Source organism: Myotis yumanensis, unplaced genomic scaffold, assembly GCF_028538775.1.
Source record: "Myotis yumanensis isolate MYYU_CA2020_CCGP unplaced genomic scaffold, mMyoYum1.0.hap1 SCAF_1, whole genome shotgun sequence".
Lineage (NCBI taxonomy): Eukaryota > Metazoa > Chordata > Mammalia > Chiroptera > Vespertilionidae > Myotis > Myotis yumanensis.
In genome coordinates, this window is record NW_027223752.1 from 28,034,977 (window position 1) to 28,301,013 (window position 266,037).

Consider the following 266,037-nt stretch of genomic DNA (forward strand, 5'->3'; position numbering starts at 1 on the left):
CCATGTGCTCAGCAAGGAGCTTCTTCCCGGAAGCCCAAGCCTCTGCTAGCCACACCTAGGATTTCTTTAAACTAACCAATGATAATCAAGGGAAGTGTGCACCATAGATACGACCACATCCTGTGTAACAAGACACCGACTTGCGCCTGGCCAATTGGCAGGGCCCACAGTCCTCTCTCCTCCCCCTATAAAACCCCTCTCCCCACAAAGCTCTCTCTCTCTCTCTGCCCCAGCCGCTGCATTGGCGAGTGTGGGGGGAGCTCAAGCTAGCTTGAATAAAGACTCTCTGCTTTTGCATCGGACACGGCTGGCTCCCTGGTGGTCTTTTGGGGATCCTGAAATCTGGGCATAACAGGGCCAACCCAGCTCCTTCTTGGTGGCCATTTTCTTAAGGGGAGGAAGAAGCTCGCATCTAAAATCTCCACCTCTACTGCAGGCTGGCTGTTTTCTCTTCTTCCCCAGGAAGTTGAACAATCAACTTCAATTCCACCGACTGGGCTGGGAGGCATCGCCGTTTACTGCTGAGAGTGGGTCTACTCCACATGCATGGAGTAGACTGATGCTCTAAAACATGGATTGTGTGAACCAGCGTGAAAGGAAAAGCCTTCTGAGATTAGTTCAATGGCAGAGTGATACGTAACAATAATAACAAGAACACGAGCAGCTAACACCTACTGAGTGTCCACATATGCCAGGCACCGTGATAAGCACTTTGTGTTAGTCTCCTTTAATCTCCACAAACCCCCAGGAAGTCTGTATTACAGAGGCTCAGAGACATCAACTGTGAGGAGCCGAAATAGGATTTGACCCTGAAACTGACTCTAGACCACATGCTCTTAACTGACCCACTGCAAAGCATCTTCCAGACTGGCCTCTCCACCTTCTTATTTCTTCATGAGAAAAGCCAAGGCCCAGAGTGGGAGCCCATTGCTGAGAATTCGTGGCAGAGCTGGAACTGGATTCTAAGTGTCCTAAGTCCAGACTCAAAGCTTTACTCTACTGAACCACACTGTCCACTAGGAACAGGGCTCTCCCATCCTCTCCCGGGCCCCCCAAGGCTGAGGGAGATCATAAAGGCAGAGAGGGAGTCAGAGTCAGGAGAGCTAGGGGTTGGCCAGACATTGCCAAACTAACCAACAGGCTTAGGCCTGCATCCCGGCGAGCTCTATGAAGCTAGTTTTAAAAGTGGAAGACGGAGTCAGAAGCCAAAGGAGCAGCTGGAGGTACGGAGTATTGCCAGGGTCCAGCTCCAGCAGTCCAGGGGTTCCCAAAGGTGTGGACGGAGTCGGTGAAGAAGGAATCACAGAGACAGCGTTCAGTTGATCAGCAGCCTAGCCAGGTTCTCTCGCCAGGTTCTCCAGCCAGGTTCTGTCTTTATTGTCCTGTTACATCTGTATTTATACCAGTTGATTTTAATCCTATCCATTCTATTCCAAAGGTTAGGGCGTTTGTTAATCTAGTTCTATTGAGTTTAATCCTGTCTAGGTTAATCTCTGTGTTCGTTATAAGGGCTATTCCAAGGTCACTGCTCTACTGATAAGCTACAAGGAAGTGACTGAAGGAGATTATCCTATCCAGTAAAGGTTATATTCTCCCAGCCTCGCTGCTTGCCTTCCCTGGGACTGCCCTGTGTCAGTGGGTCTCCAGGGGTATAGGCTTTGGTGCTTTCCCTGGTGGGCAGACCCCTGGGGGTGTGGGCCCAAATTTATTGCCAACAGTCTTAGTCCAAGTTCTTCATAAGTAGTACATGGTATTTCTGTAACACTAGGGGGTTTTACTGATTTATTCTCTTCCTTAGTCCTGTTAATCCCTAACTCCAGGGAAAAAATTCTCACCTGGGGAAACAGTCTTTCTCGGAGAGGTGACCTTGGTTAAAACACATAGCGCTAAGAAGGGGAGCAAACATATTAAGAACAGTATGCCATATACGCCAGGTCCCTTGAAACATATGCTGTGCAGATGTTTCTTCCCTGCAGCGACTGTGTCAAGCAGCAAGGATGGACGGGCTTCCAGCAGAGTATGCAGCTACCTGCGTCGGGGTTCAAGAAATCAGTGAAGACGTCGGCCCTGGATCCCCGATGTTGAGGACACTTTGAGACAGGAGCCGGCAGAACCAGGGATCTGCTGAGGCAGGGGGAGTCCCAATAGCCTTGAGACAGAGCCACCAAAGGGATGTGAGAAAGTGCCAGAGACAGGCAAAGGCAGAGAGACCTCGTGGGGAGAAGGTGAGTGTTCTGATTACCAACAGGAGATAAAGCAGCAGCCAAGTGCAAGGGGTGGCAGGCAGCGACAAGAAGTGAAGAGCCCAGGCACTGTGTTGCATGACCGGCTGGGGTGTCTATAGCAACCTGACCCTGACCGAGAGCCCCGCGGCTGGGGCCTGGAGGGCTTCTTGGTTTGGGGTTGATACTCGGGGAAAGAAAATGATGCCAAGAGCATCTTAGAAGGTTTTCTCTGAGCATCAGATAATTGTTTTCTCTTTGTTATTTTTACAAGTACCTGCTATAAACACTTAACTTGTTTTCGTCTTTTTTTTTTTAAGATTGTATTTTGGGAATGGAAATTTATGATGAGACTAGACCACATGGGAACTTGACTTTTTGTGGGATGTATTTCTAGTCAAGAAACATTTTGTGAAAAATAATAAAAGGACGTAATTCTTGTATACCTACCTACACCTGTGCCTAGACCAGGCGTGGGCAAACTACGGCCCGCGGGCCGGATCCGGCCCGTTTGAAATGAATAAAACTAAAAAAAAAAAAGACCATACCCTTTTATGTAATGATGTTTACTTTGAATTTATATTAGTTCACACAAACACTCCATCCATGCTTTTGTTCCGGCCCTCCGGTCCAGTTTAAGAACCCATTGTGGCCCTCAAGTCAAAAAGTTTGCCCACCCCTGGCCTAGACCATCTCCCCTTTCTGCACAATATAATTTTAAAATTTATTTTTTAAATGTTGGTAGAGGGGTACACAGTACCAGGCATTGATTATCTTGAATTTGCCTCTCCTTAGGGCTTGCTAGGGTCCCCAAAGGCTTTTCCATCTCCCAAGGGAGTGCTGCAGGCAGGCAGAAAAGGTGCTCTCTACCTCACACCTTTAAGGATGCATAGACCGGTCTGCAGAGAGACTTCCCACATCAGATCCCAGGAATTGCAATCATTCAGGATGCATAAGCAGGCCGGTCTTGCATCTAAAGTCTAAGCTAATTCCGCACATTCCTAATCTTTGCAATATTTCAAGCTGCCGCACATTAGACGGGGCCATTTACAGTGAATGTGGCTGGGGGTAGGAGGGGAGAGAGGTAAAGAGGAGGGGTGATGAGTTCTTACAGACCCAGTGCCTCTGCACCCAGAACCTGGTAAGGGGCAGTGGTCAGAGGGAAACAGAGGGAGAGAAAGATATCAAGTGTAGTAATCAGAATGAAAAATGGAGCCGCAGTTACTTTAAACAAGAGCTAATTCATCACAAGAACGCGTGGATAAGTAGCTGAGTTTCAGGCGTTCAGTAAGTTCCCCGTTCTGCTCCAAAAATTATTCCACCCCTGTCTGCACGCTCCCATAAATCATCCCTTCTTCACATCAGCTCCGATTACCAATTACTCCTGCCTGTAACACGCTTTCCTTGCCCAACACCATCTGATGGGGCCCTGCCTTTTAATTTTACAAATGCCTTTTTTCTCCACGTTTGCTTCTTTCTCCTCCAGTCTCTCCCCTCCCCCAGCCTTTCATTCTCTCCCTCTTTTATTTGCATAAAGCCCCTCTGACTCCCCTAGACCTCTACCAACCTGGTCCCTGGGGAAGGGGAGGGAAAAGCCACCTGGGGTAGTGACCGCACCTGGAAGGCTCTCGAACCTGCCCCAACAGGCATCCATCCCCAGCCTGCTTTTTGGTCTGCAGACCTCGATGGAGTTTGAGTCTAGAGTTCTGACAACCTGTTGGAAAGGGCTATTGGTGGTTCTTTAGAGGAGAGCTTTGAGTTCCCCCCGCCTCCCCGCCCCCCACCCCTTGCATGATGACAAGTCATTGCAAATACAGTCACGCGTGGCTTAACAGTGTTCTGGTCAACAATGCACCTCATAGACCAGTGGTTGGCAAACCACGGCTCTCGAGCCACATGCTGCTCTTTGGCCCCTTGAGTGTGGCTCTTCCACAAAATACCACGTGCGGACGCACGTACAATGCGATTGAAACTTCGTGGCCCATGCGCAGAAGTCGGTTTTCAGAAAGGAGATAGACGAAACAAGTATACAAGACGAGTGTGGATGGGAGAGTTGGAAGGGGTCGACCTCAGCGAACGTACCTCAATCAGATTGAGGACGTTTTTAGCAAAGGCCAGCTTAGGAGTACCCTAATTAAGTTAATAACAATGTACCTACCTATATAGTTTAAGTTTAAAATATTTGGCTCCCAAAAGAAATTTCAGTCGTTGTACTGTTGATATTTGGCTCTGTTGACTAATGAGTTTGCCGACCACTGTCGTAGACGATGTTGCTATATCACCTAGCCTAGGTGTGTAGTAGCTGTATGATGCTCGCTCAACAGCCAGATTGCCTAACGACACATATCCCAGTCGTTAGGCAGCAATGACTGTGTTTAGCACAATATTTATTGGCTGCTGGCTGTGTTCGCTGCACAGAGGTGGGGGTCTCTGCAGGGTCTAAGAAGCCCTTTGGAAGAAGCCCCGCCTTCCAGCCCAGCTTCTGCTCTTGACAGAATCACCCAAAGCTGTGTGCCCCGAACTTCACTCATTACTGTATCACTTGCACAATGTTTGCCACATGTGAGTGCTTATGGGTACTATCTTTTCCTTAAGTCAACTTCAAATTGGTTTACCTTTCAGAGCTTAACTTTGTCCTAAGCAAAACTTCAGGAACTCATGCGTTTGAAGTGATCGTTATATGCTTCCCAATGCCTGTGAGAATAAGGGCTGAGCTACTCTGCCAGCGGACTTCATCGTATACCGAGCAGCACCGAGGCACGCCTACCACACTTGGGCTAAAGCATCCTCTCTCCTGTACATTCAGAGATGTGGTGTGAGGCTGACATGGGACCATGGCACAGAAGTCAGAGAATATGGGTCTCCGAGGACTTCACTGCCCATGCCAGCCCCACCTCCTGAGACTGATTCCGGAGGTCTGGGACACAGCCCAGAAGTCAGGAGCTGGACTCTTGACCCTGCTTTGAGAATGCCTGGTTTAGCCTGTGCATCAAACCTAAGTTGCTTTATGACCTTAGGAAAATCACTTATTTCTCTGTCTCTGAATTGTTTAAATGTTGCTACTTCATGGAGGTCAGAGAAAGTTGAAACTTGATGAGCTAATTATGGGATGGATTTAAAAGCCCTGTTCAAGTGGGTCTGGGAGGCATGGCTTGCTTCCTTTACCCTCTTTTTTTATTTTATTTTTAAAAAAATATTTTTATTGATTTTTTACAGAGAGGAAAGGAGAAGGATAGAGAGTTAGAAACATCAATGAGAGTGAAACATCGATCAGCTGCCTCCTGCACACTCCCTACTGTGGATGTGCCCACAACCAAGGTACATGTCCTTGACCTTGGAATCGAACCTTGGACCCTTGAGTCCGAAGGCCAACTCTCTATCCACTGGCCAAACCGGTTAGGGCCTCTTTTTTTTTTTATTTTATAAATATATTTTTATTGATTTCAGAGAGGAAGGGAGAGGGAGAGAGAGATAGAAACATCAATGATGAGAATCATTGATCGGCTGACTCCTACACGCCCCTTACTGGGGATCGAGCCCACAACCCAGGCATGTGCTCTTGACTAGAATCTAACCTGGGACCCTTCAGTCCACAGGCCAACTCTCTATCCACTGAGCCACACCGGCAGGAACTTTTTCCCACCTGCCAGTTGGCTTTTGCTTGCTGGCCTTGAATCACCACAAGCCATCTGTTGTGATCGGATTTGAAACTACAGATTCCTATAGGTTTGAAAACCCCCAAAGTGGGTGTCCAGCCAGTTTCATGATGGTCATTTAAATACAATTGTGTATGGGGTGTGGCTATATCAAAAGTCACCCAGAAGCCCAGGGTGGGGCAAGGGTGCTGCAAGCAGAGTATTTACAGAGCAACATTTACGCAAGTCCTTCCTGTCAGGCCCAGACCTGCACTTGCACAATCCTGAGAGTGAGGGCCTCCTTAAATGCTGCCCCCTGCCCATTTTTGTTTGCCTCCCTCCAGGCCTGGCTCTGTAGAAGCCAGTGTCATGTCTAAATCCTTGCAAGGCAGGGTGAAGTCAAGAGAAAGAACCAAAAGTTAACCGAACATCCAAGGGGAAAGGTCCTATACCAGGTGTGTCCACACACGTCAGATCCTCTAGTTTCACAGACGCCACAGTGGAGACATCATTAATTTCATTTTACACCCGAGGACGGCCAGGCCTAGCGAGGTTAGGGAACCTTCCCAATGAAAAAAGGGAAGGAAGGAACTGGCCGATCTGGAATCTGAGCTCAGGACCACCTATGTTCTTTCTATTGAAGTGACTTTCTCTTTCTCAACGAGTGTTAGTTAAAATGGAATTGACTCCACCTCACAGATGAGGCCAGCAAGACCCAGAGCCCTCATGTTTTCTATGCATTTACTAGTAGAAATCATGCATTGCCCAAAGGACTTCAGATCACTCGTATTCATGTAGAGCCCTCACTTCCATCCCCCATCCAACATGGCTGGGGAGGCATCCGCTCTGACACAGCAGAGAATGGCAGGCCTTCTTCTGGGGATCTTAGAAGCCAGTGGGGAGACAAAATGAGCTAGTGGTCATGAATGAGACTGAGGTAAGTAAAGAAAGGAGTGTCTCGTGTATAATCAAGGGGAGAGTCACTTATATCAGAACGTTTAGGCTAAAGAGGATTGTCAAAATTTCATAGAATTTAGCCCTGAACTTCCCTGGTAAATATGGCAACTACTTCTAATCAATAAAAAGCCCCCCCCCCCTTAAAAAAAACACACACACAAATAAACTGCTAAACTCTAAGCATAATTTGTTGCTGGGAATCTTTTTAAGAGAGGCCCTGACAGCAAGAATAATATTATAGTAGTAACAATAAAAATAAGAGCTACCACCCTGGCCGGTGTGGCTCAGTTGGTTGGAGTGTCATCCTGTACATTGAAAGGGTTCAGGCTCCATCCCCATCATGGCGAATACTGAAAGGCAGCTGATAGATGTTTCCCTTACCTCTATGTTCTCTCTCTCTCTCTCTCTCTCTCTCTCTCTCTCTTCTCTCTTTCTCTCTCTCTCTCTCTCTCTCTCTCTCTCTCTCTCTCTCTCTCTCCTCTCTTTCTCTCTCTCTCCCTCATCCTCCCCCATCCTCCCCCTCTCTTAAAATCAATAAGTATGTCCTCTGGTGAGGATTAAAAATAATAATAGCTACCATTTATTAAGTAGGCGCTTTCAAATGGTACTTAACCCAGTCCTCACAATGATACCATGAAGCAAGTATTATTATAACCCTCCCTTTTCAGAGTGGAAAACCGAGACATCAGGCAACTTGGTCACAATCCCGCAGTCCAAAGGGTGGGTCTGATCAGGAGCAGGTTTCCCTACGTGGCTTCCGCCCCTCAGCTGCTCCATCTGTAAGACCACAGCTGCTGGTCACAGGGCGAAATCACCTCTCACTACTGAAGGGACATTAAATAAGTGACACAGACGTTCAAGTTAATTAACTATCTTGCCCTCTGCCCTTTCATTTCATAATCGACCCTGTTGATCTGAGGCCAAATTTCCTAATGTTTCCTATTTTATTAAAGTCCTCTCTTCCTGCATGAACAAGGGGTAGGGAGTGTGGTGACACAGTGGAGAGAGACAGAGTATGTGGTGCCATCTGCATGATTGGGTGAGATGAGGGAGGCTGTCTTGAGCAGAGGCTCTCAAAGTGTGGTCCAGCAGCAGCAGCAGCTGGGAAGTGGTTCTCAACCTTCCTAATGCCGAGACCCTTTAATACAGTTCCTCATGTTGTGGTGACCCCCAACCATAAAATTATTTTCGTTGCTACTTCATAACTGTAATTTTGCTACTGTTATGAATTGTAATGTAAATATCTGATATGCAGAATGTATTTTCATTGTTACAAATGGAACATAATTAAAGCATAGTGATTAATCACAAAAACAATATGTAATTATATATGTGTTTTCCGATGGTCTTAGGCGACCCCTGTGAAAGGGTCGTTTCGACCCCCAAAGGGTCCGCGACCCACAAGTTGAGAACCACTGAGCTGGGAGCTTATTATCTAACTAGAGGCCCGGTGCTCCAGTGGGGGTCCCTCGGCCTGGCTTGTGCTCTCTCGCAATCCGGGACCCCTTGGGGGATGTTGGACTGCTGGTTTCGGCCCAATCCCTGCAAGCCAGGCCAAGGGACCCCACCAGTGCATGAATCCATGCACTGGGCCTCTAGTATGCATATACTAGCAAGATCTTTGGTTAATCTCTTCCCACCCTCCCCTCTCCCCTCTTCCCTCTGAGATTCATCAGTCTGTTCCATGTTTCCATGCCTGTGCATTGAGCATCTGCCCCTTGGTGGTCAGTGTGCATCATAGTTACCGGTCGAACAGGCCAATGGTCCAACGGTCCAATGGTCCAACGGTCACTTAGGATTTTATATATATAGATAAGTAATTATCTAATAATCTAATGCTTGGGCCTCATCCCAGACCTACTGAATTGGAAACTGGGGTGGGCCCAGCAGTTTGAGTGATTCTGACACCCACCAAACTTTGGGGACCATGGTTTAAGTCAGTAGTTTCTGACTATGGGTGCGCATTGTGTCACCTGGGAAGCTGTAAGAATGCCTGGGTCCTACCCAGAGAGATTCTGATTTGATGGGTCAGGAGGCTGAGTTCATACGAGACCACATACTAGGGAAAGAGTCAGACCCCTGACATCTTCCCAGTGCTTAGTGGGAGGAGGGAGAGCAGAGAAATATTAGGTGACACTTGTCACACACTCTCTTGCCCCCTTCTGTCCATTCCCAGGTCTGATGTCTAAGCTCAAGCTCTCATCACTTCTTTAATGACCTGTTCAATAACCTTTATGGGTATCATCTCCCTGTTATATATTTTCAAGTTCACTGCAAGCCTGGATTTATTCTACCGGCTTTACGTCTATTAACTCACTTAATCCTTACAGTTTTCCTTGAGGCATAGGTACTGTTATTATGCCTATATTATAGATGAGGAAACTGAGGCACAGAGAGATTAAATAACTTGCCTAGGATTTCAGACCTGGGCAAAGCAGAGATTCAAATTAGACTGTCTAGCTTTGGAGCTTAATTTTTCTTTTTTTAAAGGAAGATTTTTTAAAAAATATATTTTTATTGATTTCAGGCAGGAAGGGAGAGGGGAGAGAGGTAGGAACATTAATTATGGGATAGAATCATTGATTGGCTGCCTCCTGTATGCCCCCTACTGGGGATCGAGCCTACAACCTGGGCATGTGCTCTGACTGGGAATTGAACCGTGACCTCCTGGTCCATAGGTCGATGCTCAACCACTGAGCCACGCCAGCCGAGTGGAGCTTAATTTTTAACCACTCTACCAAACCTCCTTCAACCAGCCTTTCATTTTCACCACAGGCAACTTCCTGCAACACGCTTGGAATGGGGTGTCGCAGTCACTGAGAGCTGTCCACCTGGCATCTAGTCTCCATTTCTTCCTGGCTTCACTTAGGACTGCAACTTATCCCATTAAAAATACCCATTTCCCCAGACTCCTTTGCAGCTAGAGTGACCTGTTTCTGAGTAACGAGAAATAAACTACAGGATAGGGCTCCAGGAAGACTGTGTGTACCTGGAAGACTTCCAACAAGAGTCAGCTGGCGGGTAATGTGGGGATAAGGACACATATGTAATAACTTAATAAAAAATTTTTAAAAAGAAAAAAAAAGAGTCAGCTGGCACAGGCCTTTGCCCCTTGCTCTTTCCTCCTTCTTTATGCCTGGAGCATGGAAGAGGACCATGTAATAGTATTCAGGTCTGTAACCATCCCCTCTTCAAACAGGCTCAATGCTATAAACATAAAAGTTGCTCAGAAAATAATGAATTACATGAGAACACCCCCAAAGCATAGTGTGCCAGGACCTAGTCTGCTTGCATCGTCTCGCTGAGTCCCACCAGGAGGTTTCAGCGTAGGCTCCATCATCGTCCTCCCACAGACGAGGAAACTGAGGCACAAAGAGTTGAAGTGACATCATGCCACTGAGTAGTGGTGCAGGCAGGACTTGAACCAGAGCCCACACATTTCCCCTGGCATCTACCTGCCTGTCAAGTGCCAACTCCAGACCTGTCAGGTCAGGGATAAAGAAATATTAGCGAGAAAGGCAGATCCATTCCTGAATGGCTAGGAGGTGAGTGAATTTAATCAGGGTCCTTAAGTGGCTGAGAAATGAACTACCTGTTAAAACCTAAGAAAAATAAAGTTAGGAGATGGGTGCAATTAGGAAGTCCTAATAAAAAACAGGTAAACGGTCACTTAGAAAAATTAAATGCCGGGGAGATACATAAATCAGGGGGTCCGGCCGCATCAAACCGAACGGTCTGGCCAGAATTAGCTAATGAACTTCAGGAACTCTTGACATCTGCTTTCAAAAAGTGAGGGTGAGCGGCGGGAGATGGCGTAGGGAGAAAACAACAGCAACGTGGGACTAAACTTGAAAAACAGGAAGAAACCGATTCCAGCCGTTTTCCCCCAGGGCAGCCACACGTCCCGTTTTGTAGGCAAGCCATAGAGCAAATTTTATGATGAAAAATTTACGATAAATTTTACGAGTAGAAAATCCAGTAAGCAGCTGGAGGGCAACAGGGGCCTGAGCCATAAACCGAACTGGCAGGTTTACGCAGAAGTCATGCCGGGAAGCCGTCAGGCTTTTTTATTCTGACTAATTTGTAATATTAGTGGGAAGAGGGTCCACGGAAGATTTAGTGCTTTTTGATTTTCAGAAAAGCCTTTGATTCAGTGTCTCATGAAACCTGACTGGCAAAATTAATTTAAATGGGCATGGACAGGGACCATCCAGGGATGGGGCGCCGCTGCAAGGCTATAAACAAAGGTGTGATGAATGAGAGCCACAAACTGGAGGGGCGAGGGGGCGGGCCTGGGCCGCGGCTCTCAAGGGTGAATTGAGCGGAAGCGGGTGCCTGATCACACTGACGGGCTCCATGAAGGTGAGGCTAATGACTGATCAATTAAATCTGCATGTATAATTTAACCAGAGTGACACAGACAAGGGAGGGTAGGAAACCTGGGAGACATAAAAAGGACAGAATTACTCCCAGGGAGCAGTGTGCGCTGTGTGGCAGGTGCCTGAGAGCTGAAGAACCGAGGTCCACCTGGCAGGAGAAATCTGAGTCCCGGTAAGTGTAGCAAAATCCTCAAGGGACAGGGCATACACAGATAGTCACAGTTGGAAGGGGCTGCAAGGAACAGAAAACCTGCCTTAAGCAACGAAGCAACTTATCTCACATAGGGGCATTACAGAGGTAGGGTTCACTTCAGGAACAGAATGATCAGGGGTGTGGCTTCACTGCTCTGCCATTTACTGGCTCTGCCCTCTCCCCCTTGTTAGCGTTGTCCTCTCGCTGGCTTTTTTCAAGACTGCAAGATGGGAGTAGTGGGATGCACGGTGGCTCCACAAAATATCCAGGCCCCAGGAAATGTGAATAGGATCTTATCTGGAAAGAGGGTCTTTCGATGTAATTAAGTTAAGGATCTTGAGAAGAGATCACCCTGGACTGGCTCAGGGGGCCCTCAAGCCAATGACAAGCATCCTTATATGAATCATAAGAGAAGACATAGAGGAGAAGGCCATGCAAGACAGAGGCAGAGGTAGGAACCATGAGGCCTCAAGCCCAGGGGTGCCTGGAGCCCCCAGGAGCTGGAAGGAGCAAGGAAGGGTTCTCCCTCGAGCCTGCAGGGACAGCAGAGCCCTGCCAACACCTTGTTGGACTGTGGGCCTCCACACTGTCAGAGAATAGATACCTGTTCTTTTAAGTGGCCCATCTGTGGTGATGTGTTACCGAAGTCTCGGGAAACGGACACAGTGCCTGTTAGGGAGCTGCGTGCTTCCTTGCTCTCCAGCAGATCAGCTTTGCATGGCTCCCTGGTGAGAGTGAAGAAGTTGCTTTTCCATCAGCCCCAAGCGAGCCTCTCTTCACATTCCATTGGCTAACATTAGTCCAGCCTTCCCTGGGCAAGGCAGCTGAGACCATACTGCATGGCTTCCACTCATCACCTAGGTGACAACCACTGGCTACCTTCTAGGTCAGGGGTGGGGAACCTTTTTTCTATCAAGGGATATTAATATCATCATTTGAGGGCCATAAAAAATTATCAACTTAAAAATTAGCCTGCTCTATTTGGTCAAACATTTAATTACCTCACCCCTAATTCCTTGGCAGGGCCAGACCAAATGATTTCTTGGGCCTTCTAGGCCCTGCAGGCTAGACATTCCCCAGCCCTGTTCTAGATAGTGGAGCCTTACAGCCTGGATCTCCTGTGAGGGTGAAGAGGAGCAGAGATGACCAGCCTCCATGATAAACATGAAACATGAGTGAGAAAGGACCCTTTCCTCTGTACCACTGTGGTCTGGGGCTGTTTGTTAGTGAGACCTACCTGACTAATACAGATGGGAAGATCATTGACGTCATTTGGAAGGACAGGCAGGATTTTGACAGGAAGATATAGTCCAGACAGGCCAAATGCATGAGCAGGAGATGCAGGGACAGTGTGTTCAGGGCAGTGGCTGGGAATGAGGAAACAAATGCTAAAAAGGAAGAGTAGGGTCCAGTCAGGGAGGGACAGAGGCTCCCCTGTACAGCGTTGGGATGTGAGGAAAAAGAATACAGGTGACAAGATAAATTTAGGAAGCTGCTGCCCAAATCCAAGCAAGAATGATGAGGACCTGACCCAAAGAGGAGCAATGAAAAGAATGATCATAGTAGCAGTACTAGTAAGTGGTAGTATAGCTACCCTTTATTAAAGCCTCATATGAGCCGGGGACTGTGCTGAGTGCTCTATCTTCATATCCTGTGGAAAGCAGGGTTAGGGCTAAGTCTAAAGGGCCAATGAAGGTCCAACACGGGTTAACACCAAAAAGGCAGCCCAGTGCCCTGGCCTGGAGCACCTCTGCTTTGCCTTCGTAGCACTCCCCTGCAAGCCCTGGCCTGCAGAGGAGAGTTGCCCTGAACTCTGCTGAGCATGTTCTGTAGGCTGGTGACCCACTGGGGAGGAGATGGGCCTGGGGGATAGCAGGCCCATTGCTCCAGGATCACAATCCAGGGAGGTCAGCCCTGACCAGAGGTGATGATGAAGGGTATGCTTCTCTCTCAAGGCAGCTGAAGAGCCTGTCATGGTTTTGTGTACAGAGCCACCTTGGAAGTGGCAGACCTGGTGAGATAGCATGGGAAGCTCCTAGGTGTCCTTCAGAGAACATTATTTCCATTGGGGTAGGAATGTATGGTTCCAATGAGAGGCACAAAGTTATAAGCCAGTGGTTCTCAACCTTGGCTGCACATTAGAATCACCTGGGAATCTTTTTAAAATCCTGATTTCTGGACCTCATCCTCTGGAAATTCTGTTTCTTTGTTACTAATGTTGTGGCCCCACCCCATAACAAAGAAACAGAATTTCCGGAGGATGAGGCCCAGAAATCAGGATTTTAAAAAGATTCCCAGGTGATTCTAATGTGCAGCCAAGGTTGAGAACCACTGTTATAAGCCAACTAAGGGCTTTATTGGTTCATGTTACTGAGAGGTCCATGAGTAGGTGTGGCTTCAGGCTGCGCTAGAGTCTGGGTGCTTTCGGGATGTCAGGAATCTGATAACCTGATAAAACCAAAGGTGTCATCTGTGGGGCGCGGCTACAGTGTTTGGCCAGGTTCAAGCCTTGGACTGAGGAGAGGACACAGTCCTCTCATTGCCACGTGCAAGTCCCAGCTTGGAGGGCAGAGCCCTCCCAGCACAATTATAGCCAACAGCTATAGTTGTAAGCTTGAACCTGTGGTCCGAACACGAGGCCCCACGTGCCTGAGTGATGTGGGCTTGATAGAGTTCAGGTGCATGTAGTTGAGTAGGATTGAAACCCATGAGAATGTTGTAAACATCTTGATCACGCCCTTACTTTGCCTTGTGACATCTGCTATAAAATAAAGACACGGCTTGTGGGTGCTGGCACTGTCCATCAGAGGGGCAGCATCCCACCGAGACCCAACTTTCATTCTCATGTCTGTCTTTTCTAAGCCTTTCATCGCCCCCACTCAGGGTCACTGAACCAGGCTGAGCTGGCATGGCACATAAGGCGCCCTGGGGCTGAGTATGCCATGGCCGTGCCGGCTCGCCACAGTCATCCCTCCCAAAAGATTCATACTAATAAAGGATGATGATAGAGCCAAACAAGTACACCGCTAATGGTAGAGTTTCAGGCTCCACGAGAATTGTTCACAGGGGAGAGATTCTTGGGAATCACGGCAACCCAGTCACAAGGCAGGCAGGACAAATGTCTCACGGAGTCTCTAAAAGTGTCCACGTATTGATTTTGTAGTCATTTGATTGAGCATCTCTGCTCTATCTGTGCCCTCTTATAGATGCACAAGGCAAAGTTCCCGCATGCCCCAGAAAGCAGGGTCTTCCTTGGTAACGGCTGCACCTCTAGGCACTCACGGAAGAAAACTGTGCCCCACCCTCAAACTTAAACAGCCCGGTCAGTTCTCCAACGTTGGTGTTCAGAGTACAGACCACCTCAGAGAAGAGAAACACAGCCCCCTCCCCCATCGTCTCATGTGCCTGTGGGTGTTGTCGTGGAGATCAGTGAACGTGGCTCCATGGCCAGACTGTCTGAGCATGAATCCTGGCCCAGGAGCTTCCCAGGTTTATGATCTCGTGCCTTTGTCTTTTTATCTGTAAAAAGCAGATAGCAGTACCTACTTTTTGGACTGTTTTGTGGATTAAATGAATGGAAACATACAAAGTGCTTGAAACTGTCACATGGGTATTCAATAGGTGCTAGCTATTTGGATTATTAATGAGTGAACATGTGAAAGTGTCCCCAAAAAGCATCATTAGACTAGGAGAGAGCTGCTATTCGCAGGAAGGGGGTCCCATGAGGGTTTCTTAAGACGTCAGTTGTTTTTATTCCTGCACCATCAACGTCGCGTCAGTTGACTGCAATGAAAGATCATTTCATTGCAGTTTTCCTGTCCAGCTGTGGCTGAGAGACGCAGGCTGTGGAGTGCATGTCTTGTGTAGAGAAGTTTTAGACCTGCTTAAATCTCACTGTTCAATGGAAAGGGGATGGGCAGCCTCCTGTAGATCAGCTGGGTCATTAGGCAGAAAACAGGGCAGCTGCTCCCTCACCTCCAAGAACTCAGTAAGAGGAAACGGCCCTGGGTGGAGGTCAGGACCTAGGTTAACAACTCGATCAGACACGTTTCCAGGTCTCCTCCCCTGAGAGTCTGGCAGATGAGCACGGAGGCCGCCTACCTGCCCAGTATTCAACCGGTCACACTGCTGGGACTACCACCCTTCCTGACCCTGCGCATCCTCCTGAATCCTGCTCGGCCTGTGTCCTTCCAGGGCAGAAGAGGGATCTCACTGACCCTCATGAGGTAGGTACTATTTTATCTCTTTTCTAGAGTTAAAGAAGCGAAAGCACAGAGGTTGAGTAACTTGCCTGAGGTCACACAGCGATTAAGTAGACCAGTCAGGCTGCAAACCCAGGTCTGTGCACCGGATTCCAGAGCCTCTGCTCTGAACTACAGCTAACCCCGGCCAAGGGAGAACATCGGTGGCTCCCTCTCGGCCTTCAGTGGTCTGTGCAAGAGCAAGCAGGACATGTGCAGCCTCATTGAGATGCCTAACTCTCGGCTCTTCTGATTCTGCCTTCGCATCGATTGCTATGACACACAGTGCCCCGGGGGGGAGCGGAGCTCCAAGGTTCCTGAGTTTTGTTAATGAGAGAAGAGACCTAGAGGTGGCCCAGAGCATTAGCAGTTGGTTGACCCAGAGATGGTGGTGATGCCAGGGAGGAGGGCATCAAAGGCAGAACGGGGAGGCCAAGCAAGGGAAGCAAACTTCCCACCAATTCTCAGTTTGCCAAAGACAAGCTCTCCCTGTCTGGCAACTTCCTTCCCAGGTCCCCTTCCAGCCGCCCCAGCCCCCAGCCCCTGATCAGGATGCAGCATCACAATGGGCTGTTTTTAATCCTTGCTGGATCTCTTTTATTTTTTTCCTCCTTTGCTGGGCTTCCTGGGCTGTAATTTTTCCCTCTGTGTCATCCATCACAGACACAACGTGGCTTGTGCAAATTAAAATGCACCTCAGAATAATAAAAAAGGGGCCTTCTTTCCCCCCTCCCTTTCCTTCCCAGCAGCAACTCAACACAAAACATTCTTCTCTGGCCAAGAGCAGGAGCGTTAACCCAGTGTGTGCCATCAGCAGGCCCATATCGTCCACAAAGCCACGTGCGGCCTGTGAGCAGGGCCGGGGCGGCTGGAGAACCGCAGAGCAATGAGCCTGGGCCTCTCAACTTGACCTTGTGCTGATCTGTGCCAGACACTGCTCATGCCTTGGCTCTTCAGTCCTCTCTGCACCCTCATGGGGCAGGAGCTATTATTGTCTTCATTCTACAAATGCAGAACCTGAGTAGGGGGTGGGTAAGTGACTTGCCCAGCTAGTTGGTGCCTGAGCTGGGATTTGAACACGCTCTAACGTTAACGTCTACCTTTGCTACTCAAAGTGTGGTGCACGGACCAGTAGCATCATGGGCATCACCTGGGAGCTTGTTGGACCTACAGAAGCAGAACAAGATGCCCAGGTGATTCGTGTGCTCATTAAAGTTTAAGAAACGCTGCTCTAAACCACCACACTATAGCCACTCTCTCCTGCTCGCCAGTTTGGTGTCCCTACCTTGACCTGCCAAAAAGGGCCTTTTCTGGGGGTGGGTTAGGAGCTCCAGCGGACTCAGCCCAAGCATCTTCTTCATGAAGCCAGGCCCCAGGAGGGTCTGACCAGGCCTTCTTACCTGGGCCTATTTCTGTCACAGCAAGTGTGACAAATAAGTATGATTGCACTTATTTACCTATGTGCCTGCTTCACCTCTCCACAAGCTCCTTGAGGCTGGAGTTGTGCCTTATTTTGTTCTGTCCCTGCAGTGCCAGTATAGTGCCTGGCACTTAACCAAAGGCTGAGACTGAGACACAATGTGCCTGTATCTAATGCTCCCCAAAACTAAGTAACTAACTAACTAACTCTCTCTCTCTCTCTCTCCCTCTCCCTCTCCCTCTCCCTCTCTCTTTCTCTTTCTCTCATAGCTTTTTCTAATTATGAAAGGTATATAGTAGGACTTCTGTTTCTGGGAAGATGGAATAGACATACATTTCCCCATTACTTCCACTAAGTATAACTAGAGGTCCTGGATATTACATATAAAACATAAAACAATTGAAAGGTGGAGAGAAGCCCTAGCTAGCATGGCTCAGTGGATAGAGCATTGGCCTGGGGACTGAAGGGTGGGTCCCGGGTTCGATTCTGCTCAAGGGCACATGCCTGGGTTGTGAGTTTGGTTCCCAGTAGGAGGCTTGCAGGAGGCAGCCAATCAATGATTCTCATCATGGATGTTTCAATCTCTCTCTCCCTTCTTTTCCTTCCTCTCTGAAATTATATATATATATATATATATATGGTGGAGAGAAGAAGGCAAGCCAAGTAGGAATGTCAAGACCCCCAAAATGACATAATGATGAATTCAGCATGTTTTCTTTTGTCTTCATATCCCCCAGCCTTGAAGCTGAAGCAGTCAGCAACCTGTAAATATCAATAAACACAGATTTGATTTGATTTGATTTTACATTATTAATCCTCACCCAAGGATATTTTTCCATTGATTTTTAGAGAGAGTGGAGGGAAAGAGACAGAGAGAGAGAGGAACATCGATGTGAGAGTGACACATCGATTGGTTGCCTCCCACACAGGCAACCGAGGCATGTGTCCCCCGACCGAAATTGAACCCAGAACCCTTCAGTCCATGGGCCGACACTCTATCCACTGAACCAAACCAGCCAGGGCAATAAGCACAGATTTTAAAAATCCCAAAGTAATAGGGTTTTGACATATGAATTTGGGTGTGGGGGACACAAACATTCAGTCCATAACAGCAACTATATACCATCTATAAGAAATTCGCTTACATACTGTAACAATATATAGGGAGTTAGAAGTAAAAAGATGGAAAAAGTATGTCTTGCAAATACCAATCTGGAGAAAACAGAAGTGTCTATATTAATGTAAGATCAAGTAATTTCAGAGCAAAGTAAATTGCCAGACACAAAGAGACACATTACATCGTGATAAAAGGGTCAATCCATCAAGAAGACATAACATAACAATCCTAAATGTGTATGCACCGAACAACAAAGCTGTAACGTATATAAAGCCAAGGCTGATGAAACTGACAGGAGGAACAGGGAAATCCATAATTATGGTTGGAGACTTCAATGCCCCTCTCTCAATAATTAATAAAACTAAACAGAAAGCCAACAAGGATATAGAGGAACTCAACACCATAAACCAACAGAATATCATCAATATTTATGGAACACTCCACTCACAAAGCAGAGTACACATTCTTTTCAAGTGCCTATGGAACATATGCCAAGACAGATCATATCCCGGGCCATAAAATAGATCTCAACAAACTGAAAAGAGTTGGAAACATTCAGAGGGTGTGATCTGACAAAAGTGAAATCAAACTAGAAATCAATAACAGAAACAGAAAATCTCCAACTATTTGAAAACAACATAATACATTTCTATATAATCCATGGGTCAAAGGAGAAAGTCTTAAAGGGAAACAAAAATAAATGAAATTGGATAAAAATGAAAGTAGAGCATATTAAAATTTGTGGTTTTGTAGTTAAAGACATGTTGAAAGGGAAATTTGTAGCATTAAATGCTTACACTAGAAAAGAGGAAAAGTCTTAAAACAATACTCTAAGTTCTCACCTCAAGATTTTAGAAAAATAAAATTAAAAGAAATGCAAAGCACATAGAAGAAATAAGAAATCGGTGAAATTAATAACAGAAAAAAATTTAAATCAATGGGAAAAATAGTTGGTTCTTTGAAAAATATCAATAAAATAGCCCTAACAGTTTGGCTCAGTGGATAGAGCGTCGGCCTGCGGACTGACGGGTCCTGGGTTCGATTCTGGTCAAGGGCATGTACCTTGGTTGTGGGCACATCCCCAGTGGGGGGTGTGCAGGAGGCAGCTGATCAATGTTTCTCTCTCATTGATGTTTCTTACTCTCTATTCCTCTCCCTTCCTCCCTTAAATCAATAAAATATATTTTTTAAAAGAAAAATATCAATAAAATAGACAAATCTCTAGCAAGACTGACAAAGTAAAAAAGAGAAAATGCAAATTACCAATATCAGGAATGAAACAGGATATGACTATAGATGCTGCAAATATCAACAGAATACTAGTAAGAGAATACTACAAACAATTCTACACACAGAATTTGACAACTTAGATTAAATAAACCCATTCCTCAAAAAACACCAGTTAACAAAACTCACCCAATAAAAATGAAGTAATTTGAATAGCTCTATGTCTTTTGAGGAAATTAAATTTGTAACTTTAAAACTCCTCAAATGGAAATCTTCAGGCCCAAATATTTAATTGGAGAACTCCACCAAATGTTTAAGAAAGAACTAGCACCAATTCTATAGTAATCAAACTATAGCATTGGCAGATGAATAGACACTTAGATTAATAGAACAGAATAATGACAAAACAAACAGAAATAGACCTCCCACAGATATGCCCAACCATAATTCCCCATTGTTATGTAACCTAACAGGTTCCAGGCTTCAAGGATTAGAACATGAATTACTATTCTGCCTACCACAAATATATCTAAAGAAATACAAGTTTTAAAATAAGAGCAAGGAACATGAGTATAAAGGACAACAAAAAGACGGAAATAAAACAAATGGAACATATAGAAATGGGAAACAATAAAGTCTCAATAGAAGGATTAAACAGAGAATTAGACACAACTGGAGAGAAAAATACTAATAATATGAAAAATAGATTCAAACATTTTCCAGAATTTAGTTCAGAGACAAATACATGGAAAATATGAAAGCGATGTTAAAGAAGCATGGCAGATAGAGTGAGAAGATCTTTAAAAAAAAAAAAAAGCCTAATTGGAGTCCCAAAAGAAGACGGAGAATAGAGAAGATGGAGAAGAAGCAATATTTGAAGAGATTATTCCTTAGGATTTCCCAGAGTTGTTGATAGGCAACAGTACTCATATCCTGGATGTCCAACAAACACTAAGTATAATAACTTAAAAGAAATTCACTCCAAATACATCACAGAAAAATGACAAAACATCAAAGAAAAAGAAAGTTTTAAAACAGCCCAAGAGAAAAGACAGATTACTTAAAAACCAATAGCAACAAAACCCTCCCAAAAAACAAAAGGGCAATTGGTTGATGGCTCACTTATCAATAGTAATAACAGAAGCTAGAAGACAGTAATGGTATTATCTTAATTTAAATATGCCAGCCTCAAATCTATACCCAGCAAAAGTTCTTTTAAGTTCTAAAGGTTAGTAATACATGAATAAAGACTGAGTTTAGCCTGGCAGGCATGGCTCAGTGGCTGAGCACCGACCTATGAAGCAGGAGGTCATGGTTCCATTCCTGGTCAGGGCACATGCCCAGGTTGCGGGCTTGATCCCCAGTAGGAGGTGTGCAGGAGGCAGCTGATCAATGATTCTCTCTCATCATTGATGTTTCTATATCTTTCTCTCTTTCCCTTCCTCTCTGAAATATATATATATATACACACACACACACACACACACACACACATACATACATACTAGAGGCCTGGTGCATAACATTTGTGCACTGGGGGGGTGGGTCCCTCAGCCTGGCCTGCGCCCTTTTGCAGTCCAGGACCCCTCGGGGGATGTAAGCTGGCAGTCAGACATCCCCCAAGGGGTCCTTAGCACTGCTGTGGAGGCAGGAGAGGCTCCTGCCACAGCCACTGTGCTTGCCAGCTGTGAGCCCGGCATCTGGCTGAATGGTGCTCCCCCTAGGGGAGTGCACTGACCACCAGGGAGCAGCTCCTGCATTGAGCATCTGCCCCCTGGTGGTCAGTGCGCATCATAGCAACCATTTATTCCGCTGTTTGGTTGATTTGCATATTAGCCTTTTATTATATAGGATTCCTATTAATATTTTATTAAGTGCCTACTATATGCTAGGTACTCTATATGAACCATCACAGTCTGATGAGGTAAGCATGGTAATTCCCATTTTATATATAGAAAACTGAGGCTCAAAGAGGCAGAAGGCAGCTGAGAATTGTTGGATCTTCAACAATCCAAGAATTGGATATTCAACAATCCAAGAATTGGATATTCAACAATCCAAGAGAATTGTCCAGATCCTTCTGATCCCAGAGTTCATACTTTTCACCCTACACCAAGGAGATGCATCTTACAGATTGACAGTGGACTTTCTAGGATTCTTCTGTTTCAAAGCTAGATTCAGGATGGATATTTTGAACACAGGAGGCTACCTACTTGAGGAGAGGGAGTTTCACACTCCCAGGTCTCAAGCGTTTACCACTTCCACCCAGCTAATCTGGGTAAGACTGTGCAAACAAGAGGTCAGAGCTTGGGAGGAAGAACTTTCTATGTGTGATGATATCCATGTGATGCCGGGGGTGGGCGGGGGGGCGGGGGGGTGGCTCTGAAAAGTACAGTCAAGTTTTATTCTTCTTCTCCTTTTCTCTCCTTTGCTTTGCCCTCTCATACCCACTTTGCTGGTCCTATATTCTCTAGCTTGGACAGTCCTTCCATGGTAGTTATTATATCATTTACATTTCATGGTTGTCATGGAAACTAAGTGAGCAAATATCCAACAGAGCTCCCCACAGTGTGTGTACCCCATCGAGATTATCCTCTTCCTCTCTATCCTGTCCCATCCCCATTGGCAACATTTGATACCATGTCTGCAACTGGCACTGAGAATCCAGTGACAAAATGGCAAAATGGGATGACCATCATGGTCATCATCCAGCCAGCATCTTCCAAGCTCCAAGTGGAAGGAATAAAATTAAGCAAAACAAACAAAAAACCAGAAAGAAGCCAATGTGTAGCTTTTCTGCAGGAGTGGAGAAAAAGGAGGTGGGGGAAAGAGGGGAAGAGAAGTGGAAATCACCATTATTCTTAATCATTACATGGCGCATTAGAATAATATGACTATTCGGTGGCATTCTAATTAGGCGTAATGAAGAGTAATGGGTGTGAGACAAGGCCTGGAACATATATAGTTTTATATAATGTATGTGCTTTCCCCCTGGCATGGAAGCATAGGACCCCATATCAGCACCCGAGGGCTTGGAGGCTAGAACAAGATGCAAACTGGGCCTGCTGGTTGCATCCATACCATAACTCCTGACAGGTATGGTTGATAGGATTGGTATCTGCAGGACCAGGTTTACTCGGTGTGTTAAAGAACAGATAGCCTTTGGCAGGTGAGGGGTGGGGACAGGCAGAGGGACATTTTGTGAGCTGTGACTGGTATGGACTCTTATTGTGGGAAGCAATCTGGGAGTTGCTGAGGTTATGTGACCCACCTGCTCAGGCTGGGAAGCATCATTCAGGTTACAGGTGTACCCATGGACCTGAGGAATCACTTGGTATGAAATGCAAAGGATCATTGATGTGTATGCCATGCTCACAGGGGGATTCTCCAGTTGCTCAGGAAGCAGACAATGAAGCTCAACCAGGTCATTCCCTGTTTCTCTATTAAAAGTCTCCCCAGCTGGGAGGCAGCTTCATTGACAAGTAGACCTGTGTCATCTACAGTCACTTTCTGATCCTGGATTCAGGATTCTAACAGGGAATCATCAAGGTCATGAAGTGTAAGCACCAGACATTGACCCTGAAGAAAAGGGGATTTTATTGGAGCCACACTGGAGAGTTTGCAGGACTGAGGAGGAGATGGACACTTCAGCACAGGAAGGGCAGGAGCCTGGGCAGCTGGGTGGTGGAACCACAGCAGGTCCCTTCCAGAGCTGCCATCCTGTAATTTGTCCCAGAGTCTGATTGGCCAAACTCAGACCCTGGCCCCTCCCCTCATTGAGGAGGGCAATATAATTGGAGCCTCACCAGGACCACATGGAAAGGGAAGAGAGAAGAGGGGTGCTGTCATCCTAGAGAAAGGGATGGTGAGCTTGAGAGAACCAGGTGTCCACTACCGAGTGGCACAAGGAATAACAGAATGAGAAGATGGGATGGTAACAGAGTTCATGTATTCCACCCAACAAGTTCAGGATTAGGAAATCAAGACCCAGAGAGGTTCATTAACTTGCTTGGGGTCCCTCTTCTGTGGCAACGTGGGGTCCCCAGTCCAGACAGGGTCCCTGAGTCTCAGGCAGGGCTTCTTCCACCTCACAGCTATCCATGGGCAAAGGAAGACAATGTGCGCAGGTAAGTCTATGGGATCTTTCCATCACCCCCCATTTGCTTATTCTTAGAGCATCTTTACTTTAGTATTTTATGGAGCAGGATGAAGCTCCTAAAAGAGGGTGGTGGGGGGCAGGGGAGGGGGGGATCCTCACAACACAAATGGGAGCCAACACCATCTGGTTGACCCCAGACATGAAAGGGACCTGAGGGTCACGGGAGACCACTAGGAGGGGGACAGTGAGGAGGACAGCTGGCTCAGGTTGACTTGCCCCCCTCTCACCAACCCCAGGATACCCATCTCCCCCCAGTTTCAGAAGACACCCCAGGGAAGATGGATTGGGCTGTTGGCTCCGAGCAGAAGGGGACTGAGAGCGCATGCCTCCTCTGAAAGCAAGGCACTGCCTGGCGCCCCGTCTTGGAGTGTGCCGGCTTCATTGCTCTGACAGCATGAAGGATGCTTGGTTTTGTTCCCAGCACTGTTATCATTTATCATCCTCTTGTAGGAGTTGGCACCCTCCTGTTCCCCCTTCTTCTCACTCTCCCAACCTCCACCTCCTATCCAACCTCCCCATCCTGTCTGTCCTCCTGCCACTGAGGGGAGCCCTCTCATATTTACCCCAGATGAAACTCTCCCACATTGGTTTCCAGCACCCCAAGAGACACCCCTATTGAATGACACATTTGCTGAGCAAGTCCTCAGCAGAGTAATGTGCTTGGGACTTCGGATGGTAAAACATAAGTAAGGCAAGTCCCTGACGTCAAGGACCTTGTATTCTAGCAAGGAAATAACTACAAAGTCCTAGCCAGCAAAACACTTGCTCAGAGAGCAAGGTAGAAGCAGCTCACGTTTGGAAAATCTGGGAAAGGCAGCGCTGATGGTCTTTGAAAGAACAGAGGCGGTTAGGTGTCAGATGGTGGAAGATAGAAGGCTTGGATAAATAGTGAGTGGTGAGGGGGACAATGAGAACCTCAAATATCTTAGGGGGGGTGGGGGGAGACCAAGAACACTAAGAAAGAGATGAAGTCATCGCTGGAAGAGAAGCCATCATATTTATGCTGGTTTAAAGATGAAAGAGGAGGAGCCAATGGGATGGGAAGGTTGAAGGTAGAAGAGAGAGGAAATACTTGCTGGACAAAGGTACTAAGGGGGCTGGTGAGGCAGTCAAGGCGGGGAAGGTCTGGCTGTGGAGGGAAGTCAGACATCTCATTTCAAGAACAAAGGAAAGGAAGAAATGGGTGACTATGGGGGCAAACTTAGTGATAAAAGGAGGCTGTGTTGGCTTCATCTTCCTAGTGAGTCAGGAGGTGAGGTCACCTGCTAAAGATTGGAATTGGCTTGAGACCTTAAGAATACTGGAATTTGGAATATCCACTGAGGATAAAATAAAGGTATAAATTAAAATATAAAATAAAATTTCTGAGAAATAAAAGAGCTGTCTAACATGAAGGCCCTGCTGAGATTCAGTTTCACCCCAGGACCTTTGCTCGTGTCAGTTCCTCTATTTGCAGGGTTAGCATTTTCTCATCTTTCAGAACTTGGTTTAAATGTAACTTCTTCAGAGTGGTTCTCCCCAGAAATCCCAGCTAAAGTAGGTTCCCTCCCCATCCCATGATTCTCCATCTCAGCTTCTTTATTCCTCACACTTCTAATTACTTTATTATATCTGTTTAGCCCAGCCAGTATGGCTCAGTGGTTGAGTGTTGGCCTATGAACCAGGAGGTCACAGTTCGATTCCCGGTCAGGGCACATACCCAGGTTGTGGGCTTGACACTGGGGTGTACAGTATGTATCCAATCAATGATTTTGTCTTATCATTAATGTTTCTATCTCTCTCTCCCACTTCCTTCCTCTCTCAAATCAATAAAAATATATATTAAAAAGTACTAATAAAGAAAATAAAAAATAAATCTGTCTAAACCAACTAATATGTAAGCTCCAGGGGACCAAAGACCACACCTATCTTTTTTACTTTTTATTTATTTTTTTCTTTAAAAAAATATTGTTGAGAGTATTACAGATGTCCCCCTTTCCTCTCCCACCCCCATTGCCCACCTCCACCTAGTTCCCACCCCACCCCAGGCCTCCACCCCACTACTGTCTATGTCCATAAGTAAGATCTTTGGTTAATCTCTTTCCCCTTCCCCGCCCCCCCCATCCCCTTCCCTCTGAGATTCATCAATCTGTTTCATGTTTTCATGCCTCTGATTCTATTTTATTCACCAGTTTATTTTATTAGATTTTTAAAATTTTGATATTCAATTGTTTATAGATATGTATTTGTTGCCATTTTTTGTTCATATTTCTTCTTCTTCTTCTTCTTCTTCTTCCTCTTCCTCTTCCTCTTCCTCTTCCCCTTCCTCTTCCTCTTCCTCTTCTTAAAGAATACCCTTTAACATTTCATGAAATACTGGTTTGGTGCTGATGAATTCTTTTAGCTTTTTTTTTGGTCTGTGAAGCTCTTTATTTGACCTTCAATTCTAAATGATAGCATTGCTGGGTAGAATAATCTTGGTTGTAGATTCTTGCTATTCATCACTTTGAGTATTTCTTGCCACTCCCTTCTGGTCTGCAAAGTTTCTGTTGAGAAATCAGCTGATAGTTGCATAGGCACTTACTTGTAGATAACTAACTGCTTTTATCTTGCTGCTTTTAAGAGTCTCTCTTTGTCTTTAACCATTGGCATTTTAATTATGATGTGTCTTGGTGTGGGCTTCTTTGGGTTCCTCTTGTTTGGGACTCCCTGTGCTTTCTGGACATGTAAGTCTAGTTCTTTCACCAGGTAGGGGAAGTTTTCTGTCATTATTTCTTCAAATAGGTTTTTAATATCTTGCTCTCTCTCATTTCCTTCTGGTATCCCCATAATGCGAATGTTGGTATGCTTGAAGTTATCCCAGAGGTTCCTTACGCTACCTTCATATTTTTTATTCTTTTTGCTCTTCTGTTTGGGTGTTTTTTGCTTCCTCATATTCCAAATTGTTGATTTTGATTCTTGGAATCTTCTACTCTACTGTGAATCCCTGAAATTATTCTTTATTTCAGTTAGTGTATGCTTAATTTCTGACTGGTCCTTTTTCATGTCTTTGACATTCTCACTAAGATCCTTGAAAGTCTCACTAAGTCCCTTGAAGCTCTCATGAAGATCCTTGAATAACTTTATAACCATGGTTTTGAACTCTGTATCCAGTAGTTTGCTTGGTTCCATTTCTTTCATTTGTGACACTTCTTTGTCTCTGCATTTTGGCTGCTTCCCTGTATTTGTTTCTATCTATTAGATAGAGCTCTATGTCTGCTAGAATTGCTAGAGTGGCCTTGTGTAGTAGGTGTCCAGTAGGGCCCCATGGCTCCGCCTCCTCAGTCACCTGAGCTGGGCACTCTAGATGCACCCCTGTGTGGGCTGAGTGCACAGTCTTATAGTTGAGCCTTGATTGCTGTTGGTATCTCTGGGAGGAATTGACCTCCAGGTCAATTGGCTATAAGGACCAGCTGCAACTACAGTGGGAGAGCTGCTATGCAGGAAACACCCTATGGAGCAGGACTTGCTTCAGTGGGGCTTTGGTACTCACTGAGTCTGCCTCTTGAGTGTGTTGCTTGTGGATGTGTAGAGTTTTAATTGGCTGTGGTCTGAAGCTCCCAGTGCACTGGCTGTAGGGCCTCCAAGGAGGTGCAGAGTCAGCCACTGCCTGGGGCACCCAGCAGGAGCTATTTGTATTGGGCTTGGAGGTGCCCAAGCAAGGCCCAGCTGTGAAGCAAGGAAGGCTGGTGCTAGTATGGGGTCTTGGGCCTTTTATTGATAGGTTTGTGGCACACTGACACCAGCTACAGCTTGTTTGAGATATTTTAGCAAAGTCTGAAGCCTGAGGCAGGACAGGCCATTCATATGGAAAAGTAGCTGCAAAATTGGATGGGGCAGGGTCTCAGGGAACCCCCAGGGCAGAGCAAACAGTGTGAGCCACACTGATATGGCTGCCAGTCAGCCCTATAACAGGGGAGGTTCCAGCACAGGAACAATGACCCCTGCAAGCACCCCCACCCAGGAGAAAGCTGCTCTGAGTTCCTGCCCCGATGCCAGACAATCCAGTTCCTCCCCATATGTGTTTGGGCCCCCTAGAGACGCTGCCTGGCACTGGAGCTCAGAGGAAGCAGGACCTTGTAAGTTCATGCACTGGCCCTTTAAAAGGAAAACCTGAGTCTCCAGCAGCCTTCATGTCTCTCAGCCATGATCCCCGCTGGTTTTTATAGCCTGTAGTTTCTGGGACTTCTCTTCCCAGATCTGGGACCCTGGGTTGGGGGTCTGGTATGGGGCTGGGACCCCTTGCTCCTCACAGGCGTCCTCCACAGAGATTATCTCCCTCCTGATTAAAAAAAAAAAAAAAAAAAAAAAAAGCACACGTGGGTGTTGATCCAGCCTAGTCCATGCCTCCACCCCTCCTACCAGTCTCAATGTGCTTTCTCCTTTACTTTTCTAGTTGTAGGACTTCCATTCAGCCAGCTTTCAGGCGATTCTGAATGATGGTTGTTCTGTATTTTAGTTTGTAATTCTTTAAAAAAAATTTATTTTATTTTATTGATTTCAGAGAGGAAGGGAAAGGGAGAGCTAGAAACATCAATGATGAGAGAGAATCATTGATCGGCTGCCTCCTACACGCCCCCACTGGGGATTGAGCCCACAACCCAGGCATATGCCCCCGACCAGAATCGAACCTGGGACCCCCCAGTCCACAGGCTGACACTCTATCCACCTAGCCAAACAGGCCAGAGAGTTGTAATTTTGATGTGGATGTGGGAGGCCACAAGTACAGGCATTTACCTATGCTGCCATTTGGTTCTCCTCCACACCTGTCTTGTTTATAGCTGTATTCTATGTCTAGCCATGTGTCAGACACATAGCAGTAACTCAGCAGATACTGGATGAGTACAGGAATGAATTTTGAAGAATGTGTGTTTGTAGTGGAGCTAAGAGCCAGGCTGAGCAGTTTTCCCAGGTTAAGGATTGCAGAGCCTAAGATTGAATTGGTAGTGGGAGAATTTATTGGTAGTGGGAGTTAGGGGGTGACCTGTGAAAGATAAGGAAGGAAGCAAAATCGTGGCCCAGAGGCAAAGCTAGGATAGACATGGAGTGGGTAAACCTGAAAGGAAGACAGAGGTGGGCTCAATCCACAACAAAGTGATTAGATGCAAGAAAAAAAAAAAAAAGCAATGGACTGCCCAGAGTGTAGGGTTGCCAGATTTAGCAAATAGGATTACAGGACACCAGTTAACTTTGAATTTCAGATAAACAACAAATAGTCCCATGCAATATTTGCACATGCTTATATTATTATTCCTTGTTTATCTGAAGTTCAAATTTAACTGGGCATCTTGGATTTTATCTGAAAATCCTACTAGGTTGTTAAGTTTTTGTCACTGAAGGTATACAGGTTGAGTCTGGAACACCACCCTGAGGACTATGGGATGGTGACTGACTGAGGTATCAGATGGAAGGCTTCAGTTTAAGAGCGCCACCCCACCTCCAACCGGGCTTTTTTGTTGTTGTTGTTGTTAGTCCTCACCTGAGGATTTTTTCCACTGATTTTTAGAGAGTGGAAGGGAGAAGGAGATACAGAACGGAGAGAAACATCGATGTGAGAGAGAGACACATTGAGTGGTTGCCTCCTTCATGCACCCCAACCAGGGCCAAAGAACCTGTAACCAAGGTATGTGCCCTTGACTGGAATCGAATCTGGGACCCTTTAGTCCGTGGGTCGATGCTCTGTCCACTGAGCCAAACTGGCTAGGGCCCAACCAGGCTTTCAATTTCCCATTTCCCTGGGACAGAGTGTTCAGGCAAGGGGCATCCTGCCTGCTCCCCAGAAGGATTTAATTCACTGTCCCGAGCCAACAGCATGGGTTCCTTGTTTAGAGCTCTGTCCCTCAGTGGCCTGCAGCAGCCCATCCTGCAGCGGCATCCCAGAGCAGCTAGCCTGGGAGTGGTGGTGCCAGGAGCTAAGCTCATCCCTACCTGGCACAGATGTGGACCCAACAACTCAACCCCCCAGGGCTGGGGTCCCTCCCCCACCCCCTTATCAAGCCCCTCTCCTGGGTGGCGAGCTGTCACCACCCAAGCGCTGTTCCCTTGGCCTGCCATCACACACACATTCGATTAGGGGGATCCGAGTGACTTACAGGGGCTGCTCTTCCCCAGGGTCGGCATTTGCATAGGGTGATGGATGCTGAGATGTCATCTAAACACATCTGCACTTTGCATTTTAAACAAAGCAATTTCCAGAGGAACCTGGGGGAGCTTTGTCTCCTTTCAGGAACATTTCCTCAGAGTCAAATCCTCTCTCCTTTTGGCACTTCCCCCCACATCTGTCCCCATTCCTCTTCACTGGCCTCCTGCTCACTCCCCACCCCCATTCCTCCACCATGGTAGTGACCCCAGTTCAACCAGGGCCAGGCAGGGGTCAGCCAGCCCCCTCCCCATGCTCACCCTGCAGGAGACCTGTGACTGGAGAGGAAGGTTAGCCAGAACCTGCCCCTTATGAGACATGGTTTGAGGGACATAGAAAACCTGCTTCAGACATCCCTGGCCCCTCCCCCTCCCAAGATACAAGCCGAGGGTCCCCTAGAGCCTCAGCTTTGTCTGGGGCCATAGGATTCTCCCAAGCTCTGACCTCTGATATAATAGAGCTGAGACTTTTCTCCTCATGAGTCTAAGAACCTGCCCCCAAGGGACCTCTAAGATGGTAATAAGAATGTCACCATAATATTGGCTCATAATGTAAGGTTGATACTTTTTTCTCTCCAAAGACAAGTGGGAAGGAATGAGGTAGGCAGTCCCTGGAATTTGGTTCCCAGTAATGTGGTCTGAAGGCCAGTTGTGTCATCCCAGCTCAGTTACTTACAAGGGTCATGACTTTGGTTTAAGTCACTTCACCACCAAACTGGCCTACCTCAGTGGATAGAACGTCAGCCTGTGGACTGAAGGATCCCGGGTCTGATTCTGGTCAAGGGCACATGCCCGGGTTGCAGGCTCCATCCCCAGTAGGGGGTGTGCAGGAAGCCAATCAATGATTCTCTCTCATTATTGATGTTTCTGTCTCCCTCTCCCTTCCTCTCTGAAATCAATAAAAATCCTATATAATCCTATATAGTAAAAGGCTAATATGCAAATTGTTCCCTTGACCAGGAGTTCGACTGGGAGTTGGATTGGGGAGGGGGGGGGGGGGAGGATGGCTAGCCAACCACCCATGGCCTCTCCCCCCCGCTGGCCTGCCCAATTGAGCCAGCTGGACCCCACCTGTGCACAAATTTGTGCACCAGCCTCTAGTATATTTAAACAAACAAAGCTGGCCTAGTGGTATCCCCTCCAGAGGCCCCATTGCCATAGTGCGTGTCAACTGCACTCTCACACGCTGTCCGTGTTCCCTCCTCCTCCTGTGCAGCTGGAAATGTTGTGAGCTACCCTGGATGGGCAACAAGCTGCCCCTGGGAGGGGTGAGGGCAGACGTCTGTGGCTGGGGTGGCGCCTGGGAGGCCATGTGGTTCTTTGCAGTGGGAATAGGGTGGGGAAAGGAATGGACATTGTTAAGTGCCTGCTATGTGTCTGGCCTTGCAGCTGGCTAGTCGGAACTGTGGCATGGCAGATAAGAGACTTTAATTGAATTCCTACAGATGTGGACTCAAATCTGGGCTCTGTGACCTTAAGCAAGTTGATTAACCTTTCTGAGCTTTAGTCTTCCATAAAATGAAGGCAGTAGCATTTACATCAAACATACATTGTGAGGAATGAATGGGATAATATGGGTAAAAGGTCTAGGACAGCCGTGGGCAAACTACGGCCCGCGGGCCGGATCCAGCCCCTTTGAAATGAATAAAACTAAAAAAAAAAAAGACCGTACCCTTTTATGTAATGATGTTTACTTTGAATTTATATTAGTTCACACAAACACTCCATCCATGCTTTTGTTCCGGCCCTCCGGTCCAGTTTAAGAACCCATTGTGGCCCTCGAGTCAAAAAGTTTGCCCACCCCTGGGGTAGGATGTAGCTAGCAGCCCATGGATAGATCCTGGGTGTGGTCAGCTTCATTGTGCAGATGGGGAGGAAGGCATCTGGCCCTTGGCCCCACCACTGGTAAGGCCAGAGCAGGGGTTTCTGAGCTTGGCCAGGCTGGATCCAAAGCTCATGCCTCACCTTGGTAGCCGATCCACAAAGGACTGAAAGCTTGACCCACTGTGTCTAAGTGGGAGAGGCAGATCTGACCATGTTCCTCCCCTGCTTAAAGCTCTGCCAGGTTTCCCACATTTCCTAGGATAGGCAACCATGTCCTCACCAAGGCTGACCAAGCCCTGTGCCATCTGGCCTCTCTGCTTTCCAGCCTCTTCGTCCTCCCTTCCGCCACCAACCAGCCAGGCAGATGGTCTTCTTCCAGCTTCTCGAGCAAGCCCAGAGCACACCAGCCTCGCTGTCTCTCCCTCTCTATTCCTCAGCAGCTCTCTCTCTGCCTGAGATGCCATCCCCAGCCTCACCTGGCTTCTCCCCTCCTCTAGGTCGCAGCCTCCACCTGCTTCCCCAGGATGGTTTCCTAGTACAACCTTCCCACCCAAAGGCCAGACTGGTTCCCTTTCCACACTCCCCTATGCTGCTGAAAGTCTCCTGTTTCAGATGCCCTCGTAAACTGCTGTCTATCTTCTCTGCTCAGCTGGGAGCCGCCACCATGCCCCCAAATCTAGCCCCGTGCCAGGTGATGAATGAAAGTCGAGAGGAACTGGTGTCAGTCAGGAAAACGAGGAATGAGGTGCAAGAGCACACCCTCGGAAGAAAAGATCTGCTTTTCTGGGTGTTTTCTGAAATAAGACTCAACTACCCGCCTTTGAGGCTAGAGGTGGGTGCCTGGGAGGGTGCGTCCTGGGCCTGTGAAACTATATAGAGTCCTTTGCACAACAAAGTGTCAGGCCAGGTAAGGGGCAGCTGTCTGGGAATCCAGGTGGTGGCTGTTGTTTGGGGGCAATGTGAATTTGCAACAGAGGCAAAATGAAATGTCTGAGGTGGTGAGGTTTGCTCCACTACCCCCACCCCACACCCTTCACTAGAGAAAGATCTGTTGACTGGATCAGCTTCTGAATCTAGCTTGTGTGGAAAGATGGAAAGAAGAGAAGAGGCTGAGCTGATCTAGATGAGTGGTCGCCAACCTTTCGTACCTCACGGACCACTAGTTGGCAACCACTGACCTAGATAACAAAGGGCTGAATCCGGCCGCCCACGGAGGCTGAGTTAGGGAGAGCTGGGGCATGTGGAGATGCCCAAGGGGTTTTCAGGAGCAGCTGCTGCGAGGGAGAGAGGTTGTGAAGAAAGAGGTTTCTGGTGAAGTTTGGCTGCGCATTAATAACCGAACATCCCATTGGTGATGTTGACAGTGCTCAGGGTAAAGACTTGATCACTTTAGTCCTTTTGTGGTTTGCTGGACTGTTTCTTTGGAGTGAGTGGCTGGGCATTGAACGTGGCCTTGCGGCTCTCGTAGGGGCCCGCATTGAGTGAGGGACTCTGAACATGGGGCCAGGGTGCAAGTGCAATCAGGTGGCCTCACCATTAATGTTGCAAGTCTACAAAGCAGTAGACCTGGATCAGACTTCTCCACGTGCAGCCCTGGGGTTGCTGTTGAACACACTGACTGCCCAGAGAATTGAGGCTGAGCTGGTCCTCTCACGGCCTCTCCTGGCATCAGCCTGAGACCCGAGAGCTGTGCCGTCCAGGGAACGGCAGCCCAAAGATAAGGTGAAGAAATCTCCAATAGGCCGTTCCTTATTTATTAGATTCCAGATACACGGGACCAGGACTGGAGAATCCTAGGGGGTTGCATGTACAGGGGCGTCTTGGGGATAATACATACAGAGGAAATACCACAGGTGCTGATGCGATGAGGGATGCCATTTAAAAATATATACATCTTAAGCCATTCCAGCCACATTAGCATTATTAGAAAATAAAATAATCTTTCCACATAGTGCTTTTCTTTGGTGCTGTCCCCTGGGCATGGGCCCCTCTGCTTGTCACAGGTTTGTCACCACTCCCCCAGGCTCCCCCCTCCCATCTGCACAGGGGGAGGGAAGAGTGGCCCTGGTGCAGGGCTGCCTGCAGATTCAGCTCCTCTGAGGCCTTGCTATGGCCTCCCAGCCCACACCCCACTCTGCCTTTGAGACCCTCCCCCTGGGGAAGAACTGGTTTCCTGTATGCATAACCTGGGGCCACCATCCAGGGGTCACGTGTGATAAAACCAGCCAGAGGCTTCAGAAAGGGTGGGGACACAGGGACCAAACAAAACCCAGCCAATACCACCTTCTCCATGGTTGGATTTTTCCACTTTATTTCTTATGTTGATGACCTGAATCATTAAAATACAACTGAGAAGGGATATTTCCGCTTTACAGGGTTCCAGGAACAGCAGGTTTGGGGTAAACTTGAATTCTGTCCTGTTTAGGGGGCTGGGTGTCCCTAACCTCTCCTCAACACACCATCCCCCACTAAGGCAGGGCCACCCTCTTCCCAGGGAGGTCTCAGTGCTGCGAGGCTTCCCACCTAGAAGCTGGCCCCAAACGTGCTCTGGGAAGGCCCATGGCTCCATCACGTGCACGCAGGGCCATCCAACTTCCGTTGCCCTAAGAGTTTAACTGTTAAAATCATCAGCAGCGGCACTTCACTGACACCCAGGGCCACCACCCCTCTCTGCTGGAAAGGGGCCTCGAGGGAGCTGCCCCGGGCACAGAACACTGCCCACTCCAAGCCAGTGGTGGTGCCCTTAGAGGCTTTTCCCAGGAGAGGAGGACTGCAGGTGCCAGCAGGACACAAGCCCCGCCAGGCTGGCAGCGCGGTCCTCACGCTGGAGCAGGAAGTGATACCCTGCTCCATAGAGGCGGGAGCCCAGGTGAGGAGATGCACCCTCTGCCCTGCCTCCTCCAGCACTTGGCACAGTGAGGGGCATGTTCTCGCACTGGGAGTTCTCCAGTTCAGACCTCAGGGCACGGCCACTAATGGTTAAGTTAGACGTGGGCTTTGGTCCCCATTCCTTGAGGCTGAGGTGTCTGTGTGTCCATCCAGACCGGGGACAGTGGGGACCCACACAGAGCTAGGGACGGAGTGTCATCCAATGCTGAATGTCAAGTGGCCGTGGCCTTGGGTTCCCCACAGCCACAGGGGAGGGGAGCACGTCCCTGGTCCGCGTCCCTGGGAACCCTCCACCTCTCCTACAGGAGGGAGGACGGCAGCCGGCCCTCCTGCCTGGGAAACTGGTCTGTGTGGAGATGGAGGGAACCAGCAGCTGCGGTTTGCAGGTTTGCTTTAGAAAGACCACGAATATGTGGAAGAGGGCGCCTGGCCTCCTGGAGTCCTAGCAACGGGTGGGTGGGGTCTGCCTGCCTCCCCAGGTGACCAGAGGTTGGGTGAGAATGGGTGTGGATTCCCCAGAAAAGTGTCCCAGGTGAGGTGGCTCTGATGCCTGCATCACAAGGCAGTCACAAGGCCGGGATGGGCATCTTTCATCCTCGGGGCCCCTAAGCTGCCCTCAGCCACCTGTCACACCAGACGGGCGGTCAGAGCTGTCCTCCCCCACGTGGGCTACAACGGACTTTCGCGACCACTCAGGGGACCGGCTGTCCCCATTTGCCCAGACGGAGGGATGTCCGGGGACATAGGACTTTCAGTGCTAAAACCAGGCACATCCTGGGCAAGCTGGGGTGCTTGGTCACCCCTCACAGCAGCGTGGGGCTGGGTGGTTCCATGGGAGAGCTGGGCCCTCCCAGTGACCACACCTGCTTAGTCAGAGGGCGGCTGGAGCCACCCCCACCCCATGGCACCCATTCTCCCGGCCCTTTGGAATGCAGGGAGGGATGTCCTGGGAGCCACTACCCCAGAACCAGGACGATCAGAGGCTGGTGACCTCCGCTGAACTCCCCGTCTTCAGGTTTCCCCTCCTGCTATCTCTGCTTCGGGCTTTTCTGTGCTCAGCCTCTCTCCATCCTGCCCGGATCCTACCAGGACTGCCAGCCTAGACTCGGGGTGCCCAGGGTGTCCTGGGACGGGGCCAGGGCCCTGCACATCCTCCACATCCCACAGACCACCTGCTCTGGACTGCCCTGAAGGTTGACAGAGGGAGGGTAAAGGCAAGGAGAAAGGGGGGCTGGGAGCTCTTCTGTGAGCGAACACTGTTCCAGCCGTGGGCCCCACCTTGGCTGCTGAAGCAGGGTCTCAGTGAGCTCTGAGGTGGGGGCGGGGAGCAGCAGGGGGCTCCTGTGGGAGAAGAGGATAGGCAGGTTCAGGGAGGCAGGACACCGAGGGCCCAGGAAAATGCGTGAGTCTAGCAGCTGCTCTCCTGATGGTGAGTCCCTGCTAGGAGCTGGGTGTGTGCGGAGCTGAGGGGATGTGTGGAGGGAGGAGACTGCTGGCCTGTGGAAGGCCTAGGGCCCCTGAGGGACCTCTGGAACCCCAGAGTAGGCAGGGCCTCTGGGAAAAGCACCTGCCCTCTGAGAAAGGAACAGCTCCATGGGGTACCCACGTGAGTGTGCCAGAGTCCTGGGTGCCAGCGCTGCCCACCAGGCCAGGGGTGGGGGAGGGTGGAAATGTTTGAGCTGCCTCTGGGTGGTTTGGTGGGGAGAGGGCCCCTCCTCAGTGGTCTCCAGTCTCAGCGCTGCCCATGGAGGAGGAAAAACATACCAAAGAAAAAGCCAGTTACAGATGAGCCCCACGCCCTGCCCTCCCATCCCCGTTCCCCGCCCCCCAACACCCAGGACTCTGCACGCCGCCGGGAGGCACGTAGCCCCTTCTTCTGGGACTGCTCGTGGCCATGACACGGGCTTGCAGGCCGAGGCTGGTGGCTGAGGAGGTCTCTGCATCCGGCCGGCCGTTTGTCCACAGGCAGGAGTCCGTCCGAGTGCCGGGCCGTCAGACCTTGGCCTCCAGCATCTCCAGGAAGAGTTTGTGCATGGGCACCTTGCCCTGCAGTTTGACGCTGTAGAAGTGCTGCACGGCCTTGGCGGCCGTCTGCCGCAGCAGGGGCAGTGTCAGCAGCAGCTGGCCCGTCCTCCGCGGCTCCGCGTGGCGCTGGCTCAGCTCGTAGTCCTGCAGAGCCTCGTGCAGCAGGTCCTGCAGCTTCTGGACTGCCTCCAGGTCCTCGATGTACATGGAATCTGTGGGCACAAGGGAGGGCGTCAGGGGCCCTGGTGGAGAGTGTCGCCGTGGGCGGGGGAGGGGGCTGGAGGGTGCGGGGGCACCGCAGGACCCTGGGCTCTGCTTTGGAGCTATCCGAGTCCTCATTTTAGGGAGGGGAAAACCAAGGCTCAGAGAGGCTGGGCTGCCAGTCGGAGGTCACAGAGGCCAGTGGCAGAGCGAGAGTTGGGTCCAGTGAGAGATCCTATCTATGGAGGACATTTCGAGAGACAGAAGCGGAGACCCTGAAGGGCTTGAACTTGAACAGACCTAGAACTGCCCTGAGGAGCTGGGGGGACTCTGGAGCCAGACTGGTGGTGGTGGCACCCTGTGTCCCTCACTCGCTACCTGTGTGACTTTAGGCAAGTTATTGAACTTCTCGGGGTCCCATTTTCTTCATTTGTGAAATGAGATAATAGCCATACCTACCTCAAGAAGTTAAATATGTTAATACAAGTCAAGGGCTTAAAACAGTACAAAGTAAGTGCCCCAGCTAGTGGTATCACCACCACCACCACCACCATCATCATCATCGCTACCATCATACCATCATCACAGCCACCATCTCACAACCACCATCATCACCATCACCACCATTACAACCATCACCATCATCACCAACACCATCATCATTGCTACCATCACACCATCATCACAACCACCATCATCACCATCACCACCACCATCATCATCACCAGCACTACCACCATCATCATCACCATCACCACCATTACAACCATCACCATCATCGCTACCATCACATCATCATCACAACCACCACCACCATCATCACAACCACCACCACCATCAGCAGCACTATCACCATCATTATCATTACCACCATCATCATAACCACTGCCATCATCACCACCACTACCATCACACCATCACCACTATTACCACTACCATCACACCATCACCATCAGCACCATCACTTCTGCTGATGCTGATGCCAGACACTAGCTCAAGCCTTCAGTGCAATCGCTAACCTTACAAAATGCTGATTACAGAATACAGACATAGAAGAAGAGGTTAAGCTCTGTCAAGGTGCCCTGTGGCAGCGAACATGATGGGTACAGAGAATCATGGCTGGACACACAAGGCACGGTGATAAAGGTAGCTGTTGGAAGGGGCCCTTGCAATCTAAAACCCTGGGGAATGTTTTGGTCTCAGGACATGAATTGGGGGTTCAAACAAAATTTACCTAAATCTCAGCAGAGCAGGAGGTGCCTGCTGATAGTTGGGTTACAGTCAGGTCTGAGCTGAAGCAAAGGAAATCTCCTAAAACCCACTCCCTGACCCCAGGGAAAATAACAGCCTTCTTCTGAGGTTCCTTAAGGACCCTGAACTGCAGCCCCAGGGCCTGCCAAAGGTGGGAGGGGAAGGGAGCATGGGGACCAGTGAGCTTGAAGCTCTGAGGGGTATCCAGGAAGACTGGGCAAGTTTCCTGAACTACTCAAAGGAGCGGGGCAATTCCCTTGCATGTTGTGTTGGTTTAGATACCAGACTGCCAAGGGCTGCTGCACCAGCCAGCGGACACCAATGACCACCCCTGGTCCACACTCAGCCTGTGCCTTCAAGGGCCCCGCCTCTTTCTCTTGGGAGGATAGGAGTAGGATGAGCTAGACAAGACTCTGGAGTCTTAGATGCTGCGTGGCTTGGCCACGTTACTTCGGCTCTCTGAGACTGTTTCCTGGTCTGTAAAATGGAGCACATAGACTGCATACCTCACAGAGTGGTGCTGAGGGTTAAAGGAAACAGCACGTTACCGGGCACTTAGTGTGCCCCTAGAACAGTGATGGCGAACCTTCTGAGCTCGGCGTGTCAGCATTTTGAAAAACCCTAACTTAACTCTGGTGCCGTGTCACATATAGAAATTTTTTGATATCTGCAACCACTGTAAAACAAAGACTTATATTTTTGATATTTATTTTATATATTTAAATGCCATTTAACAAAGAAAAATCAACCAAAAAAATGAGTTCGCGTGTCACCTCTGACACGTGTATCATAAGTTCGCCATCACTGACCTAGTCCATGATACTATTCTCACTACTAGAGGCCCGGTGCACAAGATTCGTGCACTCGGGGGGTTCCTCAGCCAGGCCTGCACCCTCTTGCAGTCCGGGAGCCCTTGGGGGATATCCAACTGACAGACATCCTTAGTGCTGCCGGGGAGGTGGGAGAGGTTCCTGCCAGCTCACAGGCCATGAGCCTGGCTTCTGGCTGAGCGGTGCTCCCCCCTGTGGCAGCGCACTAACCACCAAGGGGCAGCTCCTGCGTTGAGCGTCTGCCCCCTGGTGGTCAGTGTGCGTCATAGCGACCTGTCGTTCCCGTTTTCCCGCTGTTCGGTCAATTTGCATGTTAGCCTTTTATTATATAGGATGGTGAGGACCCAAACGGGATGAGTGCCCTAGCAGAGCTGGGATGTTACTGGTCCCAGACCCAAGGCCCCTCCACACTTTCTGCTCCTTGATACCAAGGCGGTGAGGGCTCCTTTGCCAGTTGCAGAGGCAGCAGGGCTCCCTTCCTACTCTCCCAGCTGTTTGCAGAGTGTGCACTTCAGATGCGCTAGGCCCTGTAGGCTGGGACCTGGCCATCCAGACTCCATGCCTCTGCCAGCTTCCCCTCCCCTCCCCCACCTCCCCAAGGAGGCCAAAATTGGCAGCTGCCTTCGACCAAAAATGAAATAAAATAACATTGCAGGATTAATTTCTTTGCAATCCATCAGCACGTCTGTATCGATGGCATTGATAAACTGTTAATTACAAAATCAATGGCGATGATTTTTTTCCTGCTGTCAGGGAGGCTTGGAAGGCCGGGACACGGGGTGAACGTCGGCCAGCAGGCTCCCGAGGGACCATGGTTTGGGGCTCAGCCTGTCTTTGATGTGCTTCGCCCTCCTGCCTAGTGTCAGCCCTCTGAGCCACTGAGGGGCCTTGTCCCATCCACTCCACCTGGGCAGTGGCTCCCACAGTGGCCCTTGGGGCTGCCACCAGGATGACCTCCCACCCCCGTCTCTCCTCCAGCTAACACACTGTGCAGCCTGGGTGACTTGCGTACCTTGCGGCTGGGGACAGGCCACTTCCTCTTCCCCTCTATCTTTCATGGCTCCCAATCCCTTCACAGCTGGGAGCCTCTATGACCCCAAACTGCTTTTCTAGCCTAACCTCCCAAAAGCCCTGTTCTTGCCCCGTTTCTGCCTGCAGCTGATTGCTCCACTGTGCAGCCAGGGCCCGGAGCATCACCGACTCCTTCTCTTCCGCCTTAGGCTTCCTGTCCCGGCACAGAAGCGGCAGGGTAGCCAGGTAGATGCCACTGGGGCAAGAAGTCCAGGCTCCTGGAACTTCGTCTCACATGACCCAGAGTGTATGTAGGCAAAGCTGGGTGCTAGCGGAAGCTCCCAATGGGCTCATGTCACAAACCTCAGGTGGTGTGTGCATGTCCGTGTGAGCGTATGTATATATTTGTGTGTGTGTGTGCGTGCGTGAATATCTGTAAGCGTGGGTGCATGTCTGTGTGTGTTGAGATCAAGGCGAGAGCCACTGGCCAGGCTAAAGAGCCTCCTGACAATCCTTGCAGTGTGGTGTTGAGGGGGGGCATGAAGGTGACAGCTGAGTGGCCTCCCCACTTCACTCCCTCCTCCCAGCTGGGATAAGCGTGAGCTCGGGTCTGCTGTGAAGTGGTCAGGAGACTCCAAATCGCCCTGCAAGGCCTGCCAGCCCGGCTGTCTCACTGTGGTGGCCCTGTGCCCTCTGATTTCACTGCGTCCCCTCCCTCCCGTGACCATCCACACTCCCAGCCCCTCCGCAGCGCTGCTTAAGAGGCTGCGCTGAGCAGCCGAGCACAGGGGATGGTGAGGGTGGTACCGCTGCTCTGTAGGACATGTGATGAAGGAGATCTGTCCTTGAACATTTGTCAAAACCTCTAGACCTGTACAAGGCAGAGCAAAGACCCTGATGGCAACTATGGACTTTTGTTAATAATAACCTATCAATGTTGGCTCATTCATTGTAACAAGTGAGCACACCCATGCAAGATGTTCCTAATTGGGGGGACTGTACAGGGGTATACACATACACCACTTGCTCATCCTGTCAATCTAAAGCTACTAAAAACCCCAACAGCACTGGCATTCTCCAACAAAACACCCAATGCCACAGGGGAATCTTAAGGCATAAATGGTCTCTATAGAAGCTAGCAAATTTTAAATTATTATTTTGTATGGGTTTACTAATAAAAGGGATTTGAACTAAGAAAAAAAAATGCTTCCCTCTTTGGATTAGGTCAGGTTCCCTAGAAGCAGGGGCTGGGGCAGGGGTTCAGATGCATGGGGTTCATAGAGGGCATGCTTTCAGGAGAAAGGAAGGGAGGGGCAGGGGGAGGGGACAGGGCAGGAGCCTGCAAGGTAAGGACTTGGCCTCGGCTTAGCCTGACCCCACCCTGCCAGGAGTTCAGCCTTTGGTTCCCCCGTGTGGGCCCACCGTTGGCTGAAGGTGCCAAGAGGTGGGTGGGGTAGGTACCCCTCCTGGCAAGGCAGGTGAGGATGAGTCTCTGGCGAAGGCGGGGGACTGTGAGCTATCAGCAGCAAGACTCAGCAGCTGGGCCCGCGCGCAGGGACCCGGGGAAGGGGGTCAGGTGGGGCATCAGCAGTGTCCTCTGTGTTCTCTATGGAGCCATTTGTGAGGGGGACCCACTGACCCGGTTAGCCAGGGACTGAGGTTTCCTGGGATGTGGAACTCTCAGGAAAAGCATCACAATATCAAGCAAACCAGCTGGTTGCCCTGTTTGTGCTGTCTCCGTCTGAGCCAGCTCTCCCTCTGCCGCATGCTGGTAACGCTCTGTGCCCCCTAATATTAATAATAATGGTAATAATTAATATTTATTGAACATTTCCTCCAGGCCAGGCACTAGGCTAAGTGCTTTATCTTCCGTCAATCATTTCATACACAAGTGCTTGGAGGAGGCACTGGGATGTCCCTGGACACACAAGGACAGAGCTAGGAAGATTGCCAACTTGCCCAAGGTCACACTGCTACCAAGGAGCAGAGCTAGATTTTGAACTTGGGTCCATCCGACTCAGACTTGAGCAGTTAACTCATTAACTCGCCGGCCTGCCGCAGAACGACGCGTGCGCATGCTGACACTGTGTCTAGTTCAGGGTCCTTGCCTTTTCCTTCCTTCTGCGTCCGGCATGGTACCCTGCACAGGTGGACGCCAAGTGCAGACACAGACTAGAATACGTTTAAGCTCATTCCCCTGTGTCAGCCCTTTTCCCCAGGAGCTGGTGGAAGTGAAGAAATGGAACGAGGCCTCCTTTGAACACCAGACTAAACAACTCCGTTGGGAAGTTTTTTCTCTCTTGGACCCGAGCAATTTGATTGAGAGATTCAAAGAATGGGCATGAGCTCAGGTTGGTTTTGGAATCATAGGACCTTGGTTGGACTCCTAGCTCTGTGTGACCCTGGGCAATTGGCTTCACCTTTCTGGGCCTTAGTTTCCACATCTGTAAAATGGGGTTAAAATAAGAACTTTGCTCCTTGGGTTGTTTGTAAGCGTGAAATAAGTTCACAGCTAATTTATTTAATAGGTTGAGCACTTATTATGGGCCAGGTATGTTGTCGATATAATTTTAATTACATACAAATAAATCATTTCCACAGCCTTGTGGGGGAGGGACAGCCTACTGTTCCCATTTTACTGATGAACAGGCAGAGGCACAGCGTAAAGCAGCCTGCCCAAGTGAAAGAAGCAAGATTTGACTCTGAGTCACCTGGCTCTGAAATCTGTGACCTTGACCAGTGTGCTGGCCTGGAGGTCACGGGCCCAGCATAGTGCCCTGCAAATCAGGGCACAGGAAACACTCAGCCAATGCTGGCCTTCGTCGTCACCCTTTTAACCCTAGACCTCCCCTTGCACTGGTACAATCTCTGGGGACAAGAACCTCCAGTATCTTCACCTCATCCCCCTCACAGGCCTCAGAGGGGTGCTCCCCAGGCCCGAGAAGACATCCCACACTCCCGGTTACCTGAGTTGGCCAGGGCCAGGGCCTTGAGCGTGACAAACTCCTCCTTCTCCACCTTGAGCTTCTTGTACCTGCGCACGAGCTGCAGGATGGCCCGGTAGAGCTCCAGCAGCCCCGCCAGGCGGGAGTGCTCCTCGTCCATGATGTAGTCCTCGGCGTACGCCAGCTTGTCCTCGTAGGGCAGCGAGCGGTACACGATGCCCAGGATGAGGATCTCCATCCAGGCGCTCTGCAGCAGGCTCATCTGGTCCCCCAGGGAGAGGTTCGAGAAACCTGCAGGGAGAGGGTGCAAGAAGGGGAGCCGTGGTCAGGCGGTGGGCCAGGGCCTCCCTGAGGCTGGCTGGAGGGCCGGATGGGGCGGGGGTCCAGGTACCTCCGGATCCTGCCCTTCCCCTTACCTCTGGGACTCATCGTCCTTTTGTTGGTGAATGAGTCAGACATGGATTTCATGGAAAAGACTTACCTAACGAGCTCAGTCAACATTGACACTTGTTATTATCATCATTATTGCTAGTTCTATGGTATTTTTCAAATGTCTGGAGAGATTTGTTGATGAATGAAATGCATTTGTAATTTAAGGAGTTACTGGATTCATAGAATTAGGAGGTGGCAGTACAGGATCCCCTCCAGTCTGGGCAGTTTCCAGGCTCCCCAGTCTGCTGGAGCCCGGGAAGGCTTCAATGTGCTGAAGTGGTGCCTGCCCCTCAGTGCAGAGTCCCAGCTGCGCAGGACCCAGCTGTTCCTGGCCAGTGACCTCGGTGACCTCCAGCCTGGGGCTACAAAATGCTGAGGGGCCCCCAGGGTCAGGGGGCACTTTGTCAAAGGGCAGCCTGTCTTCCCAGGGGTCAGAACCCTGCTGCCCAGGCCATTACTCTGCATTTAACGATGACACAGCAGTCCTGTATCCTGTGAGCCTGGGCATAGGGATGGCTCCAGAATTGTGCCACTGTCTTGTCCAATGTGTTCTCAAGATTGCCTGGGCTTGCATCCCGACTCCCCATTTACTAGCTGTAAGCTGACCTTGGGAAAGCTGTGCAGCTTCTCCACACCTCAGTTTCCTCGTCTGTGAAATGGGTGTAACAGTAGTGCCCGCTTAAGAGCGTCGCTGTGAGGTCTAAGTGAGCCAATGGTTACAGAACACACAGCACAGTTGCAGAGCTCTTACTATTACTATTAATAATGAGATGAAGTTCTTCATCAGCAAAATGAGAATAATGTACTGGAATTACATTATGTGCTTAACTGTGCAAGGTCAATGACCATCTTGATACACAAGCCAGAGAGGTAGGAAGAGAGGTGGGAAGGAGGGCGGAAGAGAGGAAACTGATTTTTAAACAGCTGGTCACTAAACACGGTGGTAACTTCAGTGACTGGTTCCAACACGGACCATGCCAGATGTGCTGAAAAGAGGAACAGTATCCGCAAATCCACTTGCACCGGGTGTCATGGCAACAGAAAGTCAGGGGCTCCCGGGGTAATTTGCTTGTGTAGGACTCATCGCTTCATTTGCAGACCTAGAACCTGACCCAGCCTGGATGCGCGGGCTGTGAGGACGAGGATGGTGAGTGGAAGCACTGAGCATCGCCCCGCACACAGTGGGTGCTCAGCAAACCTGAGCTGGCGGTAGTGATGGCTGTAGTTGTTGCTATGCTATTGGCATGTTGTTAGCATGCTATTGGCATGACTCTCGTCTCCCATTGGACTGGAGGCCTGGGGTGGCCCCAAGCTTCTGGATTGACCCCTCGCTCTGGGCTTCCATGGTGTCTGTCCCACCCTCCTCTGCTGCCCTCTGTCTCTAAAAAACACTGTCCTCCCTCTTTTCCAACCTGTGCATGTGTGTTCCTCTGTAGGGGGCACCCCTGGGTCTGGAGCCCCCTTACCTGGCAGGCTGCCCTATCCCCGTGAGCACCCTCTCAGTCTATCGTCGCAGTTCCCAGGCCCAATCTGCACAACCCAGACCCTGAATGAGCACCTGGCTGCTGGCATCCGGCGTGACCGACAAAAGAGCCGGATCAATTACCTGACGACTCGGGCGAGCCTGGATTGACGCGTCTTCTCAGGGGACAGGCTGTGGCATATAGGGTCAGGGGCGTGTGTGTTGTCCAGATCTCGGGGTGGGAGCCGGTGTGTGGCTCCCCGTGGTGGTGGGGAGAGCCGGGAGGTAATAAAAGATAGATGGAAATGGACATCCAATTTTCCTTATCGGGCTTCTGAGCAAGAGAGGCCTTGGGCGACATTAATTAACAGATACCAATCAGCCAGCCCATGAGGGTGTGTGTATGTAGGGAAGTGGGGGATGGCGCTGGGGTGGGGGCATCTGAAAGCAGACAGAATGGGAGGAAAGAGGTAGGAGGTGGATGGGGAGAAATTAATAGACAGTTGAATTGGAAGGTGGCAGAGAGGGAGGGTGAGCAAACGAAGGAGAAAAGCCCCCTGTGAGGCTAATCACGCAGGTGCGATCACTAGAAGAACATGAATAGCATGCTTCTGCCCCTTCATTCATCCAACGAGCATTTATTGAACACCTACTAAGTGCCAGGCCCTGGGGACAGGATGGCCAGCTCAAACCGGAACTGGTACTGGCTCAGCCTTCAAGAGCTTGCAGTGAAGAGAGAAGGACACGCCAAGTACCGCATGTCACCATGGAGTCACAACAATAAGAGCTATGAGGAGATGGAGGGCTATGAGAACACACAATGGGGGTGTGGCCCAAGTGAGAGCCTGGGAGGCTTCCTGGAAGAGGAGACTTTGGGGCTGAGCCCTGAAGGTGACGAGGAGCTCTGACAGGACACACCTCGGTGTCTGTGTGCCCCGTGCCCTGAGCTTCCTGTCATCTTCCCACCCCCACTGCCAAGCTCCCATCCTGGTGCCAAGAAGGTGCCCAACAAGTATTCAAGTCGGAGGAGAGAACGGACAAATGCCACTGGGCCTTGACTCCCAGATGATAAGAAATTGTGCCCAAAGGACTGGGTCAGCCCCTCCTCGTCCTTCAGAGTGAGTGTGGATGTAGCTGCCTTTGAGTCAGACAGGCCTGCCCTGTGGGGAGAGAGGCCGAGGCCGTGGAGGAAGGGAGATAGCTCCTGGGAGAGTTGTGTGCCACCATCGGAGGATATGCCCCGAGGCCCGTGCCCAGACCTCCCTGCTCGGCTGATCTGAGTGGACTCGGCCCCTGACTTCTCCCTTTCTCCATGAGCGTCTTCAAAAGGAGCTGGGAATAGCTTTGAAAATCCAAATGCCAACTGCCAGGCACGCACACAGGCTTTTGTGCAAGGAAGGGGGAAATATTTGACCTTTTCTAATATTTGAGAAAAGAAACACTAGGAGGGAAAATGAGAAATAAAAACTGTTACCTCGAAGAGGAAGGAGGAGGAGGCGATAGGGATGGAGACGAGAGTTCTGTGAATACATTTTTGCCTGTTTGGGGCTTTTGAACCTGTCCATGTTTAAGGTGTCCAAGGATAAAATTAAGTCAAGTGCAGAATGAAAGGTATGCTCCCTCCAACCCAGTGATTCCACAGCTGGGAATTCCTCTCAGAGAGAAAAGCATGCTGAAATACACGCAGCTACATGTGCAGAATGTTTGCTGGATCCGTCTGAAATGACCCAAAGCAGGAAACAACACAGATGTGACCCATGTAATACATGCAATTATTATAAAAATGCCCTTATTAGTTAAATGAATGGTGCACTAGAAGCCACTAGAAGAATGAAGTAGAATGTGTGTGGATGTGGAAGATACTCAGGAGCATAAGGGAGGGAGTAAGGGTGAAGGGCAGAGACCAGGGCCGGGCTTTGCTGACCACTGGCTGTCTAGCTCTCTGTGCCGCAGTTTCTTCATTAGTAAAGCAGGAATAATAATAATAAAGCAGGGGGTTGTTTGAATTAAATGAGCTAAGGTGCGGAACATTTAGAACACTCTTAGCACATGGCAGGTGCTATACTACTTTATATAATTAAATGGAAGAAGCAGGTACAGCAAGTTATAGTATGGTCCATGGAGGGGAGAACATGTGTGAGTGTGCACACACACACACACACACACACACCCTCGAGCGGCAGTGGGTGGGTGGGTGTTTGGGTACAGGAAACTCCCAGAGGGATGCATTTGGAACTCCACCCCTCTGTCACATCCACAACTTTACCAGAGGCACATATTCCTTCTTTTATTTAAACCCAAACAAAGGGGCTGAGCCATTCCTCCTTGCCCTTCAGCAAAGCACCTCCACTTCTGCTTTTCTGCCTGGGCTCCTCTGCTCCTCCAAGTAATTAGCAATTCTGGGGCTGGGGGGGCCACTGGAGAGGCTGGGTGTGGCCGTGCCCCAGGAGTGCAGGCTCCCTGTGCCTGGCTGATGCCGAGGGCACTGGCCCCTTCGGGTTCTGCCCCAGCCAGCTGCCCCTGGGCCCGCCCTCCTGGGGTCTCCCACCTTGAGCTCTGCTGCCCACTGAAAGTTGCTTTATCTGCACCAACTGATCTAATAACAACGTCAGGCTCTCCCCCGTCCCCCATCCCCCAGTGACTTGACAGCAGGAGCTCCTAGAATTTAAAAAAAAAAAAGAGAGAGAGAGAGAGCACATAATTTGTGGCAAGTGGAGTTCATAATCTGTTAATTTATTATCGTTTCTGTCGACCTGGAGGGCCATTAGCAGAGGTAATAAAGGGAGATGTAATTATAGGCTCTGAGGCCACTCCAGACACAGCTGCTGTCACTCGGCAGCCCATATTTCATCGGCCGCCGGCATTCTGCTCTCAGTGCGGGCCAGACGGTGGCTACCTGGGAGCAGAGCCGCTGAGGGGCCCTCTGTGGGGGCGCCTCTGGGGTCCCCTGCAGAGGCCACCACGTGTCAGCGGGCAGGGCCGTGGGGACTCCCCAGGGGGCTGGCAGGAGAAAGTTCCGGCTGGGGCAGCCTGGAGGCTGCCTGAACTGGGAGAACCAGCTAATCACACCTGGAGGCTGCAATTCGTCAAGTGGTGCCCACCGGCTGTGAAAGGCCAGGGCTCTGGTTCTAACCTCTTGCTCACGGGGAATGAGAGGTGGACACTCTGAAGGCACGGGCTTGTCCCCTGGGCAACCCAGCACTTGGAAAATCAACATCTGGGGGAGGGAGACTTCGGCCTGACTCACACAAAAGAGCGGCTGTTACTCTGAGCAAATCCCAATCAGGCACGAGCTCCCCAGGGCTCACCCTGTGTGTTCAACACCGTGGTAATTGGAGGGGGGTGTGCTGGGAATGAGTTTGTGCTGAAACGAGCCTTCCTCTGGCTAAGCAGCTCGCTCGGTGCTGCGTGAGCACCAGCTTCTGTTCACAGCATCTCATGCCCTTGGGGACTTTTCCTCCATGGCCTCTGCCCAATCAAGTCTGAAGGCCCAACTTTGGTTCAGTGGCTAGAGCTTTGGCCTATAGACCGAAGGGTTCTGGGTTCGATTCCAGTTAAGGGCATGTACCTTGGTTGCAGGCTCCTCCCCAGCCCAGGCCCTGGTTGGGACTCATGCAGGAGGCAAACCAATGGATGTGTTTCTCTCACATCGATGTTTCTCTTTGTCTTTCCCTCTCTCTTCCACTCTCCCTAGAAGGAAGGAAGGAAGGAAGGAAGGAAGGAAGGAAGGAAGGAAGGAAGGAAGGAAGGAAGGAAGGAAGGAAGGAAAGGAAGGAAAAAGAAAAGAAAACCAAAAAGAGAGCAAGCCTAGTAGGAAGGATGCAGGCCCGAGCCCACCTGGGCTGTGTCTGCTCCTGTCCAACTTGATTCCTGGAGAGGCCGGACTGGCTCCTTACGACTACTCAGGAATAGGGCGTTGAAGAGGAGCCAGAGCCTCTGTCCTTACAAAGGGAACCACATCTCATGCCTCGGTATCCTCTAGCCTCCAGCCCAGAGACCAGCACCCACAGGGTGCTTCATAGCTGCCTTTGCATGCATTTATTGAGCATTAACTGTATGTAGTAAGATCTCTTGCTAGGAGTTGTGGCTGATACAAAGAATTAGATTAAGTCCTGTCCCAAGGATCTCATTTGGGAATAAGATGGATAATTTTTGTTGTTTGTTTTGTTAGTCCTCACCCAATGACATTTTTCTATTGATTCTTTAGAGAGAGTGGAAGGGAGGGAGGGGGAGAGAGAGAGAGGGAGAGAGAAAAAAAATTGATGTGAGAGAGACACATCAGTTGGTTGCCTCCTGCACGTGCCCTGACTGGGCCAGGAATTGAGCCTGCAACCAAGGTGCACGCCCTTGACCATAATCGAACCTGGGACCCTTCAGTCAATGGGCCAAAGGATGCAGATCTTTAAATGTATCAGGCACTTGATGTGTCATCGCCCTTAATATGAGGTTTACATGCAGTGGCAGGAGCTCTATTAATTAATTTTACCTTACTAGTAAACACTAGAAGGTCAGGCCCAAATAATTCAGCATGCAGATTTATGCAAAATAGGCAAATTAGCGTTTGAGGCAGACAAGTGAGCCCCTGTGTTTATTTTATTTTTTAATAAAAAATAATTCAGCTGTGGACAAAGAGAAATGATGATGCGAAAGGGGGCTTTTAACACTATCCGCAATAATGTGCTAGCAACAACGATGGATGGTCGTGGTCTCTGCCGTGTGCGGGCCTGGGCCAAGTGTGCCCTATCCTCCTAGCACCTGGGAAAGGGGCTCTATTCTGAGTCCCAGTTCACAGGGGAGGACACTGATGGAAGGAAGGAAGGAAGGAAGGAAGGAAGGAAGGAAGGAAGGAAGGAAGGAAAGAAAGGGAATGGAAGAAAGATCTTGTAATACCAGAAAGGGCAGCCGGGGATCAGAACCCAGCTCTGCCTGAATCCAGGGTTTGTATCCCCAGGAACCACTCTGCTCTGCCCACTGCCCTGTTGGTTGGGCGCTGGGATGATAGGACGGAAGGGGAGAAGTGGGTGCAGGGGAGATGGTGCTTTCTAGCTCTACCCTACCCTCCGGGAGGTGGTGCAGGGCTGGGTGGTAGGAGAGGGAAGCAATGGACTGGAGGACCACCAGGAGCCACTCCTGAGCCATCGCTTGGGTACTATATCTGCTCAACCCTGAAGAGCAGTGAGTGATGGGGAGGGTGCAGGGGAGCTGTGCCCGATTTGGCCCTGGGTTAGTGGAGCAATCCAGGCTGAGGTGTCTTAAGCAGTGGCCTGACCCCACATCTGTGCTGAACCAGCACAGGGCAGATTCAAAACCACTGAGTGTGTAATCCCAAGAGGCTGAGCTCCTTAGTGAGGGCGCTCCAGTCCAGATCCCCAGCGAGCCCACCCTGAGTCAAAATACCTCGGGCCACAGGGAGTCCCCAAGTGGGGATCCCGGGCATCTGCCGGCTAAATGGCACCGGCATCCCCTCTGAGCCACTCGGCTCCCCGCCAGCCCCCGCCTGCGGGGAGGGACCTCCCTGTAAGCTGTGCACACGACTCCCGTGAAGACTTTTTCACTCGCCCCGTCAACCGTGGGTCTCGGCATCTCAAGGCCAGGACACCTTTGCTACATCAGCATGTAAGCGTATTCATCACTCAGAGCTCGTGACAAGCAAACAGAAAAAGGACCTGCAGACAAGATGAGGGGCCCCGTGCCACATGGCGAGCGAGGATCCAAGTCCAGGAGAGCCAGCGCCAGAGGACAATAGGCTGTCCCCACTGCACGACGAGCGAGTGTGTTAGAACCTTAAAGGGATACACTGCACAGACTTCAGCAAGGTCCCCACCGTGTAGGTCACACAAAATATGTGGGTACCAGTGTCGACAGAAACAAAATAAAAAACCAGCCCCTACCATTTATCCAGAGCAAGAAAAGCTAAACAAGGGGTCAGGGGCCGCACGCAATGAAGAAAAGTCCGTATCCTCTGAAACATGTCTGTTACACGTACTTCCCAGGCCAGAAATGATCGCAAATCACAGAACCCAGACAAGGACAGGCCTCCCTGCTGGCAACAGCGTGCAGCTGATGTTAGCATGTGCCTCGTGTGCACACGCATGGCCACATGTCAGCCTCACGGCGCAGCCCATGTGGGAGGTAAGTCCCTCGGAGAGGCGGGTGGAGCCGCCCGGGGTTACTCAGCTAGTAAGCTGCAGGCCCCGAATTTGAATCCCCATCCAATTCCCAAGCCATGTTCTTAGCCGTTCCACTCCACCGGCCCCTAACAGGGAGCTAGAGAGCAGATCCCTCTCCTGCGTTGTCTTCCAGCGTGTTTCCAATAAGCTCTATGAGGATTCAAAGAACTTGCCCTTTGAATATCACCCCTTGTAGATGCAATCATAACCCCTTTAGAATGATAACCAGTTCTGAGGAGCCCCAAGAGGTTTAGGGACATGACGGGACCTTCCAAACACATGCGCACCTCCACTCCCACAGGGAGAGACAAAGAAACCAGAGAGAAACAGGCTTGCCAAGGTGTCACGGGGCTCCTGAGGCCCGGCTCCCAGGCATCAGAACCGTGGCCGGCAGTGGGGAGAGCGGCCGGGGCCCCTGTGCGCACTCTCTCCCTGGCCCTATGTGACTCACCAGGGATGTGCTTGGCCCAGCTGATGATGACCACGAGCTCTTGGTCTGCCAGGTCACAGAGAGTGGTCAGGGCCTTGATGTCGCCCTCAGGCATGCCAGGGGGAGGCCTGGCATAGAGCTTGTTTGGCTCTGCCACCAGCAGGTAGGAGACGATCTTGGTCACTGCAGAGACCAAAGGAGGAAAGTAAATGGCTGGCGCGAGGAACGGGGCCGGGGTGGAGGCCGGGAGGGGTCGGGAAGACAAGTCGGGTACTGAGGAGCCCGGGAAGGTCAAACATGGCTGTAATCGTCCCTCCCTTCCTGGCTCCACAGGGCTGCTGGCCGTGGCGACTCAGGTTGCTGAGAAAGAGCCTCCAAGGGAAGTTGCCTGGTGAATTCTCCCAAGAAGAGCCCGCTGCATGTGGGCGGCTAGGGGGGCATGTTCTGGATGCTGGAGCCCAGGCCTCTCAGGACCACGCTGCATTTGGAGCCACATTCTGGGGCACCCCATGAGGAAAGGCCTTCTGAATACAGTCTCATTCTGAAGCACCTGGCACCACTGCCAGGCACTGATGCCTCCTCCCCCAGACCCACAGTGTCCCATAACCCAGCACTGGGAAGATGGCATGTCCCCAAGGGATGTCAGATGGGCCAGTACAGATGCTGGCAGAAGGGGCATGGACTGCCCTGGCACTCACATGGCTTTTTAGCAGGTGGGGAAATCTGTAAGCTCAGGTACGGGCTGTTCTCCGCGTCCAGCCGTCGCTTGTATTTCTGGCGGCCTCCACGCACTCGGTCAAGACGCACACCTGTTGGGAGGAAGGGCAGGAAGGCTCAGGAGTTGTTTGGCATCACCAGGGCTGTCAGCTCGGACTGGGTTTCCAGCCCTGGCTGAGTCCTTCAGGGCCACACCCTGATGGCCTCTGGCAGCTGCTGATGGCCAGCCTCAGGCCAGGTGGCTGGACAATCCCGAAACAATTTTCTATAGTAATGGCCCATTCCAGTTGCCTGGGCCCAGTCCTGCCTCTACGGATTCAGCATCCTCCTGAAATCCATCCCAAGCAACCTGCAGCTCCTGAGTCTGTTTCTGAAAGGAAACGAGCACTCCGCCTCGTGCTGGGAAAGAAGACGGGGGCCGTTTCAGGCCTGCTGTGAATCCGGGGAGGGGTGAGCAGCTTGCCAAGCGAGGGAAGGGGTACCTGCCACTGGCAAGTACCTCAGAAGAGTTCAAATAAGGATTTTCAAACTTTTCACCTAAGCAGCATCAGGGTGGACTCACTGCTGATGTCAATTTCCAGATCCCACCCTCAGAGATTCTAGGCCAGAGGTCTCGAGTCGGTCATCTATAAAAAGTCTCCGCAGGACGCGGACGCAGGTAGCCCCAGCCACATCTGGGAAATCCATGCCTAGAGATAGCTCAGCAGCATTTGCAGAAGCAGCGTGGCCGCTCACACTGACACGCATTTCCAGGAGTGAGGCCCCATCCCGGAGAGATCCGTATTGTCACTGGGTCCCTGGTTTTCAGAAGAAACCCGCCCCTCCCCGAGCTCCTGCTGTCTAGACAGACATGTTGTACCATCGACACCCTCACCAGCGAGCAGAGTGGGCAGGACCTGGCGAGGGCACCTCATCCAAGGGCACACAGCTCTGACTGGCCAGCCCCTGCGTGGCCTGACCCGAAAGGATGGGTGGAACCCACCACGTCAGCTCAAAAGTGGAAGCGAACACAGAAAACAGAAGGGCGGGCCTTTCCTAACCATGAAATGGGCCTTGACTAAAACACGTGAGAAGTCGGGGGCCAGAGTCCTGAGAGGAAGAGAGCTCAGCGGCCGCCCCGCCTCTGATTTGACCCCCTAAGTTCAACTTTCCGCCGTTCTTTCCCCAAAGGTCAAGCTTCACCCTCCCAGAGCCCCAGTCAGTCCAGATCTTCAGAGCCCTGCCCTCCCCCAGCACGTCCCCACGGTCCTGGCTCCTTCCATCCTCCCAGCTTGCAGTACCTAGAGGTCCTACCAGCCCAGGCCTCCCCTGGGATGGGGGCTGGAGGGAGAGGGGAGGGAGGGGGAAGAGGAGAGAAGAGGAAGGCAGGAATAATCCCAATTGAACAGAATGGAAGCTTAGATCCCCTTCATGCTAGGGGTGGTTTTCTGGCTGTTTCTTCTGTTAGGATGTACAGGAAAGGAAGTTTCCCAGAGCAGAACAATTGAGAGTAAAATTACTGTTTACCTAGCGGGCTGGGGCCACCTCTTTAAATGCTAATGGCCCTAAAGGAACTTCCAGGCAGGAGTGCCCATCCCACGTGCTTCCAGTTAAGGGCTCTGAACACATCCACCTCCTGGAGGGCGAGGAGGCTGCTTTGAGCTCATCAAGCCTAGCAGACTGCCCCAGGAGACCTGTTTGGGCGGGTTCGGGGGTGGCGGGGGGCATGCAGTCACTGCTCAGCATGTTCATCAGTTGCCTCCTTTTCACCCTACAGCCTGGAGACTCACCATCCACCCTGCTTCCTGTCCAAAGGCAATCCCCCTATTGTGGGTCTAGTTGGGGGGGCCTGAGCCCACCCCCGCTGTGGGTATCAAAGTGGTCCTCTGGAGATGGAAGTGTGGATGGTGACACAGGCAGAGCCAATTGGCTTTGAATCAGGATCAAGTGACACAAAGACAGAGGGGGCAGGTGTGTGGGCAGCCCTGGGCCAGACCCTCCTGGTCACTGCGTCCCCTGCGCATGGGCTCTCCGGGCTCCCCCGAGTCCTCAGCTGGTTCTGGGTGTGGTCCTTGAGCCTCCTGACAGGTTCCCAATGAGCTTCTCTTTGGCTTCAGGGGCCAGAGTTGGTTGCAACTGACCACCTCTGCTGGGGGTTCCCCAGGAGCAGAGACAAGGATGCACACGCAGGCAGGCAGCTTATTTGGGGGGCATGTCCGGAAGACAGGCAACATGAGTGTGCTCCTGAACAGGCCATCCTGTGGGCGACTGAGGACCCTGGGAGACCGTATGGAACACGTTTCACAGACCCTGATGCACAGAAGGGCTCGGGGCACTGAGCCCCCTGGCACACAGTCAGTGGGCTTCATAGGTCCAGACTGAGTCGCCTCTGGTGGCCAGAGAAAGCCCTGGGCAGAGCTGCAGCCCCAGGGTGGCAGGTCAGCCCACCAGCAAGCAGTAGATGGCTGAGTACATGTGGGGGGGCCACCAAGGGCTGCCTTCCTTCAAAGTGCGGTCCAGGGCCAGCGGCATCAGCAGCATCCAGGAGCTCGTTAGAAATGCAAAAATCTCAGGCCTGGCCCCCAAGGAGTCAGAGTCAGCATTTTAACAAGGTGATTCGCAGCACTCGAGAGTTTGGGAAGTGCCGCACTCCAGCAGCCAAGCAGGTCTGCTGTCAATCAACTCCCATCCCTGAGACCTTGGAGGGCCAGCTGAATCCTATCTGGCACAAAACCTAAACACCTGTGCTGGCACTACTTCGGCCCACATTCGCGCGCCCCTCCCCACCAAGCCCCTTCGGAGAGGGCAGAAGGAGCAGGCGCACACACAAAGGAAGGACGGTTCTTCCCTTGAAGGATTTTGGGGAAAGTCCTCTGTCTGGCAGAGTTTTCCTGGCCCCATCCCGTGACACAGCCACACAGCAGCCCCCTGCCTACTACACCCAGGGGGAGTCAACCCTCCACCAGCGTGGCTTCCCCTCGGAGAGCTGGCAAGACCAAGAGTGAAAATGCCTCACTTCATTCATGAAGGACGCGAGGACCCCCATTTCCTGGGCACCTACTATGTGCCAGGGTCTGACCTGGAGTCCAGGAGGAGCCCTTCCCCACATCACCGACTTTCTCTCTCTGAAGGTCGCCTGAGGAGCTCTCCCCTCCCACCCAGCCCGCCTGGCCCCAGGCAGCTGTCAACAAGGATGGAAACTTCTCAACAAAAAGTAAAAAGAGGGACCTATCCCTTAGCAAGACAGGGAGAGCAGCAGTCGCCACCTCTGTCGCTGCCTCCACCTGGAATGTTTTCTGTCCTGATACAGGACCTGACCCTTAGTGAGTGTTCAAGAAAGTCTTGATGAATACAACCCCACCCATTCCCACCCCACCCCACCCCAGCCAGGCTGGGAGCCTCTTCCAGGAATCCAAAACAAACTGGGCCTCCCCCTACCAAATAGGTGCCCCTTATGCCCAGAGAGACTCGATCCTACTGCAGGGTCTGCCATGGTACCCCATATGCAGTGGGTGCTTAAGAAATTGTAACTATCATCCTCATTTTTCTCCCCCAGCACTGTGTACATTAACAGTGATAATGTGAACAGCCTAATTGACAAAGGACTTTCTGTATGTATGGGCCTACTCAATTCACAGCATACAAAGCTGGTGCTATCATCCCTATTTTATCACCCCCCTCTTTTTTTTTTTCCAGAGAGATTTAGTAGTTTTCCTAATAAAAAAGCCAGCATCCAAGCGCTTTGCCATTCCAGGGTATGACCTCCCAGGGCACAAAAGTGTAAACTCCCCTTTAAATTTTCTCCTCCAGATCTTTACAGCACAGTGGTCAATGGCTTCAATCAATGAATGTATCAATTATCAGGTCATTTTGTTGTAATTTTTTTAAGTTGGTTTTGATTATGCACACACCGACCTGTGGTGTGAGATGCGTTTGCTCCCCTCGCTTCCCGCCTGCTTTCCCTGTAATCGCCTCAGCCCAGGGGATCCGATGATCAAGGTCCCAGGCCCGGCTCCGCCCCTTACGGGTCATGCAGCCTCGGTTCCCTCATCACATACAGGGGAGGAGGCAATAGTAACGCCAACTCCACTCACCGAACATGGCTTTCGTGATGATCAAATGACATACTAATGGGGAAATGCTCCGCAAGTTGGGACGTGGTTCCAGCAGGCAGGTGAGGCTGTCACCCCAGCGCCCTGTGCCTCAGCATTCACCTGCCCCCTCCTGCTTGCTTCCCTCCAGTCCTATCAGCTCTGCAATTCAATGGGCTCTCAGAGGACAGGGCCCTGGTCCGCAGCATTTGCTGAGCACCCTGCCCCCCAGGCAGGGTTTGCTAACGATTGTTTCCAATAGAAGGGTCCTGTGGCAGAAGCATGTGCTTCTCAACCCAGGGACTCCTTCCCAGAGGCAGGGGCTGGGCAGAAGGGCACCACTTAAGGGAAATGCCCTTATCCCTCCTGCCCACACTATTCCCAAAGGCAATTCACACCCCGACTGTCTGAAGGCCCAGTTCAAGCATTCTCTCTCCTGACACTCTTCCTGGGCTCCCTTTGCTCATCCTCTCTTACAGTAACAACTCTTCACAATACACCGCACCCCCCTCTCCCTGGTGGACTGTGGGCACCTCCTGGGCAAGGACTTTCGTTCGTCTTTGTTGCCCGATCCAGTGTCCAAGTAACATGGTGTGCCCCGCTGAAATGAAGCCCCCAGACTTAGGAAGCAGAAGAATCTCAGAGTCTGATCTTTTCTCCAGTTTCCATTTGTCCCTCCAGAAATCCACTCCTTCAAGACAGGCCAGGCCATTCATTCCTTAGGAAATTTCCTCCTTGTAGTGATCTACATTCTGTCTCTGAATCAGTTCCTACCCTTCACCCCATCCAACAAGATGATACCCTTCCACAGACAACCCTTTATGGACTTAAACTTCCTTGGGCACCCTCCTTCCATGGCCAAGCATTCTTTATTTTCTATATTTGCACAGTGTTTTCAGGCCAATCTCCTTCCTGCCTTCTATGCATTTGTCTTTATTGATGTGATCTGCTCTGCACTGAGAAGGGTCAGCTCCACAAGGGCACAGAGGCCTGAATTCCTCTGCATTCTACCTGAACAAACATTGCTCAATGTGCTTAGACTTTTTATCGGCCAGTGTGTTTTTATATATATACTAGTGGCTCAGTACACAAAATTCATGCGGGGGGGGTGTCCCTCAGCCCGGCCTGCACCCTCTCCAATCTGGGAACCCTCAGGGGATGTCCGACTGCTGGATTAGGCAATCCAGGACCGCTGGCTCCTAACCGATCACCTGCCTGCCTGCCCGATTGCCCCCAACTGCCCCACCTTCCAACCTGGTCACCCTTAACTTCCCCCCCGCCCCCCCCCCCGCTGGTCTGATCACCCCCAACTGCCCCCCCTTCCCCCCAGCTGGCCTGCTCGCTCCCAACTGCCCTCTCCTGCCGGCCTGATAGCACCTAACCACCTCTGTCTCAGCCCCGCCACCATGGCTTTGTCCGGAAGGTCTCTGGAAGTCTCCTGGTCTAATTAGCATATTATCCTTTTATTAGTATAGATTGTTTTTAGTAAACAAGAAGCCCTTCCTCAAGAGGTATGGACTGAGCTTTCATCCGGAGAGCAAGATGTCAGATCATGAAACCTTGAGAAGTGGATCACCCAGTTCTCACAGTTGGGTCTGGCACACATCACTAGCTGTCTACCCAGTTTTCATTCCATTCCCCCCTCTTCCACACGAACAGAACCAGGGTTCTGTTTGTGAAGACAATGTGCCCTAGTCAGTCCCAACCATCCTGTTACCCACTTTCCCAGTTAACAAGGGCTGGTCATATGACTTGATTCTGGCCAATGGGATAGAAGAGAAATTCCACGGTGGGGGCTTTCCAGGAATGGTTTTGCCTTTCTTATAAAAGAGTCACACGAGCTGACATAGCTACTGTTGCCTTTCTCCTACCCTGACCTGGAAGGTGAAGCCCAGAGCTGTGACCACCACCTTGCAACCGAGAGGCAGCCATGTGAGGACAGCAAAGAGCCCGAAGAAAGAGCCGGAGCACTTGGTGCTGTGTCTGAGCAGCCTGTGCAATGCAGCAACCGCCCGACTCCACACTTCCTGTCAGAGGGGAAATCAATCTCATTCATCAGTGCTTAAGCCTCTCGCAGTCAAGTTCTCGCAACTCGCAGCGGAGAGCAATTTCCACCGACACGATGGGCAATGACTTTTAAATTAGGATGTTGAAGTCTTACAAATACCAAACTGAAAAAAAAGAGACGTGAGCTTGAAATGGGAGTTGTCTTATTGTTTGTGTCCTTATATTTAACAAAATAGGTTCAGGGAGCAGATCAAAATACTAATTAATTCACAATTCCTGCCTGGGATTATTGGATTGATTGTATCATCTTATTGGTACTTTCTGAATGTAAACAAGCATTAATAATACTCGTGTGTAGAATGTACCAGATCTCCAAGTACTGTAATAAACATGTCCTTGGTTTTAACCACTGCTCACACGGTTTAACCTAGTGGTTCTCAACCTTCTGGCCCTTTAAATACAGTTCCTCATGTTGTGATCCAACCATAAAATTATTTTCGTTGCTACTTCATAACTGCAATGTTGCTACTGTTATAAATCGTAATGTAAATATCTGATATGCAGGATGGTCTTAGGCGACCCCTGTGAAAGGGTCGTTTGACCGCCAAAGGGGTCGAAACCCACAGGTTGAAAACCACTGGTTTAACCTCTTCACAGATCCAGGCCAAAATTTAAGTTTGTAAGCGCCATCAACACAAAAAAAGGGTGATAATCACTAAATACATGCAGACCGACTCCTTTCGTTGAGCCCAAAACCAGAAAAGGAATTGTCCCCCTTCTTGGCAACAGGATGACCCCCCTAAATCTTGTGGACACACGTATAAGCAGAAGTTCACGTCTACTGACCAGTTGCTACCAGGTACAGCTTGTGCTCTGAGCATCGTATGGGTTTCACTTAGGAATCCCAGCCATCCTATGAGGGAGCCACTATTACTATCCCATTTTACATATGGGGAAAGTGAGGCTAAGAAAGGAGGAGTAACTTGCTGAGGCCACACAGGTAGGACTGGAGTCTGACTCCAGAGCCCAGGCTCTAACCTCTCTGGCACCCGGCATCTCTCAACGGGCCAAGAGCCTTCGTGTTAGAAGACAAGCAGCAGAGAGATCCTGCCAGGACCACGTCGCACAGCTCCGGGCACCATTCACCTAGAACTCAGTCTGGATGGCACCCCCAGAGATGCCACGGAGCACGTGGAAGCCTGTATGGCCTCAGCTGAGGACAGCCTCCCTCATCGCTGGTGGGCCGATCCTGCCCAGAGGCCGTACCACAGCATATAATCCACAGAAGGCCCTACTGTGGCATCCACGCTGTCAGAGGCAGAGACAGCCCCGCCTGAGCAGCTTTCTGTGCTGCGGGGTAGGCTGGGTTTCCTTTGCTCCTCCAGTTCCACACTCTCCTCTCCCCTGCCCTGCTGTCTCCTGGGATCCCCTGCCCCCTGGCTTTCTACCAGGTGTGCTTCCTGGAGGCGCCACAGGAGATGAGGAAATGGGGACCTTGGGGTGTTTATTCCCGACTCCCAACACTTCTGTCCCTTTCTGTTGGGCCAGGGTGTGGCCAAGACTTTGACCTCTAAATGCAGCCCCAGTTCTCACATCTGCTCCGGCCCAACCCTGACCAAGATAGCGGGGAGGTGGGATGGGCCTGGTCACCCTGGCAAGGAACAGGGGGAAGACAAGGTGAACAGAAGGAGTAACCTAGTCCATGCTGAGATGCTCCATCATCACACCTGGATGCAAGCGTCCAGGGGCCTTCCTGACTACGGCTTCCTACGCCTACCTGGTGACTGTGTTTACTTCGAGAGCAGCAACTGTGTGGAGGCCTCTGGAGCAGAAGAAAAAAGCACTAGGCTCAGGGTCAGCCCCGACTCTACCCCTTACTACTTCTTCACTTCTCTGTGCCTCAATTTCTGCACCTGTAAAATGGGGCTAATAATGGTACTTACCTTGTAGGATTGTTGTGAGGATTAAGTGAGTTAATACATGTAAGGCATTGAAAATATTATAGATGGCACATAGGAAGTGCTAAAGAAATGTTAGCCACTATTATTAATATTAAAAATACTTCAACCTTGAAAATGTCCTATATCTTGACTGATATAGTCAAGGCAATTGTCTGCTGAGATATTGTCCTATAGTTTTACAAGATGTTACCACTGGAGAAACTGGGTAATGGGCACATGGGATCTCCTGTATTATTTCTTACAACTGCATGTGAATCTACAACGATCTCAAAATAAAAAGGTTAATTAAGAAATTGTAACTACTACTTGTGGAAATATAAAACGATGTTGCTGTTGTGAAAAACAGCTTAGTGGTTCCTCACAAAGCTAAACAGGATTATCATATGACCAAGTATTTCCACTCCTAGGTATACTATATGCAAAAGAATTGAAATCAGGAATTCAGATATTGGCACACCAATGGTTCATTGCAGCATTATTCACAACTAGAGGCCCAGTGCACGGATTCCTTGGCCTGGTCTGTGGGGATCGGGCCGAAACTGGCTCTCCGACATCCCCTGAGGGGTCCCGGATTGTGAGAGGGCGGTTCTTGGGTGATGCACCCCGGAATCGGGCTCCCTCCTCTCTGGGTCCGGGGTGCAGGTGAAGGAGATTTGGGGCTGACAGTGCCCCAGCAGCAACCTAACCCACAGCCGATTCTTGGAGGAAACAGGCTCCCTCCTCTACTGGTTGGAGCATCTGCCCCCTGGTGGTCATTGTGCATCATAGCTGCCAGGAAAATGGTTGACCGGTCGGTTAGGCTTTTATAGATATACTGGAGGCCCGGTGCACAAAAATTTGTGCACTCGGGGGGGAGGGGGGGTACCCGAGCCCGGCCTGTGCCCTCTTGCAGTCTGGGACCCCTCGGGAGATAACGACCTGCTGGCTTAGGCCTGCTCCCGGGTGGCAGAGGGCAGGCCCAATCCCTAGGTGCAGCCCCTGGTCAGGCTCAGAGCAGGGCCGATTGCGGAGTTGGGGCACCGCCCCGTCATGCACAGAGCAGGGTGGATCGGGAGGTTGCGATGCCTCCCTCAGTCACACTCAGGGTAGGGCCGATTGGGGGGTTGGGGCACTGCCCCCTGTCACACTCAAGGCAGGGTCGATGGGGGGGTTGTGGCGCCACCCCCTGTCATGCACAGAGCAGGGCCGATCAGGGGGTTGGGGCGCTGCCCCGTCAGTCACAGAGCAGGGCCAATCAGGGGGTTGGGGCACTGCCCCCTGTCACTCACAGAGCAGGGCCCGTCAGGGGGTTGGGGAGCTCCCCCCTGTCACGCACAGAGCAGGGCCGATAGGGGAGCTGGGGCACCACCCCCTGTCACACACAGAGCAGGGCAGATCAGGGGATTGGGACGCTGCACCCTGTCACACACAAAGCAGGGCCGATCAGGGGGTTGGTGTGCTGCACCCTGTCACACTCAGGGCAGGGCCAATGGGGAGGTTATGGCTCTACCCTGTCACACACAGAGCAAGGCCCGTGGAGGGGGGTTGGGGCGCCACCCTCTATCACTCACAAAGCAGGGCCGATCAGGGGGTTGGGGTGCTGCCACTGTCACACTCAGGGCAGGGCCGATGGAGAGGTTATGGCTCTACCCTGTCACACACAGAGCAGGGCCCGTGGGGGTGGGGGGGTTGGTGCGCCACACCCTGTCACACACAGAGCAGGGCCGATCAGGGGGTTGGTGCGCTGCACCCTGTCAAACACAGAGCCGCAGGGCAATCAGGGGATTGGGGAGCTCCCCCCTATCAGGCACAGAGCAGGGCTGATCTGGGGGTTTGGACACTGCCCCCTGTCACGCTGATCCCAGTGCTGGGAGGCATATTACCCTTTTACTATATAGAATAGAGACCTGGTGCACGGGTGGGGGCTGGCTGGTTTGCCCTGAAGGGTGTCCTGGATCAGGGTGGGAGTCCCCACTGGGGTGCCTGGCCAGTCTGGGTGAGGGGTTGAGGGCTGTTTTCCGGAAGCGGGTGACTGAAGCTCCCAACCGCTCCTTTTTTTCTTTTTTTTTTTTTAATTCTGGGCCAGCTTTAGCTCTGAGGCCTCGCTGCTGAAAACATCGATACAATGTTGCGATCCAGCTGGCTGAAGCCCGGCTGAATGAAAGCCGGTTTCTGGGGTTTTGTTTAGCTTCTTATTTGCAACATAGTACATAGTTACTTAGAGTTGCAGCTGAGAGGCCGGCAGCGGCAGGCGGGGAACGTGGGAGTTTGCCATCACTGGAGCAAGCAAGCCTCCCTGCTCGTTTCAGTGTATGGCTGCCAGCCTCCATCTTGGCTGACAGTTAATTTGCATAAGGATATGCTGATTAGCCAATGGGAAGGGTAGCGGTCGTACACTAATTACCATGTTTCTCTTTTATTAGTGTAGACTAGAGGCCCAATGCACGACATTCGTCCACGGGGCATGGGTCTGTCAGCCCAGCCTGTGCCCTGTCACAGTCCGGGACCCTTCGGGGGATGTCCGGCTGCTGGCTTAGGCCCGCGGACATCCCCTGAGGGTCCTTACTGCTGCTGCTACTGCTGCGGAGGCCACCACTGCTGCACTCACCAGCCATGAGCCCAGCTTCCAGCTGAGTGGCGCTACCCCTGTGGGAGCACACTGACCACAAGGGGCCAGCACCTGTGTTGAGTGTCTGCCCCCTGGTGGTCAGTGTGCATCATAGTGGCCGGTCATTCTGCTGTTCAGTCTATTTGCATATTAGCCTTTTATTATATAGGATAGAAGATAGCCAAAAGGTGAGGCAACCCAATTATCTATTGACAGATGAAGGGATAAACAAAATGTGGCACTATACTCAGTCATAAAAAGGAATAAAATCTGATACATGCTACGACATGGATGGACTTGGAAAACATACTAAGTGAAATAAGCCAGACACAAAATGAGAGGTATTGTATGATTTCACTCATAAGAATACCTGGAATAGACTAGAAGTAGATTGAAGGTTGCCAGGGGTTGGAGGGCAGGAAGGATGGGAGTTATTGTTTAATGAGTAGTTTCTGTTTGGGATGATGAAAAGGTTTTGGAAATAGTAGTGATGGTTGCAAAACACTGAATGTACTTCATGTCACTAAATTGTACATTTAAGAATGGGTTTTAAAGTGGGAATCTTATTATATATCTTTCCATAATTAAAAAACATTAATACTGTAATATACCTAAAAACCATTGATTTGCATACTTTAAATGGGTGAATTTTATCTCAGTAAAGCTGGTAAAAGGTTTTTTACATGTTTCACCTTTCTCAGGTTAGAGGAATTAAATAACATAAAATGTGTGAAACATGGCAAAGTGCTTGGTACACAGTAGGCCCTTCATAGTACTTGCTTTCCTTTCATCTGCTATTGAAGGTGGTAGAGTCTGGCCTGAACTACCCGCTTTCCTCCTGGGAAGAGGGAGAAACACACCTCCTTTGCTATAACTGCCACAGGCCAGATGCATTAAACGAAAGCCCGGAAGAAACTGAGGTTCAGAGAGGTTGTGCCAGGGCACACAGCTCCATCACAGAGCTCTCCTGAATATGCACCCAGGGCAGAGGTCAGAGGCCCCGCCCTTGGCTGCAGTCCTGAGGCCCCCAACACCCCCTAACCTACCCCCCCAGTCTCATCACTAGGCTGGTGTCTCCATGTCTGCAGTATCCAATCTCACCCCCCAGTTTAGAGCACAGGAAACATCAAAGAAGCTACAGGCCCCCTTGGGAGGAGGGGAGCGGGGCTCCCCAAACCTCTCTGCAACCCATGCCCCACCTGCTGACCTCTCCAACCCACTGCAGGCATGTCAGGGTGCCCAGAGCGCCCAGGGCTGGTGGCTGCCACATCCTGGATCGGATGTCCACTTGCTGACTGATAACATCGGGCTTCTATTTTCTTAATGGAAGAAAAATAATTCCCAATTCTCCACCCCCACCCCGACCCTCCACCTTTCTTCTCCGTTTCCCTCCCTAAGCTGGACCAGAGCCCAGTCTTTCGGAAGTAAAAATAGCCGAGTGTGCAGGGCGGCAGCCGCGGGGGGCAGTTTAAATTTCTTTCATTTATACCCAGGCACTAAAAATAACCGGCAGAGCTCTGAAAAGCGTGGCCCTGCACCTGGCCCCAAGCCCGTCCCAGGCGCTGCCCCTGTCATGTTTCTCTCCCGGACGGAAAGGTTCAGACAAGGCTTTGGAGCCCGTGTCCTTCGCCGGCCTCCTCTGCGGAGCTGCTGTCCACACATAAGGGCGGGATCGCTCCTGACATGCAAAGTTTTCGTGGTCAAGACCCTTCTCCTCCCCTTTACCCAGGAACCCCACTCGCTTCCCTCAAATCCAATGCCCTTGGCATATTAACGATGGAGCAGATTCACGGACATGCCGTGAAATGCTTCACAGTTAACAGAGCTATTTCCATATCTCCTTTGATCTGCGGAACAGAGGGAAAGGAGGTAGAAGACATTAGCATTTTCCCACGTGAAAAGTGAGGCTCAGAAAGATCAGGCGACTTGCTCATGTCACACAACCAGGAAGTGTCAGAGGGAGAAGCTGAACCTTCATCTCCAGTCCCACCTCCCTAGCCCTGAACTTGAGAGCTACACCCACTTGGAGGACTTACCCTGTGTCAGCGGCTCTGGGGTGATGTCCAGGAATGGGTCATTTTTCAAAGCTCCTCCAATAATTCGGACTATCTGCCAGGTCTGGGGAGCACTGCATCAACGCCCCCCCTTTTTTTTTTCAGTACTTTTATCTGACTCATGTTCTTTGCAAGGGTCTTTGCGGGTGACTTTTTGCCTCTATGTCCTACCAACGCACAGCTGACCATCTCCAGAAAGAGGAGAAAACCACCCAAGGGTAATGTGGGTACCCTGGGCTCCTGCGGGCCCAGAGGCTATGGATATGCCGATGGGCGCCCCAGCAGAATGCCCTAACCACTAGTCCTCATCCCCTGCATATGTGGGACTGTCTCCAGCCACCTGTCCTGTGGGGATTTCTGGGTAACAGGTGAGCTCACCTTGCGACCTTGGAAAGGACGGCTGTTGGGGGCTGCCTCTCTCCCCGGTGCCATATCGTCATAGTGAAGAGTGCCTCACACGGGACTCAATGAAAGCCAAGAGGTGGAGAAGCACGCATGCCACCTAATATCCCCGGGCGGTGCCAACTGCTCCAGGGTGGGTACAGTGGTACTGAGGGATGAGCCTCTGGCCTCCTGCCGATTAGGAAAGTGTCCATCTGGCGCTGCTCTCTCCTGGGGATCCTTCTCTCCCAGGGGATCATTTCCCCAAGGACATTTGCAGCTATGGCTGCATTCCCCGCTGCCAGGAAGTCCCCAAACTATACACCCTCCAAGGAAAAATTATTTCAGCCCAACCTCCCCTTCTTTTTTCCCTTTTGAGGAAGTCCTATGGGCTCTGCTACTGGTCAAGCCCTCTACTTGAGTTGAAATGGGCTTCTTAGGAGGAACTCTTACATAACCCAGGAGACTAGATTCCACCCAGGTTTGTTATTTACTAACTGTGTGGCCTTGGGCAAATCACTTAAATTCAGATGCACCAGATCAGACATGGCAAATATCTCTCGGCAATGCCACTGCCCTCCCTTTCCCAGTCTGTGGCAGACATTGCTAATCAATCATGGCACTCTTGCCTACTGATCCCAGACACTGCCTAAGAAGCCTTTCAATCATGCACTCTAGGCAGCCACACCCCACCCTAGAGGAGAGAGTCCAACTAAAGGCATTTGGCCATCCTGGGGTCCCAGTGATTCCTCAGGTCCTTTCTATTTCTAAAAGTCTGATTCTGCAACATCAGCTCTCAATCTGGCTTCAGGAACCTCTCAGTTCTGCGAAGCTCTTAAATTGTCAGCAAAATTTTATGTGCTGGTACTTGCGTATGTTTTATGATAGAGTTTCACTGGATTTTCAAAAGGATTTGTGAGTTCCTAAATCAAGAACAATTGTGTAAGAGGCTGTCAGAGTGAACAAGACTACAAACAAAAGAATAAATAAGATCATTTCAGACTGGGAGAAATTCATAGGAAGTACTTCATGGGATACAATAGAAATGAAGTGGGAAGAAAGGCCTTTCTGAGATGGCATTTACATTGAGGAGCCAGGCTGGGGAGAGCATTCCAGGCAGAGGAAACAGCCCAAGGATCCTACCTGTCATGCTTGAGAATCACAAGGAAGCTGGTGAGGCTGCCACAGAGTGAGTAGAAGTGAGGGGCAGGAGAGGAACGGTGCAAGATGGCACTGAAGAGGTGGGAGAGGTGGGGAGGGGCTAGACTGAGCAGGGTCTTGAAGACCAGAGTCAAGTGCTTAGATTTTATTCAAAGGGCAATAGAATGTCCCTGAATGATGTAAAGCAAAGCAACAGAATCATATTAGGGTTTTAAAAGCCCACTCTAGCTGCTGTGGGAGTCAGATGAATGGGACCAAGGGCGGAATCAGAAGTCCAGTTTGGAAACTTGCTTCCCTGGACCAGGGTCAGGGTCATAGAGAGGAAGCTAAGTAGGCAGATCTGAAATGCATTTTGGACATTGACTCAGGAGGAGGATCGTCACACTGTTATGCAGACCAAAACCTACGGGTGCCTACTAGGTTTTGCTTGAGCGAAGATCATACAGAGATGCCATTCCGGAAATGGGGAAGCCTGGAATGGTGGAGGGAGGGGTGGGGAAAATCTAGAGTTTCTCTCTAGATGTGTTGCTTCTTTGATGCCTTGTAAGGGATCCAAGTGGAGATACCAATAGGACAGTTAGATTCTGGAGTCTTAAATGCATGGAAGGAGCTGGAACTGGAGGTTAAGATCGAGGGTCATCTGTACCTAGTCTCAGATCTAGACAAGATCACCTGCAGGGTGTAGGAGAGGAAGAGGGCCTGGTTCCACATCCAGAATAACACCAAAATATACAGGTCAAGAGGAAAGAGGAGGAGCTTGCAAAGAAGATTAAGAAGCATGGTCAGAGAGGTAAGGCAAGCACGGTGTCAGAAAAGCAAAGAGAAAAAGGTCCAAGGAGGGCTGGAAAATTGTGTGAAATATTATTGCCGAGAGGCTGAGTAAGCAGAAGCCAGATTTGGCAACTCAGGGGCTGTGGAGGGCAGGTTCTGCGTGGTCAGGAAGGAAGCCCACTGGAGCAAACGGAAGGTGACCAGCTCACCGTACTCAAAACTCAACTCCAGCAGGACCGACGACCCAAGTGGGTAAGGCAGATTAAGGAAACATCTTTACAAAGCAGGTTAGGAAAATATTTTTTAAATGACATAAACATGCAAGCCATAAAGGAAAAGATAGATAAATTCCATTTAATAAAATTACTAATTTCTGTTCATCATGGGACTCCATAAAGAGAAAGAAGTGACAAATGAGATTTTTACAACACTAACAACTGAAAAAGGCCTAACAAAATGACCAGAATATATAAAGATTTCTACAACCATTAATAAACAAACAAACAAACAAACAAACAGAAAACAGAAAAATAGGGAAAGGCTTGGACAAGCCCCTCATAGAAAAGGAATCCCAAGTGGCTAATAAACATGTAAAATATGCTTACCTCATAGTCGAGAAAATATATATCAAAGCAGTCAGAAGACACCGCTTTACACTCACCAGCTAAAATGTAAAAGGGGTGAGTATATGGAGCAACCAAAACATCTGAACGCACATGGTAAATCAGGACAACAAATCAAAAATAGTTTAACGTCATCTCTTACAGCTGCAGATGTGCACATCTGGCCCTTCCACAGCCAGGCCTGTAAGTCCTTACATATGTGCAATGGGAAGCATGGGCACAACACTATTTGTAATAGCAAAAGCCCCAAATTCCAAACGTCCATCAACAGCAGAAAGCTAAATAAATCCCCCTAAACTCATGCCCTGTGAGCCAAACCCAGCCCTCTGCCTATTTTAACAGAACGCAGCCCCATTCGTTCATTTACAGATTATCTGTGGCTGCATCCACATCACCACGTCAGAATTAAGTAGTCAAGACAGAGACCTCTTAGCCCACAAAGCCTAAAATATTTACTATCGGGTCGACATGAAAACAAATGAATTACAGCACCATGCAACAAGAAGCATTCACTTCAGAAATATTGGCTAAAATATCAAGATGCAGAAGAGTATGTATTGGATAATTTCATTAAAACTAAAAAACAACCATAACAGATACAGATATGTGATGACACTATAAAGAAAGTCAAGGGAAAAACAATGCAAAAGTGGGATAATGGTTACCTCTGAGGGTACGGAAATGAGGAAGAACACAGAGAACCTCAAAGGCAAAGGTAATTGTCTTTTTCTTACTCTAGATGGAAGGCATCAATATTCTTCATCCGTCATGTATATTTTTGGCAAATAACAATGCTTGTCCTCTAAAATGTTACTCCCTCTTCCACATCAAGAATTTTAACTGAGCCCTAGCCGGTTTGGTTCAGTGGATAGAGCGTCGGTCTGTGGACTGAAGGGTCCCAGGTTCGATTCTGGTCAAGGGCATGTACCTTGGTTGCGGGCACATGCCCAGTGGGCTGTGTGCAGGATGCAGCTGATCGATGTTTCTCTCTCATCGATGTTTCTGACTCTCTCTATCCCTCTCCCTCTCTGTAAAAAATCAATAAAATATATTTTTTAAAAAAAAGAATTTTAACTGAGCACATGTATCCCAGCTAATGACTGCAATTCCCAGAATTCCTTGCAGAGCAGTATGGCCATGTGACCAGGTTCTCCAATGGACTGTGAATGAAAGGGCCATGTGACACTTCTGGGTCCCGCACTTCAAATGATCTGGCTCTCGAGGAGATGGAGGACTGGGTCCACACATGGAAGCCACTTGCTAAGCATGGCCCAGCTGCCAATCAATCCTGGAAAACCTCTGACTGTTGACTGTTACATGAGAGATGAGAGAGAACTAAACTTTTATCATGCTTACGTTTCTGGTTTTTTATTTGTTTTGGGTTTTGAGGAAGGAAAGGAGTGCCTCTCTCTCTCTTTTTTAACAGGAGCCTAGCCTTACCCTAACTAATATAATGTGCAGAACTATAAATATTTTTCTGGATCTACTCAGTATTTACTTTGTAGGGAAGTTTTTTAAAAAGTGGATGGAGTAAGGAAGCAGATATAGTAAATCTGACAACTCCTTTGGTCAAGTTTTGTTGAGAAGGGAGCAGAGTAATGGAGCAGTAGCTGGATGGAGATAAAGACCCAAAATACAGTTATGCATTTTAATTTTGTTTTCAAAATAGGAGAACCGAAGTATATTAGTGAGTGTGCTGATGGAAATGAGCGACTCGTGAGCGAGGCAGAGTGTGACAGGGCTGGAAGCAGAGCTGGCTGTAACGAGAGTGAATGCAGAAAAGCAGCAGGTTGGTTTGTGGATTCAGTCGCAGAAGGGTAAGAAATTCCCCACGTGACTGTTTCTATTTTTTTTTTCCCCCAGGAAAATGTGAAGGAAGGTCATCATTCAAGGAGTAGGGAGAAAGGCTGTGAGAGAGTCAGCAGTGCCTTCTGGATCACAGAGGAAAACCAACTTTATAACAGGATGAAGGGTACCTATCTCAAATCAATGACCCACACCCTGCTTTGTGGTACAACTCTAGGGGCTGTCCTTGTAAAGTGGGAGCAAGATGAAAATGGCCATTATCATTCCTATTTTACAGAGGAGGAGAGGGAGGCTTAGAGAGTCATAAGTAAATTGTCCAAGAGCTGATAAGTGGTGATGCTGGGGTTTACTGGGTCTGTATGGCCCCTAATCCTGTTACCAATGCGTGAAACACAGAGAGCCTGACTGAGCGGTAATAAGGACGCAGCAGATATGATCATCCCCTGCATGCCTTTCCATCCACGCTTTCCCAGCCAGAGGTCACAGGTCATCGTGCCTGAGTGGCCCAGAGACTTCAGGCCACGTGGGATGATCTTGTGAGCCATCAGACTATGTGTGCGTGCACGCATGTGTGCATGTGTGGGTGTCTGTGTGTGCACGTGGGATGGAAATTGGTCGGGGGATACAAACATATATCCGAGTTCTCCGGCTCCAGTTCAAAGCTATTCTCTGAAATGCAGGAGAGGCGGTTTGTTTCAGAACACGAATGTATTTTGGAAAAGAAACAGAATTTTTAAAGGTAAGCCATCTCTCATCTTCTTTCTTCATTCAAAGGGCCAGAAAGGTGGTATTTCTGGCATGGGCTAGAGGCAGAATACTCTATAAATACAAAGCCATTAAATCCCATGCAGCAGGAACCTGATCGGGGCCTCCTTTTAATTTCCTGACATGAGCTGGCCACTAACCCAATTACCCAGAATCCCCGGAGGAGCCCTCCGCCTTCCAACAAGCACAAAGGGTGAGAGCACATTGCATCGATGTCAGCCTAGCTTTCACTGAAATCAAATATCTTTTAGAAAACACTTGGGGAAAGGCAGGCAGGGGCTGATGGGAGGAGGAAATGGAGTGGGACCGGGAGGCTGGTGGCTGGAGGGAGAAGGGAGGTGAGGAGAAGTTTGCAGAGACAAGCTGTCTAGGGAGGGTTGCCGAAAGCCCAGAGCGGTACTAAGGACTCGGGGGGCCCTGTGAAATGCCGCTAATATTTTTCCAAGTTCTACTGGCTTAGAGGCTGTCAGGCCACACCCTGGCCAGGCTGTGAAGCCTGCCTATGGGGGAGAGCCTCACTGGCTTCCCAGGGGAACCCCTCACTCTGATTTTAGACCTCAGATAGGAGGCCAACCCAAGACAGATGCCTCCTCTCAGAGTCCCCCAGCCAATCCACGCAATGGGAGGGCCGCTGAAACGTTGAGTGCAAACGAGACTATCTTTGAGTCAAATACTATTACAACACGCCCAGAAAGCTGACATCTTAAAACAATCCCACAGTGCATTTCACCAAGGAGTTGTCCATGTGGTCCCCACCTTGACTTGCCGATAAAGAGCCAGATTCTTTTTCTTTTAATTCTCCCCTTAGGATATTTTTCCACTGATTTTTAGGGAGAGAAAGACAGAGAGAGAGAGGGAAAGACAGAGAGAAATATCGATGTGAGAGAAACGTATCGATTGGTTGGCTCCTGCATGAGCCCCAACCAGGACCTGGGCTGGGGAAGAGCCTGCAACCAAGGTAGGTGCCCTTGACCAGACTAAAACCCGGGACCCTTTGGTCTGCAGGACAACGCTCTAGCCCAGCCATGGGCAAACTACGGCCCGTTTGAAATGAATAAAACTAAAAAAAAAAAAAAAGACCGTACCCTTTTATGTAATGATGTTTACTTTGAATTTATATTAGTTCACACAAACACTCCATCCATGCTTTTGTTCCGGCCCTCCGGTCCAGTTTAAGAACCCACTGTGGCCCTCCAGTCAAAAAGTTTGCCCACCCCTGCTCTAGCCACTGAGCCAAACTGGTTAGGGTTGGAGAGCCGGTTTCAACATCGCTGCTCTACAGGTGAAGAAATAGAGGCCCGGGAGCACGAGAATAATACGAAGAGCAAGAATACCCCAGAGCCAGGAAGAGGACACAGCACCAACTCCTAACTCGGTGCAGAGTCTGTATTCAATTCTTTATAAAGAGAATAATCCTTCCCCTCCCCCCTCCCCTCCCCCGCTCCCCCTGCAAAAATACAGATGTTTATATCCTGGGTTTGCTTAAAGCAAGACAGAACCCTGGACATCACCCACATTCCACCGTCATGGATTCCAGGGCCAGCAGCAGTCTCCAGGTAGAGGCTGAGCCAACGGAGGCCATACCTGACCTCTCCCAGCAGCTACTGGACCCCCCAGATCATCGGCAGCCTCTCGGGTTATGCTACTTAAGAAAGGGAACCTGCTGCCCAGCCAAGTGGCTCAATGGGTTGAGCGTTGTCTTGTGCACCAAAGGGTTGCCGGTTCCATTAGACTCCCAGTCAGGGCACATGCAAGGTCCATTCCTGGTGGGGGCACATGTGGAGCAGATAGCTGGCCAGTGTTTCTCACATCAATGCCTCTTTCTCTCTCTCTCTCTAAGCATGTCCTCGGGTGAGGATTTTAAAAAAGAAAGGGCCATGCTCAGTGGTTGAGTGTCAACCTATGAGCCAGGAGGCCACAGTTCGATTCCTGGTCAGGGTACATGCCTGGATTGCAGGCTCGAGCCCCAGTAGGGGGCGTGCAGAAGGCAGCCAATCAATGCTTCTCTATCATTGATGTTTCCATCTCTCTCCTCCCTTCCTCTCTGAAATCAATAAAAATATATTTTAAAATAATTTAAAATTAAAAAAGAAAGGGCACCCTGTAAAAGGCATCCGAGCTGCAGCATAGAGGAGGGGAACCGGGTGACCGGGTTCAGATGTGTAGGTGAGACGGGGAGAAAGAGGAGCCTGGCATCCACATCTCCTCTTCCCCAGCCCCTCTCCCCCAAGACCCAGGACCCCAGCCCCACACCACCCCCACGCCTGCCGCCCACTGTGGGATCTTAGAGAGGGAGCAGCCCCGGGGAAGGCTGGCGCTTGCCTTTCAGAGTCAGGTCAGGGCCAGAGGGAAACAGGAGGAGGCAGGGGGCCTGTGCTGGTCCCGGGGGTCTGGGCTCCTGCACATGAGGCGAGGCGGGGACACCCAAACAAAAGCAGGAGCAGGGCAGCTGCCAAGAGCCCCTGCCTGGCAAGGACTCAGGCTCCTCAGCCAGGCACACACCTCCGGAGGGGGCTGGTCCCCGCGGAGCTGCAGATCCCAGGGTCTCGCCAAGGCTCTGCACTGCGAGGCGGGACAGAAAGGAAAGGAAGGCGCTGGGCTTTGTCCACACCGGGAGCCTTTGTGGCATCTTTCCCGTTGGGCTTAGAACTGCCAGCGCTGGGAAGCGGTGGGGAGGGCAGTGTTCTGGTGGCCGCCCTTCCTCCTCCAGGCAGAGCTCCTGGAAGGGCCTCTCCGGGCTGGACCCCAGGCGGTTGACCTCTGCACACCTGCCCGCTCCTGCCAACAGCCTCCAATGCCCCAGGCTGCCACCTCTGTGCCCTGTTCCGCGTACTACATACCTACGTCCTGGACCAACCACAGGGCTATTTAGGGGGGGCGGGGGGGATTGGTCCAATACAGTGCATTTTTAATCTAGAAAGAGGGCTGTGTCTCCACTTGATCCCCCAGTGAAGCCCTGGCTGGCCTTCTCCATCTCAAAGGGGTTAAAAGAATCGAGTAAAGAGGACGGCAGTTAAAAGGCCTCGTGCTACGTAGACACAGGGCTAGTGGAGGAACTGTTTCAAGAGCTTCTGTCTTACAGGTGAAGGCCCCCGCTGAGCTGAGGTGTGGAGGGGGCACCGGGATGGAAAACAGGGAGAGGCCTCTTATTTCCACAACACAAGCCGATCCAAGCCACCTACCGGCAAAGCATCTTCCATTCCGGTCCTCTTCCCCTGAGGGGGGGGGGGGGCAAGGGGGGGGGGGAGTGGCAGCATGGGAGGGGTGCCCCTGGGGCTCTTAAAGGCTGGGCTGGTTCCAGAGACCCTCCTGGGGAGGGAGTGCATTCCAGTCCTGCCCTCCCTCTCCCTCCCAGCCCCTCCCCTTCCCCTTTCATCAGCCCACACCTCTCTTCCTGCCCCTCCCGCTTCTGGAAGGATCCCAGGGCCCAAAATCATAAAGTCTGGCCTGTAAGGGCTTTCACTGGCTCCCCTTGAAAGCTAGGGAAGGGGAGAAACACACACATATACACACTACCCATTCCCCAACAGTGGTACCCACAACAGTTGTCAATCTGAGCCAATCGACAGGGAGGGTGATGAGACCTGGACCAGCGCTGTCTGTCCAAATAACGAGAACCACGTGTCCCCTTACATGTCCTAGCAGCCCCACTGAAGCAGGCAACAAGAAGAAGGTGACGTTCACGTCCTAATATGCTTGTTTAACCCAGCGTATGCAAAGTTTATCACCCCAACATGTGCTCGTGATTTAAACATTATTACTACGCTATTTTACCCTCCTCTTCTCACCCTTGTAATCTTTGAAACCAGGCGTGTACTTTACACTCAGAACCCACGGCTCACGGCGCACGTTGGACGGCACAGCTCCAGAGAAAGAGGGGTGAAGGGAAGGGAAAGGGGGGTGAAGTGAGAGGACGGGGAGGAGGGGACGGGAAGGGGAAAGGATCCTCGAGGTGACAGCAATGTCCTGTCCGCCTGCAGGGAAGCAGAGGCTGTCCCTTCGCAGGTGACGCGTGCCTTAAGGTCACCCCGAGCCTTAATGTTGTGATCTCTGCACCCCCACACTCCATGGGCTCCTGGGAGCTGAAAAGCATCTCAAGCCTGCCTCTCCCAGGGGCCTTCTGCAGAGTGGCCAAGCCAGTTCCCCAGGCCTACCTCAGAGCAGGAGGGAAAGGGAGAGAGAGAAACAGCAATGATGAGAGAAAACCATTGGTTGGCTGCCTCCTGCAGACAGCCCCTCCACTTCTGCCCCACTGGGGACTGAGCCCATAACCACTGGGGACTGAGCCCATAACCCAGATGTGTGCCACAATCGGGAATCAAACTCGATGCTCAACCATTGGGCCAGGTGGGCCCCTGCCCCCTTCCCTGTCTCCTTTAGGAGTGGAGAGTGAGGCGGGGGCTGGAGGCTGCAAGCCTGCTTACAGGGTGTGAGAGAGGGAGGATGGGCACTCCAGGGGGCAGGTCTTAATTTGGGATGCACAGAGGGACTTCTAGGGTCTGGGGACCCCTGGAACCGTGTGCACATGAGCAGGCCTGGGGCCATCCCCAGCTTGTGGGTACCCTGAGACGCCCAATGAGAAGGACCGGGCCCGGCCGGGGTGAGCCTCGCTGGCGGGCCTCTTACCTTCCTTCAGCATCCCCACTTTGAGGCATTTCATGAAGCGGCAGGCCTGGCAGGACTTCCGCCTCCGCTTGGTGATCTCACACTCGTTGGTGGCCGGGCAGCTGTACTCGATGTTCCCTGTAAGCAGACAGACAGCGTTGCCAGGTGCCCTGCAGGGCCCCCACCCACCGGCCAGAGACTGGACGGGGATTAACCGGCCAGACCTACACTGCCCACCACGCCGAGGTTCCCACAGGGCAGTGGTTCTCAAAGGTGGTGCTCTGAGGTACTTGCCAAAATGTGTCCAACTCTCTTACATATGGAGACCTCAGTTCCCAAGTCTGGGTGGGCCAGGCACCCACAGCTTTGAAGAATGGTCACCCACTGGGCTGGGACATCAGAACTCCCTGAGGGGGGGTGGTGTCCTCAGGCTTCAGCGTGCCTCCGTCTCCCCAGTGGCATATGGAAATCATTTACTATCGGATTTTCTGAGAACACGCACGAGCCAGGTTCCACCACCCACAGAGTGCTTGGAAGTGATGAAACGATGGAGTCCCAATGACAAAGTGCCTGACTGGGTACCGAGTACTCACAGTGGCTCGGTGAGCGCTCTTAGCCCGCTCTGAGGTGAGGAAGCTGAGGCTCGAAGAGGTTGGATTTGCACAGAGTAGCTTAAGGTCTCTCTCTCTCTCTCTCTCTCTCTCTCTCTCTCTCTCTCTCTCTCCAGTCAGCCCACACCTTTCCCATCCCATTTCCTGCAGAGAGCAGTGCTGGGGATGGGAGAGGACAGGAAGGGAAGGAATTAGGATTCCATGTGCCCTCTCCTCTACTGCCTAAACCTTATCCATTTCTTAGGTCACTCTGGCTTCTTGGGAAATAATTTCAATATTTGATAAGATGGCAAAATTTAAAAGATAAACCCTATACTTAAACTAATTTACCCAAGTCTACCCAGGCTTACAAGCTCTGTAGAATCTGCCCCCCCCCCCCCCCCATCTCCAGCCTCAATACCCCGCTGCTCTGCCCAGTTACCAATTCCTGGAACTCAGTGATCCAGGTGTGTGTGTGTGTGTGTGTGTGTGTGTGTGTGTGTGTGAGTGTGAGAGAGAGAGAGAGAGAGAGAGAGAGAGAGAGAGAGAGAGAGATATTCCTAACTTTATTTATTTATTTTTGTTCCTTTCAATTTGTTTTATGGGCCCAGCGGCTGACTGCCAGCAAAGCCAGGCTGGTGGCCTTGTAATTTCTGTAAGTGCCTCCTCGATAAAGTGATGAGATTAATTCATCGGAATTCCTGTGGTCTCTTGGGGGCAGTCTAGGAGAGCTCCGGAGCAGGGAGAGGCCTCTCTCTCTCCCCCCCTCTCTCATACACACACACACACACACACACACACACATCATCATCATTGACACCCCCCCCCCCCCCCCCCCAGCTCAGGTTTGGGGTGGGCTCTCATAGGACAGGGTCACGGTCAATGGCATAAATTCAGGGTTCTCCCAACGGACTTATATGCATACATATAAGCATAACTAATGGATACAGACAGCAGGGGCATGTGCTGGGGGGTAGGACCGACCAGGGAGAGGTCAGTGGGGTAAAAGAAAACTTATGTAATACTTTCAACAATAAAGAAATTAAACACAAACAACAAACAAAAATTCAGGGTTCTAACTTGGAAGTGTGCCCACTATAGACATATGCAGACTCCACTGCAGGCAGGCAAGTCACGTAACCTCTCTGGGCCCCAGTTTCCTCATCTGTTAAATGGGCACAGGTTCCCATCTCATAAAATTGCGTAGATTTGTTGACAGAAGCACGTAAAGGGCTCCGTGACGTCTGCACACAGGCATTCAAGGTTACCAGGCTATTTGACATCCAGGCAGGGCTGCCAGGGCACACACAGGCAGGAGACTGGGTAAGTCTTTTCCAGGTGTCACCTGAAGCGAGCCACCCATTCTGACACCTGAGAACATTAAGTTGTGCCTCCCACAGCCAGACCTCAGAGCTGATGCCCTGTGTGCCTGTGGGAGGGAGGCAGGAACGCCCAGAACCTGACCTGGATTTCTGTGACCTTGAGGCAGAGGGGAAATCGCCACCATCAACTCTCTTTGATCCTGTGCCCCAGGAGAAGGAATGCCAGGGCCGTCCCCCAGCAGCTTCTGACCTTGAACAAGGGCAGGGAGCAGTGGTCCTCTCCTGGGGCTCAGGGATGGAGCTATTGAGCTTAGTTAAACGGCTGTCGGGACTGAGGGCTCGGGGAGGGGCTGACCCCAGAGCCTGAAGGGCCACACTTTAAGCTGCTGGCGTGAGCAGGCTGGGCTGGCAGCCTTGGTTCCACTCCCTTCTCCATCTCCCTCCTGGAGGCCAGAGACTATCTCTTCCCCTCTGCGTGGTCCACTGTCCTCAGCTCTCCTCCCTGCCCCCCACTTCCCCAGTGGCCGCATGATCTCATTCCTGCCACGGGCTTCGCCTATCCGAGAGCTGGTGAGGATGGGCAGCCAGTCTCCCTGCCTGTGCTTCACACCCCTACCCACCTACCTGCTGCTTATTTCCATCTGCAAGTCCCTTGGGCTCCTCACACTGCACCCATCCTCATCCAGCAAGTTCCTCTTGCTCTGCTCCTTGTCTTAGCAAAGGGGCCACTGGCCACCCCATCACCCAGGTCAGACACTGAGGCGGCATCCTGGCTATTTCTAAGAGCCTTTTTATCCCCCTCCCCTGATATTCCCTCTCTCCCTCCCCTCTACCTTGGCTAGTTTCAACGCTCAGCATCTCTTGCCTCACCTCCTAATGTGCTAGTCTCCTCCGTCTCCATCTCCCTTTCCACCTGCCTACGGGGGCACATTAATAACTTTCCTGTGCAGGATCTGTCGAGGGACTTCTGGTTCTTCATGGCTCACTGAAACTGTCTGTGGCCTCCCCCAAAGCCCACTACAGGGCAGTACCTGAGTGAGAACTGTCACAGAAGAATGGAGGACACAGAAACCAAAGTCGCTAAGGAGGGGGATCCAGATAAGAACTAAGGCCCGGTCGGCGTGGCTCAATGGTTGAGCATCAACCTATGAACGGGGAGGTCACGGTTCAATTCCCAGTCAGGGCACATGCCCAGGTTGAGGGCTCAATCCCCCATGCAGGGAGTGCAGGAGGCAGCCGAACAATGACTCTCTCTCATCATTGATGTTTCTATCTCTCTCTCCCTCTCCCTTCCTCTCTGAAATCAATAAAAATATTAAAAAAAAAAAAAAAGAACTAAGCCCTTTGTCCTGTAGAACCTCAGAAAGCCTCAGATGTTGAAGACTCAAGTCTCAGCAGCCACCTCCTGGTGCATGGGACAACGCTCAGCCAGCTGAGCCATACCGGCCGGGCAAAAGATCACGTTTAAATGGCTAACTCGGGATCATGGAGCGGGAGAGAGAATGGCTAGGGCCAGGGACAGTTATTTTTCATTATCGAATTGACACTTCCATTTACTTCTTAAACTTGTGTGCATGTCCCACTGCTCCTCATTGTGTCAAGAATGACATCTAACCCCCAGGGCAGAGCCTAGCAGGCCTTTTGTGAACTGGCCTCCTCTGACCAGTCCACCCTGATCTCCCCCTTCCTAGGCCCCCAGTTTGGAGGCTCCAGGAAACCACATGGAGCCTCCCAGCCCTCGTCCCTCCCTCTACCTGGAACCCCTCCTGGCAAACTCTTCTCCATCCTTGCAGCCTCAGGCCTCACACTTCATTCTTCCCAGGTAAGCTCACCTGCTCCTTCGGGTTTGCCCCTACGGGCCTATCCATCACCCACCCCCACACCCACCACCCCCAAACACACCTCAAACAACTAACTAGCTTAGTGTCTCACAGTCAGGGTTTCGCTGGTTGCCCTCCCTTCTGAACTGTGTGCTCATTGGAGATAGAGGTCACTAGGTCTTTCCTGTTTGTATCAAGTACAGTGCCCGGCACCTGAAAATACCTGTTGATCAAAGCAAACGAATTGAAAGCAAAAGCACACCCACAGAACCCTAGAATTCAAAGGTGACCTCCCAGGTGCCAAAGGCCACCCCTCGCCCTCGGTCCTCCCTGTCCTGTCCTTCCCCCTCACACCTCTTCAAACCCACTCCTCTCTTAGACCCCACCTCCCTTCTCCCTGCAGGGTCTTGCAACACTTCTGACCGCCTCTCTATTTATCACATCGAATCCAAGATGCTTTGAGTGATAAGACTGCAGCATTGTTTTATGTATCACTGAGAAAGAAAAAAAAAAAACCTGCCAATCAAACCAGGACTGCACTTCCTTGCCACTGGCATTTTCATTTCTGATTAAAAGAGCTCTTTGAGATTTAGATACAAGTTTGATCATATAGCATTCTTGTATATACATGAAAGAGAAAATAGGGGAAAGAGAATCATTTTGTTGTTGTTGTTAATCCTCACCGGAGGACATTTTTTCCCATTGATTTTCAGAGAGAGAGGAAGAGAGGGAGGGAGAGAGAGAGAGAGAGAGAAAGAGACATCAGTGTGAGAGAGACACATTGATTGGTTGCCTCCCTTGAATGCCCCAACTGGGCCAGGGATGGAACCTGTAACCCATATAGATGCCCTTGACTGGGAATCAAACCTGAAACCCTTTCGTGCATGGACAGATGCTCTAACCACTGAGCACACCGGCCAGGGCTCTCCTGAATCATTTTTTTTAATCAAAGCCATCCTTTTCCTGTTTTCCTGCGGAATCGTCCTCTCTGCTAACGGGGGAGCTATGCTTCTTAAATGTGTCCATGGCTGTCCGGGGTTTCCTGCCAGGTCACTGGCCCCTTCCTGCCAGCTTTAATGTGCATGTGAGGGCAGTGACAACCACACACAGCTGCACCTGGTGGACAGTGCACAGCCGACTCAGAGATGTTACAGGGAGAGAATGTGCATCTTAGGACTGATGAAATCTCTAGGTGGGACATAAAACTGAAACTTGTGAACACAAACAGCAGTGTGGGGGCTGCCAGAGCGAAGGGGGTCCTAATATAAGGTGACAGGAAAAGACTTGACTTTGGGTGGTGGGTACACGTACACATATAGATCTTGTAACATAGAAACCCACCTGAAACCTCTATGTTCATGTTGACCAATGTCAACCCAATAAATTTAATTAAAAACAAAGAACTGGTGAAATCTCACACTTCTCAGTCTCCTTCAAGGCTCCTACACCCTCCTCCCCTCCCCGTTCCTCTCACAGGGCCCCTCCTCCTACCCCACCCCTTTTCCCCCTTCTTCTGAACAGCTTTCCCACAAATAAGCTCTCCAGGAGGGCGTGTTACACCCCCTCCCCCCCTCAGATTCAGCAAGTCTGGGAGGAGCCAGAAATTTGCATTTCTAAGACGGTCCCAGGTGAAGAACCACAGCCTGGGAAGAGCACATTTTCCAACTCTCCAGGGTAAGTCCTGTGAACTGATCAAACTCAGCACGTGCCCAGCTTTATCCGTGGCCCCAGCCCCTTCCTCCCTGCCTGACCCCTTTCACCAGCAAAAGCCCTCTTTCTGGGTTTCTTTCCCGGATGGCCTCACTATCTCCCCAGGAGCCGAGACTAGTAATCTAGGAGCCAGTGTTCTTTTTATCCTGACTCCACTGTCAAAAGTCTCTCGAGCCTGCCCTCTCCTTTAACCTTCGGCCACTGTCCTGCGTGGGGCCTTTCTAAGTGGACTGAACCACATCTCTTTGCTGGACAGTTAAATCGCCTCCTCACAGGCCTCCCTGCCCCCAGGCTCCCCCAAATCCAGACCATTTGCTAAAAGGAGATTTGGGCCCGGCCGGTGTGGCCCACTGGTTGAGTGTGAACCAGGAGGTCACCGGTTCAATTCCTGGTCAGGGTCAGGGCACATGCTGGGTGGGTTGCAGGCTTGATCCTCAGTAAGGGGCGTGCAGGAGGCAGCCCATCATTGGTGTTTCTCTCTCTCTCCCTCTTCCTTCCTCTCTCTCTAAAAGAAATCAATAAGAGAACATTTGTTTGTTTGTTTTTTTTAAAAAAGGAGATTTGGTTCATTCCCTACTCAGAAACCTTCAGTGGCTTCCTGTTGCCAAGCACAAATAACAAAAACAATTACTATTCGTTTAATGGTTATCATATGCCAGGCACGAAGCTAAACATTTTACAAGTGTGTCTCTCTTGACTTCTGCAGTAACATTCCAGGAGCAGGAACTATTCATTAGTCCCATATTCTTGACAAGGACATCAAGGCCCAGAGAAACTAAGGAACTCGCCCAAGTTAACACAACTAAGAGATTGTAAGGCTGGGATTCTGAGCCAGGTGAAGCAGCCCTCACACTGAACTATTACTCTACTAGAAACCCGGTGCACGAAATTCGTGCAAGAGTAGGCCTTCCTTCCCCCAGCTGCCAGCACCGACTTCCCTCTGGCACCCAGGACCTGGGCTTCCCTTGAAGCCCCGATGGCTTTGTCCAGAAGGACATCCGGTCTAATTAGCGCATTATGCTTTTATTATTATAGATACTCTTCCTAATGTTATCGGAGAAATGGAGGCTCTTTCTCCGTTGCTTGTGGGAGTGGAGTTCTTGGGGTGCCGCTGGAAAAAGCATTTCCAGAGGCCCCATGGGAGGATGAGTGGTTTTCATTTGCATGGAATTATATCTTGGGGTTTCCCAAGTCCCATTTCCCTTAATCCAGTCCTGGCAGAGGTGCAGCTGGGGAGTTAGCAGAGCTAACAGCAAAGCCAGCATCCAGAGTTTCCGTTTCATGGTGGACTGGGTCCGGTGGAGCATCAGGCTAGCTATGGTCCATTAGTGCACTGTGTGTGGGGTCCGCATGGCTGTGAGCCATGTGGGCGAATGCGTGCTGACTCCCACAGGCCAGGAGTCAAGCACAAGCAAGAGCAAGAGAGAGAACCCCTTTGTTTAGGAGATTAAATACATTAAATCGTCCTGTGTTTACAGTGGCCATGCCTACGCTGGGCCAACGACCTGCTCCCAGGTGTCACTGACAGAAAGTACCTTCCCTGTTTTACCAGACTTTACTGGGTGTGTCTACTAGTATATCTGGACTTCCCTTTGCTTTTATTCTGTTAAGACGGATCACGAGAATTCTCGTGTTTTCATATTACACAGTGTTTTACAAAGTATCATACTTTAAAAAGATACTAGCTTGTAAGAACATGTAGTAAATAACTCCAAAATGCAATGGGTGTTTAATTTTAAGGGGTGCCTTTAACATTTATGTAAAACGTTTTTCATACTCGTTCAATAGAAACTTACCTGGCCAATGGGTAAAGCTAGCACTAACACTCCTGGTCTGCAATGTGTTCATCAATAGCCTGGTTATTGCAACAGTAGCACTAGCACAGCCTAGGAAGCCCTTCGACATCCAGCCCGGCATCGACCCCTGAGCCCCCACTCCCTTAGCCAAGCACACTCACCTCCTCTGGGCCCTGCTCTGGCTGTTCTTTCGGCCACACAGGCTCACCTTTCACTCCTGCTTCAAGGGCCCTTCCTCTGGGAAGCCCTCCGGGCCCTCTCTAACCTCTGTGTCTCCCTGACGTGCATGTGGCTGTGCCTCTGAAAAGAGGAATTGTGACTTGTTCTTCCTCTCATTCCTTCAGGGCCCTCCAGACAGCACCCAGTTTGTGGGTTTATTGACTCTCTTTGTATAGATGAGGAAACTGAGGCCAGAGGACCCTAATCTTTGCCCAAGGTCACCAGCTGGTGAGTGGTACCCACTCCCAACTTTCACCCACTCCTGGCTTTGTCTCTGTTACACCCCCCGCCCCGCCTTGTCTTGTGTCCCCTGAGGTCCTCCGGCCTTATCCTCCAGGACAAAAGGCCTGGAGGTGGTCCAAGGCAGAATAACCCATCAATCATCGCCCTGCCCCTCTCCACCGGGAGTTTCCTTCCAAGCCTGCGTCTGGGCCCCAGGTGAATGGAGGCAGCACGGTGCCAGGGCTTCTGTCTCACCAGCTCCTCCTCGTCTAAGTCACAGACCCAAGAGCTGCTCCGGGGGCCTCCCGGTGACCTGCGAGGTTGGCCACATGCCCTGGGAACCTGAGGAAGGGTACAGGGTGGCCTTACCCTCTGACAGCCCCCGCGGCCCTGCACCCAGTGTTCATTTATTCATCAATTGCTATCATTCCACCTGGAGGAAAATCCAAGTGTGGCACTCATATGGCCTGCTCCATGCTGCCCTGTCAGTCAGGCCGGCCGCACGGGCCTTCCTTCTGGTCCCGACACGCACTGCTGTTTCCTCAGCCTGAACGCTGGGCCCAGGATTCTTTCATGTACCCTCCCTACCTTGAAAGTCACCTTCTTAGCACGGCTGCCCTAAATCTCCAGCTATAGGAGACCCCCTCTCTCAATCACCTTTCGTCTCTTTGGCTTTTCTCCTTTGAAATACTTATCTCAGTCTGTCTTTGTGCTTCTTTACTTGTTAACATGTTTACTGTCTGCCTTCCTCGCTAGAGCCCCAGCCCACCAAGGTAGGGCCATTGCTCCATCTCAGCTCCTAGAACACTGGCTGGGACAGAACCTCTGCCGCATAAGCTCAGGTGTAAGGCGGAAGCTTTCCCCACACCTTGTCTTTTAGAAAAGAAAGTTGCTTAACACTTCGGTCTTTAGGGGATTCATATTAGAGGTGCTATGCAACCACTTTGTATTGAACAGCCCCCATTTGAGAAGACCGCAATGGGTGCCAGTTGCCCACGTGAATCAGTAACAAAGGGAGTAAGGAAATTTTACACGAACTCAGTCCTGAGAATATGATCTCACAATTGCAGATGTTAAGTGTCAAAAGCAGTACAGACCTGACTGTGGAAATCGTGACTGTAAACTGACACGGAATAAAAAAGAACTGTACGTATTGTATGGCTCAACGTAAAATGGCAGGAATAGCAACCCAAACCAGCTCATAAGACCTCAAGTAACTGAAACGGGAGTGAAGAGAGCCCGCTCTAAAAGACTGGTTCAAAAGTAGCCCAAGAGCCCTAGCCGGTTTGGCTCAGTGGATAGAGCATCAGCCTGCGGACTGAAGGGTCCCAGTGTTGGGGTCCAGCCCCAGGTTCTATTCCAGTCAAGGGCATGTACCTTGGTTGCGGGCACATCCCCAGTAGGGGGTGGCAGGAGGCAGCTGATCGATGTTTTTCTCTCATCAATGTTTCTAACTCTTTATCCCTCTCCCTTCCTCTCTGTAAAAAATCAATAAAATATATTTTTTAAAAAAAAGCAGCCCGAGAGAAGGCCCAGGCACCGCCATCAAAGATTCGTGTGGGAAGTCGGATGAGCCTGGCTTTACAGTGCGCGAGTAGAGGGGGACTAATGATGGCGGTGGACTTTCGGCTCTCGGCTCTGACGAGGCTCAGATGTAACTTTCTGGGGTCGTCCTGAATCTGGGTTCAGCTGACACCAGCTGCCTCCACCCCCTGCTGCTGAAGTTCAACCCTCACGAAATCAGTCATATTCCTGAGGTGCACCGGTGGGGAAGTAGGGGCCCCTCTGCCCTGACCCCCAAGATCGGCCCCCTGAGCCTGTCTCCAAAAAAGGTGGGTGATGACATCTCCCAAGCAACCTGTGATCGAAAGGGTCCGAGGATTACAGTGAAACTGACCATTCAGAACAGACAGGCCCAGATGGAGGTAATGCCTTCTGCCTCTGTTCTGATCATCAGAGCCCTCAAGGAACCGCCAAGAGACAGGAAGAAGGGAAAACACATTAAGTGCAGCAGAACTACCACTTGACAAGATTGCCAGCATCGCCCGACAGATGTGACGCCGATCTACAGCTAGAGAGCTCGCTGGAAACATTACAGAGATCCTGGGGACGGCCCTGTCTGTGGGCTGCAATGTCGATGGCCGCCACCTCGTGACATCATAGATGGCATCAACAGTGGTGCAGTGGGATGTCCGGCTAGTTAGGAACCGCAAAGGAAAATGTTTCAATTAAAGATTATTTGACAACCAGAAAAAAGGAAAAAAAAGGGCAGTGAAGCCCGCAGAAGAAAGACCCAGTGAGGACACAGTAAGAAAGCGGCCGTCTACAAGCCAGGAAGATAGGCCTCCTGCCCTGGGAACTTGATCTTGAACTTACAGCCTCCAGGACTGTGAAAACATAAATGTCTATTGTTTAGATAAAAAATAAAAATGTGAGTAGAAAAAGTTTTCCAAAAAATATATTGTTATATACAATGTGACTTAAAATATGCAACACAACAGAGGTTCCCATATTGGGATGCATACACGTTTGACTATTTTACCTAGATCCCTAAAAGTTTATATATACAAACAGGCCAAACTTCCTTGGTGTGTCCTCATTGGGAAAATGGGGGGTCACTTTGGGGATCACCTTCTACTCAGACACACTGAGAATTTCCCCTGTGCCAGGGACTATGGGCGGGTGTGGGGCTCAGTGAAAAATCAGGGTATGTATTAACGTTGTTCCTTAAAAGCATGCAACCTTCTTGGGCACTTGGGACAAGAAATTGCAATAACCGTACAGTGTGGTATCGCTGGGGTGCTAGGAGATTCCCAAGAGCAGCCAGGAGGGGCGCTACACGTATCAAATGAGCAAAAGAAGTCCGAGAAGGCTTCCTGGAGGAAATGCCAGCTAACTTGAGATCTAATGGACAAAAGTAAGGACGGGAGGTTGGGACAGGGAGCAAAGAGAAGACTGGAAGATTATGTGCAAAGTCTAAGGCCGCAAGGTCAGCGCGGGGCAATCCCAAAGGGGATCCTCCATCATGTGCTGGAGCTTTGATTTTACCCAAACAAGACAGAAGAGTGCCGAGTTCGGAAAGGTCTCTCTGGCAGCACTGAAGGTAACAGACTGTGAGGGGATGGGCCTGGCAGCTGAGAGAGCATTCCAGAAACCATGGCAGTCGGTGGTGGCCTGGGCAGAACAAGGGGGCGATGGAGAGAAGCTGTTGGGTTGGAAAGGTGGGGGGTGGGAGGGGAATTACGGGGAGCAGGAAGCAAAGTTAAAGAAAAGACCCATGTCTGGCTTAAACACTGGAAGAGTGAATCGGTGATGAGCTGGGAACACAAAGAGAAACATTTGATGGCAGAGACACAGCTTCTGATTAGGACCTGTTGCGTTTGGGGCGCTCTGGGACACCCTATGGTGATGTTCATTGGATGCTAAAGGAGCTGGAACTCAGGGAGAAGGTGAGGGCAAGAACTGCAGAGTTGGGAGTCATCCTGATCCCAGAGGCAGTTGAATCCGTGGGCAGGAGGAGAGATTAGGTGCATCAGCAGAGACTTACAAGGTGGGACAAGAAGTAAGGGGAGGAAGCGATGGGGGATACTGGAAACTGAAGGTTGAGGGGAAATATATTTTTTAACTGGAGATACTAGATGTATTGAAATGCTAATGGACAGAAAGAGAATGTAGAGAGTGCAAAAATAAAAAGAGAGGGGATAATGGGTAGGAGGGTTTCTGGGAAGAAGGGAGGAGACAGATTCAAACCTGGAAGGGTTGAGGCCTGAGGCCGGGGGAGGAGACAGCTTCCAGCAGTGCCTGGGTAGCTATAAACAACTATGCAAATAATGAAAGACACGCAGATGTGGGAGTGTATAGGTTTGGTGGCAACCAGCTGAGCAGTTCCCCTCTGAGGCTTCTGGTTTCTCCACAGAGCAGGAGGCAGGGTCATTGCTGAGAATGAGAGACTGACAGGGTCCAAGGAAGTAGGGCTTAGAAAGGACCCCGTGTGGTTCCTCCATGTTCCCCTCCTCACGTCCGCACGCATTACAGAGGCTTTCATTACTGTGGGGTTGATCTCACAGGCCAGATCTGGCGCTCAGAGGCTGACTGCCAGCCACAGGCAGGGGCTCCATCTCCAGGGCAGACTCCCATTGCTCAATGCAGGAACCAGAGACAGCACACTCCAGTCCAAGGAGAAGCTGAGGGGCCTGGCCAGCAAGTTCACCCCGAGCAGAAGGCCTGCGGGGAACCAGATCAGACCACCTGACAGGTCAGACCACTGGGATGTTTGATCACAGCAGGCTGCCCACCCCGGAGCTGACTCCCTTTCCCCAGGGGAGGTGCCTCAGCCAGGTCTGCCTGAGTCTATGCCCCCAGGGCTGATCAATCCTTTTGATGGGCACTTACCCCTCCCCCAGTCATCCAATCAGGTGGAGGGTTCGCTCCTTTGGAGCCAATGGGTTCCTTCAGGAGGGTGCCCTTTTTGTCCCTCTCAGAGCTCATCTACTGTGGGTGAGTGTCACGGCAACCCCCAGCAGTGACAAGAAACTCCTTTTCATAGCAAAGAATCCGGCAGGGAAAGTTGTAATAAACACTTCACAGGCACTACTAGGCATTGCCTCTAAGCCCCCTGAGGGCGTGGGGGACTGCATCTCCCTGGTTCAATGCTACGGTGCAAGGGAGTGCACATTTTATCTGGAAAGGGCCAGACAGTAAATGATTTAGGCTCCGTGGCCTGAAGGTCTACCTCACAACTACTCAATGCAGCTTATTGGATCATCAAAGACTATTTGTAAATAAACAGGTGTGGCTGGTCCCCATAAACTTGATCTACAAAAGCAGGTGACCAGCCTGCAGGCCGTATTTTGCCCACCTTTCCCACCCCACCCCCAACCCCCGCAGTGATAGCTCAACCAGGCACGCGGTCAGCGTGTAGAGAAGGCATGACCAGGGGTCCTCAAACCACGCCCCGCCGAAAACATTTATCCGGCTCGCCAGGTGTTTTTGCCGCTGCTGCCTGTTGCTTAGCAGCCGACTAGTTTTTTTTAAAACTATAGTCCGGCCCTCCAACGGTCTGAGGGACAGTGAACTGGCCCCCTGTTTAAAAAGTTTGAGGATCCTTGACTGAGGCCTATCTCCCTAAATCTATCATGATAGCCTTACTTCTGCAAAATTTCTTTCCATATTAGTTAACCACTGTATTGAGCAGACTAAAGTTACCTACAAGGGAGCTGGCGGGTGTGAGCCAGCAAGATTTTCAGAGCCTTCCCAGCGTTCGAAGTATTTGTAAATAGATCATTCTATGACAAGATGTTGAGCTTTTTAAAATATCCTTCTTGATTGAGTGGTTGCTTAGGGAACTGCCTATGGCTATGCCTGCAGACGTAGATGCTCTAAGCTGGAGGGCAGGCATCACTGCTCTCTGCTTCCCCTGCGGTCCCATCCTCAGAGGGGGGACTCCATTAACGCCTGCTCCTTACAGGTAGGTCATCTTTCCCCTCTTTTATACTTTCCTTAGTTTTTCCACAACCATTATGTTAAAAACAACAAAATCAGAATCTTGGTTAGAACAAAGGCAAAGAGTTAAAAGCCAGAGCGGCCCATCAGCTGTGGCGTTTACTTCTCCCTGTTCTAGATGGACACCTGTTTCTGGTTATAAACATGAAGCTCTTCTCGTGAGAAAGAGAGGAGAGCAGTTCGGTTCTGATTGCACTCAAAGGCTGCTGTTTGTCTTCGACTTCTCGGAAGAGATCGCTATCCTGTTCGTGGGAGCAAATAATTAAGACTGTTTGCGAATCCTTCCTGTGGACTCCTGATTTGCTAAGGACGTTCCCAGCACCCGTCCTCTGCTGAGTGTGACAGGGTTCCTGAGTCCACACCAGCCTCTGCCCTCAGGACATCGGGCCAGAACTCCAGCTCAGTTGGGAACATCATAGAGAAGAAAATGCAATTGTCTCCTAAAAAGCAATTGTTCCAACACTGACCTCAAAGAGTCAGTCGTATCAAGATCACTTCCCGATTTTGGAAGGAAAAAAAATGCTAGTTCAGTAACTTAAAATGGTTTCAGCACCTCATGTTTGTTTGTCAAATATCAGTTGGTATTGATTAGCAATCAGACTGGAGGTTTTCAACCCTGGCTGAGGCCGGAGACTTAGAACCACCACCCAAGGCTTTTCAAATCTGGAGATGCCAGGGCCCCTCCCCAGACTTGGGGGTACAGAGCTGGCAGGGAGCAGATGCATTCATTCACCATGCTGGAGGCTGGCACAAGGCCTGATGGGAAAGTGCTCCCAGTCAATATTTGCTGAAAGAAATTGTATCATGCCTCCTTCTGGGGAAAGTTCAGGGAACCAGAGTCAGGAATTTTCACAAAATTTACCTTTTTAGTGTTTTACTCTTTTGCACTGTTTGAATTTTTACCATATTCATTTTTTTAAAGAGTTCCTTTTATTTAAAAAAATACATGCTATCTAAGACTAAAATAGCTAAGTTAAATCCTGTTAAGTCAAAGTAATTATAGTTTAAATATATGTAACTATAAAAGCTTGCTCTGCGAGGTAAAACAAATTAATATCTCTGCTGTCATAGTACTATATGTCTTAAGTGATACTAAGAAAATAATCATCATAAACATTTATTTTGTGCTTACTAGGTGCCCATGAACAATCTAAGTCAGTTGTTCTCAACCTTCTGGCCCTTTAAATAAATACAGTTCTTCATGTTGTGACCCAACCATAAAATTATTTTCGTTGCTACTTCATAACTGTAATGTTGCTACTGTTATGAATCGTAATGTAAATATCTGATATGCAGGATGGTCTTAGGCGACCCCAGTGAAAGGGTCGTTCGACCGCCAAAGGGGTCGCGACCCACAGGTTGAGAACCACTGATCTAAGTGCTTGATATACATTAACTCACTTAATCCTCTCTTATCAGCTCTCTGTGAGGTAGGGACAATCTCCTCTCACCGAAGGTGAGAGAGAAACTGAGGCCCAAAGCATTCAGCCGTAAGGTAGTGAATGGAGGGGTCTGACCCAGGAGACCAGGTGGCTAGCCACTGCACCACATAGTCTCAACTCATATGCAGAGTTGGAAACATGACCAGTCTTAATGCCCTCAATTGGTTTAATAAATAGATTGTCATCTGAAGAGATCTCAACAAATAAATACTTGTTGAATGAATAAACGGAGACTCATCCCAGGGAAGGCCGGCCTGCTTCTTCCAAAGGGGAAGTGGGGGGAAGGGCTCCCTCGCCCTGGACGAGGGATCTGGGCCAGGGACAGGACAGGGCCCCAGGTTTTCCCCCGTCTGTGTCCAGTGCCTGTCCCAGTGGCCCGTGATCAGCCCATCAATGACCTGCAGGAGCGGGGCTTTGTGTCCATCCTGCCACCGGCACATAGAACAGTGCTCAGAAATTACCGGGCAGGATGGATGGAGCAACTCCGCTACCCACGGCCTGGTACATGAGTCTCAGCTCCTGCATGCCCCGCCGTCTCTCTGTGCTGGGCCTGGGCCTGGGCCTGGGCCTGTGCCTTGAACCTGATAACAGCCCATCATCCTCCCCAGTGCAACTAGGGATCATTTTGCAGAGGGTACCCACCAGGGCTCTCACACACCTTCACCAGAAGGATTTGCTCCAGAACCCATGGAAAGAGGCAGCCTCCCCCACAGCCACTGGGCCTGACTCAGCTAATATGCAGATGCACCGAAAAAGCCTAGTCTAACTCATTAGTCAGCAGAGCCAAATATCAACAGTACAACGACTGAAATTTCTTTTGAGAGCCAAATTTTTTAAACTTAAACTATATAGGTAGGTACATTGTTATTAACTTAATGAGGGTACTCCTAAGGCTTAGGAAGAGCCACACTCAATGGGGCCAAAGAGCCGCATGTGGCTCGCGAGCCGCAGTTTGCCGACCAGGCCACGCTGGGGCCCAGACAGGGGCACAGCTCCTTGCTCGGTCAGCCTGAGCCTTTCACATGGAAACAGTCATATTTCACTTGTGTAATTAAAAAAAAAGAAACCCTTTATATTTCAAGAGGCCTGCAACTGTAAATAATGCTATTTCCCCCCAAAATCAGCTTTTTGAGGGGCACACATTTGACATTGTTCCCCATCCCAGTGAAAGCACACCCGTGGTGAGACACTGTGTGGGGCTTGGGGGATTCTGGGGCACCATCTCGGGGTGCATGCCATTTCAACAACAGTCCCGGAGTGAGAGTCCTTCTCCAGACGTGTAGCATGAGGAAACCCAAAAGACAGAAAAGAACGCCCCCAAACCTCTGCTCCCAGCACACAGACCTGACCTGTGGGGGAGGGGGGATCACCAGGTTTCCCTTTGGGAACGCAGGCCAGTCACCCCTCCCACATCCCTCCGGCGCCCCACGCACCTTGGATGGTCCTCTTGAAGAAGGCCTTGCAGGCCTCGCAGGAGGCCACGCCGTAGTGGTAGCCGGAGGCAATGTCCCCACACACCAGGCACAGGCGCTTGGGGATGGCGTTCAGCATGAACTCGCACTTGATGGCCGGGTCCTCCATGATGACGCTGCCACAGTCCTCGTAGCTCTTGCGACACGGGGTGCCTCCCAGCCCGGAGCCTACAAACATGGGCGGCGAGTCCAGACCGTTGGCTTGGGGGCCCAGGGCCAGGCCAAAGCCGCCGCTGGCGTCCGAGGAGCCGCTGGGGCTGTGGTGGCTCAGGGCATCGATGCCCGAGGACGGGCTGGACGGCTCTGTCTTGATGAAGGAGCCGCAGCTGGAGCTCAGGTGCCGGTCGTCCGCGGACATTCTGTTCAGCAGCCTGTGAACAGAGGCGGGGAGTCAGATCTGCCGGAGGCCGAGGTGTGACACGGCCCCAGGAATTAGCTCCAGGCTCTGGGCACCGTGGGTGGGGCGGCTGGGAGGGGCTCTATGCTAAGGCTTCAGGGAGATAAAATTGGAGAAAGTCGATTGGACCTGAAACCACACAGCCTAGAGCAAGTTTCCATCATGACACTCTCAATCCCTAGAATTGGGATTAAAGTATGTTTAATCACTTAGCTTCAGGTTAGGCACCCAGTCCTTGGCAAATTGCTGGCTTGAGGGTGACCAAAAAAGGTAACAACTTGGCTAAAATATTTGGCCAAATTTTCTGCACAAGAATAAAACATGGTGGCTACACTTGAAAGTCTGGGCATGCCAGGCCCCGGACCAGACACCCCCTTGGTAACCCATCTTGCCCGATCCCACTGGTGCTTCAAGTAAATCCAAGCTCTGAGCTTCCCCTGCCCACCACCATCACCGGGATTGGAACCAGACCCCCAACCAGGCCAAGAGGCAGGGCTTGTGGCAAAGGTCCCAGCTAGACTGGCTGCCCTCTGGGCTTTGCCACTGGCCCAGGGCACACGGGAGGGTGGCTCCAGGCCCCTCTCCCATTGCCCTGCCTGGCACCCCAGCAGGCAGGCTGCCGCCCAGCCCTTCCCCGCTGGAGACTGCGCTTCCATTAGGCGGCAGAAGAGAACCTTCCAACACCAACTCCGTGCATCCTCAGCTGTTTTTAACTTTAAATTTCAACCCTTAAGTGCCCCTGCCTCACCAGGGGAGGCAGGGGGACATTATCAACGTGACAGGAACATTAGGAAGCGTCCAGTTTCCTGTAAGGAAAGCCCCTCCTCTGAGACCCTGCTGGGGGATGAGCACCCTGCTGGGGGGTGAGGGGCCGGCAGGTGTGACCCTCCCGCAGCCCAGCTCCCAGGATGAGAGGAGGGGCCTCTGAATGGGTTGGAAAGGCTCACAGCGGGGAGGTGGCGTGCATTTAGGGAAGCTCCGCTGCAGCCCATGCTCAGGCCCTCTGGGCCAGGCAGGATCTGGAATCAGGAGGCTGGCAGGGTCCAGCTGGCCCTGGCCCGGCCTGGCCATGTGGAGGTAAAGAGGAGGCCAAGGCTGATGCCTGAGGAGCAGGTGGCAGGGAAGAGGGAGAGGTCCCGGAGATGGAAAAGGGCTGGAGAGGTCAGCAGTACAGCCTGTGAGTGGCAAGATGGCTCCAGGTTGGGAGGGAGGGTCTCAGTGCTGGAGGGCCCACTGCGGGGGGGCGGGGGCGGGCAGCCACAGTCCTACCTCCCGTGTTGCTCAGAGGGAGTCCCTATTTTCTGAGCAGCCTACTGGGAAGGGGCTGGTTACCACCTGGGGAAGGGGCCGCCTTCTCACCCCACGAAGCCCACACCCACATCACCAAATGCAATCTCGTGACGGGGAGGGGCCTTCATGGTCCCCACACACTAATGAGTTCTTAGCTAACCCACCTGCCGAGGGGCTGTCCCAGGCATCTACACTTGAAGATGTCTGGAGATAGGGAATCCATTGCCCTAGAGACAGTTCTAAACAGAAAGTACAAAGATAAAAGCAGGGGTCCTCAAACTACATTTATCCGGCCCGCCGGGTGTTTTTGCCGCCGCCACCGCCTGTTGCTTAGCAGCTGACTAGTTTTTTTTTTAACTATAGTCCGGCCCTCCAACGGTCTGAGGGACAGTGAACTGGCCCCCTGTTTAAAAAGTTTGAGGACCCCTGGATAAAAGGTTCCTACTCCTAAGAGATTTATTATTTACTGGAATGCAGTGTTTGAAAATAGGGGCTCCCTGGTTTATTCCAAATAAACATTGAGTCCTCAAGTCCTGGGAGACCCTCTCCTACAGGCCCAGTTTCCCTTACATGGGCAGAGGGTGCCCCGCTGAGGGTCTCCTCTGGGCCCTTAGACACCCCTGGCTGGTGTCCTGGGCTCCCCAGCCGCCTGCTTCCCCTCCACCACCAGCGGGTCCCGATTTGTCCTCAGGAAACACCGTCAGCCTGGCAGGGTGTGTAACAGGCAGAAAACCTGCCTGAGCGAACACAAGTGCGCCTTTGGGTCCCTTCCCACCAGGCCCTTGCACGGGGCAGGCAGGGAGAGCTGAAAGGTGTCCTTTCTTTTGTAACCCCCTCCTGCCCACCGCTGTAGGCTCCGCCATTCACGGGAACATCCCAGGCCCACCTTACAAACCCTGCTAGTGAGGCAGCTCCCAGCCCAGCCCTCCACCCGCCCACCCCTAGAGACCCAGAGATCCAGGAGATGCACTTGACATAAACAGTAATTATGGCAACTACTACTTAGTGAGCATGAATTATGTGCCACCTGCTTCAGATCTGTCCCGAGGATGTACAAGAACATGTGCCTGGAGGAGGATGGAGAGCCCTGGCTGCTCCCAGTGGACAGCAGCCATAGTGTCCCCACTCTCATCCCCCAGCCTCCTGGCTCAGACAGCCCAGAAGGGGACCCAGGGCCGGTAGTCCCCTAAGCCTTGGTTTCCCCTCCTGACCCTCTCTTTCTTTTTTTAATGTTGTTTTGTTTGCTTTTGTTTTTATTGATTTCAGAAAGGAAGGAAAGGTGGAGAGAGAGAGAGAGAGAGAGAGAGAGAGAGAGAGAAACATCAATGATGAGAGAATAATTGATCGACTGCCTCCTACACGCCCTCCACTGGGGATCGAGACTGCAACCCCCGGGCATGTGCCCTGACCAGAAATCAAACCATGACCTCCTGGTTCATAGGTCAACACACAACCACTGAGCCACACCAGCCAGGCTAACAATCTCATTCTTGCAATGTTCTCATATTTGTGATCATTATTTTGGCTTCACTAGAATGTCTTTTCCAGAGACAGTCAACCTGTATTTCAGGCACCTACTGTGTGCTAAGAGCTAGCCAGATAATGGGAACAGGATAGGCACATTCCTCGACCTCAGACACTCACAGACACAAATGTGCAGAGCTCCAGGAAGGGCAGGGTGGATACAACACTGATGGGGGGAGGGGGCCTGCTGCGCCCCACCAGTCTTGCTCCATTCATTCAGATCTGACCACCGAAACCCTCTCCACACATGACCAAATGTTCCAGAGGGCAAGTGTGTGTGCAAAATCACCCCAGTTGAGAACCACTGACTTAGATGTGTGAGGGAAGAGGGAGGAAGAGGGTACAGGAACTGAGGGTTGGGCACATGGATGGTGCGGTTTCAGCATACAGGGGAGTGATGTCAGAAATGGTGGACGTGGAAGAACCAGAGAGGTCTGAGTGAGGCGGCTTCCAGCGGGTGGAGGCTGAGGTTCGGTAGGAAAAAGAACAAGAGAAAGGGAAGGAAGGGGGCTGGGTCAGGGAAGACTTCAGGGGTGGGGCCTGGTGGCAGGCCCAGGAGGGTGTGGCTGCAGGAAGTGTAGCCTCAGGACACGGGGGAGGTGGCTGACACTCACCCTGGGGAGGGGAGTCATGTTGGATCCATCATCTGCAGTTGGCTGAGACCCAGTTCCCAGCTGGGTCGATGGCTATTGTCTCCATGAGCAGGGGACAGATGCTGCATCTCAGCAGCCTCTGAAAGAGCAGCGGTCCCTGGTCGAGAAGCCCCTCCAGGCATCACTTTCCCTGTGATCCCTCTCGGAACAGGACATAGCCCTGGCCTCATTTCCACCGCCTCTGATAGGACAGGGCCTCTCCCGCCCCTCCCAGCCCTGCCCTGGCCTTGGCCCTCCTCATGCCAGTGCAGGGCACTGGAGCCAGAGAGGCCTGAGCTCCAGCGGTGCCTGAGGTGACTGGGGGGCTCTGCCTCTGCTGGACAGCAACATGGGTTGAAGATTTTCCTAATGCAGAGACCTCAGACTCTTGGAAGACCTGAGTGAAACGCAATCTGCTGAGCTAGTCTCTCAGGTTCTCTAGAGGAAGAGACATCCCAGGCTGTCACCACGAGACATCATGAACTTTGAAGCTGTCATCCAGGCATCTAGGCCCCTCACGGTGCCTGCTGGCGGGCAGACAGCAGGAGAGAAGCTTCTGGAGAAAAGAGGGATGACTGGCCCGTGCCTGGCCTGTCTCCTCTAAGGGGTGGTATCCACCCACCACACGCAGAAACCTGGGCCCCGTGTAGAGGGGCCCTCAGAGCCCTCTGTTTCGCTGGGGCTGCCCCTCGAAGAACAGCAACAAGCAGCTGAGTTCCTTACCGGTTATGAGCCTGCACTGTGGCATCAAACCAGCCAGTTCTATATGACATGGTAGCTGTTCCCTTTGAGTAAACAGGTCACCCTCTCTGGGCCTCACGGTCCCCATCTGTAAAACAGGCTCAAACACAACACCTCCTTCATGGGGTTGGTCTGGGTGAGCATGAACTAATGCAGGCAAAACGTATGGAGCGAGCTGGCACCCAGCAAGCACTCAGAGGACATTGGCTGCTGTTGTGGTTCCCCCAGGGAACCCCTTCCAGAAAAACCCAGCACCTGTGGCCAAACCCAGAAAAGCTCTTCCCTCAACCAAGTCCCCAGATCTAGAATAGATATTTCCATAAGGACTTGCCATTTGCCGGGAGGGAACGTGGTTGGTTAGGTAAATTAAGAGGATAAATGAGCCCGGCCAGTGTGGCTCAGTGGTTGAGCGTCGAACCATGAACCAGGTCAAGGTTTGATTCCCAGTCAGGGCACATGCCCAGGTTGTGGGCTTGATCTCCAGTATGGAGTGTGCAGAAGGCAGCTGATGGATGATTCTCTCTCCTCACTGATGTTTCCAACGGACTTTCGCCCTGAGGAGTCTGAATCACCTACTGTAATAAGGGGGGTTTTGTCACTACCGTGTGGTTGAAATCTTGCACATGTGTGCCCTGCAATAGTAGACCCATTTCTCTGGACAGACACACCAGCACAGCTGGAGTCCTGAACCTAAGTTCTCAGAGAACCTCCTGCCTGCCCTGGTGACTTTCAGATGAGGGGCTGCTGGAAGCCGATCCACCCTTGCTGCTTGATGCAGTCACTGCAGGGAAGAAACATCTGCACAGCTTATGTTTCAAGGGACCTGGCGTATATGGCATACTGTTCTTAATATGTTTGCTCCCCTTCTTGGCGCTATGTGTTTTAACCAAGGTCACCTCTCCGAGAAAGGTTGTTTCCCCAGGTAGGGATTTTTCCCTGAAGTTAGGGACGGAATAAAACCCCTAAAGTAAGTGCCAGGTGGGTAGTTAATCACTTTAACTATGAACAATCACCCTTAAGCTACATAATCTTTACTCCCTGGAATGGAGATAAGAAACTCCCTTACCTTTGGAATAGAAATTGACAGGATTAAAATCAACTGGTATAAATACTGATGTAACAAGACAAAAAAAGACAGAACTTGGCTGGAGATCCTGGCTAGAAATCCTGTCTAGGCTGATCAACTGAACTCTGTCTCTGTGTCATTTCTTCTCTGACGACTCCGTCCACACCTTTGGGGACCCCTGGACCTGCTGGGGTTGGACCCCAACAAGGGGCTAAAGCCCCGAGAAGCTGTGACTCACCCAAAGCTGCTAACACTCTCTTTCTCTTTTCCTCTTGGGAGCCCCTCTGGGACCTAGGGCTGCAAAACTGAAAGGGCGAGGACTTCGCCCTCCATCTTGCCCCAGGGTAAGGGCTACGCCCTCCATCTTGCCTTGGCCATGTGCTCGGCAAGGCTTCTTCCCGGAAGCTCAAGCCTCTGCTAGCCACACCCAGGACTTCTTCAAACTAACCAATGACAATCAAGGGAAGTCGCCATAGATATGGCCACATCCTGTGTAACAAGACACCGACTTGCGCCTGGCCAATCGGCAGGGCCCACAGTCCTTTCTCCTCCTCTTACTCCAACCCCACTATAAAACCTCTCTCCACACAGAGTTCTCTCTCTCTGCTTCCTGCCACTGCGTCGGCAAGGTGGGGGAGCCGAGCTAGCTCGAATAAAGACTCTTTGCTTTTGCATTGGACTCGGCTGGCTCCCTGGTGGGCTTTTGGGGATCTTGAAATCTGTATAACAAAAACGACCCAATAGCAAACTGGCTTCCGTGACAACCTGCCTCCCCCCATGCACTGGAGCTCAGGCAAAAATCTGTAATTAAGCATCTTGTCTTTAGAAGGATTAGTCAAAACCAGGCTTATCCCGTACAACTGATTGAAATCTCGTTCTACACAAATTACGGCATGGAAAATAATGATGGGTAATTAGTGCCTTTCAATTGGGGCTTTTTATCCATGATTTTCCAGGCTGCATCCATCACAGTGAGAAGAGAGAGGCTCTGCAAAAGGAGATGAGATAACTAGACCTGGAGTGCCTGCCTCGGGACAGCGGGAGGGCCCACGATGGACGGCCACAGCAGGCTCAGACCCTGGCTCCGTGCAAATCACAAGCACCTCCCCCACCCCCTACCCCTTGGGGAGACCTTGGTCCTCTCAGTGCCTTTATGCAGGACCCAAAAGTACTTGGTGGCTCTCACTTTAGCCCACTCGACCAACTCTGGGCTCTGACCACCACAGAGGGTATGTTCAGAGGAAGGACAGCATCACACACTCAAAATATGCCCCAAACCAGTGATGGCGAACCTTTTGAGCTCAGCGTGTCAGCATTTTGAAAAACCCTAACTTAACTCTGGTGCCCTGTCACATATAGAAATTTTTTGATATTTGCAACCATAGTAAAACAAAGACTTATATTTTTGATATTTATTTTATATATTTAAATGCCATTTAACAAAGAAAAATCAACCAAAAAAATGAGTTCACGCATCACCTCTGACACACGTGTCATAGGTTTGCCATCACTGCCCCAAACACACTTCCAGCATTCTTTCTTTTGGTGGCTATTGGAGAGTTGACATCTGTGAATTTATCTTAACTCTTCCTGACTCTGTTCTTATGCTCACCCTGTACCAAGTACTGATATGGCATGAGAATCCCACCTACTGTCATTGATCTGATTCGGCAGTTTCCACATGGCATGTAATCCTCACAGTAGCTGTGGTGGTGGGCCTTGGAGCTTAGTGGTTGCAGCTGGACTGAATTTGAATTCCATTTCTGACCCTAACAAGTTATTGAAACTTTCTGTGCCTCAGTTTTCTCATCTGTAAAATGGGGGTGATAGTTACCATATTCATTTCATAGAGTGATTCGTGAGTTAATACAGAAAAGAACTTGGAACAGGAGGAACCAAGATGGCAGCATAGGCTAACGCCGGAGTTTGCCGCCTCGAACAACCAATTCAAAAATACAACTAAAAGATGGAACGGACATCACCCAGAACCACAGGAAGGCTGGCTGAGGAGAGATTCTACAACTAGAAGTAAAGAGAAATCCATACCAAGACTCAGAGGAGGTGCAGTGCAGAGGTGAAATACTAAGGTGCGGAGGTGCACGTGGAGCGGGCTGGCAGCAGAGGGCGAGGTTGTTGGTTTCAATCGGGAGGGAGTTTCAGACTCTGAGCTCCAGATCCGGGCAAGTCTCTAGGGACCCAGACTCAAACGGGAGAAGCGGGAAGGCAGCTTTCTCTCCCAGGTTTGCAGCAGTTGCAGAGCCGCTGGGGACGGAACTGAGAGCAGCCATAACTGCTCCCTCCGCCCACCCTGTAGATCCCCTGGGACCCGCCCCGCCCAAGCCCTGCACTGAGGCGTTTGCCAGATAGCCTCAGGCAAAGGCTACATTAGCACCGCCCTAGAGATTCAGCACAGAAGTTCTCCCACTGCAGACACAGCTGACTCTCATAGCCAGTTAGCCTGGAAGTCAATTCACCCCTAGTATTGCCGACAACAATTAAGGCTTAACTACAACAAGACTGCGCACAAAGACCACAAGGGGGTGCACCAAGAAAGCATAAAAAATGCGGAGACAAAAAAACATGACAGAAATGGAGGATATAGAGCTAAAAAACGCACTTTTGAGGGCTTTCAATAATTTGCTAGAAACTGCCGATAAACTTGATGAGAGCCTCAAGAAATCTAATGAGACCCTCGATGTTGTGATAAAGAACCAACTAGAAATTAAGCATTCACTGACTGAAATAAAGAATATTATACAGACACCCAACAGCAGACCAGAGGAGCGCAAGAATCAAGTCAAAGATTTGAAATGTGAAGAAGCAAAAAACACCCAACCGGAAAAGCAAAATGAAAAAAGAATCTGAAAATACGAAGATAGTGTAAGGAGCCTCTGGGACAGTTTCAAATGCACCAACATCAGAATTATAGGGGTACCAGAAGATGAGAGACAGCAAGATATTGAAAACCTATTGGAAGAAATAATGACAGAAAACTTCCCCTACCTAGTGAAAGAAATGGACTTACAGGTCCAAGAAGCGCAGAGAACCCCAAACAAAAGGAATCCAAAGAGGACCACACCAAGACACATCATAATTAAAATGCCAAGAGCAAAAGACAAAGAGAGAATCTTAAAAGCAGCAAGAGAAAGAAACTCAGTTACCTATAAGGGAGTACCCATACGACTGTCAGCTGATTTCTCAACAGAAACTTTGCAGGCCAGAAGGGAATGGCAAGAAATATTCAAAGTGATGAATACCAAGAACCTACAACCAAGATTACTTTATCCAGCAAAGCTATCATTCAGAATTGAAGGTCAGATAAAGAGCTTCACAAATAAGGAAAAGCTAAAGGAGTTCATCACCACTAAACCAGTATTATACGAAATGCTGAAAGGTATCCTTTAAGAAGAGGAAGAAGAAGAAAAGGTAAAGATACAAATTATGAACAACAAGCATGCATCTATCAACAAGTGAATCTAAGAATCAAGTGAATAAATAATCTGATATACAGAATGAACTGGTGATTATAATGAATCAGGGACATAGAAAGGGAATGGACTGACTATTCTTGGGGGGGGGAAAGGGGAGTGGGAGATGCGGGAAGAGACTGGACAAAAATTGTGCACCTATGGATGAGGACAGTGGGTGGGGAGTGAGGGCGGAGGGTGGGGCGGGAACTGGGAGAAGGGGAGTTGGGCGGGGGGGGGGGGGGGGTGGGGAAGAGGAACAAATGTAATCTGAACAATAAAGATTTAATTTTAAAAAAAAGAGCTTGGAACAGTGCTTGGCATACAGGAAGCGCTCAATAAATAAATGTTAGCAGTTAGCAGTTTCTAGCACGCCTTTTTTGGTATTGAGGAGATGGCTTCCATTCAGTCTCTAAAAATTCAATCATATAACAAGCAAGACTGCCTTATTCCCTCTCCTTCCATCATTCATCCATCCGTGCATCTACCTAGCTGCCCATTTAACCATACATTTGCATGCTGGGACTTCCATCAAGAAAGTCCCTTTTCGGACAAAGAGGCTCCTCATTCAGGCACTATATTAGAACCAGCTATTAGAATTAGCTAGCCCCTCTCCAAGGAAGTGAAATCCTACTCCAGCATTCTCTTTCTCTCTCTCTCTCCCTCTCTCTCTCTCTCTCTCTCTCTCTCTCTCTCTCACACACACACACACACACACACACACACACACACACAGCTCCTACAGGAATTGCCACATCCTTATTCTTACAGATCTCCACCCCACTGGCCCAGCTGATTGACCAGGGGTGTGCACTAGACCCAAGCAGGGCCATTGAATCTCTCCCAGGATATCTGAGGTGTCAGGTCTGCCTCTCTAGGGGCAACAGAGCAGTAAGATGGACAGCTCAAGCGTGAGCAAGGTCATACTTCACACCAATGTGCAGCAAGGGAGAAGAACATGGAAGCTGGCAGCAGAGACTGGCTGGCCAGGGGCAGAGCCCTGGGAGCAAGCCTTACTCACTGTTGGCAGGTGCTCACAAGCCCCACAGCACCTCTGCTCAGGTGAGTGAGAAGAGCCTGATTCCCTGACTCCATGGCTCACACAAGGGGGTCCTGACACGTAACAAAAGAGCCACTCACACACCATCTCATTCCTCCTTACTCCTTTCATTGCCAGTTCTTGAATATCTGCTGTGTGGCAGATACTATTTCTGCCCTCTGGACAGGTTCCTGCCCTCAAGGAGTGACAATTCCATATTTCATCGACTCTAAGCTGTACTATTTTTTCATATTTTAACATCTTGATAATTAGAATGTATCTTGAATCAAAAGCATGCCATAGTTTGATTTAATTCGTGGTTCCAAAAATAATAGTGTCTTTAGCAATAGATGATGTCATAGATTCAATGAAATATGCAAAGTATAGATGAGACTGTTATGAGTTCACCAAAAGCAATTTCATTTTCTTCCTAGATATTAGAAATACTACATTTCCCAGTTTCCCTTTCTGTTAGCCCTGGCCAATGGAATGTGGGCAAAGTGATGTGAGCCACGCCCCTTTTCTGGCCAAGTCCCACATCCCCCACCAAAGGACCTAAAGGATCCACCTTGACTTCTGTTCCCACTGAATCCAGCTAATCCTGATTGAAAGGCTTTACAAAAAATGTATGGGGTTTTCTTTCTGTTGTGCCTTTTTTTTTTTTAAGCACCCAAAACCATGAAATGTGTTTGGAAGCAATTTCTAGAGGCTAGAGTCTGAGGACCCACTTATCAAAAAAAAAAAAAAAATACAAAACAAACAAAAAAACACCTGGTTTCAAAATGTTAAAAAAGATACTTGAACACAAGAATCAATGTGATTTATGAAAACCTGTGAAAAGAGAGGTTGGAAAAACAGAGGCAGAACCCCGCCTCTGTATAAGTGAGAAGGGTGCACTGCTGCGCCCTGCCCTCTAGAATCAGGACAGAAGAGGGGCCAGGCCTGCTCACTAACTCAACCTTCTGGGCCCAGACCACTGGGTTCGAATCCCATCCTTGTTACTCACCGGTTGTACAACCAGTTGCTTCACCTCTCCCCACCTCAGTGTCTCCATCTGCAAAGTGTGTGAAGTTTCCCAACCTCACAGAGTTTTTCTGAGGATTGAATGACACAATAAAAGTGAAGCCCCCACAGCGGCAGCTGCTCACAGGAAGTACTCAATAAACACGAGCTGTTAACCGTGACTCCTCAGCGCTCCGGGGTGCCGGTCCTTCCAGCCACAGCAAGGAGGGCCTGACAATTTGGGTCTGAGTCTCCTCCATAAGCTGGCTGTGAGGAGAAAATGTGGAAAAGGAGAAGCAGAGGTGTGTGTGTCGGGGTGGGGGGTGTGTGGGAAGGGTCGGGGGAGCAGTCCCTGGGCTGTGGGGGCGGGCACTGGTTCACCAGGCTTGCCCCAGGAAGAGCTGTCACTTATCACAGCTGACTTCCCCAGATGGAGCATTTTGAATATTGATCTGATAAATAAACAGCCTGCTGGCTCGATCAAAATGTTATTTTGCATTTCAATTACTGCTCACTAATGCAACCTTCATCCCACCAAGATGCTGCTGGCAATGACACCAGCCCTGCCCCAGGACAAAGAGGCAGAGCATCCCCGGAAAGACAGCTGCTCCCAGGGCGATGAGGGAGGAGGAGGAGTGGAGAACGGAGGGAGGGGGGGCCTTGTGGCTGCAGGTAGGCCAGACTGGGCACACCTAACCCAGCCAGTGGCCCCTGGGACCTCAGATTAGGCCTCGGGGAGTCCACTGGTTTGCTGAGTGGCCTTGGGTGTATCACCACACTCAGCTGCTGCATTGCTGAGCTGGACCCAAGAACAAACACCCTCCTTCGCTGGGCTGTGGTCAAGACACCATGAGAAAACAGACATGGAAGCCCTTGGGAGGAAAAAAAGAATGAATGCTGCTGTATTATTTAATGGAATAAGACCATGAAACGTCCCTTCTTGTTAAGCACTTGACTATGTGCTTTACACAGATAAGCTTTTTTGTTGTTGTTGTTGTTGTAAATCCTCACCCAAGGATATTTTTCCATTAACTCTTTGTTTAGAGAGAGTGGAAGGGAGGGGGAGAGACAGAAAGAGAGAAACATTGATGTGAGAGAGACACATCGATTGGTTGCCTCTCATTGGCCCTGTCAAGTGGAATCCCTTGACCAGAATCCCAGGACTCTTCAGTCCGTGAGCTGACGTTTTATCCACTGAGCCAAGCCAGCTAGGGCCATATCAGCTTTTTGAATATTCATGAAAACTCTGGATTTTCAGTCCTGTTTTACAGATGGGAAAATCCACTGAGGCTCAAGGATGTTGAGTGTCATGGGTCACACAGTGTCTCTGGTATGTTAAAGTGTAAAGTTTTAAACTCCACTGTGACACCCATGTCAGCCCTTAGCCATGTACCAGAGAGGCCTGAAGACACATGACACAGGAGGTGACATGGTGGAAGGAAATGGGACTGCTGGTCCCCAGGTTAACCTGGGAAGCTGGACACCAGTCACAAGCTTTGAGCTCATGCTGGTTTCACAGGTAACTCAAGGGTTAAAAATGAAATCACCTAAAGAAAAAAAAATTACATTACAAAATGAAACACTCCCTGTAATACAATGACCTGCGATCAATATGACGTGTACAGACTGGGAATCCATAACCCCTAGTCTCCCACCCTGAGGTGCCTTTCCAGCCAAATGCCAGTCCTCCTGCCCCACACGACACCCCCTTCAAGCCCCCCGCCCCCACGCAGGATCAGGGGAGCAGGGCTTCCCCACCCACGTCCACCCAGAGCCGCTGCCCCACCCACCGGCCAGCTCAGGCCGGGCTACGCCGGGAGGAGAGCCACCCTACTCTAGGCTCTCCTAGTCCAGGTTCAAGTCTTGGCTTCTGCCCCCTTTTTCCTCCACGACTGTCAGCAGGTTCTTGACCTTCTCTGGGCCTCAGTTTCTTCATCTCTATAACAGTGATAATCCATCTTGCTACCTTGTGGAGTTACTGCAAGGATCAAATTAGGATATTATTTTTCAAAAGCTTTGCAAAGTGTCAGCCTCCTGCACCGTTGTCACACCTTCCTCATCCACACTCACTCTGGCATTCACAACCCTGGCTCCTGGGGGAGGGGGAGGGAGAATAAGGTCTTCAGGGCGATTGGTCCCACCGATTCCAGTGGGTGGCCACTCACAAATGAAACCAAAAGTGAGCCCTGAGTTGATGAGCACTCATAGGTCTGTCCAGTTAACCGAGGTGAGTAGTCTCCCCCCAGGGTCAGAGTGGAGGGCCTGAGGATGGAAGGTATCTCATTCAATGTTCCTTCGTGGGCTAGAAACAGAATCAGGGTTTCCAACGTTTGAGTTCTCAGCTTAACCTCAGCATTTCACAGCCTCTCAAGGTCACAAGTCCAAATGGAAACAGTTTAAAAATGCAGAGGCAAACTACCTGGCCAGCCTGCCTCCAAAGGTTCAAGGTCATGACCGAAGGAAAGTCTGACAACCTGTCACAGACCAAAGGAGACTCGACAGCTACATGCTATGTGGGATTGTGGGTCCTGGAGGAGAAAAAGGACATCGGTGGGAAAAGGAACGAAATCTGGATAAAGCACAGGGTTTGTTCACAGTAACGCACCCACCTCAGTGCCTTCCTTTGACCGATGTACCACAGTAATGAGAGGCTAGCACGTGGGGAACACAGACAGCAGCATACGAAACTGTTTGCATGATTTTTGCAATTTTTCTGTAAATGCAAAACTAATAAGAAGTTGGGTTTTGTTTTGTTTTGTTTTGTTTTTGAAACTGGAAACCATTTTAAAGCCCCAGATGTGCTTCTTGAATTGAAGGTGAAGAGCCACATGACTCACATGCCACCTCCTCAGGGGCACCTACTCTCTGACCTCCCTCTCCTCCTTCAGGCCAGAGGCCTCGGCAAGCCTTGCTCTGCCTCGGCTCTGCTCCTTTGCACACACAGGCACACTGCCTGGAAGGCTCCTCTCTCCACCTGCAGTTACTACGAGGCCTTACTGGTCTGGAGCCGCACAGGTGACCAAACACTTTGAATCGGGTCTCTCACTCCTATCGATTTAGCCTAATACAGCTCATCAGAAGCAGCAGCCACATGCTTGAAATGTGACCCGAAGTGTTCACTTCAAACTCACACGTGTTCACACGCCCACAAGCGCACCAATGCCACTGAAGACAAACTTAATGTTGGATTATAATGCCAAATCCACTGAGTTGAATTGTGGCATTGTTGAAACATTGGGAATTGGAAGAAAATGGAAAAGCACGTTGGAAATAAGAGTCCCTTCTGTGGTCTGCAAAGACGTTTGCAACCAGCTCTGCTACCTTTCCCACTTTACCTTCTGCCCTTCCCCCCGTGTTCCGGGCAAATATGCCAAGAGCATCACTACCCCAGGGCCCTTGCACTGGCTGCATATGTACACAATATAAAAAGAGTATGTATGGAAGATAATGTGCAAATATGAAAAGAGAAGTGATCGTTGGGGAAGTAGCTGAACTTTTAAAAAAGTTTTATCAAATTATTTAATACTAGAGACCCAGTGCATGAAAATTCATGCACTGGAGCGGGGGGTCCCTCAGCCCGGCCTGCCCCCTCTCACAGTCTGGGAGCCCTCAGGGGCGGGAGGCGACCCTGCGATCAGGGGAAGGCGATGCCCCCATAATACCTCTGCTGCTGCCACTGCCGGCAGCGCAAGCCTTGGCCGGCCCTGGTTACCTGAGGCTCGGGCGGCCCTGGGAGGCTGGGCAGCCACCATCCTAGGCTTGCCTGTGCCTCGAGCCAGCCATGGGCGGCTGGGGGGCTGAGGGGAGTGGGGGACTCTGGAGGCAGGCACGTGGCAGGGCTGAGGGGACTGGGCACTGCCATCTTATGGCTGTGGGCACCGCCATCTTTGAGGGTGTGACAGTCAATTAGCATATTCCCTCCTTATTGGCTGTGGGTGCCGCCTCTTTTGTGATGGCGTGAGGGTCAATTAGCATATTCCTTCTTTATTCGATAGGATTTTAACTTGGTATGAACTTGTATAAAAAGATGTGCTTGCATATTGTTCAGACCTCATTGCAACATCCGCCTCTCCCACTCAGCCTCTCCAAGCTGCAAGTGTTGCTTCTATAAAATTGATACCACATTCGCCTATTCAGGGGGCTGCTGTGAGGATGAAAGAGAAAAGGAGAAGAAAGTGCTTAGCACAGGACTTGGCATGCAGGGGGGGCCTCCATAACGGTCCCTTCCCCCATCACAGTCTGTTCAGTTTTGTTTGTATTGTTTGTTTTTGTTTTGAACTAAACCCAAATGTCACTCCCTCTACAACTTTCCAGAGTTAGGGTCCCTGCTATACTTAGGACACAGGAAACTTGTAAACCCTGGACCTTTGCTGCTTGTCAGCCTCCTCCCCACTAGCTCCAAGAAGGCAGGGTTCTTGTCTGGCTCACATCTGGATCCTACAAAACCTGGCTAAGTGCTGGGCACAGCGTGGGCTCTCAGTGATGCTGAACGAATGAATGATTCACAAACCAGGGCGGGCAGGGGAGCTTAGGTGAAGGGTTTTCATAGAATTTTAGGGCTGGAAGAGATCAGAAGGTTCATTTAGTTCAACCCCCTTTTTACAGATGAAGACCTCAGGCTCATAGAGAAGCAGGAACTGGCCCCAGGTCACTCAGCCTGCACCTGGCTACACCACTGCCCCTCTGAACGGGAGGCCTGGACCCCAGCTGGCAGCCCCAGGCTCGCTGGGGGAGGTACAGGCAGGGGGAGGAGAGGGTTACAGAGCATCTCCTTCCAATCAGCGATTGTGCTAATCAATCAACTCAATTAAATCTAGAATGCTTAAAAACAAGTAATAAACAAAACAGCAGCAGAAGCTAATGACTAATAATCAAGTGAAATTGGATTATTACTGTGCTGACTGGTTGGGGTGGGTAGGGAAGTGAAAAAGTTCACTGGAGCGAGGGGAGAGAGGCAAACAGCCAGCTCAGCAACCTGGGGGCCTAAGAGGGGACACTGGGGGTCTGGGAGGGGACACTGGGGGGCTAAGAGGGGACACTGGGGGCCTGGGAGGGGACACTGGGGGCTGGGAGGACCAATGGGGGCAGTTCCTGGGCCCTCAAAAAAACCCACTACCAAACACAAAACTGTGTCCAGGCACGGTTCTAAGTGTGACACACGTACTAACTCATTTCGTCTTCACAGCAACCCTAAGAGATCAGAGAACTGTAATGATCCCATCTTACAAACGGGGAAACTGAGGGCAAACACATTTAGCCCCACAGCTGGGGTACAGCCAAGATTTATTTGGACTCCTGTCATCAAACACCAGGATTTTGCCCTTAAAGGACATGCCGTTTGCTGCATGGGAGGTGGGGTGCTTGTGTGCCTGGGAAGAAGCACATTTATCTCCTGTAAAATCAGTATTACTCATTTGTTTATTTAATTTCATGTACCACACAATTACTGAGTTCTACACAACAGGAGCTTGGCCTGTAAGCTCAGCAGCTCATGGCAGAACAAACTAGTGCCAATCACAACGTGGCCAAACGCGTGATGATGAGTCACACAGGCATATTCACGGGAGCTCCTGAAGCAGAGAGAAGGGGTGTCTAACCCTCCTTGGGAAAAGGGGATCATGGAAGGCTTCCTGGAGGAGGAGTCATCTGGGCTGTCTTGAGGGACAAGTAAGGTGTTAACCAGGCCAGGGAGCGGGTGTGAAATGGTGTTCCAGGCAGCCAGGACCAGCATGCGCGAAGCACAGAGGTGGCCAACAGCATACACATCCAGGAAAGTGCAGTACCTGGGGACTTCTGGGACTAGAGGTGTGTGGCAGGGGGCGGAGCCAGGACTAGGTCAGGTGAGGGCATGGCAGGAGACCCAGTGAAGAGGTGGGCCAGGACCAGTTCCTGAAAATCCTTGGGTGCTAAATGTAGGGGTTTGGAACTGGAACCCCAGTGATCCTGGGGCCTGAGAGGGGCTGGCTGCAGCACACCGGCACCACTCTGGGCAGTCCACCCCACCTGGCGCATAAAGGCCCTGCAGTCAGAGCCGCGGCCACAGCCTTAGATCTGCAGGGCAGAGGGTTACACATAGCGTTCACTGTGCGGGTAACGCTGGGACTAGGCAGGGAGCCGCTTTTCACTGTCCCCGACAAGGAAACTGAGGCCCCAAGAGGAAAACAACCATCACACAGCATGACCATCACAGAGCACGACCATCACACAGCTGGCTTAGAACTCCATCAGTCCATTTCCCAGTCCTGTCTCCCCCCCACCCCCCACCCCCCTTTCCCAACCACCTTTCTTTGCAATACAAATGTACTAGCAAAGCTAGCTATTTAAAGGAACCCTGCAGCTAATCCTTGAGTAAACGGAAAATCTTTAAGCAAAGCTAATAATCGCCCATAATCCAGCTGTTACATAATTCTGGGTTTTACGTACAGTATTGGGGCTGAGGGATTCTGGTCCTTACAAAACCTTCCTTGTGGGGAGCGGGTGGGTTTGGGATAAAGAACTGTTGGAAAGGAGTAGCTTGTATGGGGAGGGGGAGGGGGCCACGCTAGGTCCTGGGTAGGAGGGCTGAAAGGAGCAGGGAAGGAGGTCCCCAGATCCACAGCCTGTGAACTGAAGGAGGCTCTGTGCAGGACGCCGGGGAAGTTTCCGTTCTGCTTTGAGGATGCTTAGGTATAAGTAGACAAAGCGATAGCATGTGAATGGGCCCGAGGAAAGAGCTGGACAAGTAAAAATCCAGGTGCCTTTGTTCAGCTTTGAGCAGTTCCCTCTCTTTTCAGGGAGAGCACACGATTCTGTGGAAAGACCCCGGGGGTTAAAGCCAGACCAGGGACAATTTGGGTCCTGAGCTGGCCACCCACCCACTGGCACTGAACCAAGCTGAACCGCAATTTCTCCGTCTCTGGAAAGGGACACCCAGGCTTCCCATGGGTTTCTTGGAGGGACGAGGAAAGCTGTGCATGGATGGGAATGGAAGATCTGTGCAAAGACACAAGTGACAGGAAACTTGGTGGCAGTGGTGACTCTGGGGAGGGTCTGGGGGATCAAGGCTTAGGGGAGAAAGAAAGAATAACGGACCGTCATTGCCTACACTCTGGTCCTGTGTGGCTTTTACTATACGTGGGAATAGCTTTACTATACGTGAAGAATGAACAAGTACACCTGTGGGCACTCAGTCAGTGACAGGGGATACAATAACGCGTCCCCTTAAAAGTGCTTCGTTCCCGCGGACTGGGTAAAACCATCGGAAGTGCACACGGCTGGTGACCTAGGGTACAGCTTACACCCAGAATCTATGCAGAAAGCACCCCTTCTTCATTCCTCAGCCTTCCCACCGTCTCCTGGCCCCACCCCCCACCCCCAAACTCACTCCCCAAAGGAGCCCCCTCAGCTTGTTTGGCTAATGTATTCGCAAACCAAATTAGGGGCCCTGGCTCCCTGGGAGGTCCCCAGGCCTTTGGTAGACGCAGGGAATGAGATACCATCTAGTGTTCAAATCCGATTAGGTCCCACCCCCACCCCCACCCCCCATGCAAAAGCCCACTTTCTAATCAGTTTTACAAAGGGCCCTCTGCAGATATACACTAATGGTATTGAGCTGAGATCTCTAAACCAAGTCTGCAAGAAGTCTGCAGAGATAAAGCGCACACACTGTATTAAGGAGGAAGCCTGTCGCCAGTGTCCTTCTTCTCAAAGAGAGAGGAGTGAATGCAGGGGGAGTGCCCACGACAGACAAGTGCCATCCTGACCTCAGGGACACCAGCCTCACTTCTCCGCGTCCCCTTTCCAGCTGAGCCCCCACCCAACCCCTTCCCTTGAACTTTCCTTGTCATTTAACCTCTCTGCACCAGAGGCCCAATAAGTGATCCAGGGACTCGATTGTTATTCTTTCTCCTCTAATCCTTAGTCCCCTTGACAGACTCCCCAAAGTAACCCAGTTTTTTTGTGACTCGTGTCATCTTTTCACAGATTTTCCACGTGCATTTGTACATGGCTTACTTAATCCCTCCCAAAGACCTGCAAGGTAAGCCTGGGTGTCCCATTTTACAGATGGAGCAACTGAGGCTCAGATGGGTTAAGTGCCAGCTCGGGGGTGGTTTAACACCCAACTCTGCCACTGCTACCTCCCTGGCCTGGAGCATGAATGTCACCTCTCTGGGCCTCAGGCTATGCAACTGTCAGATGGGAGTGACAGCAACAGGACTCATCTCAAAGCGTTAACGAAATGGTGTATGGACTGTGTTCAGAGCATTGCCTGGCTAGAACCAAGGGCTCAGTAAACATCAGCCCTTACTTACTGCTCTTCTCTACCCTGCCACTCACACCAAATGTTTGTCAGACTGCCAATATTTGATGACGTCACACCTCTTCTCTGGAATGCCTTCCCCTCCTCCTTATGAAGAAGCCTGGCCAGGCTCACTCTCCTTGGTGCTCCCCCAGCACTTGCTCTTTGGACAGACTGATGGAGCACCCGGGGGTCTCGTTGCTCTCTGTGCTGCTTGTGCTTTGGGCATCATTTACCAGGTAAGTCCCTTGAGGACCGGGACTGTCCTATTCATGTTTGTGCCCTCATAGAAGATGCCTGATCATTCTTTGTGGGATGAACAAAAGAAAGAATCAATGAGGGGAACCAGATGACCCTAGGCAAGGGCTAGCCTGGTTTTTTGCACTTTTGGGGGGCCAAGGTCTGATGGCCCCTCCAACCTGCCTGGTGACTCGGGGTCCCGAGCCTGCTCTGAGCTGTAAGTGACTGCAGCCTGGTGCCCTGTCCTCGAAGACTGTGCTGGTGTGTATGTGCCTACACACCGTGGGCTGCTTGGTATTGTCAGAGGGCTGGGTAGCCAGGACCCATGGTCCAGAGTCCACAGTCACCTCCCCCAGGGGATGCGCCAGAGGAACTGACAGGCAGCTTGGCACAAGCAGAGCAGGCCGGGAGGATCCGTCCCGTTTGGGGGAAGTAGCCACCTCCGTCATGTTGGGCTCACTGGCTTCGGGCTGCCCAGCCTCCAATACCAGCACCTCTGTGCCCTGTTCCAAGGGCATCAGGGGCAGTACCCCTGCCGCCTGGAGGCACCCAGACCCACTCCTGCCCCATCGATGCTCAGCAACAAGGGCTTCAGGCTTGTGAACCGGGCCGCATGGCCCTGCAGGACCCGGCGTGTGCACTGAGCAGCCTGCGTGGCCCGAAGCTCCCAAACCCTCTGATCTAATGAAAAGAAATGGGGAAACTAGAACTCCGAGGGGTACCAGGACCAGAGTCAAGGTGGGACTCAGCTCCATGCAGGCTCGGGGGCCCTCAAACACGGAGAGGGGCAGCCCCCAACCCCCACCCCTTCACCAACTTTGGGGCCACGGGCCCCTGGGTCACTCTGCATTCCAGCTGAGACAGCCCGTGGGCCCTAGGTTTCTGTCCCACCTGCCACACGAAGTGAAAATCACTAGTTCTCGTGGGGGTTTCTCTCAGCACAGACTGGGGACCAGCAGCATCAGTACCACCATAGGGTTCGTTAGGTGCAGATGCCCGGTCTCTGCCCCAGACCTGCCGGGGTCAACCTGCTCTGCAATATGCCGATGGGAGATTGAGAGCCACGGTTCTGCGAGCTACGTAGTGAACATCCGGAAAGCCCTTTGCAAGCAGAAAATGTGTCCTGACTCCTGGGCCACCGGCATGTTGGTTTATCATTTGAAATATGTGTCTCTTCTCACCTGATCCTCCCAACAGCCTGTGGAGGCAGATGAGTAAAGATCCATTCACTCATTTATGGAGCCAGGAATTGTTTTACCGTGTGGAGTCCCTAGGTGCCAGGCACTGTCCGAGGTGCTGGAGACGGTGTGGCGAACAGAACACAATCCCAGATCCCAGGAAGCGGGTCCAGACAGACCACAGGCAATTAGAGAAACTAGTACCAGACAGGACACTCCCTACTTCACATGTTTATCTACAAACATTAAAAAAACAATCAAAATAAAAAATGTTAACATTCAATTAAATGTCCACAAAGCATAAAGTTCAACTTGGCTCATTTAGGGTGTATTCATAAACATTTCACCACATCTGAACATAACATAGATTAGATTTTCTTAGTAGAAATTTCTGAGTTGCCTTGACAATTTCTAAGAAATCAGAGCCTATTTTAAACTCAATCAGTTATTTGCATCCAAAAGATTCCAAATAATTTTCACAACAAAAGTTGTATGAATGGGGCGTATAATCTATATGCTCTGATACAGACTTCTTAGGACAGGCTTGGCTGGGGCCTGCATGGCTCCAGGCTGAGCTGTGCGAGCAGAAGCAGGGGCAGCGGCTCCAAACCAGGCTCAGCACCCAGTGGCCCGGGATCAGGGCTCCTGGAGCTCGGGCAGGAAGTGGTAATGCAGCCCCAGAGTCAGGGCTGTGGGCAGAGTGAGGAGCCTAACCAGCAAGGTTCATCTGTGAGGCAGGACACAGCCACTCTGCCCCCCTCCACCTGCACTCCCGGAAGGGGCCAGCCCCTGCAGCAGCCACTCCATCTATCACAGGGGAAGGGCCCGCCTCCTGAACAGCTGCTCCCCAGGCAGGTACGGAGCACGGGGAAGAATAAGGTGCCCGCGGAAGGGCAGGGCTGGGCCTGAGCACAGGCGAGAGGGAATCAGAGTGTATGTGTGTGTGTTGGGTGGGGGTAGAGGGGGTCCCTGCCAAGGCCACACAGTGACGCAGTGACACAGAGGGCAGCCTTGGCAGAGGACATTCCTAGGGGTGGTTTACCGACCTGACCACAGCAGGTGCTTGAAGATTCTGGGCTCTATTTCCCTCTCTGATCTGTTTGGGCACATTTACCGATGCCTCACGCCCAGGCTCACTGGGGAAAGCCGCCAGGCACACTCTACCGTCTTCTGATCACACCCAGGGACTCAGAGTCCAAGGAGAAGCTCCCCAACTACCTCCCAAGGAAAACTAGAGGGCGGTTCATCCTACCCTCCGGGCACTGGGCCCTCTTCAAGAACTATTAATATTATTAGGATTCAAAGATATGTGTCCGATTACTACACCTCATTTATCATCTCTGGGTTAGTGACTAACTTGGCCAACAAACAAGCTCATATGCTTGGTTTCAAATGACTTTGTCTCTCAGGGGGGAAAAAAGTCAAAATCATCATTAAGGATATTCAAGCGGCTGGGCTGGAGCCAGAGATGACTGAGTGCAGTGCTAAGAAGGGAGTGGAGGGGATACCGAGCGAGCAGAAGGAGGGCGAGGAGGGACAGAGGACGGAGGGGAGAGGGAAGGGGAGGTGAAGGAGGCTGGGTCAGCGAACTGCAGTTCCCAGGGCCTCTGCTGAAGGGGTGCAGTTCATATGCAGGAGGAAAACCCAGGGCACGTATTAAGAGATCGTACCTCGTAGTCTGTCCATTCATTCCTTTACCCATAACATTTATCGGGTACTTCAATGCTCTGGACACTGTCTGACAGTGAAAATAAAGCCCTTGACCCTCCAGCAGTTTTTATTCTAGTGGGAGAGACAGATGATTAACAAGGATATTATATCAAATCATAACATCATATATCATTTCATATCATATCATCCTATATAATAAAAGCCCAGCGACCATAACAGCAGAACAACCAGAATGACCATTTGACCAGTCACTATGAGGTGCACTGACCACCTCTCAGTCCTTTCCCCCGGCCAGCAGGTTCCCATCACCCAGTGGCGAACAGTGACTCGGGGGGTGGGTGGCAGGGATGCGGGCAGTGCAGGCCAAGGCCCCCACCTTACCAGTCGCCCCACACACAGAGGGCAACCCACAGCAGGGGCGGGGCCATGAGCGGGTGGGACCGGCTCACCTCTGGGTCCCTCCCCCCAGCTGTCAGGCTCTGATCGCCCTATGGCAAACTGGGAACCTGGGTGGGTGGCAGTGGGGGGCATTGCTAGCGCCAGCAGCTAGGGAAGATGGCCCTGATCCCAGGCGAGGCCCAGGGACCATACCTGTGCACGAATTTCATGCGCCGGGCCTCTAGTATAATATAATAGTTGAAAAGTGTGATGCAGGAATGCATTTTGGGTGGTACGTATGTACACATACCTATGCAGACACATTGCTCATGGGTATCTGTGTGGCAGGAGCTGGGCCCCTGACAAGCACTGGCGGCCGAAGACAGACACAGTTGCCCACATAACACACAGTACACTTCCTCTGTGGAACACCCTCATGCAAAATAGGACGCAGCACCTTGCTCACTTAGCAGACAGGCCGACAGCATGCCAGATATCTGAGAGCACCTAGACTTCTCCAAGTCACACCCGTTATTGGACCCAAGTCCTGCTCCCTCTGAGCAGGGTCTTGCTGCCTGTTATCACCTCCTTCCATCTGGTGCTCTCAGGGACCACTTCCAAGGGCACAAGGCCATTTGTGCACCAAGTGAGATGCAGAGCTGGGCAGGGTCTGTCACCAGCAAGGGGGATGATGGCCCAGGACATCCTAAACCAATGTCCTTTTTTTGCCTTTCCCTCTGGAATGTGAGCACATACAAAGTCTGTCTCCCCTCACTGGCTTCCTCCCATCCCCTAATCTCTCTGATTTTCTCTTTCCCCATCAAAAGGCATCTTGTCAGGTAAGGGCTTTCAGATAAACTGTTCGACTTCCAACTACAAGCCTGGTGAGGCCTCTGCTTCCTTCACTCCTGAAGGTTTCCCAGCCACACCGTGGGCATCAGGGGGGTGGTGTGGTCACAGGCCTGGGTTCAAATCCTCTTCCTACCTGCTAGAAGGTCATGGAAACTCTCTGTGCCTATTTCTGGACCTGTAAAATGAGACACCAGTTCCCAACTCAAAGGGTGGTTGGAGAGATTAAGGGAGATCATGCATATAAAGAGCTTAGCACCCATCAAGCCAGCACTCCTTGAGTAAGCGCCAGTAAACACAGCCTAACAGAACTCTCAGAAAGTTCTCCAGTCCTTTCACTTTGGGATGCAGTCTGACCATGACAGCGTGTGGAGGCTCCAACATGCACATGGTGCCAATCAAGGACGGCCGCCTTCTCTCGCCAGCACGGCACAGCAGACAGCAGGGAGGAGGGGCCCCAGAAGCCAATGTCAAGTATTTTCAGGGATGGAGGGTATGCCAGAGGAAGTTCTGAGGACCAGTGAGGTCTCAGTTGTTGTCTCCTGGCCCATAGAATCCAATTCCATAGGATTTTCACAAGTATCTTGCCCCTTCTCCCCTTCCTTTGCCAAAACAAAACAAAAAAACCCACACGTACCATTGTCAAAACATAAGGAAAACACTTGGGTGAACAAGTCAAATGAGATTAGCATTTAAAGCAGATTGCCCTTCCTAATGTGGGTGGGCCTCATCCAATCAGTTGAAAGCCTATTGCCCTTTCCCAAGTAACAGAGGATTTCTCCTGCCTGACTGCTTTCGCACTGGGACATCAGCTTCCTCCTGCCTTTGGACTCAGACTAAAACATCAGCTCTTCCTGGGTCTCCAGCCTGCTGGCCTTTGGACTGGAACTACACTACACCACCGGCTCTCCTGGTTCTCAGGCCTTTGAACTAGCTATCTCACCCTGTAGATCTTAGGGCTTGCCTACAGTCATAATTGCATGAGTCAATTCATTAAAATATATAAAAATATTTTACATAAATAGTTATAAATATTTTAATGTCCTGGCAGTGGGAGCCCTAAAAGTGGGCACCTAATTCCCCTTTTCTTGTATTTTCATCCCCTGGCATTTTGCTTCTGAGAGAACATTTGTAGAAACCATTTATATACATATATATAAACTAGAGGCCTGGTGCATGAGATTTGTGCACTGTGGGGCGGGAGGGGGGGTCCCTCAACCTGGCCTGCACCCTCTCACCTTCCGGGAGCCCTCGGGGGACATCCTTAGTGCTACCGCAGAGTCTAGAGAGGATCTCACCACCACTGCACTCACCAGCTGTGAGTCCGGCTTCTGCATTGAGCGTCTGGCCCCTGGTGGTCAGTGCACATCATAGCGACTGGTTATTCCACTGTTTGGTCAATTTGCATATTAGCCCTTTATTATATAGGATATGTGTGGAGGTGAGGGGTACACACACACACACACACACACACACACACACCCCTTATTTGTCCTGTTTCTCTGGAGAACCCTGACTAATGCAACCACAGAAAGCTTCTTTCTCCACAAGGGCATCTTGCAGTCATTAAATTCCATAAAGTCTTCAAGGAATGCTGCAGTGGAGGGTCAGAATCTAAGGGACCAGGGCCTCTGTTCTGGGGCTACCTGCAACCTAAACCCGGGGTTCCCTCTGAAGAATGTATCACTGTGGTCCCCATTCATCACCATCTCTTGAATCAGAAGTCTCCAGGCTGAAAAGACCGGGAGGGGATTAGGGAGGCCTGCTCTTCCATGAATGGCATTCCCCAGTCTGTTTCAGATTTCTTCCCATCTTTGACACAAGCAGTTCAGTGCTTTTCTCCTCTCCATCCTCCCACGTGAACACCCAGGGCTGAGCTGGCCTCAGCAGCGGCCTGGCCCTGAACTGCCTTCACGACAAAGGGTGACAGGAGCCTTTCTTCTCAGACACATGCAACTCCCTGCAGGAGGCAGACCTCAGAGCTGACAGGGAGGGTGAGGACCATGGCTCTCTGAGGTGCTCAAGCAGAGAAAAAATCTCCTATGTCTGCGACTTCGAACCGGCTGCCCTGTGAGGAGCACAAAGCGCACAGGTCCATGGACAAGGAGACAGAGCCCCACTCCCAGGAGCCTCCCAGTGAACACCTGTTTCCCGTGTCTGCACTCGCTGTCCTCAGGCTCCCTACAGAGCCTGTCCAGCGGGAGGACACCTGGTTTCTGGTTCCTCGTTCTCCAATCCATGGGCTAAACCCCATTCCACCAAATTTGGGAACCAATACAAGTTTGACTATATTGTCAAGTGAGAGCCATAAAGGAAAAAGAGTCCGGTATAATCGTCATTTCACAAAAGCAAAGCCACTTTCATACCCCCATGAGGACGGCCACAATCTCAGAATACAGCACAGCCTCGAACTGATGTGAGCGAGTTGGGAAAGCTCTCGGGGCGGCTCTGACTTTCCCCGTTTTGTTCTCATCTCTAACAGTCTGCAGGCCGGCACTGAGGTCCATGTGCTGCCATCAGAGTTCTCCAGCCCCATGCTCTACCTGTCTCCCCAAATTACATTCCTGCTCGTTTTCTTTTTCTTTTTTTTAATCATCACCCAAGGATATGGTTTTGTTTTGGGTGTTGTTGTTGTTTTATTAATTGATTTTAGAGAGAGAGAGGATGGGAGAGAGAGAAAGAAACATCAATGTGAGAAAGAAACCTCAGTCTGTTGCCTCCCGTATGTGCCCTGACTGGGAATCGAACCTGCACCTTTTTGGTATTCAGGACGATGCTCCAGCCCACTGGGCTATCCGGCCAGGGCTTGTCTTGGCTTTTTTTTTTTTTTTTTTTTTTTTTTTTTTTTTACAGAGAGGAAGGGAGAGGGATAGAGAGTTAGAAACATCGATGAGAGAGAAACATCGATCAGCTGCCTCCTGCACACCCCCCACTGGGGATGTGCCCGAAACCAAGGTACATGCCCTTGACCGGAATCGAACATGGGACCCTTCAGTCCGCAGGCTGATGCTCTATCCACTGAGCCAAACCGGTTAGGGCATTGGCTATTTCCTTATTCAAAAAGTATTCTATAGTTCTACCTTTCCCAGAATGGTTTCTCCAGAATTCTCTCAGAAGCAAAATTCCAGGGGATGACAACTCAAAAAAAGGGGGATTAAGTGCCCACTTTTAAGGCTCCCACTGCCAGGCTAATCCTCAGATGATGTACCGGGGATGGAGACGGGGGGCGGGTGGTCCTCCAGCTAGATTGGAGAGCTGGGCTCGTCTGGCTTCCCGGCCAAAGCAGTGTGTGTTCTGCGGAGCAGTTTTCAGGTTTGGCTGGCAAGACGAGGAAGTTGTAAGCATCTTGCTGGGCCATTGCTTATTCTGCAAGGGGCCTGCCCCTTGGCTGCCACAATTACCCACGCCCCCCCCCCCCCCCGGATGCCTGCAGAGCCCCCCTCTGGGTTTGCTCCACGCAGTGGTGGCAGCTGGTCGGGAGCAGCAGGTGCGATTGTGAATCAGGAGACCAACTGTGACCAACTGATCTGTATCCTCCCCGGGGAGCGCTGTCGCCTTCAGCGTGGTCACCTTGGCATCTCCTCCCGCTCCCGGCTGTTTTTGGCCAGAGCACTTTGGGAGTTCCTCTTGGGAACTGCCTTACGGCCAGATTACCCGAGAAACAGAGTCCCATCCTCACTTTTCTTTGTCATCAAAAATCGCTTGGCTCAGCTTTGTCACCCAGCTCACTCCCTACACTTGCCTCCAAACGACCTTGGCTGCATTACAGATTAAATCCACCCCCAAGAAAGAAGATTCGCCACCCGTGGGCATATTCAGAGATGAGGTGGACTCTGAGGGCCTACGAGGAGTGAGGGATGGAGGTGCGGCTAGAGCCGGCCTCCCGGGAGCCAGATCTCACCACTGTTGGAGACTCAACCCTCACATGGAACCCGATGAGCTGGTGCTGTTATTCCCATTCTGCAGCTGAGAAAACGGAGGCTCAGAGGCTAAGTGACGTGTCTAAGATCACGCATCTACCAAAGGGGCTACTCCAGGGCCTCGGACTCCACCCCAGGGAGTTTCCGGTTGGATTGGTCAAAGCACTCCATCTATTCAAATGAGGATGTGTGCACTGATTGGAGAAAACACCCAGGCAGCCAACAAATCATCGGTCCCCGCTCCTTGCACGCAGCCACATGGCCATTTCCTCCCAAAGGATCGGCGTCAGCTGTGTGGGCCCCTCGGCATATACAGAAGGCAGCCCGGAGCCGGGGACACAGCGGGGCCTGGTGGTAACTTCGCCCCCAGCCTCTGACTTCAACAAGACACTCTCGGCTTCAGGTGTCCACCTGGAAAATGAGGATTAAAATAATCCCTGCCCACCTGTGCCCCTGCGCCCTGCCTGTTCCCCGTCCATCCCTCAACAAGACAGCGGAGGCCGAACTGTATAGCATGCGGGTGGCGGTGGTGACATTGAGCTTAGGAGTCAGATAGGCCCTCGTTTGAATCGGACTCCACTGTCCACTAGCTGCACGACCGCACAGCCTCTCTGGGCCTCAGTTTCCACATCTGTACAACCAAGGGCCGGAGGGCCTCTGCCTCCGAGGGAACCTCAAGGGAGGACTCGATGAGCATGTGGCTCTGGTGCCTGATGAGATGCTGCCACTGATGGGCCAACCCCAATGAATGCCCCTGCCCCCTTTTCGCCCAGGGGGTGGTTCCAACCCCGCCCCCCCCTGCCCCCCCCCCCCCCCCCATCGCTGGACCTACGGGGCAGGAAGCAGCAGAGCAGGGACCACCCAGTTTCTTGGCTGCCTCTGAGCCCTGATGGCGTAAATAAAGGAAAACCAAACAATTTCCAACAAAGAGAGGAATGAATACAGCAGGGATCGTTTGTCATCCACAGGGGTGTCCAGCACAGTGGACTCTGGGTGTGGACTTGGGTTCAAATCCCGGCTTTGCCTCTCATTAGCTCTGTGACCTTGGGGATGCTCCTCAACCTCTCTGGGGCCCCATCTTCTCATCCGTAAAAGGAGGAAAATACATGTGCCTACGCTGCAGTACAATGGAGATTCAGAGACAAAGAGAAACCAGGGAAAAGCAGTGTGTGCCTGGCACAGAGAAAACACGTACACGTATGTCAGCTCTTAGGGTAGGGAACCAGTTTGCTAACAAGCGCAGGCCGGCTCAGGAGGCACTGGCCCCCACTGGGAAGATAAGCAGGATGATGCAGAAATAAAAGTGAGAAGATGTCCAATGGGGCCTCACTCAGGCCCACCCTCTGCTCCCCACCGATATAAAATGAAGATATATATTCCAAAGGGGGATATTCCGACAGAGTGTTCAATCTCCTGCCCGTTGATGTAGCCCCTGGAACAGTGGTTCTCAACCTTCCTAATGCCGAGACCCTTTAATACAGTTCCTAATGTTGTGGTGACCCCCAACCATAAAATTGTTTTCGTTGCTACTTCATAACTGTAATTTTGCTACTGTTATGAATCGTAATGTAACTATCTGATATGCAGGATGGTCTTAGGTGACCCCTGTGAAAGGGTCGTTCAACCCCCAAAGGGGTCTCGAACCACTGATTGAGAACCACTGCTCTAGAACATTCCAAACAGGTCCCCTTGCCGCTTGCATGCCTCTAGCGACGGAGGACTCACTGCTCAGAACGAAGTCCACTTCTGAGTACTAAGCGTCCAGGTTCATCAAAGACCCTCTCGTCGACACAAATTGACTTTACACCAAATAATTCTATTTTGGAATCACTCTGAAGCCAGCAACCTCGCCTTCTTAAAGAAAATGCCGATCTGAGAGTAAAGCCGAGATTCCCAGGGCCAAGGTCAAACCACGCACATTTGCTGACACCCCAGATTGGGTCCCTGGCGCGCTGGCTGGTTTGCGTGGGAAGAGCCAGACTGCAGGGGAGGAAATGCAGAGCCAGGGCGTTCTGCTGCCTGGCCTGGCCCTGCAGGCCTGTCCGGGGCAGGGAGAGGGTCCTGCCCTTGGCGTGGTCCCGGGTCGCCCTCTACAAGCCCCCTTCCCAGGCCTCCTAGGACGGAAGGCCCCAGGTCCCACAGGCAGCCTCTGGGAGCACGAGTCTACCTGTGACCTTGAATCCGAAGGCCCTGCCAAAGGAATAACAATGAGAACTGTCAGCAGACACAGCTCTCTTTGACGTGTCCCGACCTGGGGAATGGGTGTCAGAGACACACAGAAAAGCCAGATGGTATTTCCCAGGGTCCCGGTCCACCGTGGAGAGAAGCCCAGGGCCCCTCTTCATGTCCTTCCCCGAGTCAGCCTGTGCCAGGGCGGCCGGAGCGGGAGCACAAGAGGCCGGGAGACACAAGATTAATGGCTTCCGAGGCAGGGGGCAGCCGCCCACTCGTCCAGTCACGATCCTCCAGTGACTCCCTCGGCCTGGCTCCGTGAGGCGTGAAGTGTAGAAAGGAGCTGGTGAGAGGCCAACCCTTGCCAACCCGGGGCCAAGCCTGGCTGGGCTGTCGCGTCCACTGTCAGCTCCGCCACCGGGAGCCCAGCCTGCGGGCTGAGCGCCCACCTGGTTTGTCTTTGTCGGGGCTGCTGGCAGAGGTCCCCTGGGCTGGTGAGAAGAGCACGCGGCAGGGGTGGGGGGGGGGGGGGAGGAGGAGGGCAAGGACAGACCCTGTTTCTAGAAGTTGGTCTGTCTGCACACTGGCTTCTAGGTTTGTAGAAAGACCCTTTTTAATGCTGAGGTGTTTTTTTCTTAGGAAGTTTTGCGAGTTTGCTTTCCTGTTTTGACTTCCTCAACTTTTAATGGAAAATGGGTTTCATTGCAGAATACTGTACATACTTGCATACGATCAAAGGGTAACATCAACGGTAACAATCTCTCCCAATCCCAGGAATTTAAAGCAGATTCCCCGGAGGTGACTCAAATGACAGCCTTTGTGTCACCTCCCAGAAGTTTCCAAAGCTAATGCCCAGCAACGGAAACTTAAAACCCATCAATGCGATTGTACTTCATACAGGGCGGGGCAACAGCCAGTTTACAGTTGTGAGCACACAAAACACGAAGTTTATTCTTGAATTGTTATTTATTAATTGTTGTATTATTTTATTTTCCATACAAACAACGGTAAGCCTACTTTTGCCCACCCACTTTTTCCCACTTAACTCTCTGCTGCCTGTATTTTGGTACCAGTCTCGATGGACCTGTGAGGGTCTCCCTTTAATGCCACAGTATTTCTCCATCCCCTAGACCAGGGGTGGGCAAACTTTTTGACTCGAGGGCCACAATGGGTTCTTAAACTGGACCGGAGGGCCGGAACAAAAGCATGGATGGAGTGTTTGTGTGAACTAATATAAATTCAAAGTAAACATCATTACATAAAAGGGTACGGTCTTTTTTTTTTTTTAGTTTTATTCATTTCAAACGGGCCGGATCCGCCGTAGTTTGCCCACAGCTGCCCTATACCATGATCTCAGTACCTTTATTCTCCATTAGCTGGAAAAAACATAATAAGCTCACAGTTCAGTAATACTTTAAAATAAATTTGCAAATGACCACAGCAACCTCTACAGAGAATGCTCAGGGCAGGGCTGATTCCATGAAATCCTGACAATACCCCTGGATGAGCATTTAACAAGTGTTACTTTATTAAATCTTCCTGTAACCTTAAAGGGAAGGATTATCATTTCAATTTTTCAGATGAGGCCAGGGTGACACAGGGAGGTTAGGTGACTTGCCCAAGGTTGCACAGCAAAGGTGGAAGGCAGAGTTGCCAGGTGAATTCAGACCTATCTGACTTCAAAGGTCCCACCTTCTCCACCACATCACACAGGGGTTGCCTGTTCCTGCACGTCCATCTAGTGTGAATCCTGAGTCAGAAAGGACCCCTCTCCTTCACCAAGGAGCCCTTCCTTAGCCTTGGCAGCTGGGCCAGCTGCTCTTGTGGACACAGGAACACTGAGGTTGATCAGACCAGGGATGGCCGGGAGGTATTAACCTTGACATGGGCTGCAGTTAGCCAGGATGCTGCCTGGAAGTACCCACAGGGCTGGCAGCGGGGCCAGGCGTGCCAATTTTCATGCCAGCCGTGGGGCGAGGCACCAGGAAGGCCAATGTAAGCCAGGCAGAGTACGTGGTCTTTAGTGTCACGTGGCTTGTTTCTTCCATCGTCTCTTCCACATGCCCACGGGAAGAGGAGCTTCTTACTGTGTCTCTCTTTTCGTCACCAAGAACAGAGAACAGCTAAAGAGATGGCCTGGGGATGTCCTGGCTGGTGTGGCTCAGTTGGTTGAGCGTTGTCCCATACAGAGAGGTCACAGGTTCAATTCCCTATCAGGGCATATGCCCAGGTTTTGGGCTGGATCCCCCACTAGGGGGCATGCAGGAGGCAGCCAATGGATGCTTCATTCTCATTGATGTTTCTCTCTCTCTCCCTCTCCCTTCATCTCTCTCTAAAATCAATAAAAACATATATATGTATATGATGGCTGTGGGAGAGAAGCATGAAGGGGTCAAGGGCCTGCATTGAGGGGCAACGGCAGAGAAACCCAGGTGGAGGAGGCCACCTTGCCAGGAAGATCCACTTACCTTGCATCCTACCAGTTTCATCTACTGAAACCCTTTCAATTCTTTATTTTTATTTATTTTTAAAAATATATTTTTATTAATTTCAGAGAGGGAAATAAAAACATCAATGATGAGATAGAATAATTGATCACCTGCCTCCTACACGCCCCCTACTGGGGATCAAGCCTGCAACCCAGGTATGTGCCCTAATTGGAATCAAACCGTGACCTCCTGGTTCATAGGTCGACACTCAACCACTGAGCCATAATGGATGGGCTGATTTATTTTTTTTTATTTGGGACTGTTTGTGTCAGTCTGTCCAGACCTCCCCTGGTTCTGTCTGGCTCCTGCAGTCTCCTTGGCTGTACTACTCCGCCCTGAGGCTCACGTTCAGGTCCTTCAGAGCACAAGGCCATGGGGGCCTTACTGAAGCTGAGGGCAGACAGAATGTACATGCGGAAAGACAGGCAGTGTGGGACAAAGCGCTGGCTGGGTGAAGAGGCTGGAGCCTGGGCTTAGCTCTGCACCTGAGCTCCAGGACTGTAGACACTTCCTCTGCTCAGAGCCTCAGTTCTCCCATTTGTGAAATGAGCGCTCAGGAGCTGATGAGCCTCTCGGGTCTTCCCCAGCCCCCACGCATCCTGCCTTCTCCGGCTGGGAAGTAGGAAGTCCCGCAGACTAGCCATGCAGGGCCCTCAGCAGGGGCTCATAGTAGGCATTCAGCAGATGTTATCCATGATTACTGTTGTCACCAGCAACAGAAGAGAAACATACAGTGACAAGCCTAGGATGACAGAGGCAGACGTGCAGGGCTAGTCTGATGGAGAGGAAGCAAATAGCTGCAGAATCGGAGAGAAACTGATTGAGCCTGGAGTGGTCACGTCCACCTGTCAAGGGCACAGTCTCTGGTCTCATCTGGGCAGCCAGGAGCTGAGATTACAGCAAAAACGGAATCCAAAGCGCTGCCCCTGAGAAGACTGCAGCGATGGAGACCTCGCCTGCACACCCCGAGCACCCAGGCCCCCTGCCGCCGTGGAGAGGCCTCTGATTCAGATCCTGCAGGTGCTGCTGTCGGGGGGCACCTGCTGCTGGCCCAGCCCCCGCTTGGGAACACTGCAGACTCACCCACATGCAGCCCACACCTGGCCACACCCCCGGCACGGGCACTCCCGTGGGCCCACCTGCTGGCCCGACCTCCGCTCTCCCTGTGGGCATCGCTTGGCTGTCAGGGGTCCCTGTTTTCTTGGACTGCTCTGATCCCACCTAACTTTTCTTTTTTAAATATATTTTTATTGATTTCAGAGAGGAAGGGAGAGGAAGACAGAGATAGAAACATCAATGATGAGAGAGAACCATTGATCGGCTGCCTCCTGCATGCCCCCCACTGGGGATCGAGCCCACAACCGGGGCATGTGCTCTTGACCGGAATCGACCTGGGACCCATCAGTCCGCAGGCTGATGCTCTATCCACTGAGCCAACCCAGCTAGGGCCCACCTAACTTTTTTCTTTGCAATAAAGACATTTCACGCAACGCTGAAATGGCATACCATGTGAAAATGTTTAGATAACCACATTTACAGACCTCCACAAAATAATCCATTGCCAGACTACGTGTAGCTGTTCTTATTGCTGTTACCACAGGGAAGTGCCTGGCAGAGGGAGGGCTCAGGAGGTTTCGAGGGGTGGAGGGGATGAGTAAGGCTGATGGCCACGGCACACAGGGGGCGTCTAATGGAGCCACATTAGAGGCACTGCCCAGGGCGATAAGAGCCTTGGGGTGGGGGCGTGCCTATCGCTAGGGAGGGCAGATCAGAGCCCCAAGTCAAGCCTACAGGGGCTCCCCCTGGGACTGCTCAGCTGGTGTGGAGCTGGGCATGGGGGAGCTCAGGGAACCCAGGGGAGATAAAGCCTCAAACCCTAAGCCGTGTCTGCTAGGGACTGGCCACAGCCCCTCCAACATGCCCCTGCTGGCCAGGCCCCACTTTCCCCACACCCACACCCACACCCACACCCCACCTGCCACCTGAGTCTGGGAACACGGGGTCCCCGCCTGCCTCTGCTCGTGGGCATCCTGAGCCAGCAGGAACGGGAACAGAGTTGTGGGAGCCGCTAAGACTGCAACGAGTCTTCCGGATGGAGACTTACAAAGCTTCAGGCTGCAGGGATGGTGCTGGGCAAACAGAAACACAGAGGCTTCAGAGAACCAGGGCACATTCAGCCAGGGCTGCTCCAGTGTTGGAGTCGGGGTCTGACCCTCAGCCCCCCTCTAGGCCCTGAACCCCTTGCTGCCACGGATATCGTAATGTGAACTAGAAAAACTAAATTCAGACCTCACTCCCCCCTCTCTTGGTCAGTCAACCTGTGCACCTGTGCAGGCAGCCCACTGGCAGTTCAACCCAGTGCACACATTTTCTCAAAATGTACCCAAGTGTACCCCTCATATTTACTGAAGGCTTCTCCGGGCCCAGCCCTGTGCCACAGCTTCACAACAAACCAGACCCAGGCCCTGGAGCGGCTCAGGGTAAAGGAACGACTCTCATGGAAAGGTAGGAGGGATGGTTTACTTCTTAAGGCTGCCTCCTCCTTGGCAAGGCCATGTCCAAGGGCATTTCTCTACAGACCAGGGATTCAAAGGACGAAATGAGGCCCCGGCGCTGAGATTCAATCCCGGGTTGTAAAGCCGACCCAGCCAGTCCCTGGTGTCTGCAGGCTTGCAGTTCGCTTATCACCCAAAGGGGCTGGGCTGGGCGGGACTGTGTGTAACTACTGAGCTGGGCCTCCTGATGCCAAAGCTCTGAGCCCGAAGCAATCTCCAGTGACCTGTGTGAACTCCCTGCCAGTGCAAAGCCCTCTCCAGGTTGGCTGGGAACTGGGGAACCTGCTGAGGGAGAGCCAGGAGAGCCCTAGCATGTTCTGGCAACTCCCTGGTCTAGGCCGTCCCGGGAGCTGCAGGCAGATGCTCTCCTATGGCATCCCCCGCAACTGCAGCTCAGCCCGTGCAACCCCAGCTCAAGCTGTTGACAGCATGTGCGCTAACTTGGGAACGGTCTGGAATATTCCTCATCTCCCAAAGCCAGAAGAGACCTTGCTTTTGTGCACATGGCTTCACCCCTCCCCCTCAAACCCCCTTCCCGCCCCAGCATTTTCAGGGCGAGGAGCTGCATGGCCTTAGGGATCCACCTTAGCCACCTACAGAGCCTCCCTTCACCTGAAGCTTGGCTATTCTTAGCATCTGCTCTGACCCCACCTGTGTCAGGCCTCCCGAGTTCAGCCAGGTAGGCTGCTGCTGTGGGCCCAATGCCTCACAGGGCCTGAGGCACAATCCACAATCCTCCCCGGCCCGGAGGACTGAGCATACCTCCCCACCTCTCCTCTTGGAAAACTAGGGTTTCGTGCTTCCTGCTTTTAGCCACTACAGTTAAACCAAGAGTCCAGCAGGGAAAAGCAGTAACCTTACACCTTAGGCATAAACCTCATATTCCACCTGGGAAGGTCATTTGTTCTGATAGAATTTGGATAGGGACATGCCTGGAGCCACGAGGAAGAAATCCTAAAAAGAGCCAAGCCAGCCTCTGCTTTAAGCTCTTTGTGTGGATCAATGGTTAATCTCTTTTATTTATTTTATTTTGCTGGTCAATTCATTTTGTTCCTTTGCCCCCACAAATAAGTGAGGTCAGGTGGTAATTGTCTTTCTCAGTTTGGCTTATTTCTCTGAGCATAATATTTTCCAGGTCCACCCGTGATTGGTTAATCGTTGTAACAACCAGGGGGTCACTGCCGATGGGAATCTGAGGCACAGAGTTTAAGTCACTCATCCTGTCTCACAGCCAGGCAGTGGGTGGGGGTAAAGGTTTAACAACCAGCTGGGAGAGGGGGACCGATTGAAGCATTCGCCGATCTCCATGGGGTAGATACTCCCTTCGTGGCCAGTTTCCAGCTACCACGGTGACATCACTGGCATTGTGCACTGTGAAGCCACGCGCCCCTAACAAACCATCATATAGCATTTCCACCACGCAGACGCGTGAGATGCAAACTGACTTCAAGAATGTAAAGCTCAAGGTGGTAAAATATTGGGAAGTCATGAGTTTTGAGTACTTATTATCATTGCTTTTACTAGTAATACAATCTATTTACTTGTAAGCGTATATAATTTCATTTTTAATGTTTGTATTTAACCATCAGCTCACAAAATTCCTGAAAATTTAACAATCAGTTCTCCCAAGCCAGTCTGAGCTGCCAGCACATCACTGGGGCCAGGCTCTATACGCAGTCCTAACCACTACCCTATACTGCCCCCAGAAGGAGGAGGACGCCCACCTAGCCAGCCAGTTTTGCCCCTGTCAATCAACAAGGCAACAGACTCTGCAGAACCAGGTCCCTCCTGGACACTTTTTTCATGGCTTTGACCTCCCTCTTTGCCCTTGGAATTCCCCTTTAACTACTTCCTGTCTCCCTAGGTTAACTCCGTTAATATGCATTAAGCACCTACTATGTGCTACGTGCTGTTCTAGGCACTGGGGACACAGAGATGAGTTTATATTCGTGGGGTTCATAATCTGGTGAGAAAAGATAAGCATATATTCAAGTCCATTTCTCCTCTGGAGGAGTCAGGGATGGCTTCGCTCACATGTGAGAAGGGTTTTAAAGGATAAATAGGAGTTTGCTAGGCAGACTCCGGGTCAGCAATAGTACAAAAAGAAAGGAATAGGTCTGAGGTGTATACTTAGATAAAAGTTGCCCAGATTAAGGAGGTGATTGGACAATGAAGAGAGAGAAGAAGATACCCTCCATGTCTTGGCTGGCGTCCCTGCATCAAAGGAGGGGGCGATAAAGGAAGACATGGGAGAAGCAGGGTTGGAGAGCGATGCTGCAATTCCATGTTGCATGGGCTGGTGTGACACATCCCGAGTCGTCACCAGAGTGAGACACTGAGATTCAGACATAGGGGTCATTGAGAACAGGTGGCGAGGGAATAAGGAGGGGGCATGGGATGGGAGAAAGCACAGGCTGGGAAGAGAGGGGTCCCGCCTCCAAATACGTTTATGACAGACTGGAGGGAGGCGCGGGGCAGGGCAGAGCATCAGGGCGCCCCTGGAGGACGATGTCAGGAAGTCCGAACCTTCCCCTGTGCCACCACACAGGCTGAGGGGGAGGAGAGGCCTAGCACACTGTGGCGATTCTTCTATCTGCCATTTCAGAAACGAGACATGGGCCCAGTTTTCCCTCCCACCTCCGCACTAAACTTCACCTATGTGTCCAAGCCACACAGCTAAGAAGGGGTGTTCTGAGAGCGGAGTTAGCTGAAATTCCAGACACAACGCGTGACATTTCACGTGGTGGCTAGGAGAGCAGGCTGGCAGCCAGACTAGACTGGCCCTGAGCAAATCCCCGCTGTGTGACCTTGGGCGAGTGCCTTAATGTCTCTGTACCTCAGTTTCCTCACCTGTCAAATGGGTATGGTAATAGGACCTACTTCATGGGATCGTTGTGAGGAAGGAATAAGTTAATACATGAACTGTTCTTAGGACAAAGCCCGGCACATAGTAAGTGCTCAATAAATGTGCGCATACTATTACTATGATTACAACTGCCCGCCTCTGACACTACGGAATCTAAATGCAAGCACCGGGCTCTGAAAATGTTGCTGGCTGTGCTGCTTCTACAAACCCAGCAGCTGGATGGCTTTCCTCTTATGGAATGAGGCCCGAGCACTTTCCAGCCTGGAGGTCAGACAAGCCATGGAGACTGAGTAAGTGGTGAATGAGAGAGAGAGAGAGAGAGAGAGAGAGAGAGAGAGAGAGAGAGAGAGACTCTGAAAGGCGGTTCCCAAACCAGACCTGTTTTCTGGAGCAGGAGTTGTGCATCCACTCCTCCAGGATCCTGCATTTCTGCAGGCTCACCCACTGGGGTCCTCCACACTCCTTCCCACCCTGGGAAGGCTCCGTGGTGGCCCATGAGGTGTAGTGCCATCGAAGGCCTGTAGGGGGCTCTAGAGCTCTTCCATTCCCCATACTCGGGGCTGTGAAGGTACCACGCTTTAAACAATGGTGTGCTTACCCAGGCTGTGTGACTTTGCCACCCAAAGAGGCAGTGAGGAGAAGCTGGGGTTTGCTGGTGCCCTATTAGTGAGCCCCAGTTCATCCACGCTCCCAACTGGCTGTTCCAGATTTAGCCCCTTGTCCTCCCTACCCCACCGTCTAACACTGATCGGGGCAGTGTCTCCACAGCCACCGAGGGGATGCCGCCAAAGGGTCAGCCTCCTGTCCTTGTGCGGGAAGGCAGGCAGAGGCCACGGCTTTGGCTTCCAGGGTGCAGCAAGGGTAGCTTCCGATTGCTGGGGTCTCAGGTTCTAGCAGCCCAGACCCCAGCCTGCTTGTTAGGGAAACATCACACAGAGACAGGTCCCTGAAAAGACCTGGCTTACCCAGTTCCTCCCCAAGGCAAAACTCCACAGCTTTGGGTCCTGGGCGCGGAGACCGCATTCGGCAGACTTACTTACCTGATTGCAATGCTATTGATGTGTCTGGATGACAGACATCACCAGTACCCACTCACTTCTAAGGACACGCTCAACCGAACAAGTTAATATTTGCAAAAAGTTAAAGATTGTCATTTAAAAAAAAAATTTAAAAACACTAAACACGTAATCATTATTTTGGCCTTCAAAAACAGAAAAAATAAGGGAACGGTGTTTCTTAATCAAAACAACTTAAAAAAAACCACACCCATGGGTAGGATTGTCAGATTTAGCAAATATTACCTGGGACATGCTTATACTAAAAAAATTAGTCATAGTTTACCTAAAATCCAAATTTAACTGGGTGTCCGATATTTTATTGGGCAATTCTGCCCACAGGACTGAGGATATAAGGATTCATTCAGAGGAAATTTCCTATTCACACCCCCCACCCCTGTCCCAAATCATAATTCCTTCTCTAATCCCCTGTGTTACCTATGGAAACCCAGGCTACATTGATCGCATTAAACAAAGTAATCAGTCCAAGCACCCCGATCTTACTGCTGAGGACGCTCATTGTGAGGTTATGTCAAAGGAAGGAAAAGGAACTTCCAAAAAGTAACATCAAGAAATTAGTAAGAACGTGGAACACTTAGTGTACGTACGCCCACTGCATCCTGGCACTTGTGAATGAACAGGGTTTACTCTTTACAACAACCCTGGGAGGAAGATACTATTAGTGGAAACGAAAAAGAATAGCTACAGGTCTTGTTTCTGTAGCTCTTGCAAAGGCACCTACATTTCTGGTCAATTACTTCCCAGGGAAAGAAAGAGGAAGGAAACCAAGACAGATTCCATCCCATTGACAAACCGGCTTATTCCTGATGCAACCCCAGGTCTGCGTGCTATTTGGTCCTGTGCCCCTTACACAGGAAACTGTCTTAATTTCAATAAACCATCACTGGCGTGGGGCACGAGATTGTCGGGGAGAGGCGGGTGGGAAGCCCACTACAGTCTTCGGTAAGTTGGCCTCACAACTGGGGGGGGGGGGGGTCACACCCCGGGATGATAAACAGCTCATTTGCTGTGAATAAAGGCACGCTCAAGCCATCCCACCACTCGGGGACAATGACATGCAGATTCCAAATGTTCTCTGTAAGAAAAAAAACACCCTTTCTCCTAATCCTTCTTAAACTCAACAAGACTGATTGGTTTTTATTATTCATGAATTAATTTTTTACTCGGGGTCCAACAAGGGAATTGAAGCTATCACGTTTCTCGCCGATTGAGGGGGGAAAAGCAGATCTCGCTCGACCTGAGCAGCATGGCCACTCTGGCTGGGATCCTTGGGGGCAGGCTGTTTTGTTTGTTAAATCAGTTAATAATCAATTAAAAGCCCGAAGCTTTGGGTTGTTTTTCTTTTAGAAAAAAAAAATTTAAATAAGAACATAAGTAAAAAAAAAATTAAAGTAGAAAAGAAATACAGAGAGCTGAGGGAACCTGGTATATTAGGTGCCTCCTTTATACTGGGCTGGTGCGTGTATTAGGCTGCCTCCTATTTTGAAGACACATACAAAAAAAAGGGGGGGGGGGGTGAGGAATGAGAGGAAATAACAAAGGCAGCTCCGATTTCAAAAGTAACGCCCAGATGAGCAGTCTGCACGGGAGCAGGTCTGAGCCTGGAAGTCAGCATGAGGAGTCACAGGAGGGGTCACGGGGCCCAGAGGGTCCCTCTGCCTCCAGAGGGCAGGCGGAGGTACCCAGGAGCAGGGAGCAACAGCCTCAGAGAAGCTGGATGAACAAGAAGGCAATCAAGGGTGGCGAGGTGACTTTGCCTCTCTCTTCACACAGTTCTTTTCCCAGCTATTCACATGCGCCAAGTCATAGCCGCCCCCCCCCCCCCCCCCCCCCCCCCCCCACTGCACTCCGACCTCTGTGTGCCTTTGGTCTGCAAACCGCTCGCTCCTGAGATCGCAGCCAGAGGAACCAAGGAACTCAGGGAGATCTAGAGGCAGAGCATGGGCCTCAGACGCTCGTGGCAGGGGTCAGACCTGACGCAGCATCCTTCTGCAAGACACGTTTCTCCCCTCCTGACTCACAGGCAACGCACCCAGCATTTCTCAGGGTGGGGCATGTGGCAGACTACCTGCTTGTCCTTTATTTCAGAGGCCAGGCAGTTTCAGCTCCTGGATGGCTTTAGACATGCATGGTTATGTTTGCAGGCAAACATTTACGTTAGGGGGGAAAGCCACAGCAAACCTCATCCCGTTACCATGAGAAACTGGTTATGAGAACTGCTTTGTGCTTTTGGGGAAGAAAGAGCTGCAAGCTGTTATTACTGTTCTCATAATTATTACAACCCTCACATTATTGCTATGATTTCTGGAAAAGCAGTGTTCTTTCTGCCACAGCGTGTTCAGCTTGGTTGCCTAGGTAGACAATGTCAACACGCCCAAGAGACAAACGACAAGGACTGAGGCCTATAGAAAAGGGTGAACAGCGCGCTCTGCATGTGTGCTGAAGGGATGTTTCGCCATCAGGAGGGAAGGTTTTCTGCCGATCGATCAGGAAGGCAAAAAACAAAAGGACACGCCAGCTCGTTTACTCTGCGTGGCCAAGGTCCCAAACAAGAGCTCCAAGTGCCAGGAAGTGAGACGAGAGGAGAGATTTGAATATTGCCTTTGAATAAAGTTTCGTGCTTCCTGACAGCCTCACCCACACCGCCTTTCTCAGATAACAGGCCCAGCAAACCTGGCATCTGCCTGTGACCAGGAGGCTTTTGCCTCCCTGTTTCCACCAATGCAGGTGAGCCGATCCCTGACAGTGCCTCAGACACTGAAGGCAGCATCAGGACAGGCTGGCCACCGAGGGCACACGGCTCTGGGACTTCACCCGGTAATCCTGCTCAGCCCCTCCAAACAGCTCCAACACACCCACGCGCTCACACAGGCACATGCACATGCACACATTCCGGTAGACACCACGCCCCCAGACCCACACACCCTATCTTCCTTCCTCCAAAACAGAAAATCAAAGAGGGATAAAAGGACAAGGGCAAACTAGAGCCACTTGGAATACAAATAGAGGGGGAAATAAGTAAGGACAAAGGAAAATGTTAAGTTGTAAGACATGAGAGAAATCTCATCTAAAACATCACCCTTCACACCCCCACCTTCCCGTAGCATTTCCTTACGACTGTATTTCCTTGCGCTTTGCCCTTCAGAAACCAAGAAAACATGAAAAGGCCAGCGACGCTCAAAAACCATTTTTCAGGTATCTTTAAAAAAAAAATACACACCAGGTAAAAAAAATACCAAAACCATAAATATAATAAAATCCTAAAAAATTAACAAGAAGAATAAAACAAAAACCTAATTTATAAATTCAAGGGAATTCAAGCAATTTTTTAAAAAAGAGCGCAAGTGGAAATAACACCTGGGCTGGGGGTTTGAACCTCCTCGTTTCCTGGGTGAAAGGCTTGCCTCTCATTGGGGCTTTGGGTCCGTACAGCTTTAAATGCAGTCTTTCCCAAACACCGGTGTCCCGGGTGAGGCTGGCCGCTGCTGTGATTGGCAGGAGAGGACCCTGATATCGTTTTAAATGAAAATTGATCACATTTAAAACCAGAAGATAAAAACAGAACCTTGTCGGAGCTTGTTTAACTGCCTATTGACCTCTGGATGAAATGACATTGAGGAATAAAATAACATTGTCCAGAAAACCGTTCCCAGAAAAGGTTCAATCCCAGAGATGCAGAACAACAGTATTGAATAGAATATTTTAAAGTCCTAAGGAAGAGAGAGAGAGAGAGAGAGAGAGAGAACGAACTTCTCTGGGACTAAAATGTGTATAGATTAAAAAGATGGGGAAAAATTATGTCTCTAACCCCCAGGAAAACTTTTGTTTAGGGTTTATTTTAATCCGAGTTCATACACATTTGAATTTAAGCCATTCAACCAATGGGGGTGTTTTTCTGCCTTGTCCAATTCCGTACTGAAAGTCCCACAGGCAGGTTAACTAGCATGATTTTCCTCGATTTAAGAAAACATTTGACCCTTTCAGCTATAGATGATCAATGGCCACATCCAGGGAGAGAAGGGGAAGCCAGGAACCTGGACCAGAACTGCCCAAATGCTCCTGTGAGTGTGGCCAGGGCTGCCCCCTCGTGTACTCCGGGCTCTGCCCAGCCCTACCAGGCCAGCACACTGGAGAGGCTCTTACTGGTAAGAAAGACCGAAGTCGGCTGCAGGGACAGCCTGCCCCCAGCTCCCTCGGTGCTCCCTCTCGCACCGTGGAAAAACCCCAGGCTCCACAGCTCCCACTGGAATGTGGCCACAGCCTGACCTTGGCCAGGCCCAGGTACCGCAGGAGCAGGGGCTGCGCTTCAATAGCAGAGCCCCTTGCCCCCTCTTTCTCCCATCCTGAAGGGGAACAGTCCATAACACACACACACACACACACACACACACACACACACACCCTTCAGGTAGGAATTCTCCCGGGAATGGATGCAGCTTTTCGTGTTTTGGGGTTCAGAGAAATCCCCTCCAACGGGGGTGCTGACAGCAATAAGACAGGGCTTGACACTCCCTTAAGACACTGCTTATAAATAAAGGGGCTGTAGGCTCCTTTCTAGTCTAATCCTGATCAGCACAGAAAGATGCTCTAGACAGGCAGGTACAAGTGCACTCACAGGAGAGGGGAGAACACGTGGCTCCGTGGCTCCCCACTTGTCCGGGTGGTTGGCCGGGGGCTCTCTGCTCCCAGGGACAAATGGAGCCACTGCTCTCCTATGGCTGAGCCCCTCCCTGAGTGGCACCCCGGGCTGTCCAGCTCTGCAGAACCCAGGAGCCAGCAGGCAGTCCCTTCCCCCTGCCCGCTGAGCCTCAGGAGTGCTCGCTGGAAGTTAAGATGTGTCCCCTCTAGAGCCTGCCCTTCTCCAAGATGGCCCCCAGGGCTACAGACCAGCACGGGCCCAAAGTCACATCCTTGCAGCGTGCCATGCGGGGGAAGAGAGGGAGGAAATGCCCAGAGCAGCCTGCACACAGGGTCGCACTGTTACGAGAGGCGAGGGTCACTTGTCCAGTGGCCCAGGGAAGAAATAACTCACCTCTCCCAGACACTGCCCTGACATCCCCTCTGAGGACGGGGGCTGGCCCTGCCACTGGTTACCAGGACAGTTCTGCCATTATCAGTGAAAGGTCAGTGGCCGCACCAGAGGCAGGAGGCAGGCTAGCCCGGTGAGAGTTAATCTGCCCGGCCAGCCATCGCAGGGTCACCGTGATGTGCAGAGAAGGTGAGCATCCCCGTCCCCCAGAGCTGGTCTGCTAATTACATTTGCAATTATAACTACCACCACCTCCTTGCCCAGGGACCAGGCCACACCAGCCACGGGGACACCGGGACCAGAGGAAGCCCATGGGCCCCATCTCTGAAGAATGACCACACACAAGCTCCTGGAGGTCTGGGGCTGAGAAAGGGGAACTCACCAGAGAGAAGCCCTGTCAGGGGTCACCAGCACTTACGGTCTTTGATTTATCCGTCGAAATCAGCAAAAGGCCTCAAGGGCAAACAGGCAGGATGTGGACTCGGACTTATCTGGTTCCAGCCCATCCCCAAGTTCCTGGCAGGTCTGTGGACCCTCTACTTGAAGCCCCTTCCTGGGTCCACGTACCTTCTAAGAACTAAGAGCCTGTGAGGACAGCAGAGGTTGAGCACTAAGCCGTGCTAGGGTCCCTGCGGGAACATTTGGTCAAGAGTCACCAGACTGTAAGACAGAGGCTCCCAGCAGAGCCGGAGGGAGTTCGGGCTGGTTCTGGGCAGACCTCCTGGTTGGTCAGGCTGGGCCAGCACTTGGAGGACTCACTTTCCGGAGAGGTGGAAAGAGCCCCAGGAGGGCCCACAGGTGTGGGAAGGCATCAGCATGGGGTGTTCAGGGTGTGGGTTGGAGTTCACTCTGAAGGAATAGCTTGTGGTCTAAGAATTTGCTATCCCTTCCCCTTAAATTAGAACCACAAATAATTTGAATCATGTTGAGGTTGTCCTAGAGCCGTGGTCGGCAAACCACAGCTCACGAGCCACATGCGGCTCTTTGGCCCCTTGAGTGTGGCTCTTCCACAAAATACCACGTGCGGGCGCGCACGTTCAGTGCGATTGAAACTTCGTGGCCCATGCACAGAAGTCGGTATTTTGTGGAAGAGCCACAGTCAAGGGGCCAAATAGCCGCATGTGGCTCACGAGTCGCGGTTTGCCGACCACTGTAGAGCATTTGGGAAGACAAGTTCCAGAGAAGGGCACTGTAGAACCATCAAAAGCATCTGCTTCTTGTCCCTTTGTCTTCTAAATTCTCTCTCCTTTTGCATCCTGCCCATTCACACACCGATGCCATCGCCAGCCCCCATGCACACGTGTTCTCAATATCTCTCTCTCACCCTTCCCTTTGGCCTGCTAGACTTGCACAGATCCCTCCAGTTCCAAGCGTTCCAAAGAAACAAGGCATTTTACAAAGGACTGAGGAGGGAGACACACTTCTTCAATGAGTTTATATTATCTGGAAAAGCCATTTGGGCCCAGCCAGCATGGCTCAGTGGTTGAGCATCGACCTGTGAACCAGGAGGTCACGGTTCAATTCCCAATCAAGGCACATGCCCGGGTTGCGGGCTCGATCCCCAGTGTGGGGCGTGAAATAGGCAGCTGATAAGTGATTCTCTCTTATCATTGATGTTTCTATCTCTCTCTCCCTCTCCCTTCCTCTCTGAAAGCAATAAAAATATATTTTAAAAAACCAATTATGAGGAACATGAATCCAGACAAAGATACAAGGACCCCCTGAGCTAGGGCCGGGGGCACTCTGAGACGGAGACGGCGGGCTGTGACATGAATTCTCTATCACAGCCACTTCCCTCGCAGGGCTTTCCTCGAAAAGTCCCTTCTGTCCCTCTCTCTTGGACTAAATGGGATACTTAACTGTGGGACAGGTTGCTTCTATAAATATATATATATATGTTTATGAAACATCTTTTCATGTATCCCAATCACTGGTAAAATAGAGGACTGTTTCTGAAATGAAGGGGACTGGGGAAATAATAAGCCCCGGGAGGAAATTTCCAGTTGATGTCAGGCTCTCACTGAGCTGGAAAGGGCCTTCCGGGGACCGGGCCTTCCTCACTGACCTCCTGTTTCCTCCCAGTTTATCGCCCTTGGGCGCGAACAAGTCCGGCCCCCGATCACCCATCCTCTTCCGCGGCAGCCTGCACTTCCAGAAGGGTGGCAGGCACGGGGGTTTATTCCCTAGAGCCCCTCCCTTGGAAAACCAAGGCTCATGTCCTCACCGTGATTTATTTTTAAATGTACCATTAAAAATTAATTTCCCCCTTTGTTTTTCTCTGGGTCACTGATTCTGAATTACCATGTGGCATTTTTCCTACGTGTGAAGCCACATATTTTACCTTCAGGACAATTTGTTCTTTGTTTCTTTAATAGCAACTAAGTGGTCACTGGCAGCTCCCCCCCCCCTACTCCCCCAGTTTTTATGCCGAGGGTCTCCTGCCGGGTGGCTCACGGATACATTTATACACAGGCACACGCAGGCCGGCATGCTCACTCCCACTCCAGCTGATTATATATGTACATAAAATATTGATTAGAAATGGTAATGGAGTCACCTACAGGATTGGCTACAGGAAAATGAAAATGAAAGATAGAAAGGTATGAAGGGGTGTGTGTGTGTGTGTGTGTGTGTGTGTGTGAGGGTGGGGGGATGTCTCACCTGGGAAAGTGAGAATAACACTAAAGCATTGAAAAATGCTCTCTGAATGTTAGCAGGTGAGGCGGGCTGAACCATGGTCCCTGTGCCCCTGGGTTTTCTCAAGTCCAGGAATGTTGATTAAGCCACATGGGTAGAAACTGTGTGTATAGAGCACATGCACCCACTCAGGTATATGTTCCCGGAGAAACATCAGCACTGAAATGAATGGATTCGTCCTACTGTCCTTCCAACCAACAAGAAATGCTACCAAGGGCTCTAAAGCTACTTGTCGTCATGAAGCAGGAGGGGGTTGAAGTCAGAAAGCTGCCTCCCCTACCCCAGCCTCTGCCCTCCAGGCTGGCCCTTGGGGATTTTGCACCTGAACTACAGCAGACCTAAACCTCCCCAGGAGGCACACCTCTGCACGGGGCCAGCTCACCCCTGTGCCGGGCACCGCACAGGGTTGCTTCATTCCTCAGGGGCAACAGTGGGCATATTTATGGGTTTCCTGTGCCCCATGGAGTGAGAAGCTAATTCTTTGCAAAGAAACCAGGAAGGGTAGGGAGTCCAAACCACAGTCAGACTCACTCCATCAGTGACTCCCACATCAACCCTCCCAGACACCCAGAACCTCGGCTGCCTCTCTCCCCTTTGCTGCTTCCCTGACATTCTCTCTTTGCCCATATTTCTCCTCAAACTCAAGCCGGGGTGGCCGTCAACTCGATGAATTGCCCCGCTGCTAGACCCTCCATCTCCCCTCTCCTTGCTTTCTGAACACAGTCACAGGACATATTTCCCCCATTCGAATTTTCATATTTACCCTCTGTGACTTGAGCCAGGGACACATACATAGATAGCTCCGGCTCACCTAAAGAAGTCACCTCTGGAGCAAGGGAGCCTAAATAATTTAAACATCAAATATTTGTCGCACTTGGTAGTGTTATGTGAGAAAATGCCCCACAAGCATCGAACATGGTTCTTGACCTCACCTGCCCACCCGAGGTTTCTTTCACGGTCCCACTAGCTTTGAGGAGGGAGCATCTTAGGGCACTGGCCCCCGCCTACCCCCACCCCCACCCCACCGGCCACACAGGCTGGGATCATGGTGTAATCTATACACAGAATGAAGAGCACTTTTCAAGCGGGGGAAATCCGAATCCATTATAATGAAGGGTTCTCCTCCTCTCCCAACCCACGCACCACCTTCTGACTCTCTTGTCTAAATTCTAGCGGCGCCAAAAGGATCCCCCCTACCCTCACCCTCCAAGGAACTCCTAAAACTACAACCGAAAAGGTCAGTGTGGAGGTGGGAGCAGTCCGGTCGTGGACAGGAGCTGCTGCTGGGAAGTTGCCTCGGCTCGAGCGCGGTCCACCCGGCGTGGAGGAGGTCTGCGCAGGGCGGTTGAACACTCCCTGGAACCCCACATTCGCTATCCAGAGTCTTTATTTTAGGGGTGTACTGCATCTTGGGAGGAGGGGTACGAAAATGAAAGGATGGTGGAGTGAGCAGTGACTCTGGTAGTTTAGTCAGCTTCCGGGGGAAAAAAAGAGGAAGAAAAGCACGAAGTTGAGCAAGTGCGCGAGAACCCTGAGTTTTCATTTTATTATGATTTTTTAAGCATTCCGAGGGACCACTCTGCGGGCTCCCGCACCCAGATGCCTGGGCACCTGCCCGGAAGCGGAGGGACACGGAGCGCCAGAGGGGAGACCGGGCAGGGACCCGGGCAGGTGGTCCTGGGAGGGAAACTGCCGGTGGCCAGAGCCTGGCCCCGCGGAGCCCAGGGTCGGATGCTCGGGTCAGCCCCCCGCCGTTCAGGGGGATCAGTTCTCCACTTTCCCACTCTGCGCGCGCGCGTGGCACGCTGCCCAAGCCCGGGACCCGCGGTTCCTGCGAGTCCAGTTCCCTAGCCCCCCCGCCGCCACCTACACCCAGGCTGCTTGGACCCCCTTCCCCCCCACCCCCAGGTTCCCTCCAGGTGAGTGCACAGCCGCCCGGGGCACGGAAATCGCGTCCGTCTGTTCCGCCGGGCGCAGCCTCCTCCAAAGCCTGGAACCAACTTTGCCGGTGCCGCAGCGCCGGGCCGTGTCCCGACTCCTGGCTGGTGCGGGCTTCCCTCGCAGGGCGTGCGGGGCGCAGTGCGTCCCGGCCCGGCCGTGCCGTCCGCACCCCTGGGGAGCCTGGACTCCGGGCACCGCGCGGCGTGCGCGCCCTCGGGGCTCCCCACTCGGACCGCAGGGCGAGGCGGCGCTGCCCGCCCGCTGTGTCCAAACCCGCGCACCACCTACGATTTCGCTTCCTTGCCCACCATTTTTGACCCCCAGGATGGAAGTAACTGTTCACGCCAAAGGGAGGCTTTCTCAGACAGGACGAGACGTCTTTGCGACTGTCCCGCACCTGTTCTGGGCTTGCTCCTCCCCGTGCCACAGACGCTCAAATATTTTCTCTCCAGGAGAGGAAGAAAGAGCGAGTGAGAAACTGCTGCTCTAAAAGTCAGAGTGTGCAAAGGGGGTACGGGAAAAGTTAGGTGCAGGCCACCCCCAAGAAGGACACGCAGGAAGGGCGCGGCTTTCCCCCTCCGACACTCCCCAAGTGCACCGGGGTCCCGGCCACTTCAAGAACGCCGAGAAGAACTGCGACACCCGGGACGGAGACAGCCCCACCGGCAGCAGGACAGACCGACCGACCGACCGACCCACGGAGGAGCCGAGCACCTACTGGTTGTGGTAGCCGAGGGGGTCCGGGATGCAGAGTTCTGACACGTCCATCAGGCCCGGCTTGGCATTCCCAATGGGTGGAGAAAGACCGCGGGGAAATCACGCGGAAGAGCGAGTGAAGGGCACTGGCGAGGTGCGAGTCCGGCGGGCACCGGGAGCTGGAGGCGGCAGGGCGGGAGGAAGCGCAGCGGCGGGGCGAGGGGGGAGGCGGGAAGCGGTGCGCGCACAGCCCGGCGCGCCGGCTGCTGCACACACTCCGAGCGGGCAGAGGGGACAGGGCGCCGTGGAGGAGGCTCGGGCGCGGGAGACTTGGAGCCCACTAACCCTACTGTAGCTTTAAGGCTGGGAGACTGATGTATGGTTTGGCTCCCATTGGCTATCTCTCAGGGGCTGGACTTAAAGTGACAGAATCAAGCTGGGGTGGGGGGAGGGGGGAGCCAGAGAGACTTCAATGGACTCGGGCGCTCCAGCGAGTTCCCCACGTCCTGAGGAGCAGGAGGACCGGGCAGGGGAGCCTCAAAGCCTGCCCTCTCACCGTTACAGAAAAAACAGTTTTTGTCCAACTGGCTCGTGGGACTGGGGAGTTGAAAGATTTGCTGCCTGTATACCCTTCTACCGCCGTCCCATCTTTTTAACTGGCGGGTCTAGCGGACTCACCTCTCAGCCTTTTGGAATGGGTCTGTTTTCCAGATTAAAAATGAGTCACATGTCTCCACTCTCACACCAAGGAGAAGCAACCAGCGCCCTAGACATCTGCAGCCTCAAACCCTGTGTGTGGTGTGCAGAAGTGCAAAGGGTCAGGCCAGCAGGTGAGGAGCAGCGAGAGAGAGAGCAGAAGAGAAACAATTCCCTGCCCAGCGCCCCTCACCTGGGCCAGTTGGTTCTGAACCGCTTTCATATGGCTCCGTACCCAGGGCTTGCATCTATAAAATGCTCTCTAGATGCATAAAACGACGCTCTCTTCATTGGCAACTCTCAGAAATGTACCCAGGACACAGGCACAGGCAAATCAATTCCAGTCCGCTTAGGAAAATACAATAGTGGTTAACACAACCAATCTCCCTGCCACATCCACGTCGAGGCACACAGACAGACACTTCAACATGCACACCTGAATCCCCAGCTACGAACACACCTGCATTCCTGTCTGCTGCTCCCTCCATGAACCCGAACGTTATGGGCTGCCACTGAACCAAAAGCAAGCTGCGAGCCATGCCCCAATTCTTCTTCTGGGGCTTGTCATCTTTTGAGATGTGCCAGCCACAGGGATAATAATCAATTTGATGATTCAAATGAGTGTGGGGAGGGAGGTAGGCGTAGAATTATTTAAAAGGGGAAGAAAAGCCCTCAGGAGAGACCACCACCTTGTTCTCCTCGATTCTACAGAAGACAATGAGCAGTGGGGGGGTGGGGGAGACAATTTTATCATCAAAATAACGTCTAAATGGAGTGTAACTCCAGGCAGTGTTCAGGCACTTCAGGAATAAAAGCAGGAGGGTTGTGAGAAACCCCAGGAGGGGCCAGCCGCTGGGAGGGGCCGGGGACCGGGCAGCGAGGCTGCAGATGATTCTTGACTTGGATAAATGAAAGCGCGCAGGCTGGGACACAGCTGAGATCTTTCATAAGTGCTGAAGTGGAGGAACGCGGGATTCTCCGCGCAGGGGCTCGGGCAGGTATCTGGCGAGAGATGGATGAAGATGTCTGCTCTGTCAGCAGAGCCCCAGCAGCCCCGGGGCTTTTGTTTTTTTGTTTTAACTGCATAAGGACTTGGTGACTTGAGAGAAAGAAAGGGTGCAGAGACACTTTCCTTGAGCTTCTACGCAGCCACCCTATCTCGCCAAGACCTCAGTGCTGGTTTCTCTGCATCCTGTCTGGCTCCGGAAGTCCCTTCTCCAAGCAAGCAGCAGGCAGGGAGCGCTTTGTAAATGCATGTCCGAGGTGTCCTTGTCACCATTCAGAAAGAGGCCCCAGTCCTTCCCGTGGCCTACAAGGAAGGCCTCACACCACAGGCTCCTGCGTGTCCCTCGGCACCCCTCCTCGGCCCAGGCCACGCTCCCCTCGGTCCTTGCTTCTGCCACCTAGAACACCCCACCTTCCAGACCACACCAGAACCTTCTGCTAGTCACTTTGCTTTGGGTAGTTGACCAGTTTGCAATTACATATATGTATATTGGTATGAGCAATCACACACACACAACACACACACACACATACACACACACTAGATTGTAAGCTCTGTGAAGTCAAGGACCATGTCTGTTTTGGTTCACTGAGGAATCTCCTGGCACTTAGAAGTTGCTTGATAAAGTTTTTGATCATGAATTTGTAAACTGTAGCCATCTGGGGTGGGGTGCCAGAGCCTGCTGGCCCAGAAGGGGGTGAAGCCCTGGCAGGTTGCATGGGATCAGCTGACTCTGCTTTGTGAGGGTGCACTGTGTTTAACTGGAGACAGAACACTCAGTGGAGCATGAAAAGAAAACTTCACAGCAGCCATGGATGCAAAGCCACTGGCGGCAAATGAGGGACATGAGGAGGTCTGCGTTGGTTAGGAAGCTAGCCTGGCACCTGCACACAGCACTGTCTGTCTCGCCTCGCTCCTGGGCACTAGCTGATTGTCCTCCCCGGAAGGAGGTCCTTGAGACCCTGTCCTCAGACTGCCCCCCTCCGAGTGCCCATCCAGCCGCCTCGGCTGGGCTGCGGGCAGAGTTTTGTCTCCTTGGCCTCCCTGGCAAGCATGAGCCTGCAGACCCTGCTATAGGAGGGATGAGGGCCCTCAGCAGGGACACCCTGGGAATCCAATCCAGCCTGGCAGGCCCAGGCCACCATGGCCAGGTTACACAGTGTTCATGGGGCCAGCCCACTCTGTCTACAGCCAGCTTACAGGGGAACAGGACTTCTCCCCAGATCCAGGGTCCTTTTCCACTTAGCTGGAGAGGCAGTGGGGCGTGGGGGAGGGGGAGGGGAGTGCAGAGGACTCCTGGATCGGTGTGACCTTGCTAAAGTCATCTCTTCTCCAGAAAACCAAGATGGCACAGGGGGTGGAGTGGGACAGGCAGGGCTCTTGGATTCCTTCAAACCTGAAGTTCACTCAACCAATCAATCATCACTTCATACCTCCACTGCTCACCGAGAGCAGGGGCTATTGTAATCCACCTCTCACCAAAAGCTCTAGGCCACCCCTTCACTGTCCTATGTCCCAATACTGGCACCCCCAACTGGGCAAGCCAGCCAAAAGAAAATGAGACAAAAGGTATTAGACACAATAATTGCAGATCGTGTAAGGCAGCGGTTCTCAACCTGTGGGTTTCGACCCCGTTGGGGGTGGAATGATCCTTTCACAGGGGTCCCCTAAGACCATCGGAAAACACATATATAATTACATATTGTTTTTGTGATTAATCACTATGCTTTAATTATGTTCAATTTGTAACAATGAAAATACATCCTGCCTATCAGATATTTACATTACGATTCATAACAGTAGCAAAATTACAGTTATGAAGTAGCAACGAAAATAATTTTATGGTTGGGGGTCACCACAACATGAGGAACTGTATTAAAGGGTTGCGGCATTAGGAAGGTTGAGAACCACTGGTGTAAGGGGACTGCAGCTCATTTTGTTTTCGTGACAAACCCCCTTAAATAGATATGTGTTACGTTCACAGAACCTTACAGGTAAGAAGGCTCAGGGATCATTTAGAACCGTCATCAGAATTTATCATTAAGGAAGTTTGTGAATTTCGCTGTGTGGTGAAGCGACCTACCCAAGGTCACACAGTAAGTAACCAGCAAAGCATGCCATCTGTGGACTTTTACTTATCCAGCTCCTGAATCTTTGTACACAAGTCTCCTCACTTTCTCTCCTCTCTCCTCCCCCAAGTCAAAGCTCTTTCCTAGGGAATCTGAAGCCAAATCAGAGCAGTGCCACTGGCAACACACACCCAGGCTTCTGTGCCCACACCTTCCCCCGGTGGTTTCCTGGGGGGTGGTTCCTGGAGGCAGATGCTAGGAAAACATCCCCAGACGCAGTCCTGCCCACTCTGTTCCCCAAACCTGTGTTTCTCTGGGTACAACAACTTCCAACTGAATGGTGGGTTGTGAGACACAGGTCCACGCTACCCACCCCACTTTCCCATCCTGGTCTGGCTAAGTCCTTAGAATGGGCCATCCCCTTGCCTGCACCTGGATCTCAAGGGTCACCCGAGTGGCCTTGCTGGGATCCAAGCAGCGGACCTCAGCAAGCACCGCTTGCCACAGGAGGTGAAAATCCCACCGCTCTCAGAGTCTAGTCTTGGTGTGCATCTCCCGCCTCTTGAGGCAGCCTCCCTGACACCGGTCATTTCTGCACACACAAGGCAGCAGCAAGCAGGTCATCTTGGGTTCTTGAATCCCCTCCTTATGTGATGCCTAATAATAAGAAGCAGTTTTTTTCTCTTTTCAATCCAGACAGCTTAGTAGGAGCTGGTGGACTCAATGTGGGCCCCAGGAGCGCAGAGGACCTGACGGCTTCCCCCTTAAAAGGTAGGACCCACCGGGAAGTTTTGAAGACTCTACCGCATGTCCCCAAGTCCAGGGAAGGTGGACACTCGCTGACTTGTTACGCCATCCCGGACCCTCAACCTCACCCGTATTCCCTGAACCCAAGTGTCCAGTTGAGAATGATGCCTTGGAAACACCCAAGGTGCTCAGCCACTTCTTACCACCAGGAAGGAGAGGAGCCTCCGTGGAACCCACCGTCTGAATCACACTCCAAGCTTGTTTCTCTCCCGCCCCGGGGTCAGCGCTGGGGGAGGCGGGTCCATTGACAGTCCATGAGGATAAGGAGGGCCTGGCCTGAACAGCAAGCCTAACCCGCACATCCCCGGGCACAGTGCCGACCAGGCCGGGGCGCCATGGGCTCCCGCCTAGGGAGAACGCTGTTGGCCCCACACATCTGCGGTCCCCCTCACTCTTGTCTCGCCTACATGAATCGGGGTGCGGAGTTATATCCCCGAGTGGTGGTCAGCAGACTGGTAGCCCATTGGCTGGCACGCATCCCAAGGATCATAATTAACTGATAACACTAATACAATGTGAGTTTGTGCTCCCATAATAGTCTCCTGCTGACAGATAAATGCTGCGGAAGCAGGATGGCTTTTCCTGGCGCTGTAATGGGCCATTAATGGGGCAAGAAGGCTCATGTCCTATCAGCACTGCCACCATGACACCAAAGACAAAATATGAAGGGGGCACCGTCTTGAGTGGAGAAATGCTTGGGTTCCGCCCCACCATCACCGTCATCCCTTTCATTGTCTGAAAGCCCCACCAGCAGTCTTGGAATGAGTTCCAGACATTTCAAAGATCCGTTATGACTTTTTTTCTGAGTCTCAAAATCCTATTCTCATCAACATGGCTGAATAGTATATATCAAAGCTCTCTGTTTGCCAAAAAGACCCCTTCCTTCGGGCAGTGTGCAAGGGGGCCACTGCCGACCAGGCAGGTGGGTGTCAGGCACGCGACACCTGTCTCTCAATAGAAACAAAGACCTTTCTCCCTCCCAATCACCAGGAGGATGGAAGCACATTAAGACACGATGGCTTTGCCCCTGCCAGATTTGGGGGGGGAGGGGAGGGCGGGGGGGGGCAAGAAGAGAAGAAGTGTAAAGAGGGAGGAGGAAGTGGAAGGAGGGGAGGAGAAAGGAGCACTGTGCCTTGATAGTACCTGGTACCCAAGAGGCATCCAACAACTGGCTATTGACTAAATGAATAATCTGTCTGATTAAATATTTTCCATGAGAGTGGACTATGGTTTTCTTTCCTTATAACAAAGAAATGTGACCTTATTTTTATCCTGTGTCACATATAATTAATCTGTTATCCAATTTCTTATGACTTTTGCATCCACTGAAGAATAAAACAGAGTTGGTTTCGAGTGGCCATACAATTTGTTTCTCGGGTCTCATCATCAGGAAAAGGAAAACCTCTCTTTGATGGGAAAACAACTGTGAAAATCTCATGGTCAACACTGGCCACAGAATTAACGGTTTGCTTTGCAAACTCACAGATTAGGCCTCCATGTACATCTCTGTTCTCAAGGATAATTATCTCAGTGAACCCTCAAAATACATGAAACATTTGAAAAATGAATTCAAAGGGACAACACACGTGTAAGGTGTTGCTATTGAGTGGGAACAAAGGAACATGGTGGCAGAGTCTGTCTCCCTGGCATCAATGATGTGAGATTCAAAACTGGGAACATTCAGACGTGCCTTCATTTCCTAATGGCTCGATGAAGGTAGACCTTCTTATTTCATTCTTTTTCAGAATAAAATGCTTTTTGTTTGTTTTGCTCTCATAAAATGTTTTATGGAGAAGAAAAAAAAACAGCAAATGCTTTTAGGTGTTAGGAACAATCAAATGTGGTTTGTAAACTGTAAAGTGCTGCCCCTACATAAGACGTGATCAAGGTGATACCTTTTGACTGTGTTCCTCCAGGAGCAAACTGCTGGCCCAGTGCTACCTTCACAACGTATGTCCCAGCACAACCAGCCCCGCCGGGGAACTGCCCACGGCTCGGACGACGTGATTGGGAACCGTCAGTACCAATTCCAGATGCAGTCTGGGGCTCTGTCGCAGGGCCGTCCCTCACATCTTTATTCTTCACAATCAATTGGGAGCCTGAAGCTCAGGAAGATTCCTGACTTAGAAGGGTTTGCCTTTCCTAGAAGGATGAGACAAGGCAGGAAGGAAAACCACAGAACCCAAGAGAGCTTAGAAAAAATGGGGGGAAGGCAGTCAATGATACAAGATTTAATATGGATAAACACCGGTAATACACTTGTCAGCAATGACCCTAGAAGGAGCGGACGGTGGCAGAGCCGGTGGGAGAGCAGCGATGCAGAGAGACATCTGGGGTCAGAACAGATAGCACATTAAGCATGGGCCTCCAGCTCAATGGCATGATAAACACTGCTTTGGGGTAATTCTACAAAACCCAGCCGAGCAAGGAGCGGCAATAATTCCTCTTTACTCTCCCTTACAAAAGGCACAGATGGAATTTTATGCTCAGCCCCGGGGAGCTTGCTTCGAACGCAGACTGGAAGGGTGAGGAGGAGAGGTCTTGAAGAGGTGGAGACGGTGCCTGAGCCCCGCCAGGAGAGGGACAACGTGGAGCAAGGTGGGATGGGTTGTCTCTGCACACGGATGGGTAAATACTTGGGTCCCAGCACTGCGTCACACACACAGTAGGTGTCGTCTCAAGTTCCTGTGACTGCCTCCCTTTTCTGTCTCTTGTTCAGCACCCCATTCAGGCCAAGTCTCACCTCCACTTCCAGTGCATGGGTCTGGCTTACCGAGGGGCCAGATGATGTACCCCAGACGTGAAGGAGGGTAGCTCCTCAAACTCCTCCTTTTCGGCCCTCTGTGTACTGTTTTGCGGTGATTTTTTTTTTTTTTTAAAGAAACCTTCCAGAAAAGACACGCATGCCAAAGCCACCTGCAAGTGTCTTTGGGGCTGATGGGAAGTGGTGGCCAGCACCGCAGCATCTCATGTCAGACTGCTTGGCATCTGTCCTCACCTCAACCCCCGTTTTTCTCACCCTCGACTCCCTGGCCTTACACCTCCCAAATGAAGTGTCAGCATTTTCCACGCCTGCCTCAGCTCTCCGTTCTAGGGGACCAGGGCTAATGTACAGGGTGAATGAGCAAACAACGAAGGTACACTGACTTGCTCTCACTTGAAACTATTTTATTAGTTACTACCCCTTCCCTTGGTTAGGGGAGGCGAGCACAATGAGGACAGTGATTGATGGATTACTATGGTGGTCACTGCATGAGTCACAGACTTGCTGTTCTACAAAGGCCCACGTGGACCCCACCTTACCGCCCCCCCCCCCCCCCCCCCCCGCCACTCACCCATCCACTTGGATACTCTGATTCTTTCATTAAGAAGTTCAGCCCAATGGTGACATCTGACGCCAGCTGATGGGACCATCTGGCCCAGTATCCCTTCTCCACTCTTCTTTTTCCTTCACCCAACATACCCAGAAGGCCAAGTGCATATAACAGACTCTTGAACAACAAGGGTTTAAACTACTACAGATCCATTTATGCCTGGATTTTTCCCTCAATAAATACTGTGAATACATTTTTTCTTCCTTATGATTTTTCTTAATAACATTTTCTTTTCTCCAGCTTACTTTATTATAACAATATAGTATATAATACATATAACATACAAAATACATGCTAATCCACTATGTTATCGGTAAGGCTTCCTGTCAACAGTAGGCTATTAATGGTAAAGTTTTGGGAAGCCAAATGTTATATGTGGATTTCTGACTGCGAAGGGTTGTTCATGGGTCACCTGTACTGTACGCTCACTTTTCCCTGTTTTTTCCCCACACCCACACCCACCCAACAGTAACTCTAGGCTGCTTTTGGCCTTAAGACCCAGGAGAGTCCAGTGGCCTCAGGAGTAGAAGCCTATGGCCTCACACAGCAGACATCTAAGCAGCAAGTAGTTTCAGCTTTCTGGTCTACCATCCTTGGCACATTGGCTGTCACCGCCAGCTTGTCCCCGGTGATTAAAGGATGGCTCTCATGGCCTAGGCACCACTGCCTCCCCCAGCTGTGCCCAAATCCAGGAAGGGGTGTATGCAGATGTGCATTTATGTTGGGGGAAATGTTGCTCCTTATGACTCTAGTTTATCTTTTTTTTTTTTTATTTGATTTTAGTTGAGAGGAAATTCTTCCCCAGAATTTCCCCCTCCCCCTCCCAGCAGGCTTATCCTCACATCTTCTTGGCCAGAATCCAGTCACATACTCAATCCAAACCAATCACTGTCAAGGAGAATGGATCACCATGATTGGTTTAAAATATGTTTACTCCCCAAAGCTGGGGCCGAGGCTCCCTGTTCTTGAGCTCACCAATGTTCAATGGCAAACAAATTCGCTTCTGTTAGAGCGGAGGTGGGAACGGCTGTGGGTCAGCACCCCACAGTGTCTGCCACACCTGGTGGTGGGCCATTGTCAGGGCGGTGACTACAGGACACCATGGATGCCAGCAACAAGAGGGCCATTGTCTGCACAGACAAAAAACAACAACAAAACTTAAAGTCCCACTGTTTGTTGTCACCTTGTTACAGCAAGTCCAAACAATGTCGGCGATCAACTATCCTCCCTATGAAAATCTCTCATTGCTCTAAGTTCTACCCAACTGTTGCAGTTGCTGTTGAGTTTTAACAATATATATAAGCTTCAAATTAGCATGTTTGTATTACTTAAATTTGAATACAAATCGAATTCCACATGGAAGTAACAAAGTCAGACACACACACACTTAACTACATTAAGCCACACTTAGTGACACAGTATTTCATGAGTAAATTCCTAAGGGCCCAGGACCATTCAGGCTCATTTAAGACGCAATGTGTGTCTCTGTCCCTGGTACTATATATCCCTGCATTGAGATGGTGGGTTCAAAACCAGAGAGAGCTGCCAGGCTGGTGTTGCCCAATGTTTGACTGTCAACCCATGAATCAGGAGGTCATGGTTCCATTCCTGGTCAGGGCACATGCCCAGGTTGTGGGCTCGATCCCCAGCAGGGGGCATGCAGGAGGCAGCCAATGGATTTTGATGTTTCGCTCTCATTGAGATTTCTATCTCTCCCTCTTCCTTTCTCTCTCTCTAAAAAAATCAATAAAAACTTATTTTTAAAAAAATAAGAAAAAAGTAACAGTGAGAGCACAGTGACTCTAGAGACAGAGAAAGAACCTGACGTGCTTCAGTCATGCTCTTTTATGTGGCCCTTGGAGTGTCTATTTGCATTTAAATTTTAAAACTATGGCACAGGGTAGAACTGTGAGATGTGATATTATAAGTTCAAACATTAGTTCCTACATAAAAAATCCTATTGAACTTGAATATATTTTAGCATAGACATTTACTCTTCATTTTGAATTGTTTACGGTTTTTAAGTTAATCAACAAATCAGGAAAATAATTTTAATTATTTTCATCGTTAATTATGATCATTATTAATTATGGCACGATTATTACTAAGTATAATTTTGTTGTACAGAGGAGGGCAGATCCAGGTGTCAAATATTCAAGGTTTTCCCATCTTCCCTCCTCTTTCCCAGTTGTTCTTTTTATCTTCCCACCCCGAGCTGGGCTAGTGGTTCTCAAAACCAGAAAGGCGAGTGCCCATATTCCCCTAAGATATATTTTTAAAAATATTTTTTTATTGATTTTAGAGACAGGAAGGGAGAGGGAGAGAGAGAAACATTAATGATGAGAGAGAATCATCAATTGGCTGCCTCCTGAAGGCCCCCTACTGGGGATGGAGCCAGCACCCCTGACAGGGAATCGAACCGTGACCTCCTGGTTCATGGGTCGATGTTCAACCTCTGAGCCACACCAGCGGGCATCCCCTAAGATATTATTTTTATTATTTCTTTTTTTAAAAAATATATATTTTATTGATTTTTTTTACAGAGAGGAAGGGAGAGGGATAGAGAGCTAGAAACATCGATGAGAGAGAAACATCGATCAGCTGCCTCCTGCACACTCCCTATTGGGGATGTGCCCGCAACCAAGGTATATGCCCTTGACTGGAATTGAACCTGGGACCCTTCAGTCTGCAGACTGACGCTCTATCCACTGAGCCAAACTGGTTAGGGCTATTATTTCTTAAAGTATTATACATGTCTCCTCCCCGCCCCCCCTTGACATTCCCCCGGCCTCCCCCACCCCCCAGTGTCTTCTGTCCATTGGTTATTCTCATATGCATGCAGACAAGTCCTTCGGTTGATCTCCTACCCCACCCCCCAACCCTCCCCAGGCTTCCCACTGTAGTTTGACAGTCTGCTTAATGCTGCTCTGACTCTGTATCCATTTTTGTTCATCAGTCTATAATGGTCCTTATTATCCATAAATGAGTGAGTTCATGTGATATTTTTCTTAGCTTCCCAGGGGCCGTCTCAGTCTCACAGGGGCCATCTCAGCCTCACAGGGGCTGTCCCAGCCTCACCAGGGCCATCTCAGCCTCACCGGGGCCAATTCAACCTCACCGGGGCCTTCTCAACCTCACCGGGGCCGTTTCAGTCCCCTAAGATATTTTTAAGGGAACTCATCTCCAGACAGATTAGTAGTAACCAGTCTAAGCCTGAAAGTGTCCAAAAATCCCCTCAGCACCTTTATCATGTCTCCCTTTAATTGAATAATTCTACCCTTTTCCAAATGCCATCAATAAAGACAGAAACTCTATTTCTTATTCATAACATGGTTAATTCTCTGTTTTCATTTTCTCTTCTTTTTGCACTGTTCATTGGAGAACACTACCTCTAGTGTGACTCTTCAGACTCAATGACGAGGGTGGAGAAGGGTGGGGAGGACGTACCACTTCCTGAGCACCCACTCTGTGCTGGGCACCCACACTGCTCTGCCAGTTAGCCCTGGCACAGGGTAGTCAAGCCCAGCCTCCATCTGAGGTGGCTATGATCACCCTCATTTTATCTATTAAGAAGAAAATTGAAGCAGTGAGGGTAAGTGGCCCAAGGCCAGAAGACAACCTGAAACTTAACCCCACTTCTAGCTTGCCCCAAATCCCTGTCCATTCTACTAGGTCACGTTACTGGAGTCCACACCACACTACATCTTGTGACTAAGGACGAGGCTCTTGTGGGCTGGTGTGGGAACCTTACTTAGCATCACAGGGAGCTGGGAAAATAAGAGCTCAGGTACAAGCAGCCAATTTATAAGAGGACTTTAGGAACACAGCCCCTGGGAAGTCAGCAAGAACCAGACCTATCCCCACTGTCCATGCATTTAGCAAGACATGTTCATTCCTAATAGAGAATGAGGTGTGCTCACAGCACGAAAGGGAGAGAAAATGAGAAAAGGAGTATGACGTTGGGGAAGAAACTGACTGACTTCATGGAATGATGCCAAGGGGTAAATTTTAACTTTCTGTGACTTGGAGAAGGTGAAGGGCAACCGGAAGAAGAAGGAGGAGGTGATGAAAAGGAAGATGATCTACGCCAAGAAAAATGTCCCCATTAGGGCCAATTTGCTTGGTTGGAGCAGGTTCCAATGGGCTGCAATTCTGAGACCAGCTGGGTGTGCGTGAATGGTTTCTGTAAACACACCCAGGAAATTAGGAGGCCCCTCTGCAGATAGAGTGAATTTCTTAATAAAATAAGGAGGGCCCATTCCCTCATAGTCTTTCTCCTAGTTTGAAAGGCCACCACAAGACCAAATGCGTGTGTGTGTTTTTCCCCCTATTTCTTCCAACATCAACCAATGCACATTTCCCTTTGTTCCTTGGATCCTAACCTACCTACCCATTCAACTAAGGAGATTCACTTCCAAGCTTCAATATCAGAGGATGGGCTAGAAGAAGGGTCTCTACAGAGACTTAGTTCCTTAACACTCTTCAATGACAGCCAACCAGGTGGTCCACAGGAGACAGACTCTCTCACAATGATTTTTACCACAATGGGATTGCAAAAGCATAATTTTAAGGCAATGATTTCCAATTTTTTAAGAGTCTTCAGATAGAACTGCACCTAGAACCCTGGTATATAAAGCAGCAAAAAAGTAGCTCTCCTGGTTTAGACAAGTGGGTCCCACTCTCAGTCCTTCCCTCCCACCCCCAGGGAGGCCCCAAGCCACCTCTATAGAACCCTAGGTCCCCTGGGAACACACTTTGAAAATCAAAATGGTATCTCTAAAATCAATGTTCTCTAAATAGCATCGAATCAATCAACCAATAAAAATAAAATAAGCAGCATCGCTACTATAAATCAGACCCATGCCTAGAACAGCATCCCCTTTGGAGGCCAAGGGGCCATGCTAGAGGAGGCCATGGTTAAAAGGTAGTAACCTGCCCAAACATCATGCTTTTTGTATCACTGTCCTTTGCCTTTCAGAATGAGGCCAAGCCCATTTCTTAGTAGGTGGCTGGCCTTGCAGCATACTTATGAGCGAGGACCAAATTCATTATCAGGGATAGTGTAGCTTGGTGGTGCTCAACCAGCATCATGCTGTACAGGTAGATTTCAAACCAGGTATGAAGTCAGTTACTAGGAATGTTAATATTGGTAAAGTACCAACATTTGCAAGCACAATACTCTTCCTCATTTAGTACGTAATCATGTCACTTTCATTTACTTGCATGGGATTGCTTTCTTGTGTGGAGCATAAGGGGTGAAGATACAGCTACTGCTTTGTGAATTACATGCAACACCCTGGGTGCTGATGGGAGCGTGTCTCCAGGTAAATGTTTCCTGTTGTATGTATCCGGGGGAAGCAGTTGACAGGCGTGGGCTTGGGAGTCTGGCAGACTTCAGTTCAGATCCTCACTCTGCCCTTCATTAGCTATGACACGGGGATAGTATGTAACCCCCCATCCATGTTTTCTCAACTTTAAAAATGTTTTGTTGCAGGATAGTGTGTATAAAGCACTTGGCATAGTGCCTGGCACATGGTAGGTGGTCAACAGACACCAGTTCCGCTCCATCCTTCCCTAAATGGAGGTCCTGACCTCCACTCTAGCCTGCCTCTCACGGTGATCTTCTCCTCTATAGCATATCCATCATCTGTATTACACTCAGCTCCCCAGAGGAGAGAGCACCTGAGGCCTGTAGTCAGTGGCTGACTTTATTCACTGTGACAGCCCTATTCACAGGCTCCCCTCTCTGCCCCATCTCATTTCCAGATCCCTGAGGACCTGGAGCAGCATCTTCTCAGCTGTAATTGGAGCCTGGTTCCTCAGAGCCCCCACCCTCTGTCCACCGCACCATGAGTTCCTCAAACACACAGCCCAACTGTTGAATGCCTGGCCCACATGGTGAGTTGTAGACTCTCATTCAATATCAGGGTCAAGGCCACCACCAGGACCACCCATTAGAGATGCTCTTGAGTCCTCGTTGGGAGTCAAACGTGAAATCTTATGCCAACCCAACACCTCACTGGGATCTGCGTCCTTCAGTGGGCATTCAGAGAGCTGCATTCTTGCAGCCTCTGGGACTTATTCCCCCTTAGAAGTCCTTTCTTCTACACACCTGTTAATAACACCAGATGTTTCCCAGACAACCCTCAGAAGTGTATATATTAACTAGAGGCCTGGTGCACGAAATTCATGCACTTGGGGGAGGGTGTCCCTCAGCCTGGCCTGCACCCTCTTGCAATCCGGGAGCCCTGGGGATGTCCAACTGATGGCTTAGTGGGCTGAAGCTGTCAGTCAGACATCCTTAGCATTGCCACGGAGGCGGGAGAGGCTCCCACCACTGCCGCTGTGCTCGCCAGCCGTAAGCCCAGCTCTGGCTGAGCGGCACTCCCCCTGTGGGAGCACACTGACCACTAGGGGGCAGCTCCTGCGTTGAGTGTCTGCCCCCTGGTGGTCAGCGTGCATCATAGTGACTGGTCATCCCACCATTCAGTCATTTGCATATTAGCCTTTTATTATGTAGGATTACTCCCATCTCTTAATCTTGAGGGAAAAGTCATCAGTATGTAAAAATCCAAATGCTGGCCATTTCTCCTCCAAGGGACCTTTTGAAGGTAATGAAGGGACAGGGCTATTTAACTTCCCACAGCTGAACCTGCCTCATCCCCCTGCTGGGACAGAGAGGGAGCTGACTACCTTGAGGTCCCCCTCACACCCATCCGCCCATCTCAAGGGACCGCTCAATGCAGCCACCTTGAATGGGCCCAGGCAGAGAGGCATGTGAGCCCCTGGCCCCACTTCTGTGGCCACTGGGCAGCCAAGTCACCTGGGATGGGCTGGGACCATCTCCAATGCAGGATGGTCTGAGTGTAATGAAGACACGGGGATGGCTTCTCAAGTGGTCCTTCATGAGTCCATGACCAACAGTGTGAGAGAGCTCCGCCTCCAACATCTGTAGGAGGAACCAGGTGGCAGCACCTCCAAGGGGGAAGTCCTATGTGTGTAAGGAGAGTTGCCATCTCAAAGCCCTTCTTCAATGTTATCTCGTGAATCTTCTTAGTTCACAATCAGAGGCAGAGCAATACCTTCCACCTGGCAGGTGGGAAACAGTCAACCCACCCTCTGTGTGACACTCGTGGGCCCTTCTTGGTGGGGGGTTTGTGCGAAGAAAAGATACTGAAGATTAACAGCATGTTCTTGGAGTTCAGGATGGAGCAACCCAAAAAGTAGGCAGGTGCTTACAGATCTGAGACCAGGATCAGAGCAATACACAGTGCATCTTTATCACCTGTTCAGTCTTTTTAAACTCAACGCAGCTACTACAAAGAGCCCGTAATAAGGTGATCTGCAAAGCAGTCAATTTCAACTTGGTGGGGCACCCCACCTAATAGAATGACATATGCTAAAGAGAAAGGGAGACAGGCAGCCCGCTCCCCACATTTCCCCCTCTGCCCACAGGAAAGGCAGGAGGAGCTCATCTGATTGGTTAGTGCCTAGGCCAGGGGTGGGCAAACTTTTTGACTCGAGGGCCACAATGGGTTCTTAAACTGGACCGGAGAGCTGGAACAAAAGCATGGATGGAGTGTTTGTGTGAACTAATATAAATTCAAAGTAAACATCATTACATAAAAGGGTACGGTCTTTTTTTTTTTTTTAGTTTTATTCATTTCAAACGGGCTGGATCCAGCCCGCGGGCCGTAGTTTGCCCACGGCTGGCCTAGGACATTTTCTGGGCCACATTCTACTTAGTGGCAAGACCTTCCCAGGACTCTCTCTTGCCCACTTAACCTTCAGGGTTTCCAGCTTCTTCTTACAGACAAAGTCAGTTTGTTCCCGCTCTCCTTCTCTCTTCTCCCAGTTCCTCTGTCTGTAACCAAGCTGGTCAGGGTCTGCTCCAGAGAGCCCTGGGCCTTGGATCATGGGGCGGGAGGAGGGAGCAAGAGTGAAACCCAAGCACCTGCAGGAGGAAACCCAGTGGTACCAACAGGAGCCCTACCAAGGTCCGTGAATGTGTGGGTGGGCTGCACAGGATAGGACTGCCACCCTCACACACCAGGCTGGACACAGATCAGAGCAAGGGGACAGCGCAACAGGGATGCAGGCTGCGGGCACACGCTCCCACCCTGCCACTCACTGATCGTGAGGGAAGAAGAGCGGCCGCTGGGATGGGCAGTCCCAGCCAGAGGCCTCAGAGCACTGAGGCAGCACCCTCAGGGACTAAAACTAGACCCCTGGCCACCAGACTTTAGATACTTATTTTCCTTTTCTATTATATCCTGCAGAAAAGTCAGGATTAAAAAACAGTGGTGCCTGTGACGCTGCTCTGTGGAACCCACTTTGAAAACCATTGGGGGCCTTGGGGGCTTTCGTGAACTGCATTTCCTTCACTCCCAGAGGTCCCTGAAGACAAGGCCCATGTTGCCTTGCTTTCTGGACCTCTCCCCACACTCTGTTTTCTCCCTCTTCCTTCTCAGGCCTGCCTTCCCCAAGCATCTCTCCCTGCCATCTCTTCCCTGGTTTGTCTATGGCATCTCTCCTCCACCGGCCACTTCTGCAGGTGGGTCCCAGGGCAGGTGATGCGTGCCCATCGCCTCTGCCTGGGCAGGGCCTCAGGCTCTGGGCCTGCGCTTCCATCCTGCTCCTCCCTGTGTAAGACACAGGGCTTTGGGCGGCGACTTAACTCTCTGGGCCATGGGGATAATGGTGGTAGTGACCTCAGAGGAGGGCTCTGAACGGCGACAAGGGTATAATAAAGCTTTGGCACAGTGCCTGGCCCGGAATTATTGCTCAATAGATGTTTACTGGTTTTTCACCCCTAAAATGTCACTCACTTGTGTTTAAAGATACAATGCCAAGAGTTTTAATTTGTACATTCCGCATCCTTGAATGATTTTGTCTCTGTGTCCCTCTCACACCAGACCTGTTTTGGTTTTGCAAAAGGAAGAATATGCCTCAATATTCATCAGCAATGGTCCTCCCCTACCGTCATGCTTGGAATTCCAGAGGGTTATTTTAGGGCAATGGTTCTCAAAGTGGGTTCCACAGACCAGCAGCACAGGCATCACCCTGGAACTTGTTAGAAATGCTGAGTTTAGCCCTGGCCAGTGTGGCTCAGTTGGTTGGGCATTGTCAGTGCACTGAAAGATTGCCTGTTTAATTCCTGGTCAGGACACATACCCAGGTTTCGGCTTGATCCCCGGTGGGGGTGGGGGGGTTGTGCAGGAGGCAGCCAACCAATGTTCCGCTCTCACATAGATGTTTCTCTCCCTTCCCCTCTCTCTCAAAATCAATAAGCTATTCTTTAAAAAGAAGAAGAAATGCTGAGTCTCGGGCCCCCCGCTAGCCCTGGGTGGGGATCAGCAATCTGTGCTGTAGTAAGCAGTCAAGGCGCCCAGAATATTTGGATGCACCTCAGGCTTGGAAACCGAATTTAAGGGTTTCACACACAGTAAGTGGTATAATTTCTTAAGTCTACCTTCTTGCAGCCCAGGTCTTCAACTTCAAACAATCCCAGAGCAAAGAACTTTTTAAAATAGTCATTACTAATCTTTCATAAGAGAACATTTTAGGAAAAATAATCCCTCACTAATGGCGCGGTCTGCACTTCACCAAGCATCTAATTAAACATGCCCTTTCACTTTCAATATCTTCCTTTTCTTTTTCAAGTTTTCATGGAAGTAAGAGACATATAGGAACAGCTAAGTGGACAGTTCCCTGGATATTCACAGAATAAACGCAGTTATGTACCCAGCACCCAGACTAAGACATGGAACTTGGTCCCCCTTTCAATCACTATTCTTGCCCCCATTCATTTCTTATTTTTTAAAATTGTGGGAATATTTTAAACGAGGAAAATTATTTTTAAAAAGGAAAGTTGCCACCCTAATCACTTACACCAAAATTATTTCAGCTTTGCTCATTCCCTTCTGCACACCTATTGTATGTAGTTTTGTACGTTCTGTAGTTATAATGTAGGCATGTTCCTTGCTATTGCATACTCCTCCGAAGCATCAGTTAAAATGACCCCACTTCATACCATCACATCAACGTGTCCATCAACTTCACCAGGCCCCATACTGAGGCTGCTTCTAACTTTCACTTCTGCAATGAACTTCGTTGGACCTCATGCTTCCTTCTTTTCCAGAATGATTCCCGTAGAATCAGCTCTCAGAAGTGAAATTACTATCAAAGGCCCTGGCATTTTAGTGGGGCTCTTTATTATTTGTACTGTTTTTTTAAACGCAAACCCCATCTCATTTGGGTAATACTTTGTGCACTTCTGAGCTCCTCCCAGCACCTTAGAATTCTGAACATAGACTCTTCTGTCCCACCCTCCTTCGAACTCAGGAAAACGCTTTTGGTAACATTGGGTGGGAGTAGAGAATGCTGATGACTGACCCTCACCCCTGACCCCATTAGGAAGGCAGCAGCTTGACCCCAATAGCAGGCAGGAGCCTGGACAGCCCTCCCCCCAGGTGGGGGTGGTTCCAGGAGAGCGGAAACCTTTCCTAGGGTCCCCACAGGAAGCTCCCTGTGGCATCAAAGGCCCAGCAAGGGACAGTGGGTGCCGTGCAGTAAGAGAGCGTAAGGTTGGACAAGAAAGTAAGATTGGGTTAAACCCACAGAAAGAGTCCAGCCTCCCTGAGCAATCATGGGGCCGGGAGCTGATGGAGCCCGACAGGAGTGATTACTGACTCATGTGCTGCTCATTCCCGTTCCCAGGGACTTCCTCTTCTCCTTGAAAGTTGGGCAGCACCAAGAGGGGAGGATGAGTCTGGAGGGAGCTCAGAGCTGGGAGGCCTGAGTAGAGAGTTCTCCCTTCCCTGGGCATGTGAGGTGGGCAGGCCCACTCAGCCATGGGCCAGAAAGGCAGGCTGGGACTAGAGCAAATCAGGGTGTGGGGTTCGAATTAAAATGTTTGCTCTGTCATCCTGGAGACAGCGTGACAATAGATAGCACAGGTTCCAGAGCTAAATTCTCTGTATCCTTAGGTGTAAAATGTGGGAAATATAGTACCTAGCGCATAGGGTTATTGTGAGGATTAAATGAGTTAATATGAGAAAACACCCAGGCACACCCAATAAACCTACCTCAGCACACACTGGGGGAGCCATGATTTGGCTAGAAGACAGCCAGGGGAGAAAGGTTAAGAAATGGCTGCTCCTGACCTTCACACATCACCCATGAAAACAAGTGCCCATCAAGAAATCCTCGCCTTGGCCCTCGCTGGTTTGGCTCAGTGGATAGAGCATTGGCCTGCGGACTGAAGAGTCTCAGATTCGATTCCGGTCAAGGGCACATGCCCGGGTTACAGGCTCAATCCTCAGTAGGGGGCATGCAGGAGGCAGCCAATCAATGGTTCTTTCTCATTATTGATGTTTCTATCTCTCCCCTCTCCCTTCCTCTCTGAAATCAATAAAAATATATTTTAAAAAAAGAAATAAAAGAAATCCTAGCCTTGGCCAGTGTGGCTCAGTTGGTTGGGCATCATTCCATGCACTGAAAAGTTGCTGGTTTGATTCTGATCAGGGCACATGCCTGGGTTTTGGCCTCCATCCCTGATAGGGGGTGTGCAGGAGGCAGCTGATTAATGTTTCACTCATACATCAATGTTTCTCTCTCTCTTTCTTCCTTCCTCTCTCTCTAAAAATCAATAAGAAATCTAGCCCTGGCCCCTATTCTTCCATCCACTCATTCATCCATCCACTTACGGTGAAGGTGGAAAAGGGCTCTGTAATGGGGGAAGTCAGTGGCAGCCATGCTGCTCCTTCGACCTGCACCTTCTACCTGCACCTTCTCTTCAAGGAGCATCCACTATCGGGGGAGAAACAGGACTGGCCTGGAAAATCCATGCTCCGACCCACGCTGACCGACCCACACTGACCGACCCACGTTGACCAAGTGCTCAGTGCCGTGGCTTGGGGCTCGGTGGAGTGCAGTTGGGATGGAGCAGAGGAGACATGCCGCTTGGGCCAGAAGAGGCGTGGCCAGGCTCGGACTGGGCTTGGAAGGCTGGAACGACGGGGTGGGCACTGGGAGTGAGGCAAGCATTTCGGTCACTGAAGGGAGAGGGGGCGGGTGAGAGTGTGTCAGGGCCCTTGACAGGCATACACTCTGCCTTACAGACCCCCAGCTATCCCTGCAGAGCAGCACCCCAGTCTCTGGTAACCGTCCTCAATTCCTCCAGCCCCTGCTCAGGGCTCCACTGTCTCTGTCCATGTGGTCCCTGCTTCAGGCTGCAAAGAAGGCTGCCTACAAAGGAGACACATCAGGGAGGAAGTTGTACTCAAAGGAGGAGAATAAAAAAAAAAAGTTGATCTCAAATTCTCTCCTATACAGATAAAACCTAGGACCTTCCTACACAGACCCCCATCCCCAGGTAAGTCTCTGGCCTGAGAAGCTGAACACAGACCAAGGGACCGAGGTAAGAACATCGATTGGGTTCACTCTGCGGAGTTGGTGGAATCCCTTGTTTCCGTGACCTCGGCATTTCCATCTCTAACGTGGGATGAATGTACTTGCCCTCCCCCTTCAGGCGGTAATGGTGGGACATGTCCTTGGGAAAAGGCGGCCACTGTCTGAGCCTGGCTCCATCCAGGGGGCACTGCTGTGTGCCCGGCACTGTTCTCGGCAGCAGGGAAAGCAGGAGTCTAGAGGCCAGCAGCAGAGGCAGACGAGTGACACAGGTGACAGGCACATGGAGAGATGCGGTGGGACATGGGAGGCGGGGAGAACTCACGGAGAGTTTGCCAAGCAGATGCCCTGGTGTGAGGAAGAGTATTCTAGATGGAGAGGTCAGGGTACCCATGCAAGGGCATGGGGCTGGGTCAACTACACAGAACTCAGTAGAGGGTTTAGTAAGACACAGTGGACGTGAGGTCAGCTTGGAGCCAGACTCCAAACCCCCGCTCTGTGCCATCTGCCATGTCCCTCACTTCTCCGAGCTCAGTCTCCTCATCGGCACTCCGCTCCTGGATAAAATGAGTGGTACACACAGAGCCCTTCGAACCGTGCCTGGCCCGGGCTGAGTCTAATAAAAGTCAGAGATGCTGCTGCTGAATCCTGACGTTGAAATACCAAAATTAGACAGGGTGGGGACTCTAATACCTGGCCTTGGGGGTTGGAAATGACTGTGAATCCAAGGTACCCAGGGTGAAGCTTCAAACAGGCCAATGTGCAGAGTTAGCCCCTTTCAGCAGCCAGTCGGTTTCAACATCCTACTGAGGGGAAAGTAATGGGGTGAGGGCACGCAAAACAGCGCCCCTCAGCTCTGCTCCCCGCTTTTGTCCAGGACAGGAGAGCAGACCCTGACACCTCTCCTCCCTGCTCGCCAGGCCGGGTGGACTCCGGAGCGCTCCAGGAGAGCGGCGCGAGGGAAGCTGCGGAGCAAACAGCTTCTCTCCAAACCCCCCAAGGGTAGAACGGCACAGCCACGAGAGCCTGGGAATGGGGAGTGTCAGAGCAGCAGGAGTTCCCACTGGGTGAGTCTCCACTCGCCAGCTGTGAGCAGAGGGGCCTCCTGCGGCCGATCTCAGGCCGAGCGCCACCAGAGGGCGCTCTGGATCTCAGAGTGCGCGCGCTGGCCGGGCGCGGGTGGACATGGCACGGATGCCGGCGGGCTGGGGAGCGCCCGGCCTGTGTGCTGGGGGCCACGGAAAGAAAGGAGAGAGAGCCTGCGTTCCCGGAAGTCAGTCGAGAACTGGAGGGCTAGCTTTTCCAATGATCTAGCCCGGAGCCATTAGAGCAGAGCACTTAGAAAAGTGGTACTAATCATACTAAACTCACATATTTCTCACTCTGTGCCCGACACTGTAACCCGATCCTCACGCACTGCAACCCCAGGAGATAGATGCTATGATTGCCTCACTTTATAGCGGGAGAAACTGAGTCTCGGTGTGCCACAGGTCTACAGCTGGCGAGGGCCACCGCTGGGATCCAAATCCCCAGAGACCGCCCGGAGCCTGTGCCCTTATAATGATCTCTCTCTAGCGATCCCTTCTTCTCCTCCCACCTGAGGGTCCATCACTTTCTCACTAGCAGCTCAGCCCCTCCCTGCAGCGGAGAAGGTGTGGACCACATTTCCCCTCCACAGCTTGGCATCTCTCCAGCTGCCAAACTCAACAACCACACCATGGCCTCCAACAGACTCTGCTGTAATTAACATTTACTGAACATGTACTATGTGCCCGGAATTAACTCATTCATGCATTGACACAGGTTCTCATGCAACGCTCCCGATACTGTGTGAATTACGTGTGCTCGCTCTTATTTCCATTTTACATACAAGGAACGCAAGTCAGAGAGGTCCGTGGTTCTAAGTCACAGTTAAAACCTGATACCCTCTGGAGGTCCCACCACCATCTCCGTCCATTCATTCATTTATTCATTCATTTCTCAAACTTTCACTGAGCACCTACTCTGTGCCAGGCACTGGCTGGGTGCTGGGGACTCAGCAGTCAACAGGACAGATAACAACCCTTGCTTTCTCAGAGTTTACATTCTTCATCAGCTACGGGGAGTCCCCCGTGACATCACCCCAGTTCTTGTTTCTAGATGGCTTAGGAGATGAGGCCATGCGGACTGAACAGGCAGGAAAACGAGCTTTCTGCATGTGGTGCCATATGTGCGATCATATTCCTGGCCCTGATGGTTGTTATGGGCAGAATTGTGTCCCCCAACATGATATTTAAAATCCTAACCCCCCAGTGCCTGTGAATGCGGCCTCGTTTGGGAATATGGTCTTTGCAGATGTAATCAAGTTAAGATGAGGTCGTACTTGAGTAGAGTGGCCCCTAATGGGACATGACTCATGTCCTTAGACAAGACACACAGACACACACACTCACACACACACACACACACACTCATACACACACACACTCACATACACACTCACACACACTCACACACTCATACACACTCACGCAAGGCAGAGACTGAGTATGCACCTGTAAGCCACGGAACTCCAAGGGCTGCCGGCCACCTCCAGAAGGTACCAAGAGGCAAGAGGAGATTCTCTCCTACAGGTTCCAGAGCGAGCATGGTCCTGCTGACACCTCGATCCTACACTTCCAGGCTCCAGAACTGAGACAACACATTTCTGTGTTTTCAAGCCACCCAGGGTCCTACTGCTGCTAGGAAGCTCCTCTAATGGTGTTAGCTTAAATTTGTTCCCATGAATGGGGATGAACCTCGCTCATCCACCAGTGTTTTTCTCCCTCCACCTCCACCGTGGTCAAGGTCAGGGTCAGGGTCAGGGGTATTACCGTGGCCATGCATGGTGTGAAGCTCACTAGCCACAACTGAGCCATGGTCTCAGCCTCGCCGTCCTCTACCTGTCTGCATCAGCCCATGGCTCCCAGCCAGGATGCTAAAGGTGTATCCAGTTGGCAGAGACAGGGCAGACAGCTGGCAGGTGTGCCCGGCCCCCACACCTCACCTGCCCGCCTTAGCCCTGCCAGCCTCACTCGCTCGGCATTGCCAAGGCCCCATGGCGCTGATGTACTGCTTGTTGATTCCTGGAGAGGGGAGGGGCAAAGGGAGAGGCCAAGTCATACTAGTCCAACCAGCTGTGTCCAGGTGGCCTACGACAGTGGCAGACAGAGGCCATCAGGGCCGTGGGGAGTCACTCAACAATCACTCCACAAAGTGCCAGGATACAGCTGTCAGCCTGCCTGCTCATCTGAGGGCTCCTGCTCATCTGAGGGCTCCTGCTCATCTGAGAGCTCCGGTTTGGGAGGCTGACACCGATTCACTCGGCTTAGGAGATGCTGCTTGGGAAATGCACCAAGTGCCAAATCTGAACACTGGACTGACCTAGTCCCTCATTGTGGAGCCAAGGATGCGAATGGACCTAGTGGCTTCTACTCTCTGGGAGGCTGGGCCTCAGCAGTGCTCACTTCCCATCTCCTGGGCAGCTGGCAAGCCTCCCGTAACCTTCAGCTTGCTGCATTATTCTGGGCACATGGGCTTTCCTATGCAGATGCCCTGTGTCTGCGGAAGGCGGCAAACTTTGGGAGGGAGAGGCTGTTCTGAATCCTCTTGTCCAGCACAGCACCTCCCACAACCAAAGGCGGCTGGCACGTGGCCTGCCCAACCCCAGCCCCAGCTGGCTTGATGGGGACACGCTTTAGAAGTGGAGGCTTCTTCTGGATTGTCTGCCCAGCTTATGAGGGAGGGAGAGGGGCAGAGACTCCAGGTAGACGTCTAGCTGGGACTGGAGACAGCCCTTGGCTGGAGCCGACCCTGGGATTGAGAAATCAGAGCAGGTTGGTGGGTGGCATCAGGGTGTGGAGGAGAAAAGAAACTGGGACATCACTCACTGAGAGAACGTTTGTCTTCCCCATGAAGAGGTGCCTGAGAAAGGAAGACAGGATACAGAATAGTACTGTTCTCACCAAGCTTGCCTGGCCTTCCCTAGACCCACCCAGGTGCACGAGTTCTCCCTCCCTTCCTCCCTCCATCTTTTCCTTCCTTCCTTCTTTCCTTCCTTCCTTCCTTCCTTCCTTCCTTCCTTCCTTCCTTCTCTATTTACTCATCATTTAACAAGCCTTTAAGGAGCATGACTCTGAGCCAGGTATTGTTCTAAGTGCTAGGACAGACCCAACAATCCTGCCTTTGTAGAATCTACCTTCTAGTGGATGCCCTTTTAACAGCTCATTTCTTTCCACTCTTCTCTGACCTCTGACCTAGCTCTTGGTAGCTAAGATGGCCTCCAGTTGGAGAGTCTAAATCTCATTATTCCTGGGAAGCTATCAATGAAGTGCCTACAGGTGTCGGGCCCCATGCCAGGCTCTGGGCATCCTGGGCGCCCATCACGAGGCCACACTTGATGGGTGAAGAGCAATCTAAGAGAATTACCTTCCCTGCCAAACCAGTCCACCTCACTGGACACAGAGAAGCCACAGGAAGGAAACTTGATTGTTTGTGGATTCTGTGTACAGAACCCAAAGGAAAGTGGAAACAGCCCATATGAAGCCAATGTGTTGAGTTGGCTGGGGAGCCACTGAGGCCTCCACCTCCCTCCCTGCTTCCATCTCTGTGCCCAGACCAGACGACCCCTTCCATGCCCACGGCCTCCTTTGTGCCTTTTAGAGCCTAGCAGACCCCAGAAGGGAGCCCAGGCCCGCCCTGGAGCCATCTCCCCCGCAGCAGCCCCGCACCCCACCCAGACTCCAGCTGCCCGCCAGCCCTCACCGCCCTAATTAACTCAGCCCGGATGCGCTGACTCACTCGTGGGCTCCCTGACCCGCCTGGTCGCAGAGGGCACCTCCTCAGACACAATTACATTTGAGGATGAAGCTCTTCCTCTGGGCACAGAACACGCAGTGAAAGCATTACTGGGAGAGGGGCGGGGGCTGTTTGGAGATGACGCATAGAACAGGCCTTGAGGTTAGCGGTGCCCCAAAGGGCATGTGTCTCACTCCAACCTTCTCTGTCTGGCGGGCCTCATTGCTCGGTGGAAGTCTTCTTCTTGGGGGAAGGACGGAAATGCATCTACCTTCCCAGATAAAGGGGCTGGTACATGCTTCAGCATGGGGTGTACTAGACCCTGGCAAAAGCACCTATGCTTAGCCCTGGCCGGTTTGGCTCAGTGCTTGGAGCACTGACCCCCAAACGAAAGGATTGCAGGTTCAATTCCTGGTCAAGGGCATGTACCTGGGTTGCAGGTTCGATCCCCGGCCCCAGTCCAGTTGGGGCATGTGCAGGAGGTAACCAACCTCTCTCTCTCTCTCTCTCTCTCTCTCTCTCTCTCTCTTCTCCCTCCCTCACTCCTTCTCTTCCTCTCTCTCTAAAAAGTCAGTGGGAAAAATATCCTTGAGCATTAACAAAATGAAACAAAAAGTAAAAGCACCGATGTGCCTGTCAAGACACAGAAGAAATGAAATATGATCCTTCATCCTCAGCTTGGGGGAAGCATCAAAGCCTGCAGGCTCCATGCCATCCCCGTGAGACAGGAATTCCTCATCCCATTCCAGGGATCAGGAAATCAAGTCTTGGAGACACGAAGCGACCTGCTTTCTCAGGAACCACACTGCCTTTAACAACGACATTAGTCAAAATGACTCTGAGTTCTAGCACCGGCGACTGGGCAACACCCAGAAAAAATGGGAGCCCCAGTCCCCTTTCCCGACTTGGGTCTTGAAGACTCAGGAGAGGAAAGTAAGAAGTCAGGCGGCCGTGGCTGTGATGGAACAGCATCCAGGAGGAAAGGTCCTGTTGTTGTCCAAGGCCCGCCCCCTGCAAGCCTCTGGGAGCAGCAGGGTCACGCCCCAGACACCCACCCTGGGGCTGGGTCCTCCCCGCTCCTGAGGGTGGGAAAGGTCACTGGTGTTCCCTCTGCTGGGAGCCGGCATCTCTGTTTAAATTGAATTTCAGGGATGATTTCCCCAGGTGTGTGCCATCTCGAAGGGGTTGTTACTGAGGAAACTGGACAAGAGAAATTCCATGGGAAATGGCACATACTATGTTTAAAATGCACTCGGACACTTTTCTTATGAAGCTGGTAGGGACATATCCATCTATCCATCCATCCATCCATCCATCCATCCACCTAACCATTCAGACACTTCCTGTCCCATTATCAGGTGCAGGGAGAACAGTGAAGCAGACATGCATGGCGCATGCCCTCAGAGGCTCCCTGTCTGACGTGCATGCTACCAGTGATAGACGCTCTATAACAAAAGGCAAAAATCTATTGAGCTCCACCCCGATCCCCGCCAGCCCTGAGCAAGATGATCAGGGTTTGAGCCCCATGAGGAGGGTAAATGTCCATCCTCACAGTCCCTGCCAGGCCAGGAGAAAGGGATGAAGGGGTGCCGCCTTGGCAATCGGATTGGCTGGTGGCTTCGTAGGGAGTAGAGGCTTCTGAGTAGTTTGCTTGGAATCCTTAACCTCAAAGTGGGCCCTAATGAAGATGCCCTGGAACTCAGGGCTGGACAGAGCTGAATTCGAGTCCTGGCTTCATCACTTAATAGCTGTGCAACTTTGGACGAATTACTAAACCCCTCAGAGCCTTGGGTTCTTTATATGCAAAATGGAGCCATGCCCCACTGGAAGAGTTCTGGGCAGATTAGTTAGTTGGCTCAGTTTCTAGGATTTTCTCTCTCTCTCTCTCTCTCTCTCTCTCTCTCGCTCTCTCTCTCTCTCGCTCTCTCACACACACACACACACACACACACACTAATGCTGTATCACCTCATTTTACAGATGAGAAAATTAGAACTCAGGGGCTATGGAATCAACCCAGGGTTGCACAGGTAGTAAGAGGCCTTGCTGGGATTTGAGCCACATCTCTCTGGTCCCAGAGCCCATGCACAATATTAACATTTTCTACCATCTACATGCAGAGGCCCAGACTGACAGCATGCTGGTGTACAGGGTCTGACTCTCCCTAAAGCCCACAGAGAGTCATCCCAACTTGGATAAAGAAAAGTAAAGTCTGAATAAAACAATCTCCCTACAGAGTGAGGCTGCTGTCCCAGGGACCAGACCCCTTGCTGGCCCCCAAGAGCCAGGGCCGGGAGGGGGTGGGGGCACTTCCCTCCCTGCCCTTCCCAGGCAGCCCAGCTCTGCAGGCAGGATGTGCACAAGCACGGGCCTGGGGGCGATGTTATTCACAGTCGCTGGCCAACAGTAAATAAGACAGTGGGGCTTGATTCATGAGGTCTGACAGGAAATCTATAGCATGTGGTGCCTATAATCTGTACTCTATGGCGTGGCAAAAAGAAAGAACAACAGTCCAATTACGAAATCCTGGTTGATTCTGGGCACACTCCTCAGAGCTGGCAGGGCCTGGGCTCAGCCTGGCTGGGACAGCCTGTCGGGAGCAGCCGGGGCAGACACCCCCAGGGCCTGGCCATGTGGACAGCAGGCCCCAGAGGCAGCAGCCCAGCAGAGGGGTGTGGGCAGAGCGGGGCTGCCTGGGAAATGAGGAGTGGCGTGGGGGCTGGCCTTCCCAGCACCTAGGGCCCTGCCTGGTCTGTCTGTCCAACTTCTCCTTCGACCACCCTCCCCCTCGCTGGGATCCACTCATTTCTGTTCCTCTGACAGTTGAACGACCCCCGGCTTTTGCAATTGCTGTGCCTCTACCTGGGCTGGTCTTGGACTCGGTCATTCTCACGCTTCAGGCCTGAGGTCAGAAAGTTCTGAGAGGCCTTCCCTGAGCACCCTGCCTAGAAGATCCCTCCGTCTCCCCCGGCCACTGTCCCTCCACCACTCTGTTCATCTCCTTCATCACCACTTATCCCACTTTGTTACGATCCCATTCTTTGTTTCCTGCCCATCTCCCTGCTAGTTCCTAAGTGCCACCAGAGCTGGAGCTCAGCCGCCTCGTTCACTGCTGGGATCCCAGGACCTGGCACCATGCCTGGCACAAAGTAGGTGCTCCACAAGTATTATCTCAATGAATGGATGAATGGATGAATGAGTGAATGAGTGAATGAATGAATGAATGAATGAAGAATCCAGGCAGTTACTATTTTTCGAGTTCTTACTCTGTGCCAGGAAGTTTGCTAAGTGGTGGCCATGCTACAATTCTGTGGCAGGAATGATACTATTTCCCTTCCTCAGACAAGAAAATCAAAGCTCAATGCACCGAATTCAAGCCAGAACTCTGGCCCCATAGCCCGTGTGCATAACATTGGTCTGCTCTGCACGAGTCTCTTCACTTAACTCAGTTTCCTCATCTCGATCGATGGAGATCATCCCATCCCCTGCCTCTCAGGTTGGCCGGCCCCTGGGGAAGAATGCAAGTGGAACATGTCACGTGTCAGGAGGAGGAATACCTTTCCTGGGTCGGCAGCATTCCCTGGTCTTGCAAAGGCCCCGGAGCTTGGTAGGCTTTGCCTACAGGCTTGCTTAGGGCTCTCACCAAATTCCCTGCTGACCTGCCACCTTTGCTCCTGATGCTCCTTGCTCCCTGCTAGAAGGAATGCCACCTCTTCTGAAAGGTGTGATCTAGAGAAGACAGAGGACAGATGATAGCTCACACCTGAGGCCTCCGGGAGCTGTGGCCCACGCTGCCCGTCCCTTCCTGTGAACTCGCACTGTGCCACCAGGGAGCCTTCCAGTGTTCTCCATTAGGGTCTTGTGTTGGCTCCGTCTCCCCATGTATGTCCCGGCGTCTCTAGAGTTGGATGTGTCTTTTCCTTCTGTACACCTCGTCACCACCTCCACCACCTGTCCTCCACGCCCCAACCAGCCTGGCCTATGAAACTCCACCCCGGGGTCCCCATTGGACCAAGTCCGGGGTCCAGCAGGTCAGCGGCCCCATGGGGCATGCTCAGCGACACATTAACTCTGCCCCCGAGGACCCTCCTCCCACACCATCGTTCTCCCACAGAGTTTTTGCGTGGAGAAAGGGCAGGCTGGGGTGTCGAAATGCCTCACAGAATTCTCATCCAAGGACATTCTCAGACATCCCGAGCCTGTGGTGCCCCGTCTTATTCCGTCTTCAATGTTCTCACTTCCCTGTCCGAGCAGTTTTTAAAAAATACCCACTTGACTCCCAGTACTAGGCTCCGAGAGACAGTGGGTGGGTTTACGTACCTGTCTGAGCAGAAACTAAGATCTCTGTCCAGCAAGGTTACCTAATAAATTCCATAATTCATAAAGAACTAACAGGCCTGTTTGCCCACGCCACCTCCAGACACCCAGGGCCCATTCCTTCCAAGGCCTGAGACGCTGGCAGCCGGAAGCATGGATGCTATCAAGCCAGCTCTCTCTTGAGGGAGAAATGCTGGTCCCCAGGGCCTGGGAGCAAGGGCTCTGGTGGCGTCAGGAGGGACCAGACAGGTCTCAGGGGACAGGAGGACACGGGGAGTGATCACAGGACCTGGTTATTGGAGGGGCAGCCGAAGGGGTGTGAATTTGGGGTATTTCTGAAAGAGGCCAAATGTGGTGGCTGTGCCGGACAGCAGGACACAGGCCCAGCTGGAGAACCAGTGAGCAAAGAGCTGGATGGTGTCTGGACAGGGTGAGCCCCACAGGCTTCTCTTCTGAGAAACGTCAGGTCTCGGGACCAGAAGGTGGAGCACAGGGGCCTGGGGGAGACCCAGTTCCGGAGGGAGCAAGGAGAAGAGGCTCCCCAGGACAGCAGCCGGAGCACGTAGATTGGTGGGGGGGGGGGTGGGGGGGGGCAATGCTGTTTTGATTAACCTGGGTGTAGCCTGGGCCCAGTCTGGTTATTTCTCCAGCCCTGAGAGGGAGGATGATCACACCCATTCTGCTCAGGAGGAAACTGAGGCTCAGAGATAAAGAACGATTAATCCAATTCATAACAGAGCTCCATCGGTCCAACCCAGGTCCAGTGCCCACACTCATGGTATTTCTGTCACCCCCAAGCCAGCGAACCTCACCCAAAACAGAATCTGCAGCTCCACGCCCTGCTCACCACCCCCAGATGCGGCGTCCCTGAGATCTGCCAACACTGCCGAGCAGAGGAGTCACCCGGGAAAGTCAGGAGCCTTCGCCATTCGCCTTTGATGATCTAAACCAGGGGTTCTCAACCTTGGCTACACATTAGAATCACCTGGAAATCTTTTTAAAATCCTGATTTCTGGGCCTCATCCTCCGGAAATTCTGTTTCTTTGTTACTAATGTTGTGGCCTCACCCCATAACAAAGAAACAGAATTTCCGGAGGATGAGGCCCAGAAATCAGGATTTTAAAAAAATTCCCAGGTGATTCTAATGTGCAGCCAAGGTTGAGAACCACTATTTAAACCGTCCCCACTCCCTAAATAAAGCTGCTCACCAGAGGGATGGGCAGGCGGGAAGGGCAGGGAAGAAAAATGCACACACACTTGCTCACACCTCGGTCCAATCCACGGCCACAGCTATCCTCCCAGGAGGTGTGACAGTCCCCAGTTAGCAGCAAAGGCAACTGAGTCCAGAGAGGTTATGCCACTCACCCAAGGTCTCAGACTGGTTGGCATGGAGCCAGGGAGCCAAGCCATAGGATTCAAACCTAGAACTTGCTGGTTCTTTTCTTTAAAATATATTTTTATTGATTTCAGAGAGGAAGGGATGCAGCGAGAGAGATAGAAACATCAATGATCAGAGAGAACTATTGATCAGCTGCCTCCGCATGCCCCACACTGGGGATCGAGCCCACAATCTGGGCACATGCCCTGACCAGGAATCGAAACTGTGACCTCCTGGTTCATAGGTCGACGCTCAACCACTGAGCCATGCCAGCCGGTTCTTTCTACTATATCATTAAAAACACAGAGCAAAAATTAAATTCAGACCTAAAGAGTGTGTGTCGGGAGCACAGGTAGGGGAGAGAGGGGGGCAGGGAACCCTTACCCCTGACCATCTACTGACCCAGCCACTCCCGAGCCTCCTCCCGCACGCACTCTGAGGGCTGTTATCTGAGGCCGCGTCGCTGCCCCTGGGTAGCAGGGCCTGAGCGATCCCTTCCAGGGTGTCAGGGAAGGACACTCCTTGGGTGAGCGGCCACTCTCGGGCCCCGCTGTCCTTTCTCCCCACCTGCCCCTCCATTGTTATCTGTCAGGAACAGTAATTAGAGATGTGGCACGCTTGATAAAGATTGCCGCCCGCCCAAGATGGAACTGCCCTCTCGGACGTGTCTAATTAAAGTCCTGATTGATAAGACGGAGCATCCCACCCGGATGGATGTGTGTCGGCCTCTCCCCTCCTCCGAGCACCCAGACTCTTCATTACGGTGGCGAGGGAGAGAGATATAAAGGACCCCAGGAAACGCTCCGACGAACCAATCAATATGTCCTTTTGTGCGACGTGATGGGGCACAAGGCACAGCCTTTGGAACCGCTCCTGGGGCCACGGAGGCAGCTGCGCAGCTGGAAGGGCCCTGGCCTCGGCCTGGCCAGGCCAGGCCGCTCCTCTGCTCCTGCCCGGCTCTGATCAGGGGATGCTCGGCCTGCGAGCCCTCGGACCGGCTGGATTTCCCACCCAGCCCGTTTCCTCCCAACAGCAAATGACAGGATTCCAGCTGGGCCTGCCTGCAATGTGTACGCCACACATCCTTAAGCAGCCGGAGGTTGGGTGGGCATGAACGTGTACATTTGAGGGGTGCCTGGAAGCCACAAGGGCCCCCCACGAGGTGCAGGTGGAAGGGAAGAGGGGAAAGATTTGTGGCCACTAATCAGGGGCCAGCGCTTTGCTAAGTGCTTTAATCATTGCATCTCGTCCTCACAAGTCTCACAGGCAGGTACCGTGGTTACCCCCATGTTAGAGGCGGGGGAGGGGGGGAGCCGAGATGTGGGGAAGTGAGGTCACTAGTCAAGGTCACAGAGCTGCAAGTTGCTGCTGGATGCCAGCGTCCATGCTGAGACCATGAAGCTGCAGCTCGGAGGAGAGCCACCGTGCCCAGCACACTGCACCGTCCCTGGGGGCACAGAGATTACATAAAAGAATTTTTAAGGACCTAGAAAGACGCATAAAAAATTCATGACACTCATCTCTGTGGAGGTGTTGGGACATCATGCAGCTGAGGGACGGGCACAGACGAGCCTTTAACTTACCCGAAATGGCAATTCTATTACTAAGACATAAAGTATACATCACAACCTATTATGAATTGTCAATTTTGGGTGGTAGATACAGACTACATGCTGTAGTATTTTCTTTAAAATACTGTCTTCTTTAAAAAAGGAAAAACACCTACTCCCCAAAGGAAAAACAGTCTACACTCTTCTCTCCTAAAGGAGGGGGAAGATGTGTGATCTTACAAACACGCTGCCATTTCCCTCCCAGCTCTGCGGAGGACGGCCGCCTGCCTGGGCAGAGATGCACCCTCTGGCTATGGAGCAGCAGGTACCTGGAAGGAGCCACCACTGACAGGAACAGGTGACTTTGGTTTGGGTGGACCAATACCTGGCTCGCCTAGCGGGTGGGGCTGATACAAAGGCGCCCGCTGGGGACAGAGAGGCTGGTCAGCGGCGGCCAGCACTGCCCCTCCAGCAGCCAGGCCCGCGGGGTGCTCTGTTCGTGCCCACCCCAGGCCACAGCCAGGACCAGGGCTTGGTGGAAAGACACACACCTGCCCCAGCGCATAAATAGAAGTGACTTGATTCGCTTTCTCCAACGGGCGATAAGATCCTGACAAACCCTCTTTAATGCGTTTCTGGAGCAGGATGAAATTGTTCCACTCGGAGAGCGGCCCCCTGGGAGTCGCCTTGAAGCTCCTTTCGCGAGAGGTAAAAATATGCCAATCATTAATGAGGGGAGAACTGCGGGGACTTTCATACCATCAGAAAGAGGAGCCTCAGGCGGCTGGGGAATAACCGCCCTTAGATCAGAGAGCGCGGCTGGCGGCTGGAAGGAGGGGACACCGTGAGCACAGAGAGCAGAAGCCGCAGGCTCCACGGGGCAAGATGGCCGGAGCCTGGTGGCCTGAGTTCCCGGGAGCCCCTGTGTCACGTTAGGGACTCCTTCCCCAGGCGGAAGCAGAAGCAGAAGCAGAAGCAGAGATGGGTCGGCACCAGGCTGGGTTCACTGACGTGTCCTCCTAGAGGCCCCTCAGAACCAGGACCAGGACCCCGGAAGTTCCTAGAAAAGCCCGGGATGGACTGCGGCCTCCTTCCTAGGGCAGCCGTGGGAACGAGAGCTCTGGCAAGCCCTGTTCCGGGACGCCCTTGGTCAAAGGAGAGGACAGAAATGTCCACCTCTGTGCCTTCTTCCTACCCGCTAGTGGTTTCCACAAACCCTCCGGCACACTTGGGAAAGCCAGGGCCGCTCAGGGACCCCGACTTCATGATGATAACCCTCTGCTTCCGCCCAGTTAGATGCCAAATCGGCCTTCCTCGCGCACTGGGACCGGGAGCCTCGCCCAGGCTGTGCCGCTAGAAGACTGGGCCACCTGCCCCCCTGCCTCCTCTCACTTCCACGGTGGGCTGTCTTGCTCAGGACTGAACCCTGCACCAGAACATGCTAGTGCACATGCTGGAATGAATGAGTGGATGAGGAGCGAGGAGAGCCCCGGGGACAGGCTCCTCCTGCTGACCAGCGAAGCCAGGGCAGCTACAGTCAGGGCTGGCCTCTCCCCGCTCCCACCTCTTCCCTGGGCCCCCTGGATTGAAGCATGGGCTGCTAGCATCCTGGAACCTCAGGGGAAAGACAATGGGAAGGAAGCCAGAGGTGCCAACTCTGAAGAGGGTGACATAGGGCAAGGAGGGCAGGGGGCCTGAGAGGCCAGGAATAAGGGTCCTTAGAGTCAAAGGACAGATGAAAAGCAGGCACAGACTCAGGGGTCAGGAGCTGCTCCTGGGCCTTCCTGCCCCTGCACCTGAGACCAGCTGTCAGCCGCCCGGTCTCTACGAACCCATGTAAAACAATGCGGCTGCGGATAGCCTGGGCCAGGAGAGCCGCTCAACCAAGGCCTGGACTTGAACCCTTGGGCCAGTTCCTTCCCACCCCTGGGCCTGGGTTCCCCTGGCTGAGACATGAGGGGGGTGCAGGAGAGGACCTCTGAGGCCCCCGGGGCTGCCGTCCCGTGATTCCTGCAGGGTGTGGTGCACAGCTTGGACATACCCAGCAATGGCGCCCTGTTAACTAACAGGCAGCGAATTTCTGCAAACGGGGTACAGATGCTCTTCCTGGCCCGTTTTCTACATGAGAGAAGGCAGCCACCAGATAACAGAGTGGTATAGGGCCCAGTTTATCTCCCAGCTCTGTGCAATTGCAGGCAAGTGAATTAACCTCTCTGTGTCTGATTTTCCTCTTGGATGAAGTGAGTTGAATAATAACACCTAGTCCATGGGGTTGTTGTGAAGATTAAATGATTGTATTACCTGTATTGGCAAAGTGCTTAGCACCTAAGTGCTTAGTCCATAAGGAGCAACTAATAAATGCTGGTGGTTGCTATTATTAATTTATTGCACCTGAGATGGGAGCTAGCCAAATCGGGACTGGGACTTCCTGGTGGTAAAAGGTCCAACCTGGGAACCAGTTTCACAAGCATAAAGCAAGGGCCCTGGCTGGTGTTGCTCAGCAGTGGTTCTCAACCTCCCTAATGCCGCGACCCTTTAATACAGTTCCTCACGTAGTGGTGACCCCCAACCATAAAATTATTTTCGTTGCTACTTCATAACTGTAATGTTGCTACTGTTATGAATCATAATGTAAATATCTGATATGCAGATGTATTTTCAGGGGTCGCGACCCACAGGTTGAGAACCGCTGGACCTGTTAGAGCATCAGCCCACACACTGAAGGGTCATGGGTTCGATTCCCAGTCAAGGGCAAGTACCTGGGTTGCAGGTTCAATCCCTGGCCTTGGTTGGGGTGCATACAAGAGGCAACCAATTGATGTGTCTCTCTCAAATTGATGTTTCTCTCTCTTTCACCTCCTCCCTCCCTCCCTTTCACTCTCTCTAAAAATCAATGGGAAAAAATATCCTCAGGTAAGGATTAACAAAACAAACAAACAAAAATGCCATAAAGCAAGGGAGAAGAAGGTGGCACAGTCAGGGAATTAGTTAACTCTGAACCAACCAGCCAGCAAACACTTATGGAGTGCCTGCTGTGTACAAGACACAAGGGAGGATATAAATGAAGCACGGGGTGCCTGTTGGTTTGTTGCATCTTCCCCACCTACCTGTAAACACTATGAAGGCAGAGACTGTGTCTGTGTTCTTTGCCATGTAGCTACATACCCAGCACAGTGCCTGGCACACAGTAGGTCCTCATAAATGTTGGTGGAATAAATAGCACGTACACATTAAAGTATTCTGGCCCCTGTGCCCCTACAGCTTTTTCACACGCCCTTTCCATATAGTGAGAAGGTTTATGAGCTGACTGTTGGCCTTCCCCACTGGGTACTGGGTGCTCAGAGAGCAGGTGGGTAGACAGAAGGATGGTCAGAGGGCAGCAGAATTGCCAGGGGAGTGGGGCAGACATGGGAAATGTGGTTGAAAAGGAGACAGGGAGATTGGGGGAAGGGGATCATTCTTGTGGCTGATAGTCAGGAAAGGAGACAGGGTTCAGGCAGGGCCCTCACAGGTATCAGAAGAGTAAGGAGAGCACCGCAGGGTGGCTCCGTGCAAAGCTGGTTACCAAACCAAGTGGGCCAAGACCAGCAGCCTGCAGAAGGTGCTCTAACGGGGAACTCAGGTGTCGCCTCCATCATAAAGGGGTCAGCCAGTCACCAGGTACCACCAAGGGGAGGTCAACCCTGATGGCCAGCTCTGGTGTGCCCAATCCCAAGCCTGACAGGGGCTCAGGAAATAAGAATGACTCCAGGCCTTGGAGAATGGGCAGATAGATTCCTCAGCAGCCTCCACACCCACATCACCCCAGAAATTCTTTTTTCAAAAAATATATGTATTGATTTCAGAGAGGAAGGGAGAGGGAGAGCGAGATAGAAATATCAATGGTGAGAACCACTGATTGGCTGTTTCCTGCACACCCCCCACTGGGGACTGAGCCCATAATCCCCGGCATGTGCCCTGACCAGGAATCAAACCCTGGATTATAGGCGATGCTCAACCACCGAGCCACACCGGCAGGGGCAAATTCTTTATCCCTGCTGCGGATGAGCCAGACCTCAGGGAGGTGGTCAGGTCTCCACTACGCCAGCTTCTCCCAGCCCCAGCCGATGGGTGCCCAAGGGTTTCTGTTTCCCACAACCCAGCAGCCCCCTTCTGGAAGGGGTCATAGACCAGAGAGAACGACCTACATGGCCAGAGGCTGGGCCCATAGCTAGATCCTCTCTGAAGTTGGGAGCAATCTTGGCACCAGAATGGGGAAGGCCTCCTGGGCGGGCAAGCCAGCGCCTCCTCCCCCTCCAAGTAGATCCTTGGAGGGGGCCAGCCAGCAGGGGCTGCCTTGCTGCAAATGACTCCCTTTGTCATTCTGTTTTGTTATGATTAAAAATGCATGTCGCAGGCGAGGCCCTGGAGTGGAACCCGGTTGAAAATTGAATCATTAATATTCCCCCTCCAGCTGATGCCCTGGCGCTTCCCAGGCGGCTGTGAATGGGAGGAATGCAACAGTTTTGGAATCAGAACAGGAGAGGGAAGACTGAGGGGTACATCAGGCCCCCCACCCAGGGCTCCTGCCCCATCGCTGGAGATGGAGACAGGGGTCAGGCACAGTCTCCGCCCCTAGACTCTCCTCTGGTTTCTGAGGCTCTGCCCCTGGAGCAGAAAAGGAGCCCAAGCTCTTCAAGGCTGGACGTGAAGGTCGCTGCCCCGCTGGCCTCCTCGGCTGCCCCTCACACCTGCCCCAGCCCCAGCCTCCCCGTCCTTCCCTCGGCTCCGTTTTCTGCCTTGACTGCCCTTCCTTCAGAGATTTATCATTCTCTTTCCAATTCTTTCTATTAATGACGAACATTTAGATAGCACTTCCTGCCTGCCAGGCACGACTCTATTTAGCTGTTTGTTTATGAGCTTATTTAATTCTCATAGCAACTCCAAGGGGGAGGTTCTGTTACTGCCCCATTTTACAGATGAAGAAGCTGAGGCCCAGAGAGGTTCGGCAACTCGCCCAAGATCACACCGCTAGTAAGTGGCCCCAGAGTTTGCGCTCTTAACCTTGCCATCTGTGGTGTCCGATAGATACCACAGCCACGGGCCGCTGGCCACACGTGGCCATGGAGCACCTGAAGTGTGGCCAGTTTGACCTAAGAAGTGCTGTCAGTCTAAAGCAGGGGTCCTCAAACTACGGCCCGCGGGCCACATGCAAATACAATATTGTATTTGTTCCCGTTTTGTTTTTTTACTTCAAAATAAGATATGTGCAGTGTGCATAGGAATTTGTTCATAGTTTTTTTTTTAAGCTATAGTCCGGCCCTCCAACGGTCTGAGGGACAGTGAACTGGCCCCTGTTTAAAAAGTTTGAGGACCCCTGGTCTAAAGGGACACCAGAGTTCAAAGATTTAGTACAAGAAACAGAATGTAAAAGATCCCAGTGAGAACTTTTTATATTGATGACATGTTGCAATGACAGTGCTTTGGTAATAATAAAATGTATTATTAAAATTACGTTTACCTGCTTCTTTTGACTTTTTAAAAATGTGGCCACAGGGAAATTTAAAATGACCCAACGGGCTCCCATGTGGGGTGTGTATTATGTTCCCACTGGACAGCACTGCTCTAGCCCACACAGACCCGCGCTGAGCTCTCTGCCAGCCACTCAGACGGAGCTAAAATGTCCCCTCCCCGTCAGAGAGGCCGCCCCAATCCTCCTCTCGTTCACTTGTGCAGCACCGACCGGATTCCCCCACCAGGCACGTAACAGGTGCTTCATAATAACAGGCTGTTGTAGAACGATCTGTACATGGGGCGGGGCGGGGGGGGGGGGGGGGGAGCAGGCGGGAAGGGGAGGGCTGGCTTTGGTTTTTCTGACTCTTAAGCTAGGGTGAGAGGCATTGACCAAAGCCACAATGCCCCACGGAAATGGCCTTTGAGAGGGCTAGGGGCTGGGCCAGGGGCACCCCCAGTCAGCACAGCCAGGGCTGTGCCCTCCCCTTGCCCCCCAACACAGAGACAGGAGCCAGCCGCAGGAACTCCCCGCCCGAACCACACGCACAGGAGCAGGGCTGAGAGGGAAAGGAAGCCATAAATAAAACACTATCATTTCCACATGTAATGGGTGGGTCTCTCCAAGTCAGGCCCTGGGCAGGAGGACAAGCTTCTGCATGGCACACCCCACCCCACCCCACCCCGCCCGGCACCCCCTCCCTCCAAACGGAGAACCTTAGAGGGTCCCAGTTCAGTGTCCCCTATCCCACTTCACAGACGAGGAGGAGCAGGGCGAAGAAGGAGCAGTGGAGCCCTGATGCCCCTCCCAGACCCGCTCCAGACCCCCTCCCCTAATGTCTTTCAGAGCAGGAACTAGCCGGTAGGAACCCTCACTACCAGCCAGCGCTGTGCGTGCACCTCACCCATTGAGTTCATGTGAGGTGGCGCTCATGGTCCTCATTTAACAGACAGACAGAGAGACGAGTTAACGGGTGGAGCCAGAATTTGGTTCCAGGTCTTCTGATTCTAGGACCCACAACCCTAACCACTGTGGTCACCACCGCGCACCAAGGCCAAGGGGACGCGTCGGAGCCGAGACACCCTGCGCGGTCAGGCAGGGGCTGGTCGGCTGTCTATCTCAGGCAGGTACCTCGTTGGGGCGGGGACCCGAGATTGCAGCTGTGGGAGGGACGGAGTCTGGGGAATGAGCCCTTTCCCTCTGGCTCCCGGGAAGGTCCCTGTTCTGGTCCAGGCCATTTCTCTAGAGTCCGGTCTGGGCAAAGCCTGCTGACACTGGAAGGCCAGGTCCAGGCCATCTGCAGAACCTCGAGCAGGCGCCACTCTTGCCAGTGATTTGGAGGCACAGAGATGAAGACGGAGCCGCTGATCAGGCCCTCCACCGCCACCTCACCCTGCATTCCCAGGATCTCCCAGATCTCAGCACCCTCCCCCCCCATCCCATCCCACAAGCCTCCTCTCGCCCCCTCCCAGGATTCACCCTGTGCCTTTGCCATGCTGTCCCCGCCCCCCCTGTCTCTATACCTGTGTTTCATTCTGGACAGTGACTCAGGTGGAGTCCCAAACCCTTCACAAAGCTCCCTGAGGACCCAGCCCCCAGCTGCCAGGGAGCGTTCTCCAACCTCTTTCCCAGGGCCCCACACTGTGGGAGAAATGGCTCAGGGAGTGTGCCAGGACAGAGCAGGGGCAGCCCCGCCAGCAGCCACGTCAGCCTTATTTTAGAGGCACATTCAGCCCCAACTCAGCCTTATTTTAGGGCCACACTCAGCCTCTGTAGTCCCTGGAGGGGCCTTTGAGTCGTCAGCCATATCACTGCGCCAACAAAAGCATAAGGTGTAGCTCTTTGGGGCATTCTAACTGGCACCCCTCTGCCACTGTGTCCAGGCGGGATGACAGACAGTCAAGGCCCAGGAGTTCCTGGGACTGGAGCCCTTGGGAAGACAGAGGCCTGGCCCCAGGGACCCCACCACAGAGCCCTGACCCCAAGACTGTTGGTCCTCAGCCCCCCCAGCCCCGGCGGGTAATGGAGCACATGCTTTCCAGAGCCCAGGGTCCCCGTTAGGAACCAGGGCTGCTCCCGGCACATGGGAAGTCTGGACTCCTCGCAGCTCAGGTGGCAGCTGCAGGGGCCGGCCAGGCTGTCTCTCACCCGCGGTGAGAAGTGGGTGCAGAGCCAGTGGTGGAAGGGGAGGCGCACGGGCGTCATTCATTCGCTCTTTTTCCCCACCCTTTTGCCCCAGACCCTAACCCCACCCCACTCTCAGCCCCCCTGCCCCCTCCCCCTCCTCTCCTTCCCGCCCCCACCCCCATCTCCCCAAGGACAAGCAAAGTTATTACAATAACGAATTAGCCAGCCGCGTACTGCCGCCACTGGCGAAGACAATTATCCCCGCCGCACCTCCCTAGCCGCGGCTGGCTCCCTCATAAAGACAGGCTTTTGGGGCCGCTTGTGCTTTGATTGGAAATGAAGAGATTGCTAATTAGGGAACACCTGCTGGGACCGGGGCTGCAGGAACGGAGGCAGGACCGAGGAGGGGCCATTCAAGGCAGAGCTGTGTGCTTCTGCCCTCGCGCCCTGGTCTGTGTGCCCACTGGGTTGGGGGGAGACGAGAGGAAGGAAAGAGAGCCGGCGCCACATGAGCACCCCAGTGATTTCATCCGACTCTCTGTCACCCCCATCTCGAAGCCATAAACAAAACCTAGACATCTTATGGAGCTTTTCACCTTTTACAGGATGCTAATTTGTTTATGGGCAGCTGTAATTCTGCTTGTCTTTACACAGGGCAGTGCCGGGCTGGCCACGTTCGGTGGTTGTGCTGTGCACAGCTGTTTCCAGTGGAGCCACCAGCATTGGGGCACACACAGCCTCCGGCTCCCTGTGGGGGGACAGGGATGGGGAGTTCACACAGAGGTGACCTGAGGGCACCAGGACCGCCCAGTGGCTGTGACAGTCAGGGACATGAGGGCAAAGGGGAATTAAACCTGAGATTGACTCCATTACTTATTCTTGAGCCTATAACCACTCCCTTTTCTTCACTCCTTCCTGGGCCCTGGGAAAACAAGCTCATGGGTGGTCTGTGTCCCAGTGAATAGCCAATTTCTATGCTGGAGTTGATGGGGCTTGGTGACCAGAGATATTTCCTAAATACTGCGGTAAAACACTGTTCAAGGAGCCCCTCCCTCCCTTCCTCTCCCAGCCTCAGACCATGCTGAGTGCTCACTCCCTTCACCACCTGGCTTTTCAGTCATTGCTCCTGTCTGAACTGGACTCACAAAAGTGTACAGAGCAACTATTGTGTGCACCGAAGATCACACACACACACACACACACACACACACACACACACTTTAGGGCATTCTTTTGAATATTTGCCCACCGGTCCTGACTCAGATCTCAGCCCTGGTGGGAAGACAGGTCTATAACTGTAACTCCGGGCAACTATGGAAGGGGCCCCAGAGGACATGCAGGGACCAGGACAGAGAGGTGACTTCCACCAGAGGAGGTGTGAAGGAGGGCTTTTCTGGAAAGGGGGCGATCTGGCAGATGTGTAAATGTGTGTGTGTGTGAGCCCACACACAGGAGTGTGACCCAGGCCGGCCTTGGTCGGGAGATGGAGTTTCTGCCTGCTTGGAGCAGGGGACTCGAGGGCAGAGAAGGGAGTAGAGGGGGGTGTGGAGCACAGGAGATGTGCCAGGGGTCCAGGGGGGCCCTGGCCATGGAGGAAGGGTCGCATTTGCACACACACCTTTGAAGGCTGCCTGCTGCCCTTGTGCACGGTCTGCGGGGAGGGTATTGTCCAGAGTCGCCCAGAAGATGCTGATCCTGGAGCTTGACTTAGGGGATTCAAGTGGCTTCCCACCCAGCACACCTCACTGCTGGGTCAACTCTAGATGCGTCCTCTCTCCCCTCCACCTTCTACACTTTAGGTTTCTAAAACACACGAGTTCATTTGCCCACAGAATGGAGCATTTGCTAAAATGCACAGAAAGTATCCCAGCAACCCCAGGTCACTTCAGGAGGCACTCACGGAGTTCTGCATTGGCATGAGCACTGGGCTGAGTGCTCTTACCCCTAGCCTCAGTTTTCCCACCTATAGAATGGGGAGTGTCCCTTACTTGTTTGGGGTTTTCTGCAGCTTTGACAGTCCACAATCCCACTGAGCATTGCACGGTGTTGCAATGCAGTGTCAGAAGTGGTTGAAAGTATAGGTGTTCCCAGAAATAGACCCTCACATATATGGTCAAATGATTTCCCACAAGGGCACCAAGACCATTCAATGGGGGAGAATAGTCTTTTGACAAATGGTATTGGGAAAACTGGACACATTCACATGTAAAAACATGAAGTTGGACTTATATCTAACATCATATACAAAATCAAAATGGACCATAGACCTAAATGTAACCCATAAAACTCTTAGAAGAAAACATAGGGCAAAACTTCAAGACATTAGATCTGGCAACGATTTCTTGAATATGACATCAAAAGTATAGATGATGAGAAACAAAAAGAGGCAAATTGGACTTCATAAGAATCAAAAACTTCTGTGCACCAAAGGACATTATCAACAGAGGGAAAAGGCAGCCTACGGAATAGAGAAACTGTTTGCAAATTCTATGTCTGATAAGGCATTAATATCCAAAATATATGGATAACTCTTAAAACTCAACAATACAACACAACAAACAACCCGGTTTAAAAATGGGCAAAATACAGGAACAGATATTTCTCCAAAAAAGATACATGAATGGCCAAGAAGCACATGAAAAGATGCTCAACATCACTAATCATTAGGGAAATGCAACTCAAAACCACAGCGAGATACCACTTCACATCCTTTATGATGGCTACTATAAAAACAAAAAACAGAACCGAAATAAATGTTGGTGAGGATGTGGGAAAATTAGAACCTTTGTTCTCTGCTGGTGGGAATGTAATATGGTACAGCCACAGTGGAATACAGCATGGCATTTTCTCAAAAAATTAAAAATAAAATGACCACAGGATCCAGCAATTCCATTCCTGTGCTTATATCCAAAAGAATTGAAAGCAGGATCTCAAAGAGATATTTATATACACGCATCATAGCAACATTATTCACAGTAGCTAAAATGTGGAAGCAAACCACGTGTCCACTGGCAGGTGAATAAATAAGCAGAATGTGGTCTAAACATACATACAGTGGCATAAGGAAAATTCTGACACATGCTACGACATGGGTAAAACTTGAGGACCTTATGCTAGTGAAATAAGCCAATCAGAAGAGGACAAACACGGCATGAGTCCACTCAACTGAGGTACTTAGAGCAGTCAAATCCATGGAGACAGTAGAAGTATGATTTCCAGGGGCTGAGGGGAGGTGGGGTGGGATGCAGTGTTTAATGGTTAGAGTATCAAATGATGAGAACAGAGTACCAAGCATGGTGCCTGCTTCACAGTGTGTGCTCAATAATGGGACTCCTCCTTCCTCTCCCCCTCCTGCTCCTCCGGTCTCCCCCGCCCCCTCATCGGCAGCACCACAAGCTGTACCCTTCTCCCTGGAATCAGGTTAGAAAGCCCAAACCTCACTTAGGGTCAGTATCCTTTCACTGTAATTTAACAAGTATCTCTATTTTCAGAGTCACCTGTACGATTTCCCCCTTGGACTGATGTAAGAAGATCAATCCTCCAGGGAGTGTCCAGACCTGTCAGAGAGAAATGGCAAAGCTGGCAAAGCCTCATGCCCACTTGGGGTCCATGGCCCTGGTGGGACAAGCAGGCAGCCATGGATGCAAGAGGCACAGGGCCTCTCGCTTGAGAAGGCTTTGCCAAGTGCTGGCACAGGCCAGGCAATGTGAGCCTCTGGTACTGAAGGACAGCGGGCCCTCCACCCGGCAGCCAGGATGGGCCCCGAGAGAGACAGAAACAAGGCCCCTGAGGGGCTAAAGGCACAGCTGTGAGGTCATCCAGCCCAGGCCTGGGCTCCCCCAGCACAGGCAGCTGCCAAAAGCTGGGGTTGGGTCCCAGAGGCTGGGCTGGTGCTGGGCCCAGGCATGGCGGCTCCAGCAGATGGTGGCCTGTGCACCCCAGAGCCCTCCCTACACCCAGGGAAGCGAACGTGCCAGGCGCTGGGAAAAGCTGCTGGCAGGAAGGTGCTTCCTTCCCTCCCCCGTGGATGGCACAGAAGACAGGAAAGCAGCATGGCCTTTAAACGTGTCGTGGGGTCTTGAACGTCGAGGAGGCGTGGAGAATCATGGGGCCTCAAACACCTTACGAAGCAAACCTCAGTTCTATTCTCTTCCCAGGGCTATAATCAAATTCTTAAGTCAGCAAGGTTTTAGACTAAACTAACATTGTTAGTACCAGAACGCCCTCCACCGCGCCGAGTTTGTGTCCAGGAAAACCCTACTATTGTCCTTGAGTGGTGGCCACCTCGCCAGCGGGAGAGTAGAGCTCCCAGCCCACCCTGAGCTCATACTTCCACCGGCCTCATCTCATCCTCACAGCCACCCCCCAAGGCTGGATTTGATCGTCCCCTTTGCACGTGTGAGGAAACAGAGTGCAGAGGCAGATTAACTGGCCCGAGGCCATAAAGCAAAGAGCAGCAGAGCCAGAATGCGAAGCCAGGTTTGCCCTGCTCCAAAGTCGGGACTTTCGCCATCCCCTGTGCTGACATCGGGACCCCACTGGGTCTTAAAGTTTCTTCTTTGTTTCGACAGGGCAGGCAGAGCACAGAGAGGGTGCCGAGGACAGACTAGTGAGGGGCGTTCTGAGTGGCCGTGTAAGGAGCTTGCACGCAGAGTGTGAACGCACATGTCCATGAGCGTGGACATGAAGAGGCGTGTGCTCTGGGCACATAGAGACCTTGTGGGAAATTGCAATGGATGCTGGCGATGCAGAATGGAGTTCTTCACTCTTAGGCTTTATATCACTAGGGCGACTTCAGGGAGGAGGCAACTTAACTTCAAGATGTGGTTGGGTATAGGACTGGGGGAGGAAGCATGGTGGATGCATTACAAGTGGATGAAGGAGAGGAGGGGATTGAGTAGGGCAGAGGAGCTCACACAGGGAGAGGCATCAAGCCCCTGGGGACTGGGATGAGCTGGGCAACCTGGACCCACTGGGCCAGCATGCCTTCAGGGGCCTGACCCTAGCATTTTCAGAATCAGGCGCCAAGCCCTACTGCTTTAGTTTTTTATATATTTTTTTAATTGATTTCAGAGAGAGGAAGGAAGAGGGAGAGAGGGAAAGAAACATAATGAGAGAGAATTATTCATCAGCTGCCTCCTGCATACCCTCTACTGGGGATCAAGCCCACAACCCAGGCATGTGCCCTGACCAGGAAGTGAACCATGACCTCCTGGTTCATAGGTTGATGCTCTTCCACTGAGCCACACCGGCTGGGCCCTACTGGTTTAGTTTTGAGATGTGGACTATAGAGGTGACCAGGCTTGAGTTCTTTGGTAAAGTCATCTTTACCATTTTGCAGGTCCCCAATGCCCTCGGTTAGGCTGATGTGGGAGCCCATGTTCCTTCAGCTGAAAATTGGAGATCCAAGTCCTGCATGTTTGCTGTGGCCATCAGATGCAGTAATTTACTGAGCCTGGCCCCGCACCCTAAGCTCGGTCCTGCAGCACATGGTCCCTCCCCCAAGTACTTGCCATCCTCACACACATCCCCATCCTTTTTCTTGAGGCAGCCAGACAGGCTAAACCACGTACAAGCGTGCAGGGACCCCTCCTTCCTCACACCTCCTCCAACTAATTTCAAACTCCCAAAAAACAAGAACTGGTTTTCTGTATTTTTTCCACACAGAGCCAGGCCGGCGGCCACTTATAATAAACTAGAGGCCCGGTGCACGAAATTCGTGCACTATGGTGGGGGGGTGGGTGTCCCTCAGCCCGGCCTGTGCCCTCTCACAGTCTGGGAGTCCTCAGGGGATGTCTGACAGACGGCATAGGCCCACAGGCCTAAGCCGGCAGTCGGACATCCTTAGCGCTGCCGCAGAGGCAGGAGAGGCTCCCGCCACCACCACTGTGCTTGCCGGCCATTAGCCCGGCTTCTGGCTGAGCACGCTCCCACAGGCACTGACCACCAGGGCGCAGCTTCTGCGTTGAGCGTCTGCCCCCTGGTGATCAGTGCATGTCATAGTGACCGGTCATCCTGCCGTTTGGTCAATTTGCATATCAGCCTTTTATTATATAGGATGCTGCTTGGGAATAGGTGATGCCTACATACCCCCTCCTGGCCTTTGGCAGAAAGCAAATCAAAGGCCAAAAGGAGGCTCTTAATTCCATCAAAGGGGCCCAGGGAGAAGCCACCCTCCACAGTAGAGGTAGAGGCTGTGTCTTACTCTGTTTTCAGCTCCCACAGAGTGAAAGCCAGAGGTGTGAGTGACTCTCTCCCTCTGGCTCTGGTGTGCTTAACCCAGCAGGGAAGGGCATGACACAAGCGATGGACACTGGCATCTTCAGGGCCCCGTCTTTGTAACCAGCCACCCCAGGTCCTGGTGCTTCCAATGGCTCGCCCCTGGGCTGGCGCATCCTGGGGAGTGATGGGAGCTCACTGCCAAGTTCCAGGTGACCCATGGAGAGGGAGAGACAGGCCCACACGAGGGCCCTGCCTCACAATCTCTCTGCCACAGATGCTGCGGGTGCTCTGCTCAGACCCCTGCCCACTGTGCGCACACCCCCAGCTGCTAAAGGCTGCAGCCTTCTCCGGGGAATTGCTCTTGACCACTGGGAGCTGCCGTGGTCCAGAAGGGCCTGGAGTTGACTCTCTCACCTCAGGACAGTTCTCAAACAATGACTGGTTGACATGGGGGCCAACACACCTGCATTCTTGCCTCAAGTTGGGACAACTTTATGGTGGTGTTTATGCTCCAGAGCCCCACTGGGATCAGGCTGAAGCTAGACCTCAGCGGAGTCCATGTCCTTACCTGGCTCCCTCCCCACCCTCTCCTTCCTTGCTCTCCTCCAGCTTCCTCCAGACAGCACTCCTCCAGTACCTCTCTTGCCAAGAACTAGGGTTCAGGCTCTACTTCCAGGGATTCTGGCTAAAGACACTCTCCTCCCCGACCTCTCGGGAGTCTTCCCCAAAGAGCCAGGGTGACAGACACATGAAAGTGGAACCACCAACCACCACCTCGCAGAGGCATGTGCACGCCCATGCCCATCGGGGGAATCCAAGGCACGCCGGTGCCAGCCCCAGTATCAGTGGGGAGACGGGGAACCTCCAGCTTCTGATCCACAGAGGCCTGGGGTAGGAGAGCGAGCACTTGTTCTCCTCCACGCCACCCCACTCTGGGAGCCAGCGCCTGGGCCAACGTGATCCTGCACCTGCCCTGGCCCCTGCCCTGACCCCTGCCCAGACCCCTGCCCTGGCCCCTGCCCCGTGCAGCTGGGGACCCAGTGGCTCCGCCTCTGCAGGCACAACCACAGTCACACCAAACAAGCTCCTCTCTCCCTCACCCCCAGCAGGAGCACTTCTGTATTCTCCCTGAAAGAGGGACGCAGAGGACTGGAGACCACAGGAGCCTCCCAGTAGGTGGGAGATAAAGTCCCCAAGGAAAGCAGGTACTTCAGAGGCAGGAAACTTCCCCACTGAGCTGTCAATCATCTAACAGATGTTCAGTGTGACGCTGAGGCTTAGGGGAAGGGAAAGCGCTAAACAGTGGGAATCCTATCAGTGACTATCAAGTATCCACAAGCATTGCCCAGCCAAGGGTAGGTGAGGGCCCCCCCCCCTTCCGCCCCCCGCTGCCCACACCCACTGCACTCAGGAGGCAGACTGCTGGCTGCGAAGGCCCCGTAAGAGAAAGGGAAGCCAGAGGAAAGGCAGAAACCCGATGAACCTGTACCCGCTGAAGGTCATGAACAGGGAGATACACACTTAGCCCTAACCAGTCAGTGCATGCCGAGCTCCATCCAAGGTGGGGAGAGAGTATAACTCTCCCGGGATGGTGATTGGCATCCTGAGAGCCAGGGTGGGTGGACCAAGAGGAGATAGGGCCACAGGAGACCGGGAGAGGCTGTGGCATTGGCGAGAGCCCCCTGTCCCAGCCTCACTCTCTCAATAAGAAAACTGTAGTGGATTATGCCTGGCACAGCCCACACGGGAGCGAAGGACATACAACGTCCAGTGAGATATTGGGGTGATATTGGTGGTAGGAGGGGGATGGAGCACAAGTGTCAAGTTAATACAGCAGATGATGCTCTCAGAACACAAAGTCAGGAAGGATGACGTGTGGAAAGAGTGTGGTGGGAAAAAGACAACACAGGAAACGAAAAGGGATGCCAACATGGCCTGTGGATGGATGGAGGTGGGAAAGGCCGTGGGGGGAGCAGGGAAGGTGCAGTCATATCAAGGCAGGAGCCAACAGGACCACGCGTTCTGCAAGAGGAACCCACGTCACGGTGGCTTTTCAAATCTACCCCCTGTAGCCACAGATGGGGTGTACATTGTACCAACAGTGTTTCCAGCTCCTTTGGAGGGATTTTAGAGATTGACTTGCAGGGGTTCTCAACCTGTGGGTCGCGACCCCTGGAAATACATCCTGCATATCAGATATTTACATTACGATTCATAACAGTAGCAAAATTACAGTTATGAAGTAGCAACAAAAATAATTTTATGGTTGGGGGTCACCACAACATGAGGAACTGTATTAAAGGGTCGCGTCATTAGGAAGGTTGAGAACCAATGGAAAGCAAAGACTGAGTAGTTGCAAAGGAGAGCTAAGTGTGATTAACAGGGGACTCGCTGGACAGAGCACCTGGGGTGTCATGTTTACGAAGGTGCAGGAACTTGGGGGATCAAAGCTACGAGTTGCCGCATCTCCCCTATGGGTCTGTTTAAGGGAACACCTGACACTTTTCAGAGATTAGCAAAAACGTTTTCACATTTTGAAAACATAGGACCAAGTTCAATGTAAAGGGTACAAACGGGTATTGGTGTGGCTTTTGGTGGTTGCCTGCTTGCACTGAGCCCTGTGCTGTATTGTAGAAGGTAACAACAGATCACAGTACTTACTCCCTGGGTGGCCTGAAGCAAGAACCCTGACCCCAGTGCCTCTGTCCCCTCTGCTGTAAAATGGGACTAATAACAGCACTGACATCTTTCAGCCATTGCCAAGGCCAATGACAAACTGTACAAAGTTTCCAAACACAACAGGCCCTCGATAAATGCCTCTTTCCTATCCCGCACCCAGAGAGGAGCTGCAGGGGTGCACACATGAGCGAGTCGAGCAGCCAGCAGGCACTGGACAACAGTGTGAGGAAGCAGGGAAGGAATGTCCAAGGGAATGTCCCGGTTAGACACCAGGTGACACCAAGCACAGTTAACATCCGGTGGCACTGTCATCAGGGACAAAAAGTGGAACCCTTCACAACATGGTGCCCAAGAGAGACACCACGGGCTTTTTAAGGCTTTACATTCATAGTGTGGTTCGGCTGCAATGTGAAAACTGCTGGTGAAAGAAAATATGAGGTTTTGGGGGAGAGAGAACAAAGCATGTCCCCAGGCTCAGTATGGAAATGACAGAGACCCAAGCCCCCCTGAACTGAGCAGGTCCAATTGTAAGAACTGCTCTTCTGGGAAATTTTGGTGGAGGACTAGGCAAGGCCTGAGATCAAGGGTCCAACATATAAAGGAATCACTTTATCCGTTTTGTGAAATGGCAAAGGCAGCCGTGAGAAGGGGCATGAGGGATCAAGGGAAGTAGACTTCAGGACTTAGGGGAGAATATTTTAGAAATAAGTTAGGCACAGTGAAAAGAATTGCTACCTAACGATTAATGATAAAATCAAGGCCATTTAGTCAAAAATAACAAAAAAAATCTTTACCAGGAAGTACATAGGGACCCAGAAAATGGATAAGGGATACTTTGTGCTCTGAGGGCTCTTTATTTAGCAAGTCTGCAAATGCAGTATTTTTAAATTAATAGGGTCTGATGGAGAGAGGGGAACAAAGAACAGAAATAGACAGCACAATGGTCATGCCGAGAAGGAGGCGTTGCCGCTGGGAGATAATGTCATTCCTCGAAGGTGTTTTCAGTGGGTTTGCTTCAGGCATCTCAACGCATGTATTATCGTGAGGAGATTTTCCAGTTCACACCATGGAGGCTCCACCCACCACCCCCAACCAGGAAGGGAGGACACAGAGGGTTAAAACTCAAGTCAGGCCTGCAGCATGTCCGCAAGCAGCAGGAGGGTAGCCTTTACCCGTGTCCACTTCTTTCACTGGTACAGCTAAAGGCAGGCCGTGTCCAGCCACTCTGCTGAGTACGGGGGCCCCCAGTCCCACCCACAGAGCCTTAATTCTGGAGGGGAAACCATCAAGCTCACAGTTGTGGTACAGGATGATCACTGCCTGGGAGGAAGCTCAGGGCTGGACCCAGAGGAGCACTTGGAGGCCATCTAGCCTTGACAGGCAAAGAAACAGAGGCAGGGAGACGTGAAGTGTCTTGGACAGTCACCGGGCGGTGGCAGAGCTGGAACTAGAGCTGGGGGCTTCAGGAAGCTTAGCTAAAGGCTTGCTCAATACACCGCCATAAAAACTCATTTTCTTTCCCTACAGTGTCCAACTACATCAGTAGAGTGTCAGACTCCAAGGTAATAATTCTGATTTTTTAGCAAATAGATTCCACAGATTTCATTCTAATTCAGCCCCATGCCTTGCCGCTGCCCCCATCCCCCACCTTCAATGGTTAGGCAAATTCATCCCCAAAAGTAAGTGGGGAAGCAAGCAAGTGAGGAGCCCGAGGAAGCCAGAGCAAACACCTGCCCTTGGCAGGAGGGGGCACAGAATACTCTAATAAGCGTGACTCCCCCTCTCCGGAAGCTGGTCTTTCTCATTTCCGTGCACACCTTATGTCGGATCCCTAGGCGATGAGTGGCATCTTCTGCATGTTTTAGATCCTGTCTCTAGAATTTTCCTGAACACCCTTCGCGTATCAATGCTGCTGGCTGTCCTAATCCACCAAGACTGCTTGCTCATTAGAGTAACTTGGCTTTGCTTCGAAATGTCTGTGGCTAAGGGCAGAGATCTGGGTGAAGATTTTGGAAGAGAAAAATGCCACCGCCATATTTCTGTTGCCCACGAGTAAAGCCTGAACTTGTAGGGACTGGTAGCCACCTCCTGACCTTTCCCCCTTGGGGCTAAAGTGGTGGTTGGGTCCCTCTGGCTTCCAAAGGAGCAACAGCAGATGAGCATCTGAAGGCAGAATGAAGTCATTACAGGAGGGTGTTCTCCATGCAGTGCCCTGGAGTAAACAGTAGTTACACTTTCCTTCAAGATCACTCTCAGCCCAAGCCAGGGAGCGAGGAGAGCCATGGCTGGCTGGCCACAACACCCTTCCATGCTCATGTGCCCACAGATACGCAGGCTGGTCACAAGTCTGGGTTTGGAATTTGCCCCCTAAGATTTGAGGTCGCTGCTACAAGTTCCCTGAAATATACAAATCACCCCCTACCCCCACCCCCGAGGCGTTAGAAATGGTCCCTACCTATTCCCATTCTTCTTTCTTTGCTAAGTACTCCCTGAGATACACCATCAAGTATGTGGAGAACATGCAATCCCTGCTTGGTTAGCTTAGTTTCACTCCACAAAGAGAAGAAATTGGCCCTTTGCAGAAAATACACTCCAGTGACTCCACAACTTAGGGACACAAGACAGCCCATGTAAGCCATTTCCAACCTTTCCGCCTGGCCTGGGCCTTCAGCAGCCAGGCTGTGGAGAGCAGATTTCCATGAGAGGGGAAAGGTAGGCCAGATCACCCCACACCCAGGCAGGCACAGGGGTGCTCACTTGCTTTGGGGATATGGAAGTGCAGGGAGTCGTGGAGGACCAGGGTATGTCTTTAAATCACCTCTAGAGCAGCACCTTCTGCCATATTTGTAAGCTGCCCAGGGGGAATGTGGGAGGAATGTAGGGACTTTAAAGTCTCCTCCCTCCTGGCCTTTTTGGCATGGGGTCCTAGAAAACGCTTACAACAGCCACATCATCACCATCGTGACCACCATCATCAACAGCAATGGCGTCTGGAGTTTTTTGTCTAGCAGGCACTGTTCAAGGGCCTGGACATGGGTCTCCTTGAACCTGCACAACAACTCAAGAGGAAGGTGCTCAGCACACCCATTAGACAGATGAGGAAACCGAGGGTAGGAAACTTGCCCAAGGTCACAGCTAATACAAGGTGACATGGAGAGGTCCAGGATCATGGCTGTGAAGCCCACGTAGTCACCACCCAAACTACTTCATGGAAACCACAGGAAAGGAAAGTTTGTGCTCTGATTCTTATTTTAGCCCCATGACAATCTCATGAGTTACTCATGAGAGCAGGTTCGATCTCCTTTGTGGGTGAAGAAATGAAGGTGTGGAGAGGTTAAGGACTTGCTGAGGTCACCCTGTTGGGAAACTGTCTTCTCGAATCCCACCCATGCTCCTTTCTTTAGAGCAGGGGTGGGGAACGTCTGGTCCATGGGCCCTATAAGACCCGAGAAATCATTTGGTCTGGCCCTGCAAGGCATTAGGGGTGAGTTAATGAAATGTCTGACCAAATAGAGCAGGCTAATTCTTAAGTTGATAATTTTGTATGGGCCGAGAACGATGTTATCGAGATCCAAATGGTCCTTGGCAGAAGAAGGGTTCCCCACCCCTGCTTTAGAGGCTGCCAAAGGGCTCTGAGCAAACCCAGAGGAGCAGCACCCTGGCCTGGGGCTTCTCCCACCGTGTAGAACCCCGATGTGACGTCTGGGGTGGCAGATCGTGGGGAGGGGAATATTAGGACCACGGAGGTATGAAATAGTGGTCTCTACGAATCAAAAACAAAATAAAAAGGCAGAGTTTATAGATTTGGTTTTGAACAAGAAGTTCTGACCGGTTTTCTGCTCACCGCCCAGGTGTACCTACAAACAGGGCGAGGTGAGGAGGGAGAACAAGCCGAGGAAAGTGACAGGTCATAGGGACTGATGGGTGATGGTAAAGGCGTGAAGCCCAAGGCCTCGGATTAGAGGGGACAGGCTGCTGACCTGTGGCTACTGCCTATCTTAGGGAATACAGCGTACCAGGTCCATATTGAACAATTTCAAAAATGTAAATTCTCAAAACTGTGGTACATCTACACGATGGAATACTATGCTGCTGTTAAAAAGAAGGAACTCCTACCATTTGCAACAGCATGGATGGAACTGGAGAGCATTATGCTAAGTGAAACAAGCCAGTCAATGAAGGAAAAATACCACATGATCTCACTCTTTCATGGATAATTAAGACCATTACAAACTTTTGAACAATAATAAATACAGTGGCAGAGCTGCCTCAAACTGATTGTCGGACTGCAGTGGGAAGGCCAGGGAGGGTTGGGGGACAGGAGGGAGGGGAGTAAGAGATCAACCGAAGGACTTGTATGCACCCATATAAGCATAACTAATGGACATAAGACACTGGGGGGTAAGGGAGGGCAGGGGCTTGTCAAGGGCGGGGGAAAAAAAGGACACTTATGTAATACCCTTTGTAATACTTTAAGCGAAAAATAAAAAAAAAAATAAAATAAATAAAATGTAAATTCTCTGAGCTGGAGGGTCCAAGAGATTGCTCCCAAGCCCTCATATTATGATCAAGGGAACTGAGGCCCCGGAAGTATGTGTGCCTCAACCGCCACTGATCTGAGGTACCTGCCCCTCCATCCCTGGAGCCACAGATGAAAGCAGCCCTCAACATCGGGCCTCCCTTCAGGGGACTTTGTCTTTCAACTTATTTCACAATAATTCTAGATTCACAGGGATCCGCAAAGAAAACTGATAGGGAGGCCCTGCGCACCTCCATCGGGACTCTCCCAGCTGACTGCTCCACACACAGTCCTCACACAACCGCAGATATATGTGGGGTGGTAGGTCTCTTCCCGAGGCTGGCTTAGGAGTGAACAGTCCATGACATTTCTTTCTCAGATATTTCCTACCCCCCTGGCTGCCATGAACCCTAACACACACACACACACACACACACACACACACACACACACACGGCCCAATCAGCAATAATTTCACTCCTGAATATTGCTAGAAAGATCACTAAGCCAAGCTAATCAATGGTCTCAGCCAGCCACCGGCCCCAAGAGATACCCAGACTTTTCACTGCTGTCCTTTAACCCTCGGCAGCCTGAGTTCCTATCCCTGCCTTCCAGAAGAGAGAGAAACACTGTCTGGGAAGAAGCCAGTGCCCAGATAACGTTTCTATCTTGCTGCCGTTCAAAATCCTTGTCTGTGCTAATGGGAACAGACACTTCAGAAGGAAGGTCCCCTCTTATGTGTGCCCCCGGGACCAGCGCCGGTGAAGCAAGAGGAAAAGCAGGGGCCCTACAGGGCGGGGACAGCAGAGGAGGCAGGTACAGGGGAGAGCGTGACAGATGAGGGAAATGGTCACAGTTTAGCGATTAAATTGGACATCAACTTAGACAAAGCTTTTTACTGAACAGAATAAGATTCCTGAGAAGGTGTGTGCACATCTGAAGGAAGGACACACCTCGTTTTTCTTTTTTCTGGACAGAGGGACATGGGAGCAGGAGGGGCAGAGAGGGGAGAGCTGAGTAGGGGGTACCTCCAACTCTAGAAGAGGGAGCAGAGCAGGGAGGGAGGAGAACACGGGCACCTGCTAAGCAGGGGGCACTGAGATTCACACTCCCATCCCTGCCTCAGCCAGGACGTGAGTGGCTTACAGGTGGGGAAAGGACAGACAGGTTCGCGGCCTCGAAGCCCAGCGTCCCTACACAGAGACTCAGGGGGTGAGGGACTGGGGCAGCCCCGGGGAGGATGTCTCTCAGGAATTCCCGTGGGGCCCCCTTGGCCCTTGGATTAGTTTGTCAAGCGACCATGTTAAGAGAGAGGAGGACGGAGCTGTCACCTGCTGGCTTCACAGCCAGGGCTGGCCTGGCTACTCTGGGGCAGAGCCCACACCGCCCTCTGAGCACAGGGTGCAGGGAGTGAGGAGTGAGTCAGAGACCCAGCAACAAAACTGCTCATGGGATGCGAGCCAGAGCAGAGTAAGTCAGGCCTCCTTCCCTGACTTAGGGCTGCTAAACAAACCCTCTGCTTTCCCAAAGGGGGCGAAAAGCCCCAAGTTCTCTACAGGTTGGGGAGGGGGGTGCCCCCTATGCCTTGATCGCTGGCTTCTGAATGGCATCGCCGTGGGAGGCTGAAGCTGGAAGTCTGGCTGACACCGGACTCTGCTTGTCAACATTTAGGGAAAACAGCCTGTGGTGGGCAGAAGGCTTGTGTCCTCCCAAAGTCCCTATGTGGAAGCCCTAATCCCCGCATGGTGTTTGGGGGCGAGGACTTGGGGGAGCAATTAGGCTTAGATGAGGTCATGAAAGAGGACCCCCATGATGGGATCAGTGTCCTCCTAAGAAGAGGAGGCGGCCAGCGCTGAGCTCCCTCCAGGTGAGGACACACAGAGGGGCCTCGCCAGGACCCCGCCATGCTGGCCCCCGGATCCTGGGCCTGCTGTGTGTCACCTAGTCTATGGTATTGCGTCACAGCAGCCTGAGCTCAGTCATAGCCCCTCAGTGGGAGGCGTAGGGACCTGCTGTCAGTGGTGTGACAGTGACTGCTGTGTGCTGAGCAAATGAGGGTGCTAGCACACTGGGCAAAGGGCAAATACGTCGTATGCACTTCCTCTTCCCAACAACCCATAAGGAAGGTTCTAGAAGTATCCCCCAGTAGCAGATGGGAAAAGTGAGACCTTTCGGGGGTCAGGACCTCCAGTCTCACAGCTGAGAGAAAGCGGTGCTGGATTCCGAGTCCTGGTGTGTGACTCTGCGTGATCTTCACCACAGCTCTGTGTGCCCCTGAGGGGCACCGATTAGGGCAGGAGGGCAGGAACGGCCAGCCATGGTCAGGGCTTACAAAGGGGACGGAAATGTTGTCCGTGCTCTTGTTCAGTGGCTGGTGCAATGAGGGAGACCCTCATTGGTTGGGGACATTAGCCAGGGGCTCCGAGAAGAGGGAGATGCCAACCATGTGAGAAAGGATGCCCAGGAAAGTTGCCATAGACGTGAGTGCAGCCTTGACACAAGAAAGGGCAAATGCAAGAGGACTCACAGGCCAATGAGACACCGGGAGGAAGATCCGTGCCTGGTCCTTAGGAAACAAAAAGTCAGAGGACCTGGGAGAGAGAAAGCCAGCAGTCGGGTCTCCCCAACCTCCTGCAGCAGGAAGAAGGCCCCAGTGAAAGGGCCCGAAATGGCTCACTCAGTGGGTGGCAGGAACAAGGACCCGTGTCCACAGAGCATTCAGAATCCTCCTGCAGGGGACACCTGCCCATCCTTTCCAAGCTGGAGAAGCCAGCAACACCCCAGGAGGCCCAGGGCCGTCTGCACAGCCATGTGGCTGGACTCAGCCCTATCCTCTCCTGTACCCCAGGGAACCAGGGGGAGAGCAGCCAGAGCACCTCAGAGAACTCAGTCTCCTGACCTCCGCTTTGCCGTGACTTTGCTTGACCTTGGCCAAGTCGCTCCTCGCCCTCTCTGGCGGGAGATCAGGGAGCTCTCCACCTGCTTTCTCCTGGGCACAGTGAACCAGATGGGCTTTGAAGTCCTCGTGGGCACAGAGCCCCGAGCAGAGGGAGCAGGGGACCCAGACCGAGCACAGAGCCAAGGGAGAGAAGGGCCTGCGGAGATGTGGGTTTGCTATCGCAGGGGAAGACCGCCCTCAGGACTTCACAGGCAGGACAGAGTGGGGGCCATCCGCTCCCTCTTCACCAGGCAGCAGGGGGAACACTCCAGCTGCTGGTAAATTGAGCCATACTCCTGCCTTCCTGTTCTCACCTCCGGCCAGAGGAGGAGAATTGATCTGGGGAGTTGCAGGCACACGGCCCCTCCAGGCCCGTGGTGAACCGAGGACCCCAGACTGCTGCCGGGGACTTTTCTCTGAGCACGTCGGTGGCTGCCGCTGGCTGCAGAGCGTCTGCCACAGTTTCCATTTTCGCTTTGTGAACTGATTCCCCTCTCGCCCCACCTTCCACTTCGCCCAAGTTGCACAGCAGCCTGAAAATGCTGATGGCTTAACTGGTTTAATTTTTTCCCCAGCAGCCCTGAGGGGTTTTAACTCTTTCCACCAGCAGAAACCCTGCTTTTGGAGTTGAATGTTTAAACTCTCACTGGGAGACTCATAAATATTCGGAGTCACTCTCTCCCTCTCTGTTTGATTAGGAAATGAGCCTTTAACTCAATGTAATCCCCAAGCCATTAACAAAAAAGCCCTCAACAGCTTCACTATTAGAATTTCACTCCTAACCCGCTGAGGATTGAATTAGATTAACATAACTACCCACAATCTGAGTTTATTTTCTGTGCCAGATAGAAATGTGTTTTTCAGGGAGAAGGGGGAGGAGAGCGGGTGGGAGGGAGAGAGAGCAGGAGGATAATGAAATGTAAAAATAGAGATAAGAACAAGATGGACAGATACACTGCAGAAGTGAGGTGATGGAGAGGAAGAGCTGTGCAGGGTCTTTGGTTGAAAAGTCCTGCCAGCTGCCATTTTTTGTTGAGGGGGCATTTGGAGAGACCCCAGTTTATGTAAAATTGTTTGAATTAGGGGAGTGCTTTCCAGTATTTGCAGTTCCTTCTTCCTGGAGATTGATGGTCCTCTGCACCTGAGCCTGCTGTATTCCAAACACCTGTTCATGGGCCCCTCTGTCCCCAGTTTGGGAGGAGGCTGGGGCTGGGCATCCATGTGCTCAGGGGGAGGGAGGGGGACACATAAATGACAGCACGTGCACACAGGCAACCGTGCACTGACATTCGGAGACATAAACAACAAGGATGGAATGGGTGAGATTGCGCAGAAGTCACAGACAGCCCCATGACCAATTGCATTTAAAAAATCAGTTTGGAAAAAAGATGAGTTTGATGGGAGCTCAATCCACATAAAATTAATCATTGTTGAAGCAGAAAGTAAGTCATCAGAGGCTGCCTTATGCAAATATCTTGAAGTTTTCCCCAATTGCATCTCTAGCATGAATCCCAAAAGGGAAAACCCACACTCTGAAATGAGGATGAGAGAGAGCCAGGCCCCCCATCACACTGCCAAACAAGCCCCCAGCCCACCCGAACGCATCCACAGGTTGCCGAGCGAAGGAGTAGTTCTCGCCTAAATGTTCCAACAAATATTCTTCCTGCTCAACGCGAATGCTGGTGAGAACTGGGAACTTGCTCAGAAATACAGGCGTCTCTCCCACTGCAGGTCAGCTGGGGCCTGCAGGCTCCGGTGTGCCGGTGGAGGGGGCGAGGAAACGGCCTGTTCTTGTGTTAAAAGGTTAAAACATGCCACACTTTCTCTAAAAGGCCATTGAGATCTGAAAGTCCTAGGGTAGCTCCATTCTGCAAACAGCTGACTGCTGTGATTTCTGAACGCAATGTCTCAATCACTCGAAGCACTTGAGCTTTAATTAACAATAACCCACCAAATCCCACTTCAGCATTATTGTGGGAACCTTAGCAGGATCTGTTTAGCAAAACAGAGTCCCTGGAAGAGAGAAGCCGGAGTGCTGCCTGTATAATATGCTCAACTCCTGCTTATGTTTTCCTTCATTTCCTGGATTCTACTTACCAGGCTAGGTTTTAAATAGTGACATTCCCTCCCCCCTCCATTTGCCAACAAACTCCTTATTCTGAGTGTCTCCGCCCATGAACGCGGGTTCACTACCTGGACATGCAAAGCTGACCTTCTAATTTCTTACTCCTTCCTGATACCCATGCTCCCTTCCTATAGAAGAGATGAATGGATCGAAGACAACAAGAGGCCAAAATAAAATGCCGGTGAACGCAAAGAACCCAGGGAAGGAAAGTTAAAGTTCCTAAAGGTCAAAACTGAGATCAAATTGCCTCTAAACAGACCTGTGTGTCCACAGTTACTTCCCTTTCATCAAGTTAGATTTGCTGATAAAACTATCTTCTCTTTAATCAAAGGCAATCCAGACATATCTGCTTTGTTTACTGCTTTTAAATTGTTGGAGAGATTTCTCTGTTAGGGCATTGTTTTCCCAAACAAACCGAGACGTAGTCCTTAGCGATGCAGTGTGTGTAGGGTGAGCATTGTACCAGGAAATAGAAACCCAGGCATTATTAGACTTGTAAAAGAAAGGGGAACGTTTTTAAAGTTGTACATAATATATATTAGACATCGGATTTTTCCCCTAAAAATTTAGGGTTATTATTTTTTTGTAAGTAATATACAGCTAACCTCCCCAAGGGCAGGATTTTTACTTAATACTGTGCATTCTCCAGAAACTCAAGTCCCCAGGGGCCCACAGGAAGCCTGCAATGTGTTAGCCGTGTGGGCCACCGGACAATGTCTGGGACGGCCATCTCTGGGAGCCACCAGTGCGCTCACACAGCCTGCACCCCGACTGTCTGAAACAAGCACGGCTTTGACAAGAGCCGTGATATTAAGTTTCTTCCTTGGGAAGGATGCGGAGCGATGCCTCAGCAACACTGCACACCTGGTTGCATCCTTTCAGAGCCTCTTCCTCCCCCAGCCCCCCCTCAAGTTCCCCTTTCAGGGTGAAGGAAAGACACCAAATGAGCGATGAACGCCTGGGAGGCCAGACAAATCGTCAGTCAGCTCCCCTCTGGACTTCTCAAAGCAAAGCCACTCCACGGAGCAGAAAACAAAACAGTCCTTTTCCTGGGAGGCACCGCCGCAAAGCTGGCCACGGGGACTGTGGAGACTCCCGGACCCTGGAAGCTCCCAGGGGGAGCCCAGACCTGCCGGGAGCCAGCCCTCCATCGTCACCTGTCCTGTGTAACCTTCCCAGCTCGCAGACGCCTGAGCTGCCAGCAAATAAAAGTTTTCACGCTGGGAGACATACCTACCCGCTGAGCCGCATGTAAACTTTCCCTTGCCCTTTTGATTTACTCCCTTCTTCTCAGCCAAAACAAACACCACTAACAGGGAACCTACTGATTCCAAAGTGTGAGAAGCCAGCCCACCGGCCATTCTGGGTCCCTCTGACCTTCCGGTGACAGCCTGGGACCCGCAACGTGTTCCCCTCGGCCTCCCAGGGATGCTTCACCGCCGAAAAGCGGGAGGAAGGAGCAGGCACGGGAGATATTTTTATCCATTTCCAAAAGAGAGAGAGGGGTGTGCGGTGGGGCGAGAGGGGGGGCGGAGAGGAGGGTTCAGCAGGTTCAGGGCACGCGGGGAGAAGTTGGGTACTTACATGCTCGGGCCCGGAGGACGGGGTGGGCGGAATGTCTGCCCCTCAGGTGCTTCCAGTTGCTGATGACTCGCAGCTCAGCTCCTCCAGCACCAGCTGACAGTCCCCTGTCTGTGTCTCTTTGTGACTAAGGACACAGTACTCCCAACCTATAAATAGATCCCGACTCCGTGATTGATATAACAGGCAGCTGACAAAAAAAAAAAAAAAAATTCCCACAACCATAACCAGGTCTTAAACAAAACAGCCAAAGGCTCTAGACTTTCAACTCCGCCGAGCCCCATGCAGACCACACGCTGGAAAGGGGGAAGAAAATGTAGAATAAAAGGGGGGAGGGACTGGGAGAAAGTATGGGAGTCGGTTATTGCTCCAGCGGTGGGACAGTCGCGTGGGGTTACCGGAGAGCCCATGGCTGATGGTGGGCAGAGCGCGCCCGGGAGGAGCCGGGCAGAGAGGTCCTGACCCCCCGGAGGAGAGGCCCCCAGATCCTGAGCCCCAGGCTCTGCAGGGCTGGAGTCAAAGTCCCGACTTGGGAGCATTCGTCAGCACAAGTGCTTTCCACGAAAGTTTCCGTCCCTCCTGCCAGGTCAGGAGGAAGGGGGAGCAGACAGAGCCTTCCTAGCTCAGGGGCCAGGCAGGCTTCTCAGAGGACCTGCCGAAGGGCTGAGGGTAGGGGTGGGGATGCAGTCAGGAGTCACCTGTGCCTGGGGAGGCAGGTCCAGTGGTTCCCGTAGCAGCACGTAGTGGTTTGGTTTTGTTTGTTTTTAAAGGACAGGGGATGACATTCATGTCAGAAGAATTGCCCAAGATTGAAAGGCCTTGGGGGTGTTGGTGTCTCTACTTTTCCCAAAAGCTTTTCTATGAGACTGAATTGCCTGGGAAAGTTTCTTTCTGGGGGAAGGAGCCCCGGTCTTTGGGATACTGCCTGCCCCCGTTTCTGCAAAGGTGGGGCAGCTGCCCTGGGGCTGGCCAGCCCAACTCTGAAAGCTGAGCCACAGGCAAAGCTTCCAGAAGATGGAAGAGTCTCTGAGAAAGGGCAGAAGTCTGGGCTGTCCAACAACTAGCTAGGTGAGCTCCTGATCGCCCCGGGCCTCCCCGCCTGCCATCAGAGACCTACCTGCACTGAACACACCAGGGCCACCTGCCTTGATGATCTGGTTACGAGTGCCCACGGATTTAGGTGGAATTCCAGGTGACGCTCCCCCTTCTAGAGGGGCTGTGGGACCAGCCCCGTGCTGGCATGGTAAGGGATAGGTACTTTACAATCCATAAAACTTCCTGCTCTCCAATGTTTAAGAAGTAAAAGTTGAACTTCTTCCTATTAGATCTAATTCTTTACTCTCCAGGCTAACAGAAGCAGGAGCGGTACCCAAGCTGTTGAAGTCAAAGCCGTTTAATATGTAGAACCGAGAGCATTCCCACGAGTACCCTGCCGTTGGAATACAATCTCCAAGAGAGAAAGCCCATGTGTGTCTTACTCACCATTACATTCCCAGTGCTACCATGTTACCTGAGACACGGTCAGACTCTCCTGAGTATGGACTGACTGATGGAATGAATGAGTGATGCCTAAGATACCTATCATTTGAGTCGCTCTTGTCTAGAGTCATATTCCCTCTAATCTATATTCTGAGAGGTGGAGAATTGGGAGTGAGACCAGGCAGATATAGTCTAACCGACCCATCGTTTATCCATAGCCTCATTGTGAGCCGCTGTGCTCTGGGTGCCAGGCCAGTGCCCTCTGTCAGGCCTGAGCATACGCAGGTTGCTTGGTGAGTTTAGTTGCTAGGAAGGTGGGCAACCCTGTCGAGAGGGCTCCAGGCTTCCCGTGCTGGTGGCTGCAGCTGTAACCCCTCCGGCACACGCTCAACTGTTCACTGCCAGGCTCCTTTTCAGGGCAAAACTGCTCTTCTCCGGCAAACCGAGGACGTCCCTTCATTATTTGCTTTCTTTTAAAATTCTCCAGCTGTGCACACTGGGATCCTCCTTGGCCCTCGCTGATCTCGCCAGGAGCCATGCCTACCAGGTCAGTGTCTTATCTAGTAAGAGCGCTGGGTAACCGGGTGAACCGAGCCACTCCTTCCAGAGGCATCCTCCTTGAAAGCCCTGTGGGCTGATGACAGGCTTTTCACCTCCAGGCCGATCTCTCAGTCACTCACAGTCTCAGGCTCAGCTCTCCCAGCTGAGCCAAGCCTTGGTGTCTGTGGCCCTTTACTTTCAGGAGGCCCTAGAGAGCTTCCCCTTCTCGCCATAAGCCTCTCCGGCTTTGAGGTTTTGGTGTGTGAGCCCAGGGGCAGGTGAGGCAAGGACAGGGGGGCCCAGCGAACCCTGAATTTCTCCTCCAACCGCCCAAAGGGCTTTTTAAAAAGTGACAAAAGTATTGCTGCAACCCCAATTATTTAACCTTTTACTCCCTGAGGTTATGAACTCTACCTCCTCCTTCAAAGTCCCTGAGTCGAAGTCTCAGGAATTTCTTGAGTTTTCTGTATTACCTTTTTTTTAGCATGCAATATATACTGTTTCTTATTATTAAGAAAGGCCCAATGCACAAAATCCGTGCAAGAGTAGGGCTTCCTTTCCCTGGCTGTGGTCACCGGCTTCCCTCTGGCACCCAGGACCTGGGCTTCCCTCGCAGCCCTGGCTTCGTCCGGAAGGTTGTCCGGAAGGATGTCTGGTCTAATTAGCATGTTACACTTTTACTATTATAGATACACATACTACCAAGTTCCCCATTTTAACCATTTTACAGTGTACAATTCAGTGGCATTTAATACACTCACAGTATTGTACAACCATCCCCACCATTTAGTTCCAGAACATTTTCATCCCCCCAAAGGAGAAGCTGTACCCACTAAGCAGCCACTTCCTACTTCTCCTCCCCAGCCCTCCGCAACCACTAATCTGCTTTCTGTCTCTGTGGGTATGCCTGGCCTGGACATTTCTTTTTTAAAAAATATATTTTATTGATTTTTTACAGAGAGGAAGGGAGAGGGATAGAGAGTTAGAAACATTGATGAGAGAGAAACATTAATCAGCTGCCTCCTGCATACCCCTTACTGGGGATGTGCCCTCAACCAAGGTACATGCCCTTGACCAGAATCGAACCTAGGACCCTTCAGTCCGCAGGCCAACGCTCTATCATTGAGCCAAACCTGTTAGGGCTGGCCTGGACATTTCATGTAAATGGAATCAATCTGTGGCCTGGCCTCCTCCTAACCTTTAACCCTGTGTGTCTGTCCTATAGAAACAAGGACCCTGACCATTGTGCAGCCTTTGTTTTCTGAGGTTCACCGGCCCCTCATTTGTCGGGCCCACCTCTATTCTTGCCCCCAATCTTGGGGTAAGCCCCTGGCCTAAACATTCAATGACTATTTGTGGATTCACAGGTGACATCCTTGCAGCCAACCCAAGGGGAGGGTAATTCTTCCCCTGTATTCGTTCCCATGCTACCAAGACCTGGGGCTTACAACAGAAATGTGTTGCCTCCCAGCTCTGGAAGCAAGGCGGCCCAGATCAAGGTGTGGGCAGAGTTGGTTCCTTCCCAGGGTGTGGGGGCGGATCAGCTCTGAGCCTCCCTCCTGGGGGCTGCTGATTTGCTAGGGAATTTGCTGTCCCTTGGCCTGTAGTAGCACAGCCCCGATCTCTGCCTTCTGCTCACCTGGCGGTCCAGTCCTCCTGTGTGCCTGTCGGTCTCTGTGTCCACAATTCCCTCTGGACACAGTCATACTGTGTCCCATTAGAGACCCATCCTAATGACCTCTTCTTAAATTGATTATTTGCAAAGACCCTGTTTCTGAATAAGGTCACTTCACAGGTACGGGGAGTTAGGACTTCAACATCAGAACATTCATTCCCTTTCTATAAAGGAAGCAACGAAAACTTCATGAGGTTTTGCACTCAGCAGGAGACAGAGCTGAGTACAAGTGTGTGTCACCAGGAAAAAGACAGGGACAGAGGAAGGTGAGGCCCTGACAGCCCCTCTCCGTGCCGTGGGGACGCTGGCTCCCGTCCTGGCTCTGTGCCACTGGACTCCATTTGGCTTGCTCCAGCGTCATTAGTCCCCGCACATCAAGGTGACTTTATACTGTTTACAAGGGCCACTGAAGGTACAGTCCTCCCTGCCCCCGCCCGCTTATCAACTCATTTAACTTTCAGAGCTCCCTAACAGCCTGCAGCTGGGAGGGGTGGGCAGGGACCCCGCAGCCCAGGAACGGCCTGCCTTCATTTTATCTGCAGAGAAAAATCTATCTGCTTGGGAATAGACCTAAATACAACACATCGGTGCAGCTAGGCCATTAATCATCTTCCACCAGGACGCAGGACACCAGGGAGCAGCCATCATGGGCACTGGCTCTGCACAGGAGGGCCAGGTGGAGCCAGGGACACTGCCCACTCTTCCGTCTGGAGGGCATTCTCCAGCGAGGGGGGTAACACGGCTCGAGGCTGGTGACATCTTGCAAGGGAGGAGGGGTGGGAGGGGCAGCCTGACCCCATCCTAGGTGGTCAGGCCTGAAAGGAGATGCTCCACTGAAGCAAATACCCCCACTCTCTCCATCACCACCGGATACGAAACACCTGACCAGGAACACAGTTTGCCAGGGACCTGCCAGGCCCAGCAATTTGACACATGCCTACAACCCCCTTGGGGCATCCCATACTCTTCTTAGAGCAGCGGTTCTCAACCTGTGGGTCGAGACCCCTTTGGGGGTTGAACGACCCTTTCACAGGGGTCGCCTAAGACCATCAGAAAACGCATATATAATTACATATTGTTATTGTGATTAATCACTATGCTTTAATTATGTTCAATTTGTAACAATGAAATTGGGGGTCAGCACAACATGAGGAACTGTATTAAAGGGTCGAGGCATTAGGAAGGTTGAGAACCACTGTCTTAGAGGAAGGGGAGGTGCCAGTATAGGGGAATAACAGGAGACCTGAGGCAAAGCCAAGTCAACAAATCAAAGCCCCGCCCCCAGGCCCCCAGGTCAGATATTTTGCCATTCCTTTCCCCCAAGGGATTGACCCTACCTGCTGCCCAACCAGCCTACACAGCATCCCATAAACAAGCCGTCCTTGCTGCTTACATTGCTAGCTCTACTGCCTTTCCACTCTCTCGTACTTAATTTCCATTCATTCTTTGCCCTCCAGCTCAAGTGGGATGTCCTACCTGTCCACTCCCTGCCCGCCGAGGTCCTGGCTACAGGCCTCCCCACCCATCAGCAATACATCTTGTGTGCATTGTTGTGTCCCCACCACAGCCCCCTTTGCCTTGAGTTGTGTGCTGTCTTCTCAGGTACATTTGCCTCATGCTACCAACAAAGCAGTAAGGATGCAATAAGTCACCAGGGACTGAGCACCTACTGTGTGCCAGGGTCTGTATAAAACACCTGATCTACGTTGCCTTCTTTAATCCTTACAACTGCTCCAGTGGACAGGGATGACTTCCCCCCACCCACCATCCAGAAAACACAGTCAGAGGGAAAGGACTTACCCAAGGTCACACAGCAGGTAATTGGTGGACTCAGGACTGGACTCACATCTGCCTCACTTGACAGCCTGTGCTCCCAGCCACCGTTTAACTTCCTCTGCTGTGGCCCCCTCCCTGCGTGGCTCTCTAGGTTCCATGGGATAAAATCCAAGTCCTTTGCCTGGCTCTAAGCTGTACTGAATAATCTACCCTAGCCTATAGCTCTCGCCATGCCCGGCCACATGGAACTTTTTCCTCTGCAGCATTGCATTCCCTTTCATGCCTCTGCCTGGAACATACCATCCGGCCTTCCAAGCCCAGCTCCAATGTCACCTCCTGGGGACGTCTTCCCCTGCACCAGCCACACCTTCCTCTGTTCCTACAGGACTGCGTGCCTCAATGTGCCACAGCCCTCATCACACAGCATTGGAAATGTTTGTTCACACACTGGTCTCCCTCCCTGGCCTGCAGCTCCGAGAGGGGGAGGACTTGCCAATGCCTAGCCCAGATCCTAGCATTTACTAGGGGACCAATAAGTGTTTGTTGAATAAACAAACAAGGTCAGTATAATTTGAGTGAGAAATAAATGGTCCACAGGGCTGCTGGCTGACATGCCTTAACTCATCTGACCTTCACAGCAACCCTATGACCTTCACAGCAACCGTTCTCATCCCCATTTTACAGATGAGGAAACTGAGGCAGAGGGAGGTCCTATAATAGTCCGACCTTGAAAGAGGCAGAGCTGGGATGTGAACCAAGACAGTCCTGCTCCAGACAGACACTTCCCCTCACAAGCTGCAGACGGACAAAGACAAGAAAGTGTTTATGAATTGCTGTCCCTGGGAGGAACTAAGCAGCCCTCCGTTTCTGCCAGTCTTTGTTTTTTCTTTAATATATTTTTAAATTGATTTCAAAGAGGAAGAAAGAGGGAGAGAGAGATAGAAACATCAATGATGAGAGAGAATCATTGCTCGGCTGCCTCCTGCACATCCCCACTGGGGACTGAGCTCTCAACCTGAGCACGTTCCCTGACCAAGAATCAAACTGTGACCTCTTGGTTCATAGGTCATAGGTCAACACTCAACCACTGAGCCATGCTGGCCAGGCATCTCTGCTAGCCTTTTTACAAGGGTCCTGCTATCTGTCCTTCTGCTGGCCAACTCCAGGATCCAAATTATCCAAATTTTTCTAATTAGGCTTCCCCCCTAGCGGACACCCACAGGGTAGGGTGAGAAATGGGTCCCCTTTGCCTCCATGAGGACTACAAGAAGCTTATATATATATATATATATATATATATATATATATATATATCCGTATATAATAAAACCCTAATATGCAAATCGACCAAATGGTGGAATGACTGGTCTCTATGAACTGACCACCAGGGGGCACATGCTCAACATAGGAGCTGCCCCCTGGTGGTCAGTGCACTCCCACAGGGGGAGCGCTGCTCAGCCAGAAACTGGGCTCACGGCTGGCAAGTGCAGCGGCAGTGGCAGGAGCCTCTGTGGCAGCACTAAGGAGCAGTGAGCCGAGCGGCAGTAAGGAGCGAGGGGTCCTGGGCTGCCAGAGGGCACGGGCCAGGCTGAGGGGATCCCACCCCAGTGCACCAATTTCGTGCACTGGGCCTCTAGTATATACACTGAGTGGCCAGATTATTATGACCACCTGATGTTTGTAGGCAAATTAGCTATAATTTCGCACTGAAGTTGCTAGAGAGCCAGACCATTATAAATAGGGAAGCAGGTTGTTTACCACGACAGTAGAAGTGATTTTTTTTCTGAAGATATGGGTAAACAACGTGATTTAACAGTCTTTGAACATGGGATATATATTATTATGAGTGGCCAGATTATTATGACCACCCCATCAGTACTTTGTTGGACAACCTTTTGCCTTCAATACTGTGGCGATTCTTCTTGGCATTGACTCCACAAGATGTTGAAAGGTGATGCGAGGAATCTGACACCATGCCTGATGAATAGCACTTTCCAGTTCTGTGAGATTTGATGGTTGTGGAACCAACTGCCTGATGGCTCTTTAAACTTCGTCCCACAAATGCTCAATTGGATAGAGATCTGGTGATTGTGGGGGCCACCTAAGCAAGGTAAAGTCTCCCTCATGTTCTTGAAACCACTCCTGCACAATATGAGCACCGTGGCATGGCACATTGTTTTGTTGGAAGAAGCCATGTCCATTGGGATACGCCATCAACATGATAGGATGAACCTGATCAGCGATACTTAGGTATGTTGTGCTATTCAGACGTTGTTCCACATGAACTAAAGGGCCCAAATCATGCCCGGAAAACATGCCCCAAACCATAACACTGCCCCCACTTGCTTGAAGGGTTGTATTCATGCATGTGGGGTGCATGCTTTCATGCTGTTGCTGCCAAATTCTCACTCTGCCATCTGCATGATGCAACTGGAAATGTGATTCATCGGACCACATGACTTTTTTTCAATGCTTGACTGTCCAATCCTTGTGTTCCTGTGCAAATTGGAGACGTTTTATCTTGGTAACTGCAGACAGCAAAGGTGTTCGAACAGGCCTTCAGCTTCCATATCCCATACGATGCAGTGTACGGCTAATTTGCCTACAAACATCAGGTGGTCATAATAATCTGGCCACTCACATTCAAATATATCCCACATTCAAAACCTGTTAAATCGCATTGTTTACTCATATCTTCAGAAAAAAATCACTTCTACTGTCATGGTAAACAACCTGCTTTCCTATTTATAATGGTCTGGCCCTCTAGCAACTTCAGCACAAAATTATAGCTAATTTGCCTACAAACGTCAGGTGGTCATAATAATCTTGCCACTCAGTGTATATATTTATTGATTTCAGAGAGAAATAGAGAGGGAAAGAGAGTTAGGTGAGAGAATCATTGATTGGCTGCCTCCTGTACGCCCCCAACTGGGGATTGAGCCCGCAACCAGGGCTTGTGCCCTTGACCAGAATCGAACCTGGGATCCTTGAGTCCAAAGGCCGAGGCTCTATCCACTGAGCCAAACCAGCTAGGGCTACATGAAGCTTTCTTAATAAATAACTGGGAACTCCACAATCTTTCCCTGTAGATTGCTTGGTATTTGCCTTCAGTAGGTTCAGAAGTAATTAAATTACCACGTAACCAGCCTGCAAATCTCAGGGAAAGACCTGAACTAAAGTCACGTCTTACTAATTCATACAAATGAGGGGAGGGATGGGGAAAAACCAGAAGAACTGTGGCTTTCCTTTGAAAAGAAACACATTTTTTACACTTCAAGTACTTATAGTAAATCACACTGAACATTAATAGCAGCCAAATGGAGTTCTTGCTGAGTTTGTGTGAATGAATAAATAAAATGAAGTTTAATTAGCATATTGCCTGTATACAAATATCTCCTATTAATACTCTTTTGAGAGCTTGTTGTTTGAAGGTTAAACATTTAGTCATTCGTCCAACAGGCATCCTGGAGAATCATTGTTGAGAATCTACAATGTGCTACTATGTGCTCTGTGCTGGAAGCCGAAGACAATGAGATGAACCTTGGAAGAGTCTATATATGCAAGCAAATAAACTGTGATACAACATGCCAAGATTTATTAGAATCATATAAGCAATGTACTGAGCGACAGCAATCCACAGAACAACTGAATCTCCCTAAGAGGAGGTAAAGGAAGGTTTCACTGGCAAGGTGATATTTGAGCTGGGTTTTGAAGGATGGGCAGGAGTCTGCCAGGAAAGAAAAGGCGAAAAGCAAGGGTGGACCAAAGGCCCAGCGATGATGCTCCAAGGCATCATTCATATGAGCAATAGCTCATCTGTCACCAATTGTGAGTTGTTGGAGTAGAAGTTTTCAAATAGATGATCAAATGCAGGAAACTATATTTTAAATATAGGAACACTTTTATCACAGAAAAGTACGAAAGGTAATAAATACCCAAGTCCTTACCACTACAATGAACAAAGGTTAACTTTATGTCATTAGCTACAGGGCTTTTTTCTTTTGGAGAAACAAAATTTTACCTCAAGACATTGATACTGCTCATCACGTGTCCTATCACCTCCTCTGAGGCCCGCCCCTCACCACCCTCTCCAGGCGGACCCCTCCCCTTTCCTCTGTCAGGGGCTTCTGCTACTTCCCTTATAGCATCTCCCACAGTTTGAGGTCAGCTTGTGGATTTGTGGATTTGGCTCCCATGTAAGGCCCTCTCCATAAAACAGATATCTGGACTGTCTTATCTACCAGGGGCCCCTCTGTGCCAGGCATATGTTAGGTGCTCAATAAATATCTGTAGAAGAAAGACAGGAAAGGAAGGAAGACAAAAAGAGAGAGGGTAGCAGGGAGGGAGGGAGAGCTTATAGGTTGGTGTGAACTCTTTTAGAGACAGAAACAGTCTTCAGACGAAGGGACCTTCGCAGGAGAAGGGACAGCAATTCAGTTTAATTCCACAAGTACTCTTGGAGCACCTCCACTGGACACGGCTCTGTGGGGGGCACAGGACAGGCCTGTCCCCAAGGATCTACCCTCCAGGAATACCCAGTGCGCCCAGGAGCTGGCCCCAGGGTGGGGATGGTTTGGGGCATGTCTGGCGGATTTGAGGAGTTTAGCCAGGGACAAGGGTGTCAAAGCCTTTGTCAGTCAACCTGGAGCAGAGGTGGCTGGGCTCCGGCAGGTCTGCAGTGGGACTGGAGCTGCACACTGTAACCAAGGAGACGGAGCAAGGTGAAAGTGTTACAGGCAAATAAAAGAAATTGACATTCAGGAAAGGTGACAAGTTACACATTAAACCATGGGATGGGAGAGGGCCGAACCTCCCCCATAGCATATCCCCAAAGACTTGACTTTATGTTCACACTGAAGAAAGTCTCTCCCTCTCAAGACATTATTAGCATTTCCCTTCCTGGTACTTGCAGGCATGAGGCTTTGGGTGGAGGTATGAGGACTTGGTAGCAAGTGACAGAGAGAGAGGGGCCAACCCCTCTTCCCTGCCCTTCCCTGCCCAGCCCAAGGGAAGGGCAGTTAGTACCAGGGAAGGTGGGCCCTTCAGAAACGGAGGAAGCAGGTTCCTTCTCCTGGCCCCCTGGCCTCTGGTTCAGGTCTTTCCCAGGAACTGCAGTAATAATACAGAAGCTCTGCCAACATGATGAACAAACCTGAACTAACCGATGTATGTTGGAGAGTTCATCCAACAACTTCAGAACACTTTTTATTTTATTTTTTAATATTTTATTGATTTTTTACAGAGAGGAAGGGAGAGGGATAGAGAGTTAGAAACATCGATGAGAGAGAAACATCGATCAGCTGCCTCCTGCACTCCTCCAACTGGGGATGTGCCCACAACCAAGGTACATGCCCTTGACCGGAATCGAAACTGGGACCCTTCAGTCCGCAGGCCGACGCTCCATCCACTGAGCCAAACCGGTTAGGGCCAGAACACTTTTTAAATGTACACAGTAGCCCTGGCTGGTGTGGCTCCGTTGGTTGAGTGTCCTCCCAGGCACCTAGAGGTCACTGGTTCCATTCCCAGTAAGGATGCATGCCCAGGTTGCAAGCTTGATCCCCATTAGGGGCTGTGTAGGAGATGGCCAATAGCTGTTTCTCTCTCATCTCTCTCTCTCTCTCTCTCTCTCTCTCTCTCTCTCTCTCTCTTTTTCTCTCTCTCCCTCTCTTTCCCCCTCTCTTCTCTCTCTAAAATCAATCAAAAAGAAAAAAAGATAAAAATGTGCACAAAAAATCTCTAACAAAATTAAGCTAAGCTATAAAAACAACTCTCAGCATATTCTAAGAGACTAAAATAAATCAGAATATTTTTTTCTGATCACAGAGTAATTAAGGATGATATTATTAACGCAAGGATAACCAGATAATCCCCAAATGTTTGGGAATTAAGTAAAAATATTCTAAAAAACCACTAAGTAAAAGAAGAAATTGCAATAAAAATTAGAAAATATTCCTAACTGAATTATAATAAAAATGTGATAAATAAAAATTATGAGGTGAATTTAAAACCATGTTTAGAAGAAAATTTATACCTTTAGTTAATTATTTACACCCTTAATTCATTATTATAAAACAAGAAAAGCTGGAAGCAAATGACCTAAGCATTCATCTCAAGAATTAAAAAATCTCCCGGCTGACATAGCTCAGTGGTTGAGTGTCGACCTATGAACCAGGAGGTCATGGTGGGATTCCCGGTCAGGGCACATGTCCAGGTTGCAGGCTCAATCCCTAGATGGGGCATGCAGGAGAAAGCTGATCCATGATTCTCTCTCATCATTGATGTTTCTCTCTCTCCCTCTCCCTTCTTCTCTGAAATCAACAACTATATGTATATATTTTTTTAATTAAAAATCTACAGTGAACTAAGTCCTAAGAAAGAAGCAGAGGCAGGAAATAATAGAGATTAGAGCAGAAATTATTTAAATAGAAAAGAAACATATATAAGAGAAAATCAACAAAGCCAAAAATTGGTTCTTGGAAAAGACTAATAAACTATTAAACCCTTAGCAAGATTCACACAGACACACAAAAGGAATAAGAAGGGAAACATTATTACAGATACTACAGACTTTAAAAAGATAAGAGAACATTATAACAACTTTGTACTGATATAGTAGAAATTTAAATGAAACGGACAAATTCCCTTAAAAATAAAACTTAAAACTGATAAGAAAAAATAGAAAATCTGAAGTTCTCTTTCTATATTAAAGAATTTTAAATCTGTAGTTTTCAGGCCCAAATGGCTCCAGAGGAAGATTCACCAGAAAATATCCAATTCACCAGAAAATGGCCAGTAAGTATTTACAAAGGTGTTCAGTATCAGTTATTATCAGGACATAGAAATTAACCACAATCGGGTACTACTCCACATCTACCAGAATGGCTACAATTATAATTCATCAAGCTATATTCATATGATTTGTGTATATTTTGTATGTAGATTTCAAAAAAAGAAACTTCAAAAATAGCTGCACATTATTCTCCATTTGTTATTTTTATCAAATATATTGAGATAAAATGTATATGCAACAAAATGCACCCATTCTAAGATTATAGTTTGATGAGTCCATCTAGGGGTTAGAAAATAGGGCCTTTGAGCTAAATCCAGCCACACTCATTTGTTTACACATTATGTATATTTGGTTTCATAATATAGTGGCAAAATTGAGTAGAGACCACATGATTCTCAGAGATAAAAATACTTATTATCTGTGTTCTTTATAGAAAAAACGGTCTGCTGACCTCTAACTACCACCATGATCATGATATAAAACTAGAGGCCCGGTGCACAAAAATTTGTGCACTCAGGAGGAGAGGGGGTCCCTCAGCCCATCCTGTGCCCTCTCGCAGTCTGGGACCCCTCAGGAGATAATGACCTGCTGGCTTAGGCCTGCTCCCGGGTGGCAGAGGGCAGGCCCAATCCCTAGGTGCAGCCCCTGGTCGGGCTCAGAGCAGGGCTGATTGGTGAGTTGGGGCGCTACCTCCTGTCATGCACAGAGCAGGGCGGATGGGGAGGTTGCGATGCCACCCTCAGTCACGCTCAAGGTAGGGCCGATTGGGAGGTTGGGGCACCGCCCCCTGTCACACTCAAGGCAGGGTCGATAGGGAAGTTGCGGCGCCACCCCCTGTCACGCACAGAGCAGGGCCGATCAGGGGGTTGGGGCGTTGCCCCCTGTCATGCACAGAGCAGGGCCCATCAGGGGGGTTGGGGCTCCGTACCCTGTCACACACAGAGCAGGGCCGATCAGGGGGTTGAGGAGCTCCCCCCTGTCACTCACAGAGTAGGGCTGATAGGGGAGTTGGGGCACCGCCCCCTGTCACACACAGAGCAGGGCAGATCAGGGGGTTGGGGCGCCGCCCTCTATCACCCACAGAGCAGGGCCGATCAGGGGGTTGGGGCGCCACCACTGTCACACTCAGGGCAGGGCCGATGGAGAGGTTATGGCTCTACCCCGTCACACACAGAGCAGGGCCCGTGGGGGGGGGGGGGGGGGAGGTTGAGGTGCCGCCCTCTATCACCCACAGAGGAGGGCCGATCAGGGGGTTAGGGCGCTGCACCCTGTCACACACAGAGCCGCAGGGCGATCAGGGGGTTGGGGAGCTCCCCCCTATCACCCACAGAGCAGGGCCGATCAGGGGGTTGGGGCACCTTCCCCTGTCACGAACAGAGCAGGGCGGATAGGGAGGTTGTGGTCCTGCCCCCTATCACACACAGAGCCGCAGGGCAATCAGGGGGTTTGGGTGCTGCCCCCTGTCACGCTGATCCTGGTGCCGGGAGGCATATTACCCTTTTACTATATAGAATAGAGGCCTGGTGCACGGGTGGGGGCCGGCTGGTTTGCCCTGAAGGGTGTCCTGGATCAGGGTGGGGGTCCCCACTGGGGTGCCTGGCCAGTCTGAGTGAGGGGCTGAGGGCCGTTTTCCGGCTGGCGGGTGACTAAAGCTCCCAACCACTCCTTTTTTTCTTTTCTTTTTTTTTATTCTGGGCCAGCTTTAGCTCTGAGGCCTCGGCTGCTGAAAGCAGGTTTCTGGCCTTTGTTTACCTTCTGTATTTGAAACAATGTTGCGGTACTGCTGGCTGAAGCCTGGCTGACTGAAAGGAGGTTTCTGGGGTTTTGTTTAGCTTCTATATTTGTTACAATGTTTCTTAGAGTTGCAGCTGAGAGGCCGGCAAGGCAGTCAGGGAACCTGGCTTCCTCCGTCACTGGAGCAAGCAAGCCTCCCTGTTCGAGTCAGCTGCCTGGCTGCCAGCCGCCATCTTGGCTGGCAGTTAATTTGCATATCTCAGTGATTAGCCAATGGGAAGGGTAGCGGCCGTACAGCTAATTACCATGTTTCTCTTTTATTAGATAGGATACTTCCACTATTCCCCCAAAGCTTCTTCCTACCTCTTTGCCCACCCCAACCCTGGCCCCAGACAACCATCGATCTGCTTTCTGATGCTCTCCGTTCATTTTGCCTTTCCTGAATTTCATACGAATGGAATCATAGAGTATGTACTTTTCTGTATCTGACTTGATTCATTTTTCATAAGGTTTTCAAGATTCATCCATGTTGTTGTATGTATCCATAGTTCTTTGTATTGCTGAGTAGTATTCCACTCTATTATTATATCATAATTTATTCTCTGGTTGATGGACATTTTGGGTTGTTTTTACAAATAGTCACTGCATGAACATATGTTTTCATTATCTTGAGTAAATAATTAAAAGTTGAATCTTGGGTTGTATAGGAAATGAATGTTTAACTTTACAACAAACTAGCAAACAATTTTCCAAAGTGGATGACCATTTTGCATTCCCACCAGTAGTGCATGAGAGTTCCAACTAGTCCAATTCCTCATCAATACTTGATATTGGCAATCTTTTTAATTTTAGCTATTTTAATGATCATGAGATAGTGTTTTCTTGTATTTTAATTTGCATTTTTCTGATAATTAATGACATGCCTCCTTCCATGTACTTCTTGCCCATTTGTGTCTTCTTTCACCTGTTCAAATCTTTTGACAATTTTTACATTTGGTTATTTGTCTTATTATTGAGCTGTAAGACCTCTTTATGTATTCTTAGTACAAGTTGTGTGTGTGTGCCTGTGTGTGTGTGTGTGTGTGTGTGTGTGTGTGTGTGTTTGTGCATGTTAGCTTAATGGTGTCTGCATTAGTTTCCTATTGATGCTATAGCTAATTATCGTAAACTTAGTGATTCCAAACAATACAAATTTATTATTTTACAGTTCTGGAGATCAGAAGTCAATTTCATTGAGTTAAAATGATGCTGGCAGGGCAGCATTCCTTCTGGAGGCTCTAGAGATCCATGTATTTTCTTGCCTCTTCTAGTTTCTAGAGGCTGCACGTCAACCTCTGCTTCCATCATCACATCTCGCTTATTCCTGCCTCATTCTTTAAATGACCCTTTATGACTACATTAGGCCCAGTGGATACTCCAAGAAATCATCCCTCTCTCAAGATCCTTAATTTAATTACAGCTGCAAAGTGTCTGTTACCATGTAACATATTCACAAGTTCCAGGTTAGGATATGGGCATCTTGGGGAAGCCATCATTCAATCTACCACAGTGTTTTTCAATGAGAAAAAGTTGATGTCTGTATTTGTCAGGGATCTCCAGAGAAACAGAACCAATAGGAAGTAGATAGATAGATAGATAGATAGATAGATAGATAGATAGATAGATAGATAGATCGTTATATCTACATAGTTAGATAGAGCTTCTTTACATATATAGGATATTTCTAGATATAAAGAGATTTATTATAAGGAATTGGCTGACATGATTATAAAAGGCTAACTAGTCTCAGACATGCAGGGTGAGTTGGCAAGCCAGAGATCTAGAAGAGCCAATGGCATAGTTCCTGTCTGAAAGTTGGCCAGTTTGAGACCCAGGAAGAGCTGATGTTTCAGTTCAAGTCCAAAAGCAAGAAAAATCTAGTGTCCCAATTCAAAGGCAATGGAGCAGGAGGAATCCTCTCTTACTCAAGGGAGTGTCAGCCTCTTTGTTCTAGTCAGGCCTTCAACTGCTTGGATGAAGCCCATCCACATTAGGGAGGGCAATTCTGTTTTTCTCAGTCTTCTGACGTAAATGTTGATCTCATCCCAAAAATCCTCATAGAAACACGCAGAATAATATTTGACCAACTATCTGGGCATCCAAATGTTTGGGTCTACATTTGAACTCTCCATACTATTCCATCCATCGATATGACCGTTCTTATGCTAATACTTTAGTGCTGTAGTTTTATAGCTGGGAGTATAAATTTTCCAACTTGTTCTTTTTCAAAATTGTTTTTTGCTTATTATGAGGCCTTTGTATTTCCACGTACATTTTAGAATATGTCTGTCAATTTCTATTTTTAAAAAGCCTTCTGGCATTTTCATTGCAATTGCATTAAGTCCATCGATCAATTTGAGGAAAATTGGCATCTTTAATTTGAGTTCTTTTTAAAAGTAATATTCTAACTGTTAATAATCTGGGGATCCTCATTGTTGATGATATTCATAACAAATGATAATAAAAATATAGTTATTGAACTCAGCCTGTATAGACACTTTCTGTATATTACCTCACTTAAGAATCCCACAATCAAAATGAGATAGGTATTATTCACATTTTTAAAATTTATAGCTGAAGACTGAGGTTCTGAGAGGTAAAGTCCCTTGCCTAAAGTTACCATATTAATATACCTTTCCCAGAGTTAGGATTTGAACCTATGGCTTCCTGACTCCCAAATCAATCCCTTTTCTTCAAAAACATTCTGGCTGTTTTACATTATATTCCTCGCTCCCTGTCTCCTCCTGTTCTGAATTTGGATGCCCCCTCATTGACTCTCCCTCATTAACATTCATTAAGCACCTACTATGTGTGCCTAGTGCTGGGCTCGGTGACTTCTGCACATCGTCGGAGAGATTCACATTCATGCACTGGCATGGATACATGTGCCTTTCCCACAGAATGCCCCAGGCCTGGGTTGAGGTTCGGCCCATCGTCAACCGCACCATGAAGGCAGGGGCAGCCGAGGGGCACTCCCAGGCTCAGCTCCCCTGCCTGGTTGCCCGTTGTAGAGGGGGGTCATATTTCCACTTCTGGGTGAATGATTTGATCCTTTTCTCTGACTCTCAATAAATAAGCAAACTTGCACAAACCAGTCAAGACACACCGCAGAGCCCCATCTCTAACTGTGGGAAGCCAGCACTGCTATTTTTAGGTAACCCACTTGCTCTGCTACCTCACCCCTCTGTGGATAGATTTCGTGTGCTCACACAGGACTAGCTCCGAGGAAGCAGGTTTTCCAGACACTCTTTCATTCCCAGCCACTCTGATGTATTCCCCATCCACCCCTGGCGTGCCCAGGCCCAGGTGCTCAGGTCTGGGCCTGGCTATCGAAGGCCAGAGATCAATAGCAGTAGCATCTGACCCCCCAGTCTCCATCTGCTGCAGGTGCAATGCCTTCTGCACAAAGTCTCCACTCATTTAATGTTACGAAGGAACTTGGCTAAATGGCGTCTTGGGGACACTGTCATCTTTCTGTCGTACTTAGCAGGAAATACTTAGACACCCCAACACTACAGAGGGGTGCCTGGTGCCGCATAAAACATTAGGGAAACATTTAGAGGCAGGCTAGATGTGAGCCACACAGTCTTTCAGGCATTTGCGCCTTCATTCAGCCAACATTCACGGCATACTCATCACCAGGTGCCTGGTACAAGACTAAGTGCAGGGGACACTTAGTGAATAAGACGTGGTCCTTGGCATCAAGAAACTCACAAGCTTACGCACAGGTTACAAATAGCCACTTAACAGCAGCAGGAGGAATGCAAAAAGGAGAGCTTTGAGGAAAGAAAGGGAGCAACAGCAATGAAGAGCAGGGCTCACCAGGCAGGAGGCTCAACTAGAGAGCAGAGGGCCCTGTGGTCCAGCCCTGCTCACAGGAAAGGGTGGAAGGAGGAGGATGGGCCAGCCCAGGAGAAGCAACAGCCACAGGCCACTGCTCAGCAGCTGCCTCACAGCCCAGTCAACAGTGAGGACAGAGCGTGAGGAAGTAGGCAGACTCCACATGGGCATATCTAGACGGCTCGGTGGTCTCCAGTGGAATGCATCGTCGAACCCTCCTCTGGGGGTGGGGGGTGGTCTCTAAGGAACTATGTGTGGGCCTCCAAGTCTCAGACCTCGGGAAAAACGGTGGGCCCCTCCTGCAGTGTAATAAAGGTCCCTGCCTGGGACACACTGGAGAATATGCCTTGAGAACTTTAGGGCAGAATTAGGCAACTTAGGCAAAGGAACACAAAAGAAGAGAACATATGTTGCCACATGTGCACCATCCATTGAGTAGTGGTTAGGGTAGGCAGGGTGGAATCAGGCCAACCGTGGGTTCAAAACTCAGCTTCACCAACTCTTACTTGCTGTGTGACTGTGGTTAAGTTATAAAACACCGCTGGGCCCCGATTTCCTTATCTATAGAAAGGGACTAAAATACCTTTCCCACAGTTGTGGGAAACAATGAGGCAAACGTAGGGCTCGGACTTACCAGTGATTGTCCGTCCTGTGCATGTTTTCTGAGCGTTTGTAGAAAGCTGTGAAATGCAAGCACCCGCGCAGGTCTCGGCCCTGGGGTGTCTGCTAATCAGCACGTTGCTTCTCTCCTGCCATCGCTTCTTTGGGCTTTGGACCGAGTTCTCCTTTCTCATTCCAGCCAGTAATTTTCTAAAACGAGCAGAGAGGATCCTGGCCTGTGTGTCTATCTCAGTCTCTGTTCCTCTCCCCCGCCTCCCCCCTTTATTTTGGCCCAGGAACGTGTCCCCAGCATGTCAACAGCAGTGGGAAGTAACCTAATTAGTAGTTATTTGATAGACTGCCCACCCTCACGTCCCACTGGCAATCCAGCAGCCTTTTTCTGCAGACAGAAAAATATTTCCTTGCTAATTAATCTGAGCACAGGGATTTGAGTTTGGACCAAGGCAGGGAAATCCATCTCCATGAGTCTTGTTCAATTGCATCTGTTTCTCCCGCAATCATTTCCTTCCCTCTGACTCCCCTTGCTCCAACCCACCCCTCTCGCATCTCATCTACCTTTATTAAGGCTGGTTACCCTGATGACTTCCCCGCACGCCCCCGGTGGCCTGACTCATGAAGAGGCTGCTCTCTGAGGACTTGCTTGGGGTTCATTTTCCTCCAGCACCAGGTGCTTCCCAAGGATGGGAGAGTTCACGTCCCTCGGGTCGGGGTGGAGAAGACACCAATGGCCCTGCCTGCTCTGCTCCCAGGCCCCACCAGAATAGCACACACCTCACTGCGGTGCCCCCTGCCCCCTCAATTCACACTCCCAAACAAATACAGACATCTCACTGTCGGTGTTAAATAAGGTTCAGCTTCCGTCCCTGGGCCCTGCCCTGGTACTCTGTAGAATCGTCTATTTGCATCCAAAGAGGTTCCTAAGGAAGGGGCAACCGTACACATTATCTTACATGCTTTTCGTAGCTTCGGCCTGGGCCTGCTTATGTCTCCAGGGCACACACTTGACATGGGCAGTGGGAAGGGGGACTTGGTGGGAGTCTGTGAGGCAAAGAGGGTCATCCACAATAAGGTGGTGATGATCTCATTTCCGCTGGATGAGCCCAGAACAATGGAAAGAAAGCTGTTTTTGCCTGATATTAACTTATTAGACAAACATGAAGATTTCACGTGTGTGTGTGTGTGTGTGTGTGTGTGTAATGAGTTGTAAAGTAGTAGATGACTTATTATTTTTGTTTTCCCAGCATACCCCTTTCCTGGCATCTTCAACCCAATTTTGCTTTGGGGAGCTGTCCCACGCCCACTTCTTGCAGCCTTGGTGGTACTGTCAATCACAGTACCTAGATTGTGACTCAAACTAGGCCAATTGAATGCTCTGTTGGTGGTGAGTCTTGAACCAGGTGCCCAAAGGCTGAAAATAGCCAAGCATTCCTAGATTTTTAGTGCCCTGGCCCTTGGCCCCTCGGAGGCTTGGCCCTATGCATCCTTGGGCTATATTCCAGTTTTGTTTAAGTGAGCTCATTCAGTCTCTCCTGCTGACAGCCAGACAACTATGGAGCTGGTACAGGTGCCCTGGACAGTCTAACTCTTCCCTTCCCTCTTCCCTCTTGCCTCCTAGGATTGCGTTCATAGGAATTTTCTGTATTCAGTGTTGGACGATTTTAGAATGAAATTACAATATAGGTTCATGTTCTGCTTTCCTTTATCAATATCTCTGAGTCTTTTCCTTCTTAGACTGTGTCCCAGAAACTTCTCCACATCCCTTGAGAACCACTACTAAGACTGCCAGGGCTCTTTTTGGCTCCGTCTCTCCTGTCTCCATGCAATGTCCCTGGTCCGAGCCCATCATCCTGGAATCACAGACCAGGCCTGACCAGATGGTCAGGATGCAGTTGAATCCACCCATGTGGGATCTACTCAAGGTGGAAGGGGAACGTTTCTCTGAGTCCCAAGGGGGATGTGGGTCCTTCTGGATGGAGCTAAATCAGTGCAAAGTTGAGGGAGGCCAGCTGATTCATCCACTGGCCCGTTAAACTAGGCACATACATAGCTCCCCAAAAGGTATTCGTTTAGTGGGATAACACAGTGGAAATTCAACTTGAAATGGTAATGTGTTTTCAGTTATCAAGGCATCTTTGCCTCAGAGGGTTCTTTCCCATGATTAGTACCAGTATCTGTTTTGTCTCTTACTCCTATAGGTTCCTCCAGTAACACAAATGCACTACCCTGTCCTTAACACTGGTTTTCTTTGTTAAGGGGTTGAATGACTTTAGAATGAAATTACAGGGCTGAGCTCTGGATTCCACTAAATTCTAAACTTTTCAGTCTCCCTCCAAGACTTTGCCAATTCTTCCAGAGCCGAAGGAAGTCATTCATTACGAAGAAGGAAGGATGTCTCGATGACAAGGTTGTGTGGTCCCTACTTCCAGGAGAGAAATGGCAGAATCTCACTATCGCCAATAAATCCAGAGTGGCTCCTCTTGTTCCCGATGTTAGTGAGGTAAAGTTCGGATCATTTTCTTGTTGTAGACAAAGTCCTCCCACATGAGGCTGCCTTGGCTTAGAAGCATTTTTGGGGGGCACACATGGATTGCTCTCTGCTGTTCTGGGCCCGAGGCTCCCTGATGACACCACCTTTCTTACAAAAGGAGGGCTCTTTCCTTGCCTACCAGGTAACTAACAAATAAAGCTCCTCTAGACCTAAAGAAGATACATTTCTCACCTTTCTCTTAGACCGGGTTAAATAAATCCTATGGGAGATGAGACATTGTCCAAAGGCATTTTCAAATCTCTTTTCACCTGGACATTACTTTCATCTCAGCCTGAACCCATGTGTAAAGTGGCCACCTGAGAAAGCCATCTAAGCTCGCTTGCCCATCTCAGATATGACTTAACCACCTGAGTGGCTCAGTCCCAGAGGGTTCCTCAGGTGCCATGAAGCAAAGTAGTCAAGTACAGGCTCTAGAGTCCAACAGCCTGGGTCCGAATCCTGGCTTGGCTAGACCTGTTGTATGGGTTATCTATTGCTGCGTAACAAATTATCCCCAAACTCAGCAGCTTAGAGCACACATATTCCCTCATAGTTCCTGTGGGTGTGGGAACTGCCTAGCTGGGTCCTCTGGCTCAGCATCTCCCCCAGGCTACAATCAAGGTGTCTGACCAGGTGTTGCAGTCACCTCAAAGCCTCACAGGGGAACGGTTCATCTCCAAACTCACTCACATGGTTGCTGGCAGGTTTTGGTTCCTCGTGGGCTGTGACCAGAGGCCAGCCTCAGTCCCTGGAGGCTTCTCCGTAGGGCAGCTGACACATGGCAGCTTGCTCCATCAGAGCCAGTGACCTGAGAAGAGGTAGGAAGAGAGAGTGTGAGCAAGACAGATGTCACAGTCTTCTGTAATCTAATCTCTGAAGTGGCAGCCCATCACTTTTGTTATATTCTGTTCATAAGAAGCAGCTCACTAGGTCCAGCCACACCCCTGGGTATACATGGTGTGAATACCAAAGGGAGAGATCAGTGAGAGAATCTTCGAGGCTGCCTACGACACTAGTCATTTGAATTTGGCAACCTATCCCACCTCTTGGTGCCTCAGTTTCCTCATCTGTAAAATGGGCATGCAAACAATTAATAACACGTAACCACTGGGGATATTGTGTGGATTAAATATATGCATGCAGGTAAAGAACCTAGAACAGTGCCTGGGAAGAGCATGTGTTCAGTGTTGACAGTTATAAGTATTAGAGGACGTGAGAAACAACAGAGAATGGTTTTGAGATCCTCACACACACACACACTAACTAGGTACCTGTCTGCTTTGCTGCTGCTGCAGATGATGTTCCAGTACCACGGGGGTGGGGGTGGGGGTGGGGCGTGGAGGGGGGTGGAAATGCGAAGGCTGCAGTAGACAGGTCATCAGGAGGAGCACTGCCAAGGGTGGGAGAGGAACCTAACAAGCCGAGCTGCTCCTGGAGCCCAGGTCTTTGTCTCCTAAAGGGGTTCAGGTTTATCTCCTCTGTGGCATCCACATATCTGAGCCTTTCCTATGTACTAGGAACTCTGCAAAGGGCCCTAGGTGCATTATTTCATTTCATTTTCACAACATGCCTGTAAGTAGGTACTATTACTACACTCAATTTACAGGTTGTGCACACTCCTCTGGAAAGGATTGTAAATTGGGGATTTGGGGATTGAAAATTGACACTCAGAGAGGCTAAGAAACTTGCCTGGGTCACACAGCTCTGACATGGCAGAGTGCGGAATCAAATCGAGACCTGTCCGATTTAGTATCTGCTGTGCTTCCAGGCAGGGGCTGGCAGAGAACACACTCACAGCATCTGTATTCTCTCACACGCTGACTCCCACTCCGGCCTCCCAGTGTGACAAGCAGGTTCCCTGAGCTCTCCAGATCTGCAAGTGCCACTACCCAGCCTCCCCTCACTCATCCCTACAACCCAAATGCCCCTCTTAATACGGACACGCCGCTCCACCTGACTCAGCCTCCTCGGCCCCTCAGACCGCCCCGTCTTGATAGCCAACTCTCATTGTTATTAGAAGCCATTCTGCTCCTTGCATTGCCCACAGCTGGCACAATCTGACTCCACATGCCTTCCAAAGTCACGTTTCTCCTCCACCCTCATCGTAACCCTCGTTCTTCAGATTATTTCATAATCAGGGGTCTGGCCTTGCTGACCCCTAGTTCTTCAAAAAACCACTGAGACCCTCCCTCCCACCTCCCTAACATCTAGAGCCCGCACCACGCAGCCCGCGCCACGCCAAAGAGATGCCCACTGCCCCGGCAGGCGGCCCTCCCGGGCAGAGGAGAATTTTCTCTGCCCCGTCACCAAGATGGAAGAGAAGCTGAGAGGCGCAGAGGAGGGACAAGAGAGTGATGGAGACCACGGCGGAGAGGCGAGGGGAGAGTGTGTGCTCCAGGGGGGCTATAAATTCCCTTCTAATTCCAAATAATTCCGATTACACGGATGAGTAGTTTTCAATCAGGAAGATAATCTTGGAGATGGATGGCAGGATAATTGTTCGTAGCGCCGACGTAAATATTGTGTCGTTTCTATTAATCTCTGCGAATCGGCTGTCAGAAATGTCACTCATTCATCACAACAAATTAAAAATAAAATTTTAAGAGAGAAAGTCACGCCTGGGGGTGGGGTGGAAGAGCCTGGAGTTGCTGCGGGAACGGTGACGGAGAGGGGAAGGAGCAGTCAGCAAGCTGTTGCCAGAAATAAATTTGGTTTACCTATTTAATATACTTATTTATGAAAGCAAATGGTAACGAGGGCTGTAGATCTCTATTAACCTCCCTGTGGGCTGTGCGTACTTGTGAGCAGGTGCGTGCACATGCACCGAGGGCCACCCTGCTGACACTGCCCTGCAGGGAGACAGGCCTTCCGGCCCATCTGGACCTGGGCACTCACATCCCAGAGGCAGGTCACCTGTGTTCACCAGCCAGCAAAGGGTAACGGTAGGGGTGGGGGGGTGGGGTTGGGGCGGGGGGAAACTGGGCAGTGAGATCCCCTCACCGTAGCAAAGATCTGCCTTGGAGAGAAGCAGTAATTGGACCCAAGCTGGTGTTCCTGAAACTGGCTGGTGATTTTGTGTAACACAGTTGTTATGAGGGTTGCAATGAGCTGACATAGGTGAAGTCCCAGGCACAACAATGCCCAACTAGTATTAGCACCTTCCCCGCCCCCTGCTCCACGAGGCTGACCTTTCTCCAGGAACTGAGACCCTCATCCTCACCTGCCATAGAACCTATAATGTGTGCTTCTTGGCATCTGTACCCCTCCGAAAACTTAGTCATCCTGCATCCCTCTGGAACCCCATCTTGCCCCCATGGCTAGTGTCAGGTACCAGTGTGGCTTACAGCAGCAATGCCTGCAACTCGGTGATGCCGGGGCTATAGATCAAAACTTCAACTCTCCCAACAGCATCCTCCAATCAGCCCTGCTCTCCACTGGGATCATTACTATTCTCACTTTTCTCAGGCACATTCACTCGCTATGCTAACAGTCCTTAATCTGGAGAATAAATCTGGAGGTCAGCAGGCAGCTCTCCCAGAACTCCGAAGGTGTCTCTTCAGGTGATTCTGCATTTTTCAGAACAATGAGTGATTATTTTTGCAAACACCAAAGTGGAAAAGGCTGAGGCATTGTGCCCTGCTCTGCGTGAGGGCCTTTGTTCCTCCATCAACCTGAGAAAGGACTTGGCTTAATGGGGTGCTGCATGTTTAAGGCTTTGCTTTCCAAGTGATGAGGACTCCTGGCAAGAAAATAGGGCATCTTCCATTCCTCAAAACTGACCTAAGTAGTGGATTTGTCACTTTGTTGGCTGTCTACCATTTAATCCCCCTTCCTGTTACTATCCCAATATGGGAAATCCACATCGGGTGTCTTCCTGGAGGTAGGGAGCAACCGCCCATCATTATGGGACATCTTGGGGAAGGGGATGACAGTTTGGGAAAGAGGGTGCCTGTCCATCATATGGAGGATCTCGAATGGGGTGACATGTTGAGGGTAGAGAAGACCTGCCCATCATTAAGGAAGCTGGAATTCAGTCCTGAGTCTTCTGGTCCATACCAAACAGTGAACAAGAACATGAGTCCAAATTGGCCAATCGGACACTCTCTCCCTGGAGCAAGGCAGACAAGGATGTGGGACATTTGGAGGCCATATCTATCTCAGCAGCCACAGTAGGGTACAGGCCACTCAGTTCCTGCTCAATAGGCTTTAGCTAAAGTTTCTACTGCTCAGTCCTCAAAACAACCCCTTGGTTCTTGACACTCCCAAGCCTGGCTCTCATGCCTCTTAACAAGTTTGTGAGCCCTCTCTGGCCCATTAACAAATTCCTTTTTATTTATTTAAAATATATTTTTATTAACTTCAGAGAGGAAGCAAGAGGGAGAGATATAAACATCAATGATGAAAAAGAATCATTGATCAGCCTGCCTCCTACTCGCCCCACACTGGGAATCAAGCTTGCAACCCAGGCATATGCCCTGACCAGGAATCAAATCATGACCTCCTGGTTCATAGGTCAAAGCTCAACCACTGAGCCACACCAGCCAGGCAGCAAATTCCCTTTTATTCATAAGACAGTCAGAGTCCATTTCTGTTGCTTCTTACCAATATCCTGCCTGATACAATCTACACTAATAAAAGAGAAACATGCAAATTGGTGTCACTCCGCTATGCCCACCAGCCAATCAGAGCAATTATACAAATTAATCCAACAAAGATGGTGGTTAATTTGCATACGCAGACGCAGAGCGAAGACTGAAGGCTCCGGCTGGAGTGAAGACTAAAGACTGAAGACTGACTGAAGACTGAAGGGGCTTGGCTTCTCCTCTGCGGCCAGACCAAAGGCCTGGGTCCCAGGTGCCGGAGGAAAACCGGTGCCGGCAGCCAGGGGAAGGAAGGCCTATTGCATGAATCTTCGTGCAACAGGCTTCTAGTTGCATTATAATAGCTACCATTTACTGAGTACTTTATGTATGTGGAATATTGTACATCTTATGGTATTACTATACCTGCATTAGTATGAATTACAAAAAGACACCTCTTTAAAACTGGAAAAGTTTCACAAATTACAAAAGATGCCCCTTCGTCCATGCTGACACAGCCCCACGCGGAGACCCGGGGCTCAGCAGCAGGGCATGCACTAGGTCCCTCTGGGCATGAGCAACCTGCACTGTCGTACGTGGCAGCCTTGGTGTAATTCCTATAACTACCCTTCAAGATAGTTTTCAACAGCTCATAGGAAACCAAGGCTCAGAGACATTAAGTAGTGTGATCATGTCACTCCGCTGGAACGTGGCAGAGCCAGGAGACAGACCAAATCCTCCTGACTCCAAAGCTTGCCAATTACACAAGCCCGCCTTCCTGTAGCAAGAGTGGCACACTCATGGAGACGGGCTGCTGGAGTTAGAGAACTAAGAACGGACAGGGAATGAAGCTAAGGAACGTCGATTTGAGGGTGAGAGCCAGCCCTTCTGGTCCCTGGCACTGTGCTGACCAAAGCCTGCAGGCATCTGTTCGGGGCTGTCTGATCAGCACCAGAGTAGGATTGGATACTGATCCCCTGTACCCACTAAAGTTTATCATGGAACACAGCAAAGCCATGAGCAAATGAGACTCCTCCCTGATGCTTCTCTTTCTGACGGAAGCCAGAGTAAAGGAATCTAAAATACAACCTCCCTAGCACCTAGCAATTCCACTCCTAGATATCTACCCGAGAAATAAAAACACGTCTATAAAAAGATTTCGTCACAAATGTTCATAGCAGTTTTCTTCACAATAGCCCCAAACCAGAGACAAACCAATGTCCACCAGTTAGAACTGGATCAACCCATTGTGGTATATGCATACAACAGAATGCTATTTGTCAATGAAAAGGAACAGGCTATGGATACACACAACAAATTAGATAAATCTCGTAAACATTAGGTGAGTAGCCAGACATGGTGCATGAGTCCAGTTTATGAAATCCAGATCTGACCAAACTAACCTATGGTGTCAGAAGTCAGAAAACTGGTTGTCTGGGCGGGGGGGGGGGGGGGGGGGGGGGGGGGGGGGGTGCGGGGGGGGAGTGGTGGTGGGGAGGGCAGGGGATTGACTGGGAAGGAGAACCAGGGGACTTCCAGGAGCAATGGAACTGCTCTGTCTTTTGTTTTGGGGTAGCAGTTTCATAGTTGTATACATTGTCATAGTCACTGGAACTGAACTCCAGATCGGAGCATTTTATTATATAAATTATACCTGGTGTGGCTCAGTGGTTGAGCACCAACCTATGAACCAGGAGGTCACAGTTTGATTCCTGGTCAGGGCACATGCCCAGTTATGAGCTTGAACCCCAGCTGGGGGGCAGGAGGTACAGGAGGCAGCCGATCAATGATTCTCTCTTATCATTGATGTTTCTATCTCCTCTCTCTCCCACTTCTTTCTTTTCTGAAATCAATAAAAATATATTTTAAAAAAATACATAAATAAAATTTTTTAAAAAAATCAAAGCCAGATGCTGCTCTTCTCCGGGGCTTAGAATGCCTGGTGCCACCCCTCCCCCAGGTGCATGTGGCTGCCTCTGCCTTGCTGCTCCCCGCCCTCAGGCAAGCCCTTTCATCCTCCACCTCCAGCCTTATCACCCTTCCTTGGGCTGGTGATGGAATGATCTCTGCAGGCTTCTAGCTGGGGAGAAAAAGACTAAAGACACCTCTCAACATCCAGGGAACTCCTCTGCGTTGGTTACAATTGTTCCGTTTAAGCCTCCCATCCCCACGTGCTGACAGGACCAAGTGCCCTCAGACGTGGCCTGGGAGCAGCCTGGGAGGGAGAGGCCGGTAGCTGGGTCTTCTGGTGCAGGGCATCCTTCTGGGGAAGAGAAAGACCAGTTTCTCACCCTACACTGAAGAAGGCAGCTGAAATCCCCACTGCTTACAGAGGGAGGAGAAAGCTCCTTTTCCCTGAGGGGCCTTGTGGATGAACACACACTTCGAGGCAGGGACCTGAGTTCAAGTCCCAGCTATGCCACCTACCAGGTGTGTGCCTGGGAGCGGGTGACAGCTTCTCTGAGCTGGGGATCCTACCTATAGAGTCTAACATCCACACTCCCCCTGAGCCAACCTCACATGTGCACAGGTGACATGTATGTGCATGAACAGGCAGTCCTCACGTTTCTTTGTAGCTCAGGCTGTTTCCCCTCCTCAGGGAGGCCTACCCAGACCCCCGCAATCTAAGTTAAATGCCCCCTCCCATGTTCACGCTCAAGCACACTTATTAAGTTATTATTATATATTCATTTGGGCTCATTTACCTCATGTTTCCCTTGCCCCTGAGGCTACTTGTCCCATGAAGGTGGAGACCACGTCTGCTCTCTTTACCCACTATTTTCAGGAAACATGTAACAGTGTTAGTGTTCAGTAAGTACGCAGGAGTGGACAAATTCATCTCTAGAGTAAAAATGGTTTGAAGCTTAATCTCCCCAGAATCTGGAAGGTGACGACACCTGGTGTGTAGCTACATATTGCTAAAAATATGAGATGTTTCTGCATGAAGATACGCGTTCATAGAGTTTATCATTAAGGTGAAACCCACTCAACTTTATTCCTAGTTGGGATCTGGCAAAAGCATTCTTTTTCATTCAAACAGCCTACATCTGTGTCACGTGCCCCTAACAGAGCATAGGCCATTTCATTTTTAAAAGTTCAATAAATCATTTGTGATATCTTTAATGGAGAGTAAATTAAATTAATACTATCAACTTTTCTTCTTTATGCAGTTCACATTTTCAACATTTACTTTAAAGTAGTTCAAGGTCTGCAAAATCCAGTGTTTCAAATGGTCTGGGGTTTAAGGGTTAATTTCCATATTAATTTAAGCTGTAAACATGATTAGGAAGTAAATCTTCTGCCAAAAGTATATACAGTAAATGCATTTTGCAATCAAAGGTGCTTTCGGGATTATGAGTGGATATAGATTTCCATGGCAAAGGAGCCCTCAGTTAATACCAGGGAATGTAAAATTGCTCCATTTCTACTACATTTCTATGGAAGTCAGCTTTTGAAGTTCCCTGCCACCCTATTAATTAGCAACTTCCCGTTCTTAAAAATTTTCCTTGTGACTCACTTCTTCTGAGAAGCCTATTCTAAGCCGTCTTCAAGGAAAACAAACTTAGGTGTAACCCTGCCTGCCTGCCCATGACCTCTCCCCAAAGGACACTGTAACTCTGAGTTGAGTGCGCAGGAATATTCTAAACAAGGAGCCAGCTCACCTCTGCTCACCAGGGTCTTTGTTCTGGGCTGGGCAGCCCCTATCTAACCTGGCCTCTTAACCTCAAGTCACCAATGCCTGGCATTTTATTTCTGAGAACGCTGGGTAGATGATCTCAGCTCTATGACCCCCCCCCCCCCCCGCCCCCGCAAGCTCTGTATAATCTACCAGCTCTATCATCTATCCCCATTTTACACATAAAGAAACTGAAGCTCAGAGAGGTTAAACAACTTACCCAAGGTCACACAGCAGCTAAGTGGAAGAGCCAGGCAGACCACCTCCAGGCTGCCCTCTTAATCACACTACTCTACTGCAATGAGCTGAGCAATCTCTGAATTTAATGTTCTAGAGCAGTGGTTCTCAACCTTCCTAATGCTGCGACCCTTTAATACAGTTCCTCATGTTGTGGTGACCCCCAACCATTAAATTATTTTTGTTGCTACTTCATAACTAATTTTGCTACTGTTATGAATCATAATGTAAACATCTGATATGTAGGATGTATTTAGGCTAACCCTGTGAAAGGGTCGTTCGACCCCCAAAGGGGTCACGACCCACAGGTTGAGAACCGCTGTACTAGAGGGTACAGGTCTGAAAAGGTGTCTGCAAAGAAGAGGAATAAAGCGAAGCCTCTGAAGGAGGCGGGCAGACCTACGCTCACTTATCCAGCAAAACGCAGGTCTTGGAGCGGAGAAATGGGAGACAGGTGGGCAGTCCCCCAGGAGAGCCACCTGTGTCCAGGCCAAGCAGGGGAAGTAAACTGCACCTTCGCCACCCACCAACCTGCTATCTGTATGTCCTTCCCAGGGCTCTCTTCCCCATTCCCCTGTCTCCCCAACTTCCTTGTTGGCATCCTCTGTTCCCAGCCCTGAGCCTTACCTGTTCCCACCTCAGCACCTGAGGCTTAACGCATCTTGCAGTAGGTCCAACGTGCAACCAACTATAATCAACCTCTACCTCCTATCATCTATTGAGCCTCTATGATTTCTTACAGCTGTGCCAGTTGTTGAGGCAGCTGGAAGCTAAGTTCCTGCCCAGAAGAAGTTGAAGGAGGTAGAATAGTAAGGGAAAGGATGTAGGTTTGGAGTCAGAGAGATCAATCCTTAAATCTAGTTCTCAGCTTACCAGCTATTTGATTTACCTTCCCTGAGCCTCCATTTCTTTATTGTGAAAATGAGAATAATAAAATCTACCTTTTGGTGGTTAATGTTTAGATCAAAATAAGATGAATAGGAAAGTAGCTGGAATGGATATTCCTATGCATCCTGTCCCCCTTCTTCTGTAACAGTGCTTGGTTTCTCTATAGGGAACACTCTTACCCTATGTGGTTTGATTAGACTAGCTCTATCTTTTGTCTGGGGTGTGGATGGTATAGGCCAGTGGTCGGCAAACTCATTAGTCAACAGAGCCAAATATCAACAGTACAACAATTGAAATTTCTTTTGAGAGCCAAATTTTTTAAACTTAAACTATATAGGTAGGTACATTGTTATTAACTTAATTAGGGTACGCCTAAGGCTTAGGAAGAGCCACACTCAAGTGGCCAATGAGTCGCATGTGGCTCGTGAGCCACAGTTTGCCGACCACGGGTATAGGCCAAAGTCAGGCAAATTAGAATCTTTAATTCGTGATCAGTTCAGAGATGAACACATGCCCAAGTCTGGGTCAATGTGAATTGTCTGCGGGACTTGACCTGGTACCAATGAGATAGAAGTTTTCTTTTTCCCAGAGTTGCCAAGCTGGTAGAATATAAATTATAAGACAAGAGCTAACACAGCCATTTCCCCACCATGGAAGGGAAGCCTGCTTGAGAGAGATTTCAATGGAAGAAAATAAAGATGAGGGAGGGAAAGCGTAGGATTCTAGACAACTGGGTACCTGAACTTCAACTTTTCAGATACTGGATGTGATCAATTCTCTTTGGCTTTACCCACTTTGAGTTGGCTACTGTTATGGGCTGAAATGTGCCCCCACCCCCCAAATTCATGTGTTGAAGCCCTAACCCCCAATACCTCAGAATGTGACTGGATTTTGGAGATGAGGACTTTTAAAGAGGTAATAAAGTTAAAATGGGGCTATCAGGGTGGACCCTAATCCAATATGACTGGTGTACTTATCAGATGAGAAAAATGGACACACAGAGAGATACCGTGGCTCATGCAAGCAAAGGACACACAGGGAGACGGCCATCTGCAACCCAAGGAGAGAAGCCTCCAAAGAACCTGTTGACACCTTGATCTTAGACTTCTCATCTCCAGAAGGAAATTAACTTCTGCTTTTTAAGCCACCAATCTGTGGTATTTTGTTGTGGCAGCTGTGATGGTTAATGCTATGTGCCAACTTCACTGGGATGCCTAGGTAGCTGGTAAAACAGTATTTCTGGGTGTGCCTATGAGGGTGTTTCTGGAAGAGATGAACATCTGCTTCAGTTAACTGAGTAAAGAGATCCACACTCACCAGCATGGGTGGGCATCTCCAATCTATTGGAATAGAACAAAAAGGTAGAGAGAGGGCAAAATTCTCTCTCTTTCCTCCTGAGCTGGGACACTGTCATCTTCTGTTTGTCAGACAATGGAGCTCCTGGTTCTTGGGCCTTCGGAATCCAGGACTTACGCCTTTGACCTTGGACTGGAAATTATACCTTCAGCTCTCTCTGGTTCTCAAACCTTGGGACTTGGATTGAATTATATACTAACATTCCTGGTTCTCCAGCTTGCAGATGGCAGAATGTGGGACCTCTCAGCCTCCATAATAACATAAGCCAATTCCTACAGTAAATCTCCTCTTACCTATTAGAACCCTAACGAATACAGCAGCCCTCGCTAACTAATGCAGCTACCATAAGAATCTGGACTAATACAGCTTTCCTTTCTTGCAATCTACGAGGAGAACCATAAATGGCAACTTTGCAAACCTGGATATGCAACAGCAAGAGTTTCAGAGATGGGAGAGAACAGGGTGCTGAAGTATCCAGAAAGAGCTTGAGGGGAGAAAATAAAATCTGGTTTTCTTGGGCTTTAAAGAATCCTTGGAATAGGATCGAGGAGAAGATAAAGGCATGTAAGTAGAAGGAACAACTCAGCTGGGAGTAGCATGCTATGCACAGGAGATAAGATAATGAAGTACACTAACCAGAGAGTAGTTGGGAGAGAAAAGGAGGACTAGGTATTTAGGGACTAGATTATAGGGGGTCTTAAAGGACAAACTCAGGAGTTTTGAATTTTTTTTGTAAATGACAAGAATTCATCTTTGGTCTTGGGGTACAGGTGCAACAGCTTGAAGGTGGTATTTGAGGAAGCTGAGGTGCCTGCAGGGACAGGGAGCGACCAGAGTCAGGGAAGCCATCTCAGAAAAATGTTGCTGGAGGGGGCAGGGGACAGTGGGCAAGGATTGAGAGGAGACAGAGGATTTGCTGGGGTGCTGGTAATGTCTGGCAATGAATACACAGAAGTTTGTTTTACAATAACTTATTGTACTTTACACTTTACATTTTGTGCAATTTTCTGTATATGTGCTATACTTTACAATTTTTTTAGGGTAATATTTCATATCACCAACAAACTCACAGTCAAGTTGGGGAAGCAGAAACATAAGCAGGCATTTACAACACTGAGAGAATGTGATGACAAGCCAGACTGCCTGGCTTCCCCTCCCAGTTCTGCCACAGCCTAGTCATGTGATGACATGTGACTTAGACTCTCTTGGCCTTTTCCTCTTGTATAACATGGGAATGATAACCATACCTGCCTCATGGGGTGGTTGTGAGAACTGAATGAGTAAGCAGAGGTAACACAGCTACATTATACCTTATACATGTATGTAATTGATCAATATTTTTGTTAGCTATTGCTATCATCACTACAAATACCAGCTCCACCAGTACCACTACTACTAGTAACACAGGAGCTCAAAGAGGGCCACAAACCCATGCATAGGCAGTAGAGTTTCCTGCATCTGTTCTGTCTGTTCTTGACCACTCTCCAGCCAACTAGTGTACCCAAGCAGGTGGAAAAAGAAGGCCTTGGGTTAATTTCCCTGACCCTACCCCAGGGTCCTGAAATCAGCCATAGCAATCAATTCTCAACCTCATTTTGCTCAGAAACAGGCAAAGGGACACTAGAGCCACAACTAATGCCCTGGTTATCATGCCCATGCCCTGTACACAGTAGGTGCTTAATACATGCTTATTGAATCACTGTAAAATAAGGGCTGAGAATAAATGAGAAAGTGGGTAAGTGAGGAGAGCAAACTGCAAAGCAGGCAGGAAACCCACATGTACCAATGACTGAACAGAAACTGGGGTACCGGTTGTCCTTTTGCCACCTCGTTTTCTCTCCTCGTGGCCTGAATCTTTGTTCTTCCCTGATCCTCATCCTGCTCAGACCTACTGTTAACCCAGACTAGAGGTCACGTCATGATCTGCTGAGCCACCTACTGCTCAGATGGCAATGTGAGGGGGTCGCTATTTATCTTTGTTACTGCTGCAAGTGTCCGGGGAGGGAAAAAAAACAGCTTCAAAGATCACGTCTGTTGGGATAACCTATTGATTTGTGTCACGTTTCTCCCAATCCCCATTTTATTGTTGTTCAAGACGGGGTCAGGGTAGGTCAAAAATAACTCTTTCCAATGGAGGCAACAGACTGAGGAATTCTAACAGGAATTCTAAATTCTCTAAAAGCGTGGGCCAGGGAAGTAATGGAAGATGGAGGTAGCCCACTGCCAAATTGGAGACTATGGGGAGGGAGGGTCAGAATGAAGTGTGTGACATACAAGCTTAGGGAGAAAAGAAAAAGATAAGTAGGAAGATAGACTGGATTACAACTTAGGCTCAACACCTAGGGTGAGCTTTTAGATGATTTTTAAAAATCAGTTTTTCATACTTGCCAAACCACTTTGCTGAATATAGTTTAAGAGTTGGGCAACTATTCTATGATCAATAAACAGGAAGGACTTCATATTTATGAATACCATATCATCTGCTGAATCCTCTTCTATAGCAGGGTCAGCAAACTACAACTAAATCCAACCATTGGCTGTTTTTATAAATAAAGTTTTATTAAAACACAGTCATGCCCATTTGTGTATGTACTGTTGCTACAACAGTGGAGTCGAGTCGTGACCTCAGGGATTGTAAGGCCTGCAAAGCCTTAAATATTTACTATCTGGCTGGTTGCAAATAAAAATCTATAGGTCCTTAGTTAATTGTCACATCTGCATTTTACACAAGGAAATTTAACTCAACGGGGTTAAATAACTTGCTCAGGATCAGATTCCAGGATGGTGCTGGAATTTGAATACAGGTCTGCCTGATATAAGAAGAAAATATGCCCTAGATATGTCCTACTTTCCAAAGGAGAAGAGTTTATGTTCACTCTTAATAATGCTGTCTATTAAGTCAAATATCTATACAAGTTATATCTATGGAAGTCAACTTTGGCCCAAGGATTGTTCACACCCTGTTGTTTCACTAGAATGTCATTAAGCTGAGTAGTTGTGATGTCAATGAAGATGCCATCTTAGGTTTCGGAATCTTTTTGTTATACTGAGATTTCCAGGTGATGCCATTTGTCATTGAGTTAACTTACAGCCCATTCCATCTCGATAGCTCCGACTTCCTCTTTCGTCTTGACCAACACTAACCAGTTGGGTGGGGGACAAATATGAACCCTCTCTTACAAGAGGCTAAGTAGAGGCATGAAAGAGCAATGACAAGGCACAATCAATAAAGATTTAGGGATAAAACCCAAGTTTTCTGTGAGTTTGTCTTTAATCTCCACTTCCTTCCCTGGCTGTAGTCACTCCCTCAGGCACTGGGCACCGCTGATAATATTTAGGATGAGAGAGGTGGGAAATCGTAGAAATATCCTGAACTCAGTGCTTTCCAACGACTCTCTGATTCTCTGTATAGCCCAGAGAGCAAAAATACTCATTGTGGCCAGAATGGAACCAAGAAATATGCTGTTTGATTTGAGGAGAAAATAGTTACTACATTAGGGGAGGCAAATACAGAGGGGTTCACAAAGGACATGACATTACATCGGTGTCTTGAGAGAGATGGTTTAAAGATAACTAGAGAACTCACACAATGTGGTTTTTTTGCATAGCTACTAGTTCCAAAGGACTCCTGTGGAAGCCCTGGCCCCAGGTGCTCTGTGACTGTCATCATGGAGCCCTTTGCACCATGCTGTGAGCACTTGACAGCACATGGTCATGGAACTTACAAAGAATGGTGTGGGAATTAAAGGGGGACAGCAAAGGCAAAGGAAGAACAACCATAGGGGTATTTCACTGGATGTTGTGGAATATAACCCACCGATGCAAGTGGTGGCTGCTCCCCATCACCACCAACATGAATTCTGAAGCAAAATAGCTTCAGGAATTTGACTTCGTTCAGAGTGATCCTGGGGTCCCTCAGAGACACTAACCTAAGCTATTTTGGAGCGGGGGGATGCCACAGCCCCTCCTTCAGCTGTCCCAGACTTCCTGCCTTTCTCCCACAATGTGATCCTTTCCTCAAATGATCCTATAACCAGGCTTCTTTTCAGCACCTTGCTAGCGTGAGGGCATGGACCACGCGACCTTGCCGTCACCCTGTTCTTGCCACACAGCTGCCCTACACAGAGTGGCCCCTGTGCCCTATTTAATTACTGAGCTGGGAAAACCAGAAACACAATGCCCAGGAAAGCAACAAACACCCAAGGAAAGACACGAGGGATAGAACAATAAAACCACCACCCAAAAATTTCAGTTAACTCTGTTTCTTACTTTGTTCCTTCAAACTTTCCACCTTAAAGGGAAATGAGAAACAAGCAAACCAAATACACACTAAAAGTGGGAAATGATATGGGTCTCCAATATCAAACCTAACCCTGCTTTCCCTCCCCTGCAAGACAACCTTTTCCAAGGGAAGAAATTAACCCCATTAATCTTTAAATGCTGCTGGGCGCACACTCAGGTCAGCCGCAGCTCGGGTCCCAGGCGGAGGCACCTCAGGAGTTAACCAGGGGTATTTACTCACAGGTTAAAGAGGCAAGCTCCTGAGTGAACACTGCTCAGGAGATGCTGAGCGTGAGCTAACAAGATGCTCTCTCTAGCGGCATTCTGGGTGATTACCCCCGAGCACCCAACCATACCAAAATCAATAAACAATTTCAGCGCAGCCCAGGGAACTTTGCCACACTTAATAAAAGTCTCAAGCTGCAGTTATGGCTTCATTTCACCTTAACGTCTTCTTTAACTGTCCCTTCTTTTCAAGATCAATTAGAGGGACATGCAAAGAGAATAAAGAAATATGCACGTGCAGGCGTGCACACACCAACACATACATAGTAAGCAAACAAGGTCAAAACTAGTTATGGGTGCAGTGGGCTCTCCCCTCTGCACTCATATTCTCCACTATAAGATGAGCAACAGTGAATAAGTCTAGGGATGGAGTTGGGGAGAGTGGAATTGGGTTTCGAGGGGAACAGAGAGGGAGCGAGGTAAGGAATTGGCCCCATATTTCCTAAGTACATATAACAAATCCCAAAATGAAAGACATCTCTACTCTGCTTATAGATTTCCAAGGATCTCTTCCACTCTGAAAATCAGCCATGATATTGTGTTTTTGACTGTTTACTGACTCCCCAGAATATCCGTTTAAGAATGGATAGAGAGAGGATTTGAAGATGGCGGCATAGGTAAACGCCTGTACTCACCGCCTCTCACCACCACATCAAAATTACAACTAAAATACACAACAACCATCATCCAGAACCACTGGAAAGCTGGCTGAATGGGTCTCTGACAACTAGAGAAGTAAAGAAGAAATAACACCGAGACTGGTAGGAGGTGCTGAAGTGAAGGTGCGGAACGGGCTGGTCTGGCACCCATAAGTGCCACTTTTTTAATCGGGAGGGAGATTGTCTCTGTGGAGGCCGCCCGGAGGAGCAAGGGTTCCAAGCCCCTCACCAGACCCCCAGCCCAGGGTCCCAGGGTTGGGAAAAGAAGTCCCTACTGGCATAAGAACTATGTGCTGTAAAAACCAGTGCAGATTGGGCTCAGTGACACAAAGACTGCTGGAGACCCAGCGTTTCCTCTTAAAAGGCCAGCACCATGAACTGAATTTACAAGGTCCTGCTTCCTCTGAGCTCCAGCACCAGGACGAGGCTCTGAAGAGGACAGACACATACAAGAAGGAACTGGATTGTCTGGCATCTGGGCAGGCATTCGGGGGCAGCTTTCTCCCAGATGAAGGTGCTCGCAGGGATCATTGCTCCTATGCCGGGACCTCCCTAATCCCAGGGCTGACTGGCAGCCATTTCCATTTGCTCTGCCCTGGTGATTCCCTAAGACCCCGCCTCATCCAATTCACAACCCCATCCAAGCTGTGTACAGTGGATTTTGCATATGAATGGCCTGTCCTTGCTCAGGCTAAAATCTCTAAAGCTTCAGCTGGGCCAGAGAGCCCCAAACCTATCAATAAAAGGCCCAAGACCTGTCACAAGCACCAGCACCAGACTGCCTTGCTTCATAGCTGGGCCTCATCTGGGCACTTCCAAATCCAATACAAAGAGGAGGAATCTGCAGATCTCTCTGTAGCTCCTGCTGGGCGGCCCCAGGCAGTGGCTGACTTTGCACCACCATGGAGACCCAAGAGCCAGTGTACCCAGTGGTCAGTATCAGACCATACCAGATTATAACATTCATAAGCAACACACTCATGAGGCAGACTCAGTGAGTACCAAAGCCCATTGAAGCAAGCCCTGCTCCATAGGGTGTCTCCTGCACAGCAGCTCTCCCACTGTAGTTGCAGCTGGTCCTCACAGCCAATTGGCCTGGAGGACAATTCCTCCCAGTGACACCATCAGCAATCAAGTTTAAACTACAACAAGACTGTGCTCACAGCCCACAAATGGGTGCACCTAGAACTCCCAGCTCAGGTGACTGGGGAGGCTGAGCCACTGGGCCCTATAGAACACCTACTACACAAGGCCACTCTACCAACTCAAGGAGACATAGCAGCTCTACCAAATACATAGAAACAAACACAGGGAAGCAGCCAAAATGTGGAGACAAATAAACATGTCACAAATGAAAGAAATGGAACCAAGCAAACTACTGGATATAGAGTTCAAAACCATGGTTATAAGGTTTACTCAAGAATCTTCTAGAAACCTCCAAAAAAAAAACTGGAAAAGGACCAGTGAGAAATTAAGTATACACTGACTGAAATAAAGAATAATATACAGGGATTCAACAGTACAGTAGAGGATTTGAAAATCAAATCAATGATTTGAAATATGAGGAAGCAAAAAACACCCAACCAGAAGAGCAAGAAGAATCCAAAAATATGAGGAGCTTCTCGGACAACTTCAAGTGTATCAACAGTCACATTATGGGGATGCCAGAAGAAGAGAGAGAGCAAGATATTGAAAACCTATTTGAAGAAATAATGACAGAAAACTTCCCCTACTAGAAATAGACTGAAAGAAATAGACTTACAAATTCAGGAAGCACAGAGAGTCCTAAACAAGATGAACCCAAAGAGGGCCACATCAAGACACATCATAATTAAAATGCCAAGGGCTATAGACAAAAAGAGAATCTTAAAAGCAGCAGGAGAAAAGCAATTAGTTACCTATAAGGGAATGCCCATACGACTGTCAGCTGATTTTTTAACAGAAACTATGCAGGCCAGAAGGGAGTGGCAAGAAATATTCAAAGTGATGAATAGCAAGGACCTACAACCAAGATTACGCTACCCAGCAAAGCTATCTTTTAGAATTGAAGGTCAGATAAAGAGCTTCACAGACAAGAAAAAGCTAAAGGAGTTCATCACCACCAAATCAGTATTATATGAAATGTTGAAGGCTATTCTCTTTTTTTATAAATATATTTTTATTGATTTCAGAGAGGAAGGGAGAGGGAAAGAGAGATAGAAACATCAATGATGAAAGAGAATCATTGATTGGCTGCCTCCTACACGCCCCCTACTAGGGATTGAGCCCACAACCCTGGGCATGTGCCCTAGATGGGAATCAAACCCAGGACCCTTTGGTCCGCAGGCCAACGCTCTATCCACTGAGCCAAACCAGCTAGGACAGGATATTCTTTAAGAAGAGGAAGAAGAAAAAGAAAAAGAATATGAACAACCAAATGGAAACAAATACATACCTACCAACTGTTGAATCTAAAAATCAAAATAAATGAATAAGAAATCTAATGAACGGAATAAACTGGTGAATAAAATAGAATCAGAGGCATGAAAATGGAACAGATTGACAAGTATCAGAGGAAAGGGGGTAAGGGGACAAAAAGAGATTAAACAAATATTTTATATGAATATATGCATTACCTACAGACACAGACAATAGGGTGGCGAAGGCCTGGAGTGGGGTGGGAACTAGGTACAGTGGGCAATGAGGAGGAAAAAAGAGGAACATCTGTAATAATCTCAACATTAAGGATTTTTAAAAATGGGTAGAAAAAGAGAGGAAATGAGGCCAAACTGTGTTAATGTTCTTGTTAGTGTCTTAAATTAAAGAGTTGAGAGACATTGCCCAGGGTAGGGAGGTTGGAGGGAGAAGATAAACTGTTCAACCTATTAGCTAAAACAATTTGCTGTTGACCTGTTTGTGTGTTTGGCTCATATACAGTAGAAGCCCATCGAAACATTGGCTCCAGAACTGGGACTAGTGTTTGCTTAACTGACCAGTCTCAAAAGCACCTCACCAAGTGCATCAAGCTTTGGGTGGCCCCGAACATTTGGAAGGGTAGAAGAAAGGGTAAAATAATTATAGCAAAGTTCACATTTCTCCCTGACAGTACAGAAAGTGACTCTATTTACAAATTCCATTCATAGGGACAGAAAGAACAGTTGTGAAGTATTTGGCAATTTCTAATGCAGTTACAACTGGAATACTAAAAACTAGAGTTTGGTAGGACATTCTTTAGCAGGTTAGAGTGAAAAATAAAGACATACCAACCACAGAAATATAACAGACTTTCTAAATTTGTCTATGTTTGTTCAAGACCAAACTAAGTATAATGACAAGTCAATCACAGAGCTGCCCAAACACTAGGCATTTCCTCGGATTCCTGTGGCCTTCTGCTGCTCACAAGTGTGACAGATTCATGGCACCTGGTTAACACATTAGGCAGGAAATGGTAAACCTATTGGTAGCTCACACAGGATAAACCACAGGGACATCTACCTTTCTAAAACTCAATCAATAAACACTCTTATAAAAAGATTCCACAAAATGAAGAGAAAAACCACAGGTTCCAGTGGAAAACATAACTACAAAGAAGTGTGTTCATGTGCCTTCCTCATGCCTCTATCCTATTTAATATTTTCATGGTGAGCACAGAGGGGGAAGCTGGTGTCTAATTCTGTCTTTTGATGTCCTACAGCAGCTCAGGATGTGCAACCATCTCTATAAACAACCTTCACAAGCACACTCGTTTAAAAAATAATCAACTGGGACTCAGCTTAGAATAATGCGGCACTATTGAGGACTATGAAAGGCAAAGTAGAGATTAATGCAAAATATATCAGGTAGCTAACAAGAAGAGGCAATTTGGCACCTGGGTATCTGAAGACCTCCTTTATTCTGAGAAATACGTAAGACTTGTAGGACAACAAAACCTTCAAGTGGTGGTTCAAATGGTATAATTCACCAGACTCAAAAATGACAAGATCTGATCTTTGTCTGTTTTCTGATCTCTGTAGGGTTCTGTATATCACATAGAGCTTTGAAATATATATATTTGGAACCAAGCAACACACATAGAAACTGACTTCAGCTATAAATCAATTCCTGGGATACTGATTGCTCTTTAAGGAAATTACCTGACAATTAAGTGTCTATATAAGCCATAGAGGCAACTGAAAAATCTTCCTATAGTAAAAGAGAAGACTAGGAACAACCAAACAATGTACGAACCTGGCTTCTCCTGACCAAGGCCACCTCCAACACCCACACTCATCGCCACCCTCGCACACATGGCAACTGATCGTCCCACACTCCAGTCTCAGCCAGACTCACCTGACAACTGACACTCCGGGTCCTGCAGAGCCAAGGCTAGTACTGCACACGGTTGCTCCTTCTGGGCATGCGTTTTACTCATCCCACATCATCCACGTCCTGCAGAAAGATTTAAATATCTGCACAAAAAGGATTAGGACTCCATTCCTATAGACTCTAGTAATATAAGTAGGATTGTGACTCTCAGTGGGTCTGTCCCACTGCTGGGCCGTGTGGGGTCCCCTGTTGGGCCAGGAACTTGCATAAATCCTTTCTTGGTTCTTCAGGGCAAGTACAAAGACATATATATATATATATATATATATATATATATATATATATATTCATATATTTCAGAGAGAGGAAGGGAAAGAAAGAGAGAGAAATGTCCATGATGAAAGAGAATCATCGATCATAAGAGCCCCCCAGTGGGGATCAAGCCCACAGCCTGGGCATGCACCCTGACCAGGAACTGTTGACATGACCTCCTGGTTCATGGGTTGATGCTCAACCACTGAGCCACACCGGCTGGACACAAAGACCTTTTTTTCTTTCACATGACTAAGGGGTTCTTACTAGTAAGCTCCTAAGAAGGTTATTAAAGATTACTGAACTCTCATATTCCTAAGCTTACATTAGCACATTCCCAGGGTTCACCGAGGACTTCTAGTCCTGGGTCTGTGAAGCCATCTGGCATGTGTGCAGCCCTTGGCCGTCCCACAGAGCAGCTCCTGAGCATGCTCGCACGGAGGCAGGGTTCCACAGCTTTAAATGCAACCATTTATTGTCAGTGTGCCATCGGTCACCAGTGTTGTCTTGAGTCGGTCAGGGTTTTCAAGACTTGCCATTCTTTCATTGAAATTATTAGTTACAAGTTGGCTTCAAAAACACCAACTTGGTTTGTTATGAATCCTGTAGTATTTCCTGATGCATATGGGTAGGTCTACTTGGAGTCTGTCATTTTTCTAATTACTTGAATTAAGCACCTGTATTTTTGCCATTTAAATGTGAATCATCCATACTCCTTATGGTAATATATTGATGAACTTCCCCTCCACACAGTTTTGTTGCAATCACTGAGTTCTGTTTTTCATCAGAAACAGAACAGATAGGTGGTTAGCCAAAGTCACGAACCCTTTCCTTGAGTACATAGAGTTCCTGGGTAGTCACAGTTTAATATAGAGATTTACCATCAATGGGAAATTATATTTTTCTTAGTGACATTAAATTTTTTTCATGAGACCGATCAAGATTTAAGCAAATTGCTTAAATTGGTTAAAAGAAAAAAAATCCCCGAACACCGTAACGTTTCCATTTACAGAAAATCTAAGAGTTGTTCCCAGTTTTAGGAGACAGTTCACAGAGAGCTGTGTTAACATTAGTTTGCAAACCAAGTCCTTTCTAAAGGTTGAATAAAAAAAAAAAAGCATTCAGGAAAAGGTGGTTTGTTGAAAACAAAAATAATTCTAAGAAAATCAATAACGTATCTAAGAGCCGTGGCCTGGCAGCATTTTACTGGACTGCTCGCACACGGAAAACCTTGTTCCTCTTCTCCAAGCAACCTAACAGGGTCATTCTTCCCCCATTCCACCGTGAAAGAAAGACAACCCCTTTCTTCATTAATACCCTTTCCTTACCCCTTCCATTTTGTCAGCTACTGTGAGAGAGAAGTTATAGTAACTTCCAGAATTCTGACCAAGGGCAATTGAAATATACCTATGGATGAGTCCATTGTTAACCCAAATTTTAGATGGGAATGGGGGTCCCAGCCATCCCTGACTGACTATACCTTTTGTATTCTAGCAAAACATGTCTACTGTTAATTTGTTAAGATTGTGGCTATACTTAATTTTATTATATACAAAGTAGAGGCCCAGTGCATGGATTCGTGCACTGGTGGGGTCCCTCGGCCTGCCTGTGGGGATCGAGCCGAAACCCGCTCTCCGACATCCCCCAAGGGGTCCCAAATTGTGAGAGGGCACAGTCCAGGCTGATAGGCCCCACCAGTGCATGGTCAGGGCTGGGGAGGGGCCACAGGAGGGCTCCAGGGTGTGTCCGGCCTGTCTCACCCAGTCCCAATCGGCTGGATCCCAGCAGCAAGCTAACCTACCAGTTGGAGTGTCTGCCCCCTGGTGGTCAGTGCGTGTCATAGCTACTGGTCGAACAATTGAATGGTCGCTTAGGCTTTTATATATATCGATTGGAGATATATATGTACACACGTGTGTGTGTGTATATGTATGTGTGTGTGTGTGTGTGTGTGTGTAGAGAGAGAGAGAGAGAGAGAGAGAATTACATAATGACTAGAGGCCTGGTGCACAAAATTTGTGCATGGGTAGGGTCCCTAGGCCTGGCCAGCGATCAGGGCTGACTGGGGCCTCCCTTCTCCAGCTGCCGGCTGCTGGCCAGGGCCTTCCTTCATTCCACGCTGCCCCCTGGTGGTCAGCGCACATCATAGCAAGTGGTCAAACTCCCGAGGGGGCAATTTGCATATTAGACTTTTATTATATAGGATTATTTAAGTACCCAATATGTACAAAGTAGGTTCTTTGAAAGGAGAAAGACAGGAGGGTAAAGAATATGTAAACAGTGATACAAAGATGAATAAGTATAAACTAAGCACACATACTAGTATTTATTCTATAACCCATCATCCATTTAGGTTGTAGGTATATGCATATATATTTACCAAAAGAATGTACAAGAATGTTCATATCAACCCTCTTTGTAATAGCTCCAAACTAGAAAAAGCCTAGATGTTCATCAACAGTAAAATGAATACATAAATTGTGGTCTATTTATGTTATCTCACAATGAGAATGAATAAACTACTGATACATATCTATTGAGATGACCATGTGATTTTTATCTTTCATTCTGTTAATGTGGTTATCATATTGTTTGATTTGCATATGTTAAACCAACTCTATATGCATATGTTAATTCCCACTTGGTCATGGTGTATAACCTTTTTGATGTGTTGTTAAATTTGGTTCGATAGTATCTTATTGAGAATTTTTGAATCATAGGTTCATTAGAGATATTGGTCCATAGTTTTCTTCTGGTATTTTTGTCTGCCTTTCATATCAGAGTGATGTTGGCTTCATAAAATAAGTTTAAAAGTATTCCCTCCATTTCTATTTTTAGCAGGGTTTAAGAATTGATATTAATTCTTCTTTGAATGTTTGGTAGAATTCACCCATGAAGCCATCTGGCTTTTCTTTGAAGGTTTTTGATTACTACTTCAATCTTCTTATTTATTATTGGTCTGTTCATAATTTCTATTTCTTCTTGATTCCGTCTTGATACGTTGTTTTTTTCCAGGAGTTTATTTCTTCTAGGTTATCCAATTTGTTGGTATATAATTGTTTATAATAGTTCCCATCCCTGATGATCCCCTCTATTTCTGAGGCATCCATTGTAATGTCTTCTCTTTAGTTTTTAATTTTATTTGAGTTCTCTTTCTCTCTCTCACTTGCTCTCTTTTTAGTCTAGCTAAGGATTTGTCTAGTTTATTTTTTCAAAAATAACATCTCTCTTGTTTCTATTTTCTAGTCTCTGTTTGATTTATTTCTGCTTTAATTTTTATTATTTCCTTCCTTCTGCTTACTTTGGATTTAGTTTGTTCTTCTTTATCTAGTTCCTTGAAGTGTGAAGTTTGGTTATTTGAAATATTTCTTCTCTTTTAATATAGGTGTTTCCCACTATACACTTCCCTTTTAGTACTGCTTTTGCTGCATCCCATAAAATTTGTAAGTTGTGTTTTTGTTTGTCTCAAGATATTTTTTAAATTCTCTTTTGATTGACTCTTTGACCAGTGGCTATTCATGAGTGTGTGATGTAGTTTCCATGTATTTGTGAATTTTCCTACTTTCTTGCTCTTATTGATTTCTTGTTTCATTCGTTGTGGCCAGAAAATATACTTGGTATGACTGCAATCTTCTTAGATTTGTTTTGTGACATATGTGATCTACCCTGGAGATTGTTCTGTCTGCATTTGAGAAGAATGTGCAGCCTTCTGCTGTTGGGTGAAAAGTTTTGTATATGTTTCTTAGGTTCATTTGATCTACAGTATTGGTCAAATCTATTGTTTCTTTCTTGATTTTCTGTGTGGATACTCTATCCATTATTGAAAGTAGGGTGTTGAAGTCTTCTGCTATTATTGCATTGTCGTTGATTTCTCCTTTCAGATTTGTCAACATTTGTATATACACATAGGTGCTCTATTGTTGGTGTACATCACGTACAGTTGTTATACCTTCCTGTTGAATCGATCCTTTAATCATTATGGAATGACCTTCTTTGTCTTTAGAGACAGAGTTGTACTTAGTCTACTTTGTCTGTTATATGTATAGCCACTCCTGCTTTCTTTTGGTTACCATTTGCATGGAATATCTTTTCTACACCTTCATTTTCAGCCTATGTGTCTTTGAATCTAAGATGAGTTTCTTATAAACCGTATAAAATTGGATTTTTATTCAATCAGCCACTCTGTTAATTGGTGAGTTTAGGCCACTTACATTTAAAGTAATTATTGGTAGGGAAGGATTTACTGTTGCCTTTTTCAAAATTATTTCTGTTTATCTTGTAGTTATTTTGCTCCTCTTTTTCTCTCTTGCTATCTCCCTTTCAAAACAAGGACATGTTGTTGTTTTGTTTGTTGGTTGGTTTTGTGTTGATAGGTTTTGATTCCTTTTTCTTTTGTGTAATTTCAATAGATTTTTTTGTGGTTAAAAAGTGAACTTTTTAGGTATTTTTCTGTATGTATGTCTTACTTTGATAAGCATATAATCCCTGACTTCCAGATTATAACAGGATACAAGAGAAAAATGAGCACAGGGATACTTTTAATATGTCTTAAGTGTCACCGGGTTTTTGTGTTAAGACATCTTCAGTTGTAAGTAATAACAAAACCAACTTAACTGGCTTAATCTAGAATATCTAAAAAAGGACTTCACATACCATGAAGTCCAGAGGTAGGGCAATAATAAGATTGGTTAATTCATGATCTGGAAAAATTCAAAAAGGACCCTGGTTCTACCCATCTTTGGCTCATCCATCCTTGGGCTAGCTTCCATTGCATTTATAGAGCTACCATGACTCTAGAAATCATACCTGCACAGATTATGTTCAGCAGAACTGTTCCTTCTATAATATCTTTTGAAAAGAAGCCTTTCCCAGAATGCAGACATTTCCTCAAAATTCATTGGCCAAAACTATACCACATGACCACTCCTGCACCAATCACTGACAAGGGGCTTAGAGCCACTGTGGATGGCTTCAACTAATCAGGATTCGGCCCTGGTCCAAATGAGGAATGACCACCCGAACCTAACCAGGGCTCTGCCAGCAGGAACAAAGGAAAAGGCTACCGGTAGGCAACAAACAGGAACACAACGCACAAGGTGGGTTTGGATGAAGAGGGACATATCTGGTTGAGGGACTCAAAAACAATTCCATGAAGAAGGCAACTTTGGAGACAGGACCTAAAGGATGCAAGAATTTTTACAGACAGAGATGAGAGCTGTGAAATAAGTTCAGCCTGGTGGGCAAAGGTATAAAACCTGAGGGGTGTTTGGGGCACAGTGAATAGTTCAATTGGGTCTGTTTAGGGAAGGTGTGGGAAATGAGATAGGAGGGTCTTAATCACCTAACTGAGCAGTGAGCACTTAGTTTGAGGTAATAACATCACTGAAAGTTTCCTAGAAGGAATGTAACAGAATTAGTTCCAGCAGTGGTAGTATAAGGGTTGTCATATTGTAACCTATTCCTTTTCTATTACTGTACAACTAAGTATCCCAAAACTTAGTGCCTCAAAACAACAAACTTTTATGATCTCACAGTTTCTGTGGCTCAAGAGTTTGGCAGCAGCTTACCGGGGTGGCTTGTCTCATGGCCTCTCACAGTCGCAGTGAAGATGTTTACTGGGGTTGCAGACATGCAAAGGTTTGATGGGCTGGAGGGGCCACTTCCAACGTGGCTCACTCGCCGGCTGTTGTCAGAGGCTTCAGTCCTTGCCACGTGGGCCCCTCCACAAGGCTGCGTAGCTGTCCCCACAACACACAACCAGCTTCCCCCAGGTCCGGTGATCCCAGGAGATGCGGAAGGACGAAGGGAGCTGCAATGCCTTCTGTGACCTACCTTCAGAAGTGATCAAGTTGCAGGAAAATATGACTTCTGACATATTCCATTAGAATAAGAGAGTCACTAAGTAGAGCCTGTACTCCGGGGTGGAAAATTAAACTCTGCCTCCTGAAGGGAGGAGTGTCAAAGAATGTGTGGCGATAGTTTAAAACCACCTCCTGTGGTCCTGATTCCATGCTCTCGTCTCACCTGGTACCAGTAGCAGAACCACAGAGGATGTACCAGCAAAGGCAGCCGAGCAGCCCTAGGAATGCCAGGGGCTGTGTGGCTAAGAGGTCTTATCCCTATTTGTTCCCTGTCTTCCCTAATCCTTACTCTTTGGTTGGTGACAGTGGCCAGACTCTGGCCCAAGTGGATTCTGACTAGCAAGTGCTTTTAGTTTCAAATGACAGTGTTGGGAAAGGAGCCTTAATCTTTACTCAGCAAATTCGATCATTTAGACTGCTGTCTGCATTGACATACTTATATTTGCAACACATGTGAATGACATTTATCTCTCCAATTTTCAACAGATTCTCAAAAATCTGAGCAGCACCACATGGTGTTTTGCCCAAATGAGAACTGTAGAAAACCCCAAAAGTATAGTATAGTATAGTATAGTATAGTATAGTGTAGTATGTACAGTATAGCATAGTACAATACAGCATAGTATATAGTACAATATAGTATAGTATAGTATAATAAAGTACAGTATAGTATAGTACAGTATAGTATAGTGAAGTATAGTATAGTATAGTATAGTATAGTATAGTATGTACAGTATAGCATAGTATAATACAGCATAGTATAGTACAATATAACATAGTATAGTATAATAAAGTACAGTATAGTATAGTACAGTACAGTATAGTATAGTGAGGTATAGTATAGTGAAGTACAGTATAGTGAAGTAGAATATAGTATAGCATAGAATGTGCAAGCTCACAAAGTGTAAATTTTTGCTTCCTTGTGACTCCAGTGTGAGCTGCTCTAAACCTTATCCAGCCAGAGTTCTAGTTGGGGGTTCAGAATAAAGCCAAAGAAACAAAGTCTATTTTTGGCTATCCCAGGATGAAAAAATAAGATGGGACCTCTCAGATGGAACACAACTGGTTGCCCAACTTAGCATGGTCTAGGGGAGAGAGAAGGAAGCTCCTTTAGAACATTGGCTCTCAAAGTGTGATCACCAAACAGTACAGCACCACCTCAACACCTGTTAGAATGCAAATTCCAGGACCCAACCCAGACTTACTGAGTCAGACACTCTGGAGGAGTGTTTTAACAAGCCTTTTAGAAGATTCCAATAGATGCTTAAGTTTGAGAGCCACTGCTTTAGAAATTTCCCACCCCCAGTTCACTGCATTTAATTTAATAATAACTTGGTGACGTAGCTGGGCTGGATACCCATTTATTCTTGTTTTGCACAAACACGCAATCACAGGAACATGCACAGAGACCAGGACACACACAGTGCAGGGACACAGATAACAGCTACAAAGTCAACGACAGAGCCCAGGTTCCCTGATTCCAGAAAGTGGAAAATGTCTAGTGTTCTTTCAACAAGAAGAAGAATACAGAGGAGGTGGGGAAGGAGGAGGAGAAAAAGAGTCATGTATTTTCAAACTTGATTTCATAGACATCAATTCTTTCTAAAGAACATCACAGAATTCAAATACCAGAGATATTCACAACAGCCTTAATAAGAAAGTTAAACATCTATGTATATAAAAGCCTAATTATGAAGGAATGACTGGGACGACTGGTCACTATGATGTGCACTGACCACCAGGGGGCAGACGCTCAATGCAGGAGCTGTCCCTAGCCCGAAGGCTCTGATCTCTGAGGGACCTGCAGGCCAACCTCCCGGTCCCTCCCTCTAACCAACAGGCCCCCATCGCCCAATTAGGGCCGGGTCCTGGGCTGGGACTAGGAACTGGGGATGTGTGGCAGCAGACATGGCCCCTTTCCCAGGGGGACTGAGGGCCAGCTCCCTCCTTGGGGCTGGTGACCAACCTCCCGGGTACCTCGCCCCAGCTGGCACGCCCCGATTGGCTTGCTGCCCACCCACCCCGGTGGCGGTTGGCCCCTCCCCGCAGCCGGCAGGCCCTGATTGCCAGATCGGGCCAGGCCCTGGACTGGGATGGGGAACTGGGGGTAGGTGGCGGCAATCAACCTCCCACGGCGCCCAGGTGGGGGGCCTCATGTGGCTGTCAAATTTTTCCTGCCTTTGTGTCCTCAGCCTGATGTTCTTCCCTAACCATCTTCCTTGCCACATCATCCATATTTTGGTCAAGACATTTCAAATCCTTTTAGGAATGAAACTGGCAATAAGAAAATAAATTTAAAGGGTCGGGGGGCAATTCTAAGCAAACTGAAAATCTGGGAGGAGAGGCTGAGTGTGACAGGGTCCTTCGGGCCTTCCGACCCTCCAGCCATGGTGGCCGTGGGCACTGCTATCAGGATCACTTTCTGACCAGCAGGAGCGAAGAGCAGGAAAGAACAGCTGTTAGTAGCAGAAAAGCTCTTTGTGGAAGCTGTTTCAGGGGGTAAAAAAAAAAAAAAAAAAAAAAAAGGTGGGTAGAAGTGGAAACTGAGGTCTAGCTTCTCCATCTTATGAGATGGACCTATTTCTGTCCTCCTCAGTCTTCTCACGTTAAGAGTAAATCGGCATCCACACAGGATTGGCAAAGCTGATGCAGGCCCCCAGATCCCAAGCATTTCTCCCTTTGGGCGTCACCCACCAGCTGCAGGTGTAGACCATCCTGATTCCACTCTGCTCAGTCCCCAGGGAGACAGGCCAGTGGCTTCAGGATAAGGAAGTATAGACAATTAGGGGCATCTGGTTCCAGCCTAAAACTGAGAGAATGAACACTTACTGTTTGGGTTTCCTATCTGATTTGGAACATGTCAAGGGTCTTTTCCTTGGAAGGACTTATTTCAGCCTCAGGCAGGCTGATTGGAATGGAATCAGGAATCAGCCACAGAGCAGGGGCCGTTTGGAGCTGCCCTCCAGCAGTGCCTCCCTGACATTTCCATAAACAGCCCCATCAGGATGCAGCGTCAACCTTGACCAGTCACTTCTGAGCCCAGGTACATCCATAATGACACTTCTCCACCTTCCCCTGCCCCCAGCGTGACAGATGAGGGGCTTCCTGGAACAAGCCCCGAGCTTCGCTGGGGACCCGTCTCGCTCCACTGCAGGAAAAATATATATCCCTGAACAGCTGTGAGGAGTTCTTTCATCATTCATCGCAATCTTACCGCTAGTCCTCGCTTCCTCTTTGTACAGTAAAAAATGAAAACAGATTAAATGACATCTTCTGACAATGGTTGTTTTTAAACACCAGGCTGGATGGGCTATGGGGGAGGGGGGTGGTGGTAGAGAGAACACTAAGAGAACAGAGGGTGTGTGGAGCCTGGGGCTGTGCGGACAAAGAGAAGACCTGCCCTGCAGAGGGGTCGGGCGAGGACGTTCCCCTGGGTGGCCCATCGGCACGGTGACCACAGGGTCAGCTCAAGGCTGCCTGCTTATTTTTGTCAGAAGCAATTTATAACCATTCAGAAATCCTGTTGGGGAAGCTGTGTAGAGAGGAGAAGGTAAGTTGTATCAAAGGCAGAAGCAGTCACAGGATGGAGAAAGTGCAGGTGGACACCCAAAGGCCATATGCTCCGTGTTGTCCACATTAGAGAGGAAGCCATCGTGTGTACTGAGAGGGTACACATCCTTTAGGAGGGTTCTCAGGAGGGTGCTCACTGCTCCAGAAACGCATCATAGGGTCGGGGCAGGCAGGCGGAGAGGAGATCACGGGGAAAGGGGCGGGTGTGGGTGAGGCAGTATTGGGGTGTGCCACAGCCGGCAACCAACTCATCAGCAAGGATGTGCCACCACGCCACCTCCCAGGCAGCAGTAGTGGTGGTGGAGTTGGAACATCTGCTCAATGTCTGGAAGACTCACTCCACTGGAAGCTGTGTCTGACCAGCTCTTACCTGGTCTTCTTATGGATTCATTGAATCACTTCAACATCGGTTTAGTGAGCACCCACTGTATGCATTTTCTATGCCACTTAATTGCCACAAACTTAGCAGCTTTAAACAACACACATTTGCCACCTATGTTATCGGTAGGTCCGAAGTCTGTGTACAGGGTCGCTGAGTTCTCTGCTTAAGGGTCTCACCAGGCTGCAATCGGGTGCTGGCTGGGGATGGGGTCCCATCAGAGGCTCAGCAGAGAAAAAGATCTGCTTCCAGGATCCCTCGGATTGTTGGTAGCATTCATCTCCTTGTAGTTGCCAGACGGAGGGTTTCAGCTTTTTGCTGGAATCTACCCTCAGCTCCTAGAGACTGCCCACAGCTCCTCGCCACAAAGCCACGTCCTCAATGCCATCAACAGTGAGGGCAAGAGCAAGAGTGAGAGAGGGGAGAGGGTCTGTAAATCACAGGACATATGTTAGATTAAAAGCTATGTCTACGAATCTCAATATCTAGACCTCATTTGGATCTGATTTATTTTTTAATGTCAAAGAAACTCCTGATAATTATGGAACAATTAGAAATTTGAACATCAACTGGATATCTGATGACATTAAGAAATTACTACACATTTGTAATATCTTATTCAATAAAGAAAAAAAAGGAAAAAAGAGAGAAAAAGACATTACTGTTAATTTTGAAAGAAAGATCATTGTATTTGTGGATTTCTAATAGAGTCCTCAGCTTTTAGAAATGCATACTGAAATACTAAAGACAAAATGATCTGTTAGGAGATTTTCTTCAAAAAGCTATGGGAATGAGAGAAGGTGGTTGTGAGGCTGGTAGGATAGGCACATGGGAGCTCATCAAGCTCTTCTGTCAACTTCTGTGGTACTCAAAATCCTGCATAATAACAGCTTTAACAATAAACATATGTTATTAACCATAGAAATACAAATGAAAATATGTGATCCTACTTTGTGCCTATCAAATTGCCAGTAAGGGTGTGATAAAACAGACACTCTGATACACTGCTGGTGGGATAGGGAGGGGTGGAGTATAAATTAGTACACTCTTTGGAAAGCATTTTGATATGTACATGAGTCTTGAAAATGTTCATATATATTCTTTGATACAGTAATTCCACTTCTGAGAATTTACCCTAAAAAAATAGCTCTCAAAATGAACAGAGCTTAGGCACAAAGATATTTGTTACAGGATGCGTAATAGAGGATTCATCTTACCCAAAGAGCAGTCAGCCTTTGCCCTCAGCTATAGGGAGGGGATCCCTAGGTTCCTGGAATGTCTTGATGATAAGAGTGTCTTTGTTTACCTGGTGGCCTTGGCTACTGGACAGTTCAATACTGTGACTTATGATGGGGGCTTTGGCCCATGTGGCATCCACTCTATGTCTGCAGGGGCTGGAGACTTAAGATCAACCACCTGGGCAGTGTGAATCCATAAGAGGACAGTTGGGAGTTCCATGTCTGGAATTTTCCTGACCTCTGCCCCATGCCTCTCTTCCCTTGGCTGATTTTCATCTGTATCCGGTAACTGTAACAAATCACACCCATAAGTATAATAGCTACTCATGAGTTCTGTGAGTCCTTCTAGTGACTATCAAAACTCAAGGTGACTTTGGGAACCCCCAAACTTACAACTGATGTCACAGTTCACAAGACCAAAGAAAGGGTCTGGAATTGATACAGTGCTCAAAACATTTCCCCCAAAAAACACTTCTATTCTCATTGGCTTCTATTCTTCAAAATCTTGACAGAGTGGACTGTGAATAAAAACTTTAATAAACAAGATAGATTTTGGTTAAAGAGTATCAGAAGGTTGAAGCCAGCAATGAGTTTGAGTTACAAAAAGAGCCAATGGCAAGTCGAAAAAAGGAAAAATAAAAGATGACACGGGCCACTGCATCGGTAGTGATTTTTATCAGAAAGAAGGCAGAACTTGAACACCCCTAATTTGCTTCCATCTTTTCTGTCAAATAAAATCTTTTACCAAGACCTGGGTAGCATAAATGTCGATAAGAGAGAATTAAAGTCCAAGTGGAGAGATTATAAAAAGTGCACCTGTTCTCCAGCTTCTCTAATGAATTAAAGCTGCTCACCTCAATGAATCACTTCCCAGGAGGCTGATAACCCTTGCAAATGGGATTGCTAAATTATTGTCAGGAATCTTGGAGGCAACCAGGATAACAGAAGATCCTAGAAGATGAGGGTTGGAGCCTTTATAACAAACTGCAGCCTAGATAGAATGAATGACATTTCATTAAGCATTTTTTACACAAATTCTTGTTTGTGTTTTGCAACAAATATGGGTGGATCAAATGAGAGAATAAATACTAAATGGTAAAGCTCCATGATTCCAAGCCAGAGCCTTCAGTGAATAACCAAATCTAAGGGTTTAATCTAACGGGATTTAGCAGGATTGTGAATGGAAGAAATCAGGAGTTGGGAACCAAGTGGGAACTGGATCTAAGTGAAAGAGGTGGGAGCATATGGAGAGGATGCTACAAGTGAAGGCCATGAGCACCAGAAAACAAGTTTTAGTTAGTTTAAGATAATACTTTCTAAGAGTTGAGCTTTCTGACAATGGATGAGCAATATTAGGAGGCAGTCGTGTCCAGGCAACCACTGGGTTTACCAGAAAAATCGTAGCAAATTTGCACATCAGATGGGCAATAGGGCTGGACCACAGATATAAGCCCCTTTCAATTCTGACTTTCTGCGATTCTATCATGAAACAGTGAATGTATAACCTTCTTTGACTGCAAGCACAGCATCCATTATACTAGTATTAGGGAACATCAATCCATTACATAACCCAGAGATTAAAGCTCAGGAAAGCCACTCCTAAGCTGCCATGTCTGATGGTTAGCCAAGCTCCTGACATAAGAGTTCAGAAAAATTGAAGTCTTGTTTTTCTGCCCACGGAGAGTTTGCAATCACTTGGTGGTGGCTGCTGCCCTCTGGATGGAAGGCATGTCTGAGTCAGGGCCTGTGTCAGGAGACAGATGGAAGCTGGCCACATGACCCCTGGTCCCACATCCATTCCACCAAATGGGGAGACATGACAAGCCTTTTATTTTCAGGACAGAGCGCCATTGATTATTCCCTGTTAATGCTTCCCTGTCGATCGCAGGCAGGGACTAGAGGGAAATGGCAGGATGTGATATCCGGGTCCCCCAAAGGGAAAATCAATGTGATATAGTTTGTATTTCATCCTAGGATAACCTCTTTCTCTGAGCCCCAACCCACAGGCCCCTGTTTCTGTCTCCATCAACTCCCCCAGACACTGTCGTGTCCTTTCACGCCGAAGGACAGGGAGGGAGGGGAGAAGGAGCAGGCACCAGGCATTATTAAACTCCGCTTTCCTTTCCTTTGGGGAATTTACAGACACTTAAACAGGCTACAGGACGCACAGAAACTTCCTCAGCAAGTTCAGATCAGAAGGGAAGAGCCTACCAAGTGATCCAGAGAAACCCTTGTCTGACTTATTACAGATGCACCCAGCAGTCTGCTCATCTCAAAGGATGACCTTGGAAACCGACAACCTAGAAACTGCATGCCCCTGGCACAATGCTGAAAGTTACAAGTTCAGAGAGACAGGCAAAGACGTGTAATGCGGGGAGGTGAGAGGGAAGAAGCAACCTTTCTGTGCACACACACACACACACACACACACACATCAAACACCAAACGTGTTTATGTTCCTCTCTCCCCAAAAGGAACCTAACATTTGAAACAAAACACTGCGAATCTTGGATCTAACAGAAAGAGGAATTTTTGTTCCCTCTTGGGTTTCAGGGTGAAGAGAAAGCAATGCTACTTTATTGCCTTTTAAGTGGAGGTACAAACCAGTAATTTCCTGATACCTGGAGCTATAGTACCCTTTTGGTTCCAGACAAGGCTTTTCGTTAGCATTTAACCTCCTCAGTGTTACAGCCACTTGAACCCACAAAGTAGTGTAGCTTCTGGAAAGCTCCAGGATTGTCTATTATCCACTGCTATCTCCCCCTTCTTGTAGGAGTTGCCCCAGGAGAAATAAGGATTTTTTTCTCCACTTACCTTGCTCCCTGGGGCTAGGAATCGTGGACCAAGCCCTCTGCCTGGGAGAGGCTGGACATGGGCTTTGCAACTCTCACACTCTGTAGAGTTCCTGTGGTGCAGACTGGAGTGGCCGGGCCTAGAAGACTGGTTTCTACTTGTATTGAGCAACTCCGGTTTTATATACCTACACAATGTGGATGCCAGTTCCACTGGACTCATAAGCAGTACTCTTTCCAATGTATTTCTAAACGTATAGGATTGCATCTTCGTTAAAACACGAGCTACCTTTTAAATATCTTAGTATACAAGCATGTGTCCTAGACCTGCGGTGAGGCTGTGGAACTTGAACATCCCAGCATGGTCTTGAGGCTGCCTCCGTACACTTTCCTGCATTCATCTCTCCCCAGGGGATCTTCATGCCGTGGGCTCTACCCCCATCAGCTGGTCGCAGTCACTTCTGCCCCTGAGTCCTTCTCCTCAGGACTCTGGCACTGTCCCTTTGACTTCCCTGCCTCCTAAGCTCTTTTCTCTGTGCCACACTGGCCAGACAGGGGCTCGGGCACTCTGAGGTTGGGGGTAGGGATGCTAAAGACATCTGTGGGCAGCTGCTTCCTCTCTCACCAGGGAGGGCGGTCATCCTCATCAGACGGATGCTGGCCAGAACACAGCAGGGTGGGAGGACCCCTCAGGCAGTCCAGGAAGGAGGGCCTCTGTCCAGGTCCTGAGATGGAAGCGGAGGTGGAGTCTGCCCTGGGCTCTCAGACATCAAACTATAATACGTGTGCTCTGCTTCTGGTCTCTATTCTGCCATTGGCCCGTTTGTCTATCTGTGCATCGATACCACACTGCTTTATAAGCAGTCTTCCAGCTTTGGTGTTTGTGTTGTGTGTGGGTTTTTTTCCAACACTGTCTTCTCTATTCTTGGTCTTTAACATCTCTCTATACATAAAACCCTAAGTGACCGTTCGACCAGTTGACTGTTTGACTGGTCGCTATGATGTGCACTGGCCACCAGGGGGCCATCACGCAATGCAGGAGCTGCCCCCTGGTGGTCAGTGCGCTCCCACAGCGGGAGCACTGCTCAGCTGATGTGCGAGACTCCAGGCTCACAGCTGGCAAGCGCAGCTACAGCAGCACAAGCCTCTCCCGCCTCCGTGGCAGCAGGCGCAGAGGGGCCGGGATGAGCGGGAGCTGCACAGCGCCTGGCCTCCTCCCCAGCCGCCTGCCACTTCACGCAGTCCTACATCCCCAAGGAGACCCCCGCGGATAGCAAGAGGCACAGGCCAGGCTGACGGACCCCACCAGTGCATGGATCTGTGCACCAGGGTGGGAGTTTTCATATAAATTTTAGAATTAGCTTGCTAATTTCCAAAAAAAGAATCCATTGTGAATTTGAATGGGAAAGAACCAACATTTGAGCCTTTCAATTCACGAGCACAGTAAATCTTTCCATTTATTTAGGTCTTCTTTATTTTATTTCAAAGTAATATTTCTTAAGTTTATTCCTAAGTATTTCATATTTTCTATTTTCTGCTGCTTTTATAAAATGGATCCTTTCTTTCCTTATTTATGTAATTGGACATTGGACAAACTCTTGATTTCTGAAAATTAATTTTGTAGTCATCTAATTTATGAAATTCTTTGTATGTATTTGGTAGTCCTCTTTAGTTTCTAGGTGAATGTTTTAATCATATCATTGGCAAATTATAATTATCTTTCCTTCCTTTCTAATTTCCATACCTTTAATTTCTTTCTCTTGTCTGATTGTTTTGTCCAAGACTTGCAGAATACTTTTAAGTATCGGTGATGATTAGTGAATATTTTTGTGTTATTCCTGACTTTAATGAAATCGTTTCTCTAACTTTCAATTAAGTACAATGCTGGCTTGGATTGAGATAAATATATTTTATCATGTTAAGGAAACACCCAGGTAGTCAATATTAAATGATCCTCATGTTTCTGAAATAAGCCTCACTTAGTCATGGTGAACTACTCTTTTATCTGGAGCCAGACTGACTGGGTTCAAATCCTAGCACCATTACTTATTAGTTATTTGCATTCAGGCAGAATACTTTACCTCTTTTTGACTCAGTTTTCTTATCTGTAAAATGGGAATGATAAGAATATCTACTTCATTTGGTTGTTGTGAAAATCCAACAGCTATGGAGAGTTGAGCATCTTTTCATATGTTTCATAAGCATTTTTTTCTGTGAACTGTCTGTTCACATCTCTTCCCTATTTTTCTATAGGATCTTCTCCAGCTTTAGAAACTCTGTATAAATTAGGGATATTAACCCTTAATCTGTGAACTAAAATATAAATATGTTTTCCCAGTCAGCACTTGTATTTTACTTTGCTTATGGAATATTTTGCAAGTAAGAGTTATTTTGTGTTGGTTTGTTTTTCAGTGTAAATATTTCTCTGTTGTGTCTGGATTTTTAAGTCATATTTAGTCTGAAGGATTACATTATTGTCCTAATTTTTTACCCTTCACTGTATCCCTACCCTTTGCCATGTCAGTTTACAATCTCTTCCAGCAAAAGGGTGGAGAATATTTCCTACTGGTCCAAGGGATTGAAGGACATGTGAGCAGAGCTGTCCACCTGAGCTTGGTGGCATCATTGTAACTAACCGGTGCCATCAGCAAAGCTCTCCTCACTCTCAGCTTACAGAGCAGGGGTTGCCTGTAATATTTTCATATTTAAAATATTTAAGTAAATCTTTTAGGGTTTGCCACCAGATAAGTTCATGTCCTTTTCCTCTTCTTTCTTGTTTATTGAACCCTTAAAAAGTGAAAAGAACATGCTTACTTAGTCCCCATCAGCCCCAAAATAGGCCTCAGGCCAGATTGGGCCCCCAGGCCAGTACACTGAGGAATGCATCTTGTTTTTTCTAGTAATTTTATAGTTTACTGTTGTATAATTAATCTCTGATCAATATGAAAATTATCCTGGTATGTAGTGTAAGGGACAGATCCAATTTTCTTTTTCCATATGGGCTCCAGTTATCCCAACACCGTTCATTCTATAATCCATCTTTTCCCCTCACCGACTTAAGACACCATCCGTATTGTACACTGAATTTTCATATGCAATTGAGTTTATTTCTGAATTCCTTACTGTGTTCCATTAGTCATTCTGTCTATTCATGTGCCAGTACCACACTTTCGGTTTTAGAGGCTTTATGTTGTAATACCCTCCTCCTTCCAAGTGCTTTTTTTCATGGGGTTTCTTGGGCTGGTCTTGCTCATTTGTTCTTCCAAATGAACTTTACAATCTATGTGTCTAGCCCCAGAATGAGCTAGGCATTTCCTGTGTTTTGGGTGGATCACACAAAAATCTTTCTACAAAGAAAATATAGTCCTAGATTTTAAACCACTGACTAGATTTGTTTAATACAAGAGTAATCAAGCTACTTCTCCTGATTACATTTTGGTAAATTATATCTTTCTAGAAATTTGTCCATTTTGTCTAAGCTTTCAAATTTATTGGCTAAAGTTGTTCATAATATTACCTTATTAACTTTTAAATCTCTCCTGTATCTATAATTATATACCCACTTTTAGTCTCAATATTGTTTATTTGTAACTTCTCTTTTTCTTAATAATGTTAGAGTTTTGCCTATTTTATTTGTGTTAATATTTTACTTTGTTGGTCTCTCAATTATATGTTTATTTCCTATTTCATTAAATTCTGATCTTACCATGATTATTTTATTACTTTTGCCTTCTCTGGGTTTATTCTGTTGTTCTTTTACTAACTATATAAGTAGAATGCTTCACTCATAAAATTTCAGTCCCTTTGCCTCTCAGATTTAAAGATTTCAGATTATGAATTTTCCTCTAACTCTCCTTTTAGCTGCATTCCAAGAGTGTTAAAGGATAAGCTTTTGATATTCATTTCTAATAATCTATGTTTCTAATATTCATTAATATTATTTCAGTGATTCATTTGTTTACACGTTATTAAGTTTCCAAATGCATTAGAAAATCCTTTTTAAAAATTATTAACTTTTTAATTAATTGATCATGATCAAAGAAAGTGGTTTATGTGACTATAACCTTTCAAATGTACTGAGGTTTGCTTGAAGGCCTAAGTGTCACCTTTTGTAAATATTCAATCAGTGCTTCAGAATAATGTGTAACTTCAAATTTGGGGGGATGTCCTTTACACCAACCTTATTCATTGTGCTGTTTATTCTATATTCATAACAATTCTTGTCCACTTGTCATATCAATGACTGAAAGATATTGAAACTTAGTTCTGTCAATTTTTGCTTAATGCATATTGAAGCTACATAATTAAGCCTTGTTGAGAATTAGGACATCTCCCTGGCAAATGGAACCATTTATCAATAATTGAAACAACATTTATTATTTTGTAGAGGTTATCTTTATCTTTACTTTCTCTGACCTCTGTCTCTCATAGTTTTTCCATCCTTTTACCTTTAATCTTTCTGTGACTTTAAGTTTTAGATCTGTCTTTTATAAACAGCATATAGCTGGGTTTTTAAAATCCAGTATTAAGGCTTTACTTTCAACTGGCAAGTTTAATTCATTTCTGCTTATTACCAATATATTGTAATTCTTTTATTTTATGCTTTTTATACTTCTCACCTTTCTTTTTTATTTTTTTATCATTCCTTTTTCACACATATTAATTTAAATGTTATTTTCTATATCTATACTCATTCTTTTAGTGCCTACTCCAAATATTTTAACATGTCTACTTACCTAAAGTCCCAAATTAATAAGACTGTTTACTTTCCTCTAGAATAATAAATGGGCAGTAAGACACTTTAACTCTCATCACCCCCATTCAAAATTATATGTTTTTGTCGCCTGGTGTTTTGAAGTCTCTCTTTTATTTCTTAAAATATGTTTAAATATTTAGTTTATATTCTGTATTAATAGTATAGTATCTAAAGTGTTTGTGGGTCTGATTCTCCTATATGTTGTTTCTGTATTAATTATAAAGTTAATAATTATTTTCTTCTTTGGCCTATGGTTAATTGTGAACACTCATATTTTTTATATTTTATCTGTGGGAGTTCTTTGGTATCTAGATTGTAAAAACCTGTTTGCTTCTGCTAGTCATCTGGGGTTACTACTGACCTAGGTCAGTAAGTTAAATTCCCATTTGCAGTATTTTGGACCACACAAATAGAATAAACTTGAGCCTTATCTTAAAGAGATAAGGTCAACTTGTTAAACACCTTTAGATGAAAAAAAAAACCAAAAACTTTTCCTCCATCCAGAGCCAAGGTCAACATAGTGTCGTTTCCTTACTATTATTCTGCTTGGTGGTTTTATTTACTATTTACACTGTTGCCGTAAGTTTAGCACTTGGAGGGTCCTTGCTTTTCGGGAGATCTCAGATTAAACTCCCTGCGGGCTCTGCTTTACCGCCTATACCCATCACAGTCATCATGACATGGGCTCAAGGGGACCAGGTCTCAGCAGATACTTTCATGGTGAAAGATGTTTCTACTTACTTGCGTCCCAAGGTTTGAGCTTTTGTATCACTTTCTACCTGTATAGATTCTTTCATTTTTTTTGCCACTGCTTTGTACATTTAGAAAGTTGGGGGGGGGGGGGGGGCGTTACCCTCAAGGATGACAAAACTAAACCCAAAAGTGAAAGAATTCAGTAAGGTAGCAAGATATAAAATTAGCATATAGATATCAATAGCCTTCATATGTAAGAACCATAACCCAATAGAAGACACAATGGCAGAGAAAACCCCATTTACTAGCAACAAAGAAGATTAAACACTAGTACTTAGGTATAAACTTAAATGTGCAAAATCTAAATAAGAACATTTAAAACAGTCCTAAAAAGGCACAAAAATAGACCGGAACAAGTGGAAATACATCCCGTTCTAGGATAAGATGACTCAACAGTGTAAAGATGTCAGTTCTCCCTTAGCTAAGAAATGTAATACAGCCCTAGTTGGCTTGGCTTAGTGGTTGGAGCATTGGCCCATAGACTGAAGGGTCGTGTATTTGATTCCAGTCAAGGGCACGTACCTCCGTTGAAGGCTCAATCCCTGGCCCTAGTTGGGGTACATGCAGGAGGCAGCCAATCAATGTGTCTCTCTCACACCAATGTTTCTCTCTGTGTGTCATCTTTCCCTCTCCCTTCCACTCTCTCTAAAAATCAATGGGAAAAAAAAAATCCTTGGATGAGGATTAACAAAATAAATATAATACAATCTCAATTAAATCATCAATACATTTTTAATGGAGTTAGACAAATTGATACTAAAGTTTATATGAAAAAACAAACACATAAAAATAGCCAGGAAAATACCGAAAGAGAAAAATTATGAGGGTACTAGCTCTACCAGATTTGAAAACATACTATAAAGTTTCCATCATTAGAACAGTGTGGTACTGTGCACAAGTAACCAAACCGACCAGTGCAATAGAATGGAAAGCCTGGCCATAGTCCCACGTACATATGGATCCTGGATTGGATCCTTAACCAGAAAAAGGCTATTACTGGGAAAACTGGTGGAATTCAAATACAGTATGTACTTTAGTTAATAGGATTGTGTCAGTGTTTTTTCCAGGGTTTCAATCATTGTACCATAGCTATGTAAGCTGTTAACATTAGAAAGGGACATAGGGAAAATCTCTCTATTATTTTTGCAACTTTCCTACAAGCCTAAAATTATTTCAAAGTAAAAGATTTTTTAAAGTGTTTTTAATCAAGAACTCCAAAGAATCTGGAGAGGAGGTTCTGAGTCACACTAATGTGGAATGCTGGAAAGGGGGCCATTAGTCACCACTGCTGGCCCAAAACACTTTAATTGGTTCCATTTCACACAGTTTCAAAGGGTTTAACTTCAGTTACTTAGAGCATGGTATTAATGAATGCAAAATCATGGGATCAGAGCTTAGTGTAGGCCAAGCTGCATTGGATTTATGCTATGGACACTTTCTGCAGCCTTGAAATAGCAAAGATTACAAAAATCCCCATCCTAAAAGGTGCGAAAGGATCAACACAATTTTACTGTCTACTGAGAAACACAGCCCAAAATGCATAACTGGCCATTGATAGTGACAACTCTGTCACTGAAGAACAGTACTAGCAATTAGGACTATCACATTGTGCATTAAATTCTACCAAGATAAGGTGGTTCAAGGGGAATAACTTCAGGCTGGCCTTATGAAAGAACACATAAGGGAGTCAGTCAGCTATGTTGTGAACTGATATTTCCAATTCAGTTTAATCTACTCCTAAGCATGCCAGTAGCTCCTGCAAATAGGTGGACCTGGTTCTCTGTCTCAGAGAGATGATCAAGGAGATGCAGACCTGCTCACATCTCAGTCCCAGCTCTGCTTGCCCAGTGGGACACTTGTAGTAGGGTTTCCATGACTGCACAGCAGAGGAACACTGTAACAGCTCCAAACCAACAAGCAAGCTGGTCACACAGGCCCCTTCACTTTGTCTCCTGCCCACCTCTCCCTGCTCCCTCCATATGCTTTATCTATCAGCCTTTCCAGACGATTGAACAAACCATGTTCTTTACACTGGACGGTCTCCTCTCTTCTTCACTTAACTCCTGCTTGTGCTTCAGGTTCAGTATTGTTTTAATCCTCCTCCTGCTCAGTTTGAGTTAGAGTGACTTCCTTCTTGACAAAATACCCTGATATTCTTACCTCAACACTTATCACTTCACATTGTACTATTTGCTTTCCTTGTCTCTTCCCCAGAAGACTCTGAACTTCATGACATCAGGAATGCCTTTCCTGTTTGTAAACTCAGCAGCCAGCAGAGTGCTTGGCATAAAATGTGTTCCATACGCATCTACTGAATGAAGGCCAAGACTGTTAAAACAGCTATTTTGCCAGCGGTTCTATGGGTTGTTCAGGACAGTCCATTACTGCCATTAACAACTCAAAGCACATGTCCTCCTGGCTTATGGATCAATTTTGCCTTGGCACACAAAGGAAAATACATTTTTATTTCCATAGATTTGGGAGATTTTATTGGCTCTTGCTCTAGTCACTTTCAAAAACAAGACCAGATTGCTTTGAGAGGATGCCACAGGACTTGCCTATCTTTTTTCAATGCTGGAGGCACAGAGAAGAGATGAGCCCATTCATGTTGCTTTGACAGAGAGACAGCCCATCAGCAGCAACAGATAAATGGAATAAAAGGATATCACTAGATACACAGTTTATTTCAGACATGTACTACCACCAACAGTTCATTTCTATTGTGAAAAGGGACAGCATAGGGTTAAAATGGAAACTCTAGCATCAAACAGTTGGCATCTTAGCATACAATGATTAGCTATGTGACTTTGAGCAAGTTAATCTAACTGTAAGCATACTTCACTGCTTTAAAAGAGATAAAAATATTTACCTTAGAGTTGTTGAGGATTAAGTGAGATTATTTAGGAGAAATTATATTAACCATTTGAGTCCCAAGCAGCGCAATTGCGCTGCTTGGTATTTCTCGACATAAAATAAAACAAGCACTATCACGCTGTTTGGGTCTTTTCGTACTCATTTAGAGAAAGCGCGATTGCGCTGTTTGGGATTCTTCGACAGTGTTTTTTCAATACCCCCTGGGACTCAAACGAATCGTATGTTTTCTTGACATAAAATCTCAGCAGCGCAATCACACTGCTTGGGACTCAAACGGTTAAGACATGTAATAATCCCTCGGTAAATACTTGTTGCTGTTATTGGCTCTGAAAAGGGTTCTACTAGTTTCAGGAGTGTGTAGAATATATCTAAGGAACCTCAGAATATCCTGCCTTGGAGCAGCCACCCTTCCTCAAAAGCTCTCTGAGGAAGACTGGCTTAGTGAGCGCTTAATGTTTTTTGAATCAGTGAATAGGGCACCTTTGTTATTCTTATCAGCTGTCCAGCATCTGAACTGCCCTCTTATATTTCATCCATCCCAGTGAAACATTCCAGACAACCTCGTTCTCACTTCCTATAGCTAGGGCATAGGACATAACTGCTAATGAGATCCACCTATCCCCAATTTTAAATCAGAAACTAGTGATTCAAAGGAGCCAGGAACACACAGGGTCCCTTCTGGTGAGGGTGGGACCCCTACATGCAGTTCCAGAGGCAGCATGCTGTGATGGTAGTGAGGCAGAAAATCAAGTTCCCTTTATTAGTAGAGCTAATTAGTAGTACCTGAAACCCCAATAAAAAGTTCTCTGACAGTTTGGTTGGCATGGCTCAGTGGTTGAGCATCAACCTATGAACCAGGAGATCACGGTTTGATTCCTGGTTGGGGCGGGTTGTGGGTTCAATCCCCAGTGTGGGGCAAGCAGGAGGCAGCTGATCAATGATTCTCTTTCATCATTGATGTTTCTATATTTCTCTCTCCCTCCCTCTCTGAAATCAATAATATATATATATATATATATATATATATACACACACACACACACACACATATATACACATCTATATGTATATATATGTGTATGTGTGTGTGTGTGTGTGTGTGTATATATATATATATTTTTTAGAGTTCTCTGACAAAGATCCAACATGGTACTCAAAGTCAAAAAGTGATGAGGAAATGGGTCTGTCTCAGTCCCTAAACTCAAACTAAAATCTTACCAGCAGTAGAAAAGTAAAAAACTGGAGAGGGCACAGGTGGGGGTAGCCTCCTCACATGCAGAAGTGGCCCCGGCCTCCTGACCAGTCCAAGACCCTGGAAAGAAGAAAGCAGAAGAGGGACCACAGTTCAAGGCAGACTTCATGAACAGCAACTTCACCCACTAGTAAATAGGGTGGTCCTTAGAATCTAATATGATTAGCCATTCTCCCTACCTCAGGGGGCTTGGAGGAGGAGCAAAGAGAAGTGAGGGAAGGAGCAGAGACCTTGAGTATTCGTGCCTAGAAATTTACAATAATTATTAATGAAGGTCACTGTTTTACTCTAAGCCCCTGCTTTAAGTCAGTGCATTAAGGTGGTTTGGTAAAGGAACTCATCAGCACATAGGTGTTAATTGAACTTTTTGGAGGTGACAAAGAGCAAAGGAGGAGGAGAAAAATCAGGAGAGAGCAGGGTCAGGAAGGAAAGAATTCCAAAAAGAAAATGGTTATCAGTATCAAGCTGTGAAGGTCAACATAAGGACTAAAATTTGACAATTAGAAGTCACTGGCGAACCCAGCAAGAACAAGTTTAGTGGTGATGAGGGGAGTGGCCGGGCTTGCCCATCTGCACATTGCTTTAAAAAGCCTGGAGCCTGTCCCCATCCCCACGTAACTGGGCTGATTCAGTTGGGGGAGGAGGGATTAGGATTTTAAAAAAATCTCCCCAGGCCATACTAATATGCAGCCAGGGTTAAAAACTACTGCTTCAGTGAATTGAGAATTTAGGGACAGAAAGTACAAGTGAGGGCAGTACTTTAGTGATGGTCAAGGGGTTCAAAGAGTTAAGGAAGGGTATTTTTGTTTGAAGATGGAGTCTGAACATGTTTGAATGCAAAACTGTACGTGCCAGGAGTGAGCACTGTAGCTAGATGGAGCGACAGAGAAGGAACCTAGGGCACTG

The 266,037-nt window shown here is 49.7% G+C and overlaps 1 protein-coding gene across 3 annotated transcripts; it reads right to left on the minus strand.

Moving 5' to 3' along the window:
* Nucleotides 1-36,277: 36,277 nt before the first annotated feature.
* ESRRB (estrogen related receptor beta) lies at nucleotides 36,278-199,873 on the minus strand. Of its 3 annotated transcripts, none has more exons than XM_070403522.1 (7): nucleotides 199,822-199,873; nucleotides 90,741-91,150; nucleotides 74,706-74,822; nucleotides 51,875-51,985; nucleotides 51,198-51,359; nucleotides 42,704-42,973; nucleotides 36,278-36,656 (listed from the first exon to the last, which is right to left on the minus strand). In XM_070403522.1, exons 2-7 carry the CDS (start codon nucleotides 91,135-91,137, stop codon nucleotides 36,412-36,414), a joined length of 1,302 nt encoding a protein of 433 aa, XP_070259623.1. In that variant the 5' UTR covers nucleotides 91,138-91,150; nucleotides 199,822-199,873; the 3' UTR covers nucleotides 36,278-36,411. The 3 variants fall into 3 exon arrangements, with proteins under 3 accessions (XP_070259623.1, XP_070259616.1, XP_070259627.1); XM_070403515.1 differs by lacking the exon at nucleotides 199,822-199,873 and adding an exon at nucleotides 139,995-140,086; XM_070403526.1 differs by lacking the exons at nucleotides 74,706-74,822; nucleotides 199,822-199,873 and adding an exon at nucleotides 139,995-140,086.
* Nucleotides 199,874-266,037: the final 66,164 nt, after the last annotated feature.

Coding starts and splice junctions, on each gene's coding strand:
- ESRRB (XM_070403515.1), bottom strand. CDS start 140,044: ATGGACGTGTCAGAACTCTGCATCCCGGACCCCCTCGGCTACCACAAC. Junction 74,823..90,740: donor CTTCAAGAGGACCATCCAAG/GTGCGTGGGGCG, acceptor GTCTGCTTACAG/GGAACATCGAGTACAGCTGC. Junction 42,974..51,197: donor CTGGGCCAAGCACATCCCTG/GTGAGTCACATA, acceptor CTCTCCCTGCAG/GTTTCTCGAACCTCTCCCTG.